This window comes from Elephas maximus, chromosome 10 (assembly GCF_024166365.1).
Source record: "Elephas maximus indicus isolate mEleMax1 chromosome 10, mEleMax1 primary haplotype, whole genome shotgun sequence".
In the NCBI taxonomy this organism is placed as follows: Eukaryota; Metazoa; Chordata; class Mammalia; order Proboscidea; family Elephantidae; genus Elephas; species Elephas maximus.
The window spans coordinates 17,876,505-18,164,862 of NC_064828.1; the positions used below are offsets into that span (position 1 = coordinate 17,876,505).

Genomic DNA, 288,358 nt, shown 5'->3' on the forward strand with positions numbered 1-288,358 from the left:
AGTCCTTTTTGCTTTCAGCAATCAAGGTTGTGTCGTCTGCGTATCGCAGATTGTTAATGAGTCTTCCTCCAATCTGCGTTCTTCTTCATATAGTCCAGCTTCTTGGACTATTTGCTCAGCATACAGATTGAATAAGTACGGTGAAAGGATACAACCCTGTCACATACCTTTCCTGATTTTAAACCACACAGTATTCCCTTTCTCTGTTCAAAAGACTGCCTCTTGGTCTATACATAGGTTCCTCATGAGCACAATTGTTCTTAGAGTTCCCATTCTTCACAATGTTATCCACAATTTGTTATGATCCACAGAGTCAAATGCCTTTGCATAGTCAATAAAATACAGGTAAACATCTTTTTGGTATTCTCTGCTTTCAGCCAAGATCCACCTGACATCAGCAATGATATTCCTTGTTCCATGTCCTCTTCTGAATCTGGCTTGAATTTCTGCTGCAACAGCTTTTGAATGTCTAGTAGTTTTCTCAAATGTGATATAGCCTACCCCTTCACCTCCCACCCCCTGCCAAGACTTGCTCATGCCCCAGGCTTGTCCATATTACCTCTATGGGAACTACGAGCTCTCCAGTTACTTAACCCAAAGATTATTCTCTTTCACAGATTCCCCCTCCCACTCCGTTTAATCCTATTGATGGCTCTTCTAAAAAGTATGTAGAATCTGTCCACTTTTCATCTTTACTACCACCACCCTGACCCAAACAAAAATAAATCTCACTTAGGCTAAAAATAATAAATGATAATGAAAATAATAATAGTTTAATAGTCCTTCCTGCTTTCTGTTTTGTCTCCCCTCTCCCCAGTTCTCCATATAGTTGCCAGGATAATCTTTAAAAATTGTAAATTATAAAATATCATTCCCCACCTTCTGATTCTCCCATGCTTACTATGCTTCCTTTCTGGTCTTCTGTCTTTTCCTGTGACCCAAAAAGCTTATTCTCCATGAGGTGATTCAGTGATCCAGGCTGTTTCAATCTTGCCATTCCAACCATCTCAGTATGAGGCCTCTTTCACGATCGTCATGTTAGAGAGTACTAGAGGGTCTTGCATTAACCTGGAAACGATTTATATCATTTCCTCTCATAGCCTATTTTCCAGAACTTGATCATTGCTCCACCTACCTGCAAGATGGTAAAGAAGAGTATTGTTCCTGTGTGCAGAGGAGAGGCAAGCCAAATATGGGTGAGCACCAGAGGTCTACCACAGGCCAGCTCTCATTCCTGGAATGCACTTCTCCCTAATTTTCACATGGCTGGCTCCTTAATGACATTCAGGTCTCATCTCATCTCAAAAGTCACCTATGCAGGGAAGCTGTTATTAGCCACCCAGGTAACCTGTATCTGAACTGCATATTAATTTCTGTATAACTTTCAACTGTCTGATTTAGTTTTGTTTATTGACCTCCTCCTCCACCCTCATGTAAGTCCTGTGAAGCTAGGCACTTTGTATTGTTCACTCTGGAAACTGCAGGCCCTCCATAAATATAAATAAAATAAAGCAATCACTCCATGCAAATCTGATCACGGCACCCCATTCTATTTAAAGGATTTTTATAACCTTTAGGAGAAAATTCAAACTCCCTGGCATGACTTATGAGTTTTCACAAAGTAATGCCTGATTATTTATCATTCATTGCCAGTGGCTGGCAGGTGAGATTTGGTAGTAAATTTAAGAGTCTTCAGTTTCTTATCTTACCCTTCTCTTCCCGGTACTCAGGGTTCAACAAAGACACATGAGCAGCCTATAGAGCCAATAAGCTCTTGCTTCTTCTGACAGATCCTCTTTAAATTTAAGGATTTATTTAGTGAGAATGGAGAGAGATTAATAGTCTACTAATACAAATTTAAGGAGCCCTGGTGGCAAAATGGTTAAGAACTTGGCTGCTAACCAAAAGGCCAGTGATTCAAACTCACCAGCTGCTCCACAGGAGAAAAGACCTGGCCATCTGTTCCCATAGATTACAGCCTAGGAAGCCCTATAGGGCAGTTCTACTCTGTCGTATAGGGTCGCTATGAGTAAAAAATTGACTCAATGGCACACAATACAAATTATACAAAAAGATTGACTTTCTAATTTGCTTTCACTCGCAAAAGTGAGTCAATGTTCTAAAAAAGAATTCAGGAGAATGCTTATCACTTATATCAGTCAGAATAGTGCTAGATATGTTGCTGAAAATCCCGAAGTACCAGGGGCTTAACACAACAAGAAGTTCAATGAAGTTCAGGTGGTCCTCCTCCATTTTATAGCTATACCAGCTACAGGTGACCTTCAAGATCCCTGCAGTAGGCTAGGAGAGACAAAGGAGGCACACCGGCTCTTACCTGCCTTGGCTCAAATGTGACGCATCACTACCCTTCAAATTACATTGGTTAGAACTAGTCATGTGGCCTCAACTTATCCCCACAGGAAGGTTGGAGATGTAGAGAGGCACATGGATACTGGATAAGCACTAACAATCTCCGCCTTCATCTGGTCTTCAATTATTCCCTTGATCCTTTCTTTCTATACAAAGAACACACTGAATTTTCTCCCAGGGAGACAGCCTGAAGTACCACTTTGTTAGTGCATCCAGTCTAATGTCCTTCATGAAATACCCAGGTGGTCAGGGTATTTCTCATTAGTGAAACAAGGTTGTTCTCCACAGATCTATGAGCCAGGTAAATCAAGTTTTCTGTCCCTTCCTCCAACACATCCATTAAACAATGATAAGAACAGGACAACTAGAAAAAAATTCCCATTCAAAAAAGGGAGGGAAAATAGATATAAAGCAATCACTTATTCATACTGGTTTTTCATGTTGATTCCAATTCATAGCGACCCCATATGTTTCAAAGTAGAACTGTGCTCCATTGGTTTTCAATGGGTGATCTCTTGGAAGACAACCAGGCCTTTCTTCTAAGGCACCTCTAGGTAAGCTTGAGCCTCCAGCCCTCCAGAGAGCCGCCAAGCACGTTAACCATTTGTACCACCCTGAAATTCTATTTCTTCCTTCAAACTCTCAGAAACCCACCACCACCGCCACGTTAGCTTATTTTAATTAGAAAAGGTAATGGATTTTGAGGAAAAATGAACACAGTTTTAAGCTTGTCATTTCTGCAAGTTTGTGCTTTATAGCTCAAGTTACTCTTACTGTTAATTCTCTAGTTTGTCGCAGGTGCTCAACTGTTCTTTCAGGTCACTATGGTTAGACTGAGGAGTCCCTGGATGGCGCAGCTAAGTGTTCAACTACTAGCAGAAAGGTTGGCACCCAGAAGACAGGCCTGGCAATATGCCTCCAAAACGTCACAGCCTTGAAAATTCTATGCAGAGGTTCTACTCTGACTCACGGCAACATTATCAGATCCCCCAATCCCACTGCAAACCATTTTTTTCTCTTTTCAAATCCTGGGACAGCTCAACCTGAGGATCACTTTTCATCACTATTTTGTTGCAGTCTCAATTCCTTTTGCCTTCCAATCATATTTAAAACACAATCTTGTTAGAAATAGAAAAAAAGAACTACAGGGAATTGGGAATGGATGGTGAAAAGGGAAACAAGAAATCAAAGATGTCTACCAGGTTTATGGATTAGGCAACTTGGTGGATGGTGGCATCACCATTCACCAAGGCAAAGAGAAAAAGCAGATTTGAGAGACAAGGGAAACATACGAACTCAGTTTTGTAAACATTGAATGTGAGATGCTCGTAAGAGATGCAACTTAAGCAGTTGCATGCATGAGTGTAAAGCGCAGGTTGTGGTCTACATGTGTTACTGGTTACTACATAGCCTTGCTCTAACCTCCTTAGCTCCCTGGGCCTGTTTCCATATTTGTAAAGTGAGCGTGTTACATACTAGATAATCTTCAAGGTGACTTCCAGCCCTAAAACTTCAGTGAATTCAACAACTTCATGAGTAGTCTTTAAGTAATTTGGTTTGGATCCTTCTTAGAATTCTGGATTTTCAGCTATCCGTCTGCATTTTGTTACTTTAACAAGAATTGGCTGGAGGCTCACGAATTCATACAACTTAGCTTTCCCGTATATTTTAAGAGAGAGTGAAACGCTGGCTTCCTTTACTGATGAAAGACACAGACTCAAGCTTGCTGGCCATTCTGTGGAGGTACACAAGGATAAATAAAAAATTGAAAAGAATTACATTGCTGAAAATTTCTTCTCTATGAATTCTCCCCCTCACAGATTTGGAGAAGTTGGAGAGATGCTTAAATATAACAAGGAAGAGGAGGAAGGAAAATATGGAGGACACAAAATGGAGTTTATGTTTGACAAATCCTCAAGATATTCTGTCGGAATATTTTAGAAAGAAAAAATTAAATTTGTATCTTGCTATTTGGCAATGCAATATTAAGAACTGACAGAGGCAAAAGTTAAGTCTTATTTTTATTGTCCAGAAATCCTAGAACTCTTCCTGTCTGGAATAGTTCCTTCATAATAGCACATAGCCTCTTGGTTATTTTATTTCCAGGTTAGCAAGACCAATAATTTTGAGGGAAAAGATGACAGGAATGTCATCATTGTAACACACACGTAAGCAGCAGCCCTGATGCTAAGTGCAACTCTGGTTTAAAGGCAGACTTTGTGGGATCACTGATGAAAGGCTCATCATTTGGGGTGGAGGGGAGGAAGAGCATGGTATACAGAAGAACATTCATTTGACGGTCTGAGTCCACCAGACAGCCACTCCTTGGCAACTCCATGAGGCAGTTCTACCCTGTTCGTTAGGGCTGCTGAGTTGGAATCAACTCAACGGCAATGAGTTTTTAGACAAAGAAAACACTTTTCTATCTTGGTAAAAAAAAAAAAACAACCCTTGGAGTCTAAAAGTCCCTTAACCTTAGGAAAATGTCACCCGCTGAGCAAAATGAATAACACACACTGGGCTATGCGTATAGATCTTTAGTGCTTCCTTTTGGATCAGCTCACAATTGATACATCTTGATATCCTGAAGCATTACAAGTTTAGTTTTCCAGTTTTAAGGATCTCCATATGCCATACTGTGGACAGCTCACCAAAATCTAGCAAGATAGATGAATAGGGGGCCCAGAAATAAAACAAAAGTGGAATTAAGAAGAAATTCTTATAAAATTATTCCATATTAAAATAAATAGAATTCCATTTTAACACAACATGATTATTCTATGAAGTATATCTGCAAGTCTTTAATAGAAAGGCAAAACTGCATTGTGACTAAAAATATGGACTTTGGGGTTAGAATTTGGTTCAAATCCTGGCACCTCCAAAGTGATGTTGGGAATATTTTTGAAGCTTTGAAGGCTAAATCTCCTTTAGTAAAACAAGGAGAATAATACATCACAGGGTTATTTGAGGATTAAAAGTGATCATGTAGAAAATGATATATAACAAAAATTAAAAGAGTTAAAGACTGCTAGGCAATAGAAAACACCTTTTCTACGATTATTTTCTACCACTTTACTATGAATATTTTTTTTGACCCACCAATTCACTGATCTCTCTAACATTGCAGATTTCAGAGCAGTTAAAGGGAACTTAGTCCAGCTTCCGTATTATTAATACTGATGTTTTTCCTTTAATGACCACTGTGTATGGTGCAGCGGATATAAACTTGGCTGCTAACCAAAAGGCCGGCAGTTCAAACCCACCATCTGCTCCTTGGAAACTTCTACTCGGCAGTTCTACTGTCCTCTAGGGTTACTATGAGCTGGAACTGACTCGCTGGCAACGGGTTTGGTTTTTTGGTGTGCGTGACGCTATACTAAAAGCCAAATGGTAGCTCTAGTTTCAGTTTCTCCATTTTAAAAACTATTCTCCTTACTTGTGGGTGTTGTCAGTTGCTGTTGAGCCGATTCCAACTCACAGCCACCCATGACTTACAGAACAGAAGTGCAGCGTAGCCACCCATGACTTACAGAACAGAAGTGCAGCGTAGCCACCCATGACTTACAGAACAGAAGTGCAGCGTAGCCACCCATGACTTACAGAACAGAAGTGCAGCGTAGCCACCCATGACTTACAGAACAGAAGTGCAGCGTAGCCACCCATGACTTACAGAACAGAAGTGCAGCGTAGCCACCCATGACTTACAGAACAGAAGTGCAGCGTAGGATTTTCTTAGCTCTATCTTAATGGAAGCAACCTATTTTCCACAGTACTACTGGGCGGGTTTGAACCACCAACCTGTAGCTTAGCAGCTGAGTGCAGAACATTTCTGCCACCCAGGGACCTTATCTGTGGATAAAGCAATAAAAAGCAAATTTCTGAAAACCTGTAAATAAGCACATTTCATAATTCACCATGAAGGTATAAACAGTTATTTTTTCAAGTAAATACAACATAGTAACTCTAAAATCATTTTGGTCTTGGAATATGCTGATTTTTTTTTTTTGGTACTGTCGTAAGTTTTTTCATTTAAATTATTGCTTTTGTTTATAATACAAGTTAAGTGAAACTCCAAAACTGACTAGAACACAAAAAATCAGTAGTCTTGGGATAAAAAATCTGCCACCTATCATTTAAGGTAGTTAGTCCAAACTTAGCTGTAACATGTTCCCGAATCAATAAATAAGTCAGTCATTCAAGATAAACTCTACTCGAACTCTGAGTGATAAATATACCTTTAAAGAATGGAAATTAAAAAAAAAAAAAAAAAAAATCATGATCAAAAGCTTCTGTTGGTACTGCTTTCTCCACCAATAATAATTACCTCATGTGACAGTTTGATATGCTCTAGAAGAGTAAGAAAAAGTCCTTTTAAATTTCATGATAGGTTTAATTAGGTAATTGCAGGGGGAAAAAAACCATTAAAACAAGTTCTTATGATATCATCTGATATGTCCAATTACATGGGTATGACGTAACAAAAAACAGTTACAAACTTATATATGCATATTATATTATATACTCAAAACTATCAAGCTAGTTAACTATACATAAGAAGATACATTGACATGAGTTAAACAATTTTTCATTGCTTATTAGAAAGAATGCAGTCAAGCTTTTAATGGAAATAATATACAAGTGAGGCACTTCTGAGGTCAAGAATAGAAAGCAAATGACACTATATACTGGCAATGTCCACAAAAATCTATGTGTATCTTTAATACAAAGGTTTTCCAACTGGATTACTCTTGAAAATTTTCAAAACTAACAACTTATGCAATTTAAGAAGCTTTCAGGAATAATGGCTAACATTTATCAGTGTACCAAAGCATATGAAAGTTTTATAACCACCTGGCTGCTAGGCAAACAGTACCTTAATACCTTAAAGCCCTTTTATTTATTTGGTTTATATAAATCACCTAAGTTTTTTTTTTTTTTTTTTAATTTTAGAATTTTATGTATGACTCACTGAAAAACACCTTATGGTACTGTTATTATCCTTTACAAACCAATTTTATTTTGTAGTGCAACAATAATGCAAGTTTCTAGTGCTTTCACTTATATTTAGAAATGTGACCCATGAAGATCAAATCAAGAATGAGAATAATATTTAGTAAAGAATCTGTTTTTCATTAGGTAACTAAAGTTTCTAATGTTTTATGTAGAAAAATGTTACACTTGCTTAATGGACTTTTGGGCTAAGATTAAAAATCCAACTTTAAACACTTATTTCAAAGCATAATCACCAAACCTAAATAAGTTTTTAATAAAAGAAACATCCTTAAGATTCTTTAAATTGTCCATCTGGAGGAAAGTACACGTTTTGTGCATGGATACTAAAAAACTCTGTGCCATTCAATTACGTGAGGAAAAAAGGAAAAAGCAAAAGCAAGACTCACCCAAGATATCAGATGGCACTACATACATGAATTAAAAGTGCATTTTGTATTACTTCAAAAGCTCATTTTAGGCACTGCTGAATAACCAATGAAAATAGGTAGTTTCAAGTTTTTCCCTTTAAATTTTAACTCCTGCCCTGACATCATCTCGGAAACAGACACACACTCTCTCTCTGAAGTTGTCATGATGAAATATAACCGATTACGTTTATTATTTAAAAAATTCTCCCTGCCTGGTAATGGGAAGAAGAGCAGTAGGAACACCATTTTGGTAATGGCTTTTGCAAAAAAAAAAAAAAGAGAGAACTGGTTCTATAAATGCTTCAGCACATCCATTAAGTTTGATTGCCAGTTCCAAATAACTATAAATATTTTAAAACAGGATATGTAAGAAAAAAGTGCTTAAAATCTTTGAGCTACCAAGATACATTAGGGAAAAGAATCAATTTACAGTCCCTTTGAGATATTTCTTATTCCTGGTCCCTGGCAGGAGGGGGCCACCACCTTAATAGCCCTTTACTGGTAGTAGTAAGGAACCATGTCAGGTCCCTATTGCCATCTCATCTCTCTGGTCTTTACATCATCCAGTAGGGGGTGCTAAAGAGCCATACCTCACATTCCTTCAGAAACCAAGCCAGAATTATCCCTGAAGAGTTATCAATTCTGAACACAAGCGCCTCAGAACAGACCAAAGTCCTTCTTGTTATGTCATCTAGATGATATCGTTTTGAATATTCACTATTAAGCGGTTTTGTCTAGTCATTTGCTTATACTTACCTACTGCCATTGAGTCGATTCCGACTCATAGTCACCTTAGAGGACAGAGTAGGACTGCCCCATGGGGTTTCCAAGGCTGTAATCTTTACAGAAGCAGACTGCCGTATTTTTCTCCTGTGGAGTGGCTGGTGGGTTCAAACTGCCAACCTTTCAGTTAGCAGCTGAGTGCTTAACCACTTCGCACCAGAACTCCTTTTCTTATACTACCAGATTAAAAACAAAGAGGAGAAAGGCTGAGGAAAAGCCAGTTGGCAGTGCCAAATCTGTACGGAGAACAAGAAAATGTCCCAGAACGTACTATACCACGTGTTTAAGGATGACAGCATTTGCTTTCACGTAAGAACTCTAATTTACTCAAGAAAAAATTTCCACACAGGGATTCAGACGACATTATTGGTTAGTCTTCTGGGCTGATTTGGAAAATGGTGCGTTAACTATAAAGATCCAAGATGAAATAAAAATCATTTCATCATCATAGTTTTTAATGGAGAAACTTGTTTAAAATTGTAAAGGAAAAAATGGGGATGGGATGGCAAACTCTTAGCAGCAAAGTGGTTAAACAAATCAAAAATATTAATGCACAAACATTAAAATATTTAAGCATATATGTTGCATATAAAATACAGTACAGAACCAGGAGTTGCACTATACTGATTAGTGCTTAACAGAAGAAATGATTAAATTTGTTCTTCCCAGAAGTATATACACAGTTTATTTCCACAGCGTTCTCCTATACAGCCAGCAAGTTATTTTCTTCAGTTATTCACACCTTGTTCAAACCTGAAGTAGACGCTCAGCACTTACGATATGAAACTTCGTTCACGAGAAAAACCAGTACTTCCACTTCACCACTAAAAGGTAATTCTGAAAGTTAACAGTCTATTCCAGGAAACCGAGTTCAGTGGGAAACTTCAGGGACTGAGATCATCTGGTGCAGCAGCGTTCAAATATATAAACAGTAAAAATAAGACTTAAAAGAGCTGCTACAGTGTCACGTTTTGGATTTAGTTCATCCAATTGATTTTTAGTACAAAACTAGAAATAACCTCTTCTTCATAACATCTATAGTTATCAATATAGTTTTCTTCTTTTCAATGTGAAATAATACTCCAAGATGATCTATATACACAATGTTGTCAGTTCAAGCTGTCATATAAATATAAATGCTTTCTTAAAAAAAAAAAAAAAAAAGGTATTTTACAGACAGATAGTGTTATATACATTGTTCAGTTTGATCTGGGGCAAAAAGAGAACACTAACACAAGTGTGATATGTAAAAAGAAAGATACATAAATGACATTTAAAAACTTGCATAGAAAACGAGCTTTTAAATGGTAGTGTGATTTTAATTTTTATCACCTCTGAGACTTCAGGCCATTAAAAAAAGGCACACTTCTCAACTATATCCCTTGAAGGGAATGTTCTCAAAGAACCCTTTACTTGCTTAGAGTTTTAATGTAACACTTAAAAAAAAAAAGGAAAAAGACAATTTCACCCTGAAGTACTTTAAACAATTTGTTGGAACATTTATCCAACTACTTTGTAAATTAAACATCCAGTAATACAATGCTCTGCAGAAGAAATAAATTTATATGTACAAGATATTTCATTCACAATGTTGGATTAAATACTTTCATGGGAGAGTTTAGAGTGTATTTTAACATAAAATAATTTTGCTTTTGGCCAGTTTAAATAAAAATAAATGCAACTGAGTAATCATTGTTAAGTCAATAATAAGCACTCAGGATTAAGCTAAAAAATTAGTAACTCAGCCAAACATACCCTGCTTTTGCAGAATGACCAGTGGAAATCTCAGGACACAGTTTTAAGCTAACTATCCAGTTACACCTTTTGCCTTGTAAAACATTTGTAAATGCAATAAAATGCTGTAAAGGAGGAAACTCTGAAAGAAAACAACTTGCTGGTTGAATACCACAAAACAACCAAAAAAAACCTCACTTTTTTCTATAATGTTTACTCAATCTCTTTATATAAAAATAAGTGTTACGTTCCCATCAGAACATTAGACAATTACATCTGTGCTTTAAAAAAAAGTTGGTCACTCAAGGCTATTAGAATATTTTTAAGGTTTTTAGATTACCAGAATGTACAGATATAACTCAATATAAACTGTAGCCAAAGGGAAATGAGGATGAAAATATCAAATCGTTCACATGGTATAAAAAACGTTATTAACTAGGTGAGTTAAATATTCAAAATATAATGGAATGTGACAGTAGATATACATATATCTACTTCAGAACTAGGAACGGGAAGGAAAGTTTAATATGTAATAATTCGTACCTTACATTTAGTTAAATATAAACATTTGTTATTTATACATAAAACTGCTTCCAAAAACAACTAATAAATGATTTAGTTGTACTTGTTTTACTTCTTATAATTTCCAAGTGTTAACTTTTCTTAGATTGAAATCAACTGTCCCCTAGTGCACTTTTATTTAGCTCATGTCCTAATGAATTCAGATCTTTGAAAGTCCCATCACCTAATGCATAAATACACAATAATGCCAAAAATTAAATCCCCTTTAGCTGGATCATATTTTATGCTCATTTTTAATAGCCAATAACCAGACAATATTTCCTTTTGCAAATATTCGTTACAACCTGTAACAAAACGCGCCACGCACTGAAGAGAAAAAGTTAGGCATGGCTAGCATTTGTGAAATGCCAAGAACTGCAGAGTTCTGCTTCCTCCAAGTGTGGCCCCAGGGATACCAGGCAAGATTCCATACTGCTTGCCAAAAGCTTCCACAAATCCAAGCTAGCTAATTCCTGGCAACAAAGATTTTAAGCTCCTTTTGGCACTGGATCCTCTCACCCAGCAGCTTTATGCTTCCCGCCACAGCACCCACATGCCTCACCACAGCGATGGCACATTCTCAAAGGGACGTAGCAGCACATACATGGTACAATGAAAGACAAAGCTACCAGGGCTAACCATCGTAAGCAGAACTTGTCATCACTAGTGTCACATGAACAGGGATCCGAAAAATCTCCCTCTGAGTCTGACATACAATGATACAACATGCTCTCTGCACAGAGCATGCAACTCACTTGATATATGCATCTTTTAATAGGGTCTGGAGCATCCTGACATTTCCCCCTGCCATTTTCTTCATGATTAAACCTTTCCTGGCAGTATACACAACGAGAACGTTCACCATCCTCTTTTCTTCGTTTTGACTTCTTAAATTTTAATGAGGAAGGCTGTGTCTTAAATACCACAGAGTCTTTGAGTGAACTTAACTTAGTCTCATCACCACAAGAGTACAGATAGTCAGATTTTTTACTGTCTGGTTTTGAAAACGGAATACTGGTGTCAGTATCATCTCTCTCCAAGTCATTTTTCCACATATCAGGATGTCTGTAGTCTGCATAGCGCCGTATTAAGATATCTCGAGGGTTTATTCTGACAATCTCATCCTCGTCTTGAAAGCTGACATGTCTGATTGATTTCAATGGAACCTAAAAAGGAAAGAGATGAAAACTGCAATAAGAATACACATGTTTATAGCTTGGCTATATGGAAAGCCCCTGAAAATGACTTAACACATCCGCCCCCGCCCCGTCCAAACCCATACACATGTACCTGAGAAACAAATTAAGTCTTCTGGGAATACAGCCTAAATCAAAATGAGCCTTCCCTTCACCCATGAAAGTATAGTTCTAGTCGTCAAGCTTGTATATCCCAGTCCCAGCCCCTGGACATAGTTATTAATAAGTACCTGACTCATGTTGGGGTGAATTTCTATTCCAGACTTTTAGAATCAGGACTAAAATAAATTCTAGGTCTGGGCTAAAGGTGGGGTGAGGGATGCAGTCCATTAAGTTAACAATATACTAGTTCTATCTGCTGGTAAAGTAGTGGCAATTCCCCAGACTCAAACTAGAGTAGGGATAGAGTTTAAGTAACGTTAAATCAAGTTTCCCTAACTTAGGAATATTAAAATTTCACTACTTATTATAGTATTTAAATACTAAAAACCATTTCTTCTTCAGAAGCTTTACAAATTCAGGAACTGATTTCAGGGCAAAGATGTCATAGGTTATCAATAATATATCCTGAATAAAAATATTTCAACCTTCATTCTAAATAAGTTTCATAAGCATATATGCAGTAAATTTATATGCTGAAATTTCTTCTAGTATAATTCAACATATGGAGAATTAGAAGGATTAGAGAGTTTCACCTATATGCTAATTATAATCCTTATCAGAAGAGAAACCAAAGTTACTTACTCTATTTTGGGACTTTAGGCTTCCACATTCCTTGGATATTTGCCGTTGTACATATTCCATACCTCTGCTCTGAATGTCTAGGCCTGGCTGACTGAATGTTATCTAAAATATGAACAATTTCTACTTAAGTGATAAAAGAATGAATTTGTTATACTTCATCAAACCGTATACAGTCTACATTCCAAGTACTTCATAGCCTATTTTAAAATGGTTGTGATAAAAACCATTATTTTGAGTTATCTTAAAAAAACAAACAAAAAAACTCACCTTAGGCCTTTTCTTATATATGTAAAATTTTGTTTACAAAGTAATACATGGTCAAAAACTGGAAACAGCCCAAATGTCTATCAACTGGTAAACAGATACACAAATTGTGGTATATCCATACAATAGAATATTATCTGGCAATAAACAGGAATGAACTACTAATTCATGCTTGATATGGATAAACTCTGATAACACTATGCTAAGTGAAGGAAGCCAGACACAAAAGGCCACATACCATATGATTCTATTTATATGAAATACCCAGAACAGGCAAATCCATAGACACTGAAAGCAGATTAGCAGTAGCAGGGGCTGGGGCGATGGGGAACAGAAATGGGGTTTCTTTCTGGGCTGATAAAAATGTTCTGTAATTAGAAAAGTGGTGATAGCTGCACAACCTTGTGAATAATCTAAAAGCCACTGAATTATACACTTTAAAATGGTGATTTTTATAGTGTATAAATTATATCTCAATTAAAAAACAATCACAGGGACATTTCTATCCTGGATTAGTTACTAGTTTTCTGATTGAAAAGCCCATTCAGGAACTAGATTATAGTTAGAAATTTCCAATGTTTAATTTTTAAAATTCTGTAATGGAAAAAGTCAAATATACACAAAAGGAAATAATAATATAATGAATCTTCCCCCCATCTATGACTTAGCATTAACAATTACCAACATTTCAGCAATCTTTCTTGAATATTTTTCTGGGGCATTTTGACGCAAATCGCATTTTTACACTTAATAAAAACTATTACCTCGGAAATAAAAAGTAATGCATGTACATTGCACAATCTCCTCCCTTCAGGACCTCCAGTCCCACTCCCAGCAGGAACTGTCATAAACAACAGTTTGTGTACTCTTCCAAAAATTTCCGTGCATGTACATACATACACACATATATAGAGACAAGCATACATGTGGATCTTTATTTTTTTTAACTGCAAACGGGACCTTTTGTACTGTGCCTTCACTTTTTTTTTTTAAACATAATGATGCATTATGGACTCCCTTCTTGTTTATACATTAAAAAAAAAAAAAAAAAGGTGCTGTCGAGTCAACTCCGACTCATAGCGACCCTATGCGGGTTCCAAGGAGGAGTGGTGGATTTCAACCGCCGACCTCTTGGTTGGCCAAAAGCTTAATTGCTTAACCACTGACACCACCAGGGCTCCACTGTACGTAAAGAAAGCTCTACCTTATTCTCTTAATAGCTGCTTGGTATTCCATTACATGGATGACTTTTATTTGACTAGTCTGGCTGATATGTATCTAGGCTTTTCTCATCCTTTTGCTGTTAGAAATGAAACCGCAACAAAATCCTTATACATCTGTCATTAATGCACAAGCGCCAGTATGTCATGGATGAGAAGCTTAAGTTCTCCCCCAAATAATGTACAGATTCAGTGCAATTCCAATGAAACACCCAACTGGCTTTCTCATCAAACTTGACAAGCTGATTCTAAGGTTTTTTGAAGGGCAAATGGCCAAAACAGCCAAAAGGAAAAACAAGTTGTGGGAATTTGTTCTACAGATACTAAGACTTATACAGAGCCACAGTAATTCTACAGTAAAGAAGACAATGTGCCAATCGTGCATGAGAGACAAACAGATCAAGAGATCAGATTGAAGAGACCCAAACATCTATAAAAACTTAATATATGACAGATGTTGTTAGGTGACGTCGAGTTGGTTCTGACTCATAGCAACCCTACGTTCAACAGAACGAAACACTACCTGGTCCCGTGCCATCCTCACAATCTTGCTATGTTTGAGCCCATTGTTGCAGCCACTTTGTCAATCCATCTCACTGAGGATCTTCCTCTTTTTCACTGACCCTCTACTATTTTACCAAGTATGATGTCCTTTCTCCAGGGACTGGTCCCTCCTGATAACATGTCCAAAGTGCGTAAGACAAAGTCTTGCCATCCTTTACTTCTAAGGAGCATTCTGGCCATACTTCTTCCAAGACAGATTTGTTTGTTCTTCTGGCAATATTCTTCACCAACACCATAATTCAAAGGCATCAATTCTTTTTTGGTCTTCCTTATTCATTGTCCAACTTTCCCACGTATATGAGGCAACTGAAAAAATAGCAAGGCCTGGGTTAAGCATAACTTAGTCTTCAAAGTGACATTTTTGCTTTTTAACACTTTAAAGAGGTCTTTTGCGACAGATTTGCCTAATGAAACGCATTGTTTGCTTTCTTGATTGTTACTTCCAAGGGCATTGATTGTGGATCTAAGTAAAATGAAATCCTTGACAACTTCACGATTTTCTCCGTTTATCATGATGTTGCTTATTGGTCCAGTTGTGAGGACTTTTATTTATACTAAAGACTATAGTCTTGATCTTCATCAGTAAGTGCTTCAAGTCCTCTTCACTTTCAGCAAGGTTGTGTCATCTGCATATCCCGGGCTGTTGATGAGTCTTCCTCCGATCCTGATGCCCCATTCTTCCTCATATAGTCCAGCTTCTTGGATTATTTGCTCAGCATACAGACTGAATAGGTATGGTGAAAGGATACAAGCCTGATGCACATCTTTCCTGATTTTAAACCGCAAAGTATCTCCCTGTTCTGTTCAAATGCTTCTTGGTCTATGTACAGGTTCCACAAGAGCACAATTAAGTGTTCTGGAATTTCCATTCTTCACAATGTTATCCATAATTTGTTATGATCCACACAGTCAAATGACTTTGCATAGTCAATAAAACATAGGTAAACAACTTTCTTGTATCATCAACTTTCAGCCAAGAGCCATCTGACATTAGCAACAATATCCCTCGTTCCATTATCCTCTTCTGAATTTGGCTTTACTTTCTGGCATTTCCCTGTCGATGTACTTCCACAACCGTTTTTGAATTATCTTCAGCAAAATTCTACTTGTGTGTGATATTAATGATATTGTTTGCTAATTTCCACATTCTGCTGGATAACCTTTCTCTGAAATAGGCACAAATATGGATCTCTTCCAGGTAGCTGCCTTCCAATTTTCTTGACATAGACAAGTGAGAGCCTCCAGCATTGCATTCATTTGTTGAAACATCTCCATTGGTATCCCATCAATTCCTGGAGCCTTGAATGTCTTTCTTTAATACCATTTTCCTGATCATATTCTATCTCCTGAAGTGGCTGAACTCTGACCAATTCTTTTTGGTACAGTAACTCTGTCTAATCCATCTTCTTTTGATGCTTCCTGTGTTGTTCAATATTTTGCACACAGAATTCTTCAAAACTGCAACTCCAGGCTTGAACTTTTTCTTCAGTTCTTTCAGCTTGAGAAATAGTGAGCATGTTCTTTCCTTTTGGTTTTCTAACTTCGTGTCTTTGCATGTTTCATTATAATACTCTGTCTTATCCAACTTCCCTTTGATACATTTTCTTCTGCTCTTTTATGTCAACATTTCTTCCATTTGCTCTAGCTATTCAATGTTCAAGAGCAAGTTTCAGAGCCTTTTCTGACATCCACTTTGGTCTTTTCCTTCTTTTTTAGTCTTTTTCATGACCTCTTGCTTTCTTCATGTATGATGTCCTTCCACCACTCATCTGGTCTTTGATCATTAGTGTTCAACCTGTCAGATCTATTCTTAAGATGGTCTCTAAATTCAGGTGGGATATACTCGAGGTCATACTTTAGCTCTCATGGACTTGTTTTAATTTTCTTCAGCTTCACCTTGAACTTACACATGAGCAATTGATGGTCTTTTCAGCAGTCAGCTGCTGGCCTTGTTTAGACTGATGATATGGAGTGTCTCCATTGTCTCTTTCCACAGATGCAGTCAATTCGATTCCTATGTATTCCACCTGGCGAGGCCCACAAGTATTAAAAAAAAAAGAAAGAAAAAAGTCACCGTTTATATTGTTAAAAAGGTATTTGCAATGAATAAGTCATTTGTGTTGCAAAATTATGTCATGCAATCTCTGCCATTGTTTCTATCACCAAGGCCATATTTTCCAACTACCAAGCCTTCTTTATTGTTTCCAACTTTTGCATTCCAATCACCAGTTAATTATTACTGCATCTTAATTGCATGTCTAATGAATTTCAGGCTGCAGAAATTGGTGAAAATCTTCAATTTCTTCTCTTTTGGGATTAGTGGTTGATGCGTAAATTTGAATAACAGTCATATTAACTAGTCTTTCTTGTAGGGGAATGGATATTAGCCTACTGCTGACAATGTGTATTTCCGGATAGACCTTGAAATGTTCAGTGATGAATGTGACACCATCCCTCTTCAATTTGGCATTCCTGGCATAGCAGAACATATGATTGTCCAATTCAAAATGGTCAATACCAGTCCATTTCATCTCACTAATGCCTAGGATATTGATGTTTATGTGTTCATTTTTGACCACTTTCAATTTTCTTAGATTCATACTTCGTACATTCCATGTTCCGATTATTAATGGGTATTTACAGCTGTTGCTTCTCATTTTGAGTTGCACCACATCAGCAAGCGAAGGGCCCGAAAGCTTAACTCCATCCATGTCATTAAGGTTGACTCTACTTTGAGGTGGTAGCTCTTCCCCAGTCGTATCTTGAGTGCCTGCCAACCTGAAGGGCTCATCTTCCGGCACTATATCAGACAGTGTTCTGCTGCTAATTGTAAGGTTTTCACTGGTCAATATTTTCAGAAGTAGACTGTCAGGACCTTCTTCCTGGTCTGTCTTAACTGGAAGCTGCACTGAAACCTGTCCAGCAAGGGTGACCCTGCTGATATCTGAAATACCAGTGGCACAGCTTCCAGCATCACAGCAAAAACGTCACCACAGTATGATGAACTGACAGATGAGTGGTGGATATGACAGATATGGCACTGCAAATCAATGGAGGAAAGGATTCAAAGTAAATGGTGCTGGAAGAAGTACTAGTTATGCATAAAGAAAAAAAAAAAACCCACAGAACTGGATCCTATCACACAATAGTGTGATTAAGGTGATGATCCAAGTGAAGACAAAACTGTAAAACCTGTTACAATAAAATTAGAAGAATATCTCTGAGATGAGGATAGGGGAAGAGTTTGTAAAAAGCCACCACTAAGAAAAGAATGATAAATTCAATTACTTTAAAACTTAGACCATATGTTCATCAGACACCACAAAGGGAGTAAAAAACAACCACAAACTATGAGATACTGGCCACAAATAACACTCAAAAAGTATTGCACCCAGAACGTACAGAGAAGTGGTACACTAAAAATCAGTAACTAGGTTATATAGAACATGTAGTTAAAGTCAATTTATAAAGAAACAATCACAGTTATTTCTTTTATTTTTGTTGTGCTTTGGGTGAAGGTTTACAGAGCAAATTAGTTTCCCATTTAAGGCCGTTCAGTGACATAGGTTGTACTTCGCGAAATGCATCAGCACTAACACCTCATTACCATCCTAAGTTCTCCATTTCCATTCGTCCAATCACAACTACTTCCATAATCTTTCAAATGTTCCACATATACTGCTGTTTGCATGGTACACATCAATCCTATAATCTAATTTGTCTCAGAGCCTTTTATGGCATTATCTTTGTTAGAGACCCACTCCTATATACCTAAAGCAACTCTTCCATATGAATATCAGGGACAAAAAAGTTTGTACCTGCAGTATGCCTAACAACACTAGCAAAGGAACAGCCTTCTCGAACTTGGTATCAAGCCATAGATTCAAGAAGCTCTATAAGTAACATCATACCAAGGCACAGCATAATAAAACAGCTGAAAACCGAAGACGAATACAACGATATTTCTCAATAGAAATGACAGAAGTTAGAAGACAATGGGAGACATTTTTAAAGTGTTTAAAGAATAACTTGGATTTCATAGTGTAAAAAAAAAAAAAAAAAAAACTCTCAAAAAATGGACAGAATAAAAGCTGTTTTGACCAGGGACTCCATCAGTCTGAGACCAGAGAACTAGATGGTGCCTGGCTATCACCAATGACTGCCCTGACAGGGAACACAACAGAGAATCCCTGATGGAGCAGGAGAAAAGTGGGATGCAGAACTCAAATTCTTAATGGTCTGACTGAGGCTAGAGGGACCCCAGAGGACAAGGCCCCCGGACTCTCTGTTAGCTCGGAACTAAAACCATTCCTGAAGCCAACTCGTCAGACAAAGATTACACTGGACTATGAGACATAAAATGATACTGGTAAGGAGTGTACATCTTAGGCTCGGTAGATACATGCGACTATGTGGGCAGCTTCTGTCTGGAGGCGAGATGAGAAGGTAGAGGGGGACAGGAGCTGGCTGAATGGATACTGGAAGTACAGGGTAGACAGGAAAAGTGTGTTGTCACATTGTAGGAGAGCAACTAGGGTCACATAACAATGTGTGTATAAGTTTTTTTAATGAGAAACTGATTCGAATTGTAAACTTTCACTTAAAGCACAATAAAATATTTAATTAAAAAAACAACTGTTTTGAGACAAACAAAACCTGAGATTCATCGACAGTAATAAAAGAAAGAGAAGTACACTGATCCTAGATGGAAGGATAATAGTAAAGGATTAAAGACCATCGAAAAGCATAAATAGGTGGGTAAATCTAAATGAATATTGTTTAAAATAATATCTTGTGATGCTTTAAACATATATATGAAGTTAAAATTCATGACAACAACAACAAGTTAAGGGAGGCATAAATGGAATAAAGGTATCAAAGGATCCATACATTGTCCAGGAAATGGTAAAAACATTAATTTAAGGTAGAGCCTAAGGAGTCAAAGGTGTGGTAATCTCCAGAATAATCACTAAGAATACTGAAAAATTTCATTACTAATAAGCTAATAAAAAAATAGAGGGTAGAAAATTGAGTAATTAAATAAAATTAAATAAGCCAAAGGAAGGAAGCCAAAAGAAAATAAAGCCCAACTATATGCTATTTGAAAAAGGCATCTTTCAAATATAAAACACAGAAATGTTGAAAGTAAAAGGATAGAAAAATATATACTGTGTAAATGTTAACCAAAAGAAAGCTGAGGTAGTTATACTGATAACAGATAAAGTAGACTTTTGAGAAGAATATATCATAATGACAAAGGGTCAGTTCAACAAAAAAGTGTAAACGATCCTAAAAATTACATGCAATTTATAACACAACCTCAAAATACAGAAAACAGCTGATGAAGCCAAAAGGAGACAGCTCCACAATCTTAACTAGAGATTTTTAAACACACCTTGCTCAGTTACTAACAAGCCGATTAAAAAAACAAACAAAAACCCTCCATCAAGAATACAGATGATTTGAATATAAATTATTCAACAAATTTGACCTAATATACAGAAAGAACACCATATCCAATGATGAGCAATACACATTCTTTTCAAGCGTACACATCATGGTCGTAAACCAGGTCTCAACAAATGTTAAAGAAATGAAATCATACAGAGTGTATTCTCTGACCAGATACTAGTAATAAAATGGTAACTAGAAAATCCCAAATGTTTAGAAATCAAACACGGTCCTGGATAATACTGAAAATGCAGGATAATCATCATTTTGCCAATGATAATTGCTTAAGCAGGGTAGTATATGGTAGTTCACTCCATTACATATTTGTTCTACTTCTGGTATGTTTGAAGTATTCCATGAAAAGGAAATAAAAAATATAACATCTTGTAAAACGTGGTTAAAGCTGTGCTTACGTGAAATTTATAGCCTTAAATATACTGGTTAGAAAAAAAAAAAGGGCTAAAAAAAAACACTCAAGGATCTAAGCATCCACAAGAAGCATTCACCATGAGAAGCTACAAGCTAAACTCTAAGAAAGGAGGAAAATAAAAGGTAAGAACAGAGATCAATGAAATGAAAAACGAGAAAAGCAAAAATCCGTAAGTTAAATCACTGAAAAGGCTAATAAACTTTATAAAACCCTAAGCAAGAAGGATCAAGAATAAAGAGAGGAGGCACAGATTTCTGATATCAGAAATGAAAAATTAGGTCAGTAAATCTTTATGCCAATAAATTTGAAAATTTAGATGAAATGGAAAAAATCCTTACAAAACACAACTTGTGATAGCTGACACAAAAGGAATTTGAAGATCTGAATAGTGTTATATCTGTTAAAGAAATTGAATCTATAATTAAAAACCATCTCACAAAGAAAACTCCAGGGCCAGATGAATTCATCAGGGAATTCCACCAAACATTTAAGAAACAAATAACAATCTTAAGATCTTTCGAAAGCCACAAAAAAGAAACACTACCTAAGTTGTTTTATGAAGCTACCATGACCTGGATAACACCTGATGTGATTTTAAGAAAAGGAAACTATATGCCAATCTCTTTCAGGAACACAGACAAAAATCCTAGATGAAATATTAGCCAAATTCAGTTTTACATGTGCATGTATACATATGTGTGTGTGGGTGTGAATAAAGAATATTACATGACAACCAAGGTGGATTTATTCCAAGACTGCAAATCAGTTATTCTACCTTACCAATCAACAGAATAAAGGAGGAAAAAAAAAAAAAAAAGGTTCATCTCAATTATTGCGGAAAAGCACGTGATACAATCTCAATCAAAATTTTAGAAGTTTTGTGGATATTGATAAGCTGATTCTAATATTTATATAGGTTAAGAAGAACAAAGAAAATCTTGAGGGATAAATTTGGAGGACTTAACTACCAGATCTAGACTTATTATAAAGCTACAGCAATTAACAGTGTAGCATCAGCATAAAAACAAGACAAACAGGCCAAGCGAATGGAGCAGAGGTCAGAAACAGATCCACAAATATCTAGTCACATGACAAAGCTGATACTGCAGCACAGTGGTTTTGGAAATCACGGGATTTCAATAGATGGTGCTAGATCAACTGGTTATCCAGATGGAGAAAAAAAATAAACCTTGACCCTCTAATCTCATCACCTACTCTTCAATCGGTTAGCAATTTTTCTCATTTTAGGCTTATCTAGAAAAAATCCCTAATCTGTCAAAGAATGAGTTCGATGTCCCCTCCGCTCCGATAACACTATGAGCACGTATCTATTACCTCACCAGGAACTCCTGTAGAACAGACCATGGTGTATTTTCCTGTGGATCCCAATTCTAAGCACAGGGCCTGACACAGAGTATAAACATAATTAATGTTAATAATTATGAGAGGAAACAGAATGCTTCCTCTCATAGTTCATTTGATTTGTTTCACTATCTAGTGTATGGAAATTTCTTCCCCAGCAAACGGCATATCTGATTTTCTCAGGTCAAATTTTAAATGAGAATCAGATGGGCTTCAGGCAATGTCAGTATGCTACTGGACTCTAATCCATCTTATAGTTATCATCTACCAAGAGGATAAATTATTTAAAAACATTTTTTAAACCACTCTGATTGGCCTTTGACTTTGTGGACAGATACAGGGTATGGTGTGAGTTCACACAGGGTAACAGTTTTGAAGGCTTATTTAACACACCACCACTTGCTACCATGACTAATTAGGGCCAAGAATGGGCTTCTGATAGGTAACACCTGTGCACAAAATAGGGTCATGTCCTATAATCCAGGTTTCATTTTTTGGATCAAGTTGGATATATTAGAAGGCTGTACAGTCAGTGCCCAACAGCAATGCCTTCACCAAATTGATTCAGGAGTACATTCTCAGATTCTGAGGTATGCTATTAGAAACAACCTTATGAAATGTGTCAGTGTATTTGCTACAGGCATGTAATAATCTCTTGCGTGAGACGTTTCTTATATAGTAACGCAAGGGAAACTTTTGGTTCCCAAGAGGTTGAAACGCTGCTTCTTCCTAGACAAATGAGAATGTAAATAGTATGTTCCCCTTTTCATCTTTGCCACCAAAAAGTTTAAACTCAAATTTACGACCCAACTATTACATCTCTACGGGACTTCATGGTCTATGCTGTTGTTGTTAGGTGCCCTTGAGTGGCTTCCAACTCATAGCAACCCCATGTACAACAGAATGAAATGTACCATCCTCACAACTGTTGCTATGTTTGAGCTCATTGTTGCAGCTTACTATGTCAATCTATCTTATTATGGTCTATATATCTCTGTTTCTTCTCTCATTTCGGACTTGATTCACTGTAAATCATATTCTCCTGGGTTGGCTGTTTGTTTCTGGGCTTTGTTGTTTATTTTGTCTGGCAATGGGCAGATGGTCTTAATGTCCTTTTCTAACACATCCAATTTCTACACACCTTACTAACATGCTGAAAATTATGTATGTTCTCACCTGATTGGCTTGGCTTTGCACGTAGGCTCTTCGGGCATTCAGATCTTCAAATGGAGAAGGTCTTATATTTGAGCTCCTATAAGGTTCACTGGTAATAACTGTGTCCTGCTGGAAAAGGTGGTCTTTCACTAGAGAACTCGAAGTATCCTCTTCAGGTGCCTAATGGGAATATCACCCCACCCAATTCATTAGTTGTCAGAATAAAAAACAACAACTAAACAACATATTCAAGATACTTTACTCAATTAGTATTTAGCAAATCCATATGCATTTACCAAGCACTGTGTTGTGTGATGCAGGGGATCAAAAGGAGGAAGGCAACAGTCCATGACTTGGTGAATGACTAAATTAGTCTGAACTTACTGATTACTTAGAAAGAGAACTACTTAGAAGGATCCAATTCATGTACAAGAGACTTAGGTGGGAGATAATTTCAATTAATGACAATCATTAAAAATTAAAATGTCAAACAGTAATTTCTGTTAAATAAGTAAAATTTGGTACACTCCAAAACAGGAAGTCCTGGAAGGTTTTTATATCTTTAAAGAAATTGGATAACTATTTGCAATTACCTTCCCATTACTTGAGGGTTACCTGGGAAGAAACAGTGGCAGCCAAGTAAAACTGACAAATATTTCCAGTGGCTCATTTTAAAATAATTCAGACTAATCATTACAGGGGTAACAATTTTAAAGACTTAAAGATTTTGACGGTGTTACTTGTAAAACTGGCCAATACACATAAAATGACTAAGACACTTTAAATTTATAAACAGAAATATTGACGTTCTAGTCTTTGCTCTGGAATAATGTAGCCTTGTGACATTTAGCTTTTCGGGCACTCCAGTTTTCTCCACGAACCCGGATTATCATAAGGATCTAGTGAGATTATAATACCCGTGAAACTGCTCTAAAAACAGAAAGTTGTTACTGTATAAGGGAACAGAAAATTAAGCTTCTTAAAAAACAATGAAGGTTTTGTTTACTTAAAACTATGTCAAAACCAGTTAATTGCTATTTTTAGCTAATTTTAATAACAGTTGTCCCAATGTGTTATAACAATTAATACTAAATTGTTGGGAAGGAGTTGACTAAACACTGGTATTCAGCAAATATTCAAAATGTATGAGCAAAACTGGAATACAGATTAAAAAAAAAAAACAAAAAAAACCAAGAAATACATTTGACCCAGAAATTTTTAAAAATAAAGGGCTCAACTCATTAGAAATCATAAGCACACTGAATAAACAATGAAAAAAACTGATTTAAAGAAAGGGTCAAGGCTAGAATCTTGTCGCATCCAATTAAGGTGTAAAATTTAGACAATTTCTCTGAACCATAATTTCAGGGTTAGGACATTCAGAGATTAAAAACAACTATAAAATCATGAATGGTAGTAGTTGGGTCAATGGTAATACTAATTTTAATGGTAGAACTTCTTTGAGCAGGTTACCTATTACTGATTTCTAATCGAATTGAGAAGTCATTTAAGAATTCTAAAATAACAGATACAACCAAACACCTATGGGATTAGTTTTCTTTGTTCAAAAGTGTAGGGGAATGGTTTTGAGGGGCAATCCAGTCAACTGGCATAAACATTATTTTTAGAGTTTGTGTTCTACCTCCTAATTTGGTGAGTAATGTGCTTCAGATCTTAGAAGGTTGTGAGTGGCCAAGACAGAACAATTAGCCTCTATTCACTGGAAGCAACAGAAAAAGGAGATCAGCAATCAGAGAAGGAGGCAGAATATAGGACTAATTGCATTCATGAACTACTGCCTCCTCTGTCATGAGACCAGAAGAGCTGGATGGTGCCCAACTACCACTACCCAAAGATTTCATCACAGTCACAATAGATGGATCCTCATAAAAAAGGGAGAAAAAGGTGGAATGAAACTTCAAAATCTTAGAGCTTCTAGACTTAGTGGACCCACTGAGACTGGAAGAACCCAAAAAACTATTGCCCTGAGATATATTCTTTCTTTAAAAACATGTTTTATTGTGCTTTAGGGGAAAGTTTACGCAGCAAATTAGGTTTCCATTTAATGATTCTTATACAAATTGTTATGTGACATTGGTTACAATTTTCACAATGTATCAGTATTCTCATTTCCATTCTGTCCTGTTTTCATTGATCCAGCTTCCCTGCCCCTCCCTTCCTTCTCATCTTTGCTTTTGGGTAAACGTTGATCGTTTGGTCTCATATACCTGATTGTTTTAAGGGAGCACATTACTCACAGCTGATATTGTTTATTTTATAAGCCAATCTATTATTTGGCTGAAAAGAGATCTCCTGGAGTGACTTCAGATCCGAGTTCAAAGGCTATTTTGGGGTGATAGTTTCAGGAGTTCCTCTAGTCTCTGTCAGTCCGGTAAGTCTGGAATTTTTTAAGAATTTTAGTTTTGTTCTACATTTTTCTCCCATTCTATTCGGAACCTTCTATCGTGTCCCTGGTCACAATGATGGGTAGTGGTAGCCAGGCACCATCTAGTTTTTCTGGTTTCAGGCTACATGAGGCCATGGTTTGTGTGGGCTATTAGTCCTGTGGGCTAGTTTCTTTTTTAAGGCTTTGGTTTCCTTCATTCTCTTTTGCTCCAGACAAGTACTGACCAATAGTTGTACTACAGATGGCCGTCTGCATGCTTTTAAGACCCTAGACGCTACTCACAAAACTAGGATGTAAAACATTACCTTTATGTACTATGTTTATGCCAACTGGCTGCGCTGTGCCATGAGACTGTGGTCCCAAGCCTTTTAACTCAGTAAACCAATCCTGTGAGGTGTCTGGATATGTTTAGGAAGTCTCTGTAGCTGTATTCTATTATATGTATGTATACGTAGCACACTCAAACGTGTGTGTGTATATATATATGCCTACAGATTCATCTATGCACACATGCACACGCACTTACACACGCCTTCCTATACACATATATGCATACATATCTACCTATGTAATCACATTAATATTTTTTGGATGTTACTGTTGTTGCAAAATTTTACGTTATACCATTTACCAAGATTATCCCTTGCTCTTGCATACTTCTTAGTGTCTTCATTTGCCTTTGTCAAGTTATGCAGACTTCACCCATATTGGGTATTGCCTTTCCCATTACTATCTATGAAGAGATTTCCCTTCCTATCCCTGGTAACTATCAAAGAATGCTCCTTTCTGTGAGTATACCTATTACCGATTTTTTTGTAAAAGTGAGATTGCCCTGAGATATTCTTTAAACCTTTAACAAAAACTATCCCATGAAGTAATTCTCAGACTAAACAACAGTTTAGTTCAATTACTAAGGAACGTATGCCTCAAGTATTGTGCTCTCTTAAAAGATTATATATGTATGAGACTAAAGTGACAACAGTAAATCTACAGTATAGATGAGAAGACTAGAGCAGTGAGTCTAAATTAAAGGTAATGAAACAATTTGAGTAGAAGAAACAGCAAGACTGTTGACACAAACTGAAGAACATAACAAATGTCACTGAACTGTATGTACAGAAATTGTTTAGTGGGTGCATGTTTTGCTCTATTATTTTTACCAAAATATTATTAATTTTAAACAAGGAAAAAGAATAACATAAAACAAAGCTTACTTAAAAAAATATGTAACTGAACAAACAAAAAGATTATGTAACCCACTGCTTTACTGTACTGACTTTAGTCTATTTATATTCCATAAATTAACACATTTCGTTTTGGATTAAAAATAACTACATTTATTTTTTGAAGAGAAATATCCAAAATGTTTGTCATTTCATTATTTAACAAATGAAAATGTATGTTGTATTTAGGTAACGGATGATTTAGTTCTATTTAAAAATCTTTGCCAAAATAGCCAGAATTAACCTATTAACCAGAAATAGTTCGTATCACAGTGAATTTATAACTACACATCTAAATGAATCCCTCCCCCACCCCCGCAATCTGTCAGTTTGTCGTACTGTGTCCAAGACAGCCAAAGTATAACCTTGAGTATATCCCACCTGAACTTAGAGACCACTCAGGAACAGATTTGATGCACTGGACGGTAATGACTGAAGAGCAGGTGAGTTGTGGAATGACGTCAAGAGGTCATTAAAAAGACAGGAAAGAAAGAAAAGGCCAAAACAGATGTTAGAAGAAACTCTGAAACTTGCGCTAGAATGTGGAGTAGCTAAAGAGAATGGAAGAAAAAATGAAGTCAAAGAGCCACACAGAAGATTTCAAAGGCTGGCTCGAGAAGAGAAAGTTGTTGTTATGTTGTTAGGTGCTGCCAAGTCGATTCCGACTCATGGCAACCCCATTACCAACAGAAATACTGCCCGGTCCTGTGCCATCCTTACAATCGTTATGCTTCAGCTCATTGGTGCAGCCTCTATGTCAATCCACCTTTTTGAGGGTCTTCCTCTTTTCCGCTGACCCTGTACTCTGTCAAGCATGACGTCTTCCTCCAGGGACTGATCCCTCCTGACAACATGTCCAAAGTATGTAAGATGTAGTCTCGCCATCCTTGCTTCTAAAGAGCATTCTGGTTGCAGTTCTTCCAAGACAGATTTGTTCGTTCGTTCGTTTGACGGTACATGGTATATTCAATATTCTTCCCCAACACCACAATTCAAAGGCATCAATTCTTCTTTGGTCTTCCTTATTCACTGTCCAGCTTTCACATGCATATGATGTGATTGAAAATACCATGGCTTGGGTCAGGCACAACTTAGTCTTCAAGGTGACAGCTTTGCTTTTCAACACTTTAAAGAGGTCCTTTGAAGCAGATTCACCCAATGCAATGCATCGTTTGATTTTTTTGACTGCTGCTTCCATGGGTGTTGATTGTGGATCCAAGTAAAATGAAATCCTTGACAACTTCAATCTTTTCTCCATTAATCATGATGTTGCTTACTGGTCCAGTTGTGAGGATTTTTGTTTTCTTTATGTTGAGGTGTAATCCATACTGAAGGTCTCTGATCTTCATTAGTAAGTGCTTCAAGTCCTCTTCACTACCAGTAAGCAAGGTTGTGTCATCTGCATAATGCAGGTTGTTAGTGAGTCTTCCTCCAATCCTGATGTCCCTTTCTTCTTCATATAGTTCAGCTTCTCGGATTATTTGCTCAGCATACAGATTGGATAGGTATGGTGAAAGAACACAACCCTGATGCACACCTTTCCTGACTTTAAACCACTCAGTATCCCCTTGTTCTGTCCGGACAACTGCCTCTTGATCTGTGTAAAGGTTCCTCATGAGCACAATTAAGTGTTCTGGAATTCCCATTCTTCACAATGTTATTCATAATTTGTTAAGATCCACACAGTTGAATGCCTTTGCATAGTCAATAAAACACATGTAAACACCCTTCTGGTATTATCTGCTTTCAGGCAAGATCCATCTGACATCAGCAATGATATCCCTGGTTCTACATCCTCTTCTGAAACTGGCCTGAACTTCTGGCAATTCCCTGTTGATATACTGCTGCAGCTGTTTCTGAATGATCTTCAGCAAAATTTTGCTTGCGTGTGATATAAATGATATCGTTCTATAATTTAATGACATGTTTAAAAAGTTAGAAAGCCAAAAGAGAAGAACACGCTCAGCATTTCTCAAGCTTAAAGAACCGAAGAAAAAGCTTAAGCCTTGAGTTACAGTATAGATGGGGCAAAATACTAAACAAGTATCAAGAGAAGATGGAAGGAATACACAGAGCCACTGTACCAAAAAGAATTGGTCGATGTTCAATCATTTCAGAGGGGAGTAAATGATCAAGAACCGACAGTAATGAAGAAAGAGATCCAAGATGCACTGAAGGCACTGAAAAAAAAAAAAAAAACCAGGCTCCGAGAATTGATGGAATAGCAACTGAGATGTTTCAACAAATGGATGCAGCGCTGGAAGTGCTCACTTGTCTATGCCAAGAAATTTGGAAGACAGCCTCTAGCCAACCAAGATTCATATGTATGCATATTCCAAAGAAAGGTGATCCAACAGGATGAGGAAATTATCGAACAATATCATACACAAGTAAAATTTTGCTGAAGGTTATTCAAAAGTTGCTACAGCAGCACATCAACAGGGAACTGACAGAAATTTAAGCCGGACTCAGAAGAGGATGTGGAACCGGGACATCATTGCTGATGTCTGATGGGTCCTGGCTGAAAGCAGAGACTACCAGAAAGATGTTTATCTGTGCTCTATTGACTATTCGGAGGTATTTGACTGTGTGCATCATAAAAAATTATGGATAACATTGCAAAGAACGGGAATTCCTGAACACTTAATTGTGCTCATGAGGAACCTGTACACAGATTAAGAGGCAGTTGTCTGGACAGAACAACGGGATGCTACGTGGTTTAAAGTCAGGAAAGGTGTGCATCAGGGTTGCATCCTTTCAACATATTCAATATGTATGCTGAGCAAATAATCTGAGAAGCTGGACTAACTGAAGAAGAATGGGGCATCAGGATTGAAGAAAGACTCATTAACAACCTGTGTTATGCAGATGACACAACCTTGTTTCCCAAAGTGAAGAGAATTTGAAGCACTTACTGATGAAGAACAAAGACCGCAGCCTTCAGTATGGACTGCACCTCAACATAAAGAAAACAAAATTCCTCACAACTGAACTAATAAGCAACATCATGATAAAGAGAGAAATGACTGAAGTCATCAAAGATTTCACTTTACTTGGATTCACAATCAACACTTATGAAAACAGCAGTCAAGAAATCAAATGACACATTGCATTGGACAAATGTGCTGCAAAGGATCTCTTTAAAGTGCTGAAAAGCAAAGATGTCACTCTGAGGACTAAGGTGCACCTTACCCAAGCCATGATATTTCCAATCATCTCATATACATGTGAAAGCTGGACAACGAATAAGGAAGACCAAAGAATTGATGCCTTTGAGTTGTGGTGTTGGTGAAGAATACTGAATATACCACATGGACAGCCAAAAGAATGAACAAATCTGTCTTGGAAGGAGTACAGTCAGAATGTTCCTTAGAAGTGAGGATGATGAGACTTCATCTCACATACTCTGGACATGTTACGAGGAGGGATCAGTCCCTGAAGAAGAACATTATGCTTGGTAAAGCAGGGGGTCGGTGAAAAAGAAGACCCTCAAGGACATGGATTGACGCAGCGGCTGCAACAATGGGCTCAAGCACATCAATGATCATGAGGATGGCCCAGGACTGGGCAATGTTTTGTTCTGTCGTACAAAGGGTCACTACGAGTCGGAACTGACTTCACAGCACCTAACAATAACAAATGAGTTTCAGCTAATAAAGTAACTAAAACATCTTTCAGTTGTTTGATATAGCTAAAAAAATCATCTTGAATTAAAAAAAAAAAATCACTGTTTGAGAACTCAGAATATAAAAAAACAGGGACACGTTATCCATGAATTGTGAGGAACATATTAGATAGTAATACCTTAGAGAATCTTAAATTAGAAAAAAGTATTTTCCTACTACTTAATTATGCCTCTTATAGCAAGTAAGAAAATTTAAATATCTATTAAACTGACAAAAATTTTAAAAAGCAGTGGTAAGGAAAACGGGCATTTTCATTCACTACTAATTCTATCCACAAGAGTAAACTCTGGAACAACCATTTCTGAAAAGCAATTTTAGCAAAATAGTCAAAAACTTTTAAAATCTTCACACATTTTGACTATTTCTTGAATCTAGTGAAAATGGAAAACACTTCAGGCATTGTGGTACAATGAATGCCCTTATGTGGCCTTTTGCCCATGGTTTTTGGAAAAAGCAACTTAGGGGTTTTTTCTTCTAAGTAATTGATGACCCCTGAGGAGTTGTTAAGGAGTCCTGGTGACTCAGTGGTTAACTGCTTGGCTGCTAACTGAAAGGTCAGCAGTTCAAATGCACCAGCAGCTTCAGGGGGAAGATGTGGCAGTCTGCTTCTGTAAAGATTACAGCCTTAGAAGCCCTATGAGGCAGTTCTACTCTGTCCTATAAGGTTGCTGTGAGTCAGAACTGACAGCCTGGAAGTTTTTTTCTTTGAGGAGTTGTCACCTTTGCTGTTGGTTTTAGAAAAAACAATTTAGGAGATTTTCTGAGTGAATGACCACCCTTGAAGTGCCGGTCTGGCTGGGGGAGCCCTACCTTCTAAGTGACAAAGAGTACATGGACTGGCTTATAAAACCCCTAGAACCTGAGGAATGAGCTCAGAGCAAAGCAGAGCTGAGCTGAGAGCTACACTGATGAAGAGCTGAGCTCATAGCAGAATAGAGCCATACTGACAGAGAGAAGAATTGATTAAAGGCTGCTGGCTGAGAGCTGTGCCAGGCCGCAGTGGTGACCACCAGGAGGAGTGGTGGGCAGGAAACCTTTTCTGCCTCAAAGGCTGTACTGACAGGGGCATTTCTGCTCCAAGAGCTGTCCTGGCTGAGAGTTTCCTGACTGATGAGGGGAGGGATATGCTCTTCACCCCAGGGACCCTTCCAGACCTTGCCCGTGTGCCTCTTCCTGTTGTCGATCCTGAGGTGTATCCTGCTTCTATCCTTTTATTCCTGATTTTTATCTTTTATCCCAGTAAGCCACACAGCCATAAGGAGAACTGTGAGCTCTGTGAGACATTGCAGGGAATTGCCAGATACAGCAAAGAAAGATAGTAAGTGCTGTGGGGTGAACCGCTGGTGTCAGAGATAATGGGGAAGTTGGAGAACAGGGATATACCTGACCATCACCTCATAAGAACCTGCTTTATGATAATTCTGATTCACAAAGTTATTCATTTAGGCCAAAATATTTTTCTCAGCATGATTTTAATAGTAAAAAGCCAGGAAAAAAACTAAATGTCCCATGATAAGGGAATGGTTAAATAAATTATGGTATGTATGCCACTAAATGGAATATCATGTAATCATCTGAAGTTAGGTTTATGAATAATAAACACTATGTCGGGGAAACATTTAGTGTTAAAAAGTCAGTATAGAAAATTTTATTCACAGTATTATAAGAGCCACAAAAGAGAAAAGATGAAAAGGAAACGAATGTTAGTACTTATTTTCTAATTTTTCTATAGCTTGTTTTCTTTTATATGGTTAATTTCTTTTAAAATCTAGGTATGTATATACTTCTCCCTTTTATTTTTGATAAAGGATCATTATATTTTACAATGAAATGCAAACATACTCATCAAAATATTCAAGTAACTCAATCCATGAACCACTTATCTTTTTAGCTTAAATATTCTTCCCTCTCCACCTAAATTAATAAAGAGACATTCTATACCCTTGCCCCAATCCCTTCTAGATTCATGCAGAGTTTCTCTTTGTCAGTAAAATTATCTAAATAAGTTAACTATCTGAGTGCTTTTCAAATCCATTTCGTCTTCTCCATGAAACCCATAAACCCAGTGCTGTCAAGTCGATTCCGACTCATGCATGCCTTCATTATCTTCTGTTGTTGTTGTTGCTTGTCTTACTTCAATAGGTTTTTAACTCATCTCCTTCTTTCCAACTTTGTTTCCTATTATGCATCATGCAAATTTGTTGGTTTTTCTACTCAAAACCCTTCTATGGTTTTCAATTAGCACAGCTCTGGAAGGGGGACTGGGCACACACACTGAAGAGGAGAAGGAAATAATTCAATATTGCCTGAGGAACCCTTTTACAAGATAAAGTCCAGTTTCACTTCATAAAGAAATTAACAATATATGAAAAGATGTTAACTTCATTCAACTAAAGACATAAAAACATGCCAATTTTTTACTCAGGTTAGGAAAGATGGGGAAGATAGGTAATAATACTCAATAATGGCTATGGAGAAATAGGAATGCTTCTGTACTATTGGTCGGAGTACAATTTGATAATGTCATTGGAAAAAAAAAATCCATACATTTTGATCTAGCAATTCTACTTTGGGAAACTGAACACGCACACCCACACCCCCCCCCCCCCCCATGGCAGCACTCTTTATAACACAGCACAGGAAAGACAGAGAAAGAAAACAACCTATGGGTCTATCAATAAACGACTGGTTAAAAATTTGTCAGTACAAATATAATAGAATTCTATGCAGCCATTAAGTTGGGGCTAGGAACAGAACTTTTGTTTTTGTTTTCCAAAGGAAGAATTTTATGACTACAGACATACGTGTAACTATATACATACAGTTGTCCCTCAGTATCAGCGGGGAATTCGTCCCAGGACCTCCGTGGCTACCATAATCCAAGGATGCTCAAGTCCCTTATATAAAATGGCGCAGTATTTGCATATAACCTATGCACATCCTCCCATCCTACCATATACTTTAAATCATCACTAGATTAATTAAAATACCTAATACAAGGTAACTGCTACGTAAATAGTTTATCCCGTACTGTGAGGGAATAATGACGAGATGCCAGGTGAACAATGCTCAGAGAGTGCTGAAGAGACTGAGGATCTGTGACATGGTGGGAAGCTACAGCAGGGTACAGCTACAGATCATTTCATTTGTGTGGATTCAGTGTAGTGCTCGGTGCGTGGCAAATTCAAGTTTTACTTTTTTGGAACTTTTTTTCCTGAATATTTTTGATGTACTGTTGGTTGAATTCACGAATGCAGGACCTGTGAATAGGGAGGGCTGACTGTGTGTGTGTGTATATGTACACGTGATTATAACGATATAAAAAATAAAATGATCTGGCAACAACAGTAATAATAACCAAAAAATATGTGTGGTTAAACAAGTAGACATGTATGCATATATACGTATAGGTACGTATTTGGCTGCTAATGAAAAGGTCAGCAGTTTGGAATCCACCAGCTGCTCCTTAGAAACCCTGCGGGGCAGTCCTACTCTGTCCTTGAGGGTTGCTATGAGTTGGAATAGACTTGATGGCAACAGGTTTTTATTTTTGGTTTTGGAAGCACATATGAATATACAGGTACCCAAGTATAGGTGTTTCTACAGGTGAATGTATATACGTGTTTGTGTGTGCTGCAGGTATATTCATACATAAACTAAAGCACATGGGGGCACAATTATGGATACTTCCTAGACATAAGCAAACATGTGCGGGACTGGGTTACTGGGTTTGAGGGCTTAGGACCATAGTCTCAGGGGGCAACTCGGTCAACTGGCATAACACAGCTCACAAAGATAATGTTCTACATCTAGTCTCATGAGTAGCATCTGGGGTCTTAAAAGCTTGTCAGCAGGGGGCTTGGGGACCATGGTTTCAGTGGACATCTAGGTCAATCGGCATAATAAAATCTGTTAAGAAAACATTCTGCATCCCACTTTGGAGAATGGCTCCTGGGGTCTTAAAACACTAGCAAGTGGCCATCTAAGATGCATCAATTGGTCTCAACCCACCTGGAGCAAAGGAGAGTGAAGAACACCAAAGACACAAGGTAATTATGAGCCCAAGAGACAGAAAGGACCACATAAATCAGAGACTACATCAGCCCCAGACCAGAAGAAGTAGATGGTGCCTGGCTACAACAGATGACTGCCCTGACAGGGAACACAAGAGAGAACCCCTGAGGGAGCAGGAAAGCAGTGGGATGCAGACCCCAAATTCTCATTAAAAGACCAGGCTTAATGGTCTGACTGAAACTAGAAGGACCCCGGAGGTCATAGTCCCCAGACCTTCTCTTAGCCCAAGGCAGGATCCATTCCCAAAGCCAACTCTTCAGAGAGGGATTGGACTGGACTATAAGACAGAAAATGATACTGGTGAGGAGTGAGCTTCTTGGATCAAGTAGACACATGAGGCTATGTGGGCAGCTCCTGCCTGGAGGGGAGATGAGAAGGCAGAGGGGGACAGAAACTCGCTGAATGGACACAGAAATACTAGGTGGAGAGAAAGAGTGTGCTGTCTCATTAGTGGGAGAGCAACTAGGAGTATAAAGCAAGGTGTGTATAAACTTTTGTATGAGAGGCTGACTTGATTTGTAAACTTCCACTTAAAGCACAATAAAAATCAAGGAAAAAAAAAAAGCTTGCAAGCAGCCATCTACTATACAACTACTAGTCTCTACACGTCTGGAGCAAATGAGAAAGAAGGAAACCAAAGGCTCAAAGAAGAAATTAACTAATAGTCTACACGAACCACAGCTGTACCTACCCTGAGACCAGAAGAACTAGATGGTGCTCAGCTACCACCACTGACAGTTGTAACCAGGGACACAACAGATGGTCCTGGATAGAGTGAGAAAAAAATGTAGAACAAAACTCAAACTCCTAAAAAAGGCCAGGCATAGTGGACCAGTAGAGACTAGACGAACTCCGAGACATTCCCTTTAAACTTGGAACTCAAACCACTCCTGGAGTCACTTATCAGCCAAAAAAACAGAATTGCTCATGAAACAAACAATATCACCAGAAGTACAACCAAAATGCTCCTTAGAAGCAAGGATGGCGAGACTGCTTATTACATACTTTGGACATGTTGTCAGGAGGGATCAGTCCCTGGAGAAGGACGTCATGCTTGGGAGAGTACGGGGTCAGTGGAAAAGAGGAAGACCCTCAACGAAGTGGACTGACACAGTGGCTGCAACAATCAGCTCAAGCATAACAACGACTGTAAGGATGACACAGGATCAGGCAGTGTTTCGTTCTGTTGTGCACAGGGTCACTATGAGTCGGAACCGACTCGACGGCACCTAACAACAACATGAGTATTGTGCTCCTCCGAACAATCATCTAAATGAGACCTAATAGTCAACATATACACTAGACCAAAGATGAGGAGGTAAGGGGGGACAAGGAAGCTAGATTAATGGAAAACAGGACAACCAGAATGGAAATAATGAGAATGCTGACACATTGTGAAAAGTATAATCAATGTCACTCAATAATATGTATAGAAATTTTTAAATGAGAACCTAATTTGCCATATAAGCTTTCTCCAAAATCACAATATTAAAAATAATAATAATAATAATAAAGGAGGTTAGTATCAAGACCGTCTGAGTTGAGGGAATAGCAGCTGTTCTACCAGGCTCATAGAAGAAAACACCTTTTCCTCCCTGATTATACAAGCAACAGACTACATTTAGGTTCTGTAGAAAATATGTAAAATACAGTTAAGTAGAAAGAGCAAGATGAAAGCTACTTAGAAATAACAACTGTTGACACACTGGTTACTTATGTTTTTAAGAAGAACTGAGAGCACCTCACACTCCTGAAAGTGGCACTGGGTTAAAAGCCTTAGCATCCCTGTTTTGCACTCATATTAATTAAAAAACTTCATTCATAAAAAAAGATATATATGGGAGCTCTCTGTACTGGTGTCTCATTGTTTCTGTAAATCTGTAATTGTTCTAAAATAAAGTTTATTTAAATCTAAAAAAAGACGTATAACCTTAAAAAAAATAACAATTGAACATATGTGTACTTGTCACTCAACAAAGAGAAAATAACCAATACAACTAGCAACTCCTCTGTTTCTCCATGTTAGCTCCCTCCACCTCTACCTCTTACACCCCCACCGGGTAAGCACTATCTTGCACTTGTTATTTTTTTCATTTTCTTACTCCTTTTTAAAGGTTTGCTATACAAGCATTATCCCTAACCGGTTGCTGTAGAGTCGATTACAATCCGTGGTGATCCCGTGTGTGTCAGAGTAGAGCTGTGGCTCAGCACGGTTTTCTATGGCTGATTTTTGGAAGTATACTCACTCCTCACTATCTCGTTACCTGACTGTCTTAGTTGCTGCTGGAACAGAAACACCGCAAGTGGATGGCTCTAACAATCAGAGATTTATTTTCTCACAGTCTAGGAGGCTGTAAGTCCAAATTTAGGGTGTCAGCTCCAGGGGGAGGGTCTTTGTCATCAATCTTTCCCTGATCTAGGAGCTTCTCAGTGCAGAAACCCCGGATCCAAAGGACGCGCTCGACTTTTGGCTCTTGTTTCTTGGTGGTATGAGGTCCCCATGTCTCTGTGCTTACTTCTCTCTTTTGTATCTCAAGAGACTGATGTTAAGACACAACCTAATTTTATAGATTGGGTTCTTCCTCATTAACTGCCTCTAATCCTACCTCATTAACATCACAGAGGTAGGATTTACAATGCATAGGAAAATCACATCAGATAACAAAATGGCAGATGATTACACAACACTGGTAATCATGCCCTAGCGAAGGTGATACACATTTTGGAGCGACACAATTCAATCCATAACACTGACATACTGCATTTATGACAACAGCAAAAAAACCTACTATCTGACTCTTTTGTGCATGTTAACGATGTTCGTTTGGCAATACTGAACACTGAGACATTAGGTGAGAATAACATTGGCTGTGCCATCTTGGCTGGGCCATGATTCTCAGTGGTTTGGCAGTTATGTAATGATGTAGTCATCTTCCATTTTTGTATAATGCCAATTTTCACATAAGAACCTGGTCTTTGGAACCTAACGTCTGATAAGTGAGGAGTGGGTGTAAATCACTAGATTCTTCTTCTTAGGTGCCTCTGGGTAGACTTAAACCTTTAGCAGCCAAGTGCTTGGGTGTTTGCACCACCCAGGAATTTTATTATCCCTACACAATAGTATTTAGTTTCAGATGAATTTATATTTTATTTGAATGATATCATTTGAGACACTCTGCAGTTTGCTTTCTTTGCTCAATTTTTTGGGGTGGGCGTGAAACTCATGCTGATGCATATAGCAAGAGGGCATTCGTTTTCACTTTTGTGTAGTTAATGCCCACTGTGTATTTTCTATTTATCAGAGATTGTTCCAAGTTATTTTACATGCATTAGCTCAATTAATCCCCACAATGACTCTTCCAGGTAGACAGTATTATTATCGCCCTTCTCCACAGGAGGAAACTAAAGCTGAAGGGATTAAGCAATTTACCTAACATCAGTTAAGAAGCGGAAGAACCAGGATAAAGATACAACTTATTTATCCATTCTTCCAAGGATATTTGAGTTGTGTTAATTTTTTGCTATTTCAAACAATGCTGTTATGAACATTCTGATGGCACACATGAAAGAGCCCCCATTACTATCTGACATACATCTTTCTATACTTCCCAATGCATATATATGCATATATCTATGTTTACTACCCTATGTATAATTCATTCCATTTAGAAAATGGTCCATACATACACACTTGTTTCTTCACTTATTAATCTACCATGGATCTTTCCTCATGTTAATATGTAAAGATCTACATTATGCTTTGAGGTGTCTGCAGAAATCCAGTATTTGTGTATGTCATAAGCTATTTAGCCAATACTCTGTGAGCATTTAGATTGTCTCCAACTTTTTGTTATATACATTGCAACACAATTCCTTATGCATACATCTTTGTGCACTCATAATATTACTGCTTTTGGATTAGTTCCTATAATTAGAATCATCAAATAAATGGATGCATAAAAAAAAAAAAAAACAACCAAACTCACTGCCGTCAATTCTGACTCACAGTGACCATATAGGACTGCCCCATAGAGTTTCCAAGGAGCATCTGGTGGATTTGAATTGCTGACCTCTTGGTTAGCAGCCACAGCACTTAACCACTATGTCATCAGGGTTTCCAAATGGATGCGTATATTCAATTGTATTACCATGCTACTCCCCAGTAAGTCCAAAGCCCTCAATAGTATGACAGAGGGACCACTTCCTCAGAACTCTGCCTACACTAGGCCTTGTCATTCATCTAATCTTTGCCAAGCTAATGAGAAAAAATATTTCCTTACTATTTTTCGAAAAGATTATCTGCAGCATTTTTGAAAGAAAAAAAAAAAAAAAAAGGTCCTTAATTTAGATACAACTGAGTAAAGTGCTGAGGCTTAGCCAAATATGAATGTTTTTTACTGGATTATATAAATCCTGAAAAGTAACAATTACTATGGAAACATGGCTATAACCTAAAGTTAGGTGATGGAAAATGACAAAAAACTTTCCACAAGAGAAGAAAGTTTCATATACGAGATGCATAAGGATTATACAAACATCTATATGGTCTCCCGCTTTTAAAAAATCATCTAAAGCAGTTATTTATCATCACCCACATTCAATGCTTTTAGCATGGTGTGGGAATAAGCTTATCTGGAGGATCTATAAAGTAACCCACGTCAATATTTAACATCCAGTGGAAATCTGATTTACTCTCTGCAGCTGGTATAATTATTCTCCTGAAGTTTCTAAGAGATTGTTTAATTTTTTCTTTTTCCAGGATACTGTAACATTTTTGTGTGGAGAGGCATAAGGATGCTGGGTAAAGCAATAAAATAATTCCAGCTGTGGCTCGCCAACACAACCTAAGGACAGATGACAGCTGTAGAGAAAATGCAAACAGACTATGCTTCTCTCCTTCCTTTGACCCCTTCCCAGTATTAATGCTGAGACAGAGAAAATTTAGTGTTGTTCTGCAAACTTTTTCATAATGTATGTTTCCCAATATATAATCAAATATGGAAAGAAGTGATACCATGGTCTACATACTGCTCAGGAACTTCATTCTTATAGTTGCATTATCACAAATAACAGGTTTGAAAACGTGCTGCTCAGTCATGTCCAACAAGGGAAGTTATTGATAATTATATTATTGGTTATTAAATGAAGAATTTAAAAAATTTCTTTAGTGAAGACATCTTACATCTTATCATTGCCTATGTTAAAAAATGATAACAAAGCAAGTACTCTTGCTATTTAAGCGACACACTCAAATTACACAAACAAAAACCATAGGAAAAGAGAAAATATTACCCATAATTCTACAAGCCCAACAAAATCACTATTAACATCTTGGTGTAGTGCTTCCAGTTGTAATTCACTCTTAGACTTGGCCACAATTATTTCTCATTCTGTACATTACATTTCTTTGATTACTAACCCTAGAGTTTTTTAATTTTGGATTTGTCTCTGTGCGCTTTGTCTAAAAACATTAATAGCATACAGTATTTTGTTTAAGCAACCTAAACACAGTACTCAGTGATGAAGTAATACGGAAAAGAACATGAGAAATGTAAAAAGATACAATTTTTGACAAAAACAGAAAAGGAACACAAGTTTTCCACCCCGGCTTAATCTGCAGAAAAACTAGACTACTTTTTTAGTAAAAAGAAATTTTGGTTTATATACAGAATTGTTTCCAAAGAATGCCTCTTTATTGTGTATAGATCTATTTTTGAGTTAATAAGCAGTAGTTACATAGCTCCTGCTAACAATAAATTTTATTCAGCCCTTTAACTGGTAAATCTTTCTCCATAATTTTTTCCTAAGGATACACTCGAGATGCAAGCAAAAATTTATGTGATAGGGCTGTGGGAAATGAATGGAATGTTCAACAATATGTGAATAGTTAAATTTTAGTACAGCCACATGACATAATAACGGCTACAACAAAGACTCTGAAGTAGGCCTGTGCAGGTTTAAATTTTATGGTTTATATTACTTAAAGTCTAACCACTACCACCACCACCCCCACTTTAGACAAAAACCCAGAATCAAAATGAAAAGTTTTTTAAACTGGCTGCATTTAAAATGTTATGATTCTGATGGTATCTTTAAAAAGATGTGTTTGTATGTAACATGCAGAAAACAAAGAGAAACCTAGGCAAACGCTGCCAGAATATTAACAGCAGGTATCTCTGAGTAGGGGAGGAATGATTCTCAATTTCTTTTTTATAACTTCCTAAATGTCCAAATATTCTACTTGAAGATATACTAGTCTAAGAGTCAAGAAAAAGTTTAAAAAATAAGCAAAACATATATAAAGCTTATACAGATTTTATATTGCTCCCTTATTAGACAATAAATAGAACTCAACCTAAAATATGCCACAGTTTTCGGAACTTAAACATAGGATAGTACTTACTGTAAGATGGTGATAGGTCATAGTATCATATTTTTTTTTTGCTAGCTAACTAAAGCCTATCCATTCACTTAGTTTTCAGATATAGGGCGTTATTAAATGTTTCTGCCTTTGCAAATCAATACATGAACAATTTGTATCCTACCTGCTCAAAGCAAAAATCACTTTAGACAATAAAGTAAATCACAGTCCTTTTAATAATTTATGCTCAGAAATGACACTAATTCTGAAAAAGAGTAAATCAATTACTTCTTGATGGCCGAAGGAAAAAATATGACAAGTTTTCTCAGATCAATCAGCTGTCTTCTTTGCCCAGAAGTTTGAAATGTAAGATCTTTTCCTCTTACAACCCCAAGCCTATTAAGAGATGAGCTTTGTGGGTTTTGTATCAATCCAAAATACATGAACAATGAGAACTGGAAATGTAACCAGCAAACACTATAAAAATTATCTTAGAACAAGTATAAGCTAGCATAGCCTAGCATTAAAAACCAAAACACCCTTAACTGGCTCATTAAAATAGCTGAAGAAAGAAAACAAAAGAATATTCATGTTTTATTACTGGTTAGGTTTTAAAAAATTCCAATCTTTTAGTTTTATTCAAAAAAATCTTTCTTGAGTACCAACTATGTATATACGTGACCAGCACTGCACTAGGTATATCAGGGAACAAAGGGAAGCAAGACGTGATTTTAAATTGAAACTATAATTTGTTATCAAACACTGCAAAGACAGATAATGAAACAGAAAGGTAAACCTCTATTTATGATCACTGATAAAAGCATTTAACTGCTGAAAACAGAAAGTCATCTACCAGCAAATAACCATACTTATTGGCACAGAATAGGTATTCAAATATTTGTTGAATGAATTAACGAATATTCAAAATGGAGGAGCACGTGCACTCTGATATTCACTGGCTTCAAGATGTTTATGATCTAAATAAAACAAGATCATTACTTCTTCTGAGTTAAAAAAAAAAAAAAGGGTTATTTTAAAAAATCCTTTTAGCTGTCTTGCAAATGATGACCATTGAAACAAATGCACTATAACCACTACCTTAACTCACATTCAACCTATATTCAAAATAATCTCAAAACGTTGTGTAAAGCCTATAAGGGGAATTATGAAATATAATGTAATGTACTTTATTCCTATTAAAGTGGTTAAATAAATTAGAATACTTTATAACTTCTAATGTATGCCAAAATAAGGATGAAGCTCTAAAACCCTGGCATATCATGAAATAAACGGTAAGGTAGGGTTGCTATGAGTTGGAACTGACTCGATAGCAAGGGGCTAAGGTAAATTGAAAAATTTTCTTTGGCAATTATAATGTTGCAATGTCATTCTTTTAAAATTTTTTCAAACAGGATTTTCAGAAAAACTCTCACATATTTGCTAGTACCTCAGTGTTTCCCCCTTTCTTTTAACTAAGGTTAATGTATTAAATAACCAGGTTTTAGAATATTTTTAAACTAGTAAGAACTACGAGTTCCTCTATTTGAACACACTTTTAGTTATAAGGGGGCTATAAAACCAAGATATAACACATTCTTCTAATAAGAGAAGCTAGATATCATCCTGGTGGCATAGTGTTTAAGTGCTATGGCTGCCAACCAAAGGGTCAGCAGTTCGAATCCACCAGGCGCTCATTGGAAACTCTATGGGGCAGTTCTACTCTGCCCTATAGGGTTGCTATGAGTCGGAATTAACTCGAAGGCACTGGGTTTGGTTGATTTTTTTTTAGATATCATCCAAGAAAGTTGGGAATGGAACAGAGAAGAGGATTAAATGAGTGTGCTACTATAAATATTAGCTACCACTCCCATCATCTTAAGGAAAAGTTAAACTTCCCTGTCTGCTGGTGGATTATTTATTTCCACATAACAAATTACCACAAAATTTAGGAGGCAGGGCCGAGATGGCAGAGTAGTCAGATGCTTCTGGAGATCCCTCTTACAACAAAGACCCCCCAAAATAAGTGAAATGATTATATGTACGAGCTCTGAACATCAAACGCAAAGTTAGGAAATCAGACTGAGCAGGAGAGGGAGGGAGAGACGGTTCAGAAGCTGTGAGGAGTTGCTAGCCCTGCCTCAGCAGGAACTGGTGCCCCTCAGGCACAAACCCCTGGAGTGACTGCAGCAGAGCTGGTGGCAGCATTTGGGACACGGTTTCCTCAGGGAGAGACAGTGAGCCACAAAGTCTACTCACACCTCCGGAACCAAAGAACAGCACTCTGGGCAAACACTGAGTACTTGGGTTTATTTTACCATGCTCCCAGCCCCCAAGCCAGTTTTAGTGGCTGTTGATTTCCCTGGGCCTGAGATGGGTCCTGCTGCATGCCCTGAGCCATTCTCCTGGTCTTGGAGAAGGAATAAATAAACAATGAGGAGAAAAAACAATCTGCCAGCTCCACTAGGCTGGGGAGCTCAGGACAGTAAGCGGCTTCTGTCTAGGCACAAAGAGTCCGCAGACTTTGAATACCTTTCACTCCTGCATGGACCTATGGGCCCATCTCAGGAGGTCAGGCCCTTGTTAGCAGATGCAACGGTGTGTATGTGCTTGAGATCTGACTTGAACCATTTCAGCTGTGCAGTGGAGAGGTGCATTTTTGATGTTTGACACCGTTTTTGATGTTTGCCTATTAAACCTAACCACATCAGGAGCCTAAGGACTGGTGGCTCCACACACATCACCTAGCCACCCACGACAGGGGTCCAAGGAGAAGTGGTACCTCCCCATTCTCACAACCAAAAGCACTGGCTACCCATGGTCCAGCTGCAGGATCCACCCAACTGTGTGCTCTAGGGAACAAGGACGCGCTTTCCTCACAGACGCTTGGCTGATGATTGTTAGTCCCCCGCCTTGTTCAGAGTGAGATGCCCTGCTGCGACCAGATACCTGTACCTACACCAATCACCCCTGCCCCTCTAAGACTGTAGGACCGAGCCTGTACCACACACTTGATGACCAACTACCTGGACACCTGAGCTGAATCCGTACAAGAAAAGTAAAAGGACCCCTAGGCTCATATACTTGGTAACAGCTCTAGCCATCTGGTGACAGGACAATAAAGCTTCAAAGATGAAAATAATCAAGCTAGCTCATTCAAGCAGCCTATATGGGCATATCAAAACAAAACAAAGCAAGAAGCTAGGATACATTAAGCAAACATAAAAGAAATTAATACAATTACTTATAGACGGCTTGGAGACACATTCAGAATCAAATCACATAAAGAAGCAGACTGTGATCGCTTCAACAAGCTCTCAAAAAAAAGAATCAAGGACTATTCCAGATGAACGTGTCTTCCTGGAATTACCAGATGCAGAATATAAAAGATTAATATACAGAACTCTTCAAGAGATCAGGAAGGAGTTCAGGCAAAATGCAGAACAAGCCAAGGAACATGCAGATAAAGCAGCTGAGGAAATTAAAAAGGTTATTCAAGAACATAATGAAAAACTTAATAGGCTTCAAGAACCCACAGAGAGACAGCAATCAGAAATTCAGAATGTTAACAATAAAATTACAGAATTAGACAACTCGACAAAGTCAGAGAAGCAGAATGGAGGAAATGGAAGGCAGAATTAGTGAGATTGAAGATAAAATACTTGGCACCAATATATTTGAAAAATCAGATAAAAGAATAAAAAAAAAAAATGAAGAAACCCTAAGAATCATGTGGGACACTATCAGAAGAAATAACCTAACAGTGACTCGAGTACCAGAAGAGGAAGGATAACAGAAAATACAGAGAGAATTCTTGAAGATTTGTTGGCAGAAAACTTCCCTGATACCGTGAAAGATGAGAAGATATCTACCCAAGATGCTCATGGAACCTCGCATAAGGTAGATCCCAAAAGAAAGTCACCAAGACATATTACAATCAAACTTGCCGAAACCAAAGATAGAGAATCTTAAGAGAGGCTAGGGATTAACGAAAAGTCACCTACAAAGGAGAGTCAATAAGAATAAAGCTCAGACTACTCGGCAGAAACCATGCAGGCAAGAAGGCAATGGGATGACTTATGCCACAAAATTTAGTAGCTTCAAAAAACATTATTTAATAGTTTCAGTGGGGCAGAAATTTGGGATTTAGCTAGGTGGTTTTGGCTCAAGATCCCTCATAAGATTGCAGTCAAGATACCAGCCTTATCTACAATTATCTGAAGGTTTTCTTGGGGCTGGAGGATCTGCTTCCAAGACAGTTCAGACTAGGGTGGCTATCGTCAGTTCCCAATCACATGGACCTCCCCACAGGGTTGTTCAAGTGCCCTCAAGAACATGGCTGCTGGCAACCCCTAGAATAAGTGATTCAAGAAAGAGAGCCACACAAAAGCTGCAGTGTCTTTTACGACCTACCCTTGGAAGCCAGTTTGTCATTTCCACTACATTCTCCTTGTTAAGAAACAGCTAAGTATAGTGCACATTCAAGGGGATGCAAAGTAGACTCCATTGAAAGAAAGAATATTAAAAACTGTGTGAACTTATTTTAGAAATACCACGGCATGTAAAAACCAAGGGTTAACTTTATATAAAAATTGCTCTTATATTGCAATTACACTTAAATGGAAGCCTATTAGTACTCTCTAGTGACACTGCATTTTACCTATTCTATTGTGAAAATAAAAACTAAGCAACGGAAGGAAAATATAAATCGCTTCTTTAGGTGTGCTGGGGTATGTGTATGATCTGCTGGGCTGAGAGCACTGGAGATACATTACCACCAACAGAAAAACTGCTCTATGCAGTAACCCTTTTTACTAGCCTCTGCTTCTCCTTACTTTCTACTATTTTTGCCCCCATCTGTCATAAAATTATTATTCCTCATTCATATCCTTCCCTTTCTTTATGCTATTTCAAAGCTGTGACATATATGGTATTAGCAGTGAACATGACCACAAAAACAAACAATGTGTTTTACTAAATGCTATAAGCACAAAGTCTTGCAAACTATTGTGTCCTCTAGGAGCTTCTTTACAACATGTTATATATAAACCAGGTGAAACCAAATCAGAACAGTATGAAAATAAAGAGCCATTTGGTAAGAGGCATAGTGTTACTATGTGAAAAAGCTATTTTTTAAATTGAATTTTAACAAAATTTATATTCACTGCAGAGAGCAACTCAGAAAATGTTTCCCCTATTCCCAGCCTCATATTTAGATTGACACCAGAACAAAATGGAACCTTGGAAAAAAAATAAAAGACAATATCAATTTTCTCCATGTCATAACGCATTTCTTATGCCTAATTATTTGCAATTCACTGCATTTTAAAAAAATAATAATTAACTATCAATGAAATAAACATATTCACACACAAACACCAGAACTCTTAAATACACAAGAGGATTCATAATTAGGCTAAGTTCATAAAAAAACATTAAAAACTAAACTTAAAAAATACCTAAAATATTAACGGTGGTTATAATGGATGGTCTCATGTTAGTTTTTTCTTTAAACTTTGATGTATCTTTCATATTTTAAAAAATGAACATATTTAGATTTTCTGATTATAAAAAATAAGCAACTATGTACATAAAAACATCTTGCTATTTCTTTAGATCACAACTTTTTAAAGTTAATATGAATATTAGACTATTAATACAAATTGCGTATACAAATTGTATTAAAAGTATTAAAAAGGAAGTCAAAACAACTCGAAATCCCAAAATTCAAACATAACCAATAAAAATACTTAACATTTTAGCTAAGTAGTGAGAATAATGTAACACAATTTTTGTCTGTTTTTATTGCTCAATACATTGTAAGCAAATTCATACACAATTTATGTGTGTGTGTATACAAACATACATTCTGTGTCTATAATTTTATGCGTTTCAATTTCTTTAGTATAGATTACTAAAAACTGAATCACTGGATCAACAGGCATGAATGTTTCAATTTTTAAGGCTTTTTAGTACATATTGCCAAACTGCTTTCTAGAAAAAATGCACCACCTACACGTTCCCCAAGAAGGGATCCATCTGTCCATCTCAGACACAGCATGTGGTGTATCATTTTTTTAAACCTCTGGTAACTGAAAAATGTTACCCTGCTTTAATTTATACTACCAGCTGATGATTAGTGAGATAGAACAAGTTTGTCCATATGCTTACTAACAATTTATAATTCCGTTTCTGTTAATTTTTTAATACAAGTACCTTGTCTTTTTTGGGGGAGGGGTTGTCTTAGAAATTTTCTTAATAATTTATATGAGTTATTTATTAAGGATAATGATTTCTCCCACATTCTTTATGCTTATTATGTTAAATTCTTTTTTCAAGACCAACTACTTACTTGTAAGTCATCTTCTGGTTCTTCAGCTTCATTTTTTGATGCTGGGCATCCTAACAAAACAGGTAAAAGGTAATTAAGTATAGAATTTTCATTTTATACTTCAGTATTAATGACTAACTGATTATGTATCATAACACTGGGCTGCTGGCAATCTGTCAGATGTTGGCCACTTGCACTTGCCACTAAGGAAATTACAGAATAAAGTGAGTTTTCCTCTCCAATACGGAAGTCCTCACTTACTTATTAAAGAGATGTTTCTCTGGAAATGTACTATCCCTAGTAAGCCCTGGCCCAAATTTCTCCTAAATTTCTTTCAAATTGCTATGTACCATACTCCCCTGATGTTTAGGAGATGCCTCAGTTAAAAAAAATCAATTGCCATTGTGTCAACTCTGACTCACAGTGACCCCATGTGTGCCTGCAGAGGCTTATCGAGGGGGAGGCCAGCAAAGGGTACCTGCCCTCAGGCACAAGTCCAGCGGGGCACCAGATGAAGTGCAAAATGACATTCCAAGCTGCCACAGATATGAAATGTGCCTGACCGAGGTAACCTGACAAGAAGCAGGAAGGTGTTTCTGCTGACTGTTACCACTATGAACATCTATTCATCTTGAAACGGGGAGGGAGGTGCAAGTTAGAGACTGCCCCTGGGCACTCGGGTGGGGGTGTGGGGGCGCAACTTAGGGACTGCCCTGGGCGCTTGTTACCCTGGCTATTTCCCTGTGTGCCAAGGGTAGAACTGTGCTCCATATGGTTTTCGATGGCTCATTTTTTGGAAGCAGACTGCTAGGCCTTTCTTTTGAGGTGCCTCTGGGCAGACTCAAATCTCCAGCCTTTTGGTTGGCACTGGTTAGCAGCAGAGTGCGTTAACCATTTATACCACCCGGGTACTCCAGGAAATACCTACAAATCAGTTATTCAATTTCCCGAATTGCTCAGTATTTAGGTTTCAGTTGCTTCAATACAGAAAGAAAATGAATGAGTCTTAATTGACTGTTGATAGTCAGTGGCAATTACTGCTACTGACCTTTGCGCATCAATGTCTCTCTATAGGTTTTCCTGGTACACAAGAGTGCCTTTCGATCTGATAAATTATAAGAGAGATTTGTCCTAGCTAAGTATTCTGAGTTTATGCTACCCCACCAGACACAGACAACATAGCATAATCATGAGATAAGGAGAAGTTTGCCCTTCGGAAAGGGTAACGTAAGTTTATTCCTATTTGCACAGGAGGCTAAATAAGAGAAATTTAATGGATTGTTGAAAATCTACTTAGCAGCTAATAACAATTCTTTCTTAAATAAGAAGACAGGCTCATCGAGCATTGTAGTCTGTTCTACCTGGCTAGGAATTTGTCAGCTCCCTCTTATAAATCACCTTTTAAAACATTAAACCCAATCTATCTGAAAAAACATACTCTTATGGGGACATGAGTGTGTGCTTAAGTGTAAGTCAAAATTTTAATTAAATCATATAAATTTCCATACCCACGGATAATGATTTTCACTTTAAAGCACTGGTTCTCCAACCTTAGCTAAAGATTAGAATCAACTGGAGAACCTGCAGAAAACATGCGAATACCGGTGCGTCACCCTGAACCAAAAATGTTAAAATCTCTGTGTGAGGCCCAGGGCTTGATGCCTTTTTTTTTTTTTTAAATCTTTACGTTTCCCAGGTGATCATAACTTGGAGCCAGGTTTGAAAACCAGTAGTAGAGAATCCTAGGATCCATAACCCTTTTTTTGTTTTTCAATGCAAATTACCATCATCTGGCTAAGGCAGTGATTTCTTACTGCATTTGAACAGTTTGGGAAACTTTTAAAAAGCAAGAGATGACCCAACTCCATTCCCCAGATAGCTGGATTCACTCGGATGGGATGGGAACCAGTTCTTCTATTTGTCAAAAGCTCTCCGGGTGAGTCTAACATGCAGCCACAGTTGAAAAATAACTGATCTAGGGAGAATTTTTAGATTCTTATAATAAACAAAATGACTGCTATCATTTGATGGTAATGCTCTCTGAATTAGAAATCAAAAAATATTTATGTATCAAATTCCTATCTTTTAAAGTAGCTAAATAAGTTATTTAATCAGAGTTTCATGCACTATCAAAACATTTGTACTAAGCACTTCCATGTTCTTGCCTATGGCTGCTCTCATAATTAGCTCATTTCACCAAATTTTTGTATTAAAACGCCATCTTCAAAATATACAAATTACAGTCTAACACATTTTGATTCAGTTACTTTATACAGATGGTCATTTCCATTAAGAGATGATTTTCCTTAATTAGAAAAACAAATCAAGTCTCAGTTATTTCTTCCTTTCTTGGGAAGGAATGTGTTTTAATGTGATTTATTCCTGTTTAATAATAAATAAGCAGAGGCCAGTCTTGTGTGAAAATACATGCTTCCTCCATTTAAAACCTGCATGCTTTACAACTAATAATCTTAACAGACTGGTAAAATACACAAAGGGATAGATAAAATGGAGTTGTGACCTCTGCCAATCCTAGATAATGAAATCAGGTAAAGAGATTAAGAAGGGTTTTGCATTGAATAACTTGAGTCTACATATATTTGGGTATTACAAATTCTCTCTTTATCAATACCAATTAGGATGTGACTGATGTAACACAAAGACACACACATACACAGATATCTCACTGGGATTCTGACAGCTCTATCTCACTGCTCCCCTTTCCTTCCTTCACTTCTTTGATAATCATATATCGAAAAGGCTGACTCATTTCTTCAGACTCTTATTTTAAAACACTTTCATTATCTGAAGCTGCTCTTGACGGGCTCTTCAAAATAATACATGCAACTAGTATAGACTGTAATTTCACAATTACGAAACAGCCTAAGAAGTCTACTATTTTATCTTTACCTATAGTGAGCTTTCAAAGCCTGGTTGTGTATCAAAAAAGCTGGCTTCCTTAAAATTTAAGAACTACTTTGGGTCAACTTTGAGAAAGATGGCCTCTACTCTACATAACTGATGAACAAATTAAGAAAGAGTCAAGAAAACCTACCTTGAGAAATATCTTCTATCGCTCTTCGAATCCCTCTATCAAAAGCTCTAGCATCAGCCGGACTTTGAAAGGTAAGGCCAAACTTTTTGTCATCGATCTTCCAGTGGTGAAATGTTGGAGTGACCTTATTATAAATGAGGTCCTTTTTAAGCATACATTCCAAAACCACCTGTCAAAGTCAAATGTCAAAAATTACCATACATATAGCAAATGTAACATAGATATAAACTGAAGTGAGATAGGAGCTATTATTATTATTATTTTAATAATGGAGTATCTCCCCCATTACCTTAATAAAGAAGTCTTGCCAGTTAATCTACTTCACAAGGACTAGATATAGAAATTAAGGTGGGATCAAAAAGGTTGTGCAAGTTGGATTACAGTATGTTTATCATAGTCATATGCTGCTTAACATCCATGATACGTTCTGTGAGATAGGGCATTATGTGATTTGGATGTTGTGAGAACATATTATATACAGGTAGTCTTGAGTTACAATCATCCAACTTATGGACAACTTGTACTTAAGAACAGACTGCCATAGAGCCAATTATATTAAAAATTTGAGTTAAATATATACAATGGTTTGTAATAATGAACTCACACACTACTTAGCGATGCTCATGAAAACAAAGTGTTGTGTGGAAGTGTTTCTTAAGTGTTATGTCCGCTACGTCCCATTCTCTGATTGGGATTTCTAAACTCTATTATAACCTTATGGGACAACAGACGTTATGAGGTGCATGACTGTACTCCAATGTGAAAAATACACACATACAGACACTTCCTCACTGTCTACTAAATTTCCCAAAGGTACACCAGGAATTACTTTTGGGAATGTACAAGAGCATGGCATGGTGAAAATTTAACTTTTTAAAGTCACTTTCCTAAACTTTTTTGAAGACCTATGGATTTAATGATTCTAGCAGATCAAATGCCTTTGCAATATTCTCAGTGTGTGAACATAAGTGGGTTACTTGACCTTTTAAAGCTTTAGTGTCCTCATCTTTAAAACTGGAACAGCGGTATTAAATATCTCATAGCTTTAACAGAATAAGCATTCATGTAAAGAGCAGCGCATAATGTGTGGGAAAATATACTTTTGTTTCATTTTTCTGGTTTTTATTTAGAAATAATTTCAAACTTATAAAAAAGTTGCAATAGTAATATAAAAAATTCCTGTTTGTCCTTTACCCAGATTTGCCACATTTATTTTTAACATTCTCTTTCTCTGTATGTGTGTGAACATTTTATTTATTATGAACCATTTGAAAGGAACATACATTATGCCCTATTGGCCCTTAAGTATGTATTTCTTAAGAGCAATGCTCACCTCTAATGTAATCATAGTACAGTGACCAGGTATAGGGGCTTTAAAATTGGTACAATGCTTTTATCTAATCTACGGTCCATATTCCAGATTTGTCCCCTGCCCTAATAATGTACTTTACAGCATTAAAAACAAAACAAAACAAAAAAAAACAACTTTCAGTACAGGATCCAATCTAGGACTGTACATTGTATTTAGTTATAATATCTCTTTTAAGGAGCTTTGGTGTGCAACAAAGGAGCCCCGGTAGCAACAGTGGTAAAAGCACTTGAGCGCTAACTGAAATGTTGGTGATTCCAACTGACCAGCCACTCTGTGGGAGAAAAGACGTGGCAGTCTCCTTCTGCAAAGATTTACAGGCTGGGAAACCCTGTAGGACAGTACTACTCTGTCCTATAGGGCCACTATGAGTCGGAATTAACTTGATGGCCAACAGGTTTGGTTTGGTTTGGTTTTGGTGCTGCAATGGTTAAGCTGCCAAGCGAAGGGCTGGAAGTTCAAACCCACCCAGTCGCTCCACAGGAGAAAGGTCTGGCAACCTGCTCCATGTTAAAGGTTACAGCCTAGAAAACCACATGGGGCAGTTCTACTCTGTCACACGGGGTCACTCTGAGTTGAAATTAACTCAACAGCACCTTATGACACCATCTCTTTAGTCCTTCTCAATCTGGAACAGTTCCTCAGCCTTTCTTTACTTTTCATGACGTTCGCAGTGTACTTTTAACAATTAATTCAATTAATCAAAAACTAAAACTATGTATCTTAATTATTTTAGAAATACCCAATAAGGAAAAAAAAAATTAATACCAAAAATCCCAAGATCTCATTATACTACTTTATTTCTTCACAGCACTTGTAACTATCTCAATCACTTTACTTGTTTACTGTTTATTTATCATGCGCCCCCCACTAAAATGCAAATGCCACTCAGCTCATTTTTTAATACATGAAAATATTACTAAATTAGCTCCATTAAATTTCCCAAGATTAATGTTTTCACTTAGACAAATTTCAACATGATATACAAACTAATCTCCACCATTTGCTTTCACCTGACATTTATTTTGTAGAGGTTTCCAAAAAGATTCAAGTTGTCTAGGGATTTCATTTTACTTGGATACATAATAAAACATCCATGGAAGCAGCAGTCAAGAAATCAAACAATGTATTGCACTGGGCAAATCTGCCACAAAAAGTCTCTTTAAAGTGTTAAAAAGTAAAGGTGTCACTTTGAGGACTAAGGTGCACCTGATCTCAAGCCATGGTATTTTCAATTGTCTCATATTCACCCGAAAGGTAGATGATAAGTAAGGAAGATGTCTTAGTCATCTAGTGCTGTTATAATGGAAATGCCACAACTGGATGGCTTTAACAAAGAGAAGTTTATTCTCTTACAGACTAGGGGGCTTTAAGTCCAAATTCAGCGCAACCACTCCTGGTGAAGACTTTCTCTGTTGGCTCAGGAGGAAGGTCCCTCTCATCAGTCCTCTCCTGGACTAGGAGCTTCTCCATGCAGCGACCCTGGGTCTAAAGGACGTGCTCTGCTCTTGGCACTGCCTCCTTGGTGGTATGAGGTCCCCCCTCTGTGCTTGTTTCCCTTTCCTTTTTATCTCTTGAGAGATAAAAGGTGGTGCAGGCCATATTCCAAGGAAACTCCCTTTACATTGGATCTGGGATATGACCTGGGTAAGGGTGTTACAATCCCACCCTAATCTTCTTTAACAAAAAATTACAATCAGAAAATGGAGGACAACCACACAATACTGGGAATCACGGCGTAACCAAGCTGACACATATTTTTAGGTGACACAATTCAATCCATGACAGAGGACAAAAGAAGAACCGATGCCTTTGAATTATGGTGTTGGTGAAGAATATTGAATATACCATGGTCTACCAGAAGAACAAATCTGTCCTGGAAGAATTACAACCAGAATGTTCCCTAGAAAAGAGGATGGCAAGACTTTATCTCATCCACTTTGGACATGTTATCACTTTTGGACATGATTGGTCCCACACCAATCCCTGAGGACACTATGCTTGGTGAAGTAGAGGGTCAGCAGAAAAGTGGAAGACCCTCAACTAGATGGTTAACACAGTGGATGCAATATTGGGTTCAAGCACAGCAATAACTGTGAGAATGTCACAGGACCAGGCAGTCAGTTTTTTGTTTTGTCACTATGAGAAGAAACCAACTCGATGACACCTAATGACTACAACGATGTGTGAGATCAAATGGTCAAAAATCACATTAAAGTAAAGATGAGCAAAGGTAAAGGGGGCAGGGAAACTAGATTACTGCAAATGTAACAACCAGAACAGAAATAACACCCACTCCTTACTTACTGACTATCTTATCTGACGTTTTGCATTTATGACAACAGTAAAAAATCTGCTACCTGTTTTGTGCATTAACGACATATGTCTGGCAGTAACGAACACTAAGGTGCAGGGCGAGAGTAAGTTGACTACAATGGTTAAGGCTATGTTTCAACTTGGCTGGACCATGATTCTCAATGGTTTGGCAGCTGTGTAAAGATGAAGTCATCTTCCATTTTGTGATCTGATGTGATCATTCTCCATTTTGCATAGCAACAATTTTCATATAACAACCTGGTCTTTGGAAACTAACCACGTCAATTAAGTGAGCAGTGGGTGTAATAAGAATGTTGACACCTTGTGAAAAATTTGGGTAGAAATTGTTAAAGGGGACCTAATTTGCTGTGTAAACTTTCAATGAAAACATAATAAAATGCTGTTTAAAAAGTAAAATCAGAGAGCCCATTGAGATTCTATTAATTTATATTAGAGAAAAAAATTAATTTTTTCTTTTTGTCATAAGCAAAAATGAAAAATTAACCATAATTTAGGAAAAGACTACTATCGTAGCAGCTATTCTAGATTTAGGAATGAGGCAGTGGGATAGAAAAAGGGTGGATAATCTATTGGCATAACTACTCACCGTATTTGCAGATAATTTTTAGAATGTGCCACCTCAACATTCTCTATCATTTAGCATTCACATAAATTCTCATAGCCTCTATGTCCAAATCATAAGTTTCTCACTAAAGTCACATGATGTATCAGGAGGTAGTTTTGCTTTTGACCTTAAGTAGCACTAAAAAATAAAAAAGTACTCTCTTTATATTAAGAACAAAGTACACCGCACCTTGACTAATAGGGGTACCAAGTGTCCACCTCAAATTAAAAAACAAAAATTTAACGGGATTGCAAAGTTGTTAAATAAAAAACAGCAGAGAGAAGAATGTCTCAAAAGACGTGTACTCATCATGTGATTAACACTAACTCCGTGTTCCTGAAAAGCAAAAAGAATTTTAAGGGCTGAAAGGATTCTTAAAAACTAGTGATTTCTGTTGCCTCCCTTCCACTGTTGCTCAATTATATCAGAACAACATGTTTTTACTTTATTTAGCCCATGCATTTTTCACTATATGAATTCTGTACCTTAAGATAACTGTAATAATAATTATACAGGAAGCAGAGTTCAATGTGTACCATATTCATCATTGGCAAAATTAGCAAACGAACTATAGAAAATGTAATGCCAAGAGATTACAATCAACCAACACAATATTACCAGGTGAATTCTTTACAGGAAAAATTAGGTATAAGTATACTTCATTTCTGGCCAACAGGGAGTTATGTCTATTAATTACCAATCTAGGAAACTAAATGGCTCCCTGCAGGAATGAGTGGTTATGTATGACTTGCGCTTAGAGCTTCCTTATAAGAGAAGATCTGGTACAAAAGGAAATGATTAATTCTGAGTCCTGCTAAAATTATCCTAAGCCAATCGCCAGAAGCCATTAAAAACATAATCTTAAAAATATTTAGTCTACAGCTGTTAAACATGAAATACATACCTAGCTAATCCTAATTAATAGTTGGATAAACCTCTTTCTGGAGTTAAGTAATTCTGGAAGTATGTGAAATTCATCAGGCCCCCATGGTAACTCTGAAGGACGTTTATGATAGCCCCACTCTCATTTCTACCTAAAAGCAGACTGTGGTTGTTAGGTGCCATCGAGTTGGTTCTGACTCACTGCGACCCTATCGTTTATGTATTAATAAATGGAAAAGATATTAAGAGTGTAAATGGCAATTGTATAGTGAATATTAAATGTTTAAGACTGACTCAACAAGAATTAACTACAAAGACTGGGTACCCAAAATTATATAACATTAATGAACCTTAATTGATTCATTTAGAACATGGCTGGTTAACAAAGAACAACAAATTAAAGAGTTATTTTTTAGGATCAGTTCTAGAATCTTTTGAACTTTCGATCATCTACAAGTGTATTGGGATTAGAAAAGAAGGATTATTTATTATTAACTAAAAAATAAATGTATATTGAAAAATTCTAAAACTAGTAAAAGCCACAACAAATTCAAAAGCACTTAAATGCGTACACAGACTGCATTAAAAAGAAATTTTCAGACTTATGTATCAACAGACCTAACGAGGTTTGAGTTGAATGTAACTGTTGTAAATAGACCGGCTGGAGCCAGCTCTAGGAAGCTGACTATAATAATAAAGGAGGAGAAAAGGAATTACGTAGAGATATTTGGTAGGACAGCTTTGCATTCCAACACAGGTCTAAACAAGTTGGCTAAGACAACTTAAATAAATAACTTAATAAAATACTTTGGAACCGCTAGTATTTTGATAAGACCTTAAAGTCTATCAATCCAGTGGTAACGAAAAGGACAAAATTTCCCCCTTATCTTCTGTTAAGGTTAAATAAATGTTAATTACAGAAAGAAAAAAAAAAAAAAAGATGAGAAGTCTGGAATTTAAGAAAAATGCAAGTGATTTTAGCAAAATTATAATTATTAAAATCTGATACAGATGAAGGGAAAAAGGGAAGAGAAATGGTTTCCCTATAGTACCAGCCTAAGAGAGAAGGGGAAAATAGTTAGTGAGAAACAATATTCACATATGAACACTTTCTAACTCGGTCTATGAGATTAGGATTACCCTAACACCAAAAGTCAAAATAAAATGACTAAACTATGAAAAACAGAAGGGGCAGGAAAATGACATACTTTCCAAGGAAGAAGATGCTAGCTCTCTATTAAAGGAATTAATTATTTAAGCCCGTGGGCTTTGCAGCCAAGACTGGCTGGGTCGCCCATTCAGTTCCCACCATTAGTACCCAGCTGACTTTCCAGGGTTAAAAGAGGTAATACAGCCAGAGTACTCAAAATGGTGCCTCGCACACAGTGAGCCTTCAATAAGTATTAGCAGGGATGGTGATGTTAGCCACTAGGTGATGCCACTGGCCCCGTAATAGGCTAGTTGCTATGAGAGGCTGGGAGGTCATGATTTATGGAGGAAGATTTTTTTTTTAGTATGTGAGGAAGAAGAGTTTGAATGATAAACGCAGGTGCTCAGGAGTTTATGTGAATGGATTCTGAAGAGATTAAGCGAATGGATTTTAAGGCAGTGAAAACCTTTCTCTCCAACTTTCCAAGATTTTTCCTTCTCCCAAAAGAAATCCCAGAATAAAAATTTACAGAGAAAAAAAAAGGTAGGGTGGGGGGGGGGCTGTGATTAATAAATAACTAAAACTTCCTAAGATATGGAGCTCTGGTGGTGCAGTGGTTAAGAGCTACGGCGAGCAATGGCTACTAACCAAAAGGTCGGCAGCTCGAATCCACCAGCCGCTCCTTGGAAACCCTATGAGGCACTTCCACTCTGTCCTACATAGGTTGCTGTTGAGTCAGAATCAACATGACGGTAATGGGTCCTAAGATATATCCCAAGACGCTTTGGGAAATTCAGAGCAAAACTTCCATCATAAAATTACTACTGTACTGTTTGATAAAATGCTACAGAACAGAGTAGAACTGCCTCACAGGGTTTCCAAGGCTGTAATCTTTACAGAAACTGACTGTAGTATCTTTCTCCTGTGGAGTGGCCGGAGGGTTAGAACTGCTCACCTTTCAGTTAGCAGCTGAGCTCTTAACCACTACACCACCTGGGCTTCCTTTTTGTCTAACAACTAATAATTTCAAAGAAGGGAATAAAATTAAATATAGGTACCTTTAAACTACCATGTATTTTATTATACTTGCTACCTTCCAAGTAGCTATTTACATGTTTACAAATAGTATTATCCAAGAACTAATATAGCTGGTAACTACAACTTTCACTCATAACTTTCTGAAATATTTTTTATCTAATGAAAAAAATCACTGCATTTTTAAAATAAAAATTCTAAATTCAAATTAAACTACTTGATAACCAAAATCAGTAACGGGTATCTTAAATATTTGTCTCACGTTATGAATTTTAGTTGTCTAGATGATGTAAAAACTAGTATCTTTTAGGAAGGTCCCTGGGAGGCTATGGTATTCTACAAAATATGAAATGATGTCATTATCAAATACATATTTTTGCAAATTGTCTATTAATTAAAATTTATGTTCAACATTGTGTTCCACAGTGAGTGGGATTTTAAGAAATAATAGTAGTAGAAGCAATAATGGCAGTGGTCCTCATATAACAGCAGTTAAGCTACCACAAAAGAAAGGAAAGGAGGGAACGATGAAAATGGTATGTTTCTGCAATCATGGCATACTATTTTAACATAATGTGTTTTGTATGACTAACTAGTTTATATAAAATAAATAACCCAAAAATAAACCAAAGCAGTTGCTGCTGAGTTGATTCCAGCTCGTGGTGACCCCATGTGTGTCAGTATAACTGTGCGCCATGGGGTTTTCATGGCTGTGACCTTTCAGAAGCAGACCTCTAGGCCTTTCTTCTGAAGTTTCCTCTGGGTAGGTTCGAACTGCCAATCTTTCAGTTAGTAGCCGTGCACTTAATTGTTTGTACTACCCAGGGAACCATATGAACAACAGCAAGCTACAAAAGGCATCAATCAGACCAAATAAATGTGTATGTACACACACACACACACACACACACACACACACACATACACACACACACGAGCCCTGGTGCTGCAGTGGTTAAGAGTTTCGCTGCTAACCACAGGGTCAACAGTTTGAACCCACCAGCTGCTCCTTGGAAAACCTATGAGGCAGTTTTAGTCTTAGTCCGTCCTATAAGGTTTTTACTCAACAGCAAAGGGTTTGGTTTGAGAAGCAGAGAATGAGAGTGCCCTGGTGGTGTAATGGTTAAAAGCTCGGCTGCTAACCAAAAGTTTGGCAGTTCAAATCCACCAGCTGCTCCTTGGAAACACCATGGGGCAGTTCTACTCTGTCATATAGGATTGTTACGAGTCAAAATCGAAATCAATGGCAATGGGTTTTTTTTGTTTGTTTGTTACTTAATTACTACCTAGCATACTACTTATTTTACTTATTGCCTGCCTCTCCCCACTGGAGTGTCTACTGCCTTAAGAACAGAGATGTCTGTCCATTTCTGCTCAATAAATATTTGTCGTATGAATGAATGAAAGACACACCTTGAAAAAGAGTATTTACTGTAGTTCCTTTAGCTTTAAGTAAGGTAAAAATTCAGTAACATATTGCCTACTCAAATATGAATGAAATATGATTTGAGTGATTGAAAAGGAAAATTTAGATTGGATTAAAAAGGAAAATAATAAAAAAGATAATGAATCCTGAAGGGGTTTAGTGAAATTAGGAAAAAATGGGAGGCACAAAGAAATTGAAAAGCAGCAGGAAGAAGAATAAAAAAGGAATGACAGGAAATTGTAAAATTCCTCAAATGGAACAATTCTGGGTAACAACCAGGTCTAGGAAAGTAGCCTGCTGAAACGAAGACCAGAAGGTCAAGACCGCAAAGAAAAGTAGCCAAGAATAATGATGAATCTCAGATGTAGAAAAGCTTGTTATGTGTAGCTGCGAAAGTCAACGGATAAAAATCAGAGCTAAAAAATAGTAATCTGAACAGTACAAAGTCTAAATAAAGAGATTTATGCGTGTGGGTTATGGAGTAATAATCTGTAAGGTGAATAGGGAATAATAAAAATGCTTATACCACCTCTACTCCCACTCCCATCCTTTTCCACACTCCGTAATATTATGCTGAATAGGAAAACCAGTATCTTCCAAGAGACAGGCTGAATTCTATGGGGAAAGCTAGATAAGGCTATTGTTTTCTAGTGGAGGAAAAGTTCTATAGAAGGATTAAGGTTTCACAATGAAGTAATTCAGAGGCTCGTGGAAAAGCTTAGCAGGAAATTTTTGTTTTGTACTCCTATAAACCTCATCCCAAGGTTTTCTCATGGTAGAAATTGGGTGAGTCTCACTTTAAATAATGCTACTGCTGTATCATTTTTTTTTATATCATAGCTACTTTATTTTCTTCCTAGAAAACAAATGTACTAGGTTTTGTTTTACGCACCAATAAGCAGAAAGCAAGCCCATTTTAAAAATGTTCTTTTTAAATGACACAAGTATTAGCTTGTATGTACTTTAATTTTTATAAACAATTTTTTATCTACAACCTGATTACTTTAAAAAAATAAAAATATATTTTTTTATTTTTTACTGATCCTAAAAACAATTTCTTAATCTCTCCTGCAACTTAAGCTTTAAATGTTTGTTTTTCCTTTCTCCGTTTCAATATTACCTTTTCACTCTAAGTTTATAATGGTAGCTGCCCTATAATTTAGCTTTGACATAGCACAGTGCTTTTCTCTTGTTTCCACAGAGCATCTAAAGGTTTTAGGAGTTCCACTGTATCTTTCTATTTAGCCTATTGTATTTTTTTTGTCATTTCTTAGCACATAATATGCTTTAAAAAAAGCAGAATACATTTAATTAGCAAATTTACAGTATTTTATTGTTTACTATATATACCAAAGGAGTCCCTAATGGTTAAACAGTTTGACCACTAACTTAAAAGCTGGAGGTTCAAATCCACTCACAGGCATCTCAAAAGAAAGGCCTGGCAATACGCTTCTGAAAAGTCAGAGCCTTGAAAATCCTATGGAACACAGTTCTCCTCTGCAATACATGGGGTCACATGAGTCAAAATCGACTCCCTCGCAACTGGCTTGGTTTTTAAAATACATGTATACCTAATTAATAATAGGTATTTTAGATGCTCATGGTAATTAAAAACTGGGTTTTAGTCTCATATATTCATCAAATTTTTTAATGTTATTATTCACAGTTAATTCAAGTGCTTAGAGAATCTAAAGGCATATAATTCACTGTTTTAAATTTATATAACACACATAAATCAGCTAAAAATGGTTAAATAACATAACGTGTATATATGGTGGAGCCCTGGTGGTGCTGCGGTTAAGAGCTACAGCTGCTAACCAAAAGGCTGGCAGTTTGAATCTACCAGCCGCTTCTTGGAAACCCTATGGGACCGTTCTGCTTTGTCCTATAGGGTCACTATGAGTCGGAATCGACTCGACTGCAACGGGTTTGGTTTTATATGCATATGGTAAACATTTTGATAAAATGTTTGCTGTAAGACAGGAGTGTCTTACTTACAGAGAATGATATCTAAGCATTAAATATCTTGAATCAAAAAATGTAAAAGAAAAGGTTTCTACCATGGGAAAATGTGGAGATGTATAGTAAAGATTTACCTACACAATCAACAATTAAATTTTAGCTACCATTTTAAAAAACATGTAGGCCAAGGAAATATTAACTTGTATTAAAGAAATAAAGGACTAAATCATGGCTATGAAGATTTGGAAGGAAACTGAGGAAACAACCCAGATATACCGAGAAAAAAGATTCTTGACCACTCTGACAGGGATCACAGTAGAGGGTACCGGACACAGTGGGAGGAAAATGTAGTACACAATTCAAATTCACACACACACAAAAGAGAGACCAGACTTACTGGTCTGACAGAGACTGGAGGAACCCTTGATACTCTGGCCCCTGGATACCCTGCTAACTCAGAACTAAAGCCCACTTTTCAGACAAAGATTAAGCAGGCCTATAAAATAAACAATAACACACGTGAGGTATGTGCTTCTTAGTTCAATCAAGTATATGAGACCAAATGGGCAACACCTGCCCAAAAGCAAAGACGGAAAGGTAGGAATGGACAGGAAAATCGGACAAATGGACATGGAGAACTGAGGACAGAAAGGCAAAGGGTTGAAGTGCTGACACATTGCAAGGACTGCAACCAATGTAACAAAGCAATTTGTGTGTAAAATTTTCAATGAGAAACTAATCTGAGCTGTAAACTTTCACCTAAAGCACACACACACACAAAAAAACTCTATAACCACAATAATAAAAAAATCCTAAATGTTTATGCCTCAATTAAGAGAGATTAAAAAAAAGCGAAAACTGACAGAATTGCAAGGAGAGACAAATTCACAATTATTGTCAGATATTTCAATATCTTTCTCAATAATTAACAGGAAAAGTACAGAATAAGCAGTAAGGGTACAGTAGACTTGAACAATATCAAAAAACTTGATTTAATTTGCATTTATGTAACACATCTCAAGTGCACATAGAATATACACCAACAAAGAGTATATTCTGGGCCATAAAACGAGTCTCAATAACTTTAAAAGGATTCAAGTCATACAAATTATGTCCTCTGACAAAAACGGAATTAAAACAGGAATCAGTAACAGCTGACTATATAATGTATTGTCAAAAGTAGTAAAAATGTTAAAGTGTGCGGGAACAGTAAAATAATTGAAATTATATAACGTTAAAACATTCCTTTACGGATCACAATTTTTTGTTACATTCTAAGGAGCAAAAATAACATATGTTAATGCAAAATAACATTTTTATATTAAGACAAATTTTAAAAATTTTATACTGATTGAACTTTAAAATTAATTGAAGCAGGATAATTATTCTTGGTATATACTCCCATGCTTTAGTTATACTAGTTAAGAAATTGATTAAATTTTAAAGGATGTATTTTTCCAATTATCTTTATTATTCATTTTTATAAAATTGTATGTAATTTTATTTGATGTTGAACTTTATGGTTAATAAATCTGAAATTATACCTGCCTTCAAATAAAAAAGAAAGGAGAAAAGACTTTGAGAATCTGTCCTTGACAAAGACCACTGTGCCTTCAAGCCCAAGTATCTGGAAGAAAGGTAATACTTTCATTTTCTTAGGCTACAACCTTTACACTGAAGTCTGGTGTTTTTTCTAATTCTTTCTCAAACGTCAATGAAGCACAAAAGATAACAGTTTGGAGTAGTGCTTTCAAACCATTTTCTCCTCGGGCCTATTTAGAACAGTTTTTATGTGGCAGACAGGAAAGAAGCGAAGCTGCTTGTGGACAGGTGCGGCCACAGCCACGTTAACCTATTCATGGCACACAACTTGGGAAGCTCTAATTTAGAGTACCAAAACGGTGCCCTAGGGAATAAACTCTACTTTTGTAAGCACCATCAAGTCAACCAAGTAACAGGTAAGCAGCATATGAAATAATCACTTCTGACCAGTTGGAATCAAGGAATATCGATCCAATTACACAGGATATGCTGCCTTACTGAAAAAGTCCAGGGCAGCCTGCTCTTTATTTGCCCCCCTTTCTAATAAAGGAAGAGTAAAGTATAAACCCTTTTTGGAAGTGTAATAAGATTTATTTTTAGTACAATCAATTGTAAATCAATAATTAGAAAAGTCTTTTGCCAAAATTCTTCTCTCACCCTTGAGAAAATCCATCTTTCTGACTTAGAAACATCCTTTAAAATACTATTATTTCTTCAGTGCTACACAAGTGGCCACTGGCACCTTGAAACTATCTATCTATTCTTTCTTAAAGGCCACAAGTTTTTTTTATGGGGTGTAAGGGGGCAGGTATCTCACATCATTTCTAGAATTCATCTCAAGTATTCTAAGATGTGACTCATAAACAAAATGGGTACAAGACACATGCTTTTAACAAATATCTCTTACATAATTAACTATTATCCAGGAACTATTAATATGTCCTGTCTGCCCACCAAGAAGGCTTTTGAAAAAAAAGCCATCGCTGAGTTAGAAGGAGCCATGTAGACTCAATGCTCACAGAGTACCTTAAAAAAAGAATTGAACTTGGGAGAAATACAGCCAGAATGCTCCTTAGAAGTGAGGATGGTGAGACTTTGTCTCACGTACTTAAGACATGTTATGAGGACGACCAATCCCTGGAGAAGGACATTATGCTTGGTAAAGTCAAGGGTCAGCGAAAAAGAGGAAGACTCTCAATGAGATGGACTGAAACAGTGGCTGCAACGATGGTCTCAAACATAGCAACGATTGTGAGGATGGTGCAGGACTGAACATTGTTTCGTTCTTTTGTACACAGAATCACTATGGGTTGGAACGCACTCAATAGCACCTAACAACAACAACAACAAAAAAAGAAAAATAATATCCAATAATTTACCAGTGGATATGTATGGTAAATAGGTGTTGGGAAGTCATACGGGAACATATCCTCATGCACATATAGGTATGTTTGTGGATTATTTCTACATATTTATTTGTACATGCTGCATGTATATTCATATATATAACAGGGCACACAGGGGGCAGAGTTATGGAAACTTCTTAGACGTAACCAAACACCTTGTGAGACTGAGTTACTGGGCTTGAAGGCTCAGGATCATAGTCTCAGAGGACATCTAGGTCAACTGGCATAACATAGTTCATTAAGATATATTCTACATCCTACATTGGTGAATAGCGTCTGGGGTCTTTTAAAAGCTTGCACGCAGCCATATAAGATACAACCATTGGTCTCTTCCTGTCTGGAGCAGAGGAGAGTGAAGTAAACCAAAGACTCAAGAAGCAATTAGTCCAAAGGACTAACGGCCCATATGAACCACAGCCTCCTCTAGCCTGAGAAGAGAATAACTAGATGGTGCCCAACAACTACGACCCAACTCTCTGACCAGGAATACAACAGAAGGTCCCAATTAGAGTAGGAGAAAAATACAGAAATTAAAAAAAAAAAAAAAAAGAAGATCAGACTTACTGGTCTGATGAGACTGGAGGAACCCCCGAGACTATAGCCCTAAGGTACCCTTCTAGCTTGAAACTGAAGCCAACCTCAGCGATAACCTTCTAGCTAAATAATAGACAGGCCTATAAAATAAACAGTAATGCCCACAAGGAACGTGTTCCTCAGAACAATCAACAATACAAGACCAAAAGGGAAACATTAGTCCAAAAGCAAAGATGAGAAGGCAGGAAGGGGAATGGAAGCTGGACGGATGGAAATGGAGACCCCAGAGTGGAAATGAGGAGAATATTGACACATCGCAGGAATTGCAACCAATGACATGGAACAATTTGTATATGAGTTAATGAATGGGAAGCTAATTTGCTGTGTAAACTTTCACCTAAAGCACAATAAAATGCTCAAAAAAGCCCCATAAAACACAGTAGCCTTGTTCAGAAATGTATTTCCTAGCATAGTGGGGGCATAATTCAGTAGTAAACAGTATCAAGTAATCACAACTCATATCTATAAGTGTCATTCAACATGTTCATGTATGATAGAAATGTCTGGAGCTTAAAACACATTTGCAATGGAAGTAACACTATAAATGTTCCACGGGCTCATAGATCAGCCCACAAATATATACTTATAGGAAATTCTACTTATTTTCTAGGGTCTTTGAAATTTTGGGAACTTTATTCTAATTTTACTACTAAGTATATGTTCTTTTGCTTGAAGCAGATAAGACATTAACATTACTCAGCTTTTCGATATGTTTAGTGTTATTTTTGGCTCGCAAAGAAAATAAGGAAAAAAGAATTTTCCACACTAATTTAAAAGAGAGTACATATCTAACATTATTGAAGGTTAGACTGAACCCAGACAGACACATGCATGTATTGTCGTCGTTAGGTGCTGTTGAGACTGCTACTGTTGTTAGATGCCATCAAATTGGTTTTGACTCATAACAGCCCTATATGTACAGCAGAACGAAACACTGCCCGATCCTGTACCATCCTCACAATTGTTGCTTAATGCTTAAACCCATCTTTGTAGCCACTATGTCAATCAATCTTGTTGAGGGTCAGGAGACTCTGATCCCTCCTGCAAACATGTCCAAAGTATGTAAAACTAAGTCTCGCCATCCTTGCTTCTAATGAGCATTCTGGCTGTACTTCTTCCAGGACGTATTTGTTTGTTCTTCTGGCAGTCGACGGTATATTCAATATTTTTCATCAACACCTTAATTCAAAGGCATCAATTCTTCTTCGGTCCTCCTTATTCATTGTCCAGCTTTCACATGCATACGAGGCGATTGAAAACACCCCTGCTTGAGTCAGGTGCACCCTTCGGCCTTAAGGTGACATCTTTGCTTTTTAACAATTTAAAGAAATATACAAATATATACATATATACACAAATAAAAACATTCATCTGGGTAGTTTTATCTTTTGGATTGATTCATGTCCCCCCAAAATGTATGTCAACTTGACTATGCCATGATTCCCAGTATTGCGTGATTGTCCACCATGTCATGAGCTGACGTGATTATCCTATGTGCTGTAAATCCTAACTTCTATGATGTTAATAAGGCAGGATTACAGGCAGTTATATTAAAGAGGCAGGACTCACCCCACAGGATTAGGTTGTATTTTGACGCAATCTCTCTTGAGACATAAAAGAGATAAGGAAGCAAAGAAATGAGAGCTAGGAGTATGAGCTGAGCTGAGAAGATCCTAGGCTAGGGAAAGACTGATGACAAGGACCTTCCCCAGAGCCAAGAGAGAGAAAGAAAGCCTCTCCCTGGAGCTCGCACCCTGAATTCAGACGTCTAGCCTCCTAAACCACGAGAGAATAAACTTCTGTTTCTTGAAGACATCTGCTGCTGGTATTTTTGTTATAGCAGCACTAGATAACTAAGACAATTTAGAACAAAAACAACAAAATTTTTTTAAAATAGGAAGGGAGGGATGGAAGTACTTGAATGACATGGGTTTGATTCTGTACAATCCCTATCACCTTCTCCTATCAAAGTACTTAAGAAAGGGAGGGGTAAAAGAAAATACAGAGAGAATCGTTGAACGTTTGTTGGCAGAAAACTCCCCTGATATAGTGAAAGAGGAAAGAGAAGGCATCAATCCAAGATGTTCATCAAACTCCACAAAAGATAGATTTTAAAACACAGTCACCAAAACATATTATAATCGAACTTGCCAAAACCAAAGATAAAAAGGGAGTTTTAAGAGCAGTTAGGGATAAACAAAAAGCCACCTACAAAAGAGAGTCAATAAGAATAAACTCGGACTACTCGGCAGAAACCATGCAGGCAAGAAGGCAATGGGATGACTTATGTAAGGCATTGAAGGAAAAAAATTGCTACTTAAGAGTCATACACCAGCAAAACTCTCTCTCAAATATGAAGGTGAAATTTGGACATTTCCAGATAAACAGAAGTTTAGAGAATTCATAAAAAGCAAATCAAAACTACAAGAAATACTAAAAGGAGCTCTTTGGTTACAAAATCAATAATACCAGGTATCAACCCAAGACTAGGACACTGGACAGAGCAATCAAAGGTCAACCCAGATGGGGAAATCACAAAAATAAGATTTAAAAAACGCTCAAAACGGAAATAGCGACATTATGTAAAAGACGACAACATTAGAACACGAAAGAGAGACTAAGAAATGTAGTCACAGATCTTTCAAATGGAGAGGGAGACAAGGCAATACAAAGAAATAAAAGTTAGAAGTAAACTAAGAAAAATAGGGGTTAACATTAAGGTAACCACAAAGGAGACTATCTATCCTACTCATCAAAATAAAACACAAGAAAAAAACAGACTCAGCAGAAACAAAATCAACAAAAATGAATAAGATGAAAAGAATATATAAACTACTCAGCACAAAAAATTAATTGGGAAAAACACACTGTCAACAACACAGACAAAAAGACATCAAAATGATAGCACTAAACTCGGACCTACCCATAAACGCTTAATGTATACGGACTAAATACACCAGTAAAGAGACAGAGAGTGGCAGAATGGATTAAAAAAACATGATCCATCTATACCCTGCCTACAAGAGACACACCTTAGACATAGAGATACAAACAAAATAAAACTCAAAGGATGGAAAAAATATATCAAGCGAACAACAATCAAAAAAGGGCAGGAGTGGCAATACTATTTTCTGAAAACAAAACAAAACAAAACAGGCTTTAAAGTTAAATCCACCACAAAGGATAAGGAAGGCCACTACATAATGACTTAAGGGACAATATACCAGGAGAATATAATCATATTAAATATTCATGCACCCAGTGACAGGGCTGCAAGGTACATAAACTCTAGTAGCATTGAAAAATGAGATACACAGCTCCACAATTATAGTAGAAGACTTCACTGCTATACCTCACAAACACCACTTTCGGTGAAGGACAAGACATCCAGAAAAAAGCTCAATAAAGACATGAAGATCTAAATGCCACAATCAACCAACTTGACCTTACAGACATATATAGAACATTCCACCCAAGAGCAGCCTAGTATACTTTCTTTTCTAGTGCACATGGAACATTCTCCAGGACAGACCACATTATTAGGTCATAAAGCAAGTCTCAGCAGAATCCAAAACATCGAAAAATTACAAAGCATCTTCTCTGACCATAAGGCCATAAAAGTAGAAATCAGTAACTGAAAAAGCAGGGAAGAGAAATCGAACACTTGGAAATTGAACAATACCCTGCGCAAGAAAGACTGGGTTACAGAAGACATTCAGGATGGAATAAACGAATTCACAGAATCCAATGAGAATGAAAACACTTCCTATCAGAACCTTTGGGACACAGCAAACGCAGTGCTCAGAGGTCAATTTATATCAACAAATGCACACATACACAAAAAAGAAAGGGCCAAAATCAAAGAATTATCCCTACAACTTGAACAAATAGAAAGAGAGCAACATAAGAAACCCTCAGGTACCAGAAGAAAGCAAATAATAAAAATCAGAGCAGAATAAACCTAAACAGAAAACATAAAAACAACTGAAAGAATTAACAAGACCAAAAGCTGGTTCTCTGAAAAAATTAACAATTGATAAGCCATTGGCCAAACTGACAAAAGAAAAACAGGAGACGAAACAAATTGCCTGAATAAGAAATGACATGGCAGATATTACAAGAGACCCACCTGAAATTAAAGGAATCCGATTACTACGAACAGCTGTACTCTAACAACTATGAAAACCTAGAAGAAAAGGATGAATTCCTAGAAACACATTACCTACCTAAACTAACACAAACAGAGGTAGAACAACTAAACAGACCCATAACAAAAGAAGAGATTGAAAAGGTAATCAAAAAACTCCCAACAACAACAACAAAAAAAAGCACTGGCCCAGAAGGCTTCACTGCTGAGTTCTACCAAACTTTCAGAGAAGAGTTAACACCACTACTACTGAAGGAATTTCAGAGCACAGAAAAAGACAGAATACCCCTAAACTCATTCTATGAAGCCAGCATATTCCTCATACCAAAACCCAGTAAAGATACCACAAAAAAAAGAAAATTACAAACCTATATCCCTCATGAGCTTTGATGCAAAAATCCTCAACAAAATTCCTCCCTATAGAATTCAACATCCTATCAAAAAAACAATTCACCATGACCAACTGGGATTTTTACCAGGTACGCAGAGATGGTTCAACATCAGAAAAATAATTAATGTAATCCACCACATAAATAAAACAAAACACAAGAATCACATGATTTTATCAATTGATGCAGAAAAGGCATTTGACAAAGTTCAACACCCATTCATGATAAAAACTCTCAGCAAAATAGGAACAGAAGGAAAATTCCTCAACACAATAAAGGGTATTTATACAAAGCCAACAGCGAACATCACCCTAAATGAAGAGAGCCTGAAAGCATTCCCATTGGGATCGGGAACCAGAAAAGGATGACCTTTATCACCACTCTTATTCAACATTGCATTGGAGGTCCTAGCCAGAGTAATTAGGCTAAAGAAATAAAGGGCATCCAGATTGGCAAGGAAGGAGTAAAAGTATCTCTATTTGCAGATGACATGATCTTATACACAGAAAACCCTAAGGAATCCTCCAGAAAACTACTGAAACTAATAGAAGAGTTCAGCAAAGTATCAGGATACAAGATAAACATACAAAAATCAGTTGGATTCCTCTACACCAACAAAAAGAACACCGAAGAGGAAATCACCGAATCAATACTATTTACAGTAGCCCCCAAGAAGATAAAATACTTAGGAATAAATCTTACCACAGATGTAAAGACCTATACAGAGAAAACTACAAGACACTACTGCAAGAAACCAAAAGAGACCTGCATATGTGGAAAAACATACCTTGCTCACGGATAAGAAGACTGAGCATTGTAAAAACGTCTATTCTACCACCAAAAGCCATCTAGAGATACAATGCAATTCCGATCCAAATTCCAACTACAGTTTTTAATGAGATAGAGAAACAAATGATCAACTTCATATGGAAGGGTAACAGGCCTCGGATAAGTAAAGCATTACTGAAAAAGAAGAACAAAGTGGGAGGTCTCACTCTACCTGATTTTAGAACCTATTATACTGCCACAGTAGTCAAAACAGCCTGGTACTGGTACAACAGATACATAGACCAATGGAACAGAATTGAGGATCCGGACATAAGTTCATCCACATGTGAGCAGCTGAAATTTGACAAAGGCCCAAAGTCTGTTAAATGGTGAAAAGATAGTTTGTTTAACAAACGGTGCTGGCATAACTGGATATCCAACTGCAAAAAAAAATGGAACAAGACCCATAGCTCACACCATGCACAAAAAGTAACTCAAAATTGACCAAAGACCTAAATATAAAACGTAAAATGATAAATATCATGGAAGAAAAAATAGGGACAATGCTAGGAGCCCCGATACATGGCATAAACAGTATACAAAACATTACTAACAATGCAGAAGTGAAACTAGATTTCTGGGAGCTCCTAAAAGTCAAACACCTATGCTCATCCAAAGACTTTACCAAAAGAGTAAAAACATTACCTACAGACTGGAAGAAGTTTTTAGCTATGATATTTCCGATCAGTGCCAGATCTCTAAAATCTACATGATGCTGCAAAAACTCAACTACAAAAAGACAAATAACCCAATTAAAAAATGGGCAAAGGATTCACACAGGCACTTCACTTAAGAAGACATTCAGGCAGGGGACAGATACATGAGGAAACACTCACGATCATTAGCCATTAGAGAAATGCAAATCAAAATTATAATGGGATTCCAAGGAGGCTGGCATTAATCCAAGAAAAACAAAATAATAAATGCTGAGGAGGTTGTGGAGAGACTGGAATACTTATACACTGCTGGTGGAAATATAATATGGTACAATCACTTTGGAAATTGATTTGGTGCGTCCTCAAAAAGCTAGAAATAGAACTACCATATGATCCTGCAATCCCACTCCTTGGAATTATCCTAGAGAAATAAGAGCCTTTACATGAACAGATATATGCACACCTGTGTTCACTGCAGCACTGTTCACAATAGCAAAAAGATGGAAGCAACCAAGGTGCCCATCAATGGATGAATGGATAAATTATGGTATAGTCACACAATGGAATACAATGCATTGATGGAGAACAATGATGAATCCATGAAACATTTCATAACATGGAATAATTTGGAAGGTATTATGCTGAGTGAAATTAGTCAGTTGCAAAAGGACAAATATTGTATAAGACCACTATTATAAGAACTCAAGAAATAGTTTAAACAGAGAAGAAAATATTCTTTGATGGTTAGGAGAGGGGAGAGGGAGGTAGAGAGAAGGGCATTCACTAATTAGATAGCTGATAAGAACTATTTTAGGTGAAGGGAAAGGCAACACAGAATACAGGTGAGGTCAGCACAACTGGACTAAACCAAAAGCAAAGAAGTCTCCTGAATAAACTGAACGTTTTGAAGGCCAGTGTAGCAGGGGCAGCGTTTTGGGGACCATGGTTCCAGGGGACATATAAGTCAATTGGCATAATAAAATCTATTAAGAAAACATTCTGTGTCTCACTTTGGAGAGTGGCTTCTGGGGTCTTAAATGCTAGCACGTGGCCATCTAAGATGCATCAATTGGTTTCAACCCACCTGGAGCAACAGAGAATGAAGAACACCAAAGACACAAGGTAATTATGAGCCCAAGAAACAGAAAGGGCCATATAAACCAGAGACTACATCAAGGTAATTATGAGCCCGAGAGACAGAAAGGATCACATAAACCAGAGACTACATCAGCCTGAGACCAGAAGAACTAGATGGTACCTGGCTAGAACCGGTGACTGCTCTAACAGGGAACACAACAGAGAACCCATGAGGGAGCAGGAGAGCAGTGGGATGCAGACCCCAAATTTTCCTAAAAAGACCAGACTTAAGGGTCTGACTGAGACTAGAAGGATCCCGGTGGTCATGGTCTCCAGACCTTCTGTTAGCCCAAGATAGGAACCATTCCCAAAGCCAACTCTTCAGACAGGGATTGGGCTGGACTATCGATAGAAAATGATACTGGTGAAGAGTGAGCTTCTTGGATCAAGTAGACGCATGAGACTATGTTGGCAACTCCTGTCTGGAGGGGAGATGGGAGGGCAGAGGGGGTCAGAAACTGGCTGAATGGATATGAAAAGAGAGAGTGGAGGGAAGGAGTATGCTGTATCATTAGGGGAAGAGCAATCGGGAGTATGTAGCAAGGTGTGTATAAATTTTTGTATGAGAGACTGACTCGATTTGTAAACTTTCACTTAAAGCACACACAAAAAAAATAGTAGAGTGTTAAAAATTAAGCTGGCTGCCAAGTAGTTCCTCGAGCCTGGAATAACTATATTAGTAAGGACCTGAAGAGAAAGAACCCAAAAGCAGGGGTTAGCAAAATTTTTCTGTAAAAGGCCAGATATTTACAGTCTTTGTTATAATTACTCAACTCTGTTGCAGTGTAAAAGTATCCAGAGACAAAATGTAGATGAGTAAGTTTGGCTATGCTTCAATAAAACTTGATTTATGGGCAGTGACATTTTATTTTCATATAATTTTCACATGAGACTAAACATTATTATCTTCTTGATTTTTCTTAATCATCTAAAAGAAGGTAAAAATCATACTTAGCCAGTGGGCCATACAAAAACAGGAGGCAGGCTGGATTTGCCCTTGAAATTATAGCTTGCAGACCTCCAGTCTAGGGGGTAAAAAAAAAAGGGTAGGTGGGGAAAAATGGGAGCAGGGTGTGACTGGTTTAATACCTAGGGGGACTATTCATGAATACACCTGTATTAAACCCAAATGCAAAAGTGGCGCCTTGTCCCACGTACATTAATGTCAGTCTCAATTACAAGGAAATTCATATGTCACTATCTTTAACATGAAAACAGCTCCAAAAACATAATCATTGGTTCATGGCCAAAAAGAGTTCTCATAAAAAAACAGTACACAAATCACAATTTTAAATAGACAAGTTATTCTGTAGACAATATCTTAAAATTGTAAGAAGAGATAATTATTCATTACCATTTTGTCCCTGAGTCGCTCTCCATGGATAAAAAAGTCAGCACAGCCATTCTCTTCCTGATGAGGGACTCTGAAGACAGTGACGCAGCTTAGTCCACTCCCTCCAAGTGGTAACCATCCACCACTTGAGTCATCCCGGGTCATCACCACAGCTCGTACTCGTGCATAACTATTACTAAAATAGATGCAAAGATTAGGATTAGCTTTTCCATAAACAAAAAACAGCCAAGCTGTCAGTCTTGTCTGAGAACCAAAAACCACATTAGTTAATATGTGGTGACTGAAGTGTTTACTACTTCCATGATAGTCCACAAAAAGTAACCTACTTGACAGAGGTCAAAAACCAAACTAACTTTAAAGGTTACGCTTTATTTTGAAGACTAAACTCAGAATAAAAGACTACAGAACTCTTATTTCAATTCATCATTTGAATAGTTCAAGCATATTTGGTTTCCATGAAACAAGGTATGAAGGACCCCATAGACAATGCTGTCAAACTGCATACGCTGCCATCGAAGTTGTCTATATATGGTTCATTTGCTGCAATGTTATAGCAAGGAGAAATTACTGCTATATTTTAGCACATTTAACAGTGACATCTCTAAGTTCCTAACAGTTACGGAATTTATTATAATTAAGACAGTGAAACTAACATACTTAACTCAGCTGCCACATTTTCAATTTTTTCTACCAACTGGGACTCTAAACCGCTTACACAAATCATACAAAGACAAACGTTCTGTTTAAATAACTTATTGAGCAAATTAGTCTACAGAAACCATTCGTGCCTTCTTTTGGGTAGATTGTAGTTTTAAGAGGGATTACATTCTAGTTCCGTTTCAGAATCATTATTTCCCAAAATTAACTGCAACTATTCTTAACCCAAAATAAACATTTTCTAGTTCTAAAACTTTTAATATAATAATTGTTAATAAAATCCTTCTAAAAAAGTAGTTTATTTTGCTGACTTTTAAGAAAGTTACCTTGAATATAATTTAAACTTTTTTCAGTTACTACGAATATCCACTGAGGTCCTATATAACAATTCTGTGCTTTTTAGTATGTCTCTGCACGTACTAAGCGTTGTCAGTTGTCACTGTACTTGTCTGGAAGTTCTTCCTTTCTTACTTTACATATTTATTTTCTTAAATAACGTGCATTAATCTTAAATACACAACTCAACAAACTGTGACAAATGTATACACCTATGTAATCAACACGCTACACAAGTTACAGTATTTTCACCACCCGAGAAAATTCACATGTGCCTCCTTCCTGTCAAATAGGCAACCACTGTTCTCGTATCTAACATATAACTTTGCCTGTTTTTGAACACCATATAAATGGAATCAAAGAGAATCACTACATGTACTCTTTTTGTCTGATTTCTTTTAATCATTATGTTCCTGTAACAGTAGTTGATTTTTTTTTAATTGCTAAGTAGGTCCTCCACTGAAAGAATATACGACAATTTATTTATCCTTTCTCCTACTGATGGACATTTGGACTGTTTCCAGTTGTTAGCTATTATGAATAGAACCGTTATAAACATTCTTGTAGAAGTCTCTTTTTAGACTTATGCCTTCATTTCTCTAAGACAGTTATCTAGGAATGGAATTGAGGGAACTATTTTCCAAAGTAGTTATACCATTTTATATTCCCACAAATAATGTATAACTTTAGTTGCTCCACATACTTGCAATATTTGGTGCTTTCAGACTTTTAATTTTGTGGATTATATTGATTATATACTGGTATCTCACTGTAAGCAAAGATGTCACTTTGAAGACCAAGATTTGCCTGACCTAAACCCTGGTGTTAACTACCGCCTCATACACATTAGAAAGCTGGACAGTGAAAAGAGAAGCCAAAGAAAAATTGATAAACATTTGAGTTACGGAATTGGTGAAGAACACTGACTACACCATGGACTCACAGAGGAACAAATAATCTGTTTTGCAGGAGGTAGAGTAAGAATGCTATTTAGAAGCAAAGATGTGAAGATTTCATCTTGCTTACTTTAGACATGTTTTCAGGGAGGACCAATGCCTGGAGAAAAAAAGACCCTCAATAAGATGGATCAAAACAGTGGTTGCAACAATGGACTCAAAGATACCTACTACTGTGAGGATGGTGCAGGACCAGGCAACATTTCGTTTGGTTATACATAAGGTCACTGTGAGTCGTAGCTGACTTGATGGCTCCGAACAACACTGTAATTTTAATTTCCATTTCCCTGATGACTCATGATGTTAAGCACATTTTTATGTGTGTAGTGGCCATTTGCGTAACTCCTGTTTAAATCTTTTGACCATTTTTAATTGGGTTGTCTTTTTATTATTGTTTTTAAGAAGTTTTTAAATATATTTTGGACACAAGTCTTTTGTCAAAGAACAGTTATTTTTAAAGTTTCACTGTGTTGTGGTTAAGACTGAGGATTCTAGAGTAAACCTTTCATGAGCTGAATTCTGGTTCAGCAGAATTCAACTCATGATGTGACCTTGAGAAAGTTACTAAGCTTCCCCATGCCTCAGTCTAACCTGTGAAACAAAACAACAGTACCCGCCTGTAGGAAACCCTGGTGGCGTAGTGGTTAAGTGCTACGGCTGCTAACCAAAAGGTCGGCAGTTCAAATCCACCAGATGCTCCTTGAAAACTGTGGGGCAGTTCTACCCTGTCCTACAGGGTTGCTATGAGTCGGAATCGACTCGACGGCAACAGGTTTGGTTTTTGGTTTTGACCCACCTTTAACAAATGTAAACTGTGACAGGCACAAAATAAACACCATATAAGTAGTAATTTTAATTATCACAGCAAAGAATTTAAAATTTAAGAAATTGCCATCCTGGTAATCCAAAGCCAGGTTGTTGTTTTTGAGTGCCGCCAAATTGACTCCAACTCCTAGCAACTGTATATGACAGAGTAGAACTGCCCCCATAGTTTCCTAGGCTGAAATCTCTACAGGAACAGATTGCCAGGTCTATTCTCCCACGGAGCGGCTGAGTTTACATGGTTGACAACAATTCTCTATTACTGGGTCAAAATAATTCTTTATATAGGCATATCTCCTTTTATTGTGCTTCGTAGATATTGCCTTTCTTACAAATTGAAGGTTTCCAGCAAGCCTGGGTCGAACAAGTCTATTGGCACCATTTTTCCAACAGCATGTGCTCACTTCGTGTCTGTTATCACATTTTGGTAATTCTCACAATATGTCAACCTTTTTCATTATTACTTTATCTGCTACGGTGATCCGCGATCAATGGTCTTTGATGTTACTACTGTAATTGTTTTGGAATGCCACAAACCATACAAGACAGCGAACTTAATAAATGCTATGTGTGTTCTGACTGTGCCACTCACCCGCCATTCCCCAGTGTCTCTCCCTTTCCTTGGGCCTCCCTATTCCCTGAGACAAGACAATATTGAAATTAGGCCAATTAATAACCCTACAATGGCCTCTAAGTGTTCAAGTGAAAGGAAAGGTCACAGGTCTCACAGGTCTCTCACTTTAAATCAAAAGCTACAAATGATGCTTAGTGAAGATAAAATGTCAAAAGCCTTTTTAGGCCAAAAGCTAGGGTTACCGTGCCAAACAGTCAGCCAAGTTGTGACTGCAAAGGAAAAGTTCCTAAAGGAAATTAAAAGTGCTACAGCAGTGAACACAGAAACAATAAGAGAGCAAAACAGCCTTATTGCTGCTATGGAGAAAGTTGTAGTGGTCTGGATAGAACCAGACACAACATTCCATTAAGACAAAGCCTACTCCAGAGCAAGGTCCTAACTCTCTTCGATTCTGTGAAGGTAGAGAGAGGCGAGGAAGTTGCAGGAGAAAAGTTTGAAGCTAGCAGAGGTTGGTTAAAGAGGTTTAAGGAAAAAAGCCGTCTCTATGCAAGGTGAAACAGTGCTGATGTAGAAGCTACAGTAAGTTATCCAGAAGAGCTAGCTAAGATAACTGATAAAGGTGGCTGTAGTAAACAACTGATTTTCAGTGTAGACAAAACAGCCTTGTATTGGAAGAAGATGCCATCTTAGACTTTCACAGCCAGAGGGGAGAAGTCAACACCTGGCTTCAAAGCTTCAAAGGACAGGCTGATTCTCTTGTTAGGGACTTATGCAGCTGGTGACTTTAAGCTGCATTCTCAAAACCCTACGGCCCTTAAGAATTATGCTAAATCTATCCTGCCTGTGCTCTATAAATGGAACAACAAAGCCTGGATGACAGCACATCTGTTTACAACATGGTTTGATGAATATTTTAAAGTTCACTGTTGAGACTTCTGCTCTGAAAAAAAGGTTCCTTTCAAATTATTACTGCTCACTGACAATGCCCCCAGTCACCCAACGGCTCTGATGGAGATGTACAAGGAGATTAGTATTGTTTTCATGCCTGCTAAGACAATGTCCATCTGCAGCCCATGGAACAAGGAGTAATTTCAACTTTTAAACCTTATTATTTAAGAAATACATTTTGTAAGGCTATCACTGTCATAGCAATTCCTCTGGTGAATCTGGGCAAAGTAAAATGAAAACCTTGTGGAAAGGATTCAGCATTCTAGATGCCCTTAAGAACATTTGTGATTCATGGGATGAGGTCAAAACATTGACATTAACAGGAGTTTGGAAGAAGCTGATTCCAACCCTCATGGATGACTTTGAGAGGAGGAAGTAACTGATGATGTGACTGAATTGCTGCAGTCTCATGATAAAACTTTAACGGATGAGAGCTGCTTCTTACGGATGAGCAAAGAAAGTGGTTTTCTGAGATAAAACCTACGCTTGGTGAAGATACTGTGAACATTGTTGAAATGACAACAAAGGATTTAGAACATTACAGAAACTTAGCTGATAAAGCAGCAGCAAGGTTTGAGACGACTGGCTTCAATTCTGAAAGAAGTTCTGCTGCGTGTAAAATGCTGTCGAACAGTGTTGCATGCTACAGAGAGATCTTTCATGTAAGGAAGAGTTAATCAATGCGGCAAACTTTATTGTTTTAAGAAATTACCACAGCCACCCCAGCTTCAGCAACCACCACCCTGATCAGTCAGCAGCCATCAACATCAAGGCAAAACCCTCCACCAGCAAAAAGATTATGACTCGCTGAAGGCTCAGATGGCAGCATTTTTTCAAAGCATAATTTTTTAATTAAGGTATGTACGTTTTTCAAAGACAATGCTATTGCACACTTAACGTCCTACAGTATAGTGTAAACATAACTTTTATATGCACTGAGAAACAAAAAAAATCATGTGTCTCGATTTATTGTAATAGTTGCGTTATCATGGTGGTCTGAAACTGAACTCACAATATCTCTGACATATGCCTGTACAGAAGTTCTAAAAGTTTTTAGCTTTTACAGGTGACCATTCTATATAAAGAAGCCCTGGTGGCACAGTGGTTAAGTGCTTGGCTGCTAACTGAAAAGTCAGTAGTTTGAACCCAAAAAAATCCCACAGGAGAAAAGATGTGGCAGTCTGCTTCCATAAAGAATACAGCCTTGGAAACCCTGTGGGGCAGTTCTACTCAATCCTACAGGGTCACTATGAGTTGGAATCGAACTGATGGCAATGGGTTTTGTTTTTTTGTTTATCCCATATAAAAAAACAAACAAATTGCTATCGAGTCGATTTCGACTCATAATGACCCTATAGGACAGAGTGGAACTGCTGCCGCACAGGGTTTCCAAGGAGCGCCTGGTGGATTCGAACTGCTGACCTTTTGGTTGGCAGCCGTGGCTCTTAACCGCTATGCCACCAGATTTCCTATATATGTTTCTTATTTTTCAGTCATTCAGAGGTTCCTGTCTGGGCCCAATTCTGGCCATTCACCACCTCCAAGAACTGGTCAGAGGAGGTATGGGTACAAACAGGCAAGGATGGCCTAGGTACCAAACTGGAATCTTTTTCTCTTGGATGGGCTAAAGTAACTACCCTTACTGTAAATGTGACATACATCCCAAGAGGCCATGGGAGCTGCACTGCAACAGGTTTCTCTTTATGTGTGGCCTTGCCGGCCTTGGGTTTATAATTCTGCCAAAATGATTGGCTGAGCCACAATCTTGCAAGGGATTGATCAATTACCATGCAAACTGAATGACTTGTGGTCTAATGAGGGGGCTGGTCAGTTTGTGGTCTGGCTGGAGGCGGGGGGGGGGGGGCAGTGAGGAGCATACCTTGAATTTGAATATAAGGGTCGAACCCACAGAGGTTGAGGGAGGCCTCACCACATTACCATCAGGAAGAGCCTGGAGTAGAGCTTGTCCTTTGGATCCAGGGTCCCTGAGCTGAGCACCTCCCAGACCCAGAAGGGAGAGAGCTATAACACTGAAGACAGCACAAGACGTCTGAATGAACTGCAAGAACCATGGGGCTGGCAGGCAGCTGTTATGCGCTTTCTGGCCCATAGAAACACAAAGAACACTGAGTACCTTTGGGCAGGAGGTTTGCTGGTGGAGTGGGGTGCCTCAAGGCATTTGTTAGCAGAGCTAAAGAGCTACAGCACTTGCCCAGGCTAAGCAGAGGCCTAGAGGGGCCCAATGGTGGTGGCAAAGGCATAGAGAAAAGCCAGAGCTAAGAAGATGAGAGTTGTCTTGGTTGGAAGCTGTCCTGATTGACAAAGTGGATCCTGGTCCTGAGCTGAAGCCTGTTACTTTCCCAATAAACCACATAACTGTGAGTATGGTCTGTGACTTCTGTGTGAACATTACAACAAATTAACAAACCCAACAAAGAAGTAGAGTGCTGTTGGGGGTATAGCCAGGGTCAGAAATGGTGAAGAAAGCAGAGGTATGTCTAACCTCTGCTTCATGGGAACCAGCTTTGTGGTGATCCTGATTCTCTTCGCTCCTTGTGAATGCAGACAAGTTCTGATGTTAGGTTACAGGAGCTTTTTACAGTGGGAACCAGATTGGAGGGATACAATCAATACTAGACAAAGGTCACCAGGTTCCTAGAAGCATAGCACATTAACTTAAACATATCAAATTCAGATGAAATATTTGTGAATAGAACCTATGCATTTAAATCCTGATACACCTAAAATTCAGAGAAGTTACAAAATCACAAAAGTAGAACTTGGTTCAGAATCAGAACTCAAGTTCCCCAGTTCATTTAAGTATTTTTCCTATTGTCAGACCCTGATTCTTCCTTATAGCCTGATTATGTGATAAACTGGAAAAGTTAAGAATTTTATACAGAGTATCTAGGACTTGGAAGACCCAGTGAATTAAGTAGCCTAAGTGAGAAGCTCAAACTACCAGTATGTTTTGGGTTCAGATCATTAAGACATACTCTTATCTTCTTTGAAATCTTAATAGTTCTAACTCATAAATTATATAATGTTCCTCAGTCATACAGGTGATCACTATTTGCTCCAATGAATGCTACTCCACGGAATAATAGAAATGTAGACTTCAAAACAATGAGCATATTTATATTAACATATTTAGAGTTCTCTAATAATATCAAGGAACCCTGGTGGCACCATCCAACTCTGCCCTTTCTCTGAACAGAGTTGACTAGACTACAGGTAGGTAGCTTACCTAAGACCGGCCAATTAATGTAGTTGTCAATACCGTAGGAGAACCCATGTGGCCCACTGGAAAAGATGAGTAACTCTGTCTGTCTCAGAACTGTAGAACAGATTTAACTGCTACACCCTGATAAAAATTTGAGAAGGACTCATTAAGACATGCTCTAATGTGGAAGAATGGCCTGGCACAACTAGGAGGCAGTGGAAGGGGTATGGCAAAACAAAGACATTTGAGAAGCCAGATTAAAAAAAAAAAAAAATCTTATCAATTACAGAGATGAACACAGAGCAGATCCAAAGAAGTGACATGCTTTGTACATGGGTACACACAGAAAGAGAAACAGAGACCGAAACTAACACCAAGACTGAGATTACCAGCCTATGAGAAAGATTAGTACGTTGCTAAAGCTGCCTTCACATACTGAGAAAAGTTTTAGTTCCAGGCCAGATTTCAAGTTTTCTTTTAATCCAAAAAATCCACTCCATATTTCTTTTAATAAGCTCCCTTTTCTTTGAATTAGCTTTGATGAGTCTACTTCTTACAACTTAGGAACATAATTAGAATGAAATAACTTATGAACTGAATCAAAGAGGAGAGAATCTACGCCAATGCCAACCAAACTTCTCCCCACTGGTGGTAACAAACAGGACTAAGAAATGAAGTGTCTATTCTGCCCAAAATGATCTAGGACTCAAAAGACAGGTTAATTTTTCCATTTAACTATTTTGTTGAAAAAAATATTTACAACCAGACCACACCAGTGTTGACAGTTATTCTTCAAAATAAATGTAGCAGAAGCTTACTAGCACGTCTATTAAAAGGTTGAGCATAGAATCTTAATTTTGATCCTTTTACAATTTAATTCATGAAGTTTGTAGCTTCTTTAAAAAATATCCTTCATCTGTGCTCAGATATCCTGGGGAATATAGTTAAACCATACTAATTAAAAACACCATATAACTTTAGTCTACCAATGATAGATGATGCTTCGCCGATGATACATAAAGTAAATGGAAATCAAAAGCTTCTGCAATTTAGACAATTTGATTTTACAATTATATTATTTTCTGTTTTAAAAACAATATAAAAAATGTACATGTAAGATTATTACAGAAAATATAAAAACACTAGTTGTTATCTTAGAATGGTGCAATTGGATAATTTCCCTTCATCTCTCCCAGCTTGTTCTAAATGCTCTTATAATTAATATTTGTAAAGTATAAGTAATTTAAATAAAGAATTACTTTTTTAGATTTTGAAGGAAAAAAAAAAAAAGAATTGCATTTTAACTATCTTGGCTTTAGTCAATATAAATAAAAAACCCAACCTGTTACCATCAACTCTGACTCATAGCAATCCTACAGGACAGAGCAGAACTGCCCCCAGAGGGTTTCCAAAGAGGAGCTGATAGATTTGAACTGGTGACCTTTTGATTAACTGCCAAGTTCTTAACCACTGTGCCACCAGGGCTCCTTACTCAATAAACATTTTGAGGTGTTATTTCTAAGTGTTTGAATATGCTTTAAACAAAAGCATCCCTACCATAATTCCCCTCAATACCCCAATTTATTCTTCCTACTTTGTAAAAGCATCACAGAGAAAGGATGTGTCTTTTCTAGGAAAAGTGGTTAAAACAAAAATCTCCTTACTGGTCCAGATAATCACTGTTCTATGAATATTTTGTGAAATATTAAAGCTGTATAATTCACTGGTCATTTAATATAATAAAAGATGTTGTAAAGTTGGCCAGTAATTTACATAATTTTTTGAATCATGTTTTCAACTGTACCTAATAACTATTTCCCTTATCTATTCAAGTTGATCCTTTTAAATTATTTCAGTAGCTTGCAGAAACACATCTTTATCTCCCCTACCATAACTTTCATTACTTCATAAAGTATACTTTTAGCAACTCAGCTTTCAACTTCAAATTCTAAGACTGAAGTACTTATAAAATTCTTCAAGTTGTTCAATAAACGTGGTGTTTTGGCTTTTTTTTTTTTTTTTTTTGAGGGGGTATGGAGGGGTTACCAAGGTTAATATTTTCACGTGTGTTTTTAACTGCATGACCTCGATGAGTTCTAATTGTCCCTTTTTTCCAAATGAAAACGGTAACTTCTTTCTCTAAAACATTCAATTACTCCCAATGTCATTATAATGACACCTGTTACAAACCTTGACATAGTCTGGTAGTATATAAGCAATAGAAGCCTATTGTAGTAAATGCGGAAAAATTATATTTGCCACGATGGAAGTAAAATTTAAGTCTGTTTGTTTTGTTCCCTCTACAACCTTTAAAATTTTTAATGGGTATCCTATCTGCAATTTTTGTGATCTGCAATTTGTTAGTCTTTGAGACAACAGACATTAATAATAATGACTTACTTTTATTGTGAAAACTTGATAATTTCACTATTGAGCTTCTTCCAAATACTTAGCTGAAAGTATGTTACTAGTAACTTATCTAATAAGGAAAATCTGACAATAATTAGTGCTTTGCATCATTTGTTGAAATATCTCAAACTAAGACTCTCCTCACTTTGGAAGTAAACTCTGTAATAACCACTTTTAGAGAATTCTGGGAAGACAGCAGCATGAGTGGGTGTATGTTCCTGACTATCCCCACATGTACACCAAGAAGCATAATAAGAAATTTGTGCTCAGATTTCAACATATGAATCATGGGAATCCAAAAAAGAGATAAGATAGAAAGGGACAGAAAAAATATTTTTAGAAAGTATGCCAGAAAACTTTCCAAATCTGACAAATGAAATGAACCTACAAATACAAGACTCTCCACAAACTCCATTTAGGATGAAGTAACGAGATGCACACCAAGACACATTATAATCAAGCTCTTTAAACTGAAGACAAAGAGAGAATCCTGAAAGCTACAAGTGAAAAGCAAAGCCACAAAATTTCTTTATGATCCCTCTGTAATTCCTTCTTTTCTCCCACAAACTCCCTTCCTTTTATGCTTTAAGTAAGAATTATTAACCACAGATTATTACCAAATATCCATTATTCAAATCTTCCACTCACAACTTACATGATAGAAGCTTTTATAGATAACCAAGTCTCAGGCATCTGGAAAGCCTTCTAGGAGAACAAGATATCTAACTAAAATCTGAAAGATGAACGAGTCATTCACAAACTATCCCTTTAGAATCAATCATTCCAGGTTCCGGTAGATACTAGTGTCAACAACTTGCCATAGTGGCTAAGGTTAAAACAACTCTGCTTGCCCCCTGCCTTCAGGCGCCACTACAATCCATTTCCCGTGATTCCTGTATTGCCAGCAATGATGTTATGATTTCATATTCAAGTTTTCTACATCTATGTCAAAGAACAGAACTATAAATAGGAGTATTATTCATTATGAACAGAAGGTAGAAGAGAGTGAGCCAACATTAATACTAGAGTTCTTGATGAGATAAAAATATTACAATATAAGGAAAAAGACTAGGACTCTGAGCCAATAAAAAAAAGACAAATTCAACTACAGAAAACATTCTGACATAGAAAAAACACCATAACCAAGTCAAAAGACAAATAACATTGAGAAAAAAAAATCTATAGCACGTATGTATTGGTTTTCCCTTGTTGCCTTAACGAACTACCACAAACTTAGTAGCCTAAAGTAATACAAATATAAAACAAAACAATACAAATCTTGCAGTTCTGTGGGTCAAAAATCTGATAGGTCTCACTAGGCTAAAACCAAGGTGTTTGCAGGGTTGCATTTCTTTCTGGAGGCTCTAGAGGAGAACCTGGTTCCCGGTCTTTTTAAGCTCCTAGAGGAACCCACATTCCTTGCCTCATGCCCCCTCCTCCCCCAACCTTCCATCCTCAAAGCCAGAAAAACCGCATCTCTCTGACATCTCCCTCTGACAGTAGCGAAAGGTTCTCTGCTTTTAAAGACTCATGTGATTAGACTGGGCTCATCTGGAAAATCCAGGATAATCTCCCCATCTCAAAGTTGTAACCTGTATCACACCTGCCAAGACATTTCACAGTTTCTGAGAATTGGAACATAGACATCTCTAGGGGAGGGGGAGCACAACGCACACCATTCTGCACATATAACAGAAAAGAGAGGACATTTACTTTAAAATAACGCCAAAAATCAGTAAGACCAATAATCCAGAGGAAAAATAGGAAAAGTTCATGAATAGAACTCAAAGAAAAAAAAAAAAAAAACAAAAACCCCGAAATACACAAAAAGAAGCTCACCCTCACTTACAATAAGAGAGATGCAAATTAAACTACCAGCACAACTATCTTTCATCTATCAGGTTGGCAAATACGGAGACATTTCTTAGCACAGTCACAGGTGAAAGTGTGGAAGTGGAAATCATTATGACATCTTTGGGGAACCTTTGGAAGCATCTGTCAAAATTTTAAACGCACATATTCTTGATTCAGCAAATTCTACGTCTATGTATTTTCTTTTACTTGTATGAAAGTGTATCTCTATAAGCACAAAGAAGAGCACTGTTTATAACAACAACAACAACAAAAAGAATCAAAGCAACCTATTAGAGTCAAAAAAGAACTACTTAAATTATGGAACACCTATTCAACGGAATACTTCTGCAGCCACGGGGGAAAACTGAGAAGGCTATTTATATTTTCAAGCAAGGTAACCTCCAAATTTTACTGTTAAGTTTAAAATAAGGTGCCTAAGTATGTTTAATGTGCTACCATTTGTGGGGGAAAAAACACCTATGCACATATGCTTGTATATGAATAGAATCTTTAAACAGTAACACTAGTAACTATCTCTCTAGCAAAGAGAACAGGACAAAGGTTTAAGGGTAATTTTCTTTTCAATAAATACCCGTTCATATTTTTAAAATTTTGAACCATGTGTATTATCAATTCAAACATACACACACCAAACTCAAGCACGCACACACACCCCCTGAAAAACTATGATTTCAAAATGTTACCATATTTTTATGCAAACAATGCACACGTTCTACTTTTTTTTGCCAACCTTGCCCTTCCCCACCGAGGTTATTTTCATAAGCAGCTATGCCAATTTTTTTTACATGTTGCTGTAAGAAAAAATAAAGCATAGCACACTTACAAAAACATCTCATGGGGTATAGGCTTTGTTAGCAGACAACATAGAACACATGTTATTTGTGTGAAAATATGGCACTTGTCTCTAATAGAAGTTAGCAATTTTTATACATTTTTATATACATATCTTAGTCTGAACTTTCTAGAGGAGCAAAACCAGTGAGAAGTGCATATATATATATATATACACACACACACACACACACACACACAGTACATACAGAGAGAGAGAGAGAGAGATTTACTTTAAGGAAATGGCTCATGCAATTATGGGGACTGGCAGGTTCCAAATCTGTAGGTCAGTCAGCAGGCTGAAGACCTCCGGTAGTTCAGGGGATTGCAGGGTCTGGCAAATTCAAAACCTGTAGGTCAGGCAGCAGGTCAGATACACTGTGGAAGAGCAACCCGTCTAATGTCTGCCAAACCACTAAGAATCATAGTCTAGCCAAGTTAACACCTAACATTAACCATCACAATACCACAGTTTTAAGCCTTGTTCCCCCGTGTTGTCAAATCCTGACACAACACACCCCGGTCTCCTGAAAGAGCCAACAAAACCTCTGTTCCCATTTAGCCACATTTTATCAATTTATGGTTCTCCCTAGCCATACTGATTTGTTCAAATACAACTTAGTATCCAAGCCCTCCACAGATAATTCTACAGACTATTCCACAAATCTCATCATAAGCATGTATTTCTTCTAAAGATGCTGGGCTTGTTTTTTTAAAGTGGTTGCTTTGTGGAAATTATAGGGTAGATAGCAAATAAGGTCTCCCCTGAAGAAAGATGGCTGTTTTCGTATTAGATATACATAAAAAGAGCATGTCCTAAGAGGGGAGATGCAAACTTAGAAGGTGGACAAGCAAGAGGGAATTCCTGGAAGTCTCATTATGCTGGACCCACGTGTCAAGGAGGAAAGAGATGCTTGAGAGGGTTTGGGTGGTAGGAGAAAAATGACTTCCACCCTTGGAAAGCAGTCTTGGGTTTAGCAGAGAGGCATTCCTATACACCTTAGGAAACACCGATGATCTCTACTTAAATAATTCATATATAATTATAGTTCTTATTCTCCAGAAAAATCTTCCTTGGAATCTAAAGTGGGGTAGGTGTACTTTCTAAACACTTCCAACCTGTAAAGTGTAAGGGCAAGACTCAGATAACTGCTACTTGACAACTACCAATTAGAGTAAAAAAGGGACACCGTTCCATTTTTCACATTTAGGTTAGATATATGGTAATCTTTCTGTGCACCACTTATATAAGAATATGGAAGTTCATTTTTACCAGGTATGAAGGTAAAGATGTCTATTACTCTTGTTTCTCACTGCCTTTGGTAAAAGTATATTGCCTGGTCTTATCTGTGCTATCAGAAATATTAATGAAAGAACTGTCAGTTTATGACGGGGCTGAAGTAATACTCTCCTGATTGAACCATGGAAGTAGAAAGCATATACAATGAATGATCACCAAAGGAGAGGAAAAAAATCTCAGGGAACTGAATCGGGGAGATTCAGGTGGCTCTCCTAAGGAGATTCTTCTTTTTTTTTCCCTAAGAGAAAAGGGTATTTTCTTTCTTAAATTTTATTGTGCTTTAGGTGAAAGTTTACAGTGCAAATTAGTTTCTCATTGAAAATTTACACACAAATTACTTTATGACACTGGCTACAATCCCCGCCAACATGTCAGCACTTTCCCCCTTTCCCTTTACACACCAGGTACCCTGTGTCCATTCTTCCAATTTTCCTATCCCTTCTCATCGTTGCTTTTGGGCAGGTGTTGCCCATTTGGTCTCGTATACTTGATTCAGCTAAGAAGCATGTTCTTCACATGTGTTACTGTTTGTCTTACAGGCCTGTCTTATTTTTGGCTGAAAGGTGGACTTCAGGAATGGTTTTAGTTTGAATTGGCAGGATGTCTGGAGGCCACAGTTTCAGGGATTCCTACAGTCTCTGTCAGACCAGTAGGTCTGGTAGTTTGTTTTGTTTTGTTTCGTTTCATTTGCTGAATCTGAATTTTGTTCTTCATTTCTTTCCTGCTCTGTCTGGGACCCTCTTGTAATCCCTGTCAGAACGGTCGTGGTATCCAGGCATCATCTACTTCTTCTGGGCGTGTTAATTCCTCCATCAGTGTAACGAAATGGGTTCCACTAAGGGAATCAGCAGAATCCCTTACATTTAGCACCCACAATTTATGAATATGTTATCAAGTCCTTCTATAAGGTTTTATACAAGTAACCTAATTTAGAAAAGGTTAAGAGTGCTTACTTTTCAAAATGTACCTGGGGGCAGGTAGTCAGAATGCAGTTTTACATGCTGAGAGCACATATAACATCCTAGCGTCGAATGGGAAGAAACTGAGAAATAAGGGTAAACTGCCAACCCTGAACACCCAGGATGCCACATCATCAGGAGTCACACAACCAAGCTGGAGACACTAAAAAGATACTGAGCTAGTGGCAGGGCCCCCAGATAACCTCCTGAAAAAAGACAGTATCTCTACATAAAGTATTAAAATCCATCAATTTCTGAATGCTCCAAAAAATGTCCAACACTTGGAAATAAGCCCTCCATAAAACAGACATTCAATGAATAGTTGTACTAATAAATGCAGAAATAACAAAGCAGATCAAATGAAGAGAGATCAAGAATGCTCAGCTCTTCTTATACACACCAGTCGAAAGCAACTTTGTGGAAAGATGCAGATAATTCAAAAATCAAACCAAACCCGTTGCCGTTGAATCTATTCCGACTCATAGCGACCCAGCAGGACAGAGTAGAACGGCCCCATAGTTTCCAAGGAGTGCTTGGTGGGTTCAAACTGCTGGCCTTTTGGTTAGCAGCCTGAGCTTTTAACCACTACGCCGCCAGGGTTTCTGCAGACAGTACAAGGTGACTTTAAAACTTCATCAAATAAGAATCCAGTGAGATTTTCAGAGCCTGCAGCGACAGGCACATAATTACCAACCATTAATAAAACTTCTTCCTATAAAAGGCAGTTCAAGGGCTTCCTGTGAAAAGGCCACACCAGTCTGGGAATGAAAAGTACAATGGCAAATAGATAATCTTCATTAAATTTATCTCAGGAACAAAGAACAACACGGGCAACTTTAGGATCCTTGAAAATTTCAGACATTTTCCCTTCCGAATGCAACAGAAAGTGACTCAATTTTCAGTGAAAACTGAATACCCTATAGCAGTGCTGTCCAATGTAAGCCTCATACATAATTTAAAATTTTCTAGTAGCTGCATTAAAAAAGTAAGAGTAAGATGTCAGCAAAAACTGTCAGGGAGGCTCCAAAGGTCCATCCCTACACAGAAACACCGGAAAACTGACCAAAAATTGTCAGAATCGAGCTTTGTTAAGAACTGTGGAAATAGTCATCAACCAAAAGTAGGAAAGCTGTGTGGTGTTTTTAATTGCTCTTGTCCCACCTACCCCTTCCCTGACTTGGTGGGGATCTAGAAGATGGCTGCCTGTATTCCCGGTATGAGACCTTGCTCCCTGGTTCCAGAGGGATAAGAGCAGAACTTATGCTCACAGAATTGTGTTTGTCTGTTCTAACCTGTCTGGGAGCTACCTGAAGAACTGACACTGCTAAGTGCTTACCTTTGTTTTGCCTAACTCAGAATTTACTCAAGGCAGAAAAGTGCCTACCCAGAGGACATTCCTCAGAAACACTATAAGGCACATATGAAAAACTTCCTGCCACCTGGGAGAAAAGATTACAGTTGAGGCAAAGAGGAGATGCACCAAAAGCCTGGGAGGAAAAGCTGAAAGGAGAATTCGTTTAGGAAATTAAAGAATTCAAAAGCACCCATGTCTATTGGGGAACTTAAAAAGCCACGAGTATGCACAGGGCAGAATCCATACTCAGAAAAGATGTGAGAAGACCCTAAGCTTTCACCTCTGGTTGATCTCAAGGCTCAATGCAAGCATGAAGTGAAGGCCAAGGAAGAGTTGTAAATGGTTTGGCCAGGTGTTCAAGGACAGCCAATCTGCAAAGGCTAAAACAATTTTTTTTTTCTTTACCTCCCCCCGCCCCCACCTCCTCCTGGTATTCAAAGAAAGCTCTGTCAATAGACTGGCTGACCACAAGATAATGCAACAGAGACTTCAGAGACCACATGTTATGGATTGAATTTGTATCCCCCCAAAATATGAGTCAACTTGGCTAGGCCATGATTTCCAGTATTGTGTGTCTGTCCACCATTTGGTTGCCTGATGTGCTTTTCCTACGTGTTGCAAACCCTACCTCTATATTAATGAGGTAGACTTAGAGGCAGTTAGAGGCAGGACTCAATCTATAAGATTAGGTTGTATCTTGAGTCAATCTCTTTTGAGATATAAAAAAGAGAAGCGAGCTTAGAGACAGGGAAGACCTCACACCACCAAGAAAAAAAGTGCCGTGAGTGGAGTGCATCCTTTGGACCTGGGCTCCCTGCACTGAGAAGCTCCTAGCCCAGGTGGAGATGGATGACAAGGACCTTCCCCCAGAATCAACACAGAGAGAAAGACTCCCCCTAGAGCTGGGCACCTTGAATCCAGACTCCTAGCCCCATAAACTGTGAGAAAATAAATTTCTCTTTGTTAAAGTCATTCATCTGTGGTATTTCTGTTATAGCAGCACTAGATGACTTAGACGCCACACATAACAAAGAATACAGGCTTTCCAAAAAGGGTTTTAAAAAGTCACTGAACAACTGCTCCAGCCCACAGCAAGCAACAAAATCAAAGCCTGAGGGGAAAGAATGTAATTGCCAGAACTATCACAAAGCCTAAGGGGAAAGAATGTAACTGCCAGAACTATCACACTACAATATTCAAAATGTACAGTTTTTAACAAAAATTACAAGGTATACGAAGAAGCAAGCATGGCCTGTTCAGAGAATAAAAAAATTTTTAACAAAAACTGTATCTGAAGCAGCAAAGGCAATGGATTTACTATATAATCATTTGTCTTTCAAATGTTCAAAGAGGTAAAGAGAAGCAGCAGAACAATGTATGAACAAATACAGAAATTTTTAAAATAACCAAATCTGGAGCAGAAATGTACAATACTGAAATGAAAATCTCACTACAGAGTTTCAATAGCGAATATGAACAGACAGAAGAAAAAATCAGATAATTTGAATACAGGCTAATTGAAATGATCCATTCTGAGAAGCAAAAGAACAAAAGAATAAAGAAAAATAAACGACACCATAAAGTATACCCACACATGCATTACTGGAGCCCTAGAAAGAGAGGAAAGGGACAGAAAGAATATTTGAATAACTAAAAACTTTTCAAATATTTTAGAAGACATAACTCTACATATCCAACGCACAGGCTATTCTTTAACTCCCTAAGTGACAGTTCAGTTCTAAGGAAGAAGACTACATGCATGAACTCCCCCGGCTTAGATTCAACAACCTCCATATATAAACAGATATACCATTCAACAGTCCCAAGGGCATAGCTCTTGAAGTTCTGGAAAGGGCTAAACTCAACTAAAAGAATGAACCAGACTCATGGAAAAACAAACCCAAAGCTTTGGGTTTCCACTAGGTATACAGGTTATTTAGTCCTCCTGGTCCAGATGCTACTTACTAATCAGTAATGCTGCCTATTAACACAGCTGACATTCCATCTTCAACAGGATTCCAGAGCTAAAAAATCCAAAGTCATTTTTACATAAAGGAGAAATGACTTGCTTAAATCTTTATTTCCTGTCTAAAACAGACTACTGCAAATACATGGGGACATATTAACGTGCATATCTTAGAGAGCTGCTTGCTCGATGTAATTCACTTTTTGTTAACAACTGCCTCCAATGTGGATCTTGTTTCATTATATGTAACTTATTCATTATAACAATATTCTGCCTGTATAAGAATAAAAATCAGTAAGAAATGGCTTTAGTAATTTCTTACTCATACAGGCTTTTGAAATAATCTGAGAGTTATAAATCGGAAAAGCATTGCTGTTTTTAACAAATAAGATACCTTTCAACAATACATACAAAAAAAATCACTGCCAAAGGCAGAAATAAAATTCTAGTAGCACATTAATAAAACAAAAAAAAAGTGGGATTCTGAAAGAATATTTTGAAATAACATCTAATATGTATCTGGGGCCATGGAGACAGAGAGCAGGTTAGGAAGTTTACAAGGCCTGCCAGCCAATTTGTGCCAGCAAAGAGTAGATTTCAAGAGTGGCGCGAAAGGATATATGATCCTTGGAATCAAGCCTTCTGAGGAGAAAGTCTGGCAGCTACCAATTAACCAAAAGAACAGGATCCTTTTGAGGGTCAAAAAAAAAAGACATTCCCTTGTGACAACATTTCTACAGTTAGACTAAAAGATTTAATTTCAGGGCTAGTCTTACAGTGAAATTTCCTTAAGCCCTCCCCCAACTCTTCCATACCGAATTACACACATAGTAAATGGCAGAGTAGGAATTCAAATCAACGTCTAAGTAAAAAACCTATGTTCTTTACACTCATTATTGCAACCAAGCAAATGCATAGTAGATGTTAACTCACTGATTAAAAATCAAAAAGGTTTTCACACTTATATTTATTCACCGAATCAGAAATAAATTCCTTTTAACTCATTCTTCAGGGTTTCAAAAATGTGTTGGATTCCAAATTAAAGAATTATTCCTAAAACTTGAACAAATAGAGAAGAACAAAAGAAACCCTCAGGCACCAGAAGAAAGCAAATGATAAAAATTAGAGCAGAAATCAATGAATAAGAAAACAGAAAAACAACTGAAAGAGTTAACAAGACCAAAAGCTGGTTCTCTGAAAAAATTAACAAACTTGATAAACCATTGGCTAAACTGAAAAAAAAAAAAAAAAAAAAAACCTGGAGGAACCAAAAAACCCGAATAAGAAATGACATGGATGATACTGCAACAGACCAAACTGAAATTAAAAGAATCATATCAGATTACTATGAATAACTGTACTCTTAACAAATTTGAAAACCTAGAAGAAAAGGATGAATTCCTAGAAACACACTACCTACCTAAACTCACACAAACAGAGGTAGAACAACTAAATAGACCCATAACAAAAGAAGAGATTGAAATGGTAATCAAAAAACTCCCAACAAAAAGAAAAAGCCCTGGCCTGGAGGCTTCACTGCAGTTTCTACCAAACTTTCAGAGAACAGTTAACACCACTACTACTAAAGGTATTTCAGAGCACAGAAAAGGACGGAACACTCCCAAACTCATTCTATGAAGCCAGCATATCCCTGGTACCAAAACCAGGTAAAGATGCCACAAAAAAAGGAAACTACAGACTATATCCCTCATGAACTTAGATGCAAAAATCCTCAACAAAATTCTAGCCAACAGAATTCAAAAACATTTTATAATTCACCGTGACCAAGTGGGATTCATACCAGGTATGCAAGGATGGTTCAACGTTAGAAAAACCATTAATGTAATCCATCATATAAATAAAACAAAAGACAAGAACCACATGATTTTATCAATTGATGGAGAAAAAGGCATTTGACAAAGCTCAACACGCATTCATGATAAAAACTCAGCAAAACAGGAACAGAAGGAAAATTCCTCAACATAATAAATGGTATTTATATAAACCTAATAGCCAACATCATCCTAAACGGAGAGAGTCTGAAAGCATTCCTCTTGAGATCGGGAACCAGACAAGAATGCCCTTTACCACCACTCTTATTCAACATTGTGCTGGAGGTCCTAGCCAGAGCAATAAAAAAAATAATGAGCATCCAGATTGGTAAGAAAAAAGTAAAGTGTCTCTATTTGCAGATGACACGATCTCATACACAGAAAACTCTCAAGAAAACTACTGAAACTAATGGAAGAGTTCGGCAGAGTATCAGGATACGAGATAAACATACAAATATCAGCTGGATTCCTCTACACCAACAAAAAGAACACTGAAGAGGAAATCGCCAAATCAATACCATTTACAGTAGCCCCCAAGAAGACAAAATACTTAGGAACAAATCTTACCAGAGATGTAAAAGACCTATACAAGACACTACTGCAAGAGACCTACATAAGTGGAAAAACATACCTTGCCCATGGATAGGAGACTTAACATTGTAAAAATGTCTATTCTACCAAAAGTGGTATATAGCTACAATGCAATTCTGATTCAAATTCCAACAACATTTTTTAATGAGATGGAGAAACAAATGATCAACTTCATATGGAAGGGAAAGAGGCTCCGGATAAGTAAAGCATTACTGAAAAAGAAGAACAAAGTGGGAGGCCTCACTCTACCTGATTTTAGAACCTATTATACCACCACAGTAGTCAAAACAGCCTGGTACTGGTACAACAACAGATACATAGACCAATGGAACAGAATTGAGAATCCAGACATAAATCCATCCATATACAAAAGCAGCTGATATTTGACAAAGGCCCCAAGTCTGTTAAATGGGGAAAAGATAGTCGGTTTAACAAATGGTGCTGGCATAACTGGATATCCATCTGCAAAAAAATGAAACAAGACCCATACTTCACACCATACACAAAAACTAACTCAAAATAGATAAAAAACTTAAACATAAAATCTAAAATGATAAAGATCATCAAAGAAAAAATAGGGACAACACTATGAGCCCTAATACATGGCATAAACAGTATATAAAACACTACTAACAATGCAGAAGAGAAACTAGATAACTAGGAGCTCCTAAAAATCAAACACCTATCCTCATCCAAAGAGCTCACCAAGAGTAAAAAGATTACCTACAGACTGGGAAAAAGTTTTTAGCTACGACATTTCCGATCAGTGCCTAATCTCTAAAATCTACATGATACTGCAAAAACTCAACTACAAAAACAAATAACCCAATTAAAAAATGGGCAAATGATATGAACCGGCACTTCACTAAAGAAAACATTCAGGTAGCTAACAGATATATGAGGACGTGTTCACGATCATTAGCTGTTTGAGAAATGCAGATCAAAACTACAATGAGATTCTATCTCACTCCAACAAGGCTGGCATTAATCCAAAAAACACAAAATAATGAATGTTGGAGGGGTTGTGGAGAGACTGGAACACTTATACACTGCTGGTGGGAATGTAAAATGGTACAACCACTTTGGAAAATGATTTGGCACTTCCTTAAATAGCTAGAAATAGAACTACCATACGATCCAGCAATCCCATTCCATGGAATATATCCTAGAGAGTTAAAAGCCTTTACACAAACAGATATATGCGCGCCCATAATCACTGAGGCACTGTTTACTTAGCAAAAAGATGGAAGCAACCAAGGTGCCCATCAACGGATGAATGAATAAATTATGGTATATTCACACAATGGAATACTATGCATCAATAAAGAACAATATGAATCAGTGAAACATTTCATGACATGGAGCAATCTGGAAGGCATTATGCTGAGTGAAATTAGTCAGTTGCAAAAGGACAAATATTGTACAAGACCACTATTATAAGAACTCGAGAAATAGTTTAAACAGAGAAGAAAATATTCTTTGATTGTTACGAGAAGGGGGAGGGAGGAAGGGAGGGAGAGGGGTTTTCACTAGTTAGGTAGTGGACAGGAATTATTTTGGGTGAAGGGGAGGACAACACACAATACAGGCGAGGTCAGCACAGCTGGACTAAATTAAAAGCAAAGAAGTCTCCTGAATAAACTGAATGCTTCGAAGGCCAGCGTAGAAGGTTCAGGGGTTTGGGGACCATGGTTTTAGGGGACATCTAAGTCAACTGGCATAATAAAATCTATTGAGAAAACATTCTGCATCCCACTTTGGAGAGTTGCGTCTGGGGTCTTAACACTAGCAAGAGGCAATCTAAGATGCACCAATGGGTCTCGACCCACCTGGACCAAAGGAGAATGAAGAACACCAAAGACAGAAGGTAATTATGAGCCCAAGAGACAGAAAGGACCACATAAACCAGAGGCTGCATTGGCCTGAGACCAGAAGTGCTAGGTGGTGCCCAGCTACAACCGATGACTGCCCTGACAGGAAGCGCAACGGGGAGCTCCAGGGGGAGGAGAAGAGCACTGGGATACAGACCGCAAATTCTCGTAAAGAGAGAGATGAGAGCAGAGGGGGTCGGAGGCTGGCCAAATGGACATGAAAATTCAAAGTCAAGGGAAGGAGTGTCCTGTCTTATTAGGGGGAGAACAATTAGGAGTATATAGCAAGGAGTGTATAAATCTTTGTATGAGAGACTGACTTGATTTGTAAACTTTCCCTTGAAGCACAATAAAATTCGGGAAAAAAAAATGTGTTGGATTCCCACATGGTAAGTTAAAAAGTACTTTCTCCTATTATGTACATGTACCCACACACACACACACACCTGCCTGCATGTGGACACAATATACAACAGCCAATATTAGAAATTTAGCAAGAGCCCTGCTTTTGAATTAAAGTATATCAAGAATGCTTCATACCAAAAGTTTAATTTTAAAATACAGTCAAATTCATATTTAAATTGGCTCTAGTTAAGAGTTCCTCATTTATCTTTCCCCATTAGCTCTGTGTTTATAAAGTGTTTGACAGTCTCAGCAGAGGGGGACTCTTCTCAAAGCTCAGAAGTTCTGGAACTTAGTCACACTGTATTTTGTCTGGCTTGAGCTGCTTGCTAATCCCTGAACCGCACACCTGGAGGGTCAACTCACCTAAATCAAAAGTCCCGAAAGTCAAAGAGGGATGATTCTCCAAAGAAAAGTAGGGAGATTGTATCAGTAGTTAAGGGTTAAAGAATGCTTGGCCAACTAAAAGAAAAGATGTCCACTACACAACACTGAAGAAGATGACATGAGCATGGATTTAAGAAAAGGTAAAATATTAAAGTGGGTGGTACTTCATGAAAGACTGCAGAAGAGTATGCAATACATGTGTTATTCTTGCTTGAGCAGAATTACTGACAACAAAAATCAGTTAGACTAAATAGAAATCTTACTGGTAGAAGGCCTCACATGTTAAAAACGGACCGATTCTAGGCTTCTATATAGGGAGGATACGATTAAACTGGTATCTAAGAATAATTATATTGAAAAACAGGATCAGAAGAGCTTGGAATAGTCGAGAAGAGACAGAAATGCAGCAAGGAAGACGATATTTGAATTCAGATGCTATTTCAATAAGGAAGAGTAGGAATACAGCAGTGACTTTACAGATACAGCTGGAGGGTAGAACCCTAGATCTATTCTTCTGAACAAAACTCTGAGCAAGTATTATGAGAGTAAGGAAAAAAAAATCCGGGAGTCAAAGATAATCTCCAAGATTGTAAGCTTGTAAAGATTCAGTCGATTGGTGCTGCATATACCAACAAGGATGTAGAAAAGAAGTTGCTGTCAATGTAGAACAAGTACACAAATTCGGTTTTAAAGTATGGTCAGAACATCCAAAGGAAGTAACTAGAAAGCTGTGAAGAGCGTAAGTAATTCAACAGTACCTACCACATAATACATATGTGATAAAAACCGGATCAGCAGATAGATGGATGTATTTATTGGGTGTCTTTTACAAGCCAAACAATATATTAAACAGAAAAAGTATCCAAAGATGAGTGTGTAGGACACATTGCTAAATTTGAAATTACCCAGCAATCAAAGTGTCTTTGTTTTTTTAAACTGCTGGGCAATTGTGTTGAGCGAAATTAGTCAGTTGCAGAAGGACAAATATTGTATAAGACTACTCTTGTAAGAACTCGAGAAATAGTTTAAACAGATACGAAAATATTCTTTGATGGTTAGGAGGGGGGAGGGAGGGAGGGAGGGTGGGAGTGGGGTGCCCACTAATTAGATAGTAGATAAGAACTACTTTAGGTGATGGGAAAGACAACACACAATATAGGCGAGGTCAGTACAGCTGGACTAAACCAAAAGCAAAGAAGTTTCCTCAATAAACTGAATGCTTCAAAGGCCAGCATAGCAGGGGTGGGGGTTTGGGGACCGAATACAGTTTCAGGGGACATCTAAGTCAACTGGCGTAATAAAATCTATTAAGAAAACATTCCAAATCGCACTGTGGAGAGTAGCGTCTGAGGTCTTAAACACTAGCAAGTGGCCATCTAAGATGCACCAACTGGTCTCAACCCACCTGGACCAAAGGAGAATGAAGAACACCAAGGACACAAGGTAATTACGAGCCCAAGAGACAGAAAGGGCCATATAAACCAGTGACTACATCAACCTGAGACCAGAAGAACTAGATGGTGCCTGGCTACAACTGATGACCGCCCTGAGGGGGAACACAACAGAGAACCCCTGATGGAGGAGGAAGAGTGGTGGGACACAGACCCAAAATTCTCGTAAGAAGACCAGACTTAATGGCCTGACTGAGACTAGATGGACCCCAGTGGTCACGGCCTCCAGACCTTCTGCTGGCCCAAGACAGGAACTGTTCCCAAAGCCAACACTACAGACAGGGATTGGACTGGACATGGGTTGAAAGAGTGAGCTTCCTGGATCAGGTGGACACTTGAACTTTATTGGCATTTACTCCCTGGAGGGGAGGTGAGAGGGTCGAGGGGGTTAGAAGCTGGCGAAGTGGACATGAAAAGTGAGAGTGGAGGGAGTGGGCTATCTCGTTAGGGGGAGAGCAATTGGGAGTATGTAGCAAGGTGTACATAAGTTTTTATGTGACAGACTGACTTGATTTGCAAACTTTCACTTAAAGCACAATAAAAATTAAAAAACAAAAACAAAAACCTGCCAGGCAACATTTAAACATGTGTAAATGAGTCTGGAGCCTCAAACTCATCACCTGGAACTAACCCCAGCAAGGGAGGGAAATGCAATGCAGTCAATCAAGCATATTCATTCAATCATTTATATACACTGAGGCCCCAATGACTATGGGACCCTGGACTTTGGAGCTTCCCGGATTGGTGAGCACATCCATGCACTGGAGAGCATGGCACCTCCCTAGGAACAACTGAACTCTCATGCCTTGACTTCTCCCAGCCCTTTCCTGATACATCTTGTACTCTTTCTGGTTATAATAAATGGGTAACTGTAAGTATAGGTAATTGTCTCCATGAATTCTGTGAGCCATTTTAGAGAATTAATGAACCCACAAACAGGCAATGAGACTGTGACTTGGCTTGGGGTGGCTAGCTCTGAGAAAGGCTATGCACACAGTCAATTTGTGAAGACCTACTTCTGGTTGACTGCGTGACAAAGAAACGCTTCAGGGGCAGTCAATGAAGGATAGAATTCTTTTAGCTTGTGACCTAGCCCCATGGGCTAGAGAGAGAGAGAGAGGTTAACTGGTCTGAAGTACAGGGAGTTGTGTAGACTCCTGAGCCTACAGTTGGTTCCTGTAAGACCTGGCCCCAGCTGGCCAGGGATGTTTTGATCTGGCTTAGGGCACCAGGGGATGAAGTATAATTTAACTCTTGGTGGTCAGGGTCAGAAAGAAAGTGCCACAAAGTGGCTAGTGCCCTAGGAATGGAGAAGGGGGAAGGTGAAGCCTAGATCCATCTGCAGATGCAAACTGGACTCATGGTGACCTTTACCATGCAGTTAGTGATAAAGGTGGAGTTTGCCAACATTGCCCCTTTTCTTGTACAGTTGGCAGCACAATGAGTAAGACACAGCCCGTTCTTAAAAAAAAAAAAAACTTACACCACTACTAACTTGAATAAACAAAGTAATAAGGCCAATTTAAAAAATGCTTTTAGAGTTTACATGATTAATTCTGATAAAGGAGTTGAAGCTGAGAACAGTTAGTAGAAGATATCACAAAGAAGTAATACTTGAGTTGTTCTAGAATCCTTTGTCTTAAAATGTTAATGGAAGTTTTGAAAGTAAATTAAAGGCCTTTGTAAAAGACAGGAGTCAGTGAAGAGAGTCAGAGTACTTAAGAGGAGTGGAAAAACTTGAGTAAAGTATAATAAAAGCCAAGATAATGGTTTTGTCTTAGAATGCAAAAGTGCTAATGGAATGATACCGTAATAAAGAACAATTAGTAATCAATTCAGGTGCTGCTAACATCTTTTTGCTAAACCACATCATTTTAAATAAGACTGTCTGTGTTTTAGGAAGGCATTAATAGATATAAATAAATGCTTGAATTTCTTCTCATTTCATACAAGACTCAGAATCAGCCTGCACTGATAATAGCAGTATCTGTAAAAATATCTGAGATCTTAAACCAGAAGTTGAAAACACATAAATGAACAAAGAAAGCTGCTTTAAGTGCTTTTGATACTTGAAGCGGTTAGGGTGATGGCCATCTAAAGGGAATATATACCACTCCAGTCTAGCAGCTCCCTTGTAAGAATGCAGACCCAATGTTTTAAGAATGTTCTTATCTTTTTAACGAAGCTGGAAATCCTACGTTATTTTTTAAAATGTTGGCTCATTTAAATATGACTGGTTTCACCTCCAGTTTTCATCTTCTGTCATAAAGTAATTAATAATGATTCTTTAACCTGACATAACTATAAATTATTTTTATACATTTTTACAACTCCTTTTTTTTTTTTAAACTAGAAAACTAGAAAATAAACTGTACATTTTAGGGTCTACCAAACCAAACAATGAAAGCAACAAGAAAGAACAGTTAGTCAATTAGTACCATATCCTTAATTCCTTAAATTAAATGTCACTTTTTTTTTAATCATTTTTTCATTTCAAGGTGTTAAAATACATTCTGCTCTTAAATGTGAAATTAAAAAATTTGTAAAATTCCAACATTCATTTAATAATGACATAAGCAATGACCAGGAATCAAGGCAAACTTGTTCTATTGAAAAATTCCATTGGTAGCCATTAACCTGTTACCACTGAGTTGATTCCGACTCACAGTATAACAAATGAGAGACAGGAATAGAGGTCAGAGAGGTATGGCCTTGTAGGTTACAACCAAAAAAAAAAAAAATCAAACACATCGCTGTGGAGTAGATTCCAACTCATAGCGATCCTACTACAGGACAGGGGAGATGTCAAATGGATCTTGGCTGGAAGCAGAGGATACTAGACAGATGGTTCCCTGTGTTTTACTGACTGTGCAGGCATGTGACTGTGTAAAAACCCAGAAAACCCAGTGCCGTCGAGTCAATTCCGAATCACAGCGACCCTATAGGACAGGGTAGAACTGCCCCAATCATAACAAATTATGGATAACATTGCGAAAAATAGGAATTTCAGAGCACTTCGCTGTGCTCATGCGGAATCTGTACACAGACCAAGAGGCAGTTGTTGGAACAAAACAAGGGGCTACTGCGTGGTTTAAAATCAGCAAGGTGTGTGCTATGGCTGTATCCTTTCACTACACTTCTTCGGTCTGTATGCGAGCACTTAATCCTCAAAGCTGGACTATATGAAGAACAGGGCATCAGGATTGGAGGAAGACTCATTTACAACCTGCGATATGCAGATGACAACCACCAGAGTTTCCTTGTAGGTTATAGTAAGGAACTAGTAAAAGATTTTAGACTTCCAGGGTATGGTAAATCGGTATTTTGTGGGTGTATGTGCTCTGAATGCTGAGCTCGTGTTAGTGCTTTCCTTTGGAACTTAATTTTTAAGATTATCTAAAGCCCAAGACTAGGGTAACTGTCAAGCTATATTGTCTGAAGTGACAGGAAATAGATTATTGTGGGTAGAATACCGTAGTGATGAATTTTCAGTTAACTTATTCAAAATTAAGATAGATTTTATAGTTAGCCAATATACTTAAGAAATAGTGATCCTCTTATATAGCTGCACATCAAAATTACTTCAGAAATGTAAAACACATTATTTTGACTTTCTGGCAGTTCCCTGTTGATATACTGCTGCAACTATTTTTGAATGATCTTCAGCAAAATTTTACTTGTGTATGATATTAATGATATTGTTCGATAACATCCACATTCTAGTCGATCACCTTTCTTTGGAATGGGCACAAATAGGAATCTCTTCCAGTTGTTGGCCAGGTAGCTGTTTTCCAAATTTCTTGGCAAAGACAAATGAGCTTTTCCAGTGTTGCATCCATTTGTTGAAACATCACAATTGGTATTCTATTAATTCCTGGAGCCTTGTTTTTTGCCAGTGCCTTCAGTGCAGCTTGGACTTCTTCCTTCAGTGCCATCAGTTCTTGATCATATGCTACCTCCTGGAATGGCTGAACATCAAACAATTCTTTTTTGGTACAGTGACCCGGTGTATTACTTTCATCTTCTTTTCATACTTCCTGCATCGCTAAATATTTGGCCCATAGTATCCTTCAATATCTCAAGGTCTGAATTTTGGTTCTTTCAGTCTGTGAAATGCTGAACGTGTTCTTTTGTTTCGGTTTTCTTATTCCCGTTGTTTGTACATTACTTTGTGTTTTCAAGCCACCATATGAAATCTTCTGTTCAATTCCTTCACTTCATCATTTCTTCCTTACACTTTAGCTACTCTACATTGAAGAGCAAGTTCCAGGGTCTCTTCTGACATTCATTTTGGTCTTTGCATGCTACAGGGTGGGAAATCAATACAACAAAAATTCAGGCACCTTCTATGTCAGTGAAGTATCTAGGAGTCCAGTGGTGGTGGGCATGTTGAGATATTTCTTCTAAAGTGAAGGAAAAGTTGTTACATCTGGCTTCTCCTACAACTCAAAAGGAGGCACAGTGCCTCGTAGGCCTCTTTGAATTTTGGAGGGAACATATTGTTCATTTGAGTGTGCTACTCCAGCCTATTTATCAAGTGACTCGGTAAGCTGCCATGCAAGCCACTCTGGCCACATGATCTGGCTGACCCTCAACAGTTCTTGAATTGTCAGTGGCAGATAGAGATGGTGCCTGGACTCTTTGGCAGGCCCTTATTGGTGAATCACAGCACAGACCCTTAGGATTTTGGAGCAAAGCTGTGCCATCCTCTGCAGATAACTATTCTCCTTTTGAGAGACAGCTTTTGGCTTTTTACTGGGCCTCAGTAGAGACTAAACGCTTAATCACAGGATGCCAAGTCACTGTACGGCCTGAGCTGCCCATCATGAACTAGGTGTTGTCCGATCCACCAAACCATAAAGGTGGACGTGTACAGCAGCACCTGAAAGCAGAAGTTACACGATGAAATGGCCCAAATGCTCATGGTCTCCACTCTGTCACATTACCTTCCTTCTCTCAGTCTGCACCTATGATCTCATGGGGAGTTCCTTATTATCAACTAACTGAGGAAGAGAAAACTCGTGCCTGGTTTACAGATGGCTCTGTGCGATATACAGTGGTGAAGGGAAATCTTTCCATTGGGCAGAACTTTAAGCAGTGTACCTGGTTGTTCACTTTGCTTGCAAGGAGAAATGGCCAGATGTTGTTCATGGGCTGTGGCCAACGGTTTTGCTGAATGGTCAGGGACTTGGAAGAAATGTAATTGGAAAACTGATGATCAGGAGGTATGGGGGAAGAGGCATGTGGACGTACTTCTCTGAAAGAGCCAAAGAAGTGAAGATATTTGTGTCTCATGTGAATGCTTAACAAAGGGTGACCTCAGCAGAGGAAGATTTTAACAGTCAAAGAAATAAGATGATGTGTTGTTTGGACACCAGTCAACCTCTTTCCTCAGTCACTCCTATCGTTGCCTAATAGCCTCATGAACAAAGTGGCCACGATGGCAGGAATGGAGGTTATGCATGGGCTCAACAATATGGACTTCCACTCACCAAGGCTGACTTGGCAACAGCCACTGCTGAGTGCCCAAACTATCAGAGCAGCAGAGACCAACACTGAGTCTCTGATAAGGCATCATTCCTAGGGGCCATCAGCCAGCAACCTGGTGGCAAGCTGTATTACATTGGACCACTTCCATCATGGAAGGGGCAGTGTTTTGTTCTTACCGGACATTTACTCCAGATACGTATTTGCCTTCCTTGCACTCAATGCTTCTGCTAAAACTACCATCCGTGGACTTAGAGAATGGCTTATTATCCACCAACATGGTATATCCCACACAGCATCGCTTCAGATCAAGGTAGTCACTTCACAGCAAATGAACTGCGGCAATGGGCCCGTGTTCATGAATTCACCAGTCTTACCATGTTCTGCATCATTCTGAAGCATCTGGCTTGATAGAATGGCCTTCTAAAGACACAATTATGGCACCAGCTAGGTGGCAATACCTTGCAGGGCTGGGGCAATTTTCCCCAGGATGCAGTGTATGCTCTAAACAATACAAAGTGCTGCTTCTCCCATAGCCAGGATCCATGGGTCCAGGTATCAAGAGGTAGAAATGGGAGTGGCATCACTCACGATTACCCCTAGTGATCCACTTGCAAAATTTTTGCTTCTTGTCCCCCCCATGACATTACGTTCTGCAGGTCCAGAGGTCTTAGTTCCAAAGGAAAGAATGCTCCCACCTGGAGACACAACACAGATCCCACTGAACTGGAAATTAAGAACGCCACCTGGCTACTTTGGGATCCTTATGCCTCTGGATCAACATGCAAATAAGAGAGTTACTGTATGGGGTGGCATGATTGATCCTGATTACCAAGGAGAAATTTGACTGATATTACATAATGGAGACAAAGAACAGTATGTATGAAACACAGGAAATCCCTCACGACATCTCTTATTACCACCATGCCCTGTGATTAAAGTCAATGGAAAACTACACCAACCCAATTCCAGCATGACTACTAACGGCCGAAACCGTTTAGGAATGAAGACTTGGGTCACCCCACCAGGCAAAGAACCACAGCCAGCTGGGGTGCTTGCTGAGGGCAAAAGTAATACATTTTACGGAACACGTGGTGGAAGAAGGCAGTTCTGAGTACCAGATATGTCCATGTGACCAGTTAAAGGAACGAGACCCGTAGTTGTTTTTAGTACTTCTTCCTTGTTTTGTTATACATGTATGGGAGGTATGTGTGTATCTTTGTTTCCGTCCCTCCCTTATTCTATCAGTCATTATAAAATATAAGATGTAAACAGGACTAGTGCATTTTCAGTTGTACGCATGGTAGTTGAATGTTAGGTGCAAGTATGACTTTATAATTGTCTTCGTTTAGAGACTGTTATGATTTAAGAAGATGTGTACAGGTGCCAAGTTGACCGAGGTGGACTGTGATGGCTATGTTTATGTGACTAATTGGGTAGGCCAGATTCTTAGTGGTTTGGCAGATATTACATAACTATCTCCATTTTGTGATCTGATGTGAGCAAAAAATCAATTGAAAGGGGAGCTTCCATGGGGCGTGGCCTGCAACCTTGATGTTCTGGGAAAGTTCACCCTGTCTGGATCCTGCATCCGACTCATTATCTTCTGACCTCCAGTTCTTAAGACATGAGCCAGCCACCCTTCCTCTGACCTGAGGATTTTGGGATTTACCAGCTTCCACACCCCCACAACCCAGTAGCCTGCTGTCTGACCTGCCAACTTGGGATTAGTCAGACCATGCAACCACATGAGTCAGGAGAAGCCTCCAGTCTGGCATTTGATCCATGGATTTGGGACGTGCCAGCCTCCAAAGCTGCAGAAATAAATCTCTCTCTCATGTGTGTGTGTATATATATATTAAAAAATATATATACACAAATATACACACACACACATATTTCTCTAAGATGCTATATCCCAATTTTTTTTTTCTGGAATCCCTCTCACACCACCCTTTCCTTGTAAGCTCAAGGATCTTGTTTTTTCTTTAATATACAATAAATAATAAACAAGAAAAGCACCCGGCACAGATAAGCACACTGAATAAAACATCTGTTGAACAAATAAACATGTAAGTATTTTAATGGAGGGGGAGATGCTTTTCCTACTCATTATCATAGTATATTATATAGTTTTAAAAAAAATACTTGCTACAGATGGAACTGAGCGAGGATTCTCAATGTGTGGTTCACAAAAAACCCAAACTTTCGAATCAAAATTTCTGAAGGCAAGACCCAAGAAGAAAATTTAGGTGAGGTGACACTATGTACACTAAAGCTTGTACAACACTGGACTGGAGTCCAGAAGCATACCCCAATTGCATACAAACATTTAGTATATGATAAATAATGCACATCAGGTCTGTATGAATAGAAGGGAAGGATATTTAATGAATGATGTTGGAGAGCAAGTGGTCAGGCATCTGAAAAAAATTAAAATTCAAATCTCCACTGCACACTGAATTAAAACCATATAATCATTAAGAAATACTTTCGTAGTTTTGAGGTGGTTTAACACGATAACTTTCTTCAGCACCAACTAAAATGGTCCTAACCCTAACCGCAACAATCAGCACCAAGGCTGGTTCCTATGAGGTAGAGTCAAATATACTCCTGTTCTACAACTTCTCCACAATTTCTGACACCAGACCATTTCCCTCCTTGACACCCTATTGGTTTCCCACCCTCTTCCCAATCTTTCTCTTCTGGGTTCAACAATTCACTAGAATGTTGACAGAGAACTCATGGAAACAACATAGCTACAACAGACTTTAGTAACAAATCCCAACACCAAACCCACTGCCATGGAGTCGATTCCAACGCATTAACAGAGAAGGATGCAAACAGAAACAAAGATATGCAAAGGGCAGGTTTGAGAAGGGTCCCAGCACGGGGACTCAATGTCTAAAAGGAGACCCACTGACATCTCAAAGGAGACCTGCTTGCCCTTCCTGAAAACCAGTGTTCATTCTCACCCATCAGGAAGCTTTCAAACAGGAAACTCAACGATGTCACTTTGCAAGCTTAGTTACTGGTCACCCCTCTCGACTCTCAGCTGGGTTTCAGTCCTCACACTCTTTTGCCACTCTTTTATCTGGGTCTGCTTGTTGTCTCTACTCCTTCCGGTACACTGTTGCAGCAGCTCCCTCCAACGCTATGTAGGTACATTTCAGTCTGAAGGTTCACAGCACAGGGCCTATGTGCAAAGGGCATGCTCCTCTCCTGGCTCTCATCCATCGGGAGGCCCCATCTAAGCCTCCCAGTTCTACAGTTTTCATCAGTCACCGGGTAGACCCACCAGGCAATCCTGGTAAAGGTCAGTTGCCAGCGGGGCTTTGGAACCAGGGCCAAAAAGCCAAATGTCTTTTTTTAATAACGTCATTCCACACCATGCAGGTGGGGAAAACTTTTCTAAACTTGCCACTAAATTCAGAAATTACAAGAAAAAAAGCCACTAGGTTCAACTGCATAAAAATGAAATATCTCTGTATGGTTAAAAACACCAAATCAGAAGGCTAATGACAAACTAGGGGGAAAGCTTCTATCATATATAATAAAAAAAATAAAATCTTATAAATTAATTTGAAAAATAATATAAAAATGAACAGAGAACATGAAAAGACAACTTAAAAATAAGAAATATAGGTTGTTCAACCTCAGTAGTAATAAATAAAAAAAGCAAATTACAACTATAATAACACTTTTCACCTACCACATTGATTAAAAAAACCAGAAACAAACCCGTTGCCATTGAGTTGAGTCCGACTCATAGCGGACAGAGTAGAACTGCTCCATACGGTTTTCCAAGGAGCGCCTAGTGGATTTGAACTGCTGACCTTTTGGTTAGCAGCTACAGCTCTTGACCACTACACCATCAGGGCTTCCACCACATTGATGGAAATTTAAAAAGCTAATAATTAGCAGATGTTGGTACAGTACAGTCTTACATGCTGCTTATGGTAATGTAAACTACCACCAAGAAACTTTACAGTTAGAAATGAATACTAAAGAAACAGAGACGTACACTCAGGTATATGCACAAAACTGTATATCATAGCACTATTTATTATTAAAGAAACTAGTAACCACCTGACTGATGAAAAATAAATTACAAGTCATTAAGTATCAGGGTTGCTATGGGTCAGAACTGACTCGATGGCAATGAATTTTTTTTTTTCTTTTTAAGTATCATGATGTAAATATTTATAGGCTGACACATTAACTGAAAAAAAAAAGTAGCTTCAAACAGTATAATATTGCATGATCTCAGCTTTGGATAATTAAAAAGAAAACAACGTGTATAATATACCCTAAAAAAAAATCTGGAAAAATTTACAACATAATATCATAGCTACCCTTTAGTTATGACATTAGAGGTTACCTTTATTTTCCACTTTAATATTCACAAAAAACAATAAAATTAAGGTTAAGTGCTCAAGTACTAGCTGAAAGGTTAGTGGTTCGAACCCAATCAGAGCCACCTCGGAAGACAGGCATGGTCATCTGCTGCTGAAAGATCACAGCCTTGAAAACCCTACAGAATAGTTCTACTCTGCACATATGGGATCACATGAGTTGGAATGGACTGGATGGTAACGAGTAACAAAAAGAAGTAATCTGAGCTCTAATAATAATAGCTACCACTGACTTGAGTTCTTACTATCTGTCTAATCTATTTTGGGTACTTGGCTAAAGGCATTATCTTTAATTCTGATAATATCTCTGCAGAGTGAGTGCTGTCTCCATATTACAGATGAGGAAAACTAATGTTTCAAAAGGTTAAGTTACTTGCACAAGGTCACACCACTAGTAAGTGGCTGAGCAAGGATTTAAACCCATGCTGCTCTAGTCCTGCTCTGTAACTTTAATAGCTGTCAGTATAAAGAAAATCAGTCACTGTCTTGATCCTCAGGTTTCTTTATCTAAAAATAAGAATATTCAAAGTAAATAAACCCACTGCCATCGAGTTGATTCCAACTAATAGCGACCCTATATGACAGAGTAGAACTGCCCCATAGTTTCTGAGGAACCCCTGAAGGATTCAAACTGCTGACCTTTTGATTACCGGCCATAGCACTTAACCACTACACCACCAGGGTTTCCTTGGAGTAAATGTATCAATTGCTTTTTCTACAATTTTATAAGTCTAAGGGTAAGCTCACTGCACCTACTGATAAAACTGGATTTCACATTTATGCCCTCCACCCTGCGAAGAAACAAATCTCAAAATTTGTAATCCTGTATCACGAAGGAGTTGTGGTGTTGCAAACGGTTAAGCACAAGTTGGTCGTTCACACTTACCAAGCAGCTCTATGGAAGAAACACTGTGCGATCTGCTTCCGTGAAGATTACAGCCTGGAAAACCCTCTGGGGAAGTTCTACTCTGTCACACGGGGTCGCTACAAGTTGGAATCAACTTGAAGGCATCCAACAACACCACCATTCACAAAGCAAACATGTCCATCTTGACTACATATCCTCTGACATAATGCCCTACACCCACCCCTCGCCAACCCAGGACACCTCGTGGAAATACACCAGAGCTTACAGAAATACACTAAAAATTAGAAGACGCTACCAGCAGTACTGGATTAAAAACCGCACCACGGTCCTCATACGAGGTAGCAAGAGGTGTTTTAAAAAACAAACAAACAAAAAACTCAGCATGACAGTGAGGCCCTTACAAAAAAAAAAAAAAAACCTAGCCATAGAGTCAATTCTGATTCACAGCGATCCTATAGGACAGAGCAGAACTGCCCCATAGTGTTTCCTAGGCTGTCATTTTTACAGAAGCACACTGTCACATCTTTTCCCATGGACAGGCTGGTAGGTTCAAACCGCTGACCTTCTGGTTAGCAGCCCAGCACTTAACCACTGCACCACCAGGCCTCCTTATAAACAAACCTACAGATGATGGTACTCGTTTGGAAGAAAAAGCAGCAACAGAGAAATAAAAACAACCATCAAGGGACAGATTTTAATCATCATCAGATAAATTATAATCTATAAACTTCTCATTTCAAAAGTGACAAACTCCTTGTACTGAGTAAAAGATACGGTGAAGATATATAAAATACACATTCTATTGATATTAGAGAAAAGGCATGAATAAGAATTTTCAAAAGTCTCTAAAGTCCCCAAACTGCAACCATTCCACCACTTATCCATCTAGGTCAATGGCTTTTATGTCTGAGCTGGAATGAGTCAACGATACTATTCATGGTTTCTTGAGCAGAATGAGGAATGCTTTACGCACATATAGACACCACATTCATTCACAAGAAGATGTATTTATGGAAAATGTATTATCTCAGTAATACTGCTGTCCACTGGAATACAGCAATTCAGATAGCATCAAGGGTTAATCTCTTAACACAAGAAGGGAAACCTTTTTCATCCCATAGATAAATTTAAAATAGCCATGAAAACATAATTTCCTTAGTAACAAGCTTTGCTTTAAAAGTGCTCATAACATCTACTGAAGAGGAAAGTATACTGAGCCAGGTTACAATATTTAGAACTTTCAGGAACTTACAGTAGTGAATAACAATATATTTTAAATGAAAAGATTAACAGGTGTTGACAATTTTTTCTTCACCCATAAATCTCAAACTGGAGAGTATTTCTATAAAGCTACGCATTTTACCCTTTTATACAAAATGTGCATTTTTCAGAGGGCCAAAACTTAAGAAACAGAGTATATTAAGTGTGTAAAAATTGATGCCACAAAACTTACGCAGTTATAAAAATCCTGAAAGATCTAACCTGACACACAACGCAGCACTCTTTTTTAAAAAGATCCAGAGACATAATCAGTCCTCTGCCTTAGTTTGAAAATAACTAATGATGAGACACTCCCAACTTCACGAGGCAATCCATTCCATTATTAGACAAATCACATTATTAAAAAGTTCTCTTCAGTGTAAAACAAAAATCTGCCCCCTTTAACTTCCATCCATTGTTTCTACTTTTACTCTAGGAACGAGAGAGTCTAAGTTTACTATAACTATCATATGAAATTTTTTAGATTTTCATTGGTCAACTCAACCTACCCAGTTCCTACAACTTCTCCTCATCTAACTTAGTTTCTAAATATCTCGTCATACTGGTAGATTATTAATTTACCACAATGGTAGTGGATATGGACATTAGGTGATGGGCTGGGCTCATTCACTAGCAAAGTGAATTCACCGCTTTCTCTTTTAATATGCCATCTTTTCTACAACTATACCCCTGAATGACAGCCTACAGAGTTCACCAGAACCAGCAGTTCTTTTAACTGTTAAGAGATGGCAAATAATATGCAATAATTAATCAAAATCATTTGGCTTTGCAGACAGCCATTTTTGATTATGACAGAAAAATGTAGTTTCCGGGCCCACAAGAGACTCAACTTGAGGCATACTGTGCCTAACCAAATGTCCTAGAAGCCCCTGGCTGCTAGAAAACGACATCATGCTTGGTAAAGTAGAAGGTCAGAGAAAATGAGGGAAACCCTCAATGAGACTGATTGACACAACAGCCACGACAATGGACACAAACATATCAAAGATCATGAAGAAGGCACTGGACCAGGCAACATTTTGTTCTGTTATACACATGTCACCACGAGTCCGAGATGACTGGCAGGTAACCAACAAAAACATCACACTATTTTTCATCTCTTATCGATCTTTAGATAAGTTGGATTCAATAGCCTAAGTCAATTATAATCATCCCCACAAAAAACAATGGATTTTAAAAAAACTAAGACAAAGACAGTAACAGTGGTTAATTTTTGATAAGGATATGAATGACTGTTATCTTCTTTGCACTTTCCTGAATCTTGTCATTTCTAAAATAAATACATAAATAAGCAACTCCCCCAGATCACCCAAAAATTAAATAAAGCAATATTTCTTGCCAAGACTTTGCTAGCCAGCATGGGAATCTAAATAGCGCCCTTAGAGAAGCCTTTCCACTCATCTGTTGGAAGATTAATGAAGGATTCTGATTAAATGCACTACTATGCTGTCATACCCCCTTAAGAAACCAAATTAGTTAGATATTTCTCTTGCAATTGATATCAACTGTATTTTGGCAATCAGTGATAATTACAGGTATCAACGATCCCTTAAAAAAAAAAACAAAAACAGAATGGCTTCCCCAAACAAACTAGTTCCCTTAATAGAGACACAGCATTTTTCAGTAGAAAGAACAGAGCTGACAGTCGTGAGGCCAAAGTTTCCACTAGGCTGATTACGATATTAATTCTTATGACCTTGGGCAAGTCACAATTTAAGTCTGTTTGCTCACCTGGAATATGGACGAAATCATAACTACTCACAAAGCTACAGTGAGAATGAAATGCAACAACAAGTATTTAACTATGTTTAGTACATAGGTATCATTTAACGATGTGAAAGGCCTGGCAATAAAAAAAAAAATACACGTCTGAAATTCAGCCAAGGAAAATCCTATGGATTACAACAGTCTAATCAGCAACTTATTGTGAGCGTAGTGTAGCACTGGGCAGTGTTTTGTTCCGTCGTACATGGGGTTGCCGTGAGTCAGGGCAACTGCACAGCAGCTAACAACAAAGGAAGGAACACTGGTAATATAGGAGAGTAGAGAGAACGCAGATTTCGGACCAAGAAGGTTCGAGTTTATGCTCCAACTCTATCATTTTATCTGGCATTATGAACAAGACTTTTAACCTTCTGTAAAATGGCATTAGTAATACCTCCAACCATGTCCCAACGCCACTGGACACACCTAGCACCCAGGTGTTAGCTCCTAAATGCAATTCTTCAATAAAAGGAACCAGGCTACTTGGAGAAATGGGATGATTCCAAAGCTAGGGGAGAGAAAGTACTAGATGAGCCTGGAACACCATGTGATGACCGAAAAGATGCTCAAAAAATGAGGGGGCATGTCAAAAGGGCACAGGGTCCAACCTGATGGAGCTCCCTATGGCCAAATCTGGGTCAACTGAGCACCAAAATAACGTTACAATGAATGTAAGTGCTACTGATATAAATACTGAAATGTGTGTAGAAAGCTCTTCTATAGAATTCCAGTTAATAAAAGCAAAAGGAAATAGAAAAGCACCATTTTAGCAAATGATAATTACTGCAAACAAGAATCAACAGATGCTAAAATTCGTGGGCAAGTGTATGACAGGACATAGGCTATTTATTCAGTCTCAAAATATCTCCCCAGACGATACTCATTACAAAGGCAGCTTAATAAGAGTTGAAACCCTAGAAGACACTATTTTAACCAAATGACCAAAATTAACGTTGCCAGTAATGGGACAGATCAACATCATGAGCTTCCTGGTTTGATAATTTGACTTTAATCATGCGTAAGCACCAGACAGAGGAGCCCTGGTGGTGCAGTGGTTAAAGCACTTGGCTGCTAACTGAAAGGTCGGCAGTTCGAACCCACCAGCTGTTCTATGGGAAAAAGATGTGGCAGCCTGCTTCCATAAAGATTGACAGCCTTGGAAACCCTATGGCACAGTTCTATCTGTCCTGCAGCGTCACTATGATTCAGAATCAATCGCCGGAATGGATTTTTTTTTTTTTCTTCTCTTTTTTGGTTTAAGCATCAGACAAACCCAAACTGAGGAGCATTCTACAAAACACAGTCATCTTCAAAAGTGTCAAGGTCATTTTCATGACAGATTGAGGAGCTGTTCCAAGATTAAAGGAGATAAAGGACACATGACAATTTGGATTGCACCCTGAGCTAAAGAAAAGGGCATTAGTGGGATAACTGGTGAAATACAAATAAGGTCAGTAGATAACAATATTGTATCAATACTAATTCCCAGATTTTGCTATGTAAGATGTTAACATTTTAGAAAGCTGGCTGAAGGGTATAAGAATATTCTTTGTATATTTTTTCCTACTTTGTTATAGGTCTAAAAAGTGAGAATGAATATACACACATACATACGTATGGATGAAAACCCTGATGGCATAGTGGTTAAGAGCTATGGCTGCTAACCAAAAGGTCGGCAGTTCAAACCCACCAGGAACTCCTTGAAAATACTACAGGGCAGTTTTACTCTGTCCTATGGGTCATTATGAGTCGGAATCGACTTGACAGCAATGAGTTTGCTTTTTTTTTTTTTGGTTTTACATGTATACACATACAGTCAATTCTGATTATTCGTGGATTCCATATTTATAAATTCACCCACTTGCTGAAATTTGTAACCTCAAAATCAAGATTTGTGATGCTTTTACAGACATGTACAAAGAAGCAAAACCTGAGTCGCCCTCCCCCACCCCCCATAAACAAGGTCTCAGATGAGGTAGAATAAGGTGATGCTCTGTCTCCTTGTTTCAGCTCTCATACTGTAAACAAGTTGACTGTCATTTCACCATCTATTTAGTGCCACATTTTTGTGCTTTTTGTTGATGATTTCATCGTTTAAAATCATGAAGCGTAGCACTGAAGTGCTGTCTAGTTCCCAAGGGCAAGAACACTGTGACGTACCTTATGGAGAAAATATGTGTGTTAAACAAATTTCCCTCAGGCGTGAGTTACACAGCTGTTGGCCATGAATTCAATATTAAGGTATCAACAATAAGGTATACCCAGAAAAAGAAGAAATCCGTTACCTGTATATAAGGCCACTCAGGAAAGTGCAAAATTAACACCTATAGTGCGTAATGAAGCTACGGGAAAGACAGAAAAGTAGCGACATTGGTGGATTCATGAGATGACAACCAATTTAAAACATGTAGTGCACAGCACTGTCGTAAGGCTAAAATCCAGAGAAATTTATGGTCACATTAGCCAGGATAAGGAAAATGTTAAACCGTTTTCGGCTAGTGTTTTTTTAATTTAAAAGAAAAAAAAAAAAAACCTGCATATAATTATTTCTAAGAAATATTTATTAAATAAGGTGCCTTTAAATAGAATCACAGAAAACAAGGTTATGCACCAATAGGCTGACAAAAACGTGACCAAAGGCTCTCAGCAATCTAAGCCTGTATTTCCCCTAGGAGCAATGGCTCCGTATTTGGCCAATACTTTAATTCAGTGTTCACAGTCATTTTATACCACATAACTACTACAAATAACGAGAATCAACCGCACATTTATAGCCACCAAGCTCACAGCACTATACTTCTTCTCCTTCTTTAAAGTTCCCCCAATATACCTTCAAATCTACGTGAAGAACCTGAATCGTGAATTAGGACTACATGTAGAATTTTGGTCCTAAACCAGGGCTATCTAATGGCACTTAAATCTCTAAACGGAAGAAAAATTTTAAACTGCTGTCTAAACATTTAAAAACTAATCCTTTCTCCGTGTCACTATGAATCTTAAAGTAGATTCAAAGCACAAGAACTTTATGAAGGGAGGCAGTAACTATAAGCTGCTGTTGCTAGTTGCCTCCTCATATCGAGGAGGGCTAGCTTACAGTTGGGTCCCTGGGTGATACAAACAGTTAAGCGCTTGACTACTAGCAAAGAGGTTGGTGGTTTGAACACAACCAGAGGGATCTCAGAACACAGGCCTCGTGATCTACACCTCAGGGGTCACAGCCTTCAAAACCCTATGGAGCAGTTAGAGAACTGTACACTGTACGCACGCGTCGCCATCAGTTGCTATTGACTCAATGGCAACTAGCAACAGCAGCTTATAGTTACTTTATCAGTAACTGCCACGTATCTTTGAATGACAGCTCTTTGATATAATCGTGGAAAAAAATCTCAAGATTACCTAGGTTGGCAAGAGAGGCAATGACAGACCGGCATGCTTACACAATACCCTCACTGCTTCTGTCTTGACCTCTCACCCATAAAGCCTCGTTTTTAGTAAAAATAACTAAAAAGAAATAAGAGTTCAGTAGGTTCCTAACAGGTTATCTGAGGAGTCTGGAACCACAAATATGTCCTTAACTTAAAATGCCCCTTAGTCTCCCAATCAGAAATCTAGGCTTTTGAACCATTTGTCTTAGAATGATACATCTCATGTTCCTACATTAAAGCCTGACCCAACTGGGCTAATTATCAATAAATTGCAAATTATTCATTTCAAACCTCTTGCTAGTAAAGTAAATTACATATAAAAAAAATAACAGTTGTATAGATCCTATAACTAATAGTAATAAAGTATCATTCATATATAAATAAAATTTACAATAATGCATAAAAATACAAATTGACTAAAATTACAAAAAGATGAAGTTCACAATATCCATCTACTCTGTTAACAGACACTAAATCTTCTACCTTCTTAACAATTCATCCTGACTTACAAACTTGAAAGTGAATCAAGAACAGTTACGACTGTAGCTTAGATCACTAGACTACTGAACTATAAAGTTAAGCATAACATATAAAAATGCCTCTTCGAAATGAAGCAGTTTTTTACTTTCAACAATTTCCCTCACTTTTCTGGGCAAACTATATTTCCCCTAGCAGTGAATCAGTATTTCTAAGTCCTTCATTACTAAAGACCCATTCATTTATTTCTAATATTAGATTGTAAACTCCTTGAGAACAAGGATTCCAATTTTATTCATCTACATCCCCAAGGCCTATCATCCTAACACCTGGAACTCAGTATACCTCAAAAATGTTAAGATACCATTCTTTCTCTGGCATGTAGTAATTGTTCAATAAATATTTGTTGCAGCTATCTCATTGAGTATCAACATTAATGACTACGCCAAAACCAAGAAGGACGTAAAAATCCAGGGGAGGAACTGATTTTGACTAATAAGAAACACTGTGGCATCATAATCTCCTGTTTGGCTTCTTCTATCAGTCTACTACTCCTACACACACATTTGTTTGATTCTTTCGGGCCCACTGCACTGACACATTGAACTACCACTAAAATATGTAGCATACACATAACTGCTTTGAATTAAAAGAGTTTTTCTTACCAAAACAGGCCTAAACACTGTTTTTGCAGGACACAAACACTTTAACATCTGAGGTTTAGATAATATCCTACTTTGGCATAATATAAAAATAATTACATATTTATTATTGGGTCTAGCACGTTGTCATTCGACAATTACTAAGCAAGAAAATTCTCATACATTAGAATCACTTTAATATTTCATCTTAAAAAAAAAAAAGCCCCTAAAAAGATAATTAAGAACAGAACAAAAGTATAAGCATTTATAAAGTGATCAAGATGACTGTCTTAAAAAAGAACTATCTCAATTATCACCTAGAAATGTTAAAGGAAACACTTCATTCAGCTCAAGAAATGTTATGTACAAAGCTTTATGGGGAAATCAGTATACACTAAAGTTCAGGACAGACAATTTTTAGCTATTTAATAATATGTTAAAAATAGCCTATTAAAAATAACTTCAAACAGAACCATACAATGAAATAAAAAAAGAATAAAGCATGCTGAATTGTTTCATAATTTAATATTAAAAAAAAGGAAAAATAATGCAAATGACAGATTATTCTCAAATTAATGGTGGATTGTGTAGGAGCCCTGGTGGCACAGTGGTTAAGAGCTCAGCTGTTAACCAAAAGGTTAGCAGTTTGAATCCACCAGTTGCTCCCTGGAAACCCCACTGTGCAGTTCCACTCTGTCCGATAGGGTCACTCACTATGAGTCGGAATTGACTCAATGGCAACAGGTTTCATACATGTGTGTGTAGGAAGATTAAAGTTAACAAAATATTAGAACCGAAAGCGCTAGAAGTCACCTGAGTCATCTTACTCACTCTAGGAATAAGGAAACTGAGGTTTTACAAGTAGAAATTTCCTTTTTTAAAAGAAAACTACACATCGGGGTGCATCCCCTTATCATGTAGGGCACTTCATTAAAGGAATCGAAGCAATGACCTAAAAGGAATTTGTCGTCTATAGTCTAGCTACTGCCATTCAAATCTGAAATCCCCTATAATTCTGTACAACTCTACCTTGAAATCTCCTCCTCTAAGGATCCTATGCCTTTCAGTATTACCTCTTATTTCCACTAGATAAGGTAAACGTAAGGTTAAAATTTTTAATACCAACACATAAATACACCTTTAGAGAAGGACAACATCCCAAATACAGCCCAGTAGTTTAGAACAGGGGGTTTTCAACAGCAATGGGTCTTAACCAGCATTGTTTTCATATGGAATAGAATACAGTACAAAATCAGCCTGTGTCATATACGTGTGTATGTGTATACACACTGTGTCAAAAGATAAACTGTATTTGTATCTGTAATTCACAGTCAAAAAGTCTAAAAGCAACTGTTTTAGGGCATAGGCTTTGGAGTCAGAAGGCCTTTAGCAGCTTTGTAATCATTACCAAGTTATTTAATTTTCCAAAGCCTCAGTTTCCTCATCTTTGTAAATGAAGGTAGAAACAGTACTAACACTAGAAGTAGTTGTTATGAAACTAAACCCATGAAACAACTTTAAGTCACAATGGTGGTTAATTACTCAAATATTACCTGTTATTTATATTACCAGAGACTATATAAAACCACAAAGTGTTGAATAACAAAAATGAAAATCTACGAATTTTGAGAATAAATTTCATTTATAAATAATCGGAAACAGAAAAAAAAAAACAGGAACTTTCGCTCATAAAACAAACAATAATACATGTAGCTCACCCACGTATATGAGACTAAATGGCACCAGTCCAGGGGCAAGGACGACAAGGCAGGAGGGGACAGGAAAATGGAGAAACCAAGGCTGAAAAGGGGAGAAGACTGATACGTCACGGGGATGGCAGCCAATGTCACAAAACAATACCGGAATTGACTCGACGGCAACGTTTTTTTATTAACTGTTTAACGAGAAACTAATTTGCTCTGTAAACTTTCATCTAAAGCACAATTAAAACAACAGGAATTTTTGGAAGCAGCAATTCATAACAATGAAATACATACATATGTAAAATATTTTTAGTTATCCCACTTCTATAAATTCATCCCAAGAAAAACAACTGAACAGACCAAAAGAACTATATGCAAAAAGTTCTCATCACAATGTTAATTATGATAGCAAAAAGCTGGAATCCTGAAGTGTTCAGTAAAAGGTAACAGCTATATAGATTTATGGTACAACTTAATGAAATATTACTGGCATTAAAAATATGAATACTAAAAAATACTGTATAAGCAAAGAAATTCTTAATATAAATAGTACATTCTTAATATACATTAAGTATATTATGTAGAAATGAATAATAAATATCTATACACAATTTAGCACACTGTTAAAACAAGTAAAAATACATGTGTATGGAACTAAAAACAATTCAAAGTTGTGTTGGGTTTTTAATTTTTTTTCTTTGATGAAATTATTCTTTGTCGTTCCCAAAACCAAGACAGTTCAAAGGACTCAGATTATTTTCATCCTCCTGTTCCTATCGTTAAAGCTGTCAAGAGCTGATTCCTGCTCACAGGGACCCCATACGTAGGACAGAGCAGAACCGCCCCACAGGGTTTCCTAGGCTGTACTCTTTATGGGAGCAGATCAACCAAATCTTTTCTCCTACAGAGCCGTTGGTGGGTTCAAACTCCTGACCTTTTGGTTAGCAGTTGAGTGCTTAACTATTGTGGCGCCACGGCTTCTTTACAGACCCTTAGCTGTCCAAATTAAAGTCAACAGACTAAATTAAGAACTAACTTCTAGCTAACAGATTACTGTCAATCCCACTATTAATAGGGATCCTAGTTCAATTAGTTACGAAAAATTAAATATCTAAATCTTTAATAATGTAAATCTCCCTAAGCTGAAAAATTCTTCCTCTTCCCTTCTCTACCATGAAAGCAGGCTTTTGCCCTTCCTACAATGCTATCTGAAAGCTCCTACATTCTACTTTCATAAAGATGGCCTTTTTTCCATCAAAAATATGGGGAAGAGATGTTAAATATACCTAGAGTATTAAAATGTGCTCAGGAATTAAAATGGCTTAGATAACATGCTCTAGAAATATACGCCTTTTATAGCTAAATAGTTGTACTAAAAGCAAATATTAAAAACTAGCTACAACCAATTGCCTTACTGTCTTGCTGAACACTGGTACATCTAAGTCTTTCTTACTTGGCCTTTGCCCAGAAGGTGGAAGAAAATGTTCACAATACAGATTTATATATTTTTCTCCTTGCTAGTATTTTTAGATTTTAAATTTTTCTGAAAAGCTGCATCTTCCCATTTAAACTGAAATATAATTTTTAAGCCAGTCAATACTCCTTTGTAAAAGTAACCCACCTTCGGGCTAAATGAAAACAAACACTGGTCATTTCATGGACGTAGTACCTTTCTTTGAACTACAAGTTCTTTTAATATTCTCTTATCTCTAATAAAGAAAATATTATTGGAGGAGGAGAAATTACATTTATCTTAACATCCCTCTGGAGTAGGGACCTATTATCCTCATTTTACAGATGAAGAATCAAGCACAAAGGTAGATTACGTGACTTGCCAAAGCCTTGAAACTACCGTCAGCAGTAACCCCAGAATGATGTTCCTTGTGTATACCATGTTAATTACAGAAATTTGATTAATAATTTTTGCTTTGCAAAGTCCTCTCTAACCACATCAAGATTGGAGTACCCAAAGATTACAAGAACTCCTGACTCTCAAAGACAATATAATTTACTGATAAAACCCTGTAATATAAGTCAACATCTTGGACCACCTTAAACTTAATAAAACCCAAATCTGGATAATATATTCACGTATCTATCTTCCCCTCTACTTTCTAATTCCCAACATCCCTCATTCCTGATACAACCAGGAGATCCTATCCAATACTCTGAACTCCTCTCAGCTAAGCCCTTCTATTTCCTCTTCAACCTTCAATCCTGAAATCCTTACTCCTCTCTCTAAACTGTGGAGGCAGGTGGCAGCACTCAAAATCCCAGTCTAAATCACTCACCCACTCTCACATTAAAAATATTAGCAGTGGCTCAGGGTTCCTCTACACTTCAACTCCTGATACCACCTCAGCGCTTGAATATCCATATTGCTGGCCTATTTTTCCTTTCAAAAAAAAAAAAAAAATCAGAGTAGATCCTGGCTCCTCTACTCAACAACTTTCATCTCTGTTTAATCTCCCCTCACATGTCACCCTTCCAAAGTCCATGTTCCCCACTCAAAATTGCTTTATCTGTTCGGTTCTCCAGCTCCCTATACACATGCTCTTTAACTTTACTAAATGATTCAATCCCTCAAAACAGTTGTCAATTCTATGTGTCTACGTATTATTTCAAGCTTATCTTTGTCTGTGAAGTCTAACCTGGCCATTAAGCGCATGAGGTAAAGTGCAATACAAACATAGCACAATTTTAACCTCAGTTCTACACTTACTTACTCCATTGTGTTGCTACAGGGAAGTTACTAAAACTCTCTCGAGTCTCAGTTACCTCATCTGTAAACAAGAGTAATGCTCAGCTCACATGGTTGTTCGTAGCATTAAATCCAGCAGTTTCTGACAAGAAGTAAACCCTTTGACAGGCTTCTGTTTCCTGGGTGTTACTCCATCAATTACTCACCTTTCCCCAAATCTTTTTTTCTCTTCCTCTCCACTATGGACATCACCTCAGACAACAAATCATCTCAACTCCTAACTTCCCTCTGAATGAGTATAATCTCCTTGCTGTCTCCACTTCATCACTTTCCATTTTCTCTTTAATTTTTACAGCAGTATCTGATTTCTGTACCCACTACTGCCCCCACAAAGGTCAGCATCCAAACAGTTAAATCTGTTTTTTTTTTAGGTATGACCAATGAAAGCTTTCTGCAATATTTAACACTGATGGACACCTCTTTCTTAAAATTTTTTTCCTCTTGGTTTCCAAAACATTTTTCTCTCTGCCTCATAAGATTTTTCTGTCTTTTGGTGTCTCTTCTTCTAATCTCACTTAAAAGTGTTGCCATTTCTCACAGTTTGTCTTTCCATTTTTCTTAATATTCTCTATGGGCAGTTTTCCGCCCTGGTGGGGCAGTGGTTAAGCATTTGGCTGCTAACCCAAGGTCAGCAGTTTGAACCCACCAGCCACTCCGTGGGAGAAAGATGTGTCAGTCTGCTTCTATAAATATTTACAACCTTAGAAACCCTCTGAGACAGTTCAACTGTCCAACAGGGTCACTGACTCGGGATCAATTCACTGAGGTTTTTGCTTAACCATTACATATGCTGAAGATGTCACTTTCAACTCTACCTCGTAACCATCTTTGGGCACCAAACCTATGGGACGTTATCTTCCTCAAGACCTAGTAGGCACTCACAAACTCAACAAGATCAACCCGGAATTATTTTTCCATTACAAATCTGTTTCACCTTTATTCCCTACTTCATTTAAAAGCATCACGGCAGCCCAAATTTAACATGTTGACGTCATCTCACACTCTTCCACTCCTTCCTTCACATTTAGTAAAATAATCAGATACCAGACATCTGAACTGCCTCTCAAATTCTACCACTTCCAAATGTTCTTCTTCAGTTCTCAGTTTTTGGCCCTGAATATTATCTCCTCCTCACCAACTTGAGTTCATTTTCTTCTCCCCCAATTAACTGTCCAAACAAGCTCCAGGAGTCTGCCTTCTAAACAAATTTGATCATCACATCACTTTCTCACTTAAAATGATGCTTCCCTCCAGACTACAGGATAAAGCTGGTGCTTCTCATTAAATATTTTTTACTGGCTAAAGAGAGTTGTGGTGAGAGTAAGGAGGGTAGCTCAAAGAATGAATTTTCTTTGAAATCTCAGTGTTTTATCCAGGAAAAAAAAAAATTGTTCTGTATGTGTTTTTGTTTAAAAATCAATGTTATTACTGATCAGTTAAATAAATTTTCAATTTTTCAAGAAAAACTCATTTCCAAGAGCTTCTGCCATCTTGTGATTCTCACACTCTCAGGCCTAGCCAACCACTCCTTGCCAGGCTGCTGATCCACAGTTAGACATAAATTGAGACTACTCACAGTCTGACCTCCTACACTTATTCGTCACTACTCCTCCAAAGAAGCTCATCCAAAAAGCTATAATCTTTCCTCAAACTTTTTCTTTTAATCCTTCCAAGTTTATTTTTCTCACTCTCTTCTTGGTATGTCCTTCCCCTTTCCACTGTCCCCATCTATGGCTGACTCCTAAAATGCCACCTCTTTCCTCAAATACTCCCTTCATACGCAACCCCATTCCTGCCTTCCACCTACAAGGAGAATCACCTTCTCCCTGAGCCTTGAAGAATTTCAAAAGCTGAGCACTCATCACATTTCAGGGGATCTGTTTCCCTTGTTGGACAGCGAAAGCAGTTATCAGGTTTTACTTGTCTTTGTATCTCCAAGGCTAAGGAAAAAGTCAACTGCTTAGTAGGTACTCAAATGTCACTGAACTGAAATCCATGAAGAAAAAGTTACTAATGGTGCCTGTTCAAATGTATCAGGAAAAAATGTAAGATTCATCTACGTAATTCAGCAACTAAAATTTTGTAAGTTAAATACTGTTTTTCACAATTAAGGGAAAAAAATCCAGAATTGGTCCCTAATTCCAATCTCACACAGTATCAATGTGAGTCAAAACAAAACACACGTAAGCAAAAGTTTGTTGACTTTATGCTGACGTTAATAGAACACTCTCATAAAAGGAAAGAGTAGCTCTGACAAAGTGGCACCACTAAATTACACCTAAATTTTTAATAGTCCTACTATATTATACCAATATAGAGAAGTCATTAACAGACACTGCACATTTGTGAAAGTAACCCCTAGTCATGTGAACAGACCAGACAGGATATTCCTAATCATACACGATAATATCGCTAAATACTACCAGGAAAACATTACACTCTATATAGTCTTTAAACTATAACCCGTTATACAGATAAAATTTAGAAACAAAATCATTAAATTTATATTTTAGATGAAACACAATTTCTAATTACTCATGAATTTGCTGATGCTTATTCTTTGCACTCTAAATGCAGAAAGAAAACGTAAGCTAATTCAAAAATTTCAGACACAAGGAGGCAATTTCCACCAGTTAATTCTAAAGTAACACGAATGATGATATATTAAAGGTGGGTTTCAGAAGGACAAAGAAAATTAGGATTATGGAACTCTTGAACTAAAAGGAATCCTAAAGTTGACCAAATCCAACATTCTTATTTTAAATCAGAAACATTAAAAGTATAATTCTGGGAGCAAAAAAAAAAGTAAACATTTACTTCCATATCATGGACAGAGACTGAGTGACTAATATTGCATTTTTCATATTTATTGAGATTGTATCATTTTCTTTCTCCTTAATCTCTGAAGATAATAAACTACACTGATTTTCTCATGTTGATCCATTCTTGCATTCTCCAGATAAACCCGGCTTGACTATGAGGCTTTGTTTTTAGTTCACTGATTGGGTTTCATTTGCCACCTCTTGAAAATTCTCAGCCATTATCTCTAAATATTTCCTCCTTTCCTCCATTATCTCTATTCTCTTCTTTCAGAACTGCTGTTAGCTTTATGTTGGACTTGCTCATATTATCCTTTAGGTTTCTTAATCTCCCTCTTTTAGCTGTCCATCTCTAGGCTCAGTCTTCTGGGCCTCAGTCTACCGCTGGAGCTTTTTTTTGTTTGTTTTTTAAACCTCTTGTGCTGTGGACCTCTTCTACAGTCTGGTGAAGCCTATGGCTCCCTTCTCATAATTTAAAGCCCTAAAATAAAAATATATACAGTTACATAGGACATCAATTATACTGAAATAGTTACAAATGATTTTTAATTTTATTATTTGTTTTAACAGTAAAATATAATCTTTAGCAATGGGTGTAATAACTGTAATTTCAAAGCAGTGATAACTCCAAATGATGTGTCAAGATAGCTGCAACACCGAACAGCAATTTTACTGCAAGAAAGAAATCTGTGATTTCTATTTGTGACATGAGTACCTCTAATACTTTTACAGCTTGTTAGCATTATGAATACAGATAAGTTTCAGCCAGACATCTGAAAAAATGTCATTTAACCCTATTCACAAACACTCTCAATTTGAGGAACACTTTGTCTATTGCAACTTAATGCTTTGGCCTAAGATCCAATATTAATAAATGTACTATGTTTGCACAAAAATTGTCAATAGATTTTTTTTTTTTTTTTTTTTTTGCCATTTCAGATCATTCTGAGTGCCACAGAAATAAAATCACATGGATGTGTAACAACTTTGGTTCTGGACTCCAAAACGGGATGCAGCCATGTCATAAAAACTGTCCTATATACAGCAAACTAAATCTAAATATTAGATGACAGAAATTCATTGACTCGTGTTAACAACTTCTTCAACCAATTAAATGTACTGTTGCCCCTTAGTATTAAATTTGTATGAATAAAAAAAATAACCGGTTTTTTTAGTGGTTTTAACCAAGTGAAAAACTTCGTTTTGGCACTTCTTGGCTAATAAGTAAAGCATGAGAACCATTATTTTGTTAGCATCTTCCTTTGAGAACCACTCAAGCTGGCGTTTAAGCCCAAGAGTTTTCTGCTGACTTATTCATTTACCAACAGCAGCCATACTTTAGAAATGAACATTGTGATGTAGAATGCATTATCAAAGACACACGGGCTATTAAACTCAAAATAACAAAGCCTTAAATGATAACAAATGAACCAATTGTTTGCCAGATTTTCTTAGTTCTTCAAAATTCATGCTTTTGTTTAATCATCATACTACCAGATATCTACTGGAGGTTTTTCATTTGCTTAAACATGTCAAGAATGATATAATAATCAATTAACCAGTATGTATGTAATACGTCTATCAGTACCAATTACCCTCAAGTCAATTCCAATTCACAGCAGACCCATGTGTGTCCGAGTTGAACTGCTCCAAAGGGTTTTTAATGGCTGACTTTTCAGAAACAGATGGCCAGCCCTTTCTTCTAAGGTGCCTCTGGGAGGACTTGAACCTCCAATCTTTTGGTTAGCAGCTAAGTGTGCTAACTATTTACACCACCCCGAGGCTTCATAATAAGTCTAGTGACTTACAATATTACTTTGGGGCAGGACAAACATCATTAGCACAGGAAGGTACCACATGGATGCTTAGCCCAAATTTTCTGATTTACAAAAAGCAAAAGTAGGCGCACAGAGGTAGTCACTTGTCTAGAATCACAGAATAACTCAGTAACAGCTAGAACAAGAACACATATCCCAACTCCAGATTCAATGCTCTTTTCACTATACCATCTTTTATGCACTATGGTACGAGAATTAAGTAAATGACATGCAAACAGCCTTTGCATCATTTCATTTCTGTTTATAATACAGTAGTTAAAACATTCCTGTTGGCAAAAAAAACCTAAATTTTGGGGTTTTTTGTTTGTTTTTTAATTAATTTTATGTTACCATCCAGTACATTTCAAGGCACCGGCACTGTCCTACTCTGAGCTCCCCCCTCCAACCCCAAAGGCAATTTAGTAGAAAGGACAAAACAACTTAAAAGTTCATCTCTTTTAACCCCACTTCTAGATTACCTCAAGGAAAAAGTAATATATTTAGATGAAAACAGGAACTCAGGATCAAATGCAGCATTGCTCAAGAATAACAAATATCCAACAATGGTAGACTGATTAAAACAATGTATATCATACAATGAATAGAATGTAGCCATTAAAATCTACGTCCTAGAAGAATAATTTATTGACAGAAAAATATTTGCAATATCTTAAGCTATGCTAGTATCTACTGTGCAATTCCATTCTGTTGAAAATAAACATATGTATATGCATAAATTACGTAATACTTGCAAATAGCATTTGTCTCAGTGTTTGGGCCCATGGTAAAAACCCAATGAACAGGATTCATCATCAACATCTTAGAAGATAAAGATCTGATCGTATGTTAAGATGTTAAGAGTTGTTCTCTGAGTGGTAACCCAACACAAAAAACCAGTAGGATTGTGCAAAATCATTCATTTTAGAGGTCCTTTTGTACGTTATTGGAAATAAATTACTACTTCTGCACAGGGGATATTTTTTGAGAGTGGCATTTTTAATACAATTCCAGCTTCTACTGAAGGTTGGACAAGCAAACTTATACCAACCCTTTCCCCCAAAGTGACAAGGCTAGTCAAGTTCAAGTTAAACAACCACATAGAAGACACTAGATTACTTCCCTTTTCCCTTAAGTGCTCCACAGTCACCAATAGCTGCAGCATAAAATTACAGAACGTGCTGCCTTTCACGCTTTCCCAATCAATTTCTTTATCTGTAGCCAGTTCCTAACAGTTCACACTATGGAGGAACTGTGGTGGGAGGAAAGAGGGGTTTAAGAACTTAAAACTGATAAACTGCCAGAGATACTAATTCCTAAATTTTGAGCTTATAATCTATCTCCTTTTTCATGGCATAGATCTTCAGACACACCACAAAGCTGAAAGATGTCAAACACATCAAAGTATTACAACAAGTATCCAGAACTGTTCTAGGCCCTAAGTTATTTTTCCAGCTTGCAAAATACAAAATATATTAAAAACGAGGCCAATTTTGGCCTTTGCTTAAAATAAAGTAAGCTTCCTTAAAAAGGCAATTTAATAATTTACTTCTTCCATACTCTTTTTCAACCTATTTTTCTAATACAGCTAATGATCTCAAACTCAAACATTCACAGAAAACAAAAGGAAACACAATATGAGGCACTATGACTCCATTCCACCACTCATCTGACAGTTTATTGTACTGTGGTGGCTTGCATGCTGCTGTGATGCTACGCCACCAGTATTTCAAATACCAGCAGGGTCACTCACAGTGGACAGTTTTCAGCGGAGCTTCCAAACTAAGACAGACTAGGAAAAAGGACCTGGTAGTCTAATGCTGAAAAAAACTTGGCCAGTGAAAACCTTATGAATAGCAGCAGAACGCTGTCTGATGCAGAGAGCAGGAAGATAAGCCCCTCATGTTGGAAGGCACTCAAATTACAAGTGGAGTCAAAATAGAGTCCATCTTAATGACATGGGAAGTTTAGCTTTCAGGACCTGCACTTGCTGATGTAGCTTGACTCAAAACGAGAAGAAACAACTGCAAATATCTATTAATAATCAGAACGTGGAATGTATGAACTATGAATCCAGGAAAATCGGAAGCTGTCAAAAACGAAAAGGAACACATAAAGATCCATATTCTAGGCTGAGATGGGCCGAAGTGGACTGGTATTGGCCATTCTGATTCGGACAATCACATGGTCTACTATGGTGAGAACGATAAATTGAAGAAGAATGCACATTCATTGCCCAAAAGAACATCTCAAGATCCACCCTGAAGAACAACGGTGTCAGTGATAGGATAATATGCATATGCCTACAAGGACACCAGTCAATAGAATTATTATTTGAATTTGTGCAACAACTACTAAGGCCAAAGATGAAGAAACTGAAGATTTTTACCAAAGCCTGCAGTCTGAGATTGATCACACATGCAATCAAGATGCACTGATAATTACCGGTGATTGGAACGGGAAAGATGGAAACAAAGAAGGATCAGTGGTTTGAAAATATGGCCTTGGTGACAGAAAAAAGGGGACCACATGATGAAATTCTGCAAGACCAATGGCTTCTTCATCGCAAACACCTTTTGTCAACAACATAAATGGTGACGATACACATGGACCTCTCCAGATGGAATACAAAGGAATTACACTGCCTACATCTCTGGAAAAAGATGAGAAGCTCAATAGGAGTCAGAAGAAGGCCAGGGCAGACTGCTGAACAGACCCTCAATTGCTCATATGCAAGTTCAAGCTGAAGCTGAAGAAAATTAAAACAAGTCCATGAGAGCCAAAGTACAACCCTGAGTGTATCCCACCTGAATTTAGAGACCATCCTGAGAACAGATTTCACATACTGAACACTAATGTCCGAAGAACAGATGAGTTGTGGGATGCCATGAAAGACCGCATACATGAAAAATGCAAAACGTCATTAAAAAGACAGGAAAGAAAAGACCAAAACGGATGTCAAAAGAGACTCTCAAACTTGCTCTTGAATGAAGTCTAGCTAAAGTCAAAGGACAAAATGATCAAGTAAAAGAACTGAAGAGAAGATTTCAAAGGGGAACTCAAGAAGACCAAGTATTAAAATGAAATGTGTAAACACCTGGAGTTGGAAAACCAAAGAGAAGAACACACTGGGCATTTCTCAAGCTTAAAGAACTGGGGGGGGGGGGGGGGGGGGGGGCGGAATTCAAGCCTCAAGTTGCAATACTGAAGGATTCTATGGATAAAATATAGAATGATGCAGGAAGTCTCAAAAGAAGATGGAAGGAATATACAGTCACTGTACCAAAAAGAATTGTTTCAACCATTTCAGGAGGTAGGCATATGATCAGGAGCCGATGGTACTTAAGGAAGAAGTCCAAACTGCACTGAAGGCACTGGCGAAAAACCAGGCTCCAGAAATTGATGGAATACCAACTGAGATGTTTTCAACAAACGGATGCAATGCTGGAAGCGCTCACTCACCTTGCCAAGAAATTTGGAAGACAGCCACCTGGCCAACAGACTGGAAGAGATCCTTATTTGTGCCCATTCCAAAGAAGGGTGATCCAACAGAATGTGGAAATTACCAAACAATATCATTAATATCACATGCAAGCAAAATTTTGCTGAAAATCATCCAGAAATGGCTGCAGCAGTATATCGAGAGGGAACTGCCAGAAATTCAAGCCAGATTCAGAAGAGGATGTGGAACCAGGGACATCACTGCTCGTGTCAGATGGATCCTGGCTGAAAGCAGAGAATACCAGAAAGATGTTTACCTGTGTTTTATTGACTATGCAAAGGCTGTGTGGATCAAAATAAGTTATGGGTAACACTGTAAAGAACAGAAATTCCAAGAGCATTAATTATGCTCATGAGGAAACTGTACATACACCAAGGGGCAGTTGCTGGAACAGAACAAGGTGATACAGCATGGTTTAAAATCAGGAAAGTGTGTGCTGGGGTTGTATCCTTTCACCATACTTATCCAATCTGTACGTTGAGCAAAAAATCCAAGAAGCTGGACTATATATGAAGAATGCAGCATCAGGATTTGAGGAAGACTCATTAATCACCTGCAATACACAGATGATGCAACCTTGATCGATGAAAGTGAAGAGGACTTGAAGCACTTATTGATGAAGATCAAAGACTATAGCCTTCAGTATGGATTATACCTCAACATAAAAAAAAAAACAAAAATCCTGACAACTGGACCAATAAGCAACATCATGATAAACAGAGATAAAACTAAATTCATCGAGGATTTCATTTTTCTCGGATCCACAACCAACGTCCATGGAAGCAGCAGTCAAGAAATCAAATGATGTACTGCATTGGGCAAATCTGCTACAAAAGACCTCTTTAAAGTGTTACAAAGCAAAGATGTCACTTTGAGGACTAAGGCGTCCCTGACCCAAGCCAGGGCATTTTCAATCATCTCATATGCACGTGAAAGCTAGACAATAAATAAGGAAGACTGCCTTTGCATCAGCCTTTGAATTTTGGTGTTGGCGAAAAATTACTGACTATACCATAGACTGCCAGAAGAACAAACCAATCTCTCTTGGAAGGAGTAAAGTCAGAATGTTCCCTAGAAGCGAGGATGGTGACACTATGTCTTACCTACTTTGTACATGTTATTAAGAGGGATCAGTCCCTGGAGAAGGACATCATGTCTGGTCAGTGAAAATGAGGAAGAACCTCAGTGAGATGGGCTGATACAGTGGCTGCAACAATGGGCTCGAACAGCAAGGATTACGAGGATGGTGCAGGACCAGGCAGTGCTTCGTTCTGCTGTACATGCTATGAGTCAGAACCAATTCACTAGCATGGGACGTAACAACTCCATTAATCCAACCACACTTATTGGGGATGTACAGGCAAGCACTGTGATAGGCATACAGATGAATACGAGGAATTATATAGTAGTAACACAGATATAAGCAAATAATCACAATATCATATGGAAAAAATAGCAATATAAATATGCACAAAGTACAGAGGCAATACACAGGGAGGGAATATTAATATGTAGACCATATAAACAGGGAAATCTTTGGGGAAGAAATGATACATTGACAAGGAAAAGTTTTTTGGGGGTGGGAGTGACTCTAGGAATGAGAGCATATTAGTTTTAAGCAAATATAATTCAAGATCATAAAGTTTTAAGTGAGAAAGCAGAGTGAAATGAGGCTAGAGGAGGTAGGCAGTCATTCACCTCAGATTTACACAGATCAACTGAATTCCAAAGAATTATTTACATTATATATAAACTATATATAAACAAGCATTAGTTGACTTAACAGCACTCAGCTTTCCAATGCTTCCACTTGTTTCTAGAATGCTTTCCAATTATATGTACTTATCTGCACGTATTCATGTGTATACACATATATTATGTAGGGAGAAATATATCCGTTTACATATGCACACTCAGAATAACCTACTACTGGTGTACTGCTTATTAGTCACTAAATGATATAGCCACAAATAATTCCTTTTTACTTATGGAAAAATGATTCAAACCCAGATTATACCATACCAAGTTTATCACCACAAGTGACTTAATTCTCTTTAATTCTAAAGCCTAACATAATCTCAATTTGTTATGAGAAATCTTAGTACTATTTCTGGCTAATGGGAGCAAAACAAAATGCTTAATATTTCATCTATTTCACTGCTCCCAGTGCTTTGGCCTAACTGGAAGACGTAGTTTCATATATCATATACTCATTAAGTATTACATAATATGCTTTTAAATGTTTAAAACTGTATTGAGAAGGGTTCAACATTATAACACAGTATGGTGTTACCTACTGTAAACATTTGACTAGAGTATTACAATTTTTTAGAAATGAAAAACTGCCTACAAAAAATTATCTACAGCCCAGTTCCTCTAGTATTCAACACAAACCATTCCACTCTAGAGTGTATTTAGTTATCTTCTGCAAGCAAGATTTTTTAATCACAAATTTGATACAGTCTTAAGACAGGAATGTTTTATTCTATGAGAATCCCTTTCTTCCTCATTTGATTTGTCACTGTGCAAGACATGGCCTTATTCCTGATTAAATATATGCTCACAATCAACTTCTAAAAGCTGTCTATCTCTACACAAAACTGTTAACTTCAAATAACAGCATGTACTAGAGAATTTCAGAATCAGGCCTCTAAAGGCCTTAACCGGATTTTATCACAAACCTATTTTGGAAAGGTTAATGGTTTCCCAAGAAATTTGTGATTTTCCCTTTTTTTAAAAGGTTGAAATCAGGTAAAAAATATCCAAGAGTGTTAGGAACAGTTGCTACTGTAATCAAATCCCCTTAAATTGCGGTGAAAGTGTGTGTGGGGAGGGGAAAGGGGGACCTGTAAGGCCCAAATAAAAGTCTATTACAGGCAGTTTTCAACTATACCGCGGTCTTAAAGACTTCTGCCATAAAATACATCTCTCTTCTGTCTTCCCAACATATACAGTTATAAATAATTACCATTCCAAAGCAATACTTTATAGATTAATGATTAAACATATAAATTATTTGGACAAATGTTACATTCCAAAGAAGTTCACCCTTTATGGATTAGTTAATGCACACATAATGTTGGCTCTAGCAAAACTACCACATGAACATAGTACTAACATAAAACATTTTTTAAAAGTAAACACCCCCAGATTTTGTCCCCATGAAGTTAAAATCTGACGCTAAAATATGTTTATTCTTTGTTATCCTTGTCCTAACAAAACTAATATTATAGCAAAGTCCTGGAGAATAACTAATTAATAACGCAGGATAAATTTACAAAAACAGAATTCTATGAGTCTGAGTGGGGTAATTTCCAAGTTGCCCCACACTAAACTAGTACACTCAGAATTAAAAATTTCTCCCAGTAAAAACTGCCATTCTGTGTTTCAAGTAGCAACATATTTGGAATTAAACCGCTGGGAATATTTTTACTCATTTTAGTGTCACATCGGTATAAACGGATATTATAATTATACCAAAAAACTGCACTTTCAATTTGTCCACGGTATTTTAAAAAAGGTCCTTTAGAAACAATATATTTGCCATATGTGTCAACTCACATTCCATAACTTCCATTTCTATTAGCTGCAGCCACAGGAGGTAGTCAATATTTTACCGCTCCCCACCCCCCAAAAAACCCTGAAAAGGCCTCTTTCCCATCTCTAATATAAAACTTGACATTTTGATCAAACCTACTTGCTTAAAAGAAGATACCAATAAAAATTACCATCATTTCCTTCAGGAGTTTTAGCAGTTTTTCTCCTAACCAAGAGTTATCTGAGATAAACTTCCTGATCTCCCTCAAAGTAGGTCGAATCTGCCGAAGGCAGTGAGACAGTGTACTGCACTGTGAATGGACAGCCAGGTATTTTATGAATGGAGGCAATCACGTGATCCCAGCACTTCCCCGAACTGATATTTCCCACATAACTGTGTCAACATTCTGAGAACAGGGGTAGTTGTTAGGGTGTGCGTAGGTTTTTCAATTTAACCTAAAACTTCGAATTCTCTTTACTTTGTAAACTCAAAAATCTACGTGCAGTCAGTCCAGCTTCGGGTAGCTTTTCCTAGGAAATCCTTTCAAGATGTCCAAGGTGATGGATGTTTAATTATTTTTTTTTTATGAATGAAGAGTGCGCTATGCAAATGAGGGCGATTCACAAAAAGAGCGAGAACATGGCGGCCACTTCTGCTTCCAGGCTGCACTGACACTGCAGCAATTACCTCCTTCTGCACCCGCTCTTCCCAAGCCTGGGCTTTTCGGGGGGCGGGGGGACGGGGAAACGCGGCTGGGTGTTTGCTCGAGCTATTTTATGTTCAACAGGCCTCGGCTTTGGACTTCAAAGTTCGCTCAAAAAGGTCTGCCTTGAGGAATGCACTTTTAAAGGAATACATCTCACGAACTAGTCCTAGCTGCCTTAATTCCTTCCAACCCCCCCCCCCCGCCCCGAGACAAGCGAAACTTGAACTTAACGACAAGAAAACGGCGTGCTACCATTCTGCACAGAATTAAACCCTGTTCTCAAAGGAAGACCGTGAACGCACCATTATGCCTCGGGGTAGCGAGTACGTTAGAGCCAAACATTTAAAAGGCGCAGCATTTCGCTTGGAAAACGTAAGGACAGTCCAAATAAGCAAAAACTTCAAACCAGGGCCCTCTGGAAGTTAATGCAGGAAGTCATCAACGTGGTCGGCAACGTAAATATTGGAGAGACCACATAAACGGCACGTTTGAACATAGCTGAAGGGTAAAAATGACATTCAAGATCCTTCTACGCTCCTGAGGAAGCCATATCCGGTATTGGCAAAGGTAACACAGAATGGCCAGCGTCCCCCAGGCTCCAGGTGTCCTTTATCTTACTGAGCCCTAAAACCGCTTCCCTAGCCCCCATTTCCTACCCGAATCTTACAGATCCTAAGTCGGGGGTGGGGGGGGGAGGCTTAATCGGTATCTCAGAGTCCCTGACTCATCGAATTAAGATTCGAGAGCAGTGTGCTGCAGGAGGTGCTCCCACACATTAGCTGCCAAGGGAAGCAGCTATAAAGGAAGCAGGGTGAATGTCCAAGGCACGGTGACTGCTCTGCTAGAGGGGAAAAAGGACGGCCCGGGGGTCCTCCACGCAACGGAGTCCTCCCTACCCGCCTCCCTCCACCCCGTTACCCCACCTCAGGGACGCCCAATTGCCATCCCACCCCGACACGCAACCCCCTCCCCAGGAGAAACCACTAACACGGGGGGCTGCCACTAAATAAAACGGCTCCAGAAACAGAAGGTTATCTCCACAACTAGACGCAGCCAACTCTGGCGGGAGGCTGCAGGCTTTCCCGCAGCCGAGTCTCCGGCCCAGGGGTCTGCGGGGAGCATCGAGATCAGTGAGGCGCTTACTCGTTGTCAGAAGTCGCCGTCTCCTCGCTCATCTTTCCCTCACCGTGATCCGACCTGGAGATGGAGGAGGAACGGCAGGCGCAGGGGCAGCGGCAGCACCGAGGGGCAGCAGGCAGCGGCGGCCGGGGGGGCGCAGCGGCAGCGGCTCAGGGGCCTCACCATGGTGGACGCCTCACCCGGAACGGTGCCCCCCTAGCCGGGAACCCCGACCACCCCCGCAGGGGGGTGGCGGCGGCGACCTCTGCCGTGGCGACCCCAGCCTCTTCCCCGCCTCAGCGCCCAGCCAAGGGATCCGAGAGAAGCAGGAGGGTGCGTGTGGAGGAGCCAAGGCTTAAGGGCTAAGTGGAGAGCTTCTCCGCCGTCCACCCGGGTGGAGCGCGGCGGGGTCCGGCCAGGAAGAGCGGGAGGGCGGGCGGAGAACCCGGGAGCAGAGGCGGCGCTTCCCTCAGGGATGCGGCGAGGAGGAAGCAGAGCTCCGCTCGGTGGGGGCCGGCGGGGGGTTGCCGAGCCAAGGCTCCGGGCGGCGGCAGCGGGGTCCTGCCGGAGCCCAGCCCACCATCTCCCGCCTCGCCGCCGGCTGCCTGCTCAGTCCCGGGCGGCGACTGGGTCTCTCCTCAGGAACGAGCAGAACCGGGCGAGGGTCCCCGAGGCGGCGGCGGCGGATTCCTCTAGACACGCTCCAGCTGGGACTCCTCCTGAGGGGGGAGGTGAGGGCGGGGGGAAGGCTAGCCGATCGCCCCCGCCTCGGGCCGGGCGGGGAGAAGGACGGGTGGGCCCCGGGAGGCCGGGTCGTGAGAAGCCGCGAGGAGAGCGGCCGCAGGTCCCCCGCCAGCCGGTGCCCACCAGCAGCTCCGCGGGCCAGCTCCTCACACCCGCGAGGGGGAGCCGCGACGGGGGCGGCGGAAGCGCTCACGCCGCCCGCTCCTTCCGCCGCCACCGCTGCCCGAGCCAGGGGCGCCCGCGGGAGAAGGAGGCGAAGTAGTCCCTCGCGACTTCTCCCTGCTGCCTGCTTCCCCCCCGGGCCAGAGCGGGCAGAGGGTGCGGTTGCCCGGCTGGGTGCCCGGGCTGTGAGAGTGTGTGGGTAGGAGGACTAAAAACTGCGGCCTCCAGGCGAATCACTGCCACTGGAAGTCGTGTGCAGCATAGCAAGTTTCAGGAAAGTAGTTCCCTCCTCCCTTCATTTCCCAAATCGTTGTCGAGCCACTTAAGCGGGGAAAGGAGGAGGGAGGCGGAGGGATATGCGATCGCTTCGTGCTCGTGTGCTTGCACGCTGCGAAAGGGGGCGGGGGTGTGAGCTGCAAGAGGAGCTGCTCCGGAGGTTGCATTGTTGCGGCACGTTACTCCCCGTTACTCGGCTTGCAATCTGCGGTTGCTTGAACGGAGAGAGCAGAAAGACAGTGCGCTCAGAGAAGAAATTTGGAGGAGACGCCGTTCAGCTGTGTGTGTGTGTGTGTGTTTTCCGTGCAGAGCAAAGAATGAAACTGGCTTGAGTTCATATTTAGTTGGTGGGGGCTAGAGGGAGGGACTGCAGAGAGCTCCGCCTGCTGTCCCTCTGCTTGCATTGCTGCAGTCCTCTAGCTGCATGCAAAAACCAGAGTTAGTTTCAATACCTCGCTCTTCAGATTCTTACTGCGCAAGGGGTATTCACCGTGCAGGGCATTCATCTCCAAAAGCTGTAGTGGTTGTTAATGGAGAACGACTTCCATTGAAGCCCAGGGTAGGCGGGTTACGTGAATCTGGCGCAGCCAGAAGCACAGGAAATAACTCCCGCTGCGAGTGAGGTTGCATAACTATAGCGCAGAAGATGCCTCTGTGGCATGAACTGCGCTGAACAGAGGCGGAACGATTGTTGAATAAGGCAGCTGTCACGTTTGCATTGTTAAGAGAACGATGTATGCGTTCTTCTCAAAAGGTTTTTGCACAGAAACCTGCTGGCTTGAGGACTGGGGCCCAGGGTCTGCCGGACCTCAGGAGCTCCTGTCTCTTCAAATTCCATTATTCCTTCTCCTCTAGAGAGCCTATATGATTCGGCCTGGGGAACTGGGTCTCAAGTGCTCCCAAGTTTCTGACGCAGCTCTCCAGATACCAGGCTCGCTCTGTGCTCAATGCTTTTCTCGCTCTGTGCTCAATGCTTTTCTCTTCATTCTCAGATTCGTGAGATCTAAGAATGAAGGTTTCTGCTCCTGCCACCTTGAGGGGTAGAACAATTCCCAGGCAGAAAGAAGTGGGAGAATCTTGCAAACAAGCCAGCACGTCTCTTCTGCCATCCATCTCCAGGAAGTTTCAGGAGTGCTGTTGTCTGGGAGAAAAGATACACTAGCCTGTTAACTGTTTTTTGCATATAGTAAGTGCTTACTAAATGTTTGATGAATGAATGAATGTTTGACAATGACTAATTCAGTCTGCCCCAAAAAAAACATCCCGTGGATTTGAGCCTTCTTATGTAACCATTGGATTGCTTCCTGTCTTAGCAGCAGCATTATGCTTGCTCAAATGGAGTAAGAGACAATACTGGTGGCAGGAAGAGGTGAGGCAGGCTATGTTAGTCAGATGTGCCCTCTTACCCTGCCTTTTTGAACTTGTTCCTACAGAGGGCCTGTAACTGGGAATTCTATACTGGCCTCTCCTTCCAGTAACTGCAGCTAACCACTTCAGTCGCTTGGGTTTGATTCAAGTCCCGTCAGCTGTGCCTGCTTTTAAAAAAAAAAAAAAATTTTTTTTAAGGTAAACTCTGTGCCTGTGTAACATGGAGATAAAGCCTAACTCATAGTTGTAACGATTCATGAAGATATAGTACACATAAAGCACTTAGTACAGATTATTAGTTTGTAAAACAGAAATAAATGGCAAGGTGGGGCAGTTGCTCCGAAGGTTCAGCATTCTCTCAATGTAAAGCATTCAGTATCTTTGTTTATTCATTCAAAAAATAATTGTCAGGTGTCTTCAGTGTGCCAAGCTCTTGTTAGACACACGGCTTGACCCTTAATAAATAGCTATCAGAGTTACTGTAATTACGTAAGAACGAGGAGAGGGCAGTGTGGTGGGTCAGTGATAGAATTCTCACCTTCCACACAGATACTTGGGTTTGATTCTCAGCTGATGCACCTCAAACACAGCCAAGACGCATCTGTCAGTGGAGGCTTGCATGGTGTTATGATACTTCCAGGACTGAGCTTGAGGCAGAGCCCCCACAGTGTTGCATTAAAAAGCCTGTTTCCTTTGCTGGGCTTCCTCCCCCACAATGTTGCCTTAAAATCCTGTTTCCTTTGCTGGGCTTCCTTCCATGCCCCCACCCCCACCCCAGCTTTGCATTTGAATCCTGCCTTTGCTTGGAAGTTAGATGGAAACCCCATGGTGTGCCAGCACAGTATGATTAAGAATGTTGCTGATGTAACCTGTATGAACTCCCTACTTTGTAAAGCCCTTTAAGTGAAAGTTTACAAATCAAGTCAGTCTCTCATACAAAAACTTGTATATACCTTGCTATGTACTCCTAGCTGCTCTCCCCCTAACAAAACAGTACACTCCTCCTCTCTACCCTGTATTCCCTGTGTCCATTCAACCAGCATCTGTCCCCCTCTGCCTTCTCATCCCAGGAGCTGCCCACATAGTCTTATGTGTCTACTTGAGCCAAGAAGCTTACTCCTCACCAGTATCATTTTCTGTGTTACATTCCAGTACAATCCCTGTCCGAAGAGTTGGCTTTGGAATGGTTCCAGTCTTGGGCTAACAGAAGGTCCAGGGACCATGACCTCCGGGGTCCCTCTAGTCTCAGTCAGACCATTAAGTCAGGTCTTTTTATGAGAATTTGAGGTCTGCATCCCACTGCTCTCCTGCTTCTCTGTTGTGTTCCCTGTCAGGGCAGTCATTGGTGGTAGCCAGGCACCATCTAGTTCTTCTGGTCTCAGGCTGATGGTTTATGTGGCCCTTTCTGTTTCTTGGGCTCATAATGACCTTGTGACTTTGGTGTTTTTTATTCTCCTTGCTCCGGGTGGGCTGAGACCAATTGATGCGTCTTAGATGGCTGCTTGCTAGTGTGTAAACCCCTTTAAAAGTAACTTGTCTCCTCACCCTTGCGGAGCAGTCTTAGCAGTAGCAGCTTCAACCAACTCCTTTTCCTTGTACAACAAAATGAAGGTGCTTTTCCAATCTCCCACCTTGGTCTCTTGTTTATTGGCCAATACGAGTCATGCCAAGCAAGAACCTGGGGTTTCCATCTGGTAACATTTCTGGTGAGCCAGCTGGGAGTCATCTGCTTTATTCCTGAGATGGATCGGACAACAGACCAGCCCTGATGTCTGGCACCACCAGGAGATTTCTCCTGTAGACCTTGGGGCAGCTCTGAAAGCTGATCCTCCTGGACCCCAAAGATGACTCTATGGGAGACATGAAACATGCCTGGGTTGTTTGGTAAGTACCTAGGTAAGGCCCTAGAAGAGTCGCAAGAAGTGGGAGAAATTGACCATTGAGGGCATTAGAAATCTGAGGTTACTTGGTAAATAACAGGGTAATTCCTAGGTAAGGCCTTAAAAGAGCCCCAAGAAGTGGGAGGAATTGACCGCTGAGGGCATAAAAGGCTGAAGTACCTGTTAGCTTGGGGCACCAGATTAGGTTGTGTATGTGTGTGTGTATCCAGAGAATGGGGAACATTCCAGGGATCCCGGAACTGCTAAGACGCATCCTTAAGAACTGGGAACAGAGACTGGGACAGACATGGCTCTGGCAGCATGGTTGTCCCTTTCCTACTTTTGCCTCTTTAAATACATGCAGAATAAACCCTTTCTTTTTGCTTTACTAAACTCTGTTTTCATCCCACAAGAATTAATGGTGTAGTCGTTGCAGGGATTCTAAAGCCACGAATACAGTTGACCTCGAGGAGACCTGGACTTCAGAGCAGAAGCCAGCCAAAAAAAAGAAAAGAGGTCCTATCGTGGACCCATGTGTTCACACTCCCTGTCCCTTTAACACCAATGGGGTGAGTGCCCTTGGAAAACAAGACTTTGCTTATTTTTTTTGTTCTCTTTCTCAAGTTTTCTTAGGCATATTTGTTTTGAAATCTAGTTGTTTGATTAAGGAGAATCTTAGATTTTTTGCTTGATCGTTGGGTTAAGAGTGACGTTTACTAACTCTTTTGGTGAAATGCAGTTTAGTGTCCAGATTCAGGGCCTTGAAACATTAAAGAGACAATTCTATTTCAAAACAGCTCTGGGTCACTATATGCTGCAAAATGCAGGCAGAGGTTGACCAGTAAAAGCCATTAGGGCGGTGCTCAGCACAAGCCTTAAAGACTCCTGTGACAGGATAAAGTGGTCACAAGACAGGCTAGAGCACTAAAGAAAACCTGGGAAACAGGTCTGTTTTCCCAAATTTGCAGGGAGAAGTGGTAGCTCCATACCTGCTTTATGACATCGTTTCTCAATTAAAAAAAACCACAATGTTAAAATTAAAATCATCAGTAGCTACTTTAAAATACTTTCCAATTAAAGAAACTAGTCGCTATGAGTCGGAATCGACTCGAGGGCACTGGGTAGTATATTTCGGGTCTAAAATAAGAGACTAGGTCGCTAGCCAACAAAATGAATTAAGTTTAAAAAAAAAAAAAAGACACAAATGCTTGAACCTTAGAGCTTAACATTTTTGATAAATGAGCCTGGATTGCCCCTGCTACTGAGACACTGGTTTAGGGTTCATATTTAAAAAGACTATAAACTGAATATGCTAGAAGCAATTTAGAATTTCAGTGGCCACTTTGGGAAAACGAGCTTCCATTTGTGTTGTCCTGTCTTTTCCTCTTTGGAGAATGTTTGCTTGATACATAAAAGTTCTAATATTCCACCATCCGAGGCCCTGACAAGTTAATAAATTTTATTAATACCCATTTTTTTTTTTTTCCTTCCTGGGACTTGAGTCAAGAGAATGAGAGCGGGGCAAGATCAGGCCTCCCCAGCCCCCAGTCTCCCTAGCTAAGAATTGATGGATTCATTTACAAAATTGCTAAAAAGCTTTGGTATTTACTGAGTAGAAAGCTCTTCAAAATGCCCAGGCCAACTTAGACATATGTAAATGAATTGGGATGACCCAATCTTGTCTTCCCTTAGTCAAGAGAGTAAGGATGAGAGACTTAAGGTTATATCCATCTGAATGAATTGGTCAGCTGAACAGAAACTTTGTGATTTCCAAAGCTGATTGATAAAATCTTTAAGGGCTAAAATTTGATGGAGAAAAATAGTAAAATTTCAATAAAAACTTGGAATGTTTGAATAAACTTCCTTTCAACAATTATGTGTTATGATATACAAGCTTAAAATAATTTCCAAGACCTTTTAGGTAACTTACAGACAGATATTTGTCATAATTTAGGTTTATATACTTTTGCTTTTTATAAAACCAAAACCAAACCCACTGCCATCGAGTCAATTCCAACTCTTAGCAACCGGTAGAACGGCTCAATAGAGTTTCCAAGGAGCACCTGGCAGATTCGAACTGCTGACCTCTTGGTTAGCAGCCGCAGCACTTAACCACTACGCCACCAGGGTTTCCTTTCTTTTTACAGCACACACACAAAAAGGTGTGTGTGTGTGTATATATATATATATATTTGGGTTTGCTGATGAGTATGTTCATTTTAAAAGGATGTACTGTAAGAAATATAGAACAAAGACAATGCTTAAGAGGTTTATTAAAAAGAAATTTATCTAACATGGTCAAAAGTTTTATCTGACTAAAGTTTAATAGTCTAATTTATAAGACTTTTAGGAGCTTTAACGTTAAATAATAAATAAAACAAACAATTGGGTTTCTCACTGTTAACAAAAATTTTCTTTGATTCTGAGTTAAAGGATTAATTGACTCTTTGTGTAATATGCCTCAAAGACAAAGGTCCAGCCTCTTATTAAAATAAAATTCCGTAGTGGAAAACCAAGCTGCATAGCTTGAGAGAAAAAAAATTTTTTTTAATATCAAGGAAAAGTTCATTTAATACGTTATAAATTATATGGAATGTGCAGTCAAAAACAAGAGAAATGCCTGATTCTTTTTGGAAGAAAATTTATTATGTTAGTATTTTATGTTTTTGCCTAATATTAGACAGCAAACACATAGTATTATACCATAATTTTATCATTATTTCTTTATTGCTAACTTGGCCGTAACTTTATTTTCTGAATCTAGCATCAAACCCAGTGGTTTCACTGGGGCATTCACATAATTCACCTATGAAGTCTTTTTATTACTAGTCAGATATTTAGAGACTTGATAATCTTGGCACGTCCTAACTATATGGTATTATCCCTCAAAATTATTATGTAGTGTAGTATATCTGAAACTCTTTAAAAATAAGGTAAATCATTACATTTAAAAATACTTTTACCTAAAGTTTTTTAAAACTGACTTTATTTGGCTCTGAATTTTTATAATTAAGAGTATTATGTTTATAAATTAATCATGGCCATATTAAGATCTGTCGTCTGCGGGTAAGTTTTTACTTTGCTGATTTGGTGAAAACGTTTGACGAAAATCTCTCAACAAAAAGATGGACTGTATTAGACTTATGAAAAGAACTGTGACTAGACTGAATCAAGATTTCCAGAACTCTTATGTAGAACCTGATGAGTTCATAGAATGTTTTAGCCTGAATCACATGGAACAGAAATTAACATAAGACTGAGTAAAGGAATACTATGGGTTTTATGTGGCAACACTACTGATGTTTTAAGGTCCTACTTTCTGCATATAAGAAAACATTTTCTTTTCTCCTAAATTATTTAAGTAACGGGTTTAGATATCATAATTCTTGAGTTAGAAGTTCTTATTGGTAAACTTAGTAACATTGTAAATATCATAGCCAGAGAAATGTCTGAAATTCATTCAAGTTAATGATTTTACAAAATAGAATAGCATTAAAATTCCTATTAGTTCTCTCAAAAAAACAATTTTGTGACCTTTCTGCTTCTGAGAAAGTGACCCATGACTGTTAATAGGTAAACCAAAGAGGGCAAGAAGAACACTTAGTATGTTTTAAACAGATTAACTGAAGACCTCTAACAGAAAGGTCTATTCTATATTATCTTGTTAATCATGTCTTCTCTAATGAAAATCTGGTTATCACTTGTGAATTTTTCTATACCTTCTTTTTCCTCTAGACAAACTTCGTGTGCCCCTTATGGATGTATGTTTTTGTGTGGTAGATCCAACTGTACTAGTTTAAATGATCCCTTTCCAACTGACAGTTTACGTGGGCAATCTCTTGTTTAGATTCCTGGTGAATGCGTTGGCAACGCACTTTGAGAATTTTAAGATTACGTTTAGATATTCATAGTAATGATGCTAGTAAATATTGAAAAACCAACCCAAAACCCACTGCTGTCGAGTCGATTCTGACTCATAGCGACCCTATAGGACAGAGTAGAACTGCCCCATAGAGTTTCCAAGGAGTGCCTGGCTGATTCAAGCTGCCAGCCTTTTGGTTAGCAGCCGTAGCACTTACCCACTATGCCACCAGGGTTTCCAAAATATTGAAAAGGTAATGTTAAATTGTTACACATTATAAAACGAGTCAAAAAAAAAAGCCCACTGGTTCAGTACTCAGGGTGGGGTTGGTAGCTTTAGTTCTTATTATGGTATAGTTAAATTGAAAAAATCTTTAAGAAATTTATCAATCATTATAGGACAAATAACAGATGAAGTTGCTAATGAAATAAAAACAAAACAATCTCTGACCTCATTAGCCAAGGTGACATGAGATAACAAAATAGTCTTAGTTTTTTTAGCCCAAGAAAGAGTAAACTGTACTACAGCAAATACCTCTTGCTGTATTCAGAAAAGTAACACAAGAAAAACAAAACAGGATATACATAGAATTAGACAGCAGGTTACTTGGGTACACACTATGACACCCTCACAAACACCAAATTTATTTGGTTACATACCATCAAGAATAAAATACATGAGCTAAATCACTATTGCAAGAAATAATATTCTTAGTCTGCATCCTGATAGCGTTAGGCTTAATGAAACTTATTTTTCTATTGTCTTACACCCTTAAAAAAGCCTCAGACTAAAATGTTGATGTACGCTGAGTCTGCCTACATTGGCAACGTGATTGATGGGAACATTGTTCTTAAGATCCTGGTGAAGAACCAGATGGTATCCGGTGGAAAAGAGCACCATGAGTTTAAAGAGCCTACTGTGCCCGACATCTAAGAGCTCAGCCAAGTCCAGGTATTAATCCAATGTGTTATCTCCAATCTTCAATCAAAAGAAAAGAATGATTTAGGAGATAATATTGGAGCCATTATTCCCTATCCTTAAGCAGAAAGAATGTGACCCAGCTGGAGCTGGACTGACAAGGACTCAAAAAGACACATCTACTGGGCTCTGAGGTATGAAGATATTAGCTAGAACAATCTTTAAAATATATATATATATATATTTTAGGGAAACATTCACATAAAGAGGGCATAAAAGCCACTCTTGCTTTTGTTGTTGTTAGTTGCCGTCGCGTCAGTTCCGACTCATAGCGACCCTATGCACAACAGAACAAAACACTGCCCTACCCTGCGCCATCCTTACAATCGTTATTATGCTTGAGCTCATTGTTGCAGCCACTGTGTCAGTCCACCTCGTTGAGGGTCTTCCTCTTTTTCACTGACTCTCTACTTTATCAAGCATGATGTCCTTCTCCAGGGACTGATCCCTCCTGACAACATGTCCAAAGTATGTAAGACGCAGTCTTGCCATCCTTGCTTCTAGGGAGCATTCTGATTGTACTTCTTCCAAGACAGATTCTTTTAATATTTAGTAAATAGTTATAAACCAACAAGAAATCAATAGCCACAGTGAAAGGTGTAGGTCCAATATTTGCCCCTCTCCAAGAATATGCCAAACAATTCCAAGCTGGGCTATAGTTCAAAACAGAGAATGGTCCTGAATGACCAATGTCCAAAACAGAAATGGAAGAAATGAGGCAGAGCCCCCACAATGTTGCATTAAAAATCCTGTTTCCTTTGCTGGGCCTCCCCTCCCCCACCCCCACCAGCTTTGCATTTCAGTCCTGTTTTTGCTTGGAGGTTACATGTAAACCCCATTGTGCCTGTGTAGTATAATTTTAAGAATGTTGCTGATGTAACCTGTATGAACTCCCTACTTGTAAACCCCTTTAAAAGTAACTTGTCTCTTCGCCCTTGGGGAGCAGTCTTGGCAGAAGTTTGGACTGATTGCTTTCCCTTGTACAACGAAATAAAGGTGCCTTTCCTTTTCTCCCACCTCCATCTCTTGTTTATTGGCCAGTACAAATCGTGCTGAGCAAGAACGTGGGTTTTCTACTTGGTGACAGCGGAGCTTCCAGACTAAGAAGAAAGACCTGGCACCCTACTTCTGAAAATCAGCCAATGAAAACCCTGTGGATCACAATGGTCCCATCCATGAGTCAGGGGCTTACTCTACAGCTGCTAACAACTGCAAAGAAAGTTTACTCACTTGCAAAGGCCTCTTTTTCTTTCGAAGCAGATTTACATTTGTTTGAGGTTCTGTAGAGCAAAATTGTCGATAGGGACTTTGGTAGAAGATATGAAAACCATCTGGGCTGTCATGTACCAGGCACTGTGCTGGCCACTTTCACAAAGATTACTTACCTAAAGGGGTAAGTTGAGGTCAACAGCCTGAATTAATGCTTCTCAGATTGTCCCCCAACCCAAGACACTGTGACTAAACCATTCACCGCCTTTGATGTTCCCCACTCCATTCTCAGGACATATTTCTGCCCTTTTTGTAAGTGTTTTATAGTTCTCTCCTCTCATCCAGTTGCTGAAGACCTTATCAATTCTTTTTTGAAAACTGCCTTGGTCTGGACAGAGCTCAGAGTGTTCTCTGAAACAGAGACCATCCCACAATAAGACTAAGCCCAGGGGTCTTCTAGTCTGAAATATCAGCAGCTACCCTAAGTCCAAGAGGCCTCAACTGGGCCTTCAGAGAGACAACAGACTTAGCAACCAAATGCAGTGTGTGAGATCTTATTTGGATCTTGATTTGAAAAAAAGAAACACTTAAAAAATTTGAGACACTTGGGAAAATTGAACACAGACTAAAGATTTGATGATATTAGGAAATCAAAAAGAATTAATGCTTTTTTTAAAAATGTTGGTATTGTGGTCTTTTTCTTTTTTTTTTTTTAAATCCTTATCTTTCAAGGATACATTCAAAGTTTTTTACAGATAAAATTATATGATATCTGAGATTTACTTCAAAATAATTGTCATATTACTCACTGCTGCTGTAACAACTACCACAAGTGAGTGGCTTTAAAGAAGAAAAATTTATTTTCTCACAGTTCTGGACGCTGAAAGTCCAAATCAGAGTCACAGCCTTGTCAATTCCTCTCTTGCTGGTAGCCCCGGGTATTCCTTGGTTCCTTGGTAAACCTCACATAGTATCTGTCTTCCCCGGTGTGTGTGTGTGTGTGTGTGTGTGTGTGTGTGTGTGCACCTCTGTGTCAGATCTGGTTTTTTGTTTGTTTTTTATAATGCAGAAATGATTACATTTAGGACACACCCTACACTAATATGGCCTAATTAACACAGCAAAGAAAACAATATTTCCAAAGAGGATTATATCCACAGGTTAGGATTCCAACACACATTTTGGAAAGGCACAGTTCAATCCATAACAATAATCCAGTAGAGTGGGGAGTAGAAAGAAGTAGGTGGGGTATAGATGAAACAAGAGTGGTTATATATTGATGATGGATACATTCTCTCTACTAAAGCGCAGATTCCTCAAAGACCTAAACATAAAACTGAAAACTATAAAGATCATAGAATTAAAAATACGGTCAATGCTAGAGGCCCTAGTACATGGCTTTAATAGGATATAAACCATAACAATATACAAACACCAGAAGATAAGCTAGATAACTGGAATCTTCTAAAATTACACACTTATGTTCATCAAAAGACTTCACCAAAGAGTAAAAAGAGAACCTACAGACTGGGAAAAATTTTTTGCCTATGACAAATCTGACAAAGGTCTAATCTCAAAAATCTGTAGGCAAATCCAACACATCTACAACAAAAAGACAAACGATCCAGTTAAAAAATGGGCAAAAGATATGAACAGACACTTCACCAAAGAAGACATTCAGGTGGCTAACAGACACATGCGGAAATGCTCATGATCACTAGCCATTAGAGAAATCCAAACCAAAATTACAATGAGATACCATCTCACCCCAATATTACTGGGACAAATCAAAAAAACAAAAAAATACTGGAGAGTGTGCAGGGAGACCGGAACATTTATGCACTGCTGGTGGGAACGCAAAATGGTACAACATTTTGGAAAATGATACAGCGCTTCCTTAAAAAGCTAGAAATAGAAATATCATATGATCCAGCTATCCCACTCCTAGGAATATACCCTAGAAAAATAAGAGCTGTCACACAAATAGATATATGGACACCCATGTTCACTGCAGCGTTATTCACAGCAGCAAAAAGATGTAAACAACCTAAGTACCCATCAACACTACGGATAAACTATGGTACACACACAGCGGAATACTACACAATAAAGTACAATGATCAATCTGCGAAACATCTTACAACATGGATGAATCTGGAGGGCATTATGCTGAGTGAGTAAGTCAACCACAACAGGACAAATAGTATATGAGAACAGTATTATAAAAACTCATGAAAAAGTTTGTACACAGAAAGAAACAATCTTTGATGGTTACAAGGGAGAGAAATGGTGGAGAAGAAACACTAAATAGACAATAGATAGATGGTAACTTTGCTGAAGGGTTAAGTGTAAAAATGCCATGGGGGCAATGTCTGACCTCCTCCAGTCCCACAAGGGAGAAGGATAATTAACATCAACAGGTCAGACATGCCTCCTCTCTTGGACATCTTTACCAACTCTGATACCAACTGTTCCTCCCACAGCACTCTCTACTTCTCTGCTGGATTTGATAATTCATTGCAATGACCTCACAGAACTCACAGACCATACTCATGATTATGGGGTTCAATAGAGAAGTAACAGTTGCAGCCTCTTTTTCTCCCTCTCCCTCCTGCTTCTAGGAGCTTCTCAGCACAGGAATCCCAGATCCAAAGGACGTACTCTCCGCTTCTGGCTGTTCTTCTGTGGTGGTGGTAGGATCCTCCTTTCTGCGCTGGAATTGGCTCTTTTAAAGCAAAACTGACAAAGCACCTTGGTAGGCTATAATTACCCTATGACACAGTCCTGCCCAATCACCTGGGTGGGAGTTACAAGACCATGGCTACAAATGCCACACACAGAAGTAATTAATTCACCTCAGTAAGACAGTATACAATACTGGGGAAGTCACAAAACTTGACCAAGGTGAGGTCATGGAAGCTTCACAGACACATCCAAACTGCCTGAGGGACCAAATTGCAGTGGGGACCATGATCTCCAGGGACATCTAGCTCAAGTGGCATAACATAATTTATAAAGAAAATGTTCTACATCCTACTTTGGTGAGTGGCACCTGGGATCTTAAAAAGCTTGTGAGCTGCCATCTAAGATACTCCACTGATCCCACCCCATCTGGAGCAAGGGAGAATGAAGAAAACCAAAGACACAGGGAAAGATTAGTCCAAAGGACTAATGGACCACAACTACCACAGACTCCACCAGACTGAGTCCAGCACAACTAGATTGTGCCCCGCTCTCCACTGACTACCCTGACAGGGATCACAATAGAGAGTCCCAGACAGAGCGGGAGAAAAACTTAGAACAAAACTCAAAATCACAAAAAAAGACCAGACTCACTGGGCTGACAGGGACTGGAGAAACCCCAAGAGTATGGCCCCCAAACACCCTTTTAACTCAGTACTGAAGTCACTCTTGAGGTTCACCCTTCAGCCAAAGATTAGACAGGCACCTAAAACAAAATGAGACCAAATGAGCACGCCAGTCCAGGGGCAAGGAAGAGAAGTCAGGAGGGGACAGGAAAGCTGGTAATGGGGAACCCAAGGTCGAGAAGGGGAGAGTGTTGACATGTCATGGGGTTGGCAACCTGTGTCACAAAACGATATGTGTATTGTTTAATGAGAAACTAATTTGCTCTGTAAAATTTCATCTAAAGCAAAAAAAAAAAAAATCAACTATATGAGACAGAACAGTCAACAGTTACTTTAAAACAAAGATGAGAATATAAGGGGGCAGGGAAACTAGATTAATGGAAACAAAACACCCAGAACAGAAATAATGAGAATGTTCACGCATTGTGGAGAATATAGCCAATATCACTGAACAATTTGTGTAGAAATTGTTGAATGGAAGCCTAAACTGCTATGTAACCTTTCACTGAAAACACAATTAAATATTATTTAGAAAACAAATAAAATAAAATGTAGATTCCTAGACTCCACTCCCTCAGAGACTGTGATAGTAGATCCTCCATGAGGCCAACAAATCTGCTTTTACAGGAGTATCCAGGTACTTGGTCAGCCCTGCTTAGCCCTTCTACAACCACTTTTATCATCCTATCTGCCAACAACAACAACAAAAATCACTGCCATTAGGTTGTTTCCGACTCAAATAGTGATCCTATAGGACAGAGCAGAAACCCATAGGGTTTCCAAGGAGCAGCTGGTGGATTTGAACTGCCGAGCTTTTGGTCAGCAGCCAAACACTTAACTACACTGCACCACCAGGGCCCTTCTCCCAATATATCCCTACTTAAAACCTCTATTCCAGCCAAACAGAAGAGAGGGTGGCCCAAGGTATACCATGGGCTCAGACAGACATTGGTCAAGGCCAGAGGAATTGCTCAGCTAGGGAAGGTAGATTCAGCAAAACTTGAAAAGCCATATGAAAAGCTAAGTATATACAGATCATGGTTTCACCTTAAGTTCTAACCCGATTAAGTTGGTGGTAGTTAACATGAAGCATTAGTAAAGAAAGATTCTGTGACCATGTCAGGGCTCAGCAGGGAAGGTGACCCTTGTATTTGGTAGGTTGTGTTTCCAGGCCTGTGCAAAGGAGATTGGTCACAATAGCTGGTGCTTGCAGGTGGCTTTCTTTGCTACTATCCTCAGCTTTATGGCTTAACAACAGCCATGTAACCTATTTTAGATGATTATCAATATCATCCAAGGGCCAAGAATGGACGAGCAACAGCACAATTGCCAAGTAATTCCCAGTATAGGATAACATCAAAGTTAAGAAGGTAAATATGGGTTCTGGGTTCCAGGTAAGTATCAGATCAGGGTTAATAAGGACAGCAAAGATGCCCGTCCTTGCATAGGCTCTGGCAGATGTCACGTAGCTCGCCCATTCAAAGCTTTTTCCCCTCTTTCCAGACCACTCAGTCCATGATGATCACTCTTTCTTATGAACTCAGACTTGTCTTTTCAAATTCTTACCTTTTTAGAGGTAGAGCCAACATGATGCTGTAGACAGAAGTACCACACCATCCCTCCACAGCACGAACCTGAAAAAACTAAGCAAAACAGAGACAAACATCAGTCCTGGAGCCCTAAGCATCAAATGAAGAGATAACTCAACCAAGCACCAAATGGAATAATAAACTGACAAAGAGCAGAGAGCGAAGAGAGGTATGGAGTGGAGGTCCCCTATCAGCTAACACAACACAGATTTGCCATTATGGACTCCTGTCAGAGATTAGCAGACACGAGGTATAGGAAAGCAGTTTCACAGAGCTCCCAGCAGGAAACAGAGCACCCACTGGACCTACCTTGCTGCAGCATAGCTGAGTGACTGGCCCTGTCCATTGAACAAGTTTGTGAGAAGTATCGTGCCCACAGATGAGCAAACAACAAAGAACACACAGCCTGCCTGCTCAGACATAAACCAAGTAAAAAAGCAGGACGAAACAAACAAATCTACAATCAGTAAACAAAGAAAATAACTACTGAATGTCTCAAAGACAGCAGGCAATATCAAAACATATTTTTAAAAAAGGGACAGGATAGCTCCAGTAGGCATGTAAAATAAAACACCAGATGACTTTACAGCAAAATAAAAGGCACTTAAACTAACTGATAGGGAATTCAAATCTCTAATATTCAGATCTATCCAAGAGTTGAAGGAAAAAGCAGACAAAAATGAGGAAAAAATAGACAAAATCATGGAAAAGACAAAACAATGGAAGAATTTAGGAAAATAATACAGGAACAAAATGTTAAACCCACAACTAGAAATCATACAAAAACATCCTTCAGAAATCCAAAAGATAAACAAGATTTCAAAATTGGACAATGTCATAGAAGGTCTGAGGAGTAGGTTTGAAACAGTGGAAGACAGGATCAGCAAAACTGAAAACAAATACTTGGATATCACTTTGAGGATAAATAGAAAAAAGAATGAAGAAAAAATCCCTGAGAATGATGTGGGATACAATCAAAAGCAAAAATTTTCAAGTGATTGGAGTTCTAGAACGGGAAGAAAACAGAAAACATGAAGAGGATTGTTGAAGAATTGCTGACAAAAAACTTCCCTAATACCATGAAAGATGAAAAGCTGACTGTCCAAGAAGCTCAACAAACCCCATATAGGACAGACCCCAAAAGAAAACTACCAAGGCATATTGTAATCACGCTCATTGAAACCAAAGACAAAGAAAAAATCTTGAGAGCAGCTCAAGAAAAACTAAAAGTCACATACAGAGAGGAAACAATAAGACCAAGCCCTGATTACTCAGCAGAAACCATGCAGGCAAGAAGGCAGTGGGATCACATATATACAACCTTGAAAGAAAAAAACTGCCAAACAGGAATAATATCCTGCAAAACTCTCGTTCAGATATGATGGTGAAATTAGGACATTTTCATATAAACAGAAATTAAGGGGCTATGTGGAAACCAAACCAAACTTAGAAGAATTATTAAAGGGAATCCTTTGGTTTGAGAACAAACAATATAAGACAGCCAGAATCTAGGACACAAGATCCCACCAGGCAGATACCAACCTAGGAAATGAATTCTCAAGTGTTAATCAGAACTAAAAGATTTACAACAGGGAACCAGAGAGGTTAATCTGTAAATGACAACAACGTCAGAACAATAAAAGAGAATATAGATGGCGTAGGTATAGAACTTTTTAACGAAGACGAAGGATGGCAAGGTAATACCAGGTAATAAAAGACTGGTTCAAACTTAGGAAGAAAGGGTAAATTTCAAGGTAACCACGAAGAAAAGTTAACAAACCCACTCTCATCAAAATAAAGAAGAAAAACAAAGTCTCAGTAAACATAAAATCTACAAAAACAAAATGAAAAGAAAATCCACAAACAAATCTTTATCTTTTTGCCCATGCTATTTTACACTTGTCGCTATAGGGTCACTATGAGTCAGATATCAACAGCAACTGGATTTTTCTTTTGTTTACAGAAAATTGTTTTTTTTTCTTTTCTTTTTTAACTAATAAACTTCTTAAGAGTTTATGTTTGTTTTCCCAGTTAAATTTTAAGTGGCTTGAAGGCAAAGGTCACATTTCATATTTTTTTGGTGTTATCCTCTGTACTGATTTTAAGTAATGGAAACTTCTCAAGTGAAAAATTATGCTGAAGCTTTGTATATGTAGAAACATGAAGCTGTACTGACCGACCCTGTGGTGGAAACTCTGAGTCCCCTCTAGCTTCGTGTTGCAATTTGAATACTACTGCATCTCAGCATTTCACACATACCATGCCTTGCACTAAGTAAGCTCTCGGCAGATATTTGTAAATTTGACACACCAAAAGAGACAGCCATGCCCACATTTCAGATTCTAATAGTACATAAAACACATGAGTACATTTCCATTTCTAAAATTACCCTTAGCATTCTCCCTTAGCAGATGTTATTAAAATCTTGTATTTTAAAACTGTAGTTAATATGTTCCTAGATCAAAGAGGAGTCTTTATTTTCTTGCTGTACTTTGTTTAATGAATGATTTCTCTCTTTTTTTTTTAAGTGTAACCAGTCTCTTGGCTAATGAGCTCTGCCTCTCAGTGGAATTACTAAATGGTAACCATGTTTCTAAATAGTTTCCTTGCCTCTGGCTTGAGTCTGTTTCTCCATCACCAGAGTGTCCCTGTTCTTCCAAACTAATACAACATATAAAGGGTAAGTATGCTATTTTATTTTTCTCCCAAAGGACTGCAATTGTTGGTCCGGTAGTATCCGGTGAGTGTGAAACCAGTTTACTTTTAATGCTATAACTGCCTTTTACAGGAAGTTTCCACAAGATTACAACGAGTACAAGGGAAATGAGCAGTCTGCGATTTCCTCTATTTTCAGTATAATCTTAGCAGGGAGGATGCTTACCAGGCTCCACACTACTAAAAAAAGCACTCCTGCCTTACCATAACTCTCCGGAACAGCTTTCACATGCTCGTTCTTTGAAGGTTATATCTCATAGCAATGAACATGCAGGATTTAAATATCTATTACAAATTATTTCCAAGGGCATGTACATACAACACAAAATTAAGTACAGCAAAAGACTCTACAGAGTTCCTTGGATTTTGTTTTAAATATGGCATTTGAATTCCATTTTAGTCAGTGATAATTAGCCATTTTATAAAACCAAAACCAAACCTGTTGCTGTTGAGTCAATTCCAGCTCATAGTGACCCTATAGGACAAAGTAGAGCTGCCCCATAGGGTTTCCAAGGAGCAGCTGGTGGATTCAAACTGCTGACCTTTTGGTTAGCAACCATAGCTCTTAACCACCAGGGCTTCAGCCATTGTATAGGGCTTTAAAAATTTACAATGCCCTTCAGAAACTTATCTTCATAACGCCCTTGCCCAGTAAAAAAAGCCCAGTAGGTATTATTTATTATCCATTCCAATTGACAGAAAGACTTAAGAACTTAAGATCAGAGAGGTTAGGTGACTTTCCAAGAGTCACACACTAGTAAGGATGTGTAAAAATGGCATGGGGTGACATCTGACATCCTCTGACTTCACAAGGCAGAAAGAGAATCAAGATCAACAGCCCAAGGCTGATTCCTATGAGGCAGAGGTCAAACATGCCTCTTGTCTACACCATCTTTACCAATTCTGACAATTAGCAACCCTCTCACGGCACTCACTACTTCTCTGTTGGGTCTGATAATTTGTTGCAATGGCTACACAGAACTCAGACAGTACTCACAGTTATAGGATTGAATAGGGAAGTAACAGGTTACAATTCAGGTTCAGGAACGCTCAGAATACAGTTCTTCCATCAGGACAGCCTCTTTTCAACTGTGCCCACAGACACACCTCTCTCTGGCCCCTCAGCCTCTGCCCTGCACTGGCAAGTGTTACAAAGCTCTTTTGGCCCCTACCAGTAAGTGCCCAGAGGCACCCCACTCTGCCAGCAAGCCTCAGCCAAAGGTGCTCAGCTCTAGCTCTGTGAGTCAGCAAAACTAGCTCCACAAAGTGTCTGGAGGCACCCTACTCCTGTGGCAAGCCTTTTGCCCAGAAGTGCTCAGCTTTTCCCCTCTGTAGGCCAGGAAGCCCATGGCACCACCTCCTGCCAGTCCCTCCTGCCTCCGTTTCTCTGACACTGCTTCTCTCTGTCTTCAGTGTTACGGTTCTCTCTTTCTTGGTCTCCTGGTTTCAGGGCTTCTCAGCACAGGGATCCCTAGTCCAAAGGACAAGCCGTGCTCTCAGGTCTTCTTCCTTGGTGGTGGTGGGACTCTTTCCTGCCTCTGGGATGACTCAATTTAAACTTAGCGGGATGGTAAAACCGACCAGTCTCCTGGGTGGGCCACGATTACTTCACTGGCACAATCCCGCCCAATCACTTGGGTGGGCGTTACAAGATCTTGGGAAGAAAGGCCACACAAAAGTGATCCGCCACATTGCAGGATGTAAATATGGTTCCCGAACACTTCTGACACAAACCCGGTGTTAGGGGTTGCAATGTGTTCCCAAAAATGTGTGTCACCTTGGCTAGGCCGTGATTCCCAGTATTGTGTGCTTGTCCACCATATTGTCATCTGATGTGATTTCCTATGTGTTGTAAATCCTACCTCTAAGATGCTAATGAGGCAGGCTTAGAAATAGTTATGTTAATGAGGAAGGACTCAATCTACAATATCAGGCTGTATTTTGAGTCAATCTCTTTCGAGATACAAAAGAGAGATGTGATCAAAGAGGAGAGGGACCTCATACCAAGAAAGAAAAGCCATGGCAGAGCACGTCCTTTGGACCCGAGGTCCCTGTTCTGAGAAGCTCCTACACCAGGAGAAGACTGATGACAAGGACCTTCCGCCCAGAGCCAACGGAGAAAGAAAGCCTTCCCCTGGAGCTGGCACCCTGAATTTTGGAATTCTAGCCTCCTAGACAGTGAGAAAATTTCTCTTTGTTAAAGCCATCCACTTGTAGTATTTCTGTTATAGCAGCACTAGATAACTAAGATACCCAGTGGTGGTATCTTCTTTGTTCTTTGGTATAAGATATTCCAGGCTCATCCACATATTGCCTGCCTGTCCTAGTCCTAGAATCCATCATTTCTCCCAGAGTTTTCTAGTACTCTCACTGGAAGAGTAGTGGTTAAGTGCTATGGCTGCTAACCTAAGGGCCAGGGACTCCTTGGAAACTCTATGGGGCAGTTCTACTCTGTCCTGTAGGGTTGCTATGAGTCGGAATCGACTTGACGGCACTGGGTTCACTGGGAAGTGTTATTTAGAGAGCCATAATCTGGTTGCCAGGTTGCTTACTGCTACTGGGTTGGTCACTATTTTTAGGCCTCTCGGTAGACAGAGGAATGTATGAAACATAGATTTTTATTTTTTAAGGTAAACTATATCATGAATTCTATGACCCTTCTAATTCAAATGACGGATTAAGGGGTTTATACTTTAACTTTTAAGTTACATATTTGTATCTCCTTTCTCTTGTGCCAAAATCTAGGTTCTCAGTGACACCAGCATAATTTTGCATTTGTTTTATCACATAATAGACACACAGGAATCTTAGACTAACAATACTAACACTACCACCAAAAATATGGTAAAAAAGAGTTTAAAATTATTTTCAGTTATTTTTGTCCATACATCCAGGATATATCCATTTAATACACTCAAGTTATTATGCTTTGAAAACACTTGAAATAGTTCCTCTCTGTGTGGTTACACCTCCATCTCAGTACACAGGTATACTTCTTTTATTTTGGCCTTGATTTTTAAGGATTTATTTATAAATTCAATTTTGTTTTAAACTAAGATTTTTACTTGGTTCCAAAGTGCCACCTCTACAAAAGCTCAAGGTATATTGAGACAAGTGTAGTTCTACCATGTTCTTCCCTCTCTCTTCCTATACGAAGCTTGTTTGTTACTATTGTTGATGTTTGTTTTTTTGCTTTGTTTTTGTATTATAGGTGTGCTTAGTTTAACCAAGTTTACACACACACAAATGTATTTGCGTTCTCCTTTTAGATACATCTCCGTGCACCATTCATTCTTTTCACTATCTTCCTTTTTCTCCCCCTTCCTTTTAACTTAACATATCTTGACAATCACTCCAGGACGTTTCTTATTCTTTATTACGATTGTGTGGTACTCCAATATGTAGATGTACACTGGTTTATTCAGCTAGTCCCCTATTGATGAAACATTCCTCCCTTGCTGACTTTGCAGCATAGTATTTCAGGGCTGTTGCTGTAAACAATATTTGTATTTTCTTGTTATTAATATAGGCATATAACAATGGTTATGCCCTCTGGGGCACTGTATTGCCTCTTTTGATCTCAGATTATCTCCTCATGCCATCGACTAAAGGTAAAAGGTAGGATAATTTCATAATCAAAGTCTAGCCTTGAGTTCTAGCCATTCACCATTTTGTAGGCTTTCTCCCATTTATTCTACCAAGTGGGCTTCAATCCAGTCAATGCAAGCGTTTCGGTAGCCAGTGCAAGTTCACCCTACTGTATGAAAGAAATTCAGGATTGTGTAAGGGAATTAAAGAAAAATTGAGGTACCTGATGTGATCTGAAACAGTCAGTTTGAGGACTGGGTGTGGTTCTCTGTTTGCCGACTCGGCTTTCACCCCAGCGGCTGCCATCTTCCCCTCTGGTTCTAAGAGAGGAATGTCCGGTAATGATGACTTAGCTACACTGTAACATACCACACTATAACCAATCTATGGAAGAGACGTGTACCCTTTTAAGCCAATTGCCTCACAGAACTTGGCACACAATCTCCTCCTTCCAAGTTCCGCCACAGGAATTCACACTTAATGAATTCCTGCCACAGAAGTCTTCATATTAATGAATTCCTGCCATCAGAAGCCCTGCCTTAAAATGATCTACTACCAATCCAGTAATGTCTTTCGATGATCTCGGACCAGGCCTTGTTTCATTCTGTTGTACATAAGGTTGCTATGAGTCAGAACCGACTCAATGGCAATAGGTTTGGTTTTTGTTGTTAGGTGCCATCAAGTTGATTTTTGACTTACAGTAACCCAATGGGAACTGTCCCAAGTGTTTTCTCTGCTGTAATTCTGTAGGGAGCAGATCGGCAGGTCTTTTTTCTGATGGAGCCACTGGATGGGTTCGAACCACCGACCTATCAGTTAGTAGCAGAGTGTTGCATTACCAGAGCTCCTTAGGACTCACCCCTCTACTGATTCTCATCTCCTTGCAGTCCTGGGACTCTTGGTCAGAAGACCTGTGCCCTTGGGGTCTGCTCCCATTTCCCTTTTTTCTCTCAAGTCCTCATCTTCTTAAAAACCATCCCTTTTTCTCTCTAGCTCTATCAGGTTTATCTAAAGGTTTGCTCTGCTTCTCAGTCTGCAACATCACACTTTTTTTTTCTGTTGTACTTTAGATGAAGGTTTACAGAACAAACTAGTTTCTCATTAAACAATTAGTACACGTATTGTTTTATGACATTGGTTAACAACCCAACAACATGTCAATACTCTCCCTTCTCGACCTTGGGTTCCCTATTACCAGCTTTCCTGTCCCCTCCTGCCTTCTAGTCCTTGCCCCTAGACTCTTGTGCCCCTTTAGTCTCCTTTTGTTTTATGGGTCTGTCTAATCTTTGGCTGAAAGGTGTACCTCGGGAGTGACTTCATTACTGAGCTAAAAGGGTGTTCAGGGACATACTCTCAGGGTTTCTCCAGTCTCTGTCAGGCCAGCAAGTCTGATCTTTTTTTCTTAGAATTTTGTTCTACATTTTTCTTCAGCTCTGTCCAGGACCCTCTATTGTGATCCCTCTCAGAGCAGTCAGTGGTGGTAGCCGGGCACCATCTAGTTGTACTGGATGCAGTCTGGTGGAGGCCATGGCAGATGTGGTCCATTAGTCCTTTGGACTAATCTTGCCCTTGTATGCTTAGTTTTCTTCATTTTTCCTTGCTCCCGAAGGGGTAAGACCAGTGGAGTATCCCAGATGGCCACTCACAGGCTTTTAAGACCCCAGAGGCTACTCACCAAAGTAGAATGTAAAACATTTTCTTTATAAACTATGTTATGCCAGTTGATCTAGATGTTCCCCAAGACCATGGTTCCCACATCCCTCAGCCCCCAGTAATTCAATCCCTCAGGGAATTTGGATGTGTTTATGAAGCTTCCATAACTTTGCCTTGTACAAGTTGTGCTGGGTTCCCCAGTATCGTGTACTGTCTTACCCTTCACCAAAGTTACCACTTATCTATTGTCTATTTAGTGCTTTCTCATCTCCACACCTCCCGTCCCTCATAACCATCAAAAATTGTTTCTGAGTGTAAACTTTTTCATGAGTTTTTACAGTAGTGTTCTCATACAATATTTGTCCTTCTGTAATTGACTTATTTCATTCAGCATAAAGCCCTCCAGGCTCATCAATGTTACGAGAACCTTCACAGATTCATCATTGTTCCCTATCCTTGTGTAATACTATGTTGTGTGTATGTACCCTAGTTTGTTTATCCATTCATCTGTTGATGGGCACGTAGGTTGTTTCCATCTTTTTGCTATTGTGAACAGTGCTGCAGTGAACATGTGTATCCATATGTCTACTCTTGTGATGCCTGTTTCTGTAGGATATATTCCTAGATCATATGATATTTCTATTTCTAGCTTTCTAAGGAAGTTCTATATTGTTTTCCAAAATGGTTGTATCATTTTGCATTCCCACCAGCAGTGCATAAGAGTTCCAATCTCCTGGCATCCTCTCCAACATTTATTATTTCCTGCTTTTTTGATTTGTGCCAGTAATGCTGCGATAAGATGGTATCTCATTGTGGTTTTGATTTGCATTTTTTTTTAACAGCTAGTGATAGCGAGCATTTTCTCACTTGTTATTAATATAGGCATATAACAATGGTTATGCCCTCTGGGGCACTGTATTGCATTTTCTCAGTATCTGTGGCCGCTTTAATGTCTTCTTTGGTGAAGTGTCTGTTCATTTCCTTTGCCCATTTTTTAATTGGATTATTTGTCTTTTTGTTGTAGAGGTGTTGGATTATCCTGTAGATTTTAGAGATTAGATCTTTGTCTGATTTGTAATAGCCAAAAAATTTTTCCCAGGTTCTCATTTTACTCTTTTAGTGAAGTCTTTTCATGAGCTTGAAGTGTTTAATTTTTAGAAGATCCCAGTTATCTAGCTTATCTTCTGGAGTCTGTGTCTTGTTGGTTATGGTTTATAGCCTGTTAATGCCATGTACAAGGGCCTCTAGCATTGATTCTATTTTTTTCTTCTATGAACTTTACACTTTTTGGCTTTACATTTAGGTCTTTGATCCATTTTGAATTAGCTTTTGTGTACGTTGTGAGGTATGGGTCCTGTTTCATTTTTTTGCACATGGACATCCAGTTTTGCTAGCGCCATTCACTTAAAAGACTATCTTTTCCTCATTTGATGGATTTTGGGCACTTGTCGAAGATCATGTGACTGTACGTGGATGGATTTACATCTGGGTACTCAACTCTGTTCCATTGGTCAATGTATTGGTCATGGTACCAGTACCAGCCTGTTTCGACTACCATAACTGTACAGTAGGTTCTAAGGTCAGATAGTGTGAATCCTACTTTATTCTTCTTTTTCAATAGTGCTTTACTTATCTGGGGCTTCTTCCCTTTCCATGTAAAGTTCATGATTAGTTTTTCCATCTTTTTAAGGAATGTTGTTGGTATTTGGATCAGGATTACACTGTATTTGTAAATTGCTTTGGGCAGAATCGTCATTTTCACAATGTTAAGTCTACCTATCCATGACCATGGTATGCTTTCCCATTTATGCAGATCTCTTTTGGTTTCTTGCAGTAGTGTTTTGTAATTTTCTTTGTATAGGTCTGTTACATCCATGGTTAGATTTATTCCTTAGTAATTTTTTTAGGGGCTATTATAAATGGTATTGTTTTCCTGATGTCATTTTCATCATTCTCTTTATTGGTGTATAGGAATCCAGCTGATTTTTGTATGTTTATATTGTATCCTGTTACTCTGCTGAATCTTTCCATGCGTTCCAGTAGTTTTCTCGTGGAGTCTTTTGGGTTTCAATGTAGAGTATCATGTGATCCGCAAATAGGGACAGTTTAACTTCTTCATTAACAATTTGGACGCCCTTTATTTCTTTTTCTTGCATTACTGCTCTAGCTAGAACTTCCAGCAAAATGTTAAATAGGAGTGGTGATAAAGGGCATCCTTGTCTTGTACCTGTTCTCAGGGGGAATGTTTTCAGACTCTCTCCATTTAGGATGATACTGGCTACAGCCTAAATGGAGAGAGTCTGAAAACATTCCCTTAAGACTGGGAACCAGACGAGGATGTCCACTCTTTTCCAACATTGTACTGGAGGTCCTAGCCAGAGCAATTAGGCTAAAAAAAAAAAGGGCATCCAGATTGGTAAGGAAGAAGTAAAAGTATCTCTATTTGCAGATGACATGATCTTATACACAGAAAACCCTTAAGAATCCTCAAGAAAACCACTGAAACTAACAGAAGAGTTCAGCAGATTATCAGGATACAAGATAAAAATACAAAAATCAGTTGGATTCTTCTACACCAACAAAAAGAACATTGAAGAGGAAATCAACAAATCAATACCATTTAAAGTAGCCCCCAAGAAGACAAAATACTTAGGAATAAATCTTACCAGAGACATAAAAGACCTATACAAAGAAAACTACAAGACACTACTGCAAGAAACCAAAACAGACCGACATAAGTGGAAAAACATACCTTGCCCATGGATAGGAAGACTTAGCATTGTAAAAATGTCTATTCTGTCAAAAGCCATCTATAGATACAACTCAATTCCAATCCAAATTCCAAGGACATTTTTTAATGAGATGGAGAAACAAATCACCAACTTCATATGGAAGGGAAAGAGGCTCTGGATAAGTAAAGCATTACTGAAAAAGAAGAAGAAAGTGGGAGGCCTCACTCCACCTGACTTTAGAACCTATTATATCACCACAGTAGTCAAAACAGCCTGGTACTGGTACAACGACAAATACATAGACCAATGGAACAGAATTGAGAGTCCAGGCATAAATCCATCCACACATGAGCAGCTGAAATTTGACAAAGGCCCAGAGTCAGTTAAATGGGGAAAAGACAGTTTGTTTAACAAATGGTGCTAGCATAACTGGATATCCATGTGCAAAAAAAGGAAGAAAGACGCATTCCTCACACCACGCACAAAAACTAACTCAAAATGCATCAAAGACCTAAACATAAAATCTAAAACGATAAAGATCTTGGAAGAAAAAATAGGGACAATTCTAGGAGCCCTAATACGAGGTATAAACAGTATACAAAACATTACTAACAATGCAGAAGAGAAACTAGATAACTGAGAGCTCCTACAAATCAAACACCTATGCTCATCCAAAGACTTCACCAAAAGAGTAAAAAGATTACCTACAGACTGGGAAAAAGTTTTTAGCTATGACATTTCCCATCAGCGTCTGACCTCTGAAATCTACATGATACTACAAATACTCAACTACAAAAAGACAAATTACCCAATTAAAAAATGGGCAAAGGATATGAACAGACACTTCACTAAAGAAGACATTCAGGTGGCTAACAGATACATCAGGAAATGCTCACGATCATTAGCCATTAGAGAAATGCAGATCAAAACTACAATGAGATTCCATCTCACTCCAACAAGGCTGGCATTAATCCAAAAAACACAAAATAATAAATGTTGGAGAGGTTGTGAAGAGACTGGAACACTTATACGCTGCTACTAAGAATGTAAAATGGTGCAATCACTTTGGAAATTGATTTGGCACTTCCTTAAAAAGCTAGAAATAGAACTACCATACGATCCAGCAATCCCACTCTCCTTGGAATATATCCTAGAGAAATAAGAGCCTTTACACAAACAGATATGTGCACACCTATGTTCACTGCAGCACTGTTTACAATAGCAAAAAGATGGAAGCAACCAAGGTGCCCATCAACGGATGAATGGATAAATAAATTATGGTATATTCACACAATGGAATACTATGCATCGATAAAGAACAATGATGAATCCATGAAACATTTCTTAACATGGAGGGATCTGGAAGGCATTTTGCTGAGTGAAATTAGTCAGTTGCAAAAGGACAAATATTGTATGAGACCACTATTATAAAAACTTGAAAAACAGTTTAAACAGGGAAGAAATATTCTTTGATTGTTATGAGAGTGGGGAGGGAGGAAGGGAGGGGTTTTTCACTAATTTAGATAGTAGATAAGAACTATTTTACGTGAAGGAAAAGACAACACACAATACAGGAGAGAGACCAGCACAACTGGACTAAACCAAAAGCAAAGAAGATTCCTGAATAAACTGAACACTTCAAATATCAGTGTAGCAGGGGCGGCGGCGGGCAGGGGGTTGGGGACATCTAACTCAATTGACACAATAAAATCTATTAAGAAAACATTCTGCATCCCATTTTGGAGAGTGGCATCTGGGATCTTAAACACTAGCAAGCAGCCATCTAAGATGCATCAATTGGTCTCAACCCACCCGGAGCAAAGGAGAATGAAGAACACCAAAGTCACAAGGTATGAGCCCAAGAGACAGAAAGAACCACATAAACCATAGACTACATCAGCCTGAGACCAGAAGAACTAGATGGTGCCCAGCCACAACCGATGACTGCCCTGACAGGGAACATAACAGAGAACCCCTGAGGGAGCAGGAGAGCAGTGGGATGCAGACCTCAAATTCTCATAAAAAAACAGACTTAATGGTCTGACTGAGACTAGAAGGACCCCAAAGGTCATGGTCCCCAGACCTTCTGTTAGCCCAAGACAGGAAGCATTCCCAAAGCCAACTCTTCAGACAGAGATTGGGCTGGACCATGGGATAGAAAATGATACTGGTGAAGAGTGAGCTTCTTAGCTCAGGTAGACACATGAGACTATGTGGGCAGCTCCTGTCTAGAGAGGAGTCGAGAGGGCAGAGGGGGTCAGAAGCTGGCCAAATGGACACGAAAATAGAGAGTGGAGGGAAGCAGTGTGCTGTCTCATTAGAGGGAGAGCAACTAGGAAGTGTATATAAGTTTTTGTACGAGAGACTGACTTGGTTTGTAAACTTTCACTTAAAGCACAATAAATATATATATATTTTTTAATACCTCAAGTAAAAAAAAAATGATGTCGGCTAGTTTTGTATGGATGCCCTGTATTATACTGAGAAATTTCCCTTCTGTACCTACCTATTTTATTGAGATTTTTTTTTTTTTTTTCTTATCAGGTATCGGTGTTGGACTTGGTCAAACTGCCTTTTCTGTGTCAACTGAGATGATCGTGTGATTCTTTCCTTTTGTTTATGTGGTGGATTACACTCATTGATTTTTTAATGTTGAACCATTCTTGTATACTTGGAATGAATCACGCACTTTTTTTGATATGATGCTGAATTCTATTGGCTAGAATTTTGCTGAGAATTTTTATATCTACATTCATGAGAGATATTGGCCTGTAATTTTTTGTGTGTGTGTGGTGTCTCTGCCTGGTTTTGGTATCAGGGTTACGCTGGCTTCATAGAATGCATTCGGAAGTATCCCTTCCTTTTATATGTTCTGAAATAGTTCGAGCAGTAGTGGAGTAAGCTCGTCTATGAATGTTTGGTAGAACTCTCCAGTGAAACCATTTGGGTCAGGCCATTTTTTGGGGGGAGAGTTTTTTTTTAATTACCTTTTCAATCTCTTGTTACGGTTCTGTTCAGATTTTCAACATCATTTTATGTTAGTTTGGGTAGGTAGTGTGTTTCTAGAAATTTGTCCATTTCCTCTAGGTTTTCAAATATGTTGGAGTATAGTTTTTCATAGTACTCTGTTATGATCCTTTTTATTTCAGTTGGGTCTGTTGTAATGTCCTCTCCTGTTTTTCTTTCATCAATTTGGCCAGTGGTTTGTTGATCCTTTCAAAGAACCAATTTTTGGTTTTGTTGATTCTTTCTACTGATTTCATTTATCTCTCCTCTAATTTTTATTATTTCCTTTCTTCTGGTGGCTGTGCGTTTTTTTTGCTGTTCTCTTTGTTTGTTCAAGTTGTATAGTTAATATTTTGATTTTGTCCCTTTCATCTTTTTTGATGTATGCATCTATTGCTATAAATTGACCTCTAAGCACTGCCTTTACTGCTCTCAAAGGGTTTGGTATGATGTGTTTTCATTCTCGTTTAGGTGTATGCATTTTTTTTTTCATCTTTGACTTCTTCTATTACCCAGTGGCAGATTCTTAGTCAGTTTCCATGTAATTTATTTTTTTTCCTTGCTCTTACCGTTGTTAATTTCTACTTCGATGGCATTGTAATCAGAGAAGATGCTTTGTATTGTCTCAATGTTTTGGATTTTGTTGACAGTTGCTTTCTGGCCTAAGATGTGGTCTATTCTAGAAAACGTTCCATGTGCATTGAAAAGAATGTACACTTTGCAGCTGTTGGGTGGACTGTTCTATGTATGTCTATGAGGTCAAGTTGTCTGGTTTTGGCCTTTAGACCTTCTGTACCTCTGTTGAGTTTCTTTCTAGATGTTCTGTCCTTTACTGAGAGTGGCATGTTGAAGTCTCCTACTATTACTGTGGATCTGTCAGTTTTTCTTTTCAGTGTTGTTAGAGTTTGTTTTATGTATTTTGAAGCCCTGGAGAACAGACTGAAGTTGTTAAGGATTTCATTTTACTTGGATCCACAATCAACACCCATGGAAGCATCAAAAAAAAGCATTGTATTGAACAAATCTGCCGCAGAAGACTTCCTTAAAGTGTTAAAAAGCAAAGATGTCACCTTGAAGACTAATGTGCGCTTGACCCATGTCATGGTGTTTTCAATCACCTCATATGCATGCAAAAGCTGGACAATGAATAAGGAAGACTGAAGAAGAACTGATGCCTTTGAATTATGGTGTTGGCGAAGACTATTGAATATAACGTAGACTGCTAAAAAAACAAAAGAAATCTGTATTGGAAGAAGTACAGCCAGAATGCTCCATAGAAGCAAGGATAGCGAGATTTCATCTCATCTACTTGGACATGTTATCAGGAGGGATCAGTCCCTGGAGAAGGACATCAAGCTTGGTAAAGTAGAGGGTCAGCAAAAAAGAAGAAGACCCTCAATAAAATGGATTGACCCAGCAGGTGAAAAAACGGGCCCAAGCAGAACAATGATTACGAGGATGCTGCAGGACCAGGCAGTGTTTTGTTCCATTGTACACAGGGTCACTATGAGTCAAGACCAACTCGACAGCACCTAACAACAACATATATATATACAGTTTAATAGTTATAATTCAGATTCAGAATATAGAAGTTTAGGCAGTGGAGGTAGGAGGACAGCTATAAAGGAAATGACAGTGTTTGAGGAAAAACATAGAAGTTATTTTTATTACCTGTTTTGTATAACATCTTGTATTATCTAAATGTTTCCTTTTGATTTTCCATATCTTCCTACCTATATTAAAAGATTTTGGAGGCCAGAAAGGCTATTCCAGTAGTCTACACAAGAGAAAAATTAGGGCAGTGGCCATGGGGCTGGAGAGAAGAGGATGCATGCAAATGCTTGTAGGTGGTAGAATCCATGGGACTGCTTCAGGTGCTGAGGAGGAGGTCTGCTCACCAAAAATGTACAATCCAGCTAGCCATGGGAAACCAGAAGGAAACATTTAAATAATACAAGGTGTTACATGACTAAATGCTATAACAAGTAGTAATAAAAATAACTGCTGTCGTTTTCCTCCAATGACACTAACCTTAACATTCCTAAATGTGTCCATTTTGGAATCCTATCATAATATCTTTAACACTTTTGTATCATAAAATCTAAAATACACATAATAAAAAATTCTGTATTTAAAAAATCATGAATCAGATGCTGAAAACTTCAATTTCAGTGACAACTGGCCAGCCCTTACCTTACCAGAAAAAGGTATCTTCATTCTCCTCCAGATTGATAACCCTAAGAAGATGCTGACTTCCTTACATACTAAAGAACGTTACCCTCAGTTTTAAAGCTCTTTATCAAGAAGCCCTAAAGAACTTCACACCCTTACGACCTCCTGGGGTTTAGCCTATCTTTATTTCAAGTTTCCTTCCTTTTTTGGATCCTCCCAGTCTTCCTTCTAAGATCCCTGCCAAACTGTGCTAAGTTCTTTGAACAGTCTCTCTTTACCTGCCTTATTCTCTTTGCCTATTTTAAATACATCTCCTGATATTTTTCATAAAACCTTTTAGAACTGATTTGGGAAAACAAAATTGCTTTCTACAATCCCACATTATTTGGTATATTCTACATTGTTAGTTGCCACTGAATTGGCTCCGACTCAAAGACTCAAGGCAACCCTATGTATAACAGAACAAAAAATGTAGTTATTCTTGATATGTTCCATGGTACTCTTCTTAACTGTGTATTTGCTTAATGTCTATATTTAGTTATCCAATTTTCCCAAGTTATTATAAATCCCAATATTCACATGTATCAAATTATCTCTGAATAATAACTTGTAAAGTGAGATGTCCAATAGGTGCCTGTCATATGTTATTTTATTATGGTGACGGTAGTTTATTACTTCAAAAGGAAAACTTGCTTCAATCCAAATTCATAAACTCGGTTTGTATGTGATCCTAGTCTGTTTTTGCTTTCCAGATGTCTACAATGTGAAATTTCCTTGGAAATCACTTGAAATGTAACTCATTTAATTCTAACAATTGCCATTTCTTGGTTTTGCTCTTTTTCCACCTCCATTTCTGATACTGATCCTGTTTTCTGAAACCAGAAGTACTGAATAAAGGATGAAAAGAATCTTCAGAAAACTATCAGAGCCATCTAGAGTTCATTAGTGAGCAACGTGTAGGCCAGCTCTTCAAAGGATCCATCTCTGATAAATTCACAGAAGACAGCTATATACCCACTGCTGTCGAGTCAATTCCAACTGATAGAGAACCTATAGGACAGACTAGAACTGCCCCATAGGGTTTCCAAGGAGCACCTGGTGGCTTTGAACTGCTGACCTTTTGGTTAGCAGCAGAGCTTTTAACCACTGTACCACCAGAGCGCCAATATATAGACACCAAAACCAAAAAACTGAACCCTCTGCCATCAAGTCGATTCCAACTCATAGCAACCCTATAGGACAGAGTAAAACTGCCCCGTAGAGCTTCCAAGGAGTGCCCGGTGGATTCAAACTGCCAACGTTTTCATTAGCAGCCATAGCACTTAACCACTACACCACCACATCTGGATTAAAAAAAGCATTAATTCATTAATTCCTTGAGCTATTAGTGTTTATTCTTTTTAATGGTTATGTAGCATTTTGTAATGTGAGTATATTATAATTTATTTCTCTTTATAAGTGGGCATCAATTACTGATTGTTTCCAGGTTTTGTTTTTTCTTTCTATTAAAAATAATGCTGCAGCGATCATCTTTGTACACTTAGCTTTGGGCTTAAAGCTGAAGATTTCCCTCAAAAAGAGTTACGGCTGAAGAGTTCTCTCAAAAAGAGTTACGTTAAGTGAAACCACTACATCAAAGAGAATGCACATTTTGAATAATAAAAAATAATGCCAAATTGTCCTCCAAAAAAACTGTACCTTTTTTTACCAATTATTTTCCAACCAGTTGTGTATGAGAGTCTGTTTCTACATACCATCACCAAAAGTAGATATAAACAATTGACTTCAGCTGGGTTCTCCAGAGAAAGAAAACCATCAAAGTGTATAAACATCTACATAAAGAGATTTATATCAACGTAATGGCTCACGTGGTTGTAGAGGCTGGCACTTCCCAAATCCGTAGGTCAGGCTGGAAGCTTCTCCTGGTTCATGTAGCTGCAGGGGCTGGCAAACCCAATATTGGCAGGTCAGACAGCAGGGCTCTTGCTCACAGGCTGTGAAGACCAATGAATCCTAAGATTGGCAGGCAAGACTGCAGGGAAGCTGGTAGCTCAAGTCCCAAGAACCGGAGGCCAAATGAACAGGAGCCAGCTGCAGGATCCAGAGGGAGCAAAAGCCCATGAGTCTTGCTGGAAGGTGCACTTACATATTTGATGCAGGCCACACCCAAGGAAACTCCCTTTCAACTGACTGGCTACTCACAGCAGGTCCCATCATGGAGGTGATCACATTATATCAAATCTCATCACGGAAGTGATCACATCATCATGCCATCAAACTACCAAACTATATCATAACTGCCAAACCACTGAGAATCATGGCCAAGTCAACACATAACCTTAACAATCACAGCAATCTTTTAAAATTTAACTAGTGTGATGTCCCCAAAATAGTATCTTATTGTTGGTTTATTTTGCACTTCCCTAATCACTGGGTTTATTTTCACTCGTTTCTTCTTCAGTGATTAATTAATCTGCTTCTCATTAATCCCTTTTTGCCTCAATCTCCTTAGCTGAACAATAGGAACCGTTTGTTCTTCTCACAAGATTGTGGTGAAGTAACTGGCATGAAAACACTCACTGATTAAATATTATGAATGGGTCACTATCTTTTCTAAGAAAAATAATAGACAAAAGATAAAACTGTTGTTTAGGAAGGCTTTTCATAAGTTTCTTTCCTATATTTGATATTCTATTTTACTCACGTGATTTAAAAATTTGCTATTTCTCCAGTCACACGGAAACACAGTATACATTGCATTCAGTCTAGTAATAACGATACACATACTTCAGAGAGACATTCAATAGAACTACTTCTGTTCTATTGCTATAAAATGTACATTTGTCCACAGTGCTCCCCTAGCAAAGCTTCCCCAGCATAAAAGTGTTAAATAAAACCAGCATTATTTCTAAACAGGGAATGAGACAGTACCTTATTTTCTCATCTCCCAAACTGGTAATAGAAGATACCTCTCTAGATAAAAATAAATGGGCAAATGTTGCTGGACTCTTTTACATGAAAATGTGGTACATTTTCTCCTCTGGTGGAGGACATGAAGACAATCATAATAGCTAACATTTATTGGGTGCTTATTGCATGGGAGAGTTTGTTATATGTACTTTACACATGTTAATGCTAATCTCACCAAAACTTCCTTGAGATATGTACTGTTAGGGCCATCCCCATTTTAGTGATGAGAGAATGAAAGCACATGGAGGTTGAATAACTTGCTTGAGATCCCATAGCCAAAAAGTGGTAAAGCCCGCATTCAAACTCATATCATCTGGTTCCCGAGGTCCTATTCCTAACCACTACACTGTGCTCCTGTAATCATGTTTGACTAAAATAGTAACAGACGAGAAAGGGATTTTAAGAAAAAGGACAGGGCCAAAGACAGAAAAGAAAGACGTGAGGGATAAGAGATGCCTGCTTTCAAGTTTGCTCCAGTTAAGTTGCTTCCTGTCAAAGTACAATGTTCCTGGGGGCCAAGATGGCCAAACAGCCAGACGCTTCCTGTGGTCCCTCTTACGACAAAGACCAAAAAAACAAGTGAATCAATTATATCTGACAATCTAAGGGCCCTGATCATCAAAGATAAAGTTGAGGAGTCGGACTGAGCAGTGGGGGAGGGAGAGACCGTTCGCAAGCAGCGAAGAAGTGCTAGTCTTGCGCTAACCAGCACCCTGCAGGCTGGGCCAGCTGAGCATGCAGGCAGGGGTGAGCAGTAGCACTTAGGACGTGGTTCACCAGAGTCTGCACAAACCTCTGGAGCCAGGGGGAAGTGGCACTGGATTTGCAAAAGTTAAGCGCAAGTATATAACCTCCTGCGGGGGATCAAAATAACTTCTCCATCTCTAGGAATTTCGTAGCAGAGAAGTGCCACTTTCCCCTCACCCATCCCCCTCCCCACTCCACTCCAATACCAGTCTGCAGTATTCAACAACTGCCACGCCCCCTAAGCTGGAAACAGGAGCTGTGAAACCCAAACCAGTCTAGATTTAAAAAAAAAAAAACTAACTCCCCTAACTGGGTGCAAACCAGTCTTGTGGCTTTAAAAAATCACGATGCCCACTAAGCCGGGAACTCAGGGCAGGCACTGTCCCTTTGCCTAGGCACTGGCACAAGAGATCCACAAACTTCAAATGCCCTTCAGTCCCGTCTAGACCTGTGTGGGCTGATTTAGCAGCTGTAGGCCCTCATTAGCATAGTACAACAGGGTATACACCTGAAGTCTATTTTCAACTGTAGCAGCCAAGGGGGAGTGGTAGACTCCTGACATTTGACATCGCTCTGCCCATTAAGCAGGGACTTCACTCATCCACATCAGGGGCCTGAGGACTGGTGGTTTCACCCATTCCACCTAGCTACCCACAACAGAGGTCTGAGAATAAGTGGTGCCTCCCAGTCCTTACCGCCAACAGCACTGGGTGCCCAAAGTCTGGCTGCAAAACCTATGGACCTACATACTCTGGGGACAGGGATACCCCTTCCACTTAGGCACTCAGGGGCAGGTGTCAACTCCCTACTTTGTTCAGCACATAGCCCCCTACTGCAGCCAGATACCTGTGCCTGCTCCAATCACCCATACGTAGCCCTGCCTGTCTAGGACTGTAGGTAAGACTCTGTACCACACACGTGGTGACCGAGGACCTGGATACCTGAGCTGAATCCACACAAGTAAACAGACTCCTGGGCTCACATACTTGGTCGCAGTTCTAACCACCTGGTTACAGAAAGTGAGGGCACCAAAGATGCCAATAACCAAATTAGCTCATACATCCAGCCTATTTGGGCATATCAAAACAAAACGAAAAGCTAGGTCACAGTAAGCAAACATACAATAAATAAATATAATAATTTATTGATGGCTTGGAGACAACAATCAGTATCAAATCACATAAAGAAGCAGGTGAAGATGGTTCCAGCAAGTGACCAAAACAAAAACAAAAATCTTCTGGAGGAAAGAAAGGCCTTGGCATTACCAGAGTTAGAATACAAAAAATTAATATACAGAGCTCCTCAAGAGATAAAAAAAAAAAAAAAAAAATTTTTTTTTTTTTTTTTCAAGAGATCAGGAAGGAGATCAGGCAAAACTCGGACCAAGCCAAGGAACGTACAGACAAAGCAAAGGGGAATTCAGGAAAGCTATACAAGAACAGAATGACAAATTTAACGGGTTACTAGAAACCACAGGGAGACAGCAAATAGAAATCTGAAAGATTAACAATAAAATTTCAGAATTAGACAACTCAATAGAAGGTCATAGGAGCAGAATTGAGGCAATGGAAGACAGGATTAGCAGGACTGAAGATATAAAGTCCTTGACATCAATTTATTTGAGGAAAAATCAGATAAAAGAATTAAAAAAAAAAAAGAAACTCTAAGAATTATGTGGGATACTTGGGGTACTATCAAGAGGAAAAACCTACAAGTGATTGGAGTACTAGAACAGGGAGGAATAACAGAAAATTCAGAGAGAATTGTTGACGGTTTGGTGGCAGAAAACTTCCCTTATATCATGAAAGATGAGAAGATACCTATCCAAGAAGCTCATCGAACCCTATATGGGGTAGATCCCAAAGGAAAGTCACCAAGGCGTATTATAATTGAACTTGCCAAAACCAAAGATGAAGATAGAATTTTCACAGTGGCTAGGAATAAACAAAAAGTCACTACAAAGGAGAGTCAGTAAGACTAAGCTCTGACCACTCAGCAGAAGCCATGCAGGCGAGAAGGCAATGGGATGACATATATAAAACCCTGAAGGAAAAACACTGCCAGCCAAGAACTATATATCCAGCAAAACTGTCTTTCAAATATGATGGCGAAATTAAGATATTTCCCGATAAATAGAAACTAAGGGATTTGTAAAAACCAAACCAAAATTACAAGAATTATTAAAAAGAGTCCTTCGGCTAGAGAATCAACAATATCAGATAACAACCAAAGACTAGAATACAGGACGGAACATCCAGATTATCAACCCCGACTGAAGTCACAAAAATAAGTCAAAGCTAAAAGACTGAAAGGAAAAGAAAATACATAAAGAAAAGCGACTCAGCACAGAAAATTAAGTGGAACAAAGAAACTGTCAATACCACACACACACAAAAAAAATACATCAAAATGGCAGCAGTAAACTCATACTTATCAACAATTATACTGAACGTAACTGGTCCAAATGCATCGGTAAAGAGACAGAGAGTGGCAGAATGGATTAAAAAAAGGTCCGTCTATATGCTGCCTACAAGAGACACACCTTGGACTCAAAGACACAAACTAAAACTCAAAGAATAGAAAAGAAATATCAAGCAAACAACAACCAAAAAAGAGCAAGAGTGGCAATATGAAGTTCTGACAAAACGGACTTTAAAGAAAAATCCACCACAATGCATAAGGAAGGACACTACATAATGATTAAAAAGCAATACACCAGGTAGCATAACCATAATGAATATATACACTCCCAATGACAGGGCTCCAAAACACATAAAACAAACTCTAATAGCATTGAAAAGAGAAATAGACAGCTCCACAGTAATAGTAGGAGTCTTCAACACACCACTTTCAGTGAAGGACAGAAGATCTAGAAAGAAACTCAATAAAGACACAGAAGATCTAAATGCCACAATCAAGCAACTTGATTTCATGGACATATACAGAACACGCCACTCCATACTTTCTTTTCCAACACAAATGGAACATTCTCCAGAATAGACCACATTTAGGCCAGAAACTAAGCCTTAACAGAATCCAAAACATTGAAATACTACACAGCATCTTTTCTGACCACATAGCCATAAAAGTAGAAATCAATAACAGAAGCAGCAAGGGGAAAAAAAAAAAAGCATGGGAACTGACCAACACCTTGCTCAAAAACTACTGGGTTATAGAAGAAATCAAGGAATGAGCAAAGAGAAATTCATAGAATCAAATGAGAATGAATACACATCTGTTTTGGTCTGGGTTCTTTAGAGAAGCAAAACCAGTAAAGCATATAAATATATAGAGAGAAATTTACATAAAGGAAATGGCTCATGTGGTTGTAAAAGCTGTAATGTCCCAGATCCATGGGTCAGGATAGAGACTTCTACTGATTCACGCAGCTGCAGGGGCTGGAAAACCCAAGATCCGCAGGTAGGAAACGGCTGTTGCTCATAGGCTGTGAAGATTGACGAATACCAAGATTGGCAGGCAAGATTGCACGTAAGCTGCTAGCTCAAGTCCCAAGAACTGGAGGTCAGATGAACAGGAGCCAGCTGCAGGATCCAGAATGAGCAAAAGCCCCTGAGTCCCGCCAGATCATCACCCACACTCAATGCAGGCTACATGTCCAAGGAAACTCCCTTTCAACCAATTGGCTACACACACCAGACCCCATCATGGCAGTGATCACAACATCACACAACTGCCAAAACACTGAGAATCACAGCCCAGTCAAGGTGACACACAATCTTAACCATCACAACATCTTATCAGAACCTCTGGGACACAGCAAAAGCAGTGCTTGGAGGTCAATTTATAGCAATAAATGTGCACATTCAAAAAGAAGAAAGGGTCAAAATCAAAGCACGAACCCTACAACTCGAATAAACAGAGAGCAGTAAAAGAAGCCCTCAGGCACCAGAAGAAAGGAAATAATAAGGATTACAGCAGAAATAAATGAACTAGAGAATAGAAAAACAATTGAAAGAGTCAACAAGACCAAAAGTTGATTCTTTGAAAAGATCAACAAAATCAATAGACCACTGGCCAAACTGGCAAAAGAAAAACAGAGGAAGCAAATAACCCAAATAAGAAATGAGATGGGTGATAATCACAACAGACCCAACTAAAATTAAAAGAATGATAACAGAATACTGTGAAAAATTATACTCCAAAAATTTGAAAATCTAGAGGAAATGGACAAATTTCTAGAAACACACTGTCTTAGTTATTTAGTGCTGCTATAATAGAAATACCACAAGTGGATGGCTTTAACAAACAGAAGTTTATTCACTCACAGTCTAACAGGTAGAAGTCTGAATTCAGGGCATCAGCTCCAGGGGAAGGCTCTCTCACTCTGTAGATTCTGAAGGAAGGTCCATGTCATCAATCTTTCCTTGGTCTAGGAGCTTCTCCATGCAGGAACCCTGGGTCCAAAGAACGTGCTCTGCCCCCAGGGCTGCTTTCTTGGTGGTAATGAGGTGCCCAAGTCTCTCTACTTGTTTCTCTCTTTTACATCTCAAAAGAGATTGGCTGAAGACACAATTTAATCTTGTACATTGAGTCCTGCCTCATTAACATTAACTGCCATTAGTCCCATCTCATTAACATCACAGAGACAGGATTTACAACACATAGGAAAATAACATCAGGTGACAAAATGGTGGATAATCACACAATACTGAGAATCATGGTCTGGCCAAATTGATATACATATTTTTGAGGGACAGAATTCAATTCACGACACACACTACTACTGAAACTAACATGAACCAAGGTAGAAAAATTAAATAAACCTATAACAAAAGAAGAGATTGAAGAGATAATTTAAAAAAACTCCCAACAACAAAAATAAAAAGCTGTGGCCCTGATGTTTTCACTGGAGAATTCTAGCAAACTTTCAGCGAAGAGTTAACAGAAGTACTACTAAAGGCACTTCAGAGCATAGAAAAGGATGGAATACTTCCAAATTCATTCTATGAAGTCAGCATAACCCTGATACCAAAGCCAGGTAAAGACACCATAAAAAAAGAAAATAACAGACCAATTCTACCCCTGTAGCCTTAAAAAAAAAAAAAAAAAAAGATTCAAATCATAGACATAAAAGAGATAGGAGAATACAACAGTTTAGCTATTTTTATTGCACTAGAAACTACTCTGGTTGAGTTTTTTTAGTATGGGGCGCTTAAAGTGACAATTCTGAGGCATCTCATTACCTAGAAGACAGAAATGCATTGGGCCTCCGGTTCAACGAGGATCGTGGATTTAAAAGATGTGTCTGTATTTCTCCTCTACTTCTGTGTCTGGTACTTTTTTTCTCTCACTCTACTATTTCCACAGGTTAGCTCGAACTGGAGAAGGTGGCCAGCAACCGTGTGCAGGTTTGTATACACTGTACTCAGTTACCAGAAAGAGGCTGACACCAGTTTTTTAAATCCAATTCTGAAATTCCTGGGAAGAGATTCACATTGGCCCAGATTGTAGTACCATGCCTGGACCAATGAACATTATCCATGGGGAGGGTCAAATTTTAGTAATTTCGACGGTTAGGACTGTGATTCCATTATAATCACATAGATGATGGAGTCGAATGGGGGCAGGTCCCCTACTAGAAAAAAAACACACATGTATATATGTATGTTCCACAGAAATAATTTAGCCTGAGGCCTTCATTTAGTAGATGATGAAGACAAGCAGCGTGGGGTCCGCCCCAATGGCGCAGACTTCTCTCCACAGTCCCAGCTCCCCCGCCGCCGGCCCCGCCAGGTCCGCCGCAGCCGCCATGCCCAGGAAGGGCCCCTTCCTTACCTTGCAATACCTGGGCCAGGGTGACGTGGGGTTCAAGCACTCGGTGAAGGCCAATATGGATTTTTTTCCCCAGAAGTTTCAGAAATGGAATTTCAGAACTGGACAGTGAATTGCAACACGCGCGGGAAGCTGGGCGAGGGCGCCCGGAAATCTGTGTTTTTCAGTGTATCTCAGATCCAGTATAAAAATCCTTGGGTACAGATCACCGATGTTTAAGAACATGACGCCATCACCATTCCTACGGTTCTCTTTAGATGCTGGGGAGCAGGTCCTGGTGGGATGTGGAGACCAAGAGCACTAAGAAGATCATGAAGCACTTAAGAAAAAAAAAAACAAAATCTGGGGAAGAGCGAAGAAACTCTCGAGAACGAGCAGCAGGCGAAAAAGAAGCTCTCACCCCGCCCACTTTGACGCCCGGAAGTATTGCCTTGGCGGGAGGGCGTCTGTGAGGTGGAAGGGCAGCTACCCTGCCCAATCCTGGTGCTATTACGCAAGAGATGAGTGGGAAGTACAAAGCGACTCGGAAATCCAGTGCCCACTGCCTTGGCCTCTGGGGCTAGGGGATTGGGCCTGACTGCGAGGAGCTTGGTATGGGGTTCCCTTGGCCACAGGGAAGCCCCTGATCCTGTCTGTCCCCAGAGAGACTCTGGAAATCTGTTTAAGATAAAGGATCCTTTTTACACACCAGTGAAAAAGGACGTTGGGAAGGGAGGAGGGACTGTAGCTGAACTGCTAAATGAGTACCCCTGCACTATGGTGCCAATCAAATGCTTCTTCATCTAGCCTTGGGGTGTGCTATCTGGTCTCAGAGGCAAAGAAGGAAGGCCTGCATGAGGACAGGGCTTTGGGAGGGGAGGTTGTATGGCCGGCTTGTGGACACCCCTGTCTCCATCCTTCTACCCTTTCCCGGCCTCTTTGGCCTCATGTCTTGTTCCAGACCCTGCTCTGGAGAACTGTGAGCTGCAGGGTTGAGTCTGGCAGAGCCCTGTCTGTGGCTGGCAGTGTGGACACTCCTGTATTCAGACCTTTTGGGCATTTTTCAGAAATCCAAAGGCAGCCCTTTGTGTAGTGCTCACCTTCTAAACCGAAGCAGTCCAGCCCTTTCCTCTGGGCTGCCCAGCTGTGGGTGTGCCAGGGCCGGACAAACCTGTGGTGCAGACAGACCAGCCTCACTCAGAGATGCATCCCTTGGCAAGTCAGCCACGCCCAGCCACTGCTGCCCTTATCACTGTGCTCATTAGGTCAGTTTCTAGACCAAAGAGCAAAGGAGAAGGTGCTGCCTCAAGACATGCGCTGAGTGACGTGGTCTGAGGCCTCTGCTCAGCTCTCTTGGTTCGTTCAGCCCTTGGTTAAGACTGGAAGAGGGTGTGATGCACTCCTGAGTGTCTTCCTAGCAGTTCTTTCCTTTTACGACACCGTGATATTGCTGTCACTTTAGTTATGCTGTGTTATGGATTGAATTTTGTCCCCCCAAAATAGTGTCAACTTGGCTAGGCCATGATTCCCAGTATTGTGTGATTGTCCACTATTTTGTCATCCGATGTGATGGTGCTGCAAATCCTATCTCTATGATGTTAATTAGATGGGATTAGTGGCAGTTGTGTTAATGAGGCAGGAATCAATCTACAAGATTAGAATGTCTTTTAAGCCAATCTCTTTTGACTTATAAAAGAGAGAAGGGAGCAGAAAGACAGAGGAACCTCATACCACCAAGAAAGCAGTGCTGGGAGCACAGTGCATCCTTTGGACCCAGGGTCGCTGCGATGAGAAACTCCTCGACCAGGGACAGATTGATGACAAGGACTTTCCCCCAGAGCCCACAGAAAGAGAAAGCCTTCCCCTGGAGCTGGCACCCTGAATTTGGACTTCTAGCCTCATAGACTGTGAGAGAATAAATTTCTCTTTGTTAAAGTCATCCACTTGTGGTATTTCTTTTATAGCAGCACTAGATAACTAAAAATTGCTAATTTCAGCCTTCAGAGGCACAGTCAGAGCCCTCTAGGGCCACTGTATGAGCAGGTTTATTTAGTCAAGAGTGAAGGACCAGCTGGATCAGAACCGTGGAGACTTAGTCAAAACTTTACCTTATGGGACACCCCAAGGCAGTGGGAAAGGAATTTAAAAAGGATCAGCATCAATGGCCCAACAACATCAACATTCATCAACATTTATCAACATTCATCAACATTCATCAACAACAGATGAATGGATAAACAAAATGTGGTACATACACACAATGGACTATTACTCAGCCTTAAAGAGAAATGAACTTTGAAAACATGCTTAACAAATAAAAGCAGACACAAAAGGGCACATAGCGTATGAAATATCTAGGCATGTGTATAGAGGTTTAAGTTTATTAGTAGTTATTAATAACCACACGGGTAGATGAAAACAAAAAGGGAGGAGAAAAAGGGGATTCGTTGCTTAGGGGACATTAAGCTTTTGTTCAGGATGATGGAAAAATTTGGATACAGATAATGGTGATGGTATGCATGATAAACACAATGTCACAGAATTATACATGGGGAAGAATGTTGAAATGGCAAATGTTTTGTTACACATATTTTTACCACAATCAAAAACAAAAAAGGATCAGGATGGTGGTGCCGAGAATCAAAAGAGTAGGCTGAAGTGTTCGTTCCTCTGCTGCCTGGAGCCTTGGTCACATCCTGAAAGCTCTGGCCTGTTTCCTTATCTATAAAATGGGAATGAAGGTGCTGTCTGCCACCTGGGGAGCTGGCCAATGAAATTCTATGAAACTAGAAAGGGTTTTATATAAATGGTGGAGATTATTTCGATGCTAAAGAGAAAAAACTGAGGATGAAACCAAGGCTTAGAAAGTATAGGTAGGTCGACCAAGCCTAGTGAGCGAGAAAGCCAGAACTGGATCCCAGGTCTCCTGGATGGTCTTTCACGTACAGACATTTATTGAGCATTCAGTATGTATGGGACCTGGTTTCGGGTGCTCAGGTTGGTTACTACAGCAAGCAACAGCAACTATACCACTTCTTTTCATGATATTGCTTCTTAGATCAAAACAGATTGTGTTCTGGGCCCCTTCTCTTAAATAGCTTCTGTTTTTCACCATCTTTCCTTACTGGAAACAATGAAAAAAATCTCATTTCCTCTTGCTCTTCATTGCTTTCCCACCTGCCCATTGATTCGGATGTTGTTGTGTGCTACCCTGTCAGTTCCAACTCACAGTGACCTCATGTGACAGAGTAGAACTGTCCCCATAGGGTTCTTTTGACAATAATCTTTATGGAAGCAGATTGCCAGGTCTTTCTCCCATGGAGTTGCTAGGTAGGTTGGAACCACCAACCTTTTGGTTAGCAGCCAAGTGCTTAATTGGTATGCCACCAGGACTCCTTGATTCTGACATTAAAACAAAACAAACAAAACCAAACCCATTGCTGTCGAGTTGACTCTGACTCTTAGCAACGCTATAGGACAGAGTAGAACTACCCCATAGGGTTTCCAAGGAGCAGCTGGCGGATTTGAACTGCCAACCTTTTGGTTAGCAGCCTGAGCTCTGACATTAGCATTTCTAAAATCCATATGAAAAGTGATAGCTCTGGTAGACACACAGCCCCAGGACATGCACTTAACATTCAGAAGGCTTTTGAATGGGTAGGGATATCTTCACCATATGGGAAGCACGTTTTAAGTGGACAGATAAAAATAAACACCTCGATTTAGTAGTAATGATGCCCCATTTACTACTTTGATTGGAGGGAGGAACATTTATATGTAAAGACCAGAAATTATTTAAGAAGTGTTTTCCCAAGAGAGAACGAAAATAAAAGGATGGACACTAAATTTAGCCTTGGTTTATAGAAAAACATCAATGTTTCACTTGTTAACTATATGACCTTTGGAAGTTCACTCAATTTCTCTGTGTCCTAGTTTCCTAATTTGTAAAATATGAATGGGAACTAGACAACCTCTATTGAAATCATTTATAATTCCTAAAGGACCGGGCAGTGTTTCCTTCCATTGTAGATAGGGTTGCTACGAGTTGGAAATAACTCGACAGCACCTAACAACACAACAGTCTTACTATGGTCTTAGAAGGACCTGAAAAGCCAATGAAATATAAACTCTATTAAACCCCTTGCTGTTGAGTTGATCCTGACAGGACAGAGTAGAACTACTCCATAGGGTTTCCAGGGCTGTAATCTTTACAGAAGCTGCCTGCCCCATTTATCTTCTGCAGAGTGGCTGGTGAGTTTGAACCACCAACCTTTTGGTTAGCAGCTGAATGCTTAACCACTGCACCACCATGGCCCTTTATCAAATCGATTCCAGTTTCAAAATTCTATGCTTTTAGGCTAGCAAGTGGTTTGATGGCTTTATTCAGAGGTGAATAGCATGCATTTTACTATTTGTACGCAGATTCTAGATACTGATGTTTATTAAACCAATCAGGTTTCTACGAAAACAAGGTGCTTTGTCTCTCAAGGCTAGAATTACGATGGGCTGTTGCTATTGTTTTTAAAATATGTATTTAGATAGCCAAAAACATCTCACACTGGCCTCATATGGAAAAATGTCACCCCTCCACACTGTTTCTTTGCCCCTCCCCATATTAGAAGGGTAAGATGTGGTTTGGATACAGATATGCATATTATTCAGAGTTCTTCGCTTTTCATTCCACGAAAATCTAAGAAAAGAAGAATGGAAAGGCATTTCTTTTTTGCTCACTGGATGGCTCCAGTATGCCTACCTGATTAATTTTTTTAGGCCTGCTCTTATTTCTTTATGACCTGGCACATAGGTCAGTATATGTTGCAGCCCTGGCAGCACAGTGTTTAAGATGTTAGTTGCTAACAAAAAAGCTGGCAGTTTGAATCCACCAGCTGCTCCTTGGAAACCCTAGGGGGCAGTTCTACTCTGTCCTATGGGGTCCCTGTGAGTCGGAATTGACTTGACGGCAATGGTTTATATATATACATATACATATATATTTTGTCTGGTAACAGAACATTTTAGTATTGAATTCTGTAAAAAAAAGATCTTGGACCCAGCATTCTCACACTGCTGTGTGTTCCCTTGACTACCAGAAACAGCAATGCCTTGATGGGCCCTAGAAAGGACAGACAGCATGTGAAATGTGCCAGTTCCCAGAAAGAACATCCAGCCCCTATGGCTGGATTCTGGATAGGCGTTCCTGGAAGCAACCACTCAGGAGTGCTACTTTTAGCAACAATAGCAGGTCAGATATGATGCTCCAGTCAGGACATGGTGTTGTATCTTTTCTAAGTCTCTGGAATAAGCCACTGTTTGAGGGTACTTTCTGAGCTGATAGTGAATGCTAATCTTCATGTAACATAGCTGTCAGTGTTTTCTCATCATAAAAGTACAGTGTTGACCTCAAAAGTGTTCTGGAGTGGCAACTCGGCAGTGAGCATAGAAAATCTTAAAAATACACAAAATTTTTCTCAGTAATTTCACCTCGAAGAATTTGTCCCAAGGAAATAAACGCGTACTGTAATATCTGCACATAGGAAACACGCAATAAATGTTAGCTATTGTTACCGAGCTAGTCATCACAGCATTATTTATAATGACAGATACTTAGATCAAACCTAAAGTGTCCAAGAAAAGGAGAGTGATTAGCTTAATAAATGGTATCATGCCTATATAATAGAATACTAGGCCGCCATTAAAAAGTACGTCAGTGGTTTCCAAATTTTGGTGTGTGTCAGAATTGCCTGAGGAACTTGTTAAAAATGAAATCACCCAGGTCCCATCCAAAATATCTAAGGATAATTGTAAAGTCCTGTAGGTAAGAGGGAGCCTTGGTGGCACAGTGGTTAAGTGCTCAGCTGTTAACCAAAAGGTCGGCAGTTCGAATTCACCAGCTGCTCCTTGGAAACCCTATGCGGTAGTTCTACTCTGTCCTATAGGTTTCCTATGAGTTGGTATCGACTCGATGGCAATGATTTGTCTTTTTTTTTTTTTTTTTTTAATGCAAAAGAGAAGTTGGGCTTCACATAAACTCAATATATGTTATGGCAGGAATATTAATTTTAGAATATTTAAGGGTTGTTACGTATGCCAAAGACTTGCTGACTTTTCTTGACCAGCCTGTCTCTCAATCAGTTCGTTTCAAAAGGACCCTCCAGGTCTTTGAAAATCTTCCTGACTGGAAGCTATATCTCATTCCATAAAGTTTTCTTTAAATGAGCATCATTATACAATTCCTTCTCCTCCATCCTCCAAATTATGCCACTTGATGTATGTTTTCCTTCAAGAGGAAGAGTCAATTTGCAGTAATACTTACAGCTGGGACTATATTTCTATACGCCTTCTCTGTGAGTGTTTTCGTAACCTCTACACTGGAATGAAATGTAGTTGGAAGGCTGTAGTTTAATATAGTAAAAACATTTAACTATCAACTCTGAAGGTTGTTCCAGCCTCAAGATAAACAATTATTTATATATAGTTTCTTTTTTGCTCAAAGAAATATAAACTCTCAGAAAATGGCCAACACAGGATTTGTTTTCTTGCAGATGACACATTGATTCAAAGAGCAATAAAATAGCTTGAATTGACATTGAAAATTCCAAGGTCTTCCTTTTTTTCTGGGTGTTCCCTTGCTGTTTCTAATGATTGTCTCAAACCATGGAACTAACCCATCAGTAGCAGAGTGACTCAGAGTACTGATATGTCATGCTCTAAGAAAAGTGTTAAAGTTCTAATTTCTCATTCCTTCCCACACAGCAGCTTCCCTAATAACAGCAGCTTACAATTATATAATGCTTATCTGTGCCAATTTACATAGGTAAAGCAGCTATGTATCTACCTATTTACTTCTCAAACCTGCACAGTGGTTCTACCATTCTTCATCCCTGTTATGGACTGAATGGTGTCCCCCCAAAATGTGTGTCAACTTGGCTGATTGCCAGTACTGTGTGATTGTCCACCATTTTGTCACCTGATGTGATTTTCCTGTGTTGTAAATCCTGTCTCTATGATGTTGATGAGGTGGGATTAGTGGCAGTTATGTTAATGAGGCAGGACTCAATCTACAAGATTGGGTTGTGTCTTGAGCCACTCTCTTTTGAGACATAAAAGAGAGAAGCAAGCAGAGAGACATGGGGAATTCATACCACCAAGAAAGTAGTGCCAGGAGAAAAGCGTGTCCTTTTGACCAGGGCTCCCTGCTCTGAGGAGCTCCTGGACCAGGGGAAGATTGATGACAAGGACCTCACTCCAGAGTTCACAGAAAGAGAAAGCTTTCCCCTGGAGCTGATGCCCTGAATTTGGACTTCTAGCCTACTAGACTGTGAGAGAACAAACTTCTGTTTGTTGAAGCCATCCACTTGTGGTGTTTCTATGAATAGCAGCACTAGATAACTAGACAGTCCCCATTTTACAGATGAGAGAACCTCATTTCAGAAAGGTTAAGACACTTGGCCAAGGTCACACAGTTACACATACATAATTCATAAGGATTTGAACTCGAACATTCTGAGTCATCACACATGACCTCTAAACCTTAGGGCTGAGTCATTTGCTCCAACTGCTGGAGAAGCTACAGGTGAAGGACTGAAAGGGACTGAGTGATAGAAAGAAGTTTCCTAGGACAAAAAAAAAAAAAAAAAGAGTCCTGGAGGTTGCAAAGTAAAACTAGGAGAGAAGGAGCCTGATCAGAAATCCTGGTCACCTGTGCCTCTGACAGGCTAAGGACCTTTATTTAGTTCCAGTTCTTAAATTCCTGGGAAAAGATTCATATTGGCCCAACTTGGTAGTACCGTGCTTAGATCGATAAACATTATCCATTGGGAGGGTCAAATTTTACAAATTTGAGTGATGAGTACGGTGATTCCATTCCATTTTTATTTTTCTGAAACCCAGTTCCTTCTTCTCCAAAAAGTAGATGATAATAATACCATCTTAATCATGTTAAATAAAATAATAGATGCACGGCAAGCACAGAGAAACCTTAACTGCCGTCTACTCTGTTCCCCCCTCAAAAGCAAAGAAAGAACTTTCAGATCCTTGAACTGACTAACTTGAATAAACAGATCTCTGAGTAAACTTTCTTTAGGACTGGAAAACAAAACAAAGCAAGACAACAAAACAAAAACCTGTATTTGTAAACACTGGTTTCTGTAATTTTGAATATTCTCTCCTATTGCTCTTTTCATTTGTTACATTCTTCTTCCTCCTGCTCCTCTTCCTCCTCCTTGTTCATTTTCCCCTTCATTTCTTAGTACAATGCTTTTTGAAAAACTCCAGCTTTGACCTGGCTAACTAAGAAAGAAGAAGAGGAAGTTTCTACTGAGGTCAAGAAATCTATGGAAAGCAAAGTGCCCTAGGGGATACCCCAGCTGCAAAACAAAAACACAAAAAAGCTGGCTGAGCTGGGAGATGAATATTCTAGAGGGAGGAAGTGTGTGGACAGTGAAAATTGCAGATTCTTTCCAGCTTGGATTGACTTTCCCAAGTTCCACTTTGTTTTTGCAGTTGATTTCCTTTACTAGAGAAGGTTTTTTACTCAGGCCCCCTTGTATTTCCATTTGTACTCCCTTAGAATCACTCCAGTTGTTTCAGGCACTTGTGTCTCACTTACCATCCAAAGTGCTGGTTAGAATAAGACGTCTATGAATCTACCTGTGTGTGAATAGGAAAGGACTGAGCTTTGGGGTGAAAGAGCCTTGGGTTGACCTTCAGCTCTGCTGCGTATTAGATAGGTAACTGCGGCCAGATTATCTAACCTCTCTAACTTTCTACATTTGTAAAATGGGGGTAAGAATAGTAACAACCAGGTAGGATCGTTACGATAATTAAATGATATAATACATCCAAAGCACTAGCATAAAAAAAAAAAAAAAATTGGGGTAAGAATAGTAACAACCAGGTAGGATCGTTACGATAATTAAATGATATAATACATCCAAAGCACTAGCATAAGAGTGAGCCAAAATGATTTATGACTATTTTTTAGCCTATTTTTCTCTTTCCCACCAGTGCCTATTTACTCAGCTTAGTAAGGATTTATTGAGTGAATGATACAAATGAAACAAAGATATTAGTCAGGGGAAAAGATATATTATAGTAAAAGGTTTGCTTCTTTCCAGAGGGTTGAGTAATGTTAATATTCTAGGTTATGTTTTTAGATCCCAACCGGAAACGTAAATATAGAAACATGAAAATAAATACAGAGTAATACGCTACGCAATTGTCATAATGGTTACGATACCTTACTTATATAAATAATTTTGACTCTTAACGACATTAGTAGAATTTCATATTATTACTATTTCATAATCTCATAAGCTTAAAAAAAAAAGGTTGATTTTCATAAAACTAGAATGACTAATTTGAAACATAACAATTCAGTTTTGTCTTAAAGACTGAAAGAATACTTAGATTTGTTTTTCCCTTAAACTAGCAGTTTTTTGGGTAGGCAAGGTCATCTAATCGGTAAGTTTTGGTCTCTAACTGACTAAGTTATTTTAATTCCATGTCGTTACATAAATATTTTTTAAGTACATGCCATGTGGTAGGCAGCTGAGATTCAAAAATGAGCAAGGCACAATTGTAACCCTGGAAAATAAAAATATAACTGCAAACGTGGTGTGTATATGGAAATTGTGCTGTTGAGGAATGTGGTTGTGATCATGTCTGCTTATTATAAGACTAGAGTGCGATAATTCTGATCATTCCTACTGCATCCTGGTTATGGAACTCTGTGTCCGTATTTATTTTTCAGGTCATTGATGTACTAGGTTAGACGGATATTTATTTTCCATCTTGTGAACGACAGTCAAAATTTACGCCCCAGAGTCAAAATCTTGGGTGAGCCATTTGCTAGGGCCCTCAAACTACCTTTCTCTGTCACACAAGCAGTTGTTGTAATCAAATTGGCTCCATGCCTAGAGCAGGCTGTGTGACTCAGTGACAGTTGCAATCAGAGCATGGATTTGGAGACAAAGAAGTCATAGATCAGGAAATTACAGTGACGATGGCCAGTTGGGATTGGATGGTTTCATATGAGTTGAGGTTTTTTTTTTTTTTGGTAAAGATTTTTTTCCTTTTAAATATCATTCATCAAAGACACATCGAATCTTGTTCCTTTTGCATTAGATTTGAACAATTTTCTGTACTAGTAATACTTTATTCAGCAGCAGACCTCATTCTGTACTAAGGGACAACTCCAAATATTGTAACAACCATGAAGTGTTAACAATTATTTTAGATTCACGCTTGGTAGGTTGAGGTTGTATATGCCCACTCTCACTTGAATTAGATCTTTAATTTTGACTTCCAACCCAGGCTAGATTCATTTTTTTCTGGGAACAATAACTGAATTAATTGGCAAGGGAAATCTCAAAGCAAAAATTGTCAAATATTTTAAAGTGCTCAACATGTAAGTTTTTGTTAAAAAAAAAAAAGGTCAAGCATTTACATTTCCTATCAATCTAGTTATCAATATTACAAATGTACATGGCAAATGATAATAAACATTTTTATTGATTTGTACCTATTGGTCCACTTTACAGGGAGGGTGTCTATAAACAATTAAGGAGGGATGAGTAAGAGTAGAGATTGTGGAGGTAATAACACAATTATTTCTTCTTTTTCAGTTACATCAGGCATATGGTAAAACAAGATGGAAAAACTCTGGTAACATCCAGAGATAACATCCTTAACTGTGGTTGGGTAGCTGTGTTGTACTATGTTGTACTCCAGTGAAACCTGGAGCCAATAAAAGAGAAAAGCACTAGATTTTAAAATAGTACCTGTCATTGACTGAATTGTGTCCCCCCAAAATATGTGTCAACTTGGTTAGGCCATGATTCCCAGTAACGTGTGCTTGTCCTCCATTTTGTGATTTTCCTATGTGTTGTAAATTGAAATCTGTGGTTAAAAGGTATTAGGGTGGGATGTAACACTCTTGCTCAGGTCATATCCCTGATCCAACGTAAAGGGAGTATCCCTGGGGTGTGGCCTGCACCACCTCTTATCTTACAAGAGATAAAAGGAAAGGGAAATAAGCAGAGAATTGGGGACTTCCTGCTATCAAGAAAGCAGTGCCAGTAGCAGGGCGTGTCATTTGGACCCAGGGTTCCTGTGCAGAGAAGCTCCTAGTCTAGGGGAAGATTGATAAGAAGACCTTCCTCCAGAGCCAACAGAGAAAGCCTTCCCCCGGAGCTGATGCCCTGAATTTGGACTTCTAGCCTACTAGACTGTGAGAAAATAAATTTCTCTTTGTTAAAGCCATCCATCAACTTTTGGTATTTCTGTTATAGCAGTACTAGATAACTAAGACAGTATCCTCACATAAACAATATATCAGGGTGGATGGAAGCAATTAGTTCATGCTGTACAGGGGAAATGTGTATAGCACCGTAACATTGAATGCCAGGGTTCTATAGGAGGAAATTTGAAAAAACCCTAGAAAGAGGCCTGAAGGATTATAATGCAATTTGAGACAGACAAAATTATGTGAGGATTAGGTTACATCACCCTAAAGTGAAGAGGTATTACTTGAGGAAAAATCGAAATGGCTGTTATATCAGATTTAGTTGGCCAAGTACTTGAAATGAACAGACTTGTATGACCATATACTTATGTCAGATTCTCTAATCCCAAGGTATGTATGCAATCATTGATTTTATTTTTCATGCTTTTTTCCTCCCAAAGGAATCTTGTTTTATAATTGTTCATCGTTTGAAGATAAAATTGTCTGCATTGAACAAGTTCTCTTCTCTGTGGAAATAGTTGCCAACTGTTTCACCTGCACAATTATTATTCAACAAATACTTACTAAGCACATTTCATGTGCCAGGCATTTTTCTAGGGTCTTGAGATACAATGGTGAACAGAATACACAAAGATGTCTCACCTTGTGGAATTTATATTATAGTATGGTGTGATAGACTAGAGCCATGGTGGTGCAGTGGTTAAGAGCTTGTCTGCTAAACAAGAGGTCAGCAGTTCGAATCCACCAGCTACTCCTTGGAAACCCTAGGGGGCTAGCTCTCCTCTGTCCTATAGGGTCGCTATGAGTCAGAATCGACTTGAAGGCAATGGGCTTGGTTTGGTTTTGGTTTATGGTGTGATAGAAAATAAACACTAAGCCCAGTAAATAAGTAAGTTAAATAGTATGGAAAAAATCAACTAGTAGAGCAAAGTAAAAGGATTCAGGAGTGTTGAGGGGATGGTGTTGTAATTTTAAGTAGAGTGATCATGGTAGACCTCGTTGAGAACGTAACAGATGAGCAAAGACTTAAAGAAAATGAAGGAGTTAGCCACGTGGCTATCTGGAGAAAGAGCATTTCCAAGAAGAAACAGTCAGTGCAAAGGTCCTGAGGTCACTGTTTTCTTGCGGCCCACTCCCTTCCATATCCACGGGGTATGGCATGCTATTCATAAGGAGGTTATTGTACTCTGCTTTATGGAATTGGGAGAGAGATACATCTTTCTTAGCTTTCTATCCAGGGTTCTAACCCTTAATGCTTCAAATATCCCTAACTTATATGGCTCAGCAACTGGCTGTTATAAACCTCGACCTTATTTTATGCATTTTGCCTGCCTCTTTTTTTTTTTTTTAATTTTTATTGTGGTTTAAGTGAAAGTTTACAAATGAAGTCAGTCTCTCACATAAAAACTTATATACACCTTGCTACATACTCCCAATTACTCTTCCCCTAATGAGACAGCCCTCTCCCTCCCTCCACTCTCTGTTTTCGTGTCCATTTCGCCAGCTTCTAACCCCCTCCACCCTTTCATCTCCCCTCCAGGCAGGAGGTACCAACATAGTCTCAAGTGTCCACCTGATCCAAGAAGCTCACTCCTCACCAGCGTCCCTCTCCAACCCACTGTCCAGTCCAATCCCTGTCTGAAGAGTTTGCCTGCCTCTTCTATGTGCATAACATAGGAGACCAATCTGATAATGGAGTATTAATTTTTTTTTTTTCTGTTAAACTGAAAAGCTTTAGAAGGGACAATTGTTACTCACCATCTATTTACTAACTATAAAATGGATGCACCTTGATGATAACTATTGTCTCTCCAGGAATTTAGCCGATAAAATTGGCAGCCGTGTAACTAGATAGTAAGTGAGTATGGGACACACACACATCATTTTCTCTTTGTGGCATTGTCATGATTGAATTAAGTCCCGCCAAAAATATGTGTATCAACTTGGTTAGGCCATGATTCCCAGTATTTTGTGGTTGTCCTCCATTTTGTGATTGTAATTTTATGTTAAAGAGGATTAGGGTAGGACTATAACACCACCCTTACCCATGTGAGATCCTTGATCCAACGTAAAGGGAGTTTTCCCAGGGTATGTGGCCTGCACCACCCTTTATCTCTTAAGAGATAAAAGGAAAGAGAAGCAAGCAGAGAACTGGGGACCTCATACCACCAAAAAAGCAGCACTAGGAGCAGAGCACGTCCTTTGGACACAGGGTCCCTGCGCCTGAGAAACTCCTCAACCAGGGGACGATTGAGGACAAGGACCTTCCTCCAGAGCCAACAGAGAGAGAAAGCCTTCTCCTGAATTTGGACTTGTAACTTACTAGACTGTGAGAACATAAATTTCTCTTTGCTAAATCCATCCATTTGTGGTATTTCTGTTATAGCAGCACTAGATGACCAAGACAGGCATTTTCCCCTAAAATCTATTCTCTAGTAATATCCAAGTTATTGTATTGATAAACCAAAACCAAACCCACTGCCATTGAGTCGATTCCAGCTCATAGCGACCCTATAGGACAGAGTAGAATTCCCCCATAGGGTTTCCAAGGCTGTAAATCTTTATGGAAGCAGACTGCCACATCTTTCTTCCTCGGAGCAGCTGGTAGATTCAAACCGCCAACCTCTGGGTTCGTGGCCGAGTGCTTTAACCACTGCGCCATCAGGGCTCCTATTGTATTGACAAGTGTTTATTAAGCAAGTGCAGATATAAGAAACTCTGTTTCAGGCCAAATAACAAACTCTGGAATAAAGCCTTTCTGTGGCATTGTTGCATCATTGATATGAATGAATGATGATAAATTATGAGTTTGTACATATTAACAATTAAATGCACACACATACACATGCACACGTACACATGTATAAGAAAAAAGGTGACTGTGATTCCAGTCTGGAAAATGCGGCCCCAAATTAAAAGCACACAAACCCTTTGCCCAGACAGAGAGTACATTTCTCAGGCAAACCATAGTGATCTCTCACAAATGTTTACTGAGCGCCGATTCTTGATGGATACTGTGGCAAGGACCCTTGTTTCAGCTTAGAACTTGGGGTAATTCTGCTTCTAGGGGCAGCACAATATAAAAACAACAACAACAATAACAGCCATCATGCACTGAGTGCTTATGTCTTACCACTGCTGCTATAACAGAAATACCACAAGTGGATGGCTTTAACAAAAAGAAATTTATTCTCTCACAGTCTAGTAGGCTAGAAGTCCAAATTCAGGACATCAGCTCCAGGGGAGGGCTTTCTGTCTTTGTGGGCTCTGGAGGAAGGTCTTTGTCATCAATCGATGAACTGGATTATAAAATTTTTAGTGGATGTAGGATACTAAGATTTTTACTATATACCAATATTTTCTACAAGAAAGAATATTCCACATATCCTACAACAACAAAAATGAGTCAGTGAAGTTGGTTGTTGCAACAACCAATGTAAAATTCTGTTTATCTCCCACAAGAAAAATATTCACGTTCACCAATTTTTCTTTAAAAGGCTCACCCTTCAGTTTTGATGCTTGTTTTATAATAAATGCTATGATTATAAATGAACAAATGAAAACATGTCATAAACGAAAATTTAATGATCAAAAAATGAATCGCTATATTTTATTTTTAGATAAATCTTCCATCTCTAACATGTTATAATTAAAAACATTTCTTTTTCAGTGCAGGGTCGAAATGACTCTCTATGCCGCTAATCCCACTTCATCAACATCACAGAGATAGGATTTACAATGTAGGAAAATCACATCAGATGATGAAATGGTGGACAATCACACAATACTGGGAATCACGGCTCAGCCAAGTTGACAGATATTTTGGAGGTACACCATTCAATCCATGGCACCAGAGAATGCACAAAGTACATGTCCTTGCATTATTACATCGTTTAATCCTATGCAGTGTGTACTTTTACTAATAACAGAAGAGAAAATTTCTGCTAGAGCTCAGAGCTATCAAATTTTAGATCTAGGATTCACACCCAGGTATTCTTTCTCTAAGGTTTGTAGGCTAATCCACTGCATTGTGTTGCTTGAGAAGGATCTCAAAAGCAGTGTGAAAATACTAGAAAGAGCAGTAGGTTTGGAGTCAAATGAGACCTGGATTTAAATCTTATTTCTGGCTTTTCTGTAGCCATGGGCTAGTTACTTAACCTTTGACACTCATTTCTTGATAATATCTACTTTGCCAAATTATCATAAGATAGGAGACAATGTATGTGCCTGGCATGTGGCCCATATTCAATAAAGACAGTTGATGTGATTCAACTGTTATCTATGAGTCTAAACAGAGTCATAGAGGAGGAAAGCTATGCCAAACTGACTGTACCTAATTTTTCCTTCTCTCATTAACCAGGGCTACTGATAGCTACTGCATAACTTGTTCATAGAATCGAATCTACTTGCTAGGGGAAAGAAGACCTTCTGTATTTAGTAGCTTCTTTTGCACAGCTTAGAAAATGAAGCCCGTTTCTTTAATTTACACCAGAGCCCTTGGCAGAGCCTAAAACCTTCCTCTAGAGGAAACAGGCAACAAGCTAAAGTCCCAAGCAGGGAGGAACAATCAGCTAATTCATGAACTAACGTTGTACCTATAGCATACTCTTTTGGGCAGGGATAGTCATTCGTTAGTTTAAATAACACCAAACCAATATTATCAATGTCCCTAGAGAAAGTGCTGTTTAAAGGTAAGTTAAGCCATTAATTACAAAATAAAAATTCAGAGAAACTTGGTATACCAAGAGACTTTAGGATTTACATAGGGGATTTTGCAATAAAAAAAAAAAAAGCAAAACAAGTTATTACCCTGAACAATAAAATTATAAACAGGATCCTCACTAATGAATAAGCTAGTGATTTTTAAGGAGCTAATATTAAAGTCGGAGCCTGGGTGACACAGTAGTTAAGAACTGGGCTGCTAACCAAAAGGTTGGCAGTTCTAATCCGCCGGGTGCTCTTTGGAAACTCTATGGGCCAGTTCTACTCTGTCCTATAGGGTCGCTATGAGTAGGAACCAACTCGAAGGCAACAGGGTTTGTTTTGTTTAAATATTAAAGTCAGCGCAGGAAGGGATTTCAGAGCTTATTTATTCAAAGGCCTCTTTTTGTTTTTCAGGTTAGAAACTGAAACCCAGAGAAGGGAAGTTGTGTGGCCAGCTCCATACAATATAGTAAATTATACCTCATCTTGATTTTTCTCCCGGATGAGGTGATGGGCCTTGGTGAGAAGAGTGTGTAGGGGTTCTTAAAGCCAGGGGCCTTGCTAAATTTAGATTTGGCTTCTGCTTATGTAATTTTCCTTGCATTTTCAATTATTTATACAAATATATTATTTATATATGTCTGGAACTTGTGCTTTTAGCACTCAATAAACAGGAATAATTTATAGGGTTATGGAGTACTTCCTGTCCTTACCTTTCAGGGTATGTTCTTTTGCATTGTTAATTAATTGTTATATTTCAGCCCTGTGCAGCTTCCTTTCCCAGCAGTCTTGCGGTGATACTTAACTAGCTGGGGGCAGCTATGATAAAAAAAAAAAAAAAAAATGATAGCATCTACCTTTATCTTCATATTGACTTTCCAAAATCCAGGTTAACTATACTGCTAGCCATCTCCCATGCACAGCTGGCACTGTGGGCTTGGTGGCAGGACCCAGCAGCTCATAATTCTTAGGTAGGGTGAGACCCCACAGAAAGAGGAAGCAGGCTACCAGTACTTAATGCAAGTTGCCTTGGTTTCAAGTTTCTTTTTCGCCTCTGATTTTTTTTTTTTTTTTTAATCTAGTTCTTGACATACTCTTTCCCCCACCCTCCCTCATCATCTTTTTCCTTCTCCTGCTTTGCGTGGACTTCAGTTACCTTTGTTCCCCTGGTTGTACCCATGGGTCTGGATTCTAACCACTGTCAGAAGTGACTCCTGATTTTGTAGCCTCTTTCTTTTGTTCTCTACCTACACTGCTCACTTCCAGGTATTTCCCAAGTTGCCTTCCCCATCCCTGGCTCCCTCCTTTACTTTCCAAACTTGTCTTGGATCACCCAGCGCCCCACAGGACTGAATGAAAGCTGCTGAAATGCGCCAACCAGATACCGCAGAGCAGTGTTTGTACGTAAACAAGCCTTTGAAACGAAGGCTGAAAGAGAGTCCCATGGGCTCAGGGCTGGTCAAGGTGGCAGGGCAGCCTCTACTTCTTACCCTTCTCTTTATAGTCTCTCAATGTTGCCTAGAACAAATGGAAGGAGGTCCTTAGTTGTTTCTCCATGGGCCTGGGGAATATATCTCTCTGTTCATAGTGCTGGAACTGTTAGTATTGGGAGATACATGAAATTTCCCACCATGAGGAGGGAAGACAACGATTCACAAGCTGAGATGGGCTGTGGTCCTCTTTTGCTTCCATCACTCAAAGGCTTGAGGCTCTTGGCATGGCTGTGGCCTTGGTCATGGCCTTTATCAGGCCCCCTCTATCTCTTTGCCAGAACCACCAGGTGAGTAGCCCACTCTCAGATCATTTACTCTGAAAACAAGAAACTACCTTACCACAGTCATGAATATTTATAAGGATATAAACACATATAATATATACAGTTATCCAAAACGAGCTTGACACGAAAGGTCTGCAGAGATATAAGCAAAATAATTTTCACGAAAAAGGGCCTTTGAGGGAATTTTCTCTTTTCTTTTCTCAGCATTGTCATTGATTTGTTTTTCACCTTATGGCATGGTGCACTATGTGTGCCACTATGCACTGCGTGAAGACTGATGAGTGGATGAATGAGTGATGAGTGTATCCCAGTGAAACAAATAGAACTCTCTAGGCCTGAGCTTGTTCACATTGAGAACTCTTCTGATACTTCCTATGTGTGTCGGGGACCCTGGCAGCATCTTTATAGGATTAAGGAGTGCACCTTGGGATGCCCCTAATTAAGTAAATCTGATGGATGCAGACTGATGCTTGGAGCCTCTCTCTCTCTGGGCTATTTGTTTTCTAGCCCATTTCAACTGATGGATGCCAGAAGGCTCTGGTACCCTGTGGGGCCAACTAGATGCCTAGAGAACTCCACCCAAGACTAGCAGATTAGGCCAAGTTGGCAGTAGTTAACTCTGTTAAAAATGAGGGAGCGGATTCTGGGAAGGATAGTATAAATGCCGAGAGCAAAGAGGTGCCGTAAATTCGTCTGACTACAAAGTGTATACTAACTCCATATTTAAAACATCTTAAATTATAAGAGTAATTTATGTTCACAGTAAAAGATGTAGAAAATATGGATGCCTACAAAGCAAAAAGTTTCCTAATTCCACGTGTTTGAGTAACCACTGCTAACAGATCCTTGTTTATCCTTATGGGAATGTTTAAAAAGGCATGTGTAGCTGGCCTCTTAAGGAGGTTAGACTAAATGAGAGTAAAATCAGAAAAGCAGCTTCATCTTTCTCTAACCAAAGCCCTTCAGACCCACTCTGGAGATTTCCCTGCATAGCCTCTGAACAGTGTCTTGGGCAGATCCTGTGGCCTTTCCAAACACATCTAAACACTAAATGTTGTTTTATTTTTTTAAATGTATTTATAAAGTCAGTAGAATCCAAGTCAAAAGTTGCTTCCCACATGCAATTTAAAACCTTTCCCCCTCCATTTAAGCAAAACACACACACACACACACAAGTACACACACAAACACACACATTTACAAATATTATAGACCCTTTTATGAACCTCAAGTGGAAGTATACTATGCTGAATGTTCTGGAGCTTGTTTTCTCCACTTAAGAACACATCTCAGACAACTTGTATTGTTACTACATGTTGATCCATTTCATCCTTGTAATGGTCTATTGTATTGTAATATATGACTATTTCCACTTTTCTGTTACTGCAAAACAATGGCAAAGTGAAGAGCCTTTGTACTTTTGGAGCATATCTGTAAAATGAATTCCTAGAAAGAGACTCACTTGGAATTCACAGGAAAAAAAAAAAATATATATTACCAGTCTGCCAGCTTATAACCAGTTTGCACTTTAGTCATTAGAATATGGAATGCCCATTTATCCACATCCTCACCAACCAGGGGATTTAAGAAACTTAAATGTTGTCAATCTGAGAGATAAAAAAATTAGTATGTTTTCATTATTTCAGTCTACATTTCTTCAATTGCAACTCTATGGCTGAACATCTGTCCAGCTATTGATAGGTCTTTTGTATGTTTTTTTTCCAAACTGCCTGTTCATATTTGTTGCCCATTTTTATGTTCATGATTTTCAGATTGCTTTTTAAAATAGCACCTCGTATGTTAAGGAAATTTGCCTTTTTCTAACATATGAAGTGCAAGCATTGCCTCCAGTTATTCACTGATATATTGACTTTGTGTGTATCTTTTATTCTTTCCTTCAATGAAGCTTTATAATTTTATGTAGTAAAATTCATCACTATTTCCTTTATGGCATCTGGATTTTACAACATCCTTAGAAAGGCCTCTAAGATTATAAAAAACATTCACCCATTTTCTTCTAGAACTTTTATGGGGTCATTTTCTTAACATTTAGATTATTGATATTTGTGGAATATACTTTAGCATAAAGTGTGAGTTTGTTCACATCTAACAAGCAAACTTTTCACCTCCTAAATGAAAAAACAAAAAACAAACGCTTTGCCGTCGGGTGGATTCCGATTCATACAGACCCTACAGCCTTCTCTAATTTCTCTTTCTCTTCTTCACATCTGTAATAGATTGAATTATGCCACCCAAAAATGTGTGCATCAGTTTGACCGGGCCATGATTCCCAATATTGTGTGATTTTCCTGTATGTTGTAAATCCTGGCTTTATGATGTTAATGAGGGAGGATGGACAGCAGTCGTGTTAGTAAGGCAGGAATCAATCTATAATATTAGATTGCATCTTGAGGCAATCTCTTGAGATATAAAAGAAAGAAGAGAGCAGAGAGACAGGGGGACCTCACATCACCAAGAAAGCAACACCAGGAGCAGAATGTGTCCTTTGGACCTGGGTCCCTGTGCAGAGAAACACATAGTCTGGGGGAAGATTGATGAGAAGGTCAACAGAGAGAGAAAGCCTTTCCCTGAAGCTGACACCCTGAATTTGGACTTTTAGCCTATTTTACTGTGAGAAAATAAACTTTTCTTTGTTAAAGCCATCCACTGGTAGTATTTCTGTTATAGCAACACTAGATAACTAAGACAACATCACTGGATGAAAATCTTAAGTTGTGTTCAGAGTCCCTTTGCTAAACTCAAAGGCAAATAAAAAAGACATTTTTTTTTTTTTCTGTTTTGAATAATGCCTACTTCTCACTTTCTAGGAAGTTTAGCCTGAATTTTCTGGGCATTGATCTCAGAGACTAGTGTTAATTTTCACAGTAGTTACAATATGTTTTCAGATCTGGTGATGAAAGAGGCAAGAATATTTGCTCCTCCCCATTTTTACAGTGGATGCCCCGAAAGGGGACGTAACAGATCCCAGGTCACAAGCAAATTAGGGTGTTGAAATCCAAGCTTCTGAGCCATCTGGCTTGTTTCACTAATCATCAGACGACATCCTATACAAAGCACAGGTAGAAAGCATTCTTCTTATTGCATCATTCACTAACTTACATAATCCACAACAAAAACAGCTAGAGGGCAGTGGACAGGGTAAAGCTCAGCTCATTGCAATGCTCCAATGTTTCAGTGGATTGGAAAAATAGCCTGCTCATAGACAGCATATATAATATTTGACTGTGTGAGTCAGACTTGGGCATCAGTCAAGATTAATCTTATCCCCTTAATGAAATAGCGGATTGTTTTGACTTGTTCCTCTCTGCCTGTTCCAAGCTGCCTGACAGCGTGTTACAGAGATGGTCTCACTGGTCTGAAGCTCTATTCTCGAATGTTGAATTATGAAGTCCATTAAGGAGTTCAGAAGATCTGTTTGGAGAGGCAGGAATCCAGTTAAGCTTCTAATTTTTCCATGATGACTGATGGATTTGGAGCACTCTTAAGGGGTGGCTGTATAATGCTAAGTGTTTAGCGTGTGCCAGCTTTGTCACCTTACATGAACCCTGTGACTACCTTTTATTCCAACTTCATCTTCACAGGCGATCAAGGAGCAGTGGGCTGCTGCATCGGAATGAAGGAGGATTTCTGGCTTTGGAAGTAGGGAGAGATGCGAGGGAGCGTGGGCAGGAGAAGGGGGAGACAGCAAAGAAAACCTGCCCGTGTCTTAATTACCTGGCAAATTCCCTGCTTTAGTTTCGTAGCTCATTGGATTTCTTCCAAAAATGTTTTGTGAAGGGTGTGTGGAGGAAAGTAGGCTCTCTGTTGAATAGAATCCTCATTCTCAGCAACAGGATATGGGAGAGTTTAGCATCAGGAAGATTCCTAGGCCCAAAACGGTGGGGAGAAATCGGAAATGGTCTCTGTCTGACCAGCTGCTATTTTCTCTAAACTCAAGAGGTTCTGGGGGTTGGCCCCGGCACCTCGTAATAGTGGGAGACTGTGTTTAATCGTAGTCTGAAGTCCTTCAGTTAGCCTGTGGTTTATGTGGTCAGCACTGACAGCACCAGCTAAGCTGGAGTTACAGGCAGTGATTGTGCTTGTCATGGAAATGGCTCATTCCTTGATGTACTTTCAAGTCTGTGTCCTATGAATCCTGTTGGCAAGAAAACCATCCTCCACCCCAGCACTTAGTTAATAAATACGGCTTGAAAAGCAGCCAAAAATGCATATGTTTGCTGTGCTGTTAGATTCCTTCTTAAAGGGAAAAGCCCTTCTGAATGTGATGCACAAAAGATTCTATTAATTCGAACGTCTAATGTCTCCCGATAGAATAAAGAGAGGAAAAAAAAAAAAAAATAGCCTGCCTGCTACTCCACTGATTCCTTTCTTGGTCAAAGTTCATTGCTCTCACTTCTAGCAAAGAAATTGCCACTCTGGCCCTTCAGTTGTCTCTCTTCTCGCACTGTGCACACACAACTATTCATTAATGTCAACAAGACTTATGAGTGCATATCCTGGGGGGGTGGAGGCAAGGGGACTAGATCCCAAAGTCAACATCTTTGTAATACAGTCCAAGATGAAAACCATCAAAGTCCCATTACTCTTCAATAACTCTTACAGAAAACAAAGTAGAACATTCAGGACACAGGTTAAAGACGAAGCAGATTTGATTTGATGTTTCTGAACTGCATTCATATAGGCACCAAACTCTAAAATATTTCCAGTCAAGCTTCTTAGGTATAGTAGGATAAAGTCATCCAAGTCCACCTGAAAATAACCCCCCAAAATAGAGTTTCTAAAAAGTAACTTAGCCTACCCAGAGAACAGAAGGGGACAAGAGCAGCCATGCAGGCAGGATCCAAGTGGTAAAGATTCTGAAACACACATGAGAAAATATAGTTTGAAGAGGGGATCTGTGTTGCGTAAAGGAGCTGTCGAGGGGCCTTCATGTCCCAGTGGGGAGATAGAGAGATTTCTTAGACAGTTTTTGCCTTATGAGTCTGAATCTGTAGTGTCAGACGTAGGAAGGCGCCTAAGAAGACCCAATCTCAACTGTAATGGGATGGGGGTGGGGGTGGGGGTGCAGTGTACTCTTATTTGCCTTTGTTCCTTGTGCTGAATTTTCTGTTTGTCTTTCCTGATTTACACTCCAGCTTTCTCCACTCAGGGCCCCATGAGTCTGACATCTATGGACTGAATCAGCTGGGCTCCCTTGCTCTCTAACTTCTGTTCGGGTTTGGCTAATGGGAAAGGCTGGCAAGAAATCAGAGGGCAGGAGGAAAGAGAGGTGAATCTATTTATTCCTCTCCTCCCTTCCTGCCAGGCCTCAGGATGGTAGTGGCTGTGTTCCTCCGCTAAAGACCACAGCTCTTGGCAGGGGCCCTTTCCTACAGTGCAATTCTTACTAGGATCCAGCAACCACTCCCTTCCTTTGCCCTTCAGGCATAGGATTGCTGGTGGCTTTCCTCTCTTGCTAGCCTAAGGACATCTCACCATTCCTCACTGGCTTTCCTTAACCATCATTACTCTTTCACATCCTTTGAGTGGGCCATCTATTTTCTACTAGAGCAACGACATGTGCATCTAGCCTCATCAGCAAGGCTATTTAGAACAGGTAGCAAACATCAGAGCTGACCTGGACTCAACACTCATACTTTATAGTGTGGTGGGTTCCTGGTAGTTCTACCTTTGGAGATATTCCCAAGACCCCATTTTGAGTTGTTTGTGCTGTGTGCTGCCTCTGCCCTCTGGCCATTGTAGTTATTAACTGATGACCTTGGCTTATTTCCTCTGACAACATTTCTTGCTTTGGGTGAGTTCAATCAGTGCTTCCTATAAGTCAGGTGTTGTGCCGAGCTCTTTAACTATACATTTTAATCTTCATGGTGGTTGCTATTTTTATCCTTATTTCACAGATGAGAAAATGGAAGGTCAGAAAAAGTTGCTGAAAGTCACACAGTTGGGAAGAGCAGGGATTCATATCATGATCTGTTCCAAACCATTAAGCTGTGCACTGGTAAGTCTTCTGGCTCAGCTCTTAGGGTCCACTGTTATTGCATGCCACGTTTCTACACGCACTAGTGCTCCCTTGTGTTTTCCAAACCATGGGACATTCTAGCTGTTCAAACCACTGACCTGGCTTCTAGCCCTGTCTCCTGCTCCTCTCAGTCTAGAGCTTGATCTCCCTGAGTCCATCAAGGTTGAAAACAAAAATCAGGTTTTTTTGTAGTTAGGGGAAAAAAAAATTCTCCTTTCTTTCATACCTTCTTGTTGTTGTTGTAAGTTGCCATCAAGTTGGTGCTGACTCCTGGCAACCTTATTACAACAGAATAAAATGTCGCCTGGTCCTGCGCCATCTTCATGATGGCTGGCATGTTTGAGTCCATTGTTGTGGCTATTGTGTCAATCCATCCCACTGATGGTTTCCCTCATTTTCCCTGACCCTGTGCTTTACCAAACATGGTGTCCTTTTCTAATGACTGGCCTTTCTTGATTATGTGTCCAAAGTAAATAAGTCCAAGTCTTGTCATTCTCGCTTCTAAGGAACATTCTGGTTGTATTTCTTCTAAGACCGATTTGTCCATTCAACAAGGTCATAATTCTTCATAAAAGCTTACAAATGAGTTTAAAATTTTCTAATAATATGTCAGAATTTGGAAATTTCACTTAAACTCATTTAAACTATACTTACCTGAGGACTTTGATAGAACACTGAATATTTCTATTTAGAGTGTCCTGCCCTTACTTCAAGGAGCCCTGGTGGTGCAATTGGTTAAGTGCTCAGCTGCTAACCGGAAGGTCAGCAGTTTGAATCCATCAGCCACTCCTTGAGAGAAAAGACCCAGCGATCTGCTCCCGTAAAGATTTCAGCCTAGGAAATGCTATAGAGCAGTTCTACTCTGTCAGGTAGGGTTGCTATGAGTTGAAATCGACTCAACAAAACCCAGCAACAACAACAGCAACCTTTACTTTAAGGAGCCCTGATGGGACAATGGTTAAGCACTCGGTTGCTAACAAAAAGGTTGGCAGTTTGTACCCACCAGTGGCTCCTCAGGCGAAAAGACCTGGCGATCTGTTCCCATAAAGATTTCAGCCTAGGAAATGCTATGGGGCAGTTCTCCTCTGTCCCATAGGGTCGCTATCAGTTGGAATTGAGTGGATGAGATAAAACAACTACCCTTACTTCAGGCAGAACATTACATTATCCTGGTAAGACATGGTCTATGTCATACTTAATTATTCTTTGTTGAACCATGAACCTGAACCATTGCCTTCGAGTTGCTATGAGTTGAATTATTCAGTGTCAAACATAGATTTCTGAAGAGGCCAGTGTTTTACTTCTGCAGTATGAGAAAGGTGTGGAAAGGAGAGCTGTTGATCATGGGGAAAAAAAAACACAAAACTAATTGGAAGTGCTTAATTAAGGGAAGGGGAAAAAAGGAAAGCTGCAATGATGGAGAAATGAAGGTGGATGAAACATTTTGACCTTTGAAAAACTTATTTTCTGGAAAAAATCATAGGATGAGAAAAGGTGGTCAAGTAAGCAGCTCACTGCTCTTTTCCTACCTCCACAATCTTTTCATTCCCTTAAATAAGATCAGTTTATGTGTTTCTTCTCTGTCTTACCTCTAGAGAAGAAGGTAGATTTACTGTCTATGAACTAGATAATGAAAATGATGAAGAATCTTCATACTTCAAATTGTCTCAACTGTTTAAAAAAAAAAAAAAACAGCTAATCTGGTAGAAATACTACAGCTCTTCAGAAGAGCAATTTAGCACTTTTTCTGGAAAAGGAAAATTCATGCATTTTTTTCATGTAGGGAAGAGAATTACAAAATGTTATTTAGAATTATTTGCTTTTTAGGTTTTGTTTTGTTTTTTAAAGCTGAAGTGTGTAATTGTATGGTGTGTATCAGCAAAGAGGAGCCTTTGTGTTTTGTTTTGTTACAGTGTACATTGAAGACATGAAATCTATTAACACTCATGGTACTGGCTGTTGGAATGGGGGCACACCTCAGAGCAGGCAGTTCAAGCCACTTGTGTTTCCACAAAGTCTTGTTGTAATCTGAGAGAATGTTTGAGTCATCTAGTGCTGCTATAACAGAAATACCACAAGTGGATGGCTTTAACGAACAGAAACTTATTCTCTCACAGTCTAGTAGGGTACAAGTCCAAATTCAGGGCATCACCTCCAGGGGATGGCTTTCTCTCTCTGTGGGCTCTGGGGAAGGTCCTTGACATCAATCTTTCTGTGGTCAAGGAGCTTCTCAGCGCAGGGACCTGAGTCCAAAAGACACACTGATCTCCTGGGTCTTGTTTCTTGGTGGTATGAGGTCCCCACATCTCTCTGCTTGCTTCTCTCTTTCATATTTCTAAAGAGATTGGCTTAAAACACAGTCTAATGTTGACAATTAAGTCCTGCCTCATTAACATAACTGCCACTAATACCATCTCATTAACATCATAGAGACAGGATTTATAACACACGGGAAAATCACATCAGGTGACAAAATGATGGACAATCACACAATAGTGGCCTAGCCAAGTTGACAGATATTTTGGGGGGACACAATTCAATCCATGACAGAGGGTAATAGAAAGAAGGAAAGGGGCCAGGCCTGTGGGGAGGGGAACTGGCTCCTGAGATATGTGAGGCAGAAAGCCTGTCTTGTTGAGACAAAGGAACAGGGTGTTTAATACACTTGTATCCTAATACTACCGGTGTGGAAAAACCTGGCCTGTTATTACGCTGACCTCTTCAGGAAGCAGAGCCCACAAGCTGTTTCAGATGCCCCCTCTAGTTTGCAGTTCTCACAATATCATAGTTCTCCATAATTAACTCCAATCACTTATGCTAAGTCTAAGCCCATTGTCTGTTGTTCTGTCTACAGTGATCAGTTTGTCCGCATAAGGACTCTTGTCCTTGAAAACTTCCTCTTCCATTTATTAAATATGCTGTTCCTCTTTGAGATATGGAAACCCTGGTGGCGTAGTGTTTCAGTGCTACGGCTGCTAACCAAAGGGTTTGCAGTTCGAATCTGCCAGGTGCTCCTTGGAAACTCTATGGGGAAGTTCTACTCTGTCCTATAAGGTTGTTATGAGTCGGAATCGACTCAATGGCACTGGGTTTGGTTTTTTTGGTTTCTTTGAGATATACATACATATAAACCAAAAAACCCATTGTCGCCAAGTTGATTCCAACTCATAGGGACCCTACAGGGCAGAGTAGAATTGCCCCATAGGGTTTCCAAGGATTTGTTGGTGGATTCAAACTGCTGACCTTTTGGATAGCAGCTGAGCTCTTAACCACTGGGCCACCAGGGCTCCGTATATACAAAAAGACAATTAAAAAACAACAAAATGGGCAATAGATGGAATATTCTTAGGAAGTTTCGAACACCCTCTGGATTCTCTGATTTTCACCTTCTTCTTACCATCTTGGGAGTCTTTGGATAGCAAAAAGAGCGTACTCGGCTGCTAACTGAAAGGTTGGAGGTTTGAGTGCACCCAGAGATGCCTCAGAAGAAAAGCCTGGGAATTTACTTCCAAAAAAAAATCAACCATTGAAAACCCTATGGAGTATGATTCTACTCTGACACACGTGGGGTTGCTATGAGTCAGAATTGACCTGATAGTAATTTTTTTTTTTTACTTTCTCGAGTAAGAGGATATATAGAAACAAAACCAGAGCATGTATTTTCTTTTCCTTCATGAATGGGACAGAAGGACTTTGTGAACTCAAACTCAAAAGCTAATGTCATTAGGAAATTATGACCCGATATCACAAATGCAGACAGCATCGTTAACTATAATACACAATGCCTATTTTTTCATACAAGCACCAAAGTATCACAAGGGAAGCTACTTCCCAGAGAAGTCTTTCCCCTCCCCCCTTCTTTCTTTTCTTTTCTTCTTAAATGAGAGTGTGGGAGAAGAGTTTTAATTCTTAGATGTTGGCCTTTATTACTTCCTTGTTGAAATTGTGAAGCTTCAAAGTTAATGTTTTTCCCTCAGGGAATTTCCTTCACGAGTTAAACAGTTCTTGCCTTATTCTTCCAAGGTAGGAATGATTCAAGAAGGGAAGTCTCTCATTCATACTTCTTCCGCAAACATCTCACCCTCTCTTCTGGAATGTGGGACATGAGAAAAGGTGGTCAAGTAAACAGTTTATTGCCCTTCTTCTACCACTACAACCTTTCTGTTCCCTTAAATCTGATCAGTTTGTTTCTTCTCAGTTTTACCTCTAGAAGAAGAAGGCAGATTTACTATCTCCAGTGAACTGGATAGAATTGTGACAGGTGGGATTCCTGGGGAACACGAAGCTCAGTTGTGCCTCTTTGAAAACTTGGCTTCGTTCAGAATCTGGTTCTTCTGAGCTGGTGTCCCAGCACAGAGATACCATGAGAAGCTATGGAAGCAGATACACTACCCTTGGGATTATGCAATAACTCTCTAAAAACCAGGTGGGTCAAAAATCTTATTCATTCACTTGGACCAATAGGCACTGAACATATCTTAAAATTGGTTCTTAAAACTTGATTAGAAGCCTATCTGTGGAAGATACTTATTTGTATTATGCTTCAATAAGTTGGTAGTACTGCTTTTTTCAGGCGATTGTTCCACATCAGGCTGCTATGAAATATGCAGTCTTAGGGGAGACCCCAGTGTAGTGATTTATTCTCTATGCCTTGACTTTCTAAAGCAATAATCTTATTACATCATGCCCAGGCCTAAAATTCTTTACTGATTTCTAGAAAAAGGTCAAAATGATTAATATGACCTATAAGTAGGATGACCATATAATTTATTATTCAAATTGAGATACCTTTGAGAGTGCAAGGGAGTGTTATTAATAGAATCACTTTGTCTATAACACTGTGCCAGTTTGGGCCCCTACCTTACCTCCTCTAGTTCCATATTCCCCTTCACTCACCTTGCTTGAGTGCCGTGATTCCTCCTGCCACAGGGCCTTTGCACAAGCTAGTCTCGCTGCCTGAAATGCTCCCTATTCATCCCTGAAGTGCCTTCAACTCTTCCTGGCTTGCACTTCCTTATCTTTCAGATCTTAACTGAAACATCCCTCACTTCAAGATGCCTTCTTGGTTCCCTGACTGAGGTTGATAGGCTACCAAAGCAGCATGTATGTTTCCTTTTGAGCACTTACCATTTTGTAATTCTACCTTTTCACTTTGTCTCCCCACCTGACAGTAAGCTCCATGAGAGCAGGGACGGTACCTGAGGTCGCAATGCCTATGCACTTATTTATTGAATAAATAAATGAGTGAATCTTAACCAGGACCTTAATTACTTGAACCCCTTTATAAATGAAGTGCTATTTTCACTAGTTAGCAGTTGAGGAAACCAAGGTTCATACAACATGACTTTGGTCCCACAGTGGCAAAACTGATATTCAACCCCAAGTCTGTGGACTTCAGAGCCCGTGCACTGTTCCTTACATCAACCTGCTTTTCTCTGCAGCCTGCAGAAACCAAGGGCAAAATGATCTCCAAAAAATACTCTCATTTGTGGACTTCCCTTATTCCCTCATCTCTAAAAACACACTTGCAATGCATTAATATGGCTGTTCTAGCTGTAGTCTTTGTAACTCCCAACAAATGACTGGGTGAGGACTATGCAAATAAGGTGCTCGTGGTCCACCAAGGGGATTGGATAGCTTGCTAACAGTGTAAATAAGGTGTATGGCATCCTTGTGGGGGTGGGGCCATGCAAACAAGGTATATGAAACCATAACAAGATGATTGGTCAGTTTTGCCATCCTGGTAGGCTTAAAAAAGCAGTCGATTCCAGAGCAGAGGCAGGAGTGGAATGCCCTTGGACCTGGTATTCCTGTGCTGAGATCTTCCTAGATCTAAGAGACAAAGAGAGAAAGCCGTAACACCAAAGATGGCGAGAAGCAGCTGCAGAGAAATGCAATAGCGGAGGCAGCTGAACCAAGAGACTGACAAGAAATGGCATGGCGGAATTTCCAGCCCACAGAGTGAGAAAAGCTGAGTGCCTTCAGGCCGAGACTTACTGGCGGGTGGGATGCCTCCAGGAACTTCTGGGCAGTGCTAAAAGAACTTATACACTCTTGCCTGTACAAGGCAGGAGCTGAGGGGCCAGAGAGAGGCACGCCTCTGGGCACAGCTGAGAAGAGGCTGTCCTGATGGAAGAAGTGTATCCTGAGCATTCCTGAACCTGAATTGTAACCTGTTACTTCCCTAGTAAACCCCATAATCGTAAGTATTGTCTGAGTTCTGTGTGGCCATTGCAACAAATTATCGAACCCAGCAGAGAAGTAGAGACCGCAGTTGGAGGGGCGGCTGGTGTCAAAATTGATAAAGATGGCAGAGAAAGGAGGCATGTCTGACCTCTGCCTCAGAGGAATCAGCCTTGGGCTGTTGATCTTGATTCTCCTTCCCCTTCGTGAAGTTACAGGAGGTCAGATGCTGCCACAAAGTCATTTCTACAACACCCCAATCTTGACACTACTAAACGAAATGAGAAATCTATCTGTATTTTAGATTGGAACCAATCTGAGAGTAATAGTCTGAAAATCGTGGTACCCATTGCCTTCCGGTAATCAAGCATCAGAGTGACGCATGCACTTGAAAGGAGAGAATAAGCCCGTGCAGAATTTTTTTAGCATCAGATTTAGAGGGTACCTTGAGGCTTCATCTTATGGAGGGTAGGATCAGACAAAACACATATCACTTTCACATTTCCTAGTAATGGAGATTAAAGTCTCATGTCATATTTTTACGCAACTTAACAGTGTTTTAGACATAAATAATTATAAAGGATCAAGGCAATCTGGCAAAACCTAAAACCTTAAAATCTCCCCTATTTTAATGGATTCCTAAATAGCAGTGCTAAACCCTGTCCTGCTTGTCAAGTAGCTCATTTCATTTCATTTTAGCAACACAACGGGTTAAGAATTGTGCAACCTTCATTAGGTATCATGTACTGTGCAGACAGCTCACAGACCAGGAAAACTTGCAAAAATCTAATCAAAACAGCCTCTCAGTACTGTCTCCTGAATTTCAGACCCACAGGGCAGTTTCACAGCCAAGTTTAAAAGACTTGAAAAAACAGGGTTAGACTGGGAAGTGCTGACACAAGCCCAGCAGAGAGAATGGCCTCACTATATTGCTGTAACAATCTGAGAAAAATGAATAATTTTTGTGTGTGTGTGCATTAATCTTCAAGCTGCTTCTACGTGACTTGAGAATATGCCACCAAAACCGACAAAACTTGGCCGTGTAAATCATGTGTACATTCCCAGTGAATAGGCCCCTTGATCACATCCCTACCAATTATGCTGCTCTCGAAAAGATCTGAACTAAGTCCTAACATGTTAAGAATGCTCAGGGGGGGAAAAAAAAAAACCAGTAGAGAATTTTGCTTCCCTGTTATAAAAATAGAAGAAGGAGGGGCTTATGGGAACAGCAAGTCCAGACATTTTCAGGAACTTCTGCTAAGGTAAAGTAACTGAAATACAATTTATTATTAGGTGAGTTTAGGGTTAACTTGATGGTAAAGAACTTCAGGTCCTTTAGGAGAAATTATTTCTGTAGTACTTCTACTTCGACAGGACTTGGTTTTTCTTTCATGGCACTTATCTTACCCTGAACGAATAACAGACATTTGTGTTTTTGCCTTACCGTCCCGTAACCCACATTCCCCCCCTCCACCCCATTAGACTTGAGTTCCTAAGGGTCAGGAAATAGGCTTTATTACTTTTTTTAAAAACTAGATTTTATATTTTAGAGCAGTTTTGGGTTTACAGAAAAAAATGATGTAGAAAATACAGAGAATTCCCACTTGGCTCCTCCACACAGTTTCTCCCATTATTAAAACCTTGTATTGGTGTGGTACATGTTACAAACTGATAAACCAATATTGACATATTGTTATTAACTAAAGTCCAAGTAAAATTTTGCTGAAGATCATTCAAAAGCATTTGCAGCAGTCCATCAACAGGGAACTGCCAGAAATTCAAGCTGGATTCAGAAGAGAAGAATATGGAACGAGGGATATCATTGCTGATGTCAGATGGATCCTGGCTGGAAGCAGAGAATATCAGAAAGGTGTTTACCTGTGTTTTATTGACTACGCAAAGGTATTTGACTGTGTGGATCATAACAAATTATAGATGACTTTGTGAAGAATGAGAATTTCAAAATACTTAACTGTGCTCATGCGAAACCTGTACATAGATCAAGAGGCAGTTGTTTGAACAGAGCAAGGAGATACTGAGTGGTTTAAAATATGGAAGGGTGTGCATCAGGGTTGTATCCTTTCACCATACTTATTTGATCTGTATGCTGAGCAAATAATTCAAGAAGCTGGACTATATGAAGAAGAACGGGGCACCGGAATTGGAGGAAGACCCCTTAACAACCTGCGTTATGCAGATGACACAACCTTGCTTGCTGAAAATGAAGAGGACTTGAAGCACTATTACACCTCAACATAAAGAAAACAAAAATTCTCACAACTGGACCAATAAGCAACATCATGCCAAATGGAGAAAAGATTGAAGTCGTCAAGTGTTTTATTTTACATAGATCCACAATCGACGTCCATGGAAGCAGCAGTCAAGAAATCAAATCACGTTATTGCATTGAGTGAACCTGCTGCAAAAGACCTCCAAAGATGTCACCTTGAAGACTAAGGTGTGTCTGACCTAAGCCATGGTGTTTTCAATCATCTCATATGCATGGGAAAGCTGGACAATGAATAAGGAAGACTGAAGAATTTGTCTTTGAATTATGGTGTTGAGGAAGGGTATTGAGTATACTATGGACTGCCAGAAGAACAAACAAACCTGTCTTGGAAGGACAGCCAGAATGGTCGTTAGAAGCAAGGATGGCAAGGCTTCATCTCACATACTTTGGACATGTTATCAAGGGGAAGAAGGACATCATGCTTGGTAAAGTAGAGGGTCAGTGAAAAAGAGGAAGACCCTCAGTCAGATGGATTGGCACAGTGGCTGCAACAATGGGCTCAAGTATAACAACAATTGTGAGGATGGTGCAGGACCGGGCGGTGTTTCATTCTGTTGTTCACAGGGTCGCTGTGAGTCGGAACTGACTCAACACATCTGACAACAACGAAGTCCATAGTTTACATTCGGGTTCACTCTTTGTGTTGTAGTCCTATGGATTTTGACAAATGCTTAATGTTATGTGTCTACCATTACAGTATAATACAGAATAGTTTCACTGTCCTAAATATGCCCTATGCTCCATGATTTCTTACTTTTTAAATTCCATAAAGCACACAGTACACTGCTGTGAACATAGCAAATGCAAAATATGTTAACTGACTTCAATATAATTTGGTAATTAGCGACCTGTATAGTATTTTTTTATAGTATGGCGTATGAGTAGAGGAGATATAGTCTGGCAGATAAAATAATGACCTGGACATAAGGTGCTTTGTGTGGTATTTTATGTGTCTGTTATTAGCCTCTTGAATACTGAGGCTTTTAGTTTGGACCAGGGCACCTCTCCAACTACTAGGGCAGTGTTGTTTTCCCTTGAAAGGAGCACTTGGGAGCCACAGTTAACAATCCCATCACTATCAGGTAAGCTCTGCAGTTAAGAAAACCTAGATTTCAATCCCAGTTTCCCTGGGGTAAATTTCTTAATCTCCCTAAGCTTCAGTGGGAAGTAGTCTAGACAAATTCCAGCAGTGAGAGTTTACGCCTGGTGGGTGTTTCCTGTGCTGCCAGCATGCATTTGTAGGGATGAACTTGCTTATTTGAAGGCATCAGGATGGGACCTATTGGAAGCCATAATCCGTCTCTTGGGCACAAGCGGGAACCTTGGAAAGCGTGGGGACTGGGAGTTTTGTTTATAACTTTGGCATTATCTGTTATCCTCGTTATACCTGGAGAAGAAGGATGGAGACTGGCCATCAGTCACAATGGCTGGATCTGTGATCATTTCTTGTGCATTGAAGATTTATTGGAAATCGTGCACATACACCATATATAATCCTGAGGCGCTACCTCTGAGGTTGCTCCTGGGAATCCAGTATTATCTCTGCACCCATGAACTGTAATAGAACTGTGGGAACCCCCAGATGCTGCTTCCTCCACACTGACCCATGGTAGGAAATTACCATGCTCTACCCTTCTCAGCTTTTTAGGATTAGGGAAATGGAATTAACTGCCATTTCTGAGAAGTCACTGTGAATCATGCTAACAGTTAGAGGGTTCAGGCTAGATACTGGCATCTCACACTCGGAGCTCTACTCTGTGCAATTTCAAGTCCTCTACATATTTATGCGGCTGATAAATGGAAAGTGTTGCCAGCGGTGAGCTGACATGGTGGCTGCTCCTGTGGAGATACTGTCCTCATTATACAGAGTTGAAAAGGAGACCTTGGAGGGAAGCTTCTTGCCCAAGGCAATGCCATGGGTGTATATTAGAGGCAGAAGTCTCAGGATTTTAGGTTGAATCCATTTGATGTCCCTTTTGAAAAGTCTTTTCAGAATTAGAAAGCGAGGAAGCTGGAACACGGTGAGCTTTCCCGTTTTTACTCTCTCTGAAATGTGTTGTGTCATCTGACTCTCTGAAAGTAAGTTTGCTTTAAAAAAATTAATGGGGGTTTTATTACAAGGGATGCAGCGTTTTAACAACACTGCATGATTTGGTGAATCATTCTGTGGTTACTTATGTAACAGGTATTTCTCTGGGGCCTGACTGATCACGTGATAGAGCTGGGATGTCCCACTGAAGCGAATTGATTTTTCTGCTCCCCAGGCCCGTGACCTGTGGGAATTTCCAGCTCTATCCAATCCTTTCCTCTGCTCAGACCAAAAGAAAACAAACAAACAAAACAAAAAACCCATTGCTGTTGAGAGGGTTCCAACCCATAGCAACCCTATAGGACAGAGTAGAAGTGGCCCCATAGCATCTTTCTCCCATGGAGCGGCTGTTGGGTTCAAACTGCCGTCCTTTTTGTTAACAGCACAGTGTTTTAACCACTGCATCATCAGGGCGCCTCTATGAGAGGGCAACCCCTGAGGGGTGGGTGTCTCAGTAATTGCAGTCGTTCCCACATACTTCAGCTCCATGTTCAACAACACCAGTGTTTCCTGACTCAGCTGTGGGCCGCGGAGCCTGTGCCAGTCTTGTCTGCCCTATCTAGGATGCCTAAACATTTCACATGCCAATGCAGAGTGCTGTTTTCTTCTTTGTTTCCAGTGCGTATGGCCATTTTCTTTGCTATAGGAGGTTAACGGGCATTATGTGCAAGTCTTTCTCTCAGAGGATTCTTCTTGTCTTTGTACATCTCAATTTCATGTCAACAGGTCCCATCTTCCTCTCCTCTTGAGGTTGTGAGGTCCCCAAGAACAATGCTGGCCTGCTGTCCTTTCTTCCCTTCAGGGCAATCTCAAGGTCTCCTCTAGTGATTTCTTCCCGCTTCTATCAATAGATTCCTTCCAAAACAGAACCAGCAAATTTTCTTTTGGGGCGGGGGGTAGGCTTTTGTTACACTTGCTTAAAAGGAAGGACCAAGGATATCATCACACAGAATAAGGAAGTCGTTAGGTCTATTCCTAACCTTGACTCCGGTTCCCTCTGAGGTTCTAAGTCCTCAGTTGTGGATCTCATGAAGAGCTGCAAGAACTAAAGCAGTCTCATAAATGAGTTCAACGTTTCTAAGCTGCTGAACCAACGATTGGAGGACCTGCAGGAAAACAAATAAAATCAGCATCCTCTATATCTCACATTTCATCTTGGCCCGTGGGTTATTCATAAAGACAAACCACTAAATGTACAAATTGCAGAGCATTTGAAAGCATTCAGATAAGCAGCACAGATGGTGAAGGATGTTTATTTCATAGTTTAACTTTTTGTTTGTCTGTTTAAAAGAGGTCTGATATTTTGAGTAATCTCCTAATGATAACAGGAATTTTCTAACTGCTTGTCTCCTTTTCCAGTTGCTTCTGTTCTGTTCTGGGTTCCCATCCTAGTCTAGCGCATTCCTCCAGAACCACAAATTGATTCTTAAAAACTACCTACTGTTGAAGTATGGGAGCAGAGAGGGAACACTATCAACTCTGTTCAGTTTCGTCTTTCTGCAGCTAAATCCCTAATGCCTTTAAAGGTCCAGGGAGTTCAAAGTCCTCTCTAATGATCTGGTTAGGCTGAAAAACCTTGTTGAAAATGTTGTAAATATTTGTTGATTGATTGTCAATAAAGCAAAAGGTGCTCATTTCTCCATGGTGGCTGAGAGGAAGGAAAAGGAGGAAGCTTCTACACAAGGCCATTTCATCAGCTTTTTCATTTCTCAGGCTTTGAGGTCCTAGAAATGCATTTAAAGAATGTATACTTCTCTTTCACTTAAAAAAAAAAAAAAAGACAAATCAGACTAAGAGCTTTTCCTAAGCTTCCCTATATAAGACAGGGAAATGTACAAATAGTTACCAAGTTGGACAATGCTAAGCACAGCTCTTCATGAATAAGAACTTAGTTTCAATCCGCAGAAGGGAAATGGAGTAGGTGGAGTAGGCAGCTGCGGATGTCGTGAGATTTGAACATTACCAAAAGACTTGCCTGCACAAAAATATCTTTCTCCTGGATCTATCCTAGATACTGAAAGGCAGGCAGCCATTAGAACTGCTCTTCTGCAGAAAGGCATTGTCTGCATTACGCTGCATTAAAATGCACACCTATTCCTTGGGAAAGGCGAATGTTAACACAACAAAAACAAAAACCAACCCCGTTGCCATGGAGTCGATTCCAACTCATAGTGACCCTATATATACACACTAGGAAAGGTTAAATTGTTTCTGTGTGTGCATGCATGATATTTTTATTTTGAGATAATTGTAGGTTCATATGCAGTTATAATAAGAAATAATACAGGGAGATTATAATAGGTAATACCCAGTTTCCCCACCTTGTATAACTATGATACATACAATACCACAACCAGGAAATTGACATTGATATAATCTGCAGATCTTATTCAAATTCCCCCAATTTTATATAAACTTATTTATATTTTGTGTATGGGTGTATTTGCTGTTGTTAGTGGTTAAGTGCTATGGCTGCCAACCAACGGGTCAGCAGTTCCGATGCGCCAGGCACTCCTTGGAAACTCTATGGGACAGTTCTACTCTGTCCTATAGGGTCACTATGAGTCGGAATTGACTCGATGGAACCGGGTTGGGTGGGTTTGGCTGACTTAGAGGTGGCCCCTAACTCATGGTGACCCCATACACAACAAAACAAAATGCTCTAGTCTGCACCATCCCTGTGATCAGTTGTGAATCACACCCTTGTGATCTATGGGATTTTCATGAGCTGATTTTTGGAAGTAGATTGCCAGATTTTTCTTCCTAGTCCATCTTAGTCTGGAAGCTCTGCTGAAAACCTGTTCAGCATAATAGCAACATACAAACCTCCACTGATAGATGGGTGACGACAGCGTATGATGTGCATTGCTGGGGAATCAGACTTGGGTCTCTCACACAGAAAATGAGAATTCTACCACTGAACCACCCTCCGCCTCCATGTGTGTATTTAGTTCTATGCAATTTTATCACATGTGTGGATTAGTGTGGCCACCACCATAGTCAAGATACTAGAGATATAAAATCCATCACAAGGGCTCCTTATGTTACTCTTTTATAACCAGTGCCGTCTCGTTCTCTACTTCCCTCCTCCCAGCTCCTGGCAACCACTGATCTGTTCTCCATCTCTATCGTTTTGTCATTTTCAGAATGTTACACAATGGAATTATATAGTAATATTGCATAGTAATAACATTTTGAGATTTTTTTTTTCATTCTTCGTAATTCCCTTGAGATCCATCTAAGTTGTTGTAGGTATCAAACTTGTTTCTTTTTATTCCTGAGTAGTAATCCATGGTATGAATGTACTACACTTTGTTTAAACATTCACCCATTGAAGGATATCAGGTTATTTCAAGTTTCTGTTATTATAAATTTTGTTTGCTTCCTTGCTCCTCCTTCTGTTTTTCTTTTACGGCTTTGCTGTGCGTGACTAGATTTATTTAGTGTTATGGAGTCATATAGTTTTTTAGTGGTTAGGTATTATGGAAACCCTAGTGGCATAGTGGTTAAGAGCTACAGCTGCTAACCAAAAGGTCAGCAGTTCGAATCCACCAGGTGCTGACTAAGTAAAGTTAATTCTCCTTTGAAAAACAGGAGTTCTGGAATTGTTGGAGGGGTGGAATTAGAACTCTGGGCCTCTCGTTTCAGTTTGGGTCACTGATCTTTACTCCTGTGGGTTCTTTGAAAAACTTGGCCATCAAGATTTGCCACACAAAGAAGATTTTAGTGGGCAAATACATTTTGGTAATCATTATATAACCTCCATAGAAAGTCTTCAAGAAACCCTGCAAAAAGGAAACCTATTTCACTTATTTCACCAAGCAGCTGATTTTTCTTCCCTCTCTAGACGCTTTCTTTCTTTCTTTCCTACTTTTGTTCCTCCTTTCTGCCTTTTCTCCTTCCTTCCTTTTATGTTTTTAATTAGAAATAATTTCAAATTTACAGAAAAGCTGCAAGAATAAGAGTAGTACAAGAACATCCATATACCCTTTATCTGGATTCACCTATTGTTAATAATTTACCCCATTTTCTCTATTTATCTATGTAACACATTTTCTGAACTGTTCGAGAGTAAGTTGCATACATCATGACACTTTATTCCTAGATACTTCAGTGTGTATTTCCTAAGACTAGGGATATTTTCTTATATAACTATTTAATTCACCAAATTTAACAATTAATACTTTTATCCAATTTAACATGTGTATTCCAATTTTGTCAATTGACCCAATATGTCCTTTATAGCATTTTTTTCTCCTTTCAGTAAAAATCCAGTTTAGTTTTCCTGATTCTGTAGTCTCTTTTAATTTGGAACATTTCCACATATGTGCTCTCTGAAGCAGATGCCAAGTTAGAATTAAAACTGCAAAAAATTTTTAGGAAAAATGCCTGTGAAGGGCAAGTGGGGAGAGAGTAGAAGTAAGCAGAGAGAGCCTCAGACCACAACACAGGTCTGATACCTATGAAGGGAAAAAAGTAAGGAAGGAGGATTGAGTGGGAAGAGCCTCAGACTGCAGAGAAGCCTGTTGAGTGGCCCAGATGAAAGAGTTCCCATTCCAAACCAAACCAAACCCAGTGCCGTCGAGTCAATTCCGACTCATAGCGACCCTGTACGACAGAGGAGAACTGCCCCATAGAGTTTCCAAGGAGTGCCTGGAGGATTTGAACTGCCACCACTTTGGTTGGCAGCCATAGCACTTAACCACTACGCCACCAGGGTTTCCAGAGCTCCCATTAGAGAAGTCCTATGTTGGGCCAGAATGACCCAGTCGTAATTCTCCCTTGATGCGGAGTCATTGGTTGGTAGCAGCCTTGGGGGGGTATGGTTTTGTATAAACCCTATGGCTGATTCAAAGATGTAGCAGCAGGAGGCTGTCAGCCAACTACACTCCTCACAAAAGGTTCTTCCTTATGAAGGATATGAGGGACACAGTCTTATGACTTTCATGATTGCCTTTCTTTGTCTTTTGTGACATTGATGTTTTGGAAGAATGTAGTATCCCTCTCCTTTATTTCCACCACTTATCTGTCAGCTTGTCATACTGTGGTGGCTTAGTGTTGTTGTGATGCTGGAAGCCATGCCACTGGTATTTCAAGTACCATCAGGATCACCCATGGTGAACAGGTTCAGTGGAGCTTCCAGACTAAGACAGACTAGGAAGGACATGGCGGTCTACGTCTTGAAAAAAGTGAAAACCTTGTGAATAGAAGCAGAACATTGTCTGATATAGTGTTGGAAGATGAACCCCTCAGGTTGGAAGACACTCAAAATATGACTGGGGAAGGGTTGCCTCCCCAAAGTGGAGTCAACCTTATTCACGTGAATGGAGTCAAGTTTTTGGGACCTTCATTCATTGATGTGGCATGACTGAAGATGAAAAGAAACAGTTGCAAACATCCATTAATAATTGAAATGTGGAAGTATGAGTCTAGGAAAATTGGAAGTTGTCAAAAATGAAGTGGAACACGAAAAGATCCATATCCTAGGCATTAGTGTGAGCTGAAATGGACTGGTATTGGTCATTTTGAATCAGGCAGTCATATGATCTACTATGCTGAGAATACGAATTAAAGAGGAATGGCATTGCAGTCATTGCCAAAAAGAACATTACAGGATCTATCCCAAAGTACAACACTGTCAGTGATAAGATAATATCCATATGCCTACAAAGAAGACCACTTATACGACTATTATTCAAATTTACTCACCAACCACTCATGCCAAAGATAAAGAAAAGAAAGATTTTAACCAACTTCTGCAGTCTGAAATTGATGAAACACACTGTCAGTATGCATTGATAATTAGTAGTGATTAGAATGTGAAAGTTGGAAACAAAGAAGAAGGATCAGTATTTGTTAATACTGGCCTTGGTGATAGGAATGACACCAGAGATCACATGATAGAATATTGCAAGACCTATGACTTATTTATTGCAAATACCTTTTTTCAACAACATAAATGGTGACTATACACGTGGATCTTGCCAGATGGAATATACAGGAATCAAATCGACTATATCTGTGGAAAGAGATGATGGAGAAGCTCAATATCATCAGTCAGAACAAGGCCGGAGACCAACTGCAGAATAGATCATCCATTGCCCATATGCAAGTTCAAGTTGAAGAAGAAGAAAAATTTTTTAAGAGTCCACAAGAGCCAAAATACAACCTCGAGTATATCCAGCCCGAATTTAGAGACTATCTCAGGAATAGATTTGGAGTTTTGAACATTAATGACCAAAGATCAGACAAGTTGTGGAATGACTTCAAGGATATCATATGTGAAAAAAGCAAAAGGTCATTAAAAAGACAGGAAAGAAATGACCAAAATGGATGTCAGATGAGACGCTGAAACTTGCTCTTAAATATAGAGCAGCTAAAGCAAATGGAAGAAATGATGAAGAGATGAACAGAAGATTTCAAAGGGCAGCTTGAGAAGACAAAGTAAAGTATTATAATGAAATGGGTAACGACCTGGAGATAGAAAAGCAAAGGGGAAGAACACTTTTAGCATTTCTCAAATTGAAAGAGCTGAAGAAAAATTTGAAGCCTCGAGTTGCAATATTGAAGGATTCTATGGGCAAAATATTGAATGATGCAGGAAGCATCAAAAGATGGAAGAAATACACAGAGTCACTATACCAAAAATAATTGGTTGACATTCAACCATTTCAGGAGGTAGCATATGATCAAGAACTGATAATACTGAAGGAAGAAGTCCAAGCTGCACTGAAAGTCCTGGCGAAAAACAAGGCTCCAGGAATTGACCGTTTGGGATGTTTCAACAAACAGATGCAACACTGGAAGTGCTCGCTCATCTAGGCCAAGAAATTTGGAAGACAGCTACCTGGCCAACAGACTGGAGGGAATCCATATTTGTGCCCATTCCAGAGAAAGACTATCCAAGAGAATGTGGAAATTATATATAAAAAAAAAACATTAATATCACTCACATGAAAGTAAAATTTTGCTGAAGATCATTCAAAAGTGGTTGCAGCAGTACATCAACAGGGAACTGCCAGAAATACAAGCTGGTTTCAGAGGAAGATGTGGAACGAAGGATATTATTGTTGATGTCAGACGGATCTTGGCTGAAAGGGAATACCTGTGTTTTACTGACTATGCAAAGCATTTGACTGTGTGGATCATAACAAATTATGGATAACATTACGAAGAATGGGAATTCCTGAATGCTTACTTGTGCTCATGAGGAACCTGTACAAAGATAAAGAGGCAGTCGTTGAAACAGAACAAGGAGATACCTTGTGATTTAAAGTCAGGAAAGGTGTGTGTCAGGACTGTATCCTTTCACCGTATTCAATCTGTATGCTGAGCAAATAATCCGAGAAACTGGACTACTGGAGAAGGACATAGCATCAGGATTAGAGGAAGACTCATTAACAGCCTGCGTTATGCAGATGGCACAACCTTGCTTGCTGAAAGTGAAGAGGATTGAAGCACTTACTGATGAAGATCAAAGATGAGAGCCTTCGGTATGGATTACACCTCAACATAAAGAAAACAAAAATCCTCACAACAGGACCAGTAAACAACATCATGATAAGCAGAGAAAAGATTGATGTCATCAAGAATTTCACTTTATTTGGATCCACAATCAACGCCCATGGAAGCAACAGTCAATAAATCAAATGATTGATGCATTGCATTGGGCAAATCTGCTGCAAAAGAACTCTTTAAAGTGTTAAAATACAAAATATATCAGTGTGAGGACTAAGGTGTGCCTGACCCAAGATATGGGATTTTTAATAGCCTCGTATGCATGTGAAAGCTGGACAATGAATATGGAAGACTGAAGAAGAATTTATGTCTTTACCTTTGAATTATGGTATTGGTGAAGAATATTGGATATACCATTGTTTTAGGCTGAGTTCTCTAGAGAAGAAAAACCAGTGCAGCATATAAATATATATAGAGAGAGATTTACATAAAGGAAATGGCTTATGTGGCTGTAGAGACTGGCAAGTCCCAAGTTTGTGGATCAGGCTGCAGGCTTCTCCTGATTCATGTGGCAGCAGGTACCAGCGAATCCAAGATTGCAAGGTCAGATAGCAGGCCTCCAGCTCACAGGTTGTAGAGGCCGGCGTATTCCAAGATTGGCAGATAATATGGCAGTTAAGTTGCTAGCTCAAGTCTCAAGAACTGGAGGTCTGATGAACAGGGACTAGCTGTAGGATCCAGAGAAACCAAAAGCCAGCAAGCCTTGTCAGAAAGTTCACCTATATTGGGTGCTGGCCACACCCCCGAGGAACTCCCTTTCAACTGATTGGCTGCTCACAACAGATTCCATCAGGGAGGTGATCACATTATATCAAATCACATTGTATCAAATCTCATAATTGAAGCGATTACATCATTAAAAAGTTGCCAAAGTATATCATAACTGCCAAACTGCTGAGGATCATGGCCCAGACAAGTTGACACATATCTTTAACCATCACAACCAAGACTGCCAGAAGAACCAACAAGTGTGTCTTAGAAGAAGCACAACCAAAATGCTCCTTAGAAGGGAGGATGTCGAGACTTCGTCTTACACGCTTTGGATGTGTTATCAGGAGGATGGGAGAAGGACATCATTTTTGGTAAGGTGAGAGGGTCAGCAAAAAAGAGGAAGACCCTTGTAGAGATGGATTGACACTGTGGCTGCAACAGTGGGCTCAAACATAGCAGTGATTGTGAGGATGGCACAGGGCTGGGCGGCATTTGGTTCTGTTGTACGTAGGGTCGCTACGAGTCAGAACAGACTCTCCTGCACCTACCAAATACAACCGCTCCTTTTTTTTTAATAGAACATTCCTCATTTTGGGTTTGTCTGACGTTGAACACAGTGTTTTCCAAACTTTAGTTACAGATTCTTTTACCGATAATTGTATTCCAAAGAATACAGGTTGGAAAAGTGCACATATGTTTTTGTTGCTGCTGGAAATTATCTTTCCCTCCCCTTCCATCTAGTGAGGTTTCTCTCCCTTCATTGTACTCTATACTATCCTATGTAATTTGCTTTTATACTTAATAATATATTATGAAAGACTTTCCATGCCAGTAAATGTATATTTAATGTATTATTTTAAATGTTGTATCTTATTCCATTGTATGGACTTCTAGACTTTATTTGACTAATTGAATATACTTTACTGCATTTCCCTACTTTTGGCTATTCAGGTTACTTCCAAATATTTATAAGTAACATGGTGGTAAACATCTGTATTATACCCATCTTTGGGTTCAATTATTTACCTTGTATATATTTCCAGAAGTCTGATTGCAAGATCAAAGAGTATTCACTTTTTAAAAAGCTTATAATAAGTATTACCAGATTCTTGCTACTGCTTTTTCAAAGTCCTAGGATCTAGGTCCCCAGGAGATCCTGACAAAAACAAACAATTTACTTGGAAGGAAAAATTCATTAACCAGTTATCCAGGACCAGTGGGGCAGAATGACTTCTATTATCAAATATTGAACAGGACTCTGAGGAGGTAGGTGACAGGTTAGAAAATCAAGTAATTCTTCGTATGGAGAGAAGGCAAGAAATCATCTTAGCAGATCAGAAGGCATACGTGAGTAGCTTTTGTGGTAGCCTGAGCTTCATTTATGGACACAGCAGGAGAGAATGCTAAAGAGAGATGTGCATGTGTGTAAATGAGTGGGGAGGGAGGCTGGAATGTAGACTTTACTGTCTCACACTTTTGCCTGATACGTGTATTGGAAGAGAACAAGTATTTTGTGGTAAACTTGCCACTTGGGGCTTCTACCATGTACCTCTCTTGAAGAAGCCTCCTTCACTGTTATAATAATACATGTCTGCAGATTATTTTCTCCTACTCTCGGGTCTATAATGCCTTACCTGTTTTTTGTTTGTTTGTTTTTTGGTGGTCAGGGTGGGAGAAGCATCAGTAAGAGGGAATCCTGAACCTCTCACAGAAAGGTAAAGAACATGTAAACTTTAGAAGCTAGCCCTCTTCTAGGCTCCCTCAGTCACACAATCATCAGGAAGCTATTAAGCATGATAGCATCCTGAATAGACTTACTTGAGCTAAGGAAAGGGTCAGAACTCAGACAAGAAAATCAACCAGGAAACCAGCTTTGTATTATGAACAACAGCAAGGCACCCTCAGGGGAGCAAAAGAAGCTCCAATCAAATACTAATTATGGATCAAGTTACCTATTACCTAAATTAAAAAATAAAAAGACCTGTTGCTGTCGAGTCAATTCCAAGTCATAGCAACCCAAATAGAATAGAGCAGAACTGCCCTATAGAGTTTCCAAGGAGCACCTGGTGGATTCGAACTGCCAACCTTTTGGTTAGCAGCTGTAGCTCTTAACCACTACGGCACTAGGGTTTCCTAAATAGGAGCTGTCAATCATAGGGCTGCAGCTGTTTCTGTTGCCCTGAATATCCAGCTAAGCACTATTGAAGAGGACCCATGCTCAGTATGTCCATGCCTTTTCCATGCCTCTCTTTCTCTATGTGTAAAACAAGTCATCTCTAGAATTCAGGTGAACTATTCAGAGATTTATTCAGAGATTTAGCAGTATATCGACAGAGAACTGCCAGAAATTCAAGCCGGATTAAGAAGAGGACGTGGAACGAAGGATATCATCGCTGATGTATCCTGGCTGAAAGCAGAGAGTACCAGGAAGATGTTTACCAGTGTTTTATTGACTATGCAAAGGCATTTGACTGTGTGGATCATAACAAATTTATGGATAACATTGTGAAGAATGGGAATTCCGGAACACTTAATTGTGCCTATGAGGAATCTGTACAATGACCAAGAGGCAGTTGTTCAAACGGAACAAGCAGATACTGCATGGTTCAAAGTCAGGAAAGGTGCGTGTTAGGGTTGTATCCTTTCACCATACCTATTCAATCTGTATGCTGAGCAAATAATACGAGAAGCTGACCTACATGAGAAGAACACGACATCAGGATTGGAGGAAGACTCATAAACAACCAGCGATATGCTGATGACACAACCTTGCTTGCTGAAAGTGAACAGGACTTGAAGCACTTACTGATGAAGATCAAAGATCACAGACTTCAGTATGAATTATACCTCAACATAAAGAAAAGAAAAATCCTCAGAGCTGGACCAATAAGCAGCATCATGATAAACAGAGAAAAGATTGAAGTTGTCAAGAATTTCATTTTACTTGGATCCATAATCAACACTCATGGAAGCAGCAGTCGAGAAATCAAAAGACACATTGCATTGGGTAAATCTGCTGCAAAGGACCTCTTTAAGGTGTTGAAGAGCAAAGATGTCATCTTGAAGACTAAGGTTCGCCTGACCCAAGCCGTGGTGCTTCCAATCACCTCATACACATGCAAAAGCTGGACAAAGAATAAGGAAGACCGAAGAAGAATTGAAACCTTTGAATTACGGTGTTGGTGAAGAATGTTGAATATACCATGGACTGCCAAAAGAATGAGCAAGTCTGTCTTGGAAGAAGTATAGCCAGAGTGCTCCTTGGAAGTGAGGATGGCAAGATGTCTTGAGTACTTTGGAGATATTATCAGGAGAGACCAGTTCCTGGAGAAGGGCATCATGCTTGGTAAGGTAGAGGGTCAGCAAAAAGAGAAAACCCTCAATGAGATGGATTGTGGATTGGCACAGTGGCTGCAACAATGGGCTCAAGCTTAACAACAATTGTGAGCATAGTGCAGGACCCAGCAGTGTTTCATTCTGTTGTACATAGGGTTAAGAGTCAGAACTGAATTGACAGCACCTACCAGCAACAACAATTTGGAGACTTAAGAGTAAGCTATCCCCTTATGTTTTAAAACCCAGAAAAACTTGGTATCATCTCATTAGACAGTAAAGGCTTGTGCCAGATCATATTTTCCAAAAATGGCCAGAAGAACTCCCTCAACAAGATGGATTGTGGATTGGCACAGTGGCTGCTACAATGGGCTCAAGCCAACGAGGATTGTCAGCATGGTGCCGGACTGGGCAATGTTTTGTCGCTATGAGTCAGAATCAATTCAATGGCACCTAACAACAACAACAATATAAAGAATATAGTTTCTGCCTAGCCATCTGTCTTAGGCTGGGTTCTCTAGAGAAGTAAAACCTATGAAGCATGTAAATATATAGAGAAATTTATATCAAGGAAATGACTCACAAGGTTGTAAAGGCTGGAACGTCTCAAATCTAGGTCAGGATAGAGGCTTCTGCTGATTCATGTAGCTGCACGGGCTGGCGAACCCAAGATCAGCAGGTCAGAGAGCAGGGCTGTTGCTCACGGTCTTTGAAGATTGACAAATCCCAAGATCAGCAGGCAAGACCACACTAAGCAGTTAGCTCAAATTCCAAGAACCGGAGGTCAGACAAACAGGAGCCAACTGCAGGGTCCAGAGCAAGCAAAAGCCAGCGAACCCTTCCAGAAAGTTCACCTATATTGGATGCAGGCCACACACCCAAGGAAACTCCCTTTCACCTGATTGGCTACTCACACTAGATCCCATCATGGAGGTGAGCACATTATATCAAATATCATCATGGAAGTGATCACAAATCATACAACTGCCAAACCACTGAGAATCATGGCCCAGCCAAGGTCACATACAACCTTAACCATCACACCATCTCTCTTATAATGCAGATACCATATTGGGAGAAAACCAGGTCACATGGAGAGGCCATGTATAGGTGTTCCAGTTATGTTAAGTTCCCAGCCGACAACTAGCATTACATATGAGTGTATGAGCCTTCAGATGATTCCAGCCTCCAGCCTTCAAGTCTTTCAGCAGCAGATATCACGGAGGAGATAAGCCTTTTCCTCTGTGTCCTGTCCAAATGTTTGACCTAGAGAATCCATGAGTGTACTAAATGACTGTTTTATGCCACTGAGTTTTCTGGTAATCTGTTATGTAGATAGAATAAATAAACAAGGCTATTGGCCAAATTTAATACTGTAACCAGTCAATCATTCAACAGATAGATATTGTGAGCCTACTGATTAATGCACCCTGCTAGACCTGTGATGTTTGCAGAAAAAATAAGACATATTCTTTATCCTTCCGAAGTTCAGGTAACCTAGTACAAAAAACCAAATATATGCATGCATAAAAGACTGCTAACAGTGATGATAAATGCCAAATGAGGTGATAAACACATACTGTTGGGTGGAGGGAGAGACACCCTGAGTAGCACAGAGGCACTAGGCTTCATTATGTGGTAATATTTTTATAGCACCCTAGGACACAGTATATTCTCCACAACTGTGTTGATTTGGCTGAAGAAGAAAATATGCCTGGGATTGTAGGAAGGGTGTCAGATGCTTGGAGAAACAAGACGAAGGTGTTTCAAGAAGACCGGAAAACAATAAGTTGGGTCTGCAGCAGGACTGATCACTTATGAGTACTGCAGTATACACTCTACAACGCACTTTTACAGACACCATCACATTTAATTTTCATAATGACTCTGTAAAGTAGGTTCTCTGACCTCTATTTTATGGATGAGGAGATTTAGGCTCAGTGGTCTAAATACCACTTTGGTTTTAGTAGAGTTTTCTAGTAAGGGGAATACTGAGCAAAAAGGAAAAGAAAGAGAACTAATATTGTATACTGAGCACCTACCAAATGCCAGATATTTTGCTTGGTTACTTTAATAATTTTAATTCAACGAACTGAAATGTGATTACACAACAGCCCTGGAAGTGTTATTGTCCTGTTATATAGATGAGGTAACTGAGGCTCAGATACAGCAAGTAACTTGCTTAAGTTCATACAAGTAGTAAGTTAGGAGCTGGGGAAAGACGTTTTCAGATGCTGTGGCTAGTTCAGCAAGCCTCTTACATTCCTGTGGGATAGATTCTCTCACTCCTCTCCACATAGTTTCAGACAAGCTCCCCTTTCACAGAAATATCTGGATGTTGCCTGCCTGAAGTACTCAAGGCATTAATATGGGAATGACCAACGGGTTTAGCACTGTCCAAAAAAAAAGAGCTAGCTGTTAACGTCGAAGGGTTTCCAACTGGTAGAATGTGAAAGGGAAATCTTAATAACCATCTCTGTCTCTCTCTGTCACTGGCTCTGTTTGTTTGTCTCTCTTCCTTTAATAAGCTGAAGGGCTGCTGTTGTACCTAACAGTTTACAACAAACTAGGTATGTGGCCCTGAAGTAGCCCCTTAAGCCCTTTGGGTCTGTTTCCTCATCTGTAAAATGAAGTGGTTGCTGGATGATTGTCAAGGTCCCTTCCGGATGGAATGTTTTATGTTTCTATAAACCTAGAACTAAGATGTAAAAAGGGGAACTAACTTAAAAAAAAAAAAAAGCAAGCATTGTATCATTCAGCTTCCTGCCTTTCTTCAACTTTGCAAGCAAGTCTATTTTCACATTTCCACTCACTGAAGAGTAAAGAGTCATTACTGAGAAGAGTGAGGCTTCATATAGTGACCTTCTGAACCACCGCTATGTGGGGGATCTTCCTTCCAGTAGGAAATCCCTTTCTGAATCGCCACCAATAATTAGTAGATCACCGTTGGCCTAAGATCTCAAAATTATCCATGTAAAACTATTCTATATACCGAGGTAATTTTCTATGCAGTGATGTTTTAGGCTTTCCTCTGCTAATCACACACTTTTTAGTCCATGCTGTGGAGATGTTTCTACCGAGAAGTTCCACTAATTCAATTTTGCCAAATGGAAGAAGGCTCTAATTGTAAAAGCTAACCACTAAAAAATTCTGTTACAATTCAGACTTGCATAAAGCAACACAGATTGTATTTTAATTGCTCTTTCCTCCTCTTTCTCTGTGTTAATTGCCACTGATAATTGCCACTTCCCAGGGAATCATGGACTATGGGAATGCTAGGTAGATTGCCCTCTCTGCCTGTTTTGAACAATTTGTAACAACAAATGAATATGTAGGAGCTGGTAGACAACTAATTTATGGCCTTAATTTTATTGCTTGGATAGAGTCTGTGTTCTGAAGCTGCTCTTAAAATGCTGTGTCCTTGTCTATTGTTGAAAGCCTGGGCAGTTAGAACTTGTTCCATAGTAACAGGAGAACTACAATCCCCAGAAGTTGAATTATCGTTACAGACTCCTCCATTTATACTTAGGAAATATCAAACAACTCAACACCCATAACTTTCTTGGTAATTTCCAATTGCTTATGAAAAAAATGTATTAGCACAGAGCTTCCAGTAAGCCACACTGAGCAAAAGATTGATAGGTGCTTCATAAAGCTTGGAGACCCTGGTGGTGTAGCAGTTAAGTGCTATGGCTGCTAACCAAGAGGTCGGCAGTTCGAATCTGCCAGGTGCTTCTTGGAAACTCTATGGGCAGTTCTATTCTGTCCTATAGGGTCGTTATGAGTCGGAATCCACTCAACGGCAGGGGGTTTGGCTTTTTTTTTTTTTTGGGTTTCATGAAGCTTACGTAGTTTTATTTTGATTTTGTCTTCTGCTTAGTGGTTCAGTCTTTAAGGAAGCTGAGAGAATGCTGAGTTTCCTTTATAGACCTCATTTTACCCAGATAGGCCCTCGAAGAATAGTTCTTTGCTCCAAATGAAAGGAAATTTAGCTTTAAGTATCGTCATTTGAGAATGACCCTCTGAATAAAATGAACACTAGTTTTTACCCAGCAAAAAGAAAGACTGACCTCTCTCATTTCCAAATACTCTGAAGGCCTGCTTCAGGTTCTCCCAGACCCTACTCATTACTCTAACCCCTTTTGCCTACAATAATCCACATGCTAGACATAAAAACATTTATTTGCTATATATATACTCACCACAATTAAAAAAAAATTAAAATAACAAGAGAAACATTCAAAGCCGTTGATAGCAGGATTAACGAGATTATCGTTACTTGCTGATGTCCAAATCTGTCCCAAACTACATTTTCTGCCATGGTGGTGAGCGTCTGAACTCTACCAGTTCTTATTTAAAGAAAATAAATTTTAAAGGTGTGGTAAATATATGCTGAAATGCCTGAAGCAGGTAACTGGGTTAATTTTAAACTGGCTTTGGCTCCAGCAGGACATTTGCAAACCACAAACAACAGGGCTAGTGTATGTGTTTTCGCACTTTTTTGAACTTGCAACAGCCTCGTATGCCATTACCAACTAGACATGGTGACATTTCATAAGGTCCTGAAATTTGGGATTTATTGAAGTCCTTGAAGGTAGAGTGTCCTCTCAAACTTGCTGCTATTAATTATCATCACCACCAACTTTCTTATTATGATTGTTTCCAGCAGTTTAAACAGAAAAATGTTACACATATTTCAAAGCTAGGAGCTTTATACAGATCCGTATATAAGCACAGGAAACAGCATTTGGCCCACACAAACACTTCCCAGCTCCTGCCGCTGAATAGGACCATTGTTCTCCATTCAGGCTTAACATCATAATCACCTGTGAGGCGTTAAGCCTATTATTGATTTCCAGGCCCCACCCTGGAGATTGTCATTCAGTAGTTGTGGGGTTGGGTTCAAGCTTCTATGGTTTAACAGAGCTCCACAGGTAGTTCTGTGGCGCAGTGATTGTTGAGGCCTTGGATGTAGTAAAGTAATACGAAGAATCTTAATTGCTTATCTTATAAAATTTGTAAAAGGCACTATTGCATCGTGTTATCTACAAATTATACTTTGGAATTAGGTAGATATCTTAGTTATCTAGTGCTGCTGTAACAGAAATACCACAAAGAAAAATCTATTCTCTCACAGTCTAGGTGGCTAGAAGTCCAAATTCATGGTGCCAGCTCCAGCGGAAGGCTATCTCTCTCTATTGGTTCTCGGGGAAAGTCCTCATCATCAATCTTCCCTTGTTCTAGGAGCTTCTCAGCACAGGGACCCCAAGTCCAAAGGACATGCTCTGCTCCCGGCTCTGCTTGCTTGGTCATAAGCGGTCCCCCTGTTTCTCTGCTCCTTTCTCTCTTTTTATATCTCAAAAGGGATTGGCTCAAGATACAATCTAATTTTGTAGTTGAGACCTGCCTCATTTAACATAACTGTCTCTAATCCTGCCTCATTAGCATCATAGAGGTATGATTTACAACACATGGGAAAATCATATCAGTTGACAAAATGGTGGACAATCATACAATACTGGGAATCTTGGCTTAGCCAAGTTGACACATTTTTGGGGGACACAATTCAATCCATGACAGTAGACTTGGTCCGAAGTCCAGGCACTACCACTTACTGTGTGAACTTGGGCAAATCCCTTACCTTCTCTAAGCCCTCATGGTTTTCATCTGAAATATGGGGATAATAATTCCCTATTATCCTAATTATTACTTTGGATATGTAATCAGCAGGAACCAATCCCTGGAGAAGGACATCATGCTTGGTAAAGTAGAGGATCAGCAAAAATGAGATGGGTTGACACAATGAATACAACAATGGGCTCAAACATAGTGACAATTGTGAGAATGGCACAGGACCAGGTAATGTTTTGTTCTGTTGTACATGGTAATGGCGTCACTAGGGTTGGTGTCACCTAGTGCAGTAAATCAAAGTGTCACCTCCTGTGGGTGGGGCCAACCAGCACACACACACACACACACACACACACATACCCAAAAAACCACTATGGGCATAGTGGCCCTACCTCACCCACCCCTACACCCCTTCGCAGCCCTGCCCTTCTTGGCTCCACCTCCCACAGCTCCTCTAAGCTCTTTCCCTCTCCTCTTAGCTGAGGTAGAGACCCTTCTGTGCTCCTGGGCCTGGCCCTCTGCACCCTGACTGGTGAGTGATTGGGGGATGGGGTTGGGTGGCAGTGGGGGCGAGTTATGGGTGGATGACACAAACTCTTGTGATGCCACTGCTTTGGTGGCCCCTCCCCTAACCCTTGAGTCATTTTGGTGTCACCCCCCTCTGACAGTGTCAGGGGGTGTGGTCCATACCTGCCACTGCCTTGGTGACATCACCGGTACATGCTGTGGCTATGAGTTGGAGCAGACTTGACAGCACCTAACAACAGGAAGTTCCTAATAGAATATGAAAGATGAAGATGAAATAATATACCTTAGTGTCTGATACTTAAAATAAACACATAATACAGGATGGCTAGGTTTTGATTTCTGGTATGTAATCTGAGGAGACTTGCTCCTGGGTGATTAAAACGTACCTTTGAAATAGGGTGGGCTATTTTACCTACCTATGACAGGAGGGCAGAGCCACTTAATGAGGAAATAAAAATTGTAAATCCTGGCGGTTGTTATTAAATCATTCAGAAGTCAAAGCTTAGCCACTTTTCTGACTGTGGGAAATGGAAAAACAGAATCAAATTTCTTCACTATGAAGGAAGATGTCTAAGAAGGTGTAATAAAACAAACAAAACGCAAGATGTAGTAATGGCTGCTGGTTAATGACCATATTTTAACAGGAGAGAGGGAGGGCCTCCTTGTTTCCAATTCCCACGTTGGATCAATAAGGCAGATCCTTTCCCTAATCCCTGTTTCTGTCATGGTTATTCCTGCTCCCTTGGCTGAACTAATTTCTTTCTACTCTTCCAAAATCATGTAAGTCCTTTATCTTCTTGGTTCTTCAGATCTGCCCAGTCTTCAGTTAAGTTTTTTCCCCATCCCGTGAACTTTCATTGACTTAGTTAATACCTCAAAATATATCAATTTTATTATTTTGTGAATATTAGTTCTGTCTTTCCAACTGGGCTTCAGGTTTTCTGAGGGAAAGGATACAAACCTGCATTTACATCTTCTCAGGTAGCGCACAAAGTCTATGGCTAATGTAATATATTTTAATACTTTTTTGAAATTGCAAAAACCTCATATGCCATCATTGACTAGAAATGGTGATGTTTCACAAGTTGCTTCATAGAAAATGATTAAATACGGAAAAGAATCATTTATATATGAAGTAAAGAGCTGGTGAGGCCATCTTTAATGATGGCTAATGACTTAAGACTCAGTTTTACCAGCAGAGATACACAAAATGCACAGATTATTTTAACTTTCCAGTAACTTTTCTTGTTGCTAAATTCAGATTAAATTTTTTTCCCTCCTTTTAAACAGTGGTTCTCCAAATTGTCTACATGTTAGAAATCATCTGGGGAGTTTGAGATAATCCTCATGGCCAGACTGCACCCCAAAGCAATTAAATCAGAATTTCTAGGAATGGGGCCAAAGCACCAGGATTTTTTCTAAAGCTCCCCAGGAGATTCTAATGTACTGCCAAGATTGAGAACCACCACTTTTTAAAGCCAAACTATTTAAAATCTGATTAATAGAATCTCAGGCTGGAAACAGATAATAAATAAATAAGCATCCAGGTCTAGGGGTTCTTAGCAGCCCCTACTAGTCCTGTGGATTCCCTTCTGATAGCAAGTTGCCTGAGCTGCTTTAAGGTGCTCTGTTCAGTGAGCCTAAAATTACAGTTTGAGAACAAACAAGTACAAGAGGTGAAGCCCCTTCCTCCTGCAGGGTTCGTGCATCTGCTATTAATAGCACTTAGCTTGTCCCTACCCCAGTTGGTATTCATTGTTCAAATCTCAAACTGAATGTCATTTCTTGACATGGTGTCTTCTCTGACCATTCTCCAGCAATACCCCATACTTCAGTAATATTTTGAGTACTGGTTATGATTTCTCAAACATGCTATTGTTTTCCTTCATAGCACACATGATAATTTGTATAGAAATCTGTGTGCTTATTTACTTAATGTATACACCCCACTGGATTTTACGTTCAGTGATGATGGAAACTGTATCTGCTTCATTCATTACTGCAAAACTGGCAGCCGTCACAGTGCATGTGGTAGGAGCTTAATAAATGCCTGGTAAAGGAATGAAAATCGGAGTAGGGGTTTCGGTGGGTATTCACTGGGGTGGGAGAATGTCAGAATCTTGTGCCTCTCTGAGGAACAGTCTAACGACAGTGGACACCCTCAGACATCTAGTTTTGACAGGTGATTCTCAAAATAAGGCCTACTCATCAGAGTCACAAGGACTTAAAAAAAAGTACAAATACCTTGCTTTATCTTCAAGACATTGGCTTCAGTTTTTTCCTTTTCTTTCAAAAAAAAAAAATTATTGTTTTAGGTGAAAGTTTACAACACAAATTAGTTTCTCATTCAAAAATTGTGACATTGGTTGCAATCCCCACAATGTGTCAGTGCTCTCCCCCTTTCCCTTTACAATCCACGTGCACTGTGCCCATTCATCCAGTTTCCTGTTTTTTCCTGCCTTCTCAGCTTTGCCTTTGGGTAGGTGTTGCCCATTTGGTCTCACATACTTGATTGAACTAAGATGTACCTTCCTCACGTGTGTTATTGTGTGTTTTATAGGCCTGACTAATCTTTGGCTGGGAGCCCTGGTGGTGCAGTCGTTAAGAGCTTGGCTGCTACCCAAAAGGTTGGCAGTTCAGATCCACCAGCCACTCCTTGGAAACCCCATGAGGGCAGTTCTACCCTGCCCCATAGGGTCATCATGAGTCTGAACCGACTCAATGACACCTAACAACAGCAATCTCTGGCTGAAAGGTGGACTTCGGGAGTGGCTGCAGTTCTGAGTTAGCAGTGTGTCTGGGGACCATAGTCTCGGGGGTTCCTCTAGTCTCTGTCAGACCAGTAAGTCTGGTATTTTTTTGTGAATTTGAATTTTGTTCTCCATTTTTCTCCCTCTCTGTCTGGAAGTCTCCATTGTGATCTTTGTCAGAGCAGTTGGTGGTGGTAGCTGGGCACCATCTAGTTCTTCTGGGCTCAGGCTGGTGGAGGCTGTGTGGTTAAAGTGGTCCGTTAGTCCTTTGGACGAATATTTTCCTTGTGTCTTTGGTGTTTTTCATTCTCCTTTGGTCCAAATGTGATGGGACCAAAAGATGTATTTTAGATGACAGCTCACAAGCTTTTAAGACCCCAGACACTACTCGCCAAAGTAGGATGTAGAATATTTTCTTTATGAACTATATTATGCCAATTGACCTAGATGTCCCCAGAGACTGGTTTCAATTGTTTGAGAGAATAACCAGGAATAAGTTTGCCAGCTGATTCTGATGCACTGGACCACAGTCCAGTGTTTAGAAACTACTGCTTTAGACATTGCCCTGAAATGACTTTCAGAAGCAGAGTTGGAACCTGTAGCCTCCATAACCATAGGCTGTGCCTGTCATTTTTTTGCTGTTTTGCAATAAAATTGTGAATGTGAATTTGAAATTTTCTTTGGGTGAGAGACACATTACTGCATACAACAGCTCCAGAGGGATAATGTCCCAAATACCACTCTGTTTAGTGGCTGACCAAGCTACGGTTTCTTAGAAATCAATATTGCAAAGTCTGATCACAATATTAGAAATGTATTGATACAGCACTTTCCCCAAATGTTTAGGAAACTTAACCACAGACTCAGTGCTGACAGTTTTATATACTTATATCTATTTTCAGAGAAAATCAGCGTGGGAAATATATTAGGTAACGTGTTCATGGTATTTGCATTCATGCCAAGAAAGGATGCACAGATTATAATAATTCAGTTATTCAAGGACCCCTCATCTAGCAAACTCAACTAATCAAACAGAACAAAGAAACAAATAAGCAAAAAAGAACTCCATATACGAAAAATAAAAATCCAAATAAACCAAACCCGTTACCGCTGAGTCGATTCTGACTCATAGTGACCCTATAGGACAGAGTAGAACTGCCCCATAGGGTTTCCAAGGCTGTAATCCTTGCAGAAGCAGACTGTCACATCTTTCTCCCATGGAACAGCTGGTAGTTTCGAATTGCAGACCTTTTGGTTAGTAGCCAAGAGCTTAAACACTGTGCCGCTAAGGCTTCGTGTACCAAGAATAACCATATAATTTAAGGTAAAAAAAAAATTTTTTTGTATGAGAATCCATTTACTCAGAAGCTATTCACTGTAACTTTAAACATAATCTAACCATTTTGAGAAATCATGATTCATATAAAAATAAACCCAAGAATGTAGCCCCAGTCAAGCCTTCAGATGATGGAGCGCCTGCCTGCTTTTTGCTTGCAACCTCATGATAGTCCCTGGGCCAGAACCAGAACCACCCAGCTAAGCCATTCCTGGATTCCTACCACAGAAACTGTGAGATAACAAATATTTGTTGTTTAAAAAAAAAAAAATCATAGCTGTATAACACCTCTTGGGGCTAAACCAGTCCTCTGTTTTAGTAGCTACATTCTTTTTTTCCCTTACTTTCTCATATTATGCATCCTATTATGTTTCTTTTATTAAAATAAATTTTATTTTAGTTTTTGTGAAAATATACACAGCAAATGATACACCATTTCACCAAATTCTACATTTACAATTCAATGATATTTATATTCTTCAAGTTGGGTAACCATTCTCGCTATCCTTTTCCAAATTATTCTACCACTATTAGCCTGAAGTCACTTTCCCCTAAGCTCCTTATCTGACTTTTTGGGACGTTGTTGTCAATTTGATCCTACATAGATAAATCTTTGAGAGAGTACAATGCTGAAAGCAGACATACTTTACTAATTAGGCTAAACCGTGGCATAGTGGTTAAGTGCTACAGCTGCTAACCAAAGGGTCGGCAGTTTGAATCCGCCAGGCGCTCCTTGGAAACTCTATGGGGCAGTTCTACTCCATCCTATAGGGTTGCTATGAGTCGAAATCAACTCGAGAGCACTGGATTTGGGTTGTTTGATTCAAAGCAGACTTCCAAGAAAAGTTTTGGTTTGAGGTTTAAGATTTAAAGGTAATCTCAGGGGCATTAGTTTCAAGTGTTTATCCAGCCTTACTGGCTCCAGAAATTCTGGATACCATTGAGAATTTGAAATCCTGTTTAGCGCCTCGTCCCCCTTTTGATTAGGATTCTTCTACACAGTCTTAGATCAAGTTGTTCAGTAATGGTTGCTGGGCACCATCAGTTCTTCTGGTCTCATGGTACAGAAAGCAGATGTCCATGGAGACAGCATTTCCTACTCTAATTCCTTACTCCCCTCTTCTGCTGCTTAGGTGAATGGAGACCTGTTGTAGCTTGGATGGCCTCTTGCAAGCTTTTAACCCCAGACACTATGCAACAAACTAGGAAGTAGAACAGAAGCACTGGGAAACAGTATTAGACCAATTGACTGAGATTTCCCGTGAGATCATGATTCTAAACCTCCAAACCAAAAACAACAATAACAACAACAAAAAACAAATCCCATGAGGTATTTGGTTGTACATGAGTTATTACATATATTTATTTTCATAATTGATGATAAAATTTACATGTGTTAAATAATTTAATATGTATCACAAACAATGAGAAATCCACATTGGGTGTTATTATTCCCATTTAACAGATGAAGAAACAGATGAGATATTCTAGGTAGGTAAAGGAACTTGATGAAGTCATTCTGATTCCTAATCCAATATTCTTTCTGCTGCACTATATTGTTTTATAAAATACAGGACAATCTTTGGTAACCATAAAAATAATCTGGAATCATCAAAGTTTAAGGTTTAGTATACTTAGTTTACAAATGTAGAACACTGTTGCATTCTGTAAATATTTCCATTATAAATGGTTAAGCTGAAGAAATAATGTTTGAGTACCTGAAGGAGTAAGTTTTTTGGTGTATGGAAAAATCACCTACATGGATACTTCATTTAGTAGGAATTCAGATGAAGAAGTAATACACACACATACGCAAACACATGCATATATTTTCAAACGACTTTTCAGCTACTACAAATCACCACTATTTCTTATGTGCAGGGCTGGGTGATGTGGGCTATTTATTATTTACATGGTCTACAAGCCATTCCTCGGTGCTCAAAAATGGCCCATGAAGGAAAGGGAAGGAGATAGCAGCAGTGATTTAAAACTAGCAGACAGGTAGTATGTACCCAATCTGGAAGAGAGCCCAGACAATGATACTAACCTCTTCTCCATGAAAAGGGAGGGATCTTGGCTTGTGCTAAGGTTCTGCTTGGCAATATATATGGTGGTACTATTACAATAGATTATGTAATCTATGCCTCCTTGATATTCTTATCTTGTACTTTATCGTTTATCAGCTCAGTTCTCCAATCCTAGAATCAAGATGCTAAGCTGATATAAATTGGATAAAAAGGAAATCCTGTATGCTCTCTGGCCTCCCTTGAACCCCTCGGCAATGGGTGGACAAACTATCTTGCAGAAGCAGCTGAAAGATGGCTTTGCTTTTCAGATATTTACAGGAGCAGTGTAAACCCCTGCAAGGATAGAAGGTGCTATTACTTTGCAACTGCTCCTTTCATTACTTTGTCCACTGCTGACTTTTTTTTTTTTTTTTTTGCAGAACTGTGTTGGCCATTGGCATTTGACCTTCTAAGATTTGGGGGTTTTCTTTCCAGGATGTCCTCAGGTATAGAAGCATTTATGAACATTACATCCCTCCAACCATGTTGGCATTAAAGTAAAGAAGCAGTCTCTCCAGATATTAGTCTATTGTCTGAGTCTTTATTATATTGCTCTTAAACTACTACTACAGTTATTTTTCCTCCTCTATTCTAAAACCAGGAAAATTGATTTTGAGTCACTACATGAAATTCTTCCTCATCCCTTTATTCATTAAGTTGTTAAATTGTTCTGTGATGTTCTAAAAGATGTTTACAAATTCTTCGACTTAACTCCCTTCAAAGGTGGAGTCTACTTCCCTGCCACTTGAATGTGGGCCAGACATAAGGACTCATTCTTAAAACAAACCGAATGTCACAGAAGTGATGATTTGTGACTTCTGGGGCTAGGCCATAAAAGACATTAACCCTTCTGTTTGCTTGCTCTTGGATTTCCCAGTCTAGGGGAAGCCCCCTGCCATGCTGTGAGGGCACTCAAATAGTCTTGGGAAGGCCCATGTGGGGAGGAACTGAGACCTTCCATTAACAGCAAGGACTAATTTGCCAGCCATGTGAAAGATCCACCATGATTTTCCAGCCTGTCCTATATTGAATTATGGCCCCCCAAAAATGTATGTATCAATTTGGCTGGGCAATGAGTCCCGGTATTGTGATTTTCATATATGTTGTAAATCCTGCCTCTATGATGTTAATGAGGGAGGATGGGCACCAGTTGTGCTTGTGAAGCAGGACTCAACTTAGAGGATTGGGTTGTGTCTTGAGGCAATTCCTTGAAATACAAAAGCCAGAAGCAAGCCGAGAGACAGGGGGACCTCATACCACCGAGAAAGCAGCACCAGAAGCAGAGTGGGTCCTTTGGACCTGGGCTCCCTGTGCCTGAGAAGCTCCCAGACCAAGGAAAGATTGAGGACAAGGACCTTCCTCCAAATCCAAAAAAATAGATGACTAAGCCATAGCCCCAGTCAAGCCTTCAGATGACTATAGTTCTTGCTGATATCTTGATTGTAACTCATGAGAGACCACAGCCAGAACCACCCAGCTAAGTCATTCCCAAATTTATGATCCACAGAAACTGTGAGAGATAATATATAATTATTGTCGTAAGGCATTCAATTTTAGGGGAATTTGTTAAAAAGCAATAGTACAGCTTATCTTGCTGAGACACAGTGCTGCGTTATACTCAAATATTTACTGAGCATCTAATATGTGTCAAGCAGTCTGTTAGGTGCTGGGTAATGCTAAGTGTGCAGAAGAGACATAATCCCTGTCTTTAAAGAATTTATAATCTTTTGGTAGATACAACTATTAAATAAAATAAATGATTATACAATTATTTAATTACAATAAGTGTTAGGGGGAATAACAGAGGTATGAGTGCTTATGATCCTCATTCTGAAGGTCAGGAAAGGCTTCTCTCAGGAACTGTCTTAGACTGAGTTCTCTAGAGAAGCAAAAGCAGTTAAGTGTATAAATATGTACAGCGAGATTTATATTAAGGAAATGGCTCACGTGGTTGTAGAGGCTGGAACAATCCAAGTCTGTGGGTCAGGCTGGAGGCTTCTCCTGATTAGCATACCCACAGGGGCTGGCAAACCCAAGGTCAACAGGTCAGACAGCAGGGCTCTTGCTCACAGGCTGTGAAGACCTTTGAATTCCAAGATCAGCAGGCAAGATGGCAGGAAACCTTCTAGCTCAAGTCTCAAGAACTGGAGGTCAGATGAACAGGAGCCAGCTGCAGGATCCAGCACCAGCAAAAGCCCATGCCTCTCTAGACAGTCCACGTATGTTGGATGCTGTCCACACCTCCAACTGATTGTCTACTCACAGCAGGTCCCATCATAGAGGTGATCACATTACATCAAATCTCATCATGGAGGTGATCACATCATTATACAACTGCCAAATGCCAAACCACTGAGAATCATGGCCAGCCAACTTGATAACAACCTTAACAATCACAGGAACTGACATTAAAGCTGAGGTGAAGAGCAAGATGGAAGAGGGAAAGAAGTTTGCCAGACAGAGAGATCAGCATACGTGAAGGCCCTTGCTCAGTGGTCCCAACCAAGGAATTTCTGTGCTAGAATCTACTGGTAGATGGTTCATTCAGTCCTATTTCTTCAAAGAAATATTTTCTGAGAGCCTACTATGTGTCATGCACTCTTCTAGGCACTGCGGATACTACCGTGAACAGAACAGACACAAGTTTCTGCCCTTATGGAACTTATGTTATAGTGGGACAGGACATCACGCTTAGCAGAGTACAGGGTCAGTGGAAAAGAGGAAGACCCTCAACGAGGTGGATTGACACAGTGGCTGCAACAATGAGCTCAAGCATAACAATGATTGTAAGGATGGCTCAGGACCCGGCAGTGTTTCGTTCTGTTGTGCATAGGGTCGCTATGAGTCGGAACTGACTCGATGGCACCTAACAACAACAACAAATAAAATATACAATATGGAAATTGATGGTAAGTGCTAAGAAAAATAAAGCAGATAAAAGAGGGAGTATTGGGGGAGGAGGTGAGTTGCAATTTTAAATAGGATGATGAAGAAAGGCTCGCCGAGCAGGTGACATTTGTGCAAAGACTTGAAGGAGGTGAGAGAGTGAGTCATAAAGACAGCTGGGGGAATTGCTGAGGGAGTATCAAGTTTAAGGTCTTGAGGAGGAAGTGTGCCTGATGTGTTGGATGAACAACAAGGAAATGAGTGTGTCTGGAACTGAGTGCATGACGGGGAGAATCATAGGAAATGAGGATAGAGGGGTAGGGTTTGGAAGGAGGTAGATTGTGCATGGCCTTATAGACCGTTGTAAGGACTTATGTCACATTGGCTCCTGTGAGAGTGGGTCACAGGGGAGCAAGGGAGATCAGTCGCGAGGCTATTGAAATAATCCAGGAGAGAGGTAATGATGATTTGGACCAGGGAGGAAGCAGTGGAAAAGGTGAGAGTCATCAGATTTTGGATACATGTTGAAGGTATAAAAACCCAAAAAAAACAAAACTTTGAGTCAATTCCAACTCATAGTGATGCTATGGGACAGAATAGAACTGCCCCATTGGGTTTCCAAGGAGCAGCTGGTGGATCCGAACTGCCAACCTTTTGGTTAGCAGCTATAGCTTTTAACCACTGAGCCACCAGGGCTCCTTGTTGAAGGTATAGCTGATAGATTTTGCTGATAGGCCAGCTATAAGGTGTGAGACAAGGAAAAGAATCAGGGCTGATTCTAAGAGTTTTAGTCTAAGCAAAAAGAAGACTAAGTCAGGAGCTAGTCTTTTGTGAGGAAGACTGAGTTAAGTTAAAGATTCCTATTAGATACCTAAGCAGAGATGTTGAGTAGGCAGTTGGACATACAGGTCTGGAGTCAGGAGAGAGATCTGGGCTGGAGATATACATTCAGGACTAGTAGATTGAATGTAAAGCAATGAAGACAGATGAGATCACAGGGAATGAACATTTATATAAAGGAGAAGCAGGCCAAGCACTGGGTCCTGGGGCAACCAATGTTAGAAGGTTGATGAAACAAGAGGGAATGAGTAAAAAAGACTGGGAAATAGGAGGGAAATCAAGAGAGTGTGGTGCCCTGGAAGCCAAGTTTATAAAGCATATCAAGAAGGAGAGAGTGAATGATGCTGTCAAACATTACTGAGGGGCCAAATAAAGGAACTGACCATTGGGTTTAACTATATGGATGCCACTAGTGGAGAGCAGCGTTGATGCATGGAAGAAGCAAAAGCCAGTTGAAGGGGGTTCTAGAGAGAATGGGAGGACAGGGTTTAGAGATGTGAATATAGTAACTCTTCGGTGGAATTGTAAGGAAGCATGGGGAAATGAGCTTGTAGCTAGAGGACAATGTAGATCAGAGAAATAACATCAGGTTTGGATGATGATGGAATTCAGTAGAGAGGGAGAAAAAATGATGATGCAGGAGAGTGAAAAAGTTGGGATCTGGTGAACAAATGGAGATTTCAGCCTTAGGAATATGGACAGTTCATCTCTGGTAACAGAAGGGAAGGTGGCACATATGGGCACAGATGCTGGTGGGAGGGTGGAGGTGTTGGTGGGAGCTTGTGGAAGTTCTCTTATGATTATTTCTATTTTCTTAGTGAGATAGCAATCAAGGTCAGGAGCTGAGAGTGAAGATGGGGGAGGAGGTGTTGGAAGTTTGAAGAGAGAAGAGAATATATGAAATAATTGTGTAGGAGAGTAGGATAGTAAGTGGGCTAGGGAAATGCAGTATGATTGCTGGGCAGTATGAAGGGCGGGATTGAAGTTAATAGTCGTAAATGTCATGAATTTAAAGGGATACTAGTCAGTATGGATGAATGTTTCTTCTAGCTCCATTTAGCTGCATGTGTGTAGGTAAAGAGTAAATTTCTGTGAGAAAAATATATTTGCTTTTCACATCTCACAAATGGCTACTAAAATAATTAAATGATGATTTTTTTTTTCCTTCAAAATCTACTTCATGTAGGATTGTTGGAGAATGGAGGTCTCTGGCTAATTGATTATTTTGGATAACTAAATCTATTATATCATCATGAACTAAATTTTTTCTAGAATTAGAAGATGAAAAAAAATAACAACTCTGAACATTATAAGTTTTGAGATAATAGTAAGCATCTAAATACTTAACACCCTTAGTGCACTGTTATACAAAGTAATGATCAATGTATAATCCTAAGGGAAAATCTGGTTATTTGAGTTTTCTGGCAGTTTGGATTCTGGATGAATTATACTGGGAATTTTCCAAAAGGAATAAAGATGGAAGGGGGTGTCACTGAATGTAATATGAATATCTTCATGGAAATCCATCTGTTGTGTCTTGGTTGTAACTGTGATAGCATTGGAGTAAGAAGTTTTTTTTTCCCCCTCTTAATTGCTTTTATCCTAGCTAGTGAAGCAACCAACCCGATTCCAACTCATAGCGACCCTATACGACACTGTAGAATTGCCCCATAGGGTTTTCAAGGTGCTGCTGGTGAATTTGAACTGCCGACCTTTTGGTTAGCAGCCATAGTACTTAACCACAGGGCTACCAGAGCTCCAGTGAAGCAATAGATAATGCATAATGGGATTCTGAATCACGGGCAATGCCAACACCAATGCCAATGTCACTGAGGGCATGCTTATCTAGAATTGCTCTATTTTGGATTGTTGCAAAACAGGCATTTCTCTCTCAACTAATCGTATATTCTCGTACCTCAACCTCTTTTTATGCATGTAAATGATTTACATTGTTTACGTTATTCACTTATTTTGCTGAAATAACTTTTGCCTGATTATGTAAAAAACAAACAAAAAAACCCAAACTGGTTGCTGTTGAGCCAATCCTGACTCATAGAGACCCTATAGGACAGAGCAGAATTGCCCCATAGAGTTTCCAAGGAACACTTGGTGGATTCCAACTGCTGACCTTTTGATAAGCAGCTGTAGCTCTTAACCACTACACCACCAGGGTTTCCCCTGAATAAATAAGCAATGCATATTCACAGATATAATTTGGAAAATATGGGAAAGTAAAGAGAAGAAAATTAAAAGTTACCCATTATCACTCAGAGATGATCAAAATTAACATTTTGATGAATTTTAATCTAATATTTTAATTCATACATACGTACGTTTAGAAAATTTTTATCAAGCCATGTAATCTTACATTCTTTTTTAAACCTAATATTTTATTATGAGCATCACATATTCTTTGAAAACAAAATTTTTAATGACTATGCAGTAGTGTGTTGTATGAATGAGCCACCCCAGAGGTGGAAAGGAGGGATGTCATTACCACCAAGAAAGAAGAGCTAGAAGTGGAGTGCTTCCTTTGGACCTGGGGTCCCTGTGCTGAGAACATCCTGGACCCAGGAGACAGAGAGAGAGAGAGAGAGCTGTAACACCAGAGATGGCAAGAAGCAGTGGCAGAGAAATGGCGGCAGCAGAGGCAGCAGAACCAGGAGACTGGTTGGAGGTAGTGTGGTGGGGTTCCCAGCCAGAGAGTGAGAAAGCTGAGCATCTTTGGGCAGGAAGCTTTCTGGAGAAGTTGCATGCCTCCAGGTACTCATTGGTGGAGCTAGGCTTGCTGACCCACAGAACAAGAGAACTGAGCGCCTTTGAGCCAAGGCTTACTGGAGGAATGGGGTGCTCTGGGCACTTACCGGTGGAGCTAAAGAGTTTGTGACATTTGCAGGGCAGAGGCCAGGCTTGCCCAAGAAGCCTGAGGGGCTGCTGGCTGAAAGGCTGAGGGTCAGAGAGAGGCCTGCCTCTGGGTATGGCTGAGAAGAGGTATCCTCATTGAAGAATTGTATACTGTTACTTCCCTAATAAACCCCGTAACTATAAGTATAGTTTGTAAGATCTGTGTGGCCATCACAATGAATTATTGAACCCAGCAGAGAAGTAGAGAGTGGAATGGGAGGGACAGCTGGTGTCAGAATTGGTAGAAAGGTTGGAGAGACGAGGCATGTCTGACTTCTGCTTCATAGGAATCATCTTCGGGCTGTTGATGCTGATAATGATTATTCTTTCCCTTGTAAAGTTAGATAAGGAGGCCAGAAGACACCGCTGTGCCATTTTTACAGATGGGTTGACATAGTGGCTGCAGTAATGGGCTCAAACATAGCAATGATTGAGTATTGCACAGGGCCAGGCAGTGTTTTGTTCTGTTATACGTAGGGTCGCTATGTAGGGACCCATCCAAGGAAAATATAAGAAGCCCTAGTGGTACAGTGGTTAAGCTAACTGAAAGGTCGGCAGTTCGAATCCACCAGCATCTCCATGGAAGAAAGATTCGGCAGCCTGTTTGGTAAAGATTTACAGCCTTGGAAACACTATGGGGCAGTTCTACTCTGTCCTATAGGGCTGCTATGAGTCAGAATAGACTCGTTGGGAATGGGTTTGGTTTTTTTTTTTTTTGTCTATGGAAAATAGCTCCTGTGGCAATTAATTTTAAATTGCTGAATGACCTCTCATAGCCGCTGATGGAAACTGCAATGGCCAGTTGTAAAAATGGCATGGCAGTGGCATCTGTCCTTCTCTAACTGCACAAGGGGGAAGGAGAATCAAGATCAACAGCCCAAGACTGCTTCCTGTGAGGCTGAGGTCAGGCATGCCTTCTCTCTCTGCCAATTCCGAAACTAAAGTCCCCCCCCCGGCACTCTACTTCTGTGACTGGTTGATCATTTGTTGCAACGGCCACACAAAACTCACAGACGATACTCACGATTATGGGGTTTATTAGGGAAGTAACAGGTTACAACTCAGGTTCAGGAACACTCAGGATACAGTTCTTCCAACAGGACAGCCTCTTCCCAGCTGTGCCGCAGGCACACCTCTCTCTGGCTCTTGGCCTCCTCTGCTCTACTAGGGCAAGTGTTACAAAGTTCTTTTAGCTCCGCTAATAAGTGCTTCAAGGCACCCTACTCCACCAGTGAGCCTCAGCCCAAAAGCTCTCGTCTCTAGCTCCATGGGTTGGCAAACCTAGCTCCACTAAGCGCCCAAAGGCACCCTCCTCCACCAGCAAGCCTCCTGCCTGAAGGCACTCAGCTTTCTCACTCTGTGGGCCAGAAAACCCACCACACTGTCTCTTGCTGGTCTCTCCTGCTGGTCTCTTCTGCCATTGTTTTTCTGCCGCTGCTTCTTGCTGTCTTCAGTGTTATAACTCTCTCTCTCTGTCTCCTGGTTTCAGGAGATTCTCAGGGGTCCTGGGTTCAAAGGGCATGCTCTGCTCTTGGCTGTTCTTCCCTGGTGGTGGTGGGGTCCTCTCTTTCCTGTCTCTCATTTCAAGCCCAGCGGAATGGCAAAACTGACTAATTGCCTTGTTGTTGTAGTTAAGTGCCATTGAGTTGGATTCAACTCCTAGTGACCCTATGTACAACAGAATGAAATACTTCCTGGCCCTGTGATCTCCTCACAATCATTACTATGCTTGAACCCATTGTAACAGCCACTGTGTCAATCCATCTTGTTGAGGCTCTTCCTCTTTTTTGCTGACCCTCTATTTTACCAAGCCTGATGTCCTTCCTTAGGGACCGGGCCCTTCTGATAACATGTCCAAAGTATATGAGACAAAGTCTTGCCATCTTTGCTTCTAATGAGCATTCTGGCTGTACTTCTTACAAGACAGATTCATTCTTTCTTCTGGCAGTCCCCTTGGTGGGCCACAATTACCCTATTTGCACAGTGGGTGGGAGTTATAAGAGCATGGGGAGAAAGGCCACACAAAAGCAATCCACTGCACCACACCAATAGAAACCGCTCATTAGTGTCTCTTCTTAAGCAGCGCCCAAGGAATGTGCCATACCTGCCATACCTTAGTTACACCTCTACAGCTATGACTCAGAACTGACCCAACGGTACCGACAACAACAAAACATATAAAGGTACTCCATTTAGCAATTCTCCTATTGTTGCACATTTAGAATGTTTTTAAATTTTAGAAAACACTATGGTGAGCATCCTCGGACAGAAGTTGTTTTTTGTAGAACTGATTATTTTCTTATGAGTAGATTTCTGAAAATGGAACTACAGTGTCAAAGTGTATACGTATTTTAAAAATTAAAGGTACATATTGTAGCTGCTTTCCTGAAAGGCAGTGCTTATTGGCAGGCTCCCTGGAAGTAAACAACTGGTCCTTTGAGAATTCCATCCATCTCTGTAGCGTCTGTCTACGCACTTTACCTGTGACTGCTTCATTTCAGTTTAGTTTTCACATGAACTATTTCATTAGTGGAAACACTGGTGGCGTAGTAGTTAAGAGCTACAGCTGCCAACCAAAAAGTCAGGAGTTTGAATCTACCAGGCATTCCCTGGAAATCGTATGGGGCAGTCCTATTCTGTCCTATAGGGTCACTATCATTTGGAATTGACTTGACAGCAATGGATTTGGTTTTTTGGTTTTATTCCATTAGCCTCTGTGATAGTTATGTGTCAACTTGGCTGGGCCATGATTCTCAGTGGTTTGGCAGTTACATAATGACGTAATTTGGCAGTTATGTAATGATATAGTCATCCTCTATGATGTGATCTGATGTGGTCAGCCCATCAGTTGTAAGAGAGTTTCCTTGGGGGTGTGGTCTGCATCCAATACATATATGGACATTCTGGCAAAGCTTGCTTGCTTGCTCTGGATCCTGCATTGGCTCATCATCATCTGACCTCCAGGTCTTTGGACTTGAGCGCGGCCTGCCTTATTGCCTGCCAATATTCAGGTTCGTCAGCCTCTGCAGCCTGTGAGCCAGCAGCTTCCCCTCTTACCTGCTGATCTTGGATTCCTCAGCCTCTACAGCCCTGGAGCCAGTGACCTGTCATCTGACCTGATATTGGATTCATCAGCTCCTGCAGCTACTTGAGTCAGGAGAAGCCTCCAGCCTGATGCCTAATCCACAGACTTGCCAGCCTCTACAACTTTGTGAGCCTTTTCCTTGAGATAACTCTCTCTCTCTCTAAATATATAAATTCTTCACTGGTTTTGCTTCTCTAGAGAACCCAGCCTAAAACAGTCTCCTAAGGCTATCTCTCCATCAAGATATTTTCTATGCTGCTGCCAGAGGCCTCCTCACATCCCTGATAAAAACCTCCTCAGTCCCAGGGGGTTATGTGGTGGCTCACAATACCCTTCAAGCCTGCTTCAGCACCCCTTTTCAGCCTCATTGGTCACACAGAATGTCTTTTTATTTCCAAAACATGCAATGTTCCTTCATGCCTACAAGCCTTACACATGTTTCACTGCCACGTTTCCTCCCTGAAACTCCAATTCACCCTTCAAGATGCAGGGCCAAGAGCCCCTTCAGTAATGTCTCCCTTACTTCCCTGGGCGAGGCAGTGGTTCATGGCACTGAGCTACCGTCCATAGCACTGCACCCACATCCACAATATATCACTAATCACTTTGCATGTTTTCCCCACGCAGTTTGAGTACCTCAAGAACCTTGTCATGTTTATTTCATCCTCACTTCTTAGCCTGTTACATAGTTGGGGATCAATAAATATTTATTGACTCGAAGGCTAAAAGCCCAGAACCAGTTTGGGTATTCTTTCGTTATTTATCTCAGAAGAGTTGGATTTCAGGGGTACAACATTGCCAACTAGTCTGCGGTGGTCTCTTATTTAAGTTGACTTCTCTTAAGTAGCATCTAAGCATACAGTCTGTACTGTGCTGTCTTTGATTATTAACTCCTGTTCTTGATCTCTATCAATTCATACATCTGAATTGTGTTCTATAGCTCACCCTTCCTCCAATGCTTTCACTCTAGTCAATCCATTTTGATTTCACTCATCTAACAAAGTTCGGTGTCATGAGCAGTTAATGCCTTCACCTCCATACTTTCCCTTTTGTTCTTGTACTGTTCCCATAGAACACCCGAACTGTTGATACTCTCTGATCCTTTGTACAGGTGGCTGAGAAACACATAGAATTGTGTTGCCTTGATCTTCCTGCTATGTACTCTATTCTATGTTTATGTATTTTCTCTGCTTTTGATTTATTTTTTATTTTACTGTTTTTATATATGCCCTGCAAGCCACCTCTATTCTCTGTTGAACAAGACAGGATATGCATACATGCATCAATGCATAAACACATGCTGATCTCCAGTATTACAAGTCTCTTTCATGCTCTCAAAAGGCCACTTGGTGCTCCTTGCTTCTCACCTGTATGCATATTGTTTTGTTGTTTCATACGGCTCCCCAGGAATGCTGTTCCAAACATTTCCTGCTTTCTCTTTCAGTGTCATGATCCCAAACTTGACATTAAAAAGAAAAAAAAAGATTTTCCTCCGTGTCTATCTTTTCCACCTTATCCTTTCTTTGGAGGGGGTCTGGTTGGACAGCTCCAGGGGTACCACTCATATAACGATCAGTGTGTATAGTATCCCTGGTCTTTTACTGTGCACAGCCTCCATGACTCCTTCTTCTCTGCCCAAGCTTGCTCCAGGGGATCTCAGTCCACAAACTCAGCTAACAATGTAATTCTCTTTATTTTCTATAATGTAATTTAATTTCTGACTCTAAGCTGCCATTCTGCTTATGTGATTTTAAAAAAAAGCTGCTATCCTTCTTAGCATTTAGTCTTTCTTCCCACTGGATTTTTTTTTTTTTTTTTTAATATCTTATTGTGTTTTGGTGAAAGTTTACATAGCAAATTAGGTTCCCATTTAACAATTTCCGTATGTATTGTTCAGTGACATTGCTTGTATTTTCTACATTGTGTCAACATTCTCATTATTTCCATTCCAGTTCTTCTATTTCCATTAATCTAGCTTCCCTACCCCCCTGACTTTATCATCTTTCTTTTAGGGTCAATACTGACCGTTTTGTCTCAAATAGATGATTTTTTTTTGAAGGAGCAAGGTACTCACAGGTGATATTATGTATTTTATGAGTCAATCTGTTATTTAGCTAAAAAGTGACCTCTGGGAGTGGTTTCAGTTCAAAGTTTAAAAGGTATCTCCAGGCCATAGTCTCAGGGGTTCCTCTAGTCTCTACTGGGCCAGTGAGTCTGGCCTTTTTTTTTTTAAGAACTTGAGTTTTGTTCTACAATTTTCTCCTATTCTACCTGGGACCATCTGTTGTCTCCCTGGTCAGAATGGTCAGTAGCCTCCCACTAGATTTTATGCAGTGGGAAGTTTTGGGAATGGGAGAGAATGAGGAAAAAGAGCGGTTGGTTGTTTTCTTGGATGTTGGTTCACATGGGTTACCACTGAGAAGTCTGTTCTGACAGTCCTTGGCACAGGGGCATCTTGTGTTGAGCCTGCCTGGGGTCCTGATCCCCAGGTACATCACACAGCCATTTCTCTCTTGGATTTTGCCTCCTTCTGTTTTGCTGCTGGGAGGCAGAACACTGATTCCTTGCTCTTGGAATCTACAGATGGCTTTCTCACTATTTTCTCCTTTCCTGGCTGTGGTAATTTCTTGTTGTTGTTGTTAGGTGCCGTGCAGTCGATTTAGACTCATAATGACCCCATGTGACAGAGTAGAAGTGCCCCATAGGCTTTTCTGGGCTGTAATCTTCATGGAAGCAGATTATCAGGTCTCTCTCCTGCCAAGCCGCTGGGTGGATTTGAATTGCCAAACTTTCGATTAGCAGCTGAGCGATTAACCATTCGCGTCACCAAGGATCCTCAGTCTGGGGGAAATACGTCTCCATCTTTCTTCAAGAAACTGGTTCTTTGATCACGAATTCCCTAGGTTCTCCTAAGGGCTTAAGATTTGAGAGAACAAAAAAAGCGAAAAAGATTTTTTGAGCTAGGATAGAGCTGAACAACTGCTTTAAATACCAGAAGAAAAAAACTCATAGAATATCTCACATAGTACTTTATAGTGCCTAAAATACCAGAGTACTTAATGAACTATATACCTCACAAAAAATAAAATAAAAACAAACGAAAATTAGTTCTTGATTTTTCTAAACTTGTCCCCATTCCCTTTACCACCAAACTTTTTGAAACAGTATCTCTACCCATTGTCTTTATCCTGTTTTAGTCATCTCTTAACCACTTGTAACCCAGCTTTTATGTATACCACACTATTGAAAACACTCTTATTCACCAACCCAACTGTTTTTAGTTTCTTTCCCGTTCCTTCTCTCCTAGCTCTCTTTTTTCCCCTTATAATCTCCCCTTCTCTCTCCATATTATTTGACTATTTATTCAGTGGTAGCCATTGTAGTATGCACTGGAGGTATAAGGATAAAGTAGATACTTCTTGATTTTAAAAAACTTAGGGTCAGGTGAGCGATATTAGTAAAAAAGTGCCATAGTTATCTAGTGCTGCTATAATAGAAATACCACAATAGATGTCTTTGACAAACAAATTTGTTCTCTCACAGTTTAGGAAGCTAGAATTCCTAATTCAGGGCACCAACTCCAGGAGAAGCTCTCTCTCTGTCAGCTCTAGGGGAAGGTCCTTGTCATCAATCTTCCCCTTGGTCTAGGAGCTTCTCAGTGCAGGGACTCTGAGTACAAAGGATGCACTCTGCTCCTGGCTCTGCTTTCTTGTTGGTAGGAGGTCTCTCTGTCTCTTTGCTTGCTTCTCTCTTTTGTATCTCAAAAGGGATTAACTCAAGATACAACTTAATCTTGTAGATTGAATCCTGTCTCATTAACATTGTTGTTGTTGGGTGCTGTCAAGTGGATTCCGACTCATAGTGACCCTATGTGTGACAGAATGAAACACTCCCTGGTCCTGCGCACAATTGTTGTTAGGCTTAAGCCCATGTTACATCCACTGTGTCAGTCTACCTCACTGAAGGTTTTCCTCTTTTTCACTGACCCTCTACTCTACCAAGCATGATGTCCTTCTCCAGGGATTGATCTCTCCTGAGAACATGTCCAAATCATGTGAGATGTAGTCTCACGATACTTGCTTCCAAGGAGCATTCTGGTCACTGTTCTTCCAAGACAGATTTGTTCATTCTTTTGGCAATCCATGGTATATTCAATATTCTTCTCCAACACCACAATTCAAAGGCATCAATCCATCTTCAGTCTTATTCATTGTACAGCTTTCACATGCTTATGAGGTGATTGAAAACACCATGGCTTACCAGGTGATTGAAAACACCTGACCTCATTAACATAACTACCTCTAATCCTGCCTCAGTAACATCATAGAGGTAGGATTTACAACACACAGGAAAATCACATCAGATGAGGAAATGGTAGAAAATCAGACAATACTGGGAATCATGACCTAGCCAAGCTGACACACATTTTGGGGGGATACAATTAAATCCATAACAATAAGTAAGAAGTACTTTGCAAAATTTGTTTCTTCTAAGCTGCATTTTAAAAGTGATGTTCTTCCTGGTTGGCGACTTATGGATTGAATTGTGTCCCTGCAAAATGCGTGTCAACTTGGGGCTCTTTCTAATAATCCACAAAATAGGTCATAGGAATCAGTGTTACCTACCAGAGAGTATGGCACCATTTTAGTGATAGTACTCGTTAGGTAAGAATTTTCCTGTCTCCCACTCTAATGTCTCCATCCTCACCTGAACACCATTTGGGCCTGGAAAAAAGGTCAGAACTAGATTAGCAAAATGGAGAAAGGGCAAGTACAAGGGAAAAAGGCTCCCCTCCCTCTCCTGGCTTCCTAGCTACCAAAGCCTTTTAGGGAATAGTGGGGCAAAGAGGAGAAATTTTAACTTGAAATCAGGTTTGAAGTTTTGATTACTCCATGTTATTGGATACCCTTAAATATGAACTCGAGACTGTATTTGCAACAGAAAAGACTTGTTAGATTTTTCATTACCTGAGGGATCAGAAGAGTCACGGGGCCGTTAGTTTTCATCCAAGTCAGGGGAAGAATGTTCCTCACTGATTAACCTCTAAAGGGTGACTGCAGGACAAAATAAAGTTGCTTAGTGTTTATATCCCTTGAATTCAATTTGTTGCACATACTGGTTAAACTTTTTCAGACAGTCTGGCGCAGCCTTGGGCAGATAGTGGAAAGGACAACGTGGCTGTTATTAAAGAGTCTTCAATTACATCTTAGCTATGTGACCTTGGGAACACGCCTAATTCCTATAAATCGTGGCTTCCTGATCTGCAAAATATGGCAAGTAAATAACGCCTACCTTTTTACTTCACAGTATTGATGGGAAGAGCGAATGGGACAGCACGCGTAATAGGTAACCGGGAACCAGTTGCTTTCAAGTGGATCCCAACTCGGGGTGACCCCAGGTGCGTCCGAGTAGGGCTGTGCCCCATAAAGGGTTTCCATGACTGAGTTTTCGGAAGGGGATCGCCAGGACTTTCTTCTGGGGTGCCTCTGGGTAGACTGGAGCCTTTAACTTTTCAGTTAGCAGCCAAGTGTGTTAATCACTTATACCACCCACAGGCTCTTCCAATAGGTACTCAAAACCAATTAAACACTTAATGATTGATATACCTTGACTAGATGGTACTTTAAAAGCTCACCAAATCTTTCCCTCTAGCCTAAGGACTGGGCCACCTTAAACCCATAGCTAAATAAGAACAACCAAAATAGGTAAACACACACACACACAAAACAACAAACTCCATAGAAGGATATTCCACAGAGTCCCCAGCAACCCATTCCTACGCTTAACACTGCCAGGATAATCTGCTCTGCCTGAGTATTCTTAATAGTCTAGCATCTCTTGTAAAGGCCATTTACAGCTTAGCACTAATAAAAGTTTTCTTCCCCACATCATTTTTTCAGCACCTTCTCTAGCAAGAGTGTTGAATTACTTGCCAATTTATCTGGAAGCTAAAGTGAGCCCAAGAGAGTAAGTGAATGACTAAGAAAATTCTGTACAGAGGGAAATAATGTCAACCAAGCTTGATCTAAAAAGTATCTTTGCTTGTCTCATAGAATGGCAAGGAAGATAGAAGTGAGTGTGAGGAGACAGATGGACAACTTTATTTGTAAACAACAAGGAAATGATACAACCATCTCAGAGGCAGCACCTGTCTGTGGTTATAGTATGGGATCTCACCGGCAAAGCCATTAAGAATCTGGCTGCATCTAATTGAAAATTGTTCTAGCACGGCTTGACATGTCTCAGTATTCTGAGATGCTTGAGTTTCTGCAGGAAACCGCTCCTGTTGTCCCTCTTCCCAGGGTATTTTAAATATAGGGTTTAAACTTCTTGAAGCCAGAGGCTGTGGTTTTCTACCATCCCTGTCACCACACAGTATCTGTCTGCTTTGTCTCCTGTGAGTGGTGTCATTTAAAAGAATATAAACTACCACTCTTCCTGCCTCATAGGTGCTTATGTTCTAAAATGCATTTTGCCTTAATAGGCCAGTAAGAGAATAAGTATATTCTGTAACAGAGTGAATTGTGGAATGGAAATGGTAGATAGAGAAAGATGGATAGAAAACTCCTGTGTTCATATGTTAAAAGGATAGATTAGAACTGTCCCATAGGGTGTCCAGAGAGTGGCTGGTGGATTCGAACTGCCAACCTTTTGGTTAGCAGCAGAGCTCTTAACCACTGTACCACCAGGGCTCCATATACGTATATGTGTATGTTTATGTGTATGTATATGTGAACAGGTGAGGGATGGAGGGCAGCGAAAGAGAACTATTTGAGTTGGTGTAGAGAGAAAATGTTATTTAAAGTCAAAAGAAAAACAAAATCATCTTTAAGTATAATAAATTCTAAGGGTAACAAAGAAATGTACTAAAAATAAGTCAACTCTCGAAACTAGAAAGGAGGGGGAGGAAGCAGAATTGGGTTGAAGTGCTTTATTTTTTATAGTGGGTAGTCAAAAGATACAGTCTAAAGTTGTCAAGTCAATAAACAGAAGTACAGGCTTTTTTTTTTTTTTAATATAGTAATGGTAGTAACTCTCTTTGGTTGTAAACACTAGAGCAATGGCTTCCCGAGGGACTTGAAGCAGGTGCTTAGGGGGGAACCATGGAGCAAAATGTGCTAAGGAGATGGGGCTCCGGTCCCTTCCTGTTCCCCTTTAACTAGAACAGCTGTGCTTTTTGTCTCTTTTACGTCTTGGGTTACAGTGAAATATTTTGCTGGACACAAAGGGTTTCATTGGTTTAAGATGTTTGAAATCCATCATCCTATGACAAGATCTGCATCTGTTTAAAAAAATCTGGATAAAAAAGCCTATATTCTGACAGGGGCAAAGAAATTTACAAAGAAAGGTAAGGGGCCTTTATAGTATAATAGACATCTATATGCTCTCTTCTTGTTTGCAACCAAAACCTCTTCTACCTACAAGCCCTGGAAGCCGTGATTTTCCACCTGCTTAGACCATATAACTAGTTAGATCAAGGGTGAAGAGCTCACTGAAGTTTGGCTGTTTTGAATTTGGATTTGAAAGTCCTCCACTCTGTGATTTGGAGGCTGTGGTGTGGTTGTCTTTTGCATTTTGCAGGGAGATAAGACAGTAGAAGGAAACAGAGAGGTGAGAAGCTATCACAGAGCCCCAGATAGAAAAGACTTTTACTCTTTTCCATTTCATAGTCCCTATCCCTCCATCCTTGATAAACTGTTGGATTCCATCATCCCAGATCTTTCCAATACAACCTCCTTTATGTTTGGGAATTGTGCATGGGCTTCTATCTTGGAACCAAAAATAAGATAAAAAAGGCTTTGACTATGGTATGGAAGAGGAGAACATAGAGAAATTTGGGGGGAGAATCTAGTATGATTTGAAGGTGATAGGGGCAGATAGTATAATCAGTCCAAGAGGAAATCATTAAAATTTGAAGGACCAGATGATAGAGGCTGAGGAGACACAGCCTATGAACACCTGGAAGTGACTTTGTGGCTGAAGCTCAGGAAACACTTTGAGATTGGGATCTGCTATCCGGGAAGACCTAAAACTGAGGAGTCAGTCAAGGGTATTGTCTTAGTCATCTAGGGCTGATATAACAGAAATATCACAAGTGGATGGCTTTAACAAAACGAAATTTATTTTCTCAAAGTCTAGGAGGCTAGAAGTCAGAATTTAGGGTGCTAGCTCCAGAGGAAGTTAGTTCTCTCTGTTAGTTCTGGGAGAAGGTGCGTGTCATCAACCTTCCCCTGATCTAGGAGCTTCTTGGGGTAGGAACCCTGGGTCCAAAGGATGCACTCTGCTCCCGGTGCTCCTTTCTTGGTGGTATGAAGTACCCCTGCCCCTCTGCTCGCTCCTCTCCTTCTATCTCAAAAGAGATTGACTCAAGGCACAGCCTGATCTTGTAGATTGAGTCATGCCTCATTAATACGACTGCCTCTAATCCTGCTTCACTAACATCATAGAGGCAGGATTTACATAGGAAAATCACATCAGGTGACAAAATGGTGGACAATCACATAATACTGGGAATCATGGCCTAGCCAAGTTGATACACATTTTTGGGGGACATCCGTAACAGGTATGAACAGAAAAACAAACAAATAAAAAAAAAAACTTTGCTTTCCTGGGAACAGAGAGAACTAAGGAAAAGTATCTTACCACTGGATTGGAGGTAGAAGGAGACAGAATGAACAAAAAGGGACAATTATGACTACAGGTAGAGCTAGTTAAGTAGAAATGGTGATAGTAAGCCAGAAGTGACTAGCATGGACTGAGTAGTGCTTTAATCTATCACATTAATTGAATTTAAAAAACTGTTTGTAAGTAATTTACCTGATTTATATATGGCTTTTATTGTGACATTCCTTTAAAGTGTAGTGATACAAAGGTAAGCCAAAAACCAGCTGAGTCTTCCTGATTCTGTGAATTACACTGGATTCAACCATTCACAACTCCCAACTTTCATTTCCAGATTCATCAAGATTCTTAACAGGCGAAAGGGTCTACCAGTTAATAGGCTCTGGTGGCACAGTGGTTAAGAGCTTGGCTGCTAACCAAAAGGTCGGCAGTTCAAATCCACCTACGCGCTCCTTGGAAACCCTATGGAGCAGTTCTACTGTGTCCTATAGGGTCCTATGAGTTAGAATAGACTTGATTGCACAGGGTTTGGTTTTTGGTTGTTACTCTACCTAGGAGGTGCTGCAGCGACAGGCATAAAACATTTGCTCATTCTGAAGGACTAGGTGTGTGCTGCAGCCCAGTAAATTACGCAGGGAAGGGAGACGTAGTGACTTCTGGTGTGGCTCCTCCTAGGAACACTCGCATTTGAAAAGGGAATATTGAATGCATAAAATATTCATCTTAGTTCATTTCTGTGGGGGAAAAAAGGAGCCCAGGTGGCACGATGATTAAGCGCTAGGCTGCTAATCAAAAGGTTGGCGGGTTTGAGCCCACCAGTGGCTCTGTGGGAGAAAAGACCTAACAATCTGCTCCCATAAAGTTTCACAGCCTTAGAGACCCTATGGGGCAGTTCTCCTCTTACAGGGTCACTGTGTATCGGAATCAACTTGATGACACACAACAACATACAACACCATGTATCCCTGAGAAAAAATTTTTTTTTACCTCCCCAGATTCTCTTTTCTCAAGTGATGGAGAAGATCTCTGAAGAATCAGTATGCCTTTTCTAAAAGGAGCTGATCACTGACCTGAGTTCTTGAGATCATTACTTACCAGGCAGCTTTTTTGATCAAGTATCAAATACTTACATTCAAGAAGACCACTCTTTTCCAAGAAGGTAAATATATAGTAAAAGAAAATCTTTATTATTTTTCTTAAATTGCAAACACAATACATGCTCCTTTAAATTCATTAAAACCTAATACTGCTTTTCTAATCTGATTTATAGAATTCTGTAAATGTCCTATACTAGTATTAATTGCATAAGCAATACTAAAACATTTTGATTCATCCTTGGAAAAGATTTCCTTTTCTAACTGATTACCTGTTGCCATCAAGTCATTTCTGACTCATGGTGACCCTACCTCACAAGGTCCCCAAGGAGCAGCTGGTAGAATCAAACTGTCAACCTTTTGATTAGTTGCCAAGTTCTTAACCACTGTGCCATCAGGGCTTCTGTAACTCATTAGGAGAAAAGAAACCCCTTGTATTTTATGTTTGGCTGTTACAAGCGTATTTGTATGCAAGTACTTATTTAAAAGCATTTGTTTTTGCCCTACAGGTGCATTTTCTTTTGAAATCAGTAGGGTTCCCTTCCCCACCCCCGTTCATTATTATTTTGACCAAATATGTACCGTGGTTCAGCAGAACCTTCAGGAGTGTAGGTGGTGCTAGGGAAATTATATGATTTAATGGGCAAGCAATCTGTGAAATTAGAATTGTGTATTAAAAAAAAAATTTTTTTTTATTGTGCTTTAGGTGAAAGTTTACAGCACAAATGAGTTTCTCACTCCAAATTTTATACATGTATTGTTTTGTGACATTGGTTACAATCCCCACAGTGTGACAGCATTCTCCCCCTTTTCACCTCGGGTTCCAGGTGTCCATTTGTCCAGTTTTCCTGTCCCTTCCTACCTTCTCATCTTGCTTTTGGGCAGGAGTTGCCCATTAAAAAAAACAAAAAAAACCCCATTGCTGTCTGGTCAATTCCAACTCATAGCAACCCTATAGGACAAAGTGGAATTGCCCCATAGAGTCTCTAAGGAGTGGCTGGTGGATTCAAACTGCCAACCTTTAGTTAGCGGCCACAGCTCTTAACCACTATGCTACCAGGGTTTCCCTTAGGTCTCATATATTTGATTGAACTAAGAAGCACGTTCCTCAGGTGTGTTACTGTTTGTTTTATAGGCTTGTCTAATCTTTGTCTGAAAAGTGGGCTTCTGCAGTGGTTTCAGTTCTGAGTTAGCAGGGTGTTCCGAGGCCATAGTCTTGGGGTTTCCTCCAGTCTCTGTCAGACAAGTAAGTCTACTTTTTTTTAATGACTTTGAATTTTGTTCTAGTTCTAATTTTTCTCCTGCTCTGTCCAGGGCTCTCTACTGTGATCCCTATCAGAGCGGCCAGTGGTGGCAGCCAGGTACCATCTAGTTCTGGGATCAGGCTGGTGGAGGCTCTGGTTCATGTGGTCCTTTAGCCCTTTGGGCTAATGTTTTCCTTATGCCTTTGGTTTTCTTCATTCTGCTTTGCTCCAGGTGGGACGGGATCAGTAGATGTGCCTTAGATGGCCACTCACAAGCTTTTAAGACCCCAGATGCTACTCACCAAAGCAAGATATAGAACATTTTCTTTATGAACTATGTTATGCCAATTGAGCTAGATGTCTCCTGAGACAATGGACCCCCGCTCTCAGCCCCAGCAATTTGTTCCTTTAAGGTGTTTGGTTATGTGTAGGAAGCTTCAATGCCTTTGCATTGGTCAAGTTGTGCTGGCTTCCCCTATATTATGTTGACACCTGTCTGCTATCTAGTTAGTAATTTACCCTCCTCATCCTTCCCTTCCCTCATAACTACCAAAGATTTTTTTTTTCTCTGTGTAAACTTTTTCTTGAGTTTTTATAACAGAGGTCTCATACAATAGTTGTTGTTTTATGATTGCCTTATTTCACACAGCATAATGCCCTCCAGATTCATCCATGTTGTGAGATTTTTATCAGATTCATCCTTGTTCTTTATCACTGTGTAGCATTCCATTGTGCGTTTGTATGATAATTTGTTTATCCAGTCGTCTGTTGATAGGCATTTAGGTTGTTTCCATCTTTTTGCTCTTGTGAGTAATGGTGCAATGGTGCGTATGTCTATTCGTGTGATGGCTCTTATTTCTCTAAGATATATTCCTAGGAGCAATTGTGTATTATGTCACATTTCATACTCCATGTTCTTATACAGTTTTGTGGCTCTTCTCAAAAGGATATCTGCATTTTTGTCCTTGGGAATGAGAATATATTAGAATTTGCTGTTATGTAACAATGATCCATTTTTAGATAGTAGATTTTACCAGTTGTAATCAGGCTCCAAATGGACTTTATTTTAGTGGTCCTCACTACATAGCTAACAGAGGCCAATCTGTTGGACCAGGGTTTTTCCTCGTGTGATTCACAGCCAACCTGCTTTTTAAAATGCAAATTAGGACTCCTTATACCTACTGAATAACAAGCTCACCATCCTAGTTACCCTCCAGTTTCTCCACTCTTTGGGGGCAGAAGTTCTCAAACTTGAAATCAAGTTTCAATCACCTAAGAAGCTTTAAAACATACTGAGGCCTGGGTCTACCTCCAAAGCCTCTGAGTCAATTGAACTGGGGTGTGGCCTGAGCACCAGTGTTTTGGAAAGTTCCCTGGATGATTCTAATATGTAGGCAAGGTTAAGAACCACTGTTCTGGGGCTCTTAGACTGTGGGAAGGAAGTCTTTATTTCAAGGTCACTTCTCTTCCATTGCCCTTGACTATGGTTTGAATCCACCAGGTGCTCTTTGGAAACCCTATGGGAGCAGTTCTACTCTGTCCTCTAGGGTTGGCATCTGTCAGAATCAACACGATGGCAACAGGTTTTTTTTTTTTTTTTAATGGCTGACTGTATGGTAGACAAAAATTATTCTTGCTCCGTTACCTGTGCTTCCTTCACACGTTCAAGAAGATAAATCCATGGGTCCCTCTTTAGCTTCTTGCCATAGTTTCCTGCCTCTTTATCTTATGCTTTTTTCTATTTGAAATTTCTTTTCTTCTCAATCACTGCCCACCTTGAGAAGTCTTATCCTTGTAAGTGTAGCTCACCTATCAACTCACTGTGTAATTTTTCTCCTCCGATAGAATCAACTGACTGCTTTTTACATTCTCACACATCATCTTGTACCTATTTTGATGGTAGCTCTTATCAAATTGCATTATGGATAGTTGTTTTTCCCGATTGTGATCTCTGCTAGATCAATTCAACAAACATTTAATGAGTGGCTATGAGTGCCAGGCCTTGGGTTAAGCAGCACAAAAATAAATCATATTCTCTCTGCCCTCTCTGACCTCTAGGAATTCACAGTGTAGTGGGGAAAATAAATACATAAACACATCATTACAATATTCTTAGTCGAATGCTATAAAATATAGATGTACAATACTGTGGGAGATTCTAAGTGCCTGGCAGTGCTGCAGAAGGCTTCACAGGACTGCACCTTCAAGGATGAATAACTTAAATGTAGAGAGTTTTAAGTTGAATTGGTAGAGAATCACAGGACGGCTGTTTTAGGCTGAGGAGCAGCATATCCAAAGGCAACTGAAGCGTGAAAGTTCATAATAAGTTTGGGGAAGTGCTGAGTAGAAACATAAGACTGGTGTTTAGAATAGACGATAAAGTCAAAATGGGCTAAGGCCAGATTTTGAGCTCTTTGATGGCACTGAATATTTTCTATTCATCTTTATTCTTAATGCCAGGTATAGCTCCTGGCTATAGTATATAATCAACACATATATGTTGAATTAAAACTAGAAATGAGGACACTGTTTTGAATCAAATTAGATTTTAGGACACCATGTTCTTCCTATGTCTAGAAAAGTGATTTGCAGATCTGATTGTCACACTTCAAGGAAGTCACAAAGGATATGGAAAGGGCCATGAAAGCGTTGCCCTTAAACACTAATGTGCCTATGAAACACTTAAGGATCTTATAAGGTGTAGGTTCTGATTCAGTATGTCTGAGGTGGGCCTGAGAAGCTGCATTTCTAACAAGCTTCCGGGGACGCTGATGTCACGTTAGGAAGATCCAGGGGAGGGAAATGTTCTCATATGTGACATTCTATTCAAAGAGAAGACCTCAATCTATAAAGATAGAGCCAAAGAAGGCATGCGATCAAATCTTTAATAGTTCAAAGATTAAACAGACTAATTCATAGAATGCTAGAAAGGGGGTACCCCTGCAGCTTTGAAATAAAAGTGTGGGGATAAAGAAAGCAAAGCATACTTACTGTAAAACAAACAAACCCGGCGTCATGGAGTTGATTTTGACTCATGGTGACCCCATGTGTGTCAGAGGAGATCTGGGCTCCACAAGGCTTTCAGTTGTCGATTTTTCTGAAGTAGATCACAAGTCCTTTTTCCTGAGGCACCTCTAGGTAGGCTCAAACCTCCAACCTTTTGGTGAGCAGCTGAGCACATTAACTGTACAACCCAGGAACTGCATATTTAGTCTAAAAAAAAAGGAAAAACCAAACCCACTGCCGTGGAGTCAATTCCAACTGATAATGACCCTGTAGGACAGAGTAGAACTGTCCCATAGAGATTCCAAAAAGCAGTCAATGGATTTGAACTTCCACCTTTTGGTTAGCAGCCAAGCTCTTAACCACTGTGCCACTGTACCTAGATGCTGGAATCATCCTCAGTCATTAAGGGAAGCTGGACCATTTGGACAAACAGATAACTTTTGTCAAAATAACTGTGTCACAGAAGTCTTCGTGTATCGATACAGCTGAAAACAATATTTTGGCTATTGATCTCCCATAGAATGGTTATTATAATGACAATCTGAGCTGTGTAGAATCCTTTTTTTTTTTTTAAATTTTGAGCTACCTCCAAAGGGCTGGACAAATTCCTATGATTTCAAGGTATGAATTTCAAACTGCAGGAGGAAGAAAATGATGGGTTTTAAAGTCATTAGATTTGGGTTTGAACCTATGTGCTATCATTTATTAAATGAATAGCTGTGGGTAACATCTCTGTTTTCTTTGAGCTTCAGTTTCTTTGTGAAATGAGGATAAAATGTGGTCATATGGAGGATTAAATAAGATGATGCGTGTAAAGGCCTTAGCACAGTGCCAGCACGTTGAAAGAACTCAGTAAATTTTGGTTTTCCTTTATACACCTCCCTCAATTAAAAAAGAACAGGTTGGTCCAGAGCCCAATGGCAAACACCAGGAGGACTTCAGGAGCAGATCAGCTGTTTGCTTCCTCTTTTGACCTGGTGAGTAGCATCATTCTGCAACCTGGGAGCTTGTCTAGGTAGCTGAAGAGTTAATTTTCAACCCCCTTTTCTCTCCCAGTTTGACCGCGTCTACAGTTCAGAGTTGCCTGTGTGGGGGTGAGCAGAGTTCATGCCCTCCTCCCTCTGTGCTAACCTCCTAGCTGCTGCTGGAGGGCTGCTCACGACTCAGGCATCTGTTTCTCTCCATCACCACACAAGGCCATCCACCCGAAGAAGAGAAAGAAGGTGGTTTTCTCTGAGATTCAGTAAATATCTCAGAGCTGGGCAGAGAGCAAGGCCTTGTAAAATTGAAGAGGAAGGGCTTTCTGATTCGTGTCGGGCTCCCTCCAACCCTGAGCAATCTGTTCCTCTTTAAAACAAAGAGCAAAACATGTTTCTTCAAACCGGTTTAAGAGAACAGTGATGACTAAGGCAGTATATTTGTTTCAGCTGTCGCAGGAGCCATAGATTCTTGGACTAAAAAAAAACTACAACTCTTCTGTATTTTTTTAAATACTGTGGTTCCTTTCTTAGGGACTCTTGAAAAGAAATCTTTTTTTGATGTTTTAGGCTTTTGAACTGAGTTCTAGTGGGGTGCGTGTGTGTCTTTGTGAGCGTGTGTGTGGCAGAAGAGATGGTTAGGTAAGAAGGCCAGGAGTTGGGTGGCAAAGGAGTGAGTGAGTGAGAGGAAGAAAGAAACAGTTCAGTTCATACTCCTATATTGAGAACATGTAGATATTAGTGTTTACGATTGGTAGAGAAATGGGCTTTTGTTTCCAGAGACCTATGCTTCTCTGATTGTGGAGACAAAGAATTTTTTGGACATTAGAATATCAAGGGAGTAAGTTCTCAATTCCAAAAGCTTTCCTTATTCAAAAAGATTAGAAAAGTTTCTTAAAAAGAACTCAGATCTAAAGATGGTTGAGTGGGGTTAAAAAAAAAATAATAAAGGGGCAAATGGAAATTACACTGACTCGTTCAATAAATAATTATTAAGCACTTATTGTGCACCAGAGGCTGTAGATACGATTCTGGGTTAAGAAAGCTGAACAAGATGAACTTGATTCCTCCTATTTCTAACAGCCTCTTTTTTTTTTTTTTTCAGGGGTGCAGACAAGGAAACTTACCTGACAATGCAGTGTGATAAATGCTGTCAGAGTTGGAGTACCAGGCAGTAGAGGAAAGGCTATTTACAAAGCTTGAGACTCAGAGATCCAAAGGATGAACAGAACTTAGTCAGATGATGAGCAAAGTGGGTGGAAAGAGTATCCAGACACAGGGAACAGCATTATCTTAAGCCTTAGAAGTAAGAGAATGTAGAGTGGGTTTGAGGAACTAAACTCATTTCAATGTAGCCAGATCACCAAATATAACAGGAGATGAGGCTGGAAGGACATCCAGAGCATTCCTTTTAGTGGTTTGATGCTGGAAAGGTGTGGATATAGGATTGAGAGAAAGGTAAGCCTCCCTGTAGATTTTGGGCTTATGCCATATGCTCCAACCCAGCGTTGCCAGAAAGCTGTGTAACATGGTTCCTTCCTTCCTGTTTTGCTAGCATTTCATGTGTAAATAGCTTCCAGATGAAACTGAAGTGGTGCTCGATGGGGCTGGATTTAGGCATTCCTGGGTCCAGTTGCTAAATATCAGAGCCTTATCTTAAATTTCAACTGCTGGGCTGTTGGCATCCCTGGCAGGAGGAATCCACTACTTGACATATTAGCTAAAAAATGGAAGATGGGTGGGGAGCATGATGGGAATGGGTCCTAGGTTTCCTGAGCACTTAGCCCTTGATTGATAATGATTAATTATCTTCAACTTGTCTTTATGAGTTGAGGGACGAGAAGGCAAGAAGATATCAAAAGAATAGATCTACGAATAATGAGCTAACTCAAGCACTGTTCAGAGTGAGTGGGGTTGCAACCATTTTAATATTTACCACCTTAAAAATAAAGCCATGGGTTTATTTCCATTAAAAATAGAATTCTGCATTTTTCCTAGGATACATATGAGGAGTCATTCTAAAAGTAGTCATGAAATCAGAGAATTAAAAAGAACTTCAGAGTTTACTTGGTCCAACACCATTGTTTTACAGATGAGGAACCTCTGTCCCAGACATGTGAAGTGATGTGTCCAGGCTAATTCCTGCTTGGGCTGGAATACTCCCTCCCCCATCTCCTCTCCTCTACTTTGCTAGTCACTTTCTCATCATTTAGAACTGAATATTTATTGAGTACCCTAACTAAAAATAGCTCCTGACCAGTACGTGTTTTATTTTCTGCAATAGCACAAGCATTTTCTGAAATTGACTGCCCCTCCCAAGAAAATTTAAGCAAGATTTTATCTTAATCATTGCACTATCTCCAGTACTTAAAATAGTGCCAGGAACATAATAGGTGCTCAATAAATACATATTTTAAAAACGTATGAATGAATGGATTGTAAGTAGAACTTAGGTTTGTCATTCTTAGGTCATTGCTCTTTCTATTACCTCAGCGCTTCTTAAACTTTAATATGTATAGGAATCATTTGGAGATCTTGTTAAAATTCAAATTTCGAATGAGAATGTTTTGTGGTCTGAGACTCTGTTTCTAATAAGGCCACTGCTGATGCCAGTGCTTCAGGCCCATGGACCACACTTGGGGTAGCAAGGTACCCTACCGCAGCTAAGCACTCTCAGAAACATTTTTCTAATCTAATTAAATACTTATGGTTTAGTTTTGATTTTTTTTTTTTTTTTTTTTTTTGCTAAAGGAAGTAGTGGGGAGTTAAGCTACACTTTCTTCAACATGTTATTGTAAAATATTTCAAACATACAGAAAAACTGAAAGATTTTTACAGTGAGTCCATCACCTAAACTCCACCATTACCATATACTATACTTTTCATATTTCTATCCAACTATACATCTTTCTTTTCAACCTCAATCAATCTGATATTTTTGATGCATTTCAAAGTGAGCTGTAGACAACAGTGCATGCTCCAAAATGCTTCTAAGATGCATTTTTAAAAGTGATGTTCTTCTTAGTTTGTGTCCCCCAAAAATGTATGTCAACTTGGCTAGGCCATGATTCCCAGTATTGTGTCGTTGTCCACCATTTTATGATCTGATGTGATTATCCTACGTGTTGTAAATCCTAACCTCTACAGGGCCCTGGTGGTGCAGCAGTTAAACATCTGGCTGCTAAGCAAAAGGTCAGCAGTTCCTTGGAAACCCTATGGGGCAGTTCTACTCTATCCTATAGGGCTGCTATGTGTTGAAATCAACTTGAAAAAGCAGCAGTAGAGGCAGTTATTCTGGCCTCCACCCAGAATCCAGACAGTGTGGCCAACGCCCAGAATCTGGAGGGCAGGGCCATTGCCTAAATGGTCTCAGAGAACAGAGCGTTATTTTATGTTAATGAGGCAGGGCTCAATCTACAGGATTAAGTTGTATCTTGAGTCAATCTCTTTTGAGATATAGAAGAGGGAAGCCAGTAGAAAAACAGGGGGCCTCATGCTACCAAGAATGAAGAATCAGGAGGGGAATGGGGTCCTTGTGCTGAGAAGCTCCTAGACCAGTAGAAGATTGATGACAAGGACCTTCCCACAGAGCTGTCAGAGACAGAAAGCCTTCCCCCGGAGCTGACACTCTGAATTTGGCCTTCTAGCCTTTTAGACTGTGAGAGAATAAATTTCTTGGTCAAAGCCATGTGCTTGTGGTAGTTCTGTTACAGCAGCACTAGATAAGTAAGATAGAATTTGGTACTAGGAAAGTGGGTGTTCTGTTCTAACAGATATATAAAATTTGGAAGAGGTTTCAAAACTGAATGGTAGAAGCTGGAAGAGTTTTATAGCACCAAATACTAAAAGCCTAGATTGCCTTGAAGAGACTGTTGGTAGAATTCTGAACATCAGACAATTCTGGTGGGGGCTGAGAAGGAAGTGAGGAGAGCTGTAACATCAGAGATGGTGCAAATGGCAAGAAGCAGCAGCAAAGAAATGGCAATAACAGAACCAGGAGACCAGTGTGAGACAGCCCTGGAGCTACCCCACGGAGTGAGAGAGTTGAGTGCCTTTGTGCAGGAGGCTTCCTGGTGGAGTGGGGTGCCTTCAGGCACTTATTGGTGGAGCTAGGCTTGCTGATCCATGGAGCAAGAGAGCTCAGTACCTTCCAGCTGAGGTTTACTGGCAGGGTGGGGTACCTGCTGGCACTTATCAGTAGAGCTAAAGAGCTGTGGAATGCTTTTCCCAGAAGGGAAAACACTGGAACAGCACAAGGGCCTGAGAGGCCAAGGAACAAGGAAGCAGAGGCTGAAGAGAAAAGGAACACAAGAATCAGAGTTGCCTCAGTCTCGAAGGGTAGGGCCACATCCTCTGGGGTTTGAAAGGGTGGAGCCACGGCCTCCTAGGTTTCAAAGAGTCAGGTCTTCATGAGTTCGGTTCCAGAGAGTGGGGCTGCCTTTCACGAGTGCCACTAGAATGGGCTGGATCTACTGCCCAAAGCTGAGTGGATGGGGTTGCCATGCCCTTCCAGGGCCAAGGGGGTAAGGCTGGCACTCAGATGGACTAGGAAATGGGACCGCCCAAATGTAACAGAGCAGAGTTGCCATTCCAGTGGGCCTGGAAGATGGAACTGGAGTCCAGGGCCTAGGAGCCTCCACCCAGAATCCAGAGAGTGTGGCCAACACCCAGAGACCAGAGGGCAGAGCCATTGCCTAAATGATCTCAGAGAATAGAGGGTTATTTTCAAGCCTTGAGAGCTAACGTAATATGTTCTGCTGACCTGCTCGGTGCCTGTTATCCCTTCTTTTCCTTCTATTTCTCCCATTTGTAATGGAAATTTTCTAGCTGTGGCTGTTCCACCATTGCACTTGGGAAGCAGATAACTTGTATTCTAGATTTCGCAGATGAAGAGGCATTTTGCAGAAGATGAGATTCTGTATGTGTAGTCGATTTAAGACTCTTAGGATAATATGATGGTGTGAATGTGTTTTACATTTGGCAAGAACATGAATTTTTTGGGGCTGCCTTAGTTACCTAGTGCTGGTATAACAGAAATACCACAAGTGGATGCCTTTAACGAAAAGTTTATCGTCTCACAGTTTAAGAGACTAGATTTCCAAATTCAGGGTGCCAGATCCAGGAGAAGGCTCTCTCTTTCTGTCAGCTCTGAGGGAAGGTCCTTGTCATCAATATTCCCCTGACCTAGGAACTTCTAAGTGCAGGGACCCCAGGGCCAAAGAAAATGCTTCCCTCCTGGTTCTTTATTCTTGGTGGTATGATGTCCCCCTGTCTCTCTACTGGCTTCTCTCTTTTATATCTCAGAAGAGATAGACTCAAGAAACAAACTAATCCTGTAGACTGAGTGCTGCCTCCATTAACATAACTGGCTCTAATCCTGCCGCACTGATATCTTAGAAGTAGGATTTACAACACCTAGGTGTTTTAGTCATCTAGCGCTGCTATAATAGCTTTCGGCAATGGATCTGGCCTTGTCCATCTAGCACTAGTGAACACCACCCCCACCTCCAGAATCGAGTTGGTGAAGATCTGACTCTTTGAACCTAGGAGCCTGTGGCCTCACCCTTTGAAACGTCAGAGGCCACGGCTCCACCCTTTGTACCCCAGAGGTCATGGCCCTACTGTTTGAGACTGAGGCAACTCTGATTCTTGTGTTCCTTGTCTCTTCAGCTTCTGCTTCCTCATTCTTTGACCTATCCGGCCCCTCCAGCCCTTGGGGCAGCCCAGTGTCTGCCCTGCTGGGGCAAGTGTTCCAAAGTTCTTTAGCTCCACTGATAAGTGCCCAGAGGCACCCTACTCCGACAGGAAGCCTCCTGCACAAAGGTACTCAGTTCTCTCACTGTGGGTCTGCTCCTGTGCTGTCTTACACTGTCTCCTGGCTCTGCTGCTGCCAGTTCTCTGCTGCTGCTCTTTCTCAGCATATGTGTCGCATCCAATGTAATAGCTCTCTTCACTTCCAAGTCCTCACCAGAATTGTCTTAAAAAAAACAAAACAACAACAAAAAAACCTGTTTCCTGTTTAGTCTATTCCAACTCATAGGGGCCCTATAGAGAATTGTCTTAGATGTTCATAATTCTACCAAGAGTCTCTTCAAGGCTTTTACTGTTAGGCACTTTAAAACTCTTCTGACTTCTGCCATTCAGTTTCTAAACTGTGTTCAAGTTTTATATATCCGTTAGAGCAGCACCCCACTCTCCTGGTACCAAATTTTATCTTAGTTATCTAGTGCTGCTATGACAGAAATACTACAAATGGATGGCTTTAATAAAGAGAAGTTTATTTTTTCACAGTTTAGGAGTCTAGAAGTCCAAATTCAGGGTGCCAGCTCTAGGAGAAGGCGTTCTTTCCCTGTTGGCTCTGGGGTAGGTCCTTGTCATCAATCAATCTTCCCCTCCCAGTTCTTCATTCTTGGTGGTATGTGGTCTCCTTGTCTCTCTAGTGGCCTCTCTCTTTTATATCTCAAAAAAGATTAATTCAAGTAACAAACTAGTCTTGTAGATTGAACCCTGCCTCATTAACATCATAGAGGTAGGATTTTCAACACATAGGATAATCACGTCAGATCACAAAATGGTGAACAATCACGCAACACTGGCAATCATGGCCTAGCAAAGTTGACACATATTTTTGGGGGACACAATTCAATCTATAACAGGGGCCAAAGGGTTTAATGTTATGGATTGGAAAGGGGTTTAATGTTATGGATTGAAAAGTATCCCCCAAAAGTGTGTGTCAACTTGGCTAGGCCACGATTGCCAGATTGTGTGGTCGTCTACAATTTTGTGATCTGACGGGATTAACCTATGTGTTGTAAATTCTAACCTTTTTTTTATGATGTTAATAAAGCAAGATTAGAGGCAGTTGTGTTAATGAGGCAGGATTAACTATATAAGACTAAGTTGCATCTTGAGTCAATCTCTTTTGAGATATAAAAGAGAGAATCCAGCAGAAAGGAGAGAAAGAAGCACTGGGATTGGAGTATGTCTTTTGGACCCTATGTCCCTAAGCTGAGAAGCTCCTAGACCATGGGAAGACTGATGACAAGAACCTTCCCCAGAGCCAAAAGAGGGGGAGAAAGACTTCTCCTGGAGCTGACACCCTGAATTCAGACTTCTGGCTTCCTAAGCTGTAGGAGAATAAATTTCTGTTTGTTAAAGCCAGCCATTTGTGGAATTTCTGTTATAGCAGCACTAGATAACTAAGACAGTGACCTAACCATGAAGACTGTTCAGGAGGCTTATTCATGAATTTGGCCTCATCTCTCATTTTTTTCTACCTACCTTCTTGCTCTTGGAGGTTAGTGCCCTTGGAAATGCTAAGCATATTCCATATCTCTTGAGGGCATCCCACCATAATTTTATGCCCAAACAAAATTTGCCTATGGAAATAATTTAATATTTTCTGCAAAGAATAGACTGGAAGAAAACAGTCCTTTGGGGTTGCTGGCATTATTCATAAAAGCTGAATGAAAGCTGTGGAGTTTCTAACAGCTTCTTGAGGTCAGGGACCATTTCTTAATCATCATTGTATCCCCGCTGCCCAGTACAGTCTCTGTTCATCATAAATGTTAAGTGTTCACTGAAAGAGTGATTGAATGAATGAATGAACTCTCAGTGCATGAGGGGCACATCGCAATGTAACAGCAAGTTTCCCAGTCAGCCTTTGTTGGTGCCAGTGCTTGCTGACCCAGCCCTGTCCAAAGCAGAGCTTTTCAACCTCAGCACTATTGACATGTTTAAGAGAATAAGTCTGTGCATTGTAGGGTATATAGCAGTAACCCTGGCCTCTACTCACCCAGCTGTGAGAAACAAAAAAGTCCTCAGACATTGCCAAAAGTCCCCTGGGGGGAATCACCCCCAGTTGAGAGCAAGTGAGCTACAGGAATTGAAACCCTACAACCTCAGGCCAGCTCTGCTCAACTCTGAGCTGATAAGAAACAAGCCTGAACATATATCATGAGTCAGAAGAATATTTTTGCCAAAGGTGCAGGTTGGAATTGAGAAATGGTCAGTGGCCTTAAGTGCCCTTTTAATTCAGCATTTCTCCCAGGTCCCAATTGTGGGTTGTTGTTTTTGTGTGCCGTCAAATCAACTCCAACTCCTAGCGACCCTATAGGACAGAGTAGACCTGCCCCCACAGGGTTTCTAAGGTGGCAGTCTTTATAGAAACAGGCTGCCACATCTTTCTCCCACGGAGAGGCTGGTGGGTTCTAACTGCAGATCTTTAGGCTAGCGACTGAGCATTTTAACCTCTGCACCACCAGAGCTCCTTCTCATTGTGGGGTATACTGTCTTCATGGCTGGCTTCTGTTGTAGTTTCTGAATTGTGTTGTATCCTACTCTGGGATTCAAGCATAAATCTGCTTCCTGATCCTTTGAAGACCTGTTTCTCTGTCAGCTTCTTCCCCGGGAGGCTGGACTTTGCTTATGGCACAAGGCCTTGTTGCCTGAGTGGCTGTTTAAATCCAGAGGTTCTCTCACTTGCTTGCATCTCTGACTGTGCAACCTGTTTTGACTATGTGTTACTGTTGCCTGATGAGGATGTTGGGGTTCCTTACCCTCAAACAGATTCCAGGGATATTGACGCTACCTTGGATCTGACTTGAGTTTTCTAGCTCCCCTGGGATAATATGATTGGTGCAGCTGCCAACTTCCTTTGGAACTAGCCCTATATTTTGCTTCATTTCTCTTGCCACAGGACCATCGATTTTGGCCTCTTATCCTTTCTTTGTCAATTCACTGAAAGTTTTAATTGTCAGCCTTGATGGTTTCCCCTGGCCCCGTTAGACTCTCTCCACTCCAAGGACTTAATTTTCAATGACTTCAGGGCCATCTTTTCAGCATGCCTGGTTTTCTGGTCCTGTTAATCAGATTTTCTCGCCCTCAGGCTTGCCTCTTTTGTCTACTACTTCTAACCAACGAACTGTTAAAGAGAGACTCATAATTAAACCCAAAAGGCCCACAAAAAAAAAACAAAAAACTTTTATTTCCTCTTTGGTCATTGTACATAAACTCTGTTGTTTGTTCTTCATATATTATCTGCCTATCTCCACCCCCAATTGTTGTTTCAAATACCTTTCTTTTTCTATAATCCCGCAAGTTTTCTTTCAATATTACTGCAGCAATACTGACAATCTCACTTTTCATCAGCAATATGAAAGCTATTTTTATACTTCACTTCAACATGTCCATGTCCCTTTATCTACATTTTGATTCCTCCCTCCAGGCTCAGATGAGAAGTACCCTCTCTCTTCTCTGGCTTACACATTGTTCTTTCTGTGCTCTCGACCAGGTTGAGCATCTTTTTTTGTTTGACTTAGAAGTGCTTCTTTATCTGGTGGGAAAAGTCCAGTCACATCCTGCCTTGCCTAATGCTGAGTTGACAAAACGGTGCTTCTTCCCTTCTACCAGCTCTCCTTTTCATGAAAGAAGGAAAGAAAACACAATATACTGTATTTATTAGCTCAGCTGCATATATATACATATGTGAGTATGTGTGTATATATACATATATATATACGCACACGCATACGTGTATTTGCTTTGTTTTGTTTCTTTCCCGGGATAACTCTAGTGGAGTTCTGAACATGTAGCACAAACCAAAATACTGAAATTACCCTTCAATTGAAGTAGTGTGTGACTCCTGCTTAGCTCTACTTATCTCTTCCTCTCGAAGAATATCCATGTTCCTGATATAGTTCACCTGGTTTGGTTAATTACCCCCTGTCATGGATTGACTATGTCCCCCCACAATGTGTATCAATTTGGATGATTCCCAGTATATGCGATTGTCCACCATTTTGTCATCTGATGTGATTTTCCTATGTGTTGTAAATCCTATCTTTGTGATGTTAATGAGGTGGGATTAGTGGCAGTTATGTTAACGAGGCATGACTCAATCTACAAGATTAGATTGTGTTTTAAGACATTCTCCTTTGAGATATAAAAGAAAAAAGCGAGTAGAGAGACATGGGGACCTTACATCACCAAGAAATAAAAGCCAGGAGAATAACGTGTTCTTTGGACCTGGGGTCCCTGCGCCTGAGAAGCTCTTCAACCAGGGGAAGATTGATGACAAAGACTTTCCTCCAGAACCAACAGAGAAAGAAAATCTTCCCCTGGAGCCAATGCCCTGAATTTGGACTTCTAGCCTACTAGACTGTGAGAGAATAAATTTCTCTTTGTTGAAACCATCCACTTGTGGTATTTCTGTTATAGCAGCACCAGATAACCAAGACACTCCCATAACTGATTTACTTTTTTTCCCTTAATCAGTCATCAGTTTTCTCTGGTCTTTATGTTAGAAACTCCTTAGCCCATGAAAAGGCTCTATTCTTTAAACCATTTCTACCAATTAGCTCTTCTAACACAGCTCCTAAGAACTTGGTAGAAACTTGCTTTTCACAGCCACCTACAGAAAATCAGTGTGGGTTTGCTTACACAGTGTGCAAATATTCACCTTCCCAGCTGAACAGGCCTTTTAATTCACACTATTTCCAGTAGTTTTTCTTAGAGCAAATCATTCTTGTTTGGTTGTTTGGGCAAGGATGTCCAATGAAACAGCTCAATATTGGAGGGCTAATTTTTCTATGACATATTTGCTTTTTAAAACTTTAAATGGTTTTTTTTTTTTTTTTTTTGCAGCAGTTTTGCCCAATGCAATATGTCATTTATTTCTTGACTGCTGCTTCCAAGGACTTTGATCCAAGTAAAATGAAATCGTTGACAACTTAAATTTCTTCTTCATTTATTCTGAAGTTTTTTGCTGGTCCAGTTGTGAAGATTTTCGTTTTCTTCACATTCAGGTGTAATTTACACTTAAGGCTTTGACCTTTATCAGAAGTGCTTCAAGTTGTTTTCATTTTCAGCAAGCAAGGTTATGTCATCTGCATATTGCAGATTGTGTCATCTGCATATTGCAGATTGTGTCATCTGCATATTGCAGTTTGTTAATGAGTCTTCCTCTAATCCTGATGCTGCATTCCTCTTCATATAGTCTGGCTTCTTCGATTAGTTGTTCAGCATATGGATTGAATAAGTAAGGTGAGAGGATACAACGCTGCCAATATTGAATATAGTGTGTACTTCCAAAAGAGCAAACACATCAGTCTTAGAAGAAATCAACCAGAACATTCCTTATAAGCAAGGATGGTGAGACTTCCAATTGCTTACTTGGACAGGTCATCAGAAAATAGCTAGTAAGAACATCATGTTTGATAAAGTAGAGGGTCAACAAAAACGAGGGAAACCCTATACAATGGCTGTAACAATGGACTCAAACAGAGCAATGATCATTAAGATGGTGCAGGACTGGGCAACATTTTGTTCTGTACATAGGGTCAACATTAGGAATAGCCAACTCCGCTGCAACTAACAACAACAATAACAACAATTTATCTAATTGCTCGGCGAGTTAGTTAATCCTTTATTTCAGCAGTGCTAGATTGGTCCCTTCCTGATACTCAAGGCCCTCCATTGTGGAATCAGAAAATGATCTGAGCATGGATTTTGATGAGATGGCTCAGGCATTTCTAATATTTTGGGAAGGAAATATGGTATGATATTAAAAATAAAAAAAAACTAAAAAGTTTTTTTTTTTTTATACTATACTGAAATTCAGAAAATTGTGGGTATAGTCCTGATTCTGACACTAGCGTGAAATGAAATCTTATCTTCAATCTCTCCAGATCTCGAGCTTATCTTTTGAAAAATGAAGTTTCTGTTAGATTAAACATTTTGTGGTTCCCATGATTTCAGTACTACTGTGAAAGGAATACTTTAGGGATGTGTCTTTACCCCCACACCAAAAAAAAAAAAAAAAAAAGGAAAGACGTCACTGCTGTCCAGTCAATTCCCACTGCTCTGTAATTTCTCTATGATGGACTTTATTATGGGTCTTTGTAAAGTCATTTTTCTGGGCAGTTCATAGGCCTGGTTGTTTTGGAGACACAGGCCTTAGGAATTTTCTCATTATTTGAACCTCAGAATTTTAAGAGAGAACCAACCTCTAAAAAACCGTGGATGGACTGCAGAGCAGAAGCCAACTTTGGCATTGTTGAGTTGTTGAGACACATCACAATGAACAATCCATATGGTGACAATAGACCTGAGTGACACAGAAGAGGAACCTCTGACCCAGGACACTTGACTCCGGTGCACCCAGAGGAGAGTAGAGATGGTAACAAAAAAAAATCAGACCAAGGGACAGCATTCCAGGGGCAGTCACAACTACAACCAACAAGCCTTCTTCAAGAGAACCTTCTCCAGCTAGTGGAGACAATGCTGGAGAGGAAAAAGGTGGACATTCAGAGTCTCTGTTTTGCAGAGTTTCAACAGGCTTGGAGGTTCATCAACTAGTGAGGTTGTCGCTCAAGCGATAGATGGTGTTGAATCTCAGTTGAGCCTCACAGAACTTGAGGCAAGAATCACTACTTTAGAAACATCTGTAAGTTCAACCCACATCATCCTTGGTTCAGTTGAGAATCTCCTGAAAAATGTATTCGATAGTCTCGGTGGATTCTGAAAAGAAGACAGTGTGGGGAAAGCCATCCAGACATTCAACCAGAATGTAAACTGTTAGAAATCATGTGAAGAAACTTGAGAAAACGATATCAGCTCTATCTGACAAGATCAGCTCTATCTGACAAGGTTGCCTTAGTCCACGCAAAATCCTCAATAGGTACACCAACTATCAATGAAGTACGCCCAGCCAATCCAAGCACCTCCCCCACTCCAGCTCCTGCGCTATATACCTCATGCCTGCTCTAGCCAATTTAAATGTTATCTATACTGATGAATTATTTTTTGAAGACTCAAAAAATGATTTTAAGAGGGCTGAGCCAGACATATGCCCAGAAAGCTTATGGATTTAGACAATCCATTTATATAGAAGATGAGATTAAACGTAGTCTTGGAGAGGCAATATTTGAAGGGGAATTGGCTGAGAATTTTCCTTAACTGAAGAGAGACATGAGTCCTTAGATAAAGAAAGTGAAATTCAAGTAACTTAAATAAAATAAATCCACCTCAGAGCAAAACAGCAGAATATCAAAGATAAAGAGAAAATCTAAAAAACTACCTGATCCAGAAGAAAGATTACCTCTCAAGGAAATTTATGTTGCCAGCAGGTTTCTCATCTGTAAGCATAGATTCCAAAAGGCATTAGAGTGAACATCTTCAAAGTGCTGATGGAAAATAACTGATAGCCTAGAATCCTACAATCTCAGCTAAATGATTATTCAAGGGAGAGGGTAAACTATAGACATTTTCAGGCATGCATCCCACCTAACGCCCCTTGCTGGAAAAGCAGCTACAGCATAAAGACAAGTATACCCAGAGAGGCGAGGACGGGTGCTATAAGTAACAGTGAACACAGAAATTAAAAGACATTTTAAATCCAAAACAGCAATTTGACTATTAAAAAGAATAATAACCCATTGCCCCTGAGTCAACCCCAACTCATAGCCACTTTATAGCGTAGAATAGAACTGCCCCATAAGGCTTGTAAGGTTGTAATCTTTATGGAAGCAGACTGCCACATCTTTCTCCCAGAAAGCGGCACATGGGTTCGAATCACCGACCTCTTGGTTAGCAGCCGAGCACTTAACCACTGCATCACCAGGGCTCTTCCAAAGAAAAGAAAATAAAATAATACCAAAGTATATGCCCTAGGGACTTGAAAACATGGACTCAAACAGATACTTGTACACAGAAACAGACAAACCAGTAAGGCTGGTATGCACTGGCTTGCACTGAGCAAGATACGCATGTGCTTAATTGTATTTACTTGCTAATCTGTGGTGAGCAGTTTCACACAGGTTTTACCACATCTTTGATATGATGGGGGACAGGTGAAATTGTGCACTGCAGATTGGTGGGAAGGCATAATTGGGCCCGTGCATCCCTTCCTTATGGGGTAATCCTATCCTGCTTGTACACCAGTGTTCATTGCAGCATTACTCACAATAGCCAACAAATGGAAACAAGCCAAGTGTACATCAACTGATAAATGGATAAACTAAATGTGGTATATATGTACAATGGAATATTATTCAGCCATAAGTGAAGCGAAATTCTGATACGCGCTATGACATGGATGAATCATGAAGACACTATGCTGTGTAGAATAAGTCAGACACAAAAAGACAAATATTGTATGATCTCACTTATACGAATCATCCAAAACCAAAAAACCAAATCCAGTGCTGTCGAGTCGATTCCGACTCATTGTGACCCTGTAGGACAGAGTAGAACTGCCCCATAGAGTTTCCAAGGAGCGCCTGGCGGATTCGAACGGCTGACCCTTTGGTTAGCAGCCGTAGCACTTAACAACTACGCCACCAGGGTTTCCCCCATACGAATCATCCAGATTAGGCAAACACATATATAAACAGAAGGTTATTAGTGGTTACTAGGAGTTGGGGGAGGAGGGAATGGGAGTTATTGCTGAAGGGGTGCTGATGGATAGTGGTGAGTGTAATTAATGCCACTGAGCTGTACCCTTAAAAATGGTTAAAAAGGCAAAAAAAAAAAAGGCGAGAGAAGACCCTGCTTAAGTTAAAAAAAATGATAACCAACTTCTGTTTTTTAAAAAAGAAACTGAAATCTAAACAGTAATAACTGGGATGGAAAATGCTCGATGAGTGACCTGTTCTAGGTCAATGTCTTGTTTGTTACAAGGACACTGAATAATTTAGACTTCGTTAGAAAAACATATAGCTAAGTACATACGTTTAGGGAAACCACTAGAATAGAAATATAACATACAGCTTCTACGCCAACATAGAAAAAACTTATCAACTAACTCAAGACAGGAAGGGAGGGGGGAAAAGAATCCACTAATCAAAAAACAAAATAAGATTGCTGATTGCTGGGCATATATTTGTTTTTAATCCTGGCTCTATAGTGTAGGCTTTGGGGTTACTGTGGCTTTTCTGGGCAGAGGGGAAGGATGGTGAGGGTGTTATGGATTGAACTGCGTGCCCCCAAAATGTGTGATTACTTGGCTAGGCCATGATTCCCAGTATTTGGTTGTCCACCATTTTGTGATCTGATGTGATTTTTCTTTGTGTTGTAAATCCTAACTTCTATGATATTAATGAGGCAGGATTAGAGACAGTCAGGTTAAGAGGCAGAGCTCAATCTTGAGTCAATCTCTTTTGAGATGTAAAAGTGAGAAGTGAGCAGAGAGACGCCAAGAAAGAGGTGCTGGGGGTGGAGCATGTCTCTGTGCTGAGAAGCTCCTAGACCAGAGAAGACTGATGACAAGGACCTTCCCTCAGAGCCAACACAGAGAGAAAGCCTTCCTCTGGAACTGGCACCCTGAATTTGGACTTCTAGCCTCTTAGGACGTGAGAGAATAAATTTCTGTTTGTTAAAGCCATCTACTTTTGGTATTTCTGTTTTAGCAGCACTAGACACCTAAGAGGGGGTGGAAACAAACCAAGACATAAACTCAAAGCTGTTTTAATGTCATATCTAATTGTTGGTTTGAAACTGAAAACTTTCTTCCTTTAATATTGTCATGAATTGAATTATGTCCCTTGAAAAATGTGTGTATCAACTTGGTTAGGCCATGATTCCCAGTATTGTGTGGTTGTCCTCCATTTGGTGATTGTAATTATGTTGAGAGGATTAGGGTGGGATTATAACACGATCCTTACTCAGGTCACCTCCCTGATCCAAGGTAAAGGGAGTTTCCCTGGGGTGTAGCCTGCACCACCTTTTATCTCTCAAGAGATGAAAGGAAAGAAAAGCAAGCAGAGAGTTGGGGACCTCATACCACCAAGAAAGCAGTGCAGGGAGCAGAGCACAGCCTTTGGACATAGAATCCCTGCACCTGAGAATCTCCTCGACAAGGGGAACCTTGAGGACAGAGACCTTCCTCCAGAGCTGACAGAATAAGCCTTCCCCTGGAGCTGACACCCTGAATTTGGACTTGTAACCTACTAGACTGTGAGAAAATAAATTTCTCTTTGTTAAAGCCATCCATTCGTGGTGTTTCTGTTATGGCAGCACTAGATGATGAAGATAAATATTATTTACAACATAATCTCAGATAGGTTTCCAGATTTTTTAACACTAGTTAGAAAATGGCTTATATAAAAACTATTTCATTTAACACAGAAATGAAGAAGAAACAGCCTTTGCACTCCTTCTCAAACCCTTGAAATCTGGATTCCACTTATCAGATGGCCTCCTTTAAACTAGCCCTTTATATACAGCCCACAGGACAGGAACGACAAATACCATGCCACGATTTTAGAGATTGTTGTCTATATTTACTATAATTATACCCACCACTGCCATCGAATAGAGGTATTTAAAACTTTTGCGTTTTGCCATTGAGAGAGAAAAATACAAGGATTTGGGGGGTAATCAGTTGTTATGGTTACGTCTTGCTTAAGTGCTGAAGCTGCTACTGACCATCAGCAAGCAGGAAATCAATAGATTATGCTTTGTGTTTATGGTGAGGCTTAAATTCTCAGTTTAATCACCTATTTTATTTACTCAGTTAGTAGTTGTTCTCTTCTTCAGGAATTGCTAGTAAACTTTTTTTTTTTTTTCCCTTGAGCTTGGGATATTTGAGTTTGAGCTTACTTTTTTTGTTCTCAAGTCAAATTGTAGGTCACTGAGCTAGGGATATTAGTACTCTTAGGAATTTCCTAGTTCAAATCTTCATTGCAGAGAAGGTAACACTGAGGGTCAGAGGGTCAGAGAGGACATGTAACTTTCTGAAATGCTCAGAACTCATAAGTGCAAAGAGGTTTGTCCTGAAACCTAGATAATTTGTGAGTTGTCTTCAAATCATAGTATGTCCAAAGGAGGGTGATTATTTCACCATTTAGGCCAAAGAGCTGATTTATCACTTCAACATTTAACAAATACTACTTTAATCTGTGATACATCCTAACGTTGAACAAGAAAATTATTAGTAGAAATTTAGAGAAATAATTTATTGATTATTTTTCTGTGAAATGTGGTTGCTATCCATACCAATATTCATAAGAGGGAAATTATTTAGGAAATTCTTACATTTAGCCTGTCCTAATTAATGTTGTGAAAGATAGTAATTCATTATTATTTTTTTATTATAGAACATTACATGTATATAAAAAGGTTAGATAATAATGTATAACAGACCTTCATCATTCTACATCAGATTTAACACATTTCAAATTTATGTTTTTCAGTTTTATTCATGTTAACACAAGTAAATTAGGTTCACTAAAAAAATTACTATGTAGTATATTCACTTGCATAATTTGTCTTTTTAATCCCCAGAAATAACATAAATATTTTATTCCCAATTTATTTTTATTTTCATAAGGCATACTGCAATCAACATCCTTACTACATATATGGGAATTTTTTCTAGAATATGTAACTACAAATGGAAAAGCTGGGTCAAAATTGTTTTTTCAGTTTTTTATCAGATACTGCCTTCCGCAATGGTTGAACCAACTTACACTCCCACCAGCACATAGGGAGTTCCTGCTTCTCCATCCTCACACATCTTCAGAATTACCAAACTTTAAAGAGTTTACCAGTCTTTTGAGGGCGAAATGGCTTCTCAGAGTTTTAATTTGCACTTCTTTTGTTACTATTGTAATGACATTTTCATTAGTAATAACACATTTTGTTTTCCTTTTTGATGAGTTGCCCGAGTCATAGCCTTGCTCTGTGTCTATAGAGGTTTGTTTTTATAAATTGATTTGTAAACAATTTTATATATTCTGCATACCTATCCTTTATGTTATTTGTGTTGTAAGTTTATTTTCCCACTAAATGGTTTGTCTTTTTCTTTATGGTATTACCTGAAATACAGAAATTTAAAATTTCAATGAAGTCAAATGCATCTATCTTTTTTTTTTAAAGGCTTGTCTTTTTTGTCTTATTTACAAAGTCCATTCTTGTAATCTCCAATATTTTCTTCTAAAAGACTCAGCACTCTACTTCTCTCAATTAAATCTTTAATCTGTTTGGACTACAACATTGAGCATGGTGTTAGCTAATTCTAATTATGCATTTTTTCATGTGGATAGCTAATTGTCCTTTAACAGTCTATTATTTCCACCACTCTGTCAAATGCCAACTTCCTTATATATGTGAATATTTCCTGGGCTATCTACTCTTCTCCATTAGTCTATTTTTTTGTTTGTTTCTTTCTTTTTTATCCCTACAATTACCACACAGTCTATTTACTACAGATTTCTAAGTCTTCACAGTTGATGGGATGTATCATTTCTCCTTTTTCTTCTATTCTAAATTGTCTTCGTTGTGTTGCTGTGCCTTTTATTTTTTCATAAGAATGTCAGGATCAGCTTATAAGGCCATGAAAAATTTTGTTGGGATTTTGGTTGATATTGCATTGAATTTATAGGTTAGCTTGGGGAGAATTACTACATTTATGATATTGAATCTTCTTCACAAACACAGTATATTTTAAATTTATTTAACCCTTTTCTGAGCACTTCAAGATATTATTAACAATTTCCATATAAATGTCTTGAGTATATCTGGTTAGATGTATGCAGTGAATGAGATCTTTAGAAAAAGTTTTTAGAAAAAAATGACTTTATACCCCTGATTATTGTTAGTGTATGGAAACATTACTGATTTTTTTGATTGAAACCTGCTTTTATTAATTCCAATGATTTTATTTCTTCCTTTCTTATCTTTACGTTTCTACATTATTTTCTTATTTTATTGTACTTCATAGGTGCTCCAGTACAATGTTGAACAAAGTCAGGAATAGCAGGTATCCATATCTTGTACCAGTTAGACTAAGGATGCTTCTATTATTTTGATGTCTGTTTTTAATAGATATTCTTTATCCCATTTTGCTATAAAAATTTCCCAACTTTCCTTAATGCAGTTGACATATTTGAAAGTCTCTACGCTTTTTTTTTTTTTTTTTTACCAAAACCAGAGAAAGACATCAAAAGGAAAAAACAGAAACTATGGACCAATATTCTTTTTATGAATATAGATGCAGAAATCCTCAAAAAAATTAACAAACTAAATGTAGCAACATATAAAAGGAATTATATACTATGACCAATATATCCCAGGAATGCAGGGTTGGCTTAACATTCTCAAAATCAATTAATGTAATACACTATATCAATAGAAGAAAGGACAAAAATCAATAAATAGATATAGAAAAAGCATTTGACAAAATTTATTACCACCCAATAATGATAAAGTCACTCAAGAAAGAAGGAATAGAAAGGAACTTTCTCAAACTGACAAATGGTAACTAGGAAAAACGTACAGCTAACACCATACTTAATGGTGAAAGATTGAATGTTTTTTTCTTAAGAAGGTTGGGAATAAGATATAACTTACCAGTTCTATTCAACATTGCAGTGGAGGTTCTATTCCAGAAAATTAGACATGAAAAGGAAATAAAAGTGTCATGGATTGCACCATGTCCCCCCAAAAATGTGTGTATCAACTTGGTTAGGCCGTGATTCCCAGTATTGTGTGGTTATCCTCAATTTTGTGATTGTAATTTTATGTTGAGGATTAGGGTGAGATTGTAACACCATCCTTACTCAGGTCACCTCCTTAACCCAATGTAAAGGGAGTTTCCCTGGGGTGTGGCCTGCAATACCTTTTATCTCTCAAGAGATCAAGAGATAAAAGGAAAGGGAAGCAAGCACAGAGTTGGGGACCTCATACTACCAAGAAAGCAGCACCGGGAGCAGAGCACGTCCTTTGGATCCGGGGTCCCTGCACCTGAGAAGCTCCTCTACCAGGGGAAGATTAAGGACAGGGACCTTCCTCCAGAGCCAACAGAAAGAGAAAGGCTTCTCCTGGAGAAAACACCCTGAATTTGGACTTTTTGCCTACTTTACTGTGAGGAAATAAATTTCTCTTTGCTAAAGCCATCCACTTGTGGTATTTCTGTTATAGCAGCACTAGATGACTAAGACAAAAGGCATCCATATTGAAAAGGAAGAAGTGACATGATCTTGTATGTAGAAGTGTCCATCAATGGATAAATGGATTAACAAACTGTGATATGTCCTACAATGAGATATTATTCAGCCATAAAAAAGAATGAAGTACTGAATCTTGCTACAACATGGATGAACCTCAAAAACGTTATGCTAGGTGAAAGAAGCCATTCACAAAAGACTACCTATTGTATGATTCCATTTTAAAGGAAATGTCAAGAATAGTCAAATCATAATAGACAGCAAGTAGATTAGTTGTGCTTAGGGCTAGATGGGTTGGGGGGAAATGAGGGTGTGTCTTAGGCTGGGTTCTCTAGAAACGCAAAACCTGTAAAGCTTACAAATATATATAAAGGGAGATTTACATAAAGGAATTGGCTCACATGGTTGTAGAGGCTGGAATGTCCCAAATTCGTGGGTCAGGCTGGAAGCTTCTCTTGATTCACCTAGCCACAGGGACTTTTGAACCCAAGATCCATAGGTCAGAGACCAGGACTCTTGCTCACAGGCTGCAAAGACCGATGAATCCCAAGATTGGCAGGCAAAGCCGCAGGTAAGCGGCTAGCTGAAGTCCCAAGAACCAGAGGTCAGACGAACAGGAGCCAGATGCAGGATCCAGAGCGATAAAAAGCCTATGAGCCTTACCAGAATGTAGGCCACATGCCCAAGGAAACTCCCTTTCAACTGATTGGCTACTCACAGCAGATCCCATCATGGAGGTGATCATGTCATATCAAATCTCATCATGGAAGTGATCACATCATCATAGACTGGTGAACTACATCATCATTGCCAAACCACTGAGAATCATGGCCCAGCCAAGCAGACGCTCCGTAAGTTTCATCCGTAAGTTTCATCTCCGTAAGTTTCATCTCCGTAAGTTTCATCTCCGTAATCATCATCCTAATGATTGCAGGGAGTGACTGCAATTAGTATGAGGTTACTTTTTGGACTGATGAAAATGTTTCTAAAATGGACTATCATGATGATTTCACAGCTCTTTGAATATACTAAAAGCCAATGAATTGTACACTTTAAAATGGGCAAATCGTATATGAATTATATTGCAAAGAAGTTGCTCTAGAAAAAAGAAAATACCAACGTGCCGCCTTTTCAGTCTCGGTTTTCTTATCTCTCTCTGTTAAATAAAGAGGCAGAATCGTATGATTGTATAAGTTCTTTTTCCATTTCCACCACTCTATAATTCCACGGATTTGTTAAATTACCAAAGACTTCAATATTGCCACACATATGATTTTTAGTAGATCTAATGCAATCCTTGAATTATTTTTGGAAGTTGCCAGGGTATAAATAAATCTCGGTAAACTTACAGAGCAAAAGTCATTGCTTTCCTGGACCATTTGAAGAGCCGCTACGGATGTATGTTTTGAGCCTTAGGAGAACTAGGTTTCTATACCGTTTTAAGGAAAACACTGTGTTTGACCAGAAGATTTCCATTAACTTACATTGTTAAGAACTATTCCCTAGTTCCACTGCTTAAGCAGCACATTTAATACACTGGTTGATCAAACACTATAGAAAGAAATCAAATTAATAGTTAATATCCTTTGGAGAACAGGCAGACGAAAATTTGGCAGACCATATATACCTAAGGTATGCGAAGCAATGGCAGCTATCAAAGCTAGAAGGCTGTGGCTTGGCCCAGAGCTTAAATTCAGTTTCTTGAAAAAAGAGTTTTTTTGTTAAACTTATATGACAATGACAGACAATACAAGCCAACACAAACATAAACCAGTTTCCATGGATTAAATTGATGAATTTTACCATGGAGCTTGGCTGTTCTGGCCTATGATGAGAGCAGAAGAAAGTGGGCTCCTCTACCTGCTTAGGCCTTGAAAAGATTTTATACCACAAACAGGGTGGATCGATAAGCTTCCTATAGTACATTTTCAAACAATGCATCTTGATTGTGGGCTCTCGGGAACCATAGAAGCCGGCTCGTCTGACGCCAGGCAAAAAGAGAAGAGGTGATTTCTTTCTCAAGCCAAGGTAACAGGCTTATAACCATCAGGAGTGTTGATGTCAATAGTGAATGAGGCTCTGCAGAGCATGTCATCTTTATGTATGAGCAGTCTGAAATAGCTGGATGGTTCCCAAAGGCTGTTCAGAAAGTCACCAAAACAGACAAGAATACTAACTGCCATGTCCTCTTTAGATGTGAGGAGGGTTCTAAGTGGTTATCCAAAACTATAAAAAAACCAAACCAAACCCAGTGCCGTCGAGTCGATTCTGACTCATAGTGACCCTATAGGACAGAGTAGAACTTCCCCATAGAGTTTCCAAGGAGTGCCTGGTGGATTCAAACTGCTGACCCTTTGGTTAGCAGCTGTAGCACTTAACCACTACACCACCAGGGTTTCCAAAACTGTAGCCATCATTAAAAAAAATACCATTTCTAAAAACAGATTAGTCCAGGAGGGATTTCTTTGAAGTTAGAAAACCAGAAAAAATGTATAGGTTAAAACTGAATAAGAAGGGTACAGGCAAAAGAAAAGAATATAGAAACCCAGAGTTTTAGAGCTAGATGAAGCCTGATAGATTATCTCATCATGCGGTCATTTTTATTAGGATAAGATAAGCTATGGTGGGTAATAAACTCAGACATCGCTGTGACTTAACACAACCAAAGTTTATTTCTTAGTCATTCACAGTTCAGTTTGGATTGATGGAGACTCTCAACTATCTGATGGCTCAAGAATCTAAGCTGTTTCCATATCGTGATGACATCATAGTTTCTAAGGTTGCTGTGGCAGAGCTAATAGAGATGGAGGGGGCTCACTGGCTTCCCCCAGGAGTGACACGTGACTGTGTTTATGTTTCATTGGCCAGACTCAAGCACGTTGCTCCAACCCAACTGCTAGCATGCTGGAAAATGTAGTTTTTCTGGGAAACACTGGCAAAACAGAACACTGTTTCAGGCCACTCTTACATACCATCTTCTGAAATTTTGCTACTTCCCCCCCTGTAAATTATTTGTTTGATATTTCACTTTAAATTAATTCACTGAAACAATCGGAATACCATTTTTAAGCTGGTTTGATGGGACGATTATGTTTTTTCTAACATGCATTAAATATATGTCATGGACAACCTAAAATCATCTCTCATTTCACCAACGGTAGGTCTGTACACTTTAGAAAAACCAACCAACCAACCAACCTAACCCGCTCATTTAAGGATGAGGAAACAGATCCAGAAGGATGACATGAATCCCCTCAAGTCACACAGGGAGCTGAATGGCAAAGCCAAGAAGAGAGTCTAGGCTTCTTTTCCATTACGCAATCTTTACAATCCTCTAAGTTTGTGGAGAAAGGATGTGGGCACTAGAAAAATAAACTGAGTCACTGCAATTAGAGGAATTAGAAAGAATTAAGACTCAAGGTACAAATATCTCAGAGCGAAAAGAAAGCAGTAGGAAGAGTTGTGAAGGCCACAAAGTAGATGATGTCTTTTGGAAAACACACTCCTACACAAGTCAGTACATCTGGGTGCATGGTTGTCCAAAAGCTTCTGAGAGTTTGATTTTAAGAATTAGATTCATTAGTGAATAATTCTAGGGGCCTTGATGATGTTGAGCATCTTTTAATGTGCTCATTTGCCACTGATATATCTTTGGTGAAGTATCTGTTCAAATCTGCTGCATAATTTCTAAAATTATTTTATTTTTATCGCTGAAAATTTGAAAACACACCAATTCAACAATTTCTACATGTACGATTCAGTGACATTAATTACATTCTTCAAGTTGTGCAACCATTCTCACCCTCCTTTTCCGAATTACTCCTCCACAGTTAACATAAACTCACTGCCTCCTAAGTTTCCTATCTAACCTTTTGAGTTGCTGTTGTCCATTTTATCCCATATAGATTTTTCTTTGAAAGAGTACAATGCTCAAGACAAGACATTCTTTACTAATTAAGCTAACTATTGCTTGGCTTAAAGAAGACTTCAGGGGATGTTATTGGTTTAAGGTTTTAAGTTTAGAAATGATCTCAGGGCAATAGTTTTGGGGGTTCATCTAGCCTCAGTGGCTCCAGAAAATCTAGATTCAACGAGAATTTTAAATTCCGTTCTGTATTTCCCCTTTTTAAATCAGGATTCTTTTACAGGACCTTTGATCAGAGTATTCAGGAATGGTCGAGGGCACCGTCTAGTTCTTCTGGTTTCAAGGCAAAGGATGCAGTTGCTCAGGGAGGTAATTAGCCACACACCCCACTTCCTCCACCTTTTCCTGACTCTCTTCCTTCCTCTGTTGTTCCAGGCAAGTAGAGACCAATTGTTTTACTTGGGATGGCCACTTGAAGCTTTTAAGACCCCAGTTTCTGTCTGATTTTTTATTGTGCTGTTGGTATATTCTGGATACAGTCTTTATCGGATATGTGATTTGCAAATGTTTTCTCCTAGTTTTTGACTTATATTTTCATTCTCTTAACAGTGTCCTCAAAAAAGCAGAATTCTTAATTTTGATGAAGTCTACTTTCTCAATTCCTGATTTTATGGATCATGTTTCTGTCGTTTTACCTAAGAAATCTTTGCCTAATCCAAGGTCACAAAGATTCCTCATATGTTTTCTACTAGAAGTTTTAGGTTTACATTCAGATCTCTGAGGCATTTTGAATTAGTTTTTTATATGGTGGGAGTATGGGTCGAAGTTCATTTTGTCTTTTTTTATTTTTTTGCATATGGATATCCAGCTGTTCAGGCATGGTTTATTGAAAGCACTATTCTTTATCCACTGAATTGCTTTTACACCTGTGAGGATCTATTTCTGGATTTTCTATTTTCTTCCATTGATCTATTTATTTATCTTTATGCTAATACCACACAATATTGATTATTGTAACTTTAGAATAAGTCTTAAACGATCATGTAAGTCTTCAAACTTTATTCTTTTTAAAAGGTATGTTAACTATTCTAGACCCACTGCAATTCCGTATGGATTTTAGAATCAGTTTTCAATTTCTTCAAAAAGTCCTCCTGGGATTCTGAGATTACATTGAATCTATATAGATCAGTTGGGGAGAGCTGACATCTTAACAAAAATGAGTCTTCTGCTTCATGAACACTGTAAGTCTCTTTATTTATTTATATCTTTTAAAATTCTACAATGTTTCTCTAATTTTCAGTGTACAGGTCATACACATTTTTGTCAGATTTATCCGTATTTTTAATGCTATTGTAAATTGTATGTTTTATAAATTTCCAAGTGTTCATTGCTATCATACATAAATATAATAGACTTTTTATATTGATCTTATATTCTGCAACTTTGACTAAACTCACTCATTTGTTTCAGTAGCATTTTTGTAGATTTTACAGGATTTTCTTCATAGACAATCGTATCATGTTTTAATAAAGACAGTTTTACTTTTTTTCCTTTCCAATCTGAATAACTTTTATTTGTTTTTCTTGCCTTATTGCTCTGGCTAGAAACTGCAGTATAATACTGAATAGAAATGGTGAAAGTGTACATCCTTGCCTTGTTCCTAATTAAGATTACAGCTACAGTGAGCCCTCAACCAACCAAGGATCGAAAATATTTCTCAGTCTCTCTCCAGCACTTGTTGTTCGACCTTTGTTCACTTTAAGTCTTGTCATTATTCCCTAAACAATACAGTATAGCAACTATTTATATAGAATTTATATTGTATTAGGTATTATAAGCAATCTAGAGATGATTTAAAGTATTTGGGAGGATGTGCATAGGTTATATGCAAATACTACACCATTTTATAAAAGGGACTTAAATATCCATGGATTCTGATATCCACAGGGGGCTCTGGAACCAATCTCCCCACAGATACCGAGAAACAACTTGTATATATTTTTCATAGCTGCCTTTTCAGGTTGAGGAAGTTTCCATCTATTCTTAGAGTTTTGTTTTTTTTTTTTGTCAGATATGGATTTTGGATTTTGTCGAGTGTTTTTATGCATCTAATAGGGTGATCTTTCTTTTAAATCCTGTTGATATCATGAATCACATTGATAGATTTTCAAATGTTAAACAAAATTGCACTTCTGGAATGTATTCTTTTTATAGTTTGTTGAATGATTTCCTAAAAATTTCTTAAGTTTTTTTGCATTAATTTTCATGAGAAGTATCGAGGATAGCTTTCTTCTGTTTTACACATTTTTCTTGTTTTGGTGTTATCGTAATGCTGGCCTCAGAATGAGCTCAGAAGTACACCATCTTCAATTTCTTAGAAGATTTTGTGTAGAATTAGAATTTCTTCCTTAAATATCTGGTAGAATTCCTCAGCAGAGTCATTTTGGCTTAAGTTTTCTTTGTGGAAAAATTTCTAACTACATATTCAAATGCTTTAATAAGTACAGGGCTATTCAGGTTATCTATTTTTCTTGAGTGAACTTTAGTAGTTTGTATTTTTTAAACAATTCATAAATTTCATCTAAGTAGTCAAATTTATTGGCATAAGGTTGTTCTAATATTCCTTAATTTCCCTTTTGATATTTATAACATCTGTAGTGATATTCCTTGGAAACTCTACAGGGCAGTTCTCCTCTGTCCTATAGAGTCGCTATGAGTTGGAATCGACTTGACGGCACTGGGTTTGGGTACTGGGTAGTGATATCCTCACTCTCAATCTTGATATTAGTAATTTGTGTCTTCTCGCTTTTTTTCCTGATGAATTTGACAGGAGATTTATCAGTTTTAGTTATTGATAAAATATAAGTAAATACATAAAAAATAGTTACTACAACACTAAAATACACTCATGATTGTTTAATTTCTTACTGCAACTTTAGCTTCCACATCTGGAGTTCCCATATGACAAAAGGGTAATTTTTCCTTAAGGATAAAATTCAAACTCAGGGTTGCATGTAAGACCTTCTCTAACATTTTGCAATTTTTCGTGCTCTAGTCATAACAAACTACTTGTAATTTTCATAGTACACCAAGAATGTCATATCTTTGTATTTCTACAGATGCTGTTTCCATTACTGAAAACACCCTTTCCCTTTTCTTTCCCTAGCTCATGGTCATTAAGTTTAATAATTACTTTTTTCCAGTAAACTTCCTTTGGCATCTCCTACCTTCTTGGGGCCTACCATTTAGTATTCCCATAACGCTCCATACATATAGATTTATAGAACTGATCATAGTCATATTACCAATGTTACTTGTTTACTTTTCTACCTCCTCAACTAGACCATAAACCCTTAAGAGCAGAAACTCCTAAACGCCTTGCTCATCTTTGTATCCCTACTGTTTACGTCAACAATATTGGGGCTCAGTAATGAGCCAATATCAGCGTTGTTTAGTCCAGTGGTTTTCAAAGTTTGGTCATTGGGTCAGGAGTATTAGCATCACTTGGGAACTTGTTAGAGATTAAATTCTTGTGTCCCATCCAGATTTACTAAGTCAGATTGTCTGGAGGTTTGTTATGGTTTAACAAACCCTCTAGGTTGCCTGCTATAGTTTGAGAATCATTGATTTAGTAGCAAGGAAATAGCTGTGGAATCAGCAAGACCTGATTTGAATTCTGCCTCTGTCCTGTAAAAACCGTTTGACTCTGAATAATGTACTTAGTATTTTTAAAGCCTTAGTTTCCCTCATATATGAAGTTTGGATGGTAGGAGCTATTTTATAGAACTGTTTAAGGTTTAAATGAGATAATTTAGCTAAATTTTCTAGTGTAATTCTAGACTCATGCTATGTGTTCATTAATGATAACTATGAATAATTGTTATTAGTAATAACAAGACAAATGGAATAATTTCCACTTGGTGGAAATAAAGGATTTATACTTATAGTAGTCTCTCTGGTTATTATTTTGATTATAAATATACAGAAAAAGAGTTACAGGAAACTAGAAAAAATCATTCCTGGAATAGAAATAGCATAAGAAACAGTAAGCAGAATCGGAAAAGAAAAAGAAGACAAAAGAGTGAGGGAGATGAAATTAGTGTAAAAAAAGAAAAACCCCATGAACTTATTATTTGAAAATATGGTACACATATTTTTCAATAAAATTCAAAATTACAGTTTTTTTTTGGAGGGGGGATTGACTGAGGATAGAGACTCTGTCATATTAAAAGTCTAAGTGATACTCAATTTGGAAATTATCACCTTCTTTCATTTAGAACACTCTTACTGAGCAACAACCATAGCATAGTAACGATATTAGATACTGGAGATACAGAATTAAGGAACAGATTATTCCTCACCTAAATTAAGCTCAGAGTCTAGTGTGGTACATACCAGATGCTACCAAGGCGATATCCAAAGCAGATTAAACAGATGATTGCCCCATGATTTTAAATATTTAATTTGTAATCAAAGGGATATAAAGGGGAAACCTGGCTGGACAGCTAAAATGGCCGGTAATATTTGATGTGTATGAACAATAAAGCTGTACATAGACCAAGAGGCAGTAGTTCAAACAGAGTAAGGACATACTTCACGGGTTTAAATCAGGGAAGGTGTGGGTCAGGGTTGTATCCTTTCACTGTGTTTATTCAATCTGTGTGCTGAGCAAATAATCCAAGAAGCTGGACTATAAGAAGAAGGACGTGGCATCAGGATTGGAGGAAGACTCATTAACAACCTGTGTTATGCAGACGACACAACCTTCCTTGCTGAAAATGAAGAGGATTTGAAGCACTTACTGATGAAGACCAAAGACTACAGCCTTCAGTATGGGTTACACCTCTACATAAAGAAAACAGAAATCTCCAGAACTGGACCAATAAACAATATCATGATAAACGGAGAAAATATTGAAGCTGTCAAGGATCTCATTTTACCTGGATCCATAATCACTGCCCATGGAGGCAGCAGTCAAAAGATCAAATGACATATTGCATTGGGCAAATCTGCTGCAAAAGATCTCTTTAAAGTGTTAAAAAGCAAAGTTGTCACTTTAAGGACTAAGATGTGCTGACCCAAACCATGGTATTTTCAATCACCTCATATGCATGCAAAAGCTGGACAGTGAATAAGGATGACTAAAGAGGAATTCATGCCCTTGAATTATGGTGTTGGCAAAGAATATTGAGTATGCTATGGATTGTCAGAAGAATGAGCAAATCTGTCTTGGAGGAAGTACAGCCAGAATGCTCATTGAAGGGGAGGATAGTGAGACTTCCTCTTACATACTTTGGACCTGTTGTCAGGAGGGACCAGTCCATGGAGAGGGACATCATCCTTGGTAAAGTAGAAGGTCAGCAAAAAAGAGGAAGACCCTCAAAGAGATGGTTTGACACAGTGGCTGCAACAGTGGGCTCAAACACCGTGACAGCTGTGAGGATGGCACAGGACTGGGCAGTGTTTCATTCTGTTGTACATAGAATAGCTACGTGTCTGATCTAACTGGACAGTGCCTAACAACAACAGTGACACGGTCTTATAAACACAACAAAGAAAGTCCTCTTCTTAAATGGGATTACATCCACAAGTATAGGGTTTTCGGATTTACAACATGTATTTATGGGGGACACAATTGAATCTTGTCTTAGTTACCTAGTGCTGCTATAACAGAAATACCACAAATGGATGTCTTTAACAAGGAGAAATTTATTCTCTCACAGTCTAGGAGGCTAGAAGTCTGAATTCAGGATGCTAGCTCCAGAGGAAGACTTTTTCTCTCTGTCAGTTCTGGGGGAAGGTCCTTGTCATCAGTCTTCCCCAGTCTAGGAGCTTTTCAGCACAGGGACCCTGGGTCCAGAGGATGTGCTATTCTCCTGGCTCTTGTTTCTTGGTTGTATGAGGTCCAGCCGTCTCTCTGCTCACAAAAGAGGTTGGCTTAAGACACAATCTAATCTTACAGATTGGGTTCTGCCTCATTAACATAACTGCCACTAATTCCATCTCATGAACATCATGGAGATGGGATTTACAACACAAAGGAAAATCCCATCAGATTACAAAATAGTGGACAATCGCACAGTACTGGGAATCATGGCCTAGCCAAGTTGACAGATGTCTTGGGGGGACACAATTCAATCCATGACAAATCTCTAACAATCAGGAAGGTTTCACAGTGTTGGTAACATTTGCACTTGGTCTTAAAGGATAAGAAGTTCACTAGACAGAGGCAGGGAGGCTTGAAGGACAATGGCAAGTTCAATGTGGCTGGAGCATCTGGGCTGTATGCATCTGACTGGGGACAGGGTTGATGGGCATCAAGAGGTGAGGTTTGAAAGATTGTTTGGGATAGCTTTATGAAGTGTCTTTATGCCTTGCTAAAAGATTTGGAAACTATCTTGGTGGATATGGGAGCCTGAAAGGATTTTTCAGCTAAGCAGCATGATCACTTCTATTTTTGAAAGATAATTCCAGTGGCAGATTGGAGTAGGTAGAACTTGTAGGCAAGGAGACCAATTAGAAGGCTATTTATTGAAATAATCCAGGCAAGAAAGGATGAGCTAACTTCAGCTAAGGCAGTGGTGGTGGAAATAGTGAGGGAAGCAAAAATTACAGAGATGTTTAGGT

The 288,358-nt window shown here is 39.3% G+C and overlaps 1 protein-coding gene and 1 pseudogene across 1 annotated transcript; one reads left to right on the forward strand and one right to left on the reverse strand.

The window, feature by feature from the left end:
• Positions 1 to 7,849: 7,849 nt before the first annotated feature.
• Positions 7,850 to 135,364, reverse strand: SPRED1 (sprouty related EVH1 domain containing 1). The gene is made up of 7 exons (XM_049897373.1): positions 134,295 to 135,364; positions 73,207 to 73,381; positions 50,389 to 50,557; positions 47,355 to 47,404; positions 23,276 to 23,434; positions 12,809 to 12,910; positions 7,850 to 12,034 (listed from the first exon to the last, which is right to left on the reverse strand). The coding sequence occupies exons 1-7, from the start codon at positions 134,324 to 134,326 to the stop codon at positions 11,384 to 11,386; spliced, it is 1,338 nt and encodes a 445-aa protein (XP_049753330.1). The 5' UTR covers positions 134,327 to 135,364; the 3' UTR covers positions 7,850 to 11,383.
• Positions 135,365 to 175,059: 39,695 nt separating this feature from the next.
• On the forward strand, positions 175,060 to 175,645 carry LOC126084408 (28S ribosomal protein S25, mitochondrial-like; annotated as a pseudogene).
• Positions 175,646 to 288,358: the final 112,713 nt, after the last annotated feature.

Excerpts from the sequence above, each read along its gene's own strand:
- SPRED1 (XM_049897373.1), bottom strand. The coding sequence starts at position 134,326 with ATGAGCGAGGAGACGGCGACTTCTGACAACGA. Across the intron at positions 73,382-134,294 it reads ACGGCGACTTCTGACAACGA|TAATAGTTATGCACGAGTAC; the intron begins GTAAGCGCCTCA and ends CATCTATTTTAG. Across the intron at positions 23,435-47,354 it reads AACCAGAAGATGACTTACAA|GCACCTGAAGAGGATACTTC; the intron begins GTAAGTAGTTGG and ends TATTCCCATTAG.